Consider the following 266,610-nt stretch of genomic DNA (forward strand, 5'->3'; position numbering starts at 1 on the left):
AGAGCAGAGAGCACCTAAGGTGGAGTGATCCACATAGGTGTCAAGTTGAAAAATGCAAAGTTGCCCTAGTGTGGTGCATTGTCATAGTGGGCTGTACTGGCACTTCTTCATTGGAACAAAAGGAGGAACTGTAGAAGCCTGTGGACATTCTAGTGGGCAGGAGTGCTCATACAAGAACATCACAGTAGTAAGGAGCAAGTGGTCATGATATAGGACTTAAGCAAGAGGGTTTTGTTGACCAGTTGTTGGTTCCTTGTGATTCTACATAAAATATTTTTTTAAGTTTTCTTTAGGTAGGAATTTGGTCAAACATTTTTTAATTTACTTTTTAAAATAGTTGGTAATAGTGCTGGTGATCTCTTGATGGAGAACTAAAATTACAGCAGTCTGAAAAGACTTCAAGAAAATACTTCAAACTTGCTTCTAGGTAGATCCTGCACAGTTGGTAGATGTCCTTGCACCGCGCATGGTCTATAGAACCAGCTGGTATGCTGCGGGTGGTGGAACGTTTCACAGTAGAATAGTGGAAGGATTCCCATGGTTCTCCGTCGTCTAAGCTTCATTGCAAGATCCCACCCACACCATTTCAAGAAAACCTGGTTAAATTTTTTTTTTTTTTTTAAATTAACCTTCCGATCTAAAGTCCACTTTAAAAAAAAAAACAAAAACTGAAATTCCATATACAATTAAACTGGAACCTAAACCATGGGCTGTGTTTAAAACCTATCCAACGTAACTTTGATTTTTGATGTCCATTCTTCAATGTTTCTGTGGTCAGGTTCAGCCAGTGTCTGGAGCCTGTATTAATAGGAATCCCAATTGTTTTCTTGGCAGTCTAACAATTGTGAACTTATGTGACTGTATTGTTTGCTAATATGGAGGGTTCTTGGTCTATCTTCCCAGGCTGTAATGGGCTACTGCAATACAAAGGGATGAGGGTTTGAAAAGGTACCTACTCTTGGCCCTTGCTACCCTAAGTGGTTACTGGATTTGATCACTCCATGATTCTACATGAATTAATATATTCAGCCCCTTTTCGGTGTTCTTTCTCAGTGCCACTGAGGACTACATCGAAATGTGCTTATTAGGAGTGTGAGAACAGAAAGGCTTGGGTGTGTATGATGTTCCTAATGTGCAGACAAGCCAGAGTTATCCCCTCACAAAAGGACCCTCCCTTAAGCCCTTGTCCTCTGCATCCAGAGACCGGTGCTTTGAACTGCTTTGGATACTTGCATGGTAGAACTCAGTGTTACTTTGCCCCCAAAGAACAGTCCAAACAGCTAGGTGATCATTGTGTTCGAGGCATGTGGGCTGCTGAATTCATATCTGTGCATAGATCGCCGCCTAGTGTTGGGTCCGGATGTTTGCACGTTGTTGTCCTGGAAGAGTCTTCGAAGTATCCTGGGATAGGTGACTCCTCCCCTGGACTACAGTGCGCATGGGCATCCTCTCCATCCTCAGATTGTTTTTTTCCGCTATTGGGTTCGGATGTGCTTATCTTGACTCAAGTTAGGAAAAACTTTTTCTAGGCCAAAAGGCCTTTAGTTCGCGTCGGTACTGTTCCCGATCGGTATCGATATTATCTTGTTAGTTTACTAACTTACAAAACCAACTTTTTCGCATCTTACCCGACCATCGACCCGTCATCGACGATGGAATCGAGGACACCATTCAAGAGGTGTCCTGTATGTAATGCGAAATATCCCCACATCGACGTCCATCCGGTGTGCAACAAATGCCTTTCACCGGATCACGACGAATCTACATGTATGGCCTGTGCCCGATTTAGATCCAAGAAGACTCTCCGGAATCGACGAGCAGCGAGACTCGAGGCGCAGCAAGCGGCACCGGCCCCGGCCGACATCTTCAGCGCCGAGAACGAAGATGTCGAAGAAGTGGAGAACCTACCCTCCAGTCCCGCTTCCGAACATGACTCCGGATCGGAAGACGTCGAAGAAAGACTCTTTCGCAGAGATGAAGACGACACCGAGGTAGGAGACTACAATGAGGCCTTAGGGGCCGAAGAGAGTAGCTCCGGTGACGAGCAAGGCCTACCCGTACAGACTGAGGATATCCCAGTGCGCCAGTCTATGGCTCCGGTCGAGGGATCGCCTTCGGGCCTTACCCAAGACCTATCCCGCAGTTCTTCGGCCCCGCCCTCTGGCCCGGCCTCGGACATTCAGCGGCAGCCATTAATGCCCAAACCGGCTGGTTTCCCTTCTTCGAAACCGAAAGCTGTATTGGTTCAACTGAAACCGAAAGTGGCGCTGGTCGGATCGAGGCCCACCACACCTTCGACGCCAGCAAAACCCGTCGGCACCGAGCGCACCAAACGAGACTTCGGTGCCGAGCTTGAAGCGGTCGGAGTCGACATACGGAAAAAGACCTTCGGTGCCACCAAACCTACTCGGCTCCGACCCCAAAGGTCAAACTGCCTTCTGCGTCTCACACCGCTTCGACGGCACCACCAAAGCCACACTCATTGAAGACGTCGACTGCCATTACCGCCCCTCGACTCGATGACTCACCGGCGCCGAAGAAGTCCACGCCCGCCTCTACAGAACCGGTCGGCGCAAAGGAATCGATGGCGCTCCAGGTGCGACCCGTTGCGCAACGCACCAAAAACAAAACGGTCCTCCAGGACACGTCGGGCTCCGAGCCGATAAAAGCTCCAACAGCCTCTTCGGCACCGGCCAACATTACTTTTGGCCTGCCACCATCCACGGCCCCGAAACTGTTCCAAATCAGGACACGGGTCACCCACACCACGATCACGCCTGCCGAACGCTCTGCGGATACGTCTCCATCACATCTCATCGACGCCGACACCGGCAGGATGATGATCCACAAAAGGAGAATAACTTCTGAGCCAGCTTTGGACTCCTTCCGGATCCCGCTTAAGAGAAAGCTGCCAGTGGCTTCGGAACCAGTTCTTTACGAACCTTTCAATTCACCCTACCAGGATCCACAGTCCTTCTCTCCCACACACTCCGACACGGATGCGTTGGAGGACTACATGGGTGACCAAGTCCCCTACCCCGGAGAGATGGACCCTGAAGGCCAACAGGACCCTGATCAAGCTTGGGATGACCCTGTAGACTCAGGTGCACCTATGGATGCACAGGACCCGCAACTCTATGGAGCAAAAACATCTCCCACAGAGGACACTGCCGCGTTCAACGCTCTAATTGAACGTGCTGCGGCCAATCATGGGGTGCAACTTCACTCTGACACCGTCGAGGACGACTTTCTCATGGATACTTTCGCATCCTCAAAGGAATATAAAGACTCTGCCCATGTTAAAGGGTGTCCTCAAACCAGCAAAGGACATCTTCAAGGAACCCACCAGGGCAAGAGTGATAAACCCCAGGATCGACAAGAAATACAGATCGGCGCCTGGGGACCCTACTTACATTAGAGGCCAGTTCCCTCTGGATTCCATTGTCGTTGCGAATGCTCGCAAGAGGGCACACTCGCAAACAACAGGTGATGCTCCTCCCCCAGACAAAGAGTCCAAGGTGCTAGAGACCTCTGGCAAACGGGTTGCCGCCCAGGCAGCTAACATATGGCGCATTGCCAATACTCAAGCGCTCCTCGCTCGCTACGATCGAGCGCACTACGACACATTAGAGCAACTACTCCAACATCTCCCTGACCAATTCAAAGAAGGTGCAGAGATCCTCATCGGGGAGGGACAACTGCTCACAAATGCATCCATTAAGTGTGCACTGGATGCCGCGGATACAGCTGCCAGAGCCATAAACACTAGCGTCATGTTGCGACGACACGCCTGGTTGCAAATCTCCGGATTCAAACCGGAGGTACAAAATAACATCCTCAACCAACCTGTCAACCCCGACTACTTATTCGGGCCGGAGGTTGACACCACCCTAGAGAAAATAAAAAAGGACACAGACACTGCAAAGTCCATGGGGGCCCTACAAACGCAGTCCTTTCGGAGCGGCTCCTTTCGTCGCCCCGGAAATAGAGGAGCAGGTAGAGGACAGGGGTCACAGCAAACATACAACAAGGGCAACACACAAAACACCTACGATAAAAACACCCGGGGTGGATATCGTGGCTCCAGCACAAAGGGCAGAGGACGCGGCTACGGCAACACCAGGTCCTCCCCCCAAGGACAAGCAGTGACGCCCTCTCCCTTCCTCCCGACCACATAACACCTGTCAGGGGAAGGCTACAAAGGTTCCTGTCCACGTGGAACTCCATCACCACGGACAGGTGGGTCAAAGATATTGTCAAATACGGTTACTGCCTAGAATTAACCTCAATTCCACCCACAATACCTCCAAAAAAACCGTCCTATGTCCTCAGAGCACTTAACGCTCTTACAGCAGGAGGTGCAAAGTATGCTACTAAAAGGCGCAATAGAGGTCGTACCCGTCCACGAGCAAGGTACGGGGGTGTACTCCCTGTACTTTTTAATACCGAAAAAGGACGGGTCACTCAGACCTATACTAGACCTGAGATCCCTGAACCAGTACATTCTTTCCGAGCATTTTCACATGCTCACTTTACAGCAAGTCCTCCCGCTGCTCAAGCAGGGAGACTTCCTGGCCACACTGGACCTCAAAGATGCGTATTTCCACATACCCATTCACCCCTCACACAAGAAATACCTCAGGTTCACTGTTCAGGGGCAGCACTACCAATTCAAAGTCCTTCCCTTCGGCGTGACAACAGCACCCAGGGTGTTCACAAAGTGCCTAGCTACTGTAGCGGCACATCTACGGAGGCAGCACATACACGTCTACCCTTACCTGGACGACTGGCTCGTTCAAGCGAAGTCAGCCCAGCAATGTGCCAGCCACATGTCCCGCACCATTCACCTCCTTCACAGTCTGGGTTTCTCACTAAATTACCCAAAATCCCATCTCCAGCCCGCACACGTACAACAGTACCTAGGTGCGACTATAGACACTCTGGCGGCCACAGCTCAGCCAAATTTAGTGAGAATCAACAGCATGCAAATGCTGATTTCCAAGTTCAAACCACAACACTCCCTTACCGCGCGATTGTTCATGCAGCTGATAGGCATGATGGCCTCCTGCATTTTCATAGTCCCACACGCGAGACTACATCTGCGCCCGCTTCAGGAGTGCTTAGCACGTCAGTGGAATCAGGCTCAAGGACTGTTGAAAGACCTAGTGTTGGTGAGCGGTCGGGCATACAACTCTCTGCATTGGTGGAATCCACAAAACCTTTGCAAGGGCCGACCGTTCCAAGAGCCTGTTCCACAGATAATACTGACGGCGGACGCGTCTCTCCAGGGATGGGGAGCTCATGTACTCAATTACACAGTGCAGGGACTATGGACAACACAAAAGAAGATGCACATCAACCTTCTAGAACTGATGGCAATCTTCCTGGCTATGAAAGCATTCAAAGTACACTTGTGCAACAAAGTCGTGTTGATCCGGACGGACAACATGACCGCCATGTACTACATACAGAAGCAGGGAGGAACACACTCTCCACAGTTGTCTCATCTGGCTCAGAGCATGTGGAAGTGGGCCATTCAGAGGAACATGTTCCTCATGGCAGAACACCTCCCCGGCAAGGACAACCAGATGGCGGATCTGCTCAGCAGACACAGCCACCAGATGCACGAGTGGGAGTTACACCCATCAGTACTCCAACCGTACTTCCAGCAGTGGGGTCATCCAGAGATAGACCTATTCGCCACAAGCGAAAACGCAAAATGCCAAAGCTTTGCCGCCAGGTTCCCACATCCGCAGTCGCAGGGCAATGCGATATGGATGAACTGGTCCGGCAGATTTGCGTACGCTTTTCCCCCAGCACCACTGATACCGCTGGTGGCACGCAAACTCAGACAACACTCACTGACACTCGTCCTGGTTGCTCCAACGTGGGCACGCCAGCCGTGGTACACCACCTTTCTCGAACTTTCCGTGGTGCCGCATCAAAGGCTGCGGGTCAAACCCGAGCATTTGACGCAGAACCATGGAGAGATTCAGCACCCAGATCCGCAACAGCTGAACCTGGCAATCTGGCTCCTGAAGTCCTAGAGTTTGGCTACCTAAACCTGCCACCTGACTGTATGGACATCATTAAGGAGGCCAGGAGACCCACTACCAGAGCTTGCTATGCAGCCAAATGGAAAAGGTTCGTCATTTATTGCAATAATAATGACATTAACCCGCTAGACGCATCCATCCAAAACATTATTTGTTACCTATTACACCTATACCGATGCAATCTGGCGTACACCTCTATACTTGTCCATTTGACCGCAATATCAGCCTATCTACAAACCAGGCAGCACCTCTCTCTATTCAGAGTGCCTGCCATCAAAGCATTCTTGGAAGGACTCAAACGAGTCATTCCTCCTAGCCACCCACCAGCCCCAATGTGGAACCTCAACTTGGTCCTCACACGCCTGATGGGTCCACCCTTTGAACCTCTACACTCATGCGAGATTCAATTCCTTACCTGGAAAGTAGCTTTCCTAGTAGCGATAACTTCTTTACGAAGAGTTAGTGAACTCCAGGCACTAACCGTTCAAGAGCCATTTATACAGGTTCACGCCAACAGGGTCGCACTACGTACCAACCCCAAATTCATGCCTAAGGTAATATCGCAGTACCATATGAATCAAACTATTGAACTGCCTGTTTTCTTTCAAAACCCACAGACTGTCGCAGAAAGGGCACTCCATACACTAGATGTGAAGAGGGCCCTCATGTATTATATCGACAGGACCAAACCCTTTAGGAAAAAAAAACAAGTTTTCGTTGCCTTTGCCCCACACCACAAAGGTAACGCTATCTCCAAAGCAGGTATAGCCAGAGGGATCGTTAAATGTATTCAAATTTGCTACCAAAAGGCTAAACGCACATTAACGATTCCACCACGAGCCCACTCAACACGTAAGTTAGGGGCCTCCATGGCTTTCCTAGGAAACATTCCTTTGCATGATATCTGTAGAGCAGCCACCTGGTCTACTACACATACATTTACCAAACACTATTGTGTAGATGTGCAATCAAAACAGCAGGCAGCTGTAGGACAGGCTGTTCTCAAAACTCTTTTTCAGACCGCTGCAGCTGGCACTGGTAGCCGCCGCTAATAAGAGGGCACTGCTATATATTCTATGCACAGATATGAATTCAGCAGCCCACATGCCTCGAACTGAATATGCTACTTACCAGTATGCATCTGTTCTTGGCATGTAGGGCTGCTGACATTCATATCGCCCTCCCTCCTCCCCGGCGCCTGTAGCAGCTGCAGCTCTCAGAATTACTGTAAAGCATGGTCATCACTTTCTGTATCTACTCCATCACTGCCACAATGGCGAAAAACAATCTGAGGATGGAGAGGATGCCCATGCGCACTGTAGTCCAGGGGAGGAGTCACCTATCCCAGGATACTTCGAAGACTCTTCCAGGACAACAACGTGCAAACATCCGGACCCAACACTAGGCGGCGATCTATGCACAGATATGAATGTCAGCAGCCCTACATGCCAAGAACAGATGCATACTGGTAAGTAGCATATTCATTATTGGTCGTGGAACTTGGGAAACTTAAGCGATTAAGTGCCCACATAGAGGTAGTAAGCGCTATATAAATGCTGCCTTACTATAAAAAATAAAAAAAATGTTCGAGGCATATGAGCTGCAGATTACACACTTTTGCATAGATCGCCATCGGGTGTTGGGCCTGGATGTTTGCAGTTTTGTTTTTCCTCTTGGAAAGTCTTTGGAAGTCACGAGGTCGGTGACTCCTCCTTTGGATCGTATTGCGCATGGGCTTCGGCTCCATCCTCAGATTGGTTTTTTTCCGCCATCGGGCTCGGATGCAATCTTCGCGCTCCGGTTTCGAACATTTCTAGTTCGACGATCGAAGCGGAATCCTCACTCCTCGCGGTATTGCTCAGATCGCGATCTCCTCAATCCCCTTCTCATCGACAAATCTTCGGTTCCAGTTGTCGACGGCGGCCTTCGGGCCTACCCAAGCTCCGGTCCCGGCTGATGGAAAGAACTTCATTCAAGAAGTGCCCTGCGCCGGGGTGATGTCCTCCACATCTGAGTCGTCTGCTTCGGAAGCACTAACGAGGTCCTCTTCGGTGTGCTGCTGTCCCGGATCTTCGACGTAGTCTCCGAAGAAGATGTCGACTGGAACAGAGGTTGAGGAGTGCGCCATGTTTCGCCTGGCTCTTCGAGGATCTAAAAACTGGCCATTTGAACTCTCTTCCAAAAAGAGACATTTGGACAAACCGGCTCCGCCTCCACCCCCAAAGAGGAAGGACTGTGCTACCTCCCCTTTCAGAATACCTTCTCGACCTCCGCCTTCTCCACCCTCCCCTCATCGCTCTCCGACCCCGTCTCCAGACGATGATGATCAGGGGGACCCATATCCGGATCCCCAGACCCATGGGACAACTACAATAACCCAGATATTCCAGACGTCCCACAAGATGACATTTACCCTTCCAGACCGTCTCCACCGGAAGACTCATTAGGTTTCCACCACCTACTTCAGAGGGCGGCACATTATCACAGGGTAGAGTTGCACACTGACTCAGTGGAGGAGGATTTCCTCCTCGACACATTTGATACCGCACATAGGTCTACCTCCATAATACCTATGCTCAAGGGGGTGGTAAAACATGCGCCAGAGGTTTTTAAGGACCCAGTCAGGGTCAGGGTCATTAACCCACGCATAGAGAGTACAAAGCTGCCCCCACAGATCCTGCCTATATCAAAGGGCCAGCTCCACTAGATTCCCTAGTGGTTTCCACTGCACGAACGAGGTCAAATTCCCAGGCGTCAGGCGAAGCGCCACCACCTGACCGAGTCAAAGCTACTGGACGCGCCCGGAAAGGGCACTGCGTCACAGGCAGCCAATATATGGCGTATCGCCAACACCCAAGCGCTATTGGCCAGATACGATAGGGCGCATTATGATGAATTAGAAACCATAATGCACCACCTCCCGGAAAGATACAAAAATTGGGCCAATGAATTAATTCAAGAGGGTAAGACAATAACTAACACCTCCATACGCTGTGCCCTAGATGCAGCAGACACAGCCTCCAGGGCCATTAATACTAGCGTCCTCCTCCGTCGCCATTCTTGGCTGAAAATATCTGGTTTCAAACCAGAGGTACAGGCCTCCATCCTAAATCATCACTTTGACCAAGAACACCTATTCGGGCCAAAGGTAGATTAGGCCCTCGAAAAAATGAAGGAGCACACTGATGTGGCGAAATCTATGGGAGCCCTGCAGTCGCACCCTCCTAGGCGCTCCTTTCGCCGCTCTTCCTTTCGGAGTACATCTAGAGGCTACTCCTCAGATAGCGCGTCCACTTCCTACAAATCCCCCACTCAGTCCACCTTCACAAGGGGTTATCAAAGAGGCGGCTATAGGGGCAATAACAATAAAGGTAGAGGCAAAACAAATACCGCCTGCTCTGCCACACCGCGTACCCAATGACTTTCTCCTGCTCCCACCAGACCAGACCATACCACTCCGGTAGGGGGCAGACTACAAAATTTCCTTCAGGTCTGGGAGACCATCACCTCAGACAAATGGGTGACCCTAATTATTCCGTCAGGATACTGCCTGGAATTAACATCTACCCCCCCCCCCCCCCCCCAAACATTCCACCCAGGCAACGCCCAATGTCACAAGAACATTCCACATTACTAAAACAGGAGGTAATCTCCCTCCTACAAAAACAGGCAATAGAACAAGTTCCCGCCAATCAGCAAAATTTAGGGGTCTACTCCCTATATTTTCTAATACCAAAAAGGGATGAGACTCTACGACCTATTCTAGATCTCCGGCCCCTAAACACATACATACATTCAGACCATTTTCACATGGTAACGCCTCAGCAGGTGCTTCCTCTTCTCTCCCAGAACGACTTCCTCACCACACTGGACTTGAAAGACGCATACTTTCACATTCCGGTACACCATGCTCACAGAAAGTACCTCAGATTTGTAGTGGACGGGCAACACTACCAGTTCAAGGTGCTCCCATTCGGAGTCACAACAGCACCAAGGGTATTCACCAAGTGCCTAGCAGTAGTGGCGGCACATCTCAGAAGACAGCACATTCACGTCTTCCCATATTTGGAAGACTGGCTCATAAAAGCCACGTCCTACAACCAATGTGTACACCACACCGCCACTACAATCCAACTACTTCACCAACTAGGCTTCACGGTGAACCACAAAGTCCCAGCAAACACCATCCCACATAAAGCAATACCTCGGTGCCACCATAGACACCTCAAAAGCCATAGCCTACCCCAGGATTGCAAGCATTCAGGCTTTGCGTCAAAGATTCATACTTCAACACTCCCTTCCAGCAAGAGTGTTTATGCAATGTCAAGGTACTTATAGAGCGCACTGTCACCAGACGGCCACCTTGCGGTGTCGCCTTTGCGGTTTCCTGGCGCTGATACTCATACCGCTGTGGAACCCCTCCTGGCTTTCCCTGTGAAGTGTCCACTCCTGGGCACCCCCAGGGTGAAGCCAGGCATCCTTAGCGCTGTTGGGGCCGGTGTGGAGGCTAAGCAAGCTATTGCCCAGAGTTGCAGCGTGGGGCCCGTGATTAGAATAGGCACCGAGGCGAGAATAGACAGGTCCGAGGAAATTGAGCCCGAGCCCCGCTGAGGCGGGAATCGAACCCTGGTCCCTGACCAGAACTCTGCTTCAGGGTCTGCCGCTCTAACCATTGAGCCACACTCCTCCACAACTGATAGGGATGATGGCCTCTTGCATTTTCATAGTGCCCCACGCAAGACTCCAGATGCGTCCACTCCAAGAGTGCTTAGCGCGCCAATGGAACCAGGCCCAGGGGCAACTGACCGATCTGGTGTTAGTAGACGGTCGCACCCATCGCTCTCTGCAGTGGTGAACACCACAAACCTTTCCAGAGGTCTACCGTTCCTGGACCCGGTTCCACAAATAATACTAACAACAGACTCATCGCTCTCCGGCTGGGGAGCTCATCTATTACACCTCACAGTGCAGGGCACATGGACGCCGCAACAAAAGTTACTCCATATCAACCATCTGGAGTTACTAGCAATCTCTCTAGCCCTAAAATCCTTTCAGAGACAGATTTTAGGCAAGGCAGTCCTCATTCGCACAGACAACATGACGGCCATGTATTACATTCAAAAACAAGGCGGCACACACTCTCCACAGCTCTCAACTAGCACAGAGCATATGGAGATGGGCAATTCCACACAAAATCTTTCTCCTAGCCCAACATGTCCCAGGAGTCCAAAACACCATGGCAGATCTGCTCAGCAGACAGACGCAGCAGATCCACGAGTGGGAACTTCACCCGCAGGTTCTTCACCCGTTCTTTCAAATGTGGGGGCATCCACAGATAGATCTCTTCGCCACCCATGAAAACAAAAAATGCCCAAGCTTCGCCGCCAGATATCCACACCCATTGTCCAAAGGCAATGCGATATGGATGAACTGGTCAGACAAATTTGCGTATGCTTTTCCACCTCTCCCACTAATTCCATTAGTGGTGCGAAAGCTACAACAGCATTCCCTCACACTGATCCTAGTAGCTCCAACATGGGCCAGACAACTGTGGTACACCACGTTGCTGGAACTCTCGGTAGTACCTCACCAAAAGCTGCACCTCTCACTATGCCTCCTAACCCAGAACCATGGAGAGATCAGACACCCGGACCCAGCTCAGCTCAACCTTGCGATCTGGCTCCTGAAATCCCAGAATTCGGATACCTAAACCTTCCCCCTGACTGTATGAACGTCTTCGGAGAAGCTAGATGCCCTACCACTAGAGCCTGCTACGCTGCCAAGTGGAAAAGATTTGTTGTTTATTGCCATAACACAATCAATCCTCTAGACGTGTCTATTCAACAAATCATATGCTACTTACTCCATCTACAAAGGTGTAATCTAGCATATACCTCCATTCGGCTACACCTTGCAGCAATTGCAGCTTACCTACAAAACAGGCAGCACCTATCACTTTTCAGGGTACCTGCCATTAAAGCCTTCATGGAAGGCCTCAAAAGAGTAATTCCCCCCAGAGTACCACCCTCACCTGTGTGGAACTTAAATATCGTTCTCACAAGGCTAATGGGGCCGCCCTTCGAACCTTTGCATAAATGCGAACTGTAATTTCTCACATGGAATACAGCTTTTCTTGTAGCCATCACTTCCCTTAGAAGGGTCAGTGAGATACAAGCACTTACTATACAAGAACCTTTTCTTCAAATGCACCAGAACAAGATTGTTCTCCGTACCAACCCAAAATTCCTACCTAAAGTCATTTCCCCTTTTCAATTAAACCAATCTGTAGAATTACTGGGTTTTTTTCTCGCAACCTCAAACTGTTGCAGAAAGGGCTCTACCCACGCTAGATGTCAAACGAGCCTTACTTTACTATATCCAAAGAACACAACCTTTCAGAAAGACCAAACAACTGTTTGTCTCTTTCTCTCCACTACACAAGGGCAACCCCATCTCAAAATCAGGGATAGCCAGGTGGATTGTAAAATGCATACAGATTTGCTACCACAAAGCAAAACCAACGCTATCCCTTCCCCCTAAAGCCCATTCTACACGAAAGATAGGGGCTTCAATGGCTTTTCTAGGGAACATCCCATTAGATGATATCTGCAAAGCAGCTACATGGTCAACACCGCACACTTTCACTAAACATTACTGTGTAGATGTGCAAACCAAGCAACAAGCTAGTGTGGGCCAGGCTGTACTAAAAACACTATTTCAAACCACTGCAACAAATACCGGTGGTCGCAACTAAGGTTGGGAACTGCTATATAGTCCATGCAAAAGTGTGTAATCTGCAGCTCATATACCTCGAACGGAATATGCTACTTACCAGTATGCATCTGTTCTTGGCATGTAGAGCTGCAGATCTACACACGCCCACTCGCCTCCCCGGCTACCTGTATCTGTTCCAGTCTATCTTATTTAGAAACAACACACATGGGTTTCTTCACTGTTATTACTACGCTCCATCTTTCCCTGTTGTCAAAAAAATAATCTGAGGATGGAGCCGAAGCCCATGTGCAATACGATCCAGAGGAGGAGGAGTGAGTCACCGACCTCGTGACTTCCAAAGACTTACCAAGAGGAAAAACAAACTGCAAACATCCAGGCCCAACACCAGATGGCGATCTATGCAAAAGTGTGTAGACCTGCAGCTCTACATGCCAAGAACAGATGCATACTGGTAAGTAGCATATTCCTTACAGAACGTAGCAAGGAAAACGACACGTAGCTTCTGGCAGACACAGCACACACGAGTGTCCAACAGCAACAAGTTCTGCAAGGTCTGCCCTTTCAAGAAAGTCCTATTCATGGTGGATCCAGATCCCAAGAAAGAGAGATTCAAGGATGAGTTCTCTATTCCCACAAATTGACTTTTCTTACTCCTCCCCCCCCCCCTTGCGCCCCCAACCCCCCCTAAATTTCAAAACCGCTGTTGCTGGAAGACCAAGTGAAGCCCCCTCCCCCGTTGGAGTGGCCTCACCTCTGGCAAAATGGGTTGATATATTGAATTCAAACAGCTTTCCTCACGTGTTCTGCCATGCGAACACAAGAAAATAACAAACTGGTTCTTTTGGAGCAGATGGCAACATTCTTCCATAAGGAAGCCAGCGCATCTTGCACAAAGAATACTCCATATACTTCCTACTTCTTCAAAAAGATGGGTATCTTGGATTAGAGATAGAGCTCTCAATACTTGTAACACTGTATGCTTCAAGATGAGAATGCCTCTACAGGAAGTCATCCAGCATCTACAACAAGGTGATTAAACGATGATATAAGGCCTCAAAGATGCATATTTATCATCCTGACTATGCCAAGTATAACATTTTACCAAAGCAGCATTACTATTTGGGATCAAATCCTCACCACATGTATTCACAAAATGCCTGAGAAGAGTTTTCTTCCTGCAAGGAGCTCACACTTTGACACTAAGCTTTAGAGAACAGGCTGAAATTAGTATTAATAATAAACTGGTACAGGAAGTGGTACTGTACTATCCTTTACTATCAACTGATCTTATCTGATTGCCAAGGAGTGTTTAGAGCACCTATTTCTGGAGGGTGTGGTTAGTTGCAAAAAAAAGCCTTGATTGTCCTGTTTTTTTTCTCATAGTTGAAGTTTTCAAAGAGAGAATTCATTGCTTTTTAGTTGTGGATCGAAGGTGGGCTGCCTGATGTGAACACATATCTTAGAATTCCACATTCTTGGTTTTTGGTGGAATTAGGCTTACTTGGTCATGTTTCTGCCCAACTTCCCACAGGAAGTGGTCATACAAAGGGTGTAGACACCCTAAAGGTAAGTAGCCCATTTGCTCCTACCTGTCACACCGTCCACACCCCTAAATTGAGGATTTAGGAGGCACCCCCTGATGCCAGAAACTCCGATTTGATGGATCTAGAAGACCGCGAGAGCATGAGGACTCAAGACTGCGGTCTAGTTTTCCAAACGTTGCCTGCATCATCTCAACAATTGTGACTGGTCCTGCAGCTGAGCATCTGCCAAGAAACCCCGGTAGACTGCCAGCCCATCCCAAATTGCCAGCAATCTGCCTTGGAATAGAGGAGCTTCTTCCCTGCAGTCATAGGGCACCGAAGAAGTAGAGCCTTGTTTACCGTGTTGCCTCTCCCCAGCCACCCAGGAAGTGGTACTTGTGCTCCCAAAAGGTCAGATTGCCGCCCCCCTCCCCCTCCCAACTGAGTGAGAGGACACCAGGACTGACCAGAGCTGCACAGCACCAATACTGGAGCCCTTGCCGCAACCAAGGCCTGTTTTAAGTCCAGTCTGGACTCTATCTGCACAGAGACAGAGCAGCCATCAAGGGAGGTCGGCACCGCAGAGACCCACTTCCAGAGAGGCCCATTTGTCCTGAGTTTTTGCACCCTCAACCGGCAAGACTGACAACCGCGAGGACCGACAACCGCGAGGACCTTGGACTCACAGAACCGAACCGACCTATGTACTCTGCACCCGAGCTCCTTAACCCGGGTACCTGAAAAACCGTTGAGCCCTCTTGCTCCTAGGACCCTTGTGACCCGACAATTCCCCCCCCCCTGCCCATTGGGCGCTCCTGGACTCCTTTCCTTCTGCAGTCTATTTTTAGGTGCCCCCCTTTTTTTTCCCGCGTAGCGTACAAAGCTATCAACCTGACAGCACTTCTTGATGCCCAAGGGCAGGTAATTAGTAAATGCTGGTGGTAATTTAGACCATGGCTCTCTATGACCCTGATCCAGCGGTAATTTCTCAATGCAAAACCTCATGTTCGAGGCATATGAGCTGCAGATTATACACTGTGCATAGATCGCCATCTGGTGTTGGGCCCGGATGTTTGCAGTTTGTTTTTCCTCTTGGAAAGTCTTTGGAAGTCACAAGATCGGTGACTCTTCCTTTGGTTCGTATTGCGCATGGGCTTTGGCTCCATCCTCAGATTGTTTTTTTCCGCCATCGGGCTCGGATGTAATACTTCGCGCTCCGGTTCCGAACTCTTCCAGTTCAGCGATCAACGCAAAATCGTCGCTCATCGAGATCCTTCAGATAATAAATCATCTTAATCACCTTCTCTTCGGCACTTCTTCGATTCCGGTCGTTGATGGCGGCCTTCGGGCCTATTCCGGCTCCGGTCTCGGCTGATGGAAAGAACTCCCTTCAAGAAGTGCCCTCGATGTGGTTTCAAAATCCCCCACACCGATCTTCATGAGGTGCGCAACCTCTGCCTCTCCCCTGAACATGAGGCCCTAGACTGTCCCGCCTGCAAGTCTTTTAGATCTAAAAAGACTATTCGAGATCGAAGGGCCAGACGCAACGTGGCGCACTCCTCTACCTCCGCTCCAGTCGACATCTTCGGGGACGACGTCGAAGCTCCGGGACAGCAGAACATCGAAGAAGAGGACGACTACCTCGTCAGTGCTTCCGAGGCCGACATCTCAGATGTGGAGGACATCAACCCGGCGCAGAGGGTCGTGAGTACTATACCCCCTCCCACACACACGCCGATCCCCAAAAAGGCTTCGGTCACGCCTTCGGGCCTAGGCAAGACCAAGGATACTGCGTCACACCCCACCTTCGGGTCCGGTAAAGAAGCCTGTTAAGCCTTCCGGCAGCTCAGGCTCGAGCCAGCCTACCAGCGGTACTGAGAGACACCCTTTGGTACCGAAGAAAAAATCGGCCTCCACCTCCACACCGAGCCCAGCACCAAAGCCCTCGGTGTCGAAACCTGCCCTCTCGGTGCCGACCAAACATCATAAGGCCCTCGGCACCGACACTCCCGTGCCGAAGCCTCTTTCGGCACCGAACAAAAAATCGGAGGTCCCGAAGAAGCACGGCTTCGACAAGCCTAAAAAGCTGTCGGCCCCGAAAACCTCGGCGCCCACCGAACAACCAGCAAGAACTTTTCACACCGGATCCTCTGCAAAAGACACTTACCAAGGATCCAAAAACTGGACATTTGACACTGTCTCCAAAAAAGAGACACTTGGACAAACCAGCTCCACCTCCACCTCCAAAGACGAAGGACACTGCTACCTCCCCTTTCAGAGTGCCTTCTCCACCTCCTCCACCCTCCCCACCTCCACCTTCTCCACCCCTGCCTCATCGCTCTCCAACCTTGTTTCCAGACCAAGATGATCTAGGGGACCCTTACTATGATCCAGCAGATGTGCCACAAGACCCCACCCCTACTGGATCTCCAGACCCATGGGACGACTATAACAATCCAGACATCCCAGATGTCCCACAGGATGACCTTTACCCATCCAGGCCATCCCCACCAGAAGATTCGTTAGGCTTTCACCACCTACTACAGAGGGCGGCACATTACCACGGGGTGGAGTTACATACTGACCCAGTGGAGGAAGATTTTCTCCTAGACACCTTCGATAATGCACATGGGTCTACTGCCATTCTACCTATGTTAAAAAGGAGTAATCAAACATGCACCGGAGGTTTTTAAAGACCCAGTCAGGGCCAGGGTCCTAAACCCCCGTATAGAGAAAAAATACAAAGCCGCCCCCACAGATCCTTCATACATTAAAGGCCCTGCACCACTGGATTCCTTAGTGGTATCTACAGCTAGGAAGCGTTCAAATTCTCAGGCGGCAGGCGAAGCACCACCACCTGACAAAGAGTCCAAGCTCCTAGACGCGTCAGGGAAGCGCACTGCGTCACAAGCCGCCAATATATGGCGTATCGCCAACATGCAAGCGCTATTGGCCAGATACGACAGGGCGGATTATGATGAGTTAGAGACCATCATGCACCATCTCCCTGAAAAATACAGGAATAGGGCTAATGAATTGATCCAAGAGGGAAAAACAATAACTAATACCTCTATACGCTGTGCCCTAGATGCGGCAGATACAGCCTCCAGGGCCATAAACACCAGTGTCCTTCTCCGTCGCCACGCCTGGCTAAGAGTTTCAGGTTTTAAACCTGAGGTACAAGCCTCCATATTGAACCACCCATTCGACCAACATCATTTATTTGGCCCAAAAGTTGACGAAGCCCTCAAAGATGAAGAAAGATACTGATACGGCGAAATCCATGGGAGCCCTACAGTCACACACTCCTAGGCGCTCTTTACGCCGCTCTTCCTTTCGGGGCAGGGGCTACTCCTCGGATAGTGCATCCACGTCCTACAAATCCCCTCCTCAATCTACCTTCACAAAGGGTTATCAAAGAGGCGGATACAGAGGTAATAATAATAAAGGCAGAGTCAAGACAAATACCGCCTGCTCTGCCACACCGCCTACCCAATGACTTTCCCCCACTCCCTCCAGACCATTCCACTCCGGTCGGGGGCAGAGTACAACATTTCCTTCACGTCTGGGAGACAATCACCTCAGACAGATGGGTGACCCAAATTATTCATTCAGGGTATTGCCTAGAATTCACATCTACCCCCCCAAACATTCCACCAAGGCAACGCCCAATGTCTCAAGAACATGCCACGTTACTAAAACAGGAGGTAATCTCCCTCCTGCAAAAACAAGCCATAGAGCAGGTCCCATCAATCAACAAAATGTAGGGGTCTACTCCCTGTACTTTCTGATTCCAAAGAGAGACGAGACTCTATGACCTATCCTAGATCTCAGGCCTCTAAATACTTACATACATTCAGACCATTTTCACATGGTAACCCTTCAACAGGTTCTTCCACTCCTCTCCCAGAACGACTTTCTCACCACTCTGGACTCAAAAGACGCATACTTTCACATCCCAATACACCATGCTCACAGAAAGTACCTTAGATTTGTAGTGGACAGGCAACACTACCAGTTCAAGGTGCTCCCGTTCGGGGTAACAACAGCACCAAGGGTATTCACCAAGTGCCTAGCAGTAGTGGCGGCACATCTCAGAAGACAGCACATTCACCTCTTCCTGTATTTGGACGACTGGCTAATAAAAGCCACGTCCTACGAACAATGTGTGCAACACACCGCCGCTACAATCCAACTACTTCACCAGCTAGGTTTCACGGTGAACCAACAAAAGTCCCACCTGGTACCATCACACACAAAACAATACCTCGGTGCCACCATAGACACCTCAAAAGCCATAGCCTATCCCAATCCTGCCAGGATTGCAAATATACAGGCTCTGCGGCAATAATTCATATGTCAACGCTCTCTCCCAGCAAGGGTGTTTATGCAACTGATAGGGATGATGGCCTCTTGCATTTTCATAGTGCCCCATGCAAGACTCCAGATGCGTCCACTCCAAGAGTGTTTAGCGCGCCAGTGGAACCAGGCCCAGGGGCAACTGACAGATCTGGTGTTGGTAGACGGTCGCACCCATCGCTCTCTGCAGTGGTGGAACACCACAAACCTTTCCAGAGGTCGACCGTTCCTGGACCCGGTTCCACAAATAATCCTAACCGACGCATCGCTCTCCGGCTGGGGAGCTCATCTGTTACATCTCACAGTACAGGGCACATGGACGCCGCAACAGAAGTTACTCCACATCAATCATCTGGAGTTACTGGCAATTTTCCTAGCCCTAAAATCCTTCCAGACGCAGATTTCAGGCAAGGCAGTCCTCATGCGCACAGACAACATGACTGCCATGTACTACATTCAAAAACAGGGGGGCACACACTCTCCACAGCTCTCTCAATTAGCACAGAGCATATGGAGATGGGCAATTCCACAGAAAATCTTTCTCCTGGCCCAAAACGTCCCAGGAGTCCAAAACACCGTGGCAGATCTGCTCAGCAGAGAAACGCAACAGATTCACGAATGGGAACTTCACCCACAGGTTCATCACCCGTTCTTCCAGAAGTGGGGGCATCCACAGATAGACCTATTCGCCACCCACGAAAACAAAAAAAGGCCAAGCTTCGCCACCAGATATCCACACCCATTGTCCGAAGGCAATGCGATATGGATGAACTGGTCAAACAAATTTGCATACGCTTTTCCTCCTCTCCCACTAATTCCATTAGTGGTGCGAAAGCTACAACAGCATTCCCTAACACTGATCCTAGTAGCTCCAACATGGGCCAGACAACCGTGGTACACCACACTGCTGGAACTCTCGGTAGTACCACACCAAAAGCTGCACCTCTCACCATGCCTCCTAACTCAGAACCATGGAGAGATCAGGCACCCGGACCCAGCTCAGCTCAATCTTGCGATCTGGCTCCTGAGGTCCTAGAATTCGGATACCTTAACCTTCCCCCTGATTGCATGAATATTATCAGGGAAGCTAGACGCCCTACTACTAGGGCATGCTATGCTGCAAAGTGGAAAAGATTGTGTTGTTGTGGCAGTAAACAACAAATCAACCCTCTAAATGTGTCCATTCAGCACATTATATGTTACTTGCTCCATCTACAAAGGTGTAACCTAGCATATACATCCATTCTGTTACACCTCGCAGCAATTGCTGCTTACTTACAAAACAGGCAGCACCTATCACTTTTCAGGGTGCCTGCCATCAAGGCTTTTATGGAAGGCCTCAAAAGAGTAATTCCCCCCCAGAGTACCACACTCACCTGTCTGGAACTTAAATATAGTTCTCACAAGGCTAATGGGACCCCCTTTCGAACCATTACATAAATGTGAGCTGCAATTTCTCACATGGAAAACAGCATTTCTAGTGGCCATCACTTCCCTTAGAAGGGCTAGTGAGATACAAGCACTCACTATACAGGAACCTTTTCTCCAAATGCATCAGAACAAGGTTGTACTCCGCACCAATCCAAAATTTCTACCCATAGTCATTTCTCCCTTCCATCTAAACCAGTCGGTAGAGTGACCAGTCTTTTTCTCACAACCTCAAACCGTTGCGGAAAGGGCTTTACACACACTGGATGTTAAAAGGGCCTTACTTTACTACATCCAAAGAACACAACCTTTCAGAAAAACCAAACAGCTATTTGTCTCTTTCTCTCCACCACATACAGGCAACCCTATTTCTAAATCAGGGATAGCTAGGTGGATTGTAAAATGCATACAGATTTGCTACCACAAAGCAAAACGAACGCTATCTGTTCCCCCTAAAGCCCACTCTACAAGGAAGATAGGGGCTTCTATGGCTTTTCTAGGAAACATACCACTAGATGACATCTGCAAAGCAGCGACATGGTCAACACCGCACACTTTCACAAAACATTACTGTGTAGATGTGCAAACCAAGCAACAAGCTAATGTGGGCCAGGCTGTACTAAAAACACTGTTCCAAACAACTGCAACGGATGCCGGTGGTCGCCGCTAGGGTTGGGTACTGCTATATAGTCTATGCACAGTGTATAATCTGCAGCTCATATGCCTCGAACGGAATATGCTACTTACCAGTATGCATCTGTTCTTGGCATGTAGAGCTGCAGATCTATACACGCCCACCCGCCTCCCCGGCTACCTGTATCCGTTCCAGTCTATCTTATTTAGATACAACACACATGGGTTTCTTTACTGTTATTACTACGCTCCATCTTTCCCTGCTGGCGAAAAACTATCTGAGGATGGAGCCGAAGCCCATGCGCAATACGAACCAAAGGAGGAGTCACCGACCTCGTGACTTCCAAAGACTTTCCAAGAGGAAAAACAAACTGCAAACATCCGGGCCCAACACCAGATGGCGATCTATGCACAGTGTATAGATCTGCAGCTCTACATGCCAAGAACAGATGCATACTGGTAAGTAGCATATTCCTTACCTCTAGTTTACCGCTGTAAAGGTGTCGGACCCTTGCCACCGTGTATTACCTTCAGGAGACTTTACATAAACATGAAAAATCAAAAATGCAATTAATACTTAAGCCAATAAAGAGAGTTGAGCATTTTTTAAAGGGTTTTATTTTCTAGTTAAAAGTTAAAGTTCTCTGACCCTTTATTCATTAGTCAAATATCAGGTTACAGAATTGAAAATAGAATTAATACAGAACATATTACAGACTGAATACAAGGCATTCCATAAAGGAAGGGAATGAGGCTTCAAAGGTATGTCAGAATTATTTAAAGAGTTCAGGAAAATATAATTCAAGATTGAGTTTTGCAAGGCTAATTAATAATTGGCAAAAATCTCCCATAAAGAGAAATGCATAAGACAAATCTTTCAAAACTAGCTAGTTAGTCAAAGCATCTAAAACTTTTCTATCAGCTGCACTCTGCCCTGTTCAATCTGCCTGTTTGTGTTTCCCAGAGAGAGACAGCCCGCCCTTCACACGCCCACAGAGGAATGTGATCTGCCTTACCAAAAATATGACGTGCAAGGACTCTGGAAAAAAAAATGAGAAAGAACCACCACCTCCCTGTCTCTCCTCTGACGCATTCTCCTCCCAGGCTGCACCCGCGACGTTCACGTACCTAACCCATATGATGTCTGGTCTCATCTGCTCCCTCTCCTTCTATCTCTTCTAGTCCTAAAGCTCTAAGCTAACACGCCCCCTAAAAGCGAACACGTCGAGAGTCTTGTCTTCGTCTGTCACATTCCTTCTGACAGTGATGAGTTTTTGGATACCGAGGCAGTAGCCTCATTACTCCACATTCATTTTGCGTGTATTAGGCTCTGTTTCGATTTTCTTCTTGATGTGTGACACTGTCACAGTTGGAGTTGGTTCACAAGGTCAGCACTGATAAGCCGCGGGTAGCGGTAGAGTAGGTTTGCAGAAATCTCAGCAAGTTTTATCCCCAGAGTCTTGCCTTTCTAAAGATGCCTTCTGGCGGTGATGAGTTTTGGATGCCTGCTGAGGCGGTAGCCTTCTGGCAGAGATGAGTTGTGGATGCTGAGTTGCTGGTCCGGTTTCACAAGGTCAGCGCTGTGATTGGACGCAGGTAGCGGTCAAATGGGTTTGCAGAAATGTCAGCAAGTTTCCTGATCAATTGATTTTCTTTTGATCCAATCCTTTTGTAGAAGGTCTTGTTGAGTTTGCAGGGATGGTCGTCCAACATCTCAACACCTAGGTCTCTGTGGAGGTCTGCTGTTCTTGTGAATTTAGGAGCACCTGCTGCAATCCGTAAGGCCTTGCTCTGTAGTCTCTGTAGGGCCTTCCAATTCTGCGGGCGGCAGCCACTCCAAACTGGTGAAGCATGTTTCATTGTTGGTCGAATTATTGCGGTGATTGCCCGCACCTTGCTCTGAATAGGCATTGACTTGGTCCTCAGGAGTGGGTACAATGCGACCAGTTTGGTTGTTGCTTTCTGGCAAGTCTTGTCTGTGGTTTCTCCAGCTGAGTTTGGAGTCCAGAGTCACCCCCAGGTAGGAGCTGCTGTTTTCCCATTTGATCACTCCATTGAGGAGGATCTGGGGATGCTTCCTATTCAGCTTTCTGGTGAATAATGTTGCCGTGGTTTTGCTTGTGCTCAGGATGATCTGCCAGTCGTACCATTCGGAGAGTCTGCTGAGCAATGTCTCAAGGTTCTTGGCCACTTCTTGTTCGTGGAAGGATTGGGAGATGACTGCAACATCATCGGCGTAAAGAGCGAGATCAGTCTTCTTTAAGTCCGTGGGGATATCGTTTGTGAATATGTTAAAGAGGAATGGTCCAAGAATTGACCCTGAGGCACTCCAGCAAGAATAGGGCGTGATGTAGAACATTCTTCTCGTACCGCCACGTGAAAAGTCCGTTCTGACAAGTAGCTAGACAGCAGCTTAACCAGGTCGCTTGGAAACTTGAGCTTGATAAGCTTGTAAAGCAGTCCCTTGTGCCATACTCTGTCGAATGCTTTGGCTACATCCAGGAAGACTAGTCCAGTAGACTTGTTGATGTTGAATCCATGGCTAATGATGTCCACAACTCTGAGAAGTTGGTGATTGGTTGAGTGGTCTTTCCGGAACCCAAACTGTTCTTTGGAGAGGATGTTTTCGCTTGTCGTAAAGTCCATTAGACGGGTGAGGATAACTATTTCGAAAAGCTTTGATAGGCCAGATAGGGGCGGTAATTTGCAGGATCTCGTAGTGGTTTTCCAGCCTTAGGGAAAACGACGACTCTTGCTTCTTTCCAGGCATTGAGGGAGTACTGGTGCTGCATACACGCATTGAAGATCTCAACAAGATGATCCACTGCGGCATCTGGGAGCATCTTGATGGCTTGGTTGGCTATTCTGTCCTTTCCTGGTGCCTTGCTGTTTTTCAGTGTCTTTGCCAGAGCCAGTACTTTGCCGTTGAGCGTTCCTCAATGGTTGCAGTTTCTGTTTCTGGTAGGTGCTCCAGGTGGTGCTTAGCAACCTCTTGCTCGACTTCTGCTGCTAGTGTACTTGCCTGGTTAGGCCTGAAGGATGCCTCCAGCGTGTCAGCGATAACCTCAGCCTTGTCCCTGTTGCTGCATGCCAAGTGTGTCTTTCCTTGTATTTGTGGGTTTGGTTCCTTCTTTCCAGTCAAGCATCTGGTCATTCTCCAGAGAGAGTTGTCTGAGTCCTTCAAGTTAGCGGTAGCTGCTTCCCATTTTACACCTCTGTACTGGCTTATTTGCATCTTCAGCTATCTTGTCAGCTTGTTGTACTTCTTCAGCAGGTCAGGGGTGCGATGCCTTTGCCACTCTCTCTGGGCTCTGTTCTTGTCAGCTATCGACTTCTTGATGCTGTTCAGGCGCGCATAGATGGAGCAGCGTTGGAGTTTCTGCTGATGGACTCTGCGTTCGATAGCAGTGTGAAGTGGTGAACCGCCTGGTCAGTGTCTTCAATGCAGCGTAAGGGACCCGGGGCCAGTGTTTCCGTCAAGCTTCTCTTGTACAGGTTCCAGTCTGCCTTCTTGTAGTTGTGCTGGTGCCCTATTGCTGGTTTTCAAGCATGTCTCCAACTGTGATCAACACTGGGTTATGGTCAGACGTCAGCGCTGTTAAGGTTTCCAGTTCCAAAGACTGGAGAGATTTTTCATGATGATTATGTCCAGAACATCCGGTTTATGCAGTGCAGAGCCTGGGTAGTGTGTTGGTGGAGTCAGGCCATCCACTACAAAGTCCTCCTTCTTTGAGTGGGCAAGTAGAGCGTGTCCTTTGCTGTTGGCAGTGCGAGAGTTCCAGCACTGGTGCTTGGCATTAAGGTCGCCTCCAATTAATGTTGGGATGCTGGGGTCCAGAAAAGCATCCAGGTCCTTTGGGCATAGCTTGCCTGGGGGTGAGTAGGCGGCAATCAACCGTAGAGGGCCTGCAGTTATCTGGATCTGTATACCAGTTGCTTCAATACTCCCCACTGGTGGTAGTGCGATCTTGTGGTGCTTCACATTTGTGCTGACTATCACCGCTGTTCCTCCGCCCTTGGCTCCAGTGGCGCGATCGGTGTGGTACACGCGGTGGTTTGCTAGGTTAAGCTTCTGGTTTCCTTGGAGATGGGTCTCGGAGATAATCACTATACTCACATCCTTAGTTTCCATCAGGTGCAGGAGTTCTGCAGTTTTCTTCTGAATGATGTTAGTATTCCACATCAAGAACAGGGAGTGTCCTTTAGATTTGCATGTCATAGTGGTTGTTTTCTTCACCTGGGAAAAGTCCGGCGATGAGATTCGCCACCATTGTCACCACAGGGTGGATGTTCATATCTGCGACTACTTTCGCAACCTTCACGGGGAGTTGCTGCCAGTTGACGGCTGAGCCTATTTCACAGGATGGTCCCGGGGCAGTTGGGGGTGGGCAGTCTTGTTTGGATCCTGTAACTTCTGCGTATGTCCTTCCATCCACACGCGCTTCACTACGACTGCTGGTTGGATTATGGGTTGGGATCCGGTGTGCCAATGCAGGTTTGTGGTTGTAAGTCTTCCTTTGACCCTGGTCTGTTGCCGGTGGGTGTCGAGAAGCCTTTTGTGGTTGGGGGAGCTGCTTGCGTTGTTTATCCTTCTTAGCCTTCTACAGGTAGGGATTGCCGCGATAGCTTGCTGGGTGGTTTCCTGTGCAATTTGCCCATATCGCTGGTTCGGTTTCTCGGTTCCTGGTGGCAGAATGCAGAGATGTGCCCCAAGCGCTGACAGTTGTAGCACATGACCGGGCCCCGTTTCCCCTTGGGCGCTTCTGTGGTAACGGTGCAGCTGCAGAGCCGTGTGACTGCTGAGAGGTCTATTGGCTTCCCATCCTGGCTTGCCGATAGGGTTACAATGAACAGTGGAAATTTCTTATTCTTGTCTGCCGGTGAGGCAATCTGTGCAATATTTTTAACTGGAAGTCCAAGTTCCGCTAAGTCCTCAGTGATGTGTCCAAGGGATGTGTTTGCCGGTTGTCCCTGTATTACGAAGCGCTGAGCTTTTGCAGTGGTCAATGAGAAGGTGTGGTATTCCATTTTTTTGTTCCATAAGCATGTTGGTCACAATCCTGTAGTTGTATGGTGTGGTGAACATGATCTTGGCGTGGTCCTGCCGGGGATTGATTGTGAAGGTGGAGGTGCAGTGTTCCTCCAGTAGCTGCACAAGGTCCTGGTGAGTGGCTGTTCTTCAGGATGATGGGTGAGATCCGCAGTCGCTTTGTAGGGCCTGAAGAGTTCTCACCTTCAGCCGTCTCGTCATCTTGAGGGCTGGCGTCACAATCCAGGGTATTTTGGAGAACCTGAAAGCGGTTTGAGCTTGTAATTACGGCCCTTCTGGGAGGTGCGCGGGCAACCTTTGTGGCTTTTTCTGGTGAATTCGGGCACAAGTCGCGACTTCTCTTTGTGTGCCATTCCATGTCTTTGATGTTGCTGGCGTGAGCTTCCATTGTTGAGGATGCTTGATAGGGGTGGAGTGGAGCACCTGGGTAGATATTTTAGCTCAGATGCTTTCCAGATATTTTAGCACAGATGCTGCTGCTACTACGGTTGCTGGCCCTTTTAGCCTGTCTGGTGGTCCACAGCTGACCGTAGTGTCACTTGGAGGCCTTTCCCCTTGGGTTTCCTCCCCCCTCAGCGCAGCCTTGCCCTGGGCAAACCAGAGAACGAAGGCCCAGCCTTTGGGTTCAGTCAACCAGGATATGGACTCTCAGCCCTTATCCACCGCAGCGCGCAGCCTGGCCCCGGTCAAGCCAGGGAGACGCAAGCCCAGCACCTAGGTGGGTCTGGGGAAAGTCCTTGGAGTTTTTAAGGTGTTCAGCTTGCCCTTCCCCCTCTCTGGTGCGCAGCCTGGCCCTGGTCAAGCCAGGGAGACGCAGGCCCTGCACCCAAGAGGAGCCAGCTGTGCAATAGATCGAGCCCTTCTCCTTCCCCTTCTTGGCACGCAGCCTGGCCCCGGTCAAGCTAGGGAAACGCAGGCCCAGCACCTCAGAGGAGTGGGGAGAGCGAAACGGAGCGGAGGGAGCGTCCAGGTCGGAGCGCGAGTCCGACCCGAATCCGAAGAATCCAATGAATCCGAAGCTCTAAGCCAGGGGTACTCGTAGTACGGCCCGCGGGCCGCCAGCGGCCCGGCAAGCCTTTCTTGGCGGCCCGCGGACCTTGCAGACATCGTACCTGTGTTTAACAGTGTCAGCAAACACGTGGAGCTGCTGGGGCGCTAAGAGGTGAAATACAACAAAGCCTCGTTATCATGCAAATGGTCTCTTAAAGACCTGTGAAGTAATCGGGTGGGGCTGTGTGTGTGCCCTGGAAGGGAAGCTGCCTCAGCTGCCAGGGGCATAACGCAGCCCCTGCGGTGCAGGGGCCCCCTCACTCTAAGCGAGGGAGACTCCTGCGCCTGGAAGCAATCCTCTTCAGCCTCCCCAAGTCCCCATAAATTAAACTGTGCGCGCACACCACGGTGACGGCATCTAAGCCTCAGAGTCTTCCCTCTCATTCTGTCTCGCTCCTCAGTTAGTGAAAGCTGAGACTTCAAGAAACGGGTATTACCCTCTCTTTCCTCCTTTCGTTTATTTGCTACCCTGTGAAATGGAACCAAAAAAGAATAACATTTTTGCTGGAAACGTTGTCCCAGGTGGAGAGAAATAAAACATTCCAAATGTGAAAAACAAATAACTAATTAAAGCAAGACAGAGTGGTTGCAAGATGTCCAGATTGATTTATTTACACCTAAACACATTAGTGCCACTTTACAGTGTTTGCCAGTGAAGTGATACTTTTGTTTACTCCTCTCTCTTTGAACAACATAGTTTTCCCTGTGTGGGAAAGTGCACCTTGCCTGGAGGTACTGAAATACCTGCTTGGTGGGTGAATTGGAAAACAAAATGTGTACAGCGACTGTGTGTTTACGAATGTGGTCTTTTTATACCATACTGCCTATGTTTTGAAAGAATATAAGCAATGGGCACTGAAACAGGTCCCTTCCGGGCCCTGTAGTCATGGCCTTACCTTTTCATGCAAAAGCACTCACTAATTTCAGAATGAGTGTAAAAGGAAAAAGGTAACCATGACTGAGAGGGAGGGAGACGGGGAGAGGGAGGGAGACGGGGAGAGGGAGGGAGACGGAGACGGAGAGGGAGAGAGGGGAAGAGGGGGAGGGAGGGAGGGAGGGAGACGGAGAGAGAGAGAGGGGGAGAGAGGGAGGGAGACGGAGAGGGAGGGAGACGGAGAGGGGAGAGACGGAGAGGGGGGAGAGAGAGGGAGGGAGACAGGCAGGGAGACAGGGAGGGAGACGGAAGGAGACAGATGGGGGAGGGAGACAGGGGGGGAGGGAGACAGAGAGGGGGAGACAGAGAGGGAGAGAGAGGGAGACGGAGGAGGGAGGGAGATGGAGGGAAACAGAGGGAGAGGGAGACGGAGGGAGGGAGACGGAGGGAGAGGGAGAGAGACGGAAGGAGAGAGATGGAGGGAGACGGAGGATGGAGGGAGACGGAGGACGGAGGGAGACGGAGGAGGGAGGGAGGGAGATAGAGAGATATGTGTATGCCGGGTCCGGTGGCTCAGTGGACGAAGGCGTCCGCTGCAGGGACCTGTGTACCACCTCATGGTCACAGTTTTTTTTTGTTGCTCTAGCCCCGCCCCCTCCCCCAATGACCCCGCCCCCAAGGTGCGGCCCTCGGCCACAAACCACACTGTAAATTTGGCCCCCAAGAGAAAGTTTGTGAGTACCCCTGTGTGAGAAGTTGGCCTGATATGTAGTGCTCACTATTCTAGTGATCACTGTGTATCATTCCAAACGACCCTTATTGATGATTGGTTGTAAGTCAACCTTATAGACCAGCTATCCTAGTAGCGTGGATACGAGCAGTCTTTAGGCTAAACTCTAGAGGGCGTGTTAAGCCAGCTGTTTACCATCACATATACCCCTTGAACACCAAGTGAAAGGACACCACACAAGCTGTTATGAAAATAAAGGATATTTATTTATAACAAGACTACCCTGGCTCTTTATGAGCCAGAGAGCTAAGCACACTACAAAACTCTTATGAAAATACTTCTGGTTGCACAATTTACACAAATGCCCGAAGGGCACGAGAAACCATCTACGCTAACAGTGAAATGCGAGTGGTCAGAGTCTGGAGTTACTGATTCCGGAGTGATCCGATCAGTGGGACTAAACGAAAAAGGAACTGGACACTTGTAGAGCGAACCTGCGATGGAGCACCGGAATGCTCGAGTTACCTAGCCCAGAGGCTGCGGCTGCGTGAGGTTCGGCAAGCTGTCGGGAGTCCTCGTTGTAGTCTCAGGAGCCTGAAAGAAGAAGTTGCTGGCAGGCGACCAGTGTCGATGTTTCAGCGAGATCCAAGCCTGGATCGGTGTTGAAGGAAACCTGAAAGCAGAGGGGACTCAGTTCTCAACCGCTAGCCAGCGATCGTGCGGGTACCAGGAAGGTACCGGCTGAAGTCACCTCGACCAGGTGAGTGGATGACGTCGGACTCGGCTGTTCCTCGGACCAGGAAGCGCGGGGGCGACCAGGATGGAGGGTGAGCTGTCCCACGAAGGTGTCTGCTGTCGATGATGCTGGGCCCAGGAGTGGGGCAGCAGGTCTTGGCAGTGGCAAACGCACGCGGGGGAGTCAGGATGGCGTCTGGAGTGGACCAGGAGGGTCCGAGGTACTCCTCTGTTGAAGGGGAGCAAGGGCCAGTCTGGAGCAACCAGACCAGTGATGAAAAACAAACTATCGTGGTGCGTCGTGAAGAGGGCCACAAGCCGGTCGGCGAGTGGTCGGACAACGCGGTGAACAGCAAGGAGCAGAAGGGCCCCCACGCAGATCTCGTGGATGCTGGGGAGGCGGACTTCGGTGCTGGAGCCGCTCAGGGTTAGGGCTTCTCAAACCCTAGGTACACTCACTCGAGGGTCCCTCGGTGGGCGTGTTAGATAAGCGTCGTGCAGGTTCTGAAGATGGCCGGTCCCGCAGGTCTCGTCACACCTACGAATCTCAGCTGGGCTGACGATGTAGGTAGAGGTCAGAGATGGCAGGGAACCCGGGTCTCGTCGAGCTGGGCAGTCTTGATCCGTGGGAGAGACGTACAGCAAACCGCAAGCGCTTAGTTGGTGCCTGCTGGTGCAGGGTGGCTACTCCTTAGCCACAAGGGAGAGTCTTCAGAAAAGTCAAGAGTTCCTTTCGTGGAAAGTAGTTCAAGATTCAGAATTATCCAATTTGGGAAGGGGACCCGCTCCCACCTTTATTCTAGGAAAAAGGGGCTGGCCCGTGACTAGGTCCTACCTATGGGTGGGACCAGGAGGGGGGTGGTTACATCCCTATCCTTTGTCCGGCTTCGCCCCAGCTCAGGGGCTGGTGTGCCCCTGAAACTGGTTTGAGCTGGGCTATGCACAGTGAGCACCGGGGTGCCACTTGCAATCACCTTCCTTTCAGCCCTGCCTACCTGGGATACACAAACCCTGTCTGGGTGTAACGCCCTGAACGTCTCAGGATCGTTTAACAGACACGACAATGAGGACGCAACCACTTGTGAAGGGTTAGTTCTTTTAATGAAGGCAAATAAAATACAAAGAACAAACAAAAGTTATAGTCACTGGAATCCTCCAGGCTAAGTACGTTACCAGCCCACAGCACGGATGGTCCTAACCGTCCTCTGCATATACGCCGATCCCGGCGTATGCCAACAGAGGGCAGAAATGAAATGGCCGACAATGCCAATCGGTAGGCTGTGAGGGGCACGAAGAGTGTTGGGGAGAATCGAGGAGTCAGGGAAACACCCAGCCGGGGTCTCTACCTGAAGGGAGCAGCCGCTCAACCTCTTCCTCAGACTGCACCGGGACGCGGAGTCACCTCCTGGTGATGCGTCACCGATTCCCCAATCACAAGCAAGAAGACTGAACCGAGAGCAGCCGCTCGATCGATCCTGTGGACTTCCGAGTCTGTAACGCGGCAAACACCTCCTGGTGTGCGTTACAGCTGGCAGTCCCTGTGTCTCTGGTCGGGCTGGGAGTTACGACTCCAACCAGCAAAAGCGCCACTGCGCTTGGACTCAGCCGAGTCAAAAAGCGAAGCTCAATGGTTGACCGGTAGAGCTTCCGGGTCCTTCACAGGTGACGATGGGGCAAGACACGGCCCAGGGAGTAACGACTCGACCTACCTCCGTTCTTGCCTTACTGGAGCACCACTCCGGAACACTGCTCTTCACGAAGCAGGTACGTCGGTGTAAACACAATATCCGACAGCCTTGTACCTCCCGGTTCCTCCCTTTATAGGGCGTGTTTTCCTTGAGTTATGTAACAGCTCTCCTGTTTACATAAGGGCGTGTTTTCCTTGAGATATGTAACAGCTCTCCTGTTTACATAAGGGCGTGTTTCCCTTGAGTTATGTAACAGCTCTCCTGTTTACATAAGGGCGTGTTTCCCTTGAGTTATGTAACAGCTCTCCTGTTTACATAAGGGCGTGTTTCCCTTGAGTTATGTAACAGCTCTCCTGTTTACATAAGGGCGTGTTTCCCTTGAGTTATGTAACAGCTCTCCTGTTTACATAAGGGCGTGTTTCCCTTGAGTTATGTAACAGCTCTCCTGTTTACATAAGGGCGTGTTTCCCTTGAGTTATGTAACAGCTCTCCTGTTTACATAACCTCTCAACCGCTAAGCATCCTGGGAGATGTAGTCCGTTTTCGCTGGTTACCGTTTTCCTCCCCTCGTATGACAGGAATTCTTGACACTGGGATGGTGCTAACACCGCCCTTGACAGGAAACCCTTTGTCCAAGCTCCCCTCGCTGGAAGGTCTCCCAGCAGCAGGAGGTCAGACTTGTGTCTGGTGGCAGCATCCATTTTGTGATGCTGAGGCTTGAGTCAACTTTAACCGGGGTTCAAGGTTACTTCCATGTCGTGTCCCTCTAGAAGGGTGGAATGCTAACCCCGTCGCCAGAACTGGCGAGGGGTTCGTATTCCAATTCGTATGACACCTTACTCGACATGTTTGGGTGACGCGAAGCCAAAGTTAGCAAATAACCGCAAGGATTATAATGCATTTTAAAGGAGTTGGCCCGCGTCACCATGGAACGGCTATTAGGATTTGGTTCCGCAAGCCGTCGACGGGCTCAGCTCGCGCCAGAGCACCATCTCACATGATTCCCAGCACTCTGCCTTCAGGATTGATAAGGCCTGCCATAGGAGTGACTGACAGGAATCCATGCGTCCATTTTAGGGTTAGGTATAGGAATACTACACCTACAGCAATGGGTGATTACACCACCTTGCCCCAGCTGTCGTGCAGCCAGTTGTGTCAGATGTGGGCGGCCATCCAGGGGTGGCACAATACATGCTGCAGCCCCTGGTAGGCCCTGGGTACACCGATGCCCTGGATACCTGTGGTATGCTGATACAGGGACTGATAAGGCGGCCCGGTTCCAATTAGTGGATGCACCTAATGTACAGGTGTATTAATTTCGAGAGAGAACAGCTAGGCTGTGGGTCTGATTGGCAGGCCCGCAGCCGGGGAAAGTCGTAAACCAATGAAGCAAAAGCAAAAAATCTGGGTGATCATAGGATTGCAGACCCTACTCTCCTACATGACCCCCCCCAAACTTTGGGACAATAAGCTAACCTTGACCAGGTGAGTCTTCTTGCTCTAAGTGGAAATACCTGGAGAGCCCATCTGCATTGCCATGATCAGTGCCAGGTCTATGCTCCACTGTGAAGTCCATCCCCTGTAGGGAAATGGACCACCTAAGTAGTTTGGGGTTTTCACCCTTCATTTGATTTAGCCACAAGAGGGGCTTATGGTCGGTCTGAATCTTGAAGTGAATGCCAAACAAGTATGGCCTCAACTTCTTCAGGGCCCAAACCACAGCAAAGGCCTCCCTCTCAATAGCTGACCAATTCTTCTCTCTTGGGGTCAGCCTCCTGCTAATGAAAGCTATGGGCTGGTCATGACCATCAAAATTCAGCTGAGATAGAACAGCTCCCACACCCAACTCCGAAGCGTCTGTTTGGACAATTAATGTTTTGGAGTAGTCTGGACTCTTGAGGATAGGCGCTGTGCACATGGCCTGCTTTAGGTCATCGAATGCCTTTTGACAGCTGGCTGTCCACTGAACTTTTTTTGGCATCTTCTTACTTGTCAGATCGTTTAGCGGGGTCACAATGGATCCATAATTTCTGACAAATTTCCGGTAATAACCAGTCAGGCCCAAGAAAGCTCGAACCTGAGTCTGGGTGGTTGGAGGAGCCCAGTCCTGTATGGCCTGTATTTTGCTCTCCAATGGCTGAACCTGGCCTCCACCTACAAGGTGGCCCAGGTATACAACCTGTGTCTGCCCTATCTGGCACTTAGTGGCCTTGATAGTGAGGCCTGCCTTTTGCAGGGCCTCTAACACTTTCCTCAGGTGGACCAGGTGATCCTCCCAGGTGGAGCTAAAGACAGCGATATCGTCCAGATACGCCGCACAGAAGTCGTCCAACCCAGTGAGAACTCGATTCACCAGCCGTTGGAAGGTGGCAGGTGCATTTTTCAAACCAAAGAGCATTACCACGAACTGATAATGCCCACCCGGGGTAGAAAATGCTGTTTTGGGCTTGGCCTCCTCAGCTAACCTGATTTGCCAATACCCAGCTGTCAGGTCAAACGTACTTAAGTAGTTGGCCGAAGCCAACCGGTCTATAAGTACGTCTGCTCTCGGTATCGGGTGGGCGTCAGTCTTAGTGACTGCATTGAGGCCTCTGTAGTCCACGCAAAACCTCATCTCTTTCTTACCGCCCTGGGTGTGAGGTTTCGGCACGAGAACTACGGGACTAGCCCAGGGGCTGTCCGAGGGCTCAATGACTCCCAGCTCCAACATTTTCTGCACCTCTGTCTTGATGCAGTCTCTGACATGATCAGGCTGTCGATAGATTTTACTCTTTACGGGCAGACTGTCCCCAGTGTCGACCTCATGGGTACACCAATTGGTCTGACTGGGTGTCAGAGAGAACATATGTCGAAAGGATTGAAGAACCTGTTTACAATCCTTTTGTTGATGTCCAGAGAGGCTGCCGCAAAAGACAACACCATCTACCGACCCATCGTCAGGGTTCTGAGAGAGCAGGTCCGGGAGAGGGTCACTCTCCTCCTCCTGTCCCTCATCTGTGGCCATGAGCAAGCCCATGCCCTCCCTGTCGACATATGCCTTGAGCCTGTTTACATGGAGCACCCTGTGGGGGCTCCGGGGAGTTCCCAGGTCTACCAAGTAGGTGACCTCTCCCTTTTGCTCAATGATCGTGTGGGGCCCAGACCATTTGTCTTTGAGTGCTGCTGGGGCCACTGGCTCCAGCACCCACACCTTCTGCCCAGGCTGATACACAGTCAGGACAGCCTTTTGGTCGTGCCAAGCTTTTTGTAATTCTTGGCTCGCCTCAAGGTTTTTAGATGCCTTTTCCATGTACTCAGCCATCCGCGAGCGGAGACCGAGCACATAGTCCACAATGTTTGATGCCGGCTTTTTGAGAGGTCTCTCCCATCCTTCCTTTACCAAACAAAGGGGTCCCCTTACAGGATGTCCGAACAGAAGTTCAAAAGGGCTGTAGCCAACCCCCTTCTGCGGGACCTCTCTGTAGGCGAACAAGAGGCAGGGTATCAGGACATCCCATCCCCGCCGAAGCTTTTCAGGTAGTCCATCAATCATCCCTTTTAGGGTCCTGTTGAATCTCTCAACAAGCCCATTGCATTGTGGGTGATAGGGTGTGGTGAATTTGTAGTTGACACCACACTCCTTCCACATAGCAGTCAGATATCCCGACATGAAGTTTGCACCTCTGTCAGAGACAACCTCCTTAGGGAAGCCCACTCTGGAGAACACTCCAACTAGGGCTCGTGCCACAACAGGTGCTGTAGTGGTCCTAAGGGGAATAGCTTCAGGATACCTGGTGGCGTGGTCCACCACCACCAGTATAAACTTGTGCCCGGATGCTGTCTGGGGTTCCATTGGTCCGACAATGTCGATCCCCACTCGTTCAAAGGGTACCCCCACCACCGGTAGTGGTATAAGGGGGGCCTTTGTCGTGCCACCTGACTTACCACTGGCTTGGCAAGTGACACAGGAGCGGCAAAACTCCTTCGTATCTTCGGACATGTGGGGCCAGTGAAAGTGTGGAACAATTCTGTCCCAAGTCTTATTCTGGCCTAAGTGACCTGCAAGGGGAATCTCGTGGGCCGAGGTAAGAAGGAAACCTCTCAGAGACAAGGGGATGACCAGCCTCCTGGTCGCGCCAGGCTTGGGGTCTCTTGCCTCGGAGTACAGGAGTCCATCGTCCCAGTACACTTTGTGGGTACCTGTGGCGTTCCCTGCAGCCTCAGCAGCAGCCTGCTGCCTGAGGGGTTCAAGTGAGGGGCAGTCTAACTGTGCCTTCCCCAGGTCTTCCCTGGAGGGTCCCCCTGAGCCCAGAAACTCAACCTGACCAGGTTCAAGCTCTTTCGGCTCAGTTTCCCTCAGTTCTTTAAGGTCAGCCTCCTCAGAGACTTGATCCACGACCTGGGGCAAGGGGGAAGGCGAAGCCTTACCCTTACTGCTCCTTTTCTTGGAAGGTGTCTGGTCCGTTCTTCCAGGATCCAGCACCTGTTCAGTGGGGCATCTTTTGGCCTGTGACCTGGTCACAGCAAGGACATGTGCTGGCAAGCCTAACATTTCCATGTGAGTCCTCTGCTCCACTTCTGACCATTGTGACGTTTCCAAATCATTGCCCAACAGACATTCTACGGGGAGGTCTGAACTAACCACAACCTTTTTCGGGCCACTTACCCCTCCCCAGGAGAAATCAACAACTGCCATACTGTGATTGGTAGTGACGTTGCTGGCATTGGTCACTAGGTAATCGGTACCTAGCATGATCTGTCCAGGGTCCACAAAGTTAGGCGTCACCATGGTGACACTGGCACAAGTGTCCCTGTAGGCCTGAGCCACTTTTCCATTGATCAAAGGTGCCTGTCTGTATTTGCCCAAAGTATTGGGACTGGCATCAGGGGACATATCCATATCCCCTGTACAGACAAGGACGGCCTGAGTGAGCGTGCTGACTAAGTCGTCACTCCCCTCGGTTCCCAAGGTTAACCCAACTAATGCCTTGGGAGGCGCACTACCACTGCTGACTGTACTAGGGGGTGCAGGTGCCTTAGGGGCTGCAGTGGCAGGAGTTTGCCCTCCTTTCTTGGTGCACTCACTAAACCAGTGAGTCTTACTTTTACAGTATTGGCACCACCTTTTTGACTGGCCTTCTTGAGTCTTCTTCTTCTGTGAAGCCTGACCCCCACCCTCTTTAGTTTGTTGGGGACCTGTCGAAGACTTCTGGTCATTTTGTTCGTTCTGGTTACTACCCTTTTGGTCTGCTTTCTTCTGACCACCCTGGTTCTGAGTCTGGTTCTGTTTGACCCTTGTTCTGACCCATCTGTCTGCCTTCTTTCCCAATTCTTGGGGAGAGGTCAGATCCGAGTCGACAAGGTGCTGATGCAACAATTGGTTCTGACAGTTGTTTAAAATCTGTTCTCTCATGATAAGATTGTACAATCCTGTGTAATCAGTAACCTTGCTACCCAGCAACCAGCCTTCCAAAGCCTTAGTGGCACAATCGACAAAGTCAGTCCAATCCTGAGACTGAATTTTCTGGGTGTCCCTGAACAGCACCCGGTACTGCTCGGTGGTTAAGCCGAACCCATCAATCAGTGTATTCTTCAGGACTTGGTAGTTGTTCGCATCCTCAGCTCTAGTAGTGAGGAGCTTGTCTCGACCTTTACCTTCAAAGGAGAGCCACAGTATAGCTGCCCACTGACTTTGGGGGACGCACTGGACAGTGCAGGCCCTCTCCAAAGCAGTTATCCACTTGTGGATGTCGTCCCCTTGCTTAAAGGGGGGCACTATTTTACTCAGGTGTCTAGTGTCTATACCCCTGTCTTTTTCTCTAAGGAGAATGCTGCCACCAGTGGGATCTAACCCACTTAATTTCTGCTCTCGGGCTAAGGCAAGTCTTTCTTTGGCGAGGGCAAGTTCTTCCCCCTCGATCCTCAGATTGACTTCCCTCATCTTCGCTTCATGCTCCCTTCTCTGAGGGGACGTCATTCCTCTCTGAGAAGATGCCTGAGAGACATGTGTCCGAACAGATCTGTTAGAGCCTCTGGAGAGAGACCTAGCTCGTCCGTTCCCAATGTTAGGCCTGCTTGAGCGGGGGCCCGGGGCTCCCCCAGTTCCACTCTCATGCCTGCTTAAGTTGGTCCTCGTAAGCCTACCGACTACCACTGGACCTTTGTTTGCCTCGTCTCCTGATAACTCCTCCTCGTCTTCCTCCTCTGTATGGAGGTCGAGGTCTGGGTCACCAAGGGTTCCCTCTAAGGGAGGCATGTTCCCATCAGCATTGGGGGGACCTGTGTTAGAGGACCTCCTGGCATCGTACGTCTCTAAGAGACCTATCAGAAATGCGATGGTAGGGTTAGAACCCTGGTTTAGCTTCCTGGAGGCACACAGTTGTCTCATCTCCTTGAAGCTAAGAGCTGCATATCGTGACATGACCTGTGGAGGGTCACTGACCACTAAGGGAGTCTCCGCAGACTCTCCGTGGACCGACATGCTTCTAGTGAGGTGTAAGTGATGCACCTACCTACACTATTTGTTTACCTACTGATCCCTTGCTAAGAGTTGTAGTCAGGGTGTGCTAAGCCCTGTTACGCTACAACAGCTGGTTCAGTAGAACTCAGAGTATTCTAAGTTAAGTTATATGTACCTGGGTACTTATGTGATCTTTCACTTTGATATTCTTAGGATACGTGTGTGGTAACACAACAGCAAGCTCAAATCCCAACCGCTGCTCACCAATAAGGGTCGTTTGGAATGATACACAGTGATCACTAGAATAGTGAGCACTACATATCAGGCCAACTTCTCACACCCTGCACTAAGCTAACACACCTCTAAAAGCTAACACGCCTCCAAAGAGGTCATGATTTATATTCTAATTCTTGGCTGACTACACTAATAATGTTGCAGTTTCAGTAGAAACTCGCACTGTGATTGGTTAGCATAGGTGACATGAGGGTCTCACCATCCTGTTCTCATTGCGAAAACGGTTTTATCAAAGGAAGCGTTAATGCTTAATACAATCATATATTTCACCATCAATAATTATACAAACATGCAACATTAAGGCAGAAAATTGTTTCCGTTCATTTCTTCCTTTCACATCCCACAACCACTGGTACATTGGCGTGATAACAAGAATGTACAGTTCACTGTGGAATTGACCCCTGTGTCTTCACTTGAGGCACTTGGCAGTTCTGTGCATGCGTCTCTCATTCTACACAATTCTTAGCCATGCTGGATACCCAGCAGCCATTTTATGGTCGGCCAAAAACAAACACAAAAAAGTATTAATTTATGAAATAAAATCCATTAGGTTTACCTTCCCCATACGATTTGCTATATTAGTTATTACCTAGCAAAAGCTATTAGTTTAAAGCAGCTTTTCTATTATTTGTGCACATCATGCAAAAATGTGCAATGTACAACACAGCATAAACATGCACCAGTGCAAATTTTCAAAGTGCAAACAATTAATACATCAACATGCTCTAATGTTTTAGATAGCTTTTCATGCAAAATGCTTTTGCCCCACGTGTAGTGTTGGTGCATTAATTAATACACATTATAAAGATGTGTTATGAACTGAATATGCATTGTCTAAATATGCAACAAAGCCAGAGCCTCTTGAGACGGGAACAGGGAGTGTAGATTATAAGGGAAAGGAGCTGGGAGGTGAGAACATATTCCATTTTATCTTCAAAGCTAAAAAGGAAAACTGCAATCACGAGTTTCTCTCCACTTCAAAAACACATGTTAATTCAGCACAAGCATTTCAGACTGAAAGCATTTTGACCAGGCCTCATTTTATGTCTTTCACTTTGCATGCACTAAAAGTGCCCCTTTTAAAAAGCATTTGACTAGGCCTCATTTCATATTTCATGTGCCATGTGTTTTCACTTGCACCAAAATCTGCGTGCCAATTTAAATGCAGTCTGTCTGAAACACAAAACAGAGCAATGCTTAATCTTGAAAAATCTAGCTCTATCAACCCTAAGGAGACCCCAAGAAACTGTCCGTAAATAACTGTATACAACAAAGGCCTTTTTTCCCCCCCATGGGAAAGCATTGCTGCATAAATACACCTTTAAGTGAACATTTTACTTGCCTATAAAAATCTAGATTTGAAAAAGAACTTACTTGATAACTAAGTTCTTGGCATCAAAATTTATTTTTGAAAAAATAGAATTTATTTTTCTAAATTGGTCTCTGATTTATTCCTGTATGTCTCCTTTATTGCCTCTGTAAGTACCACAAATGCTTAGCACTACCCTCTGATAAGCCTAAACTGCTAGCCCACACTACCACTAAAGAGAGCATTTAGTGTTATCCTTTTTGCCTCTGTAAATCAATAAGGGTTGCCTGGAATCTACACAGTGTATCTCGTTTTGGTCCGCTATATAAAGAGCCAGCTTTCTATAGGTTGGCCTCGGAACTTTTACTCCATTGGTTATTGCATGCCCAGGAGTCATTCCCTCCAGTCATGTCGGGCATAAATGAGACATTTCCAGGCACCCACTTCAGAAAACATCTGGACCTGAGCAAGAACTGAGGAGGACTGCACCTGAGAGGATCCCTGAAGTACTGGAACTGCTCCTTCTTGTACCCAGGACAAAAGGGTAAACTCCTAAATTGCGGCTACTGGAATTATGCAGCAAGTAAAGGCAAATTATGAGGCATAATGCAGCATATTTTATCATAGTATATCATTATTTACACCATTTTACTCATGGTAGCACTGTCTGGGCTAGGGCTTCACCTAATTCGTACCTGTTTAACAATCTGATATTGCAATAAGCAACCGATGATAACTAGTCAACTTTTGCGAAGGGCCTTCCAATGTGCGGGAATGTCGCCACGTTTTTAGTAACTTTTGATCTGTTAGAGCTAGAAAGATTCAACATCTGCAGAATGTGCAGCAGATAATGGAGTGTGTGGCAAGTGCAGCAAATCCATAAATGAGAAAATGCCACACACTCTGAATCGCGTAATTCCAGTAGCCCTGCTCCAAGGGTGATAAGGCTGGCCTCCTGTTAAAGGTACAAGGGCACAAGCTACAAGAAGCCTTTTCCCATAACTGAACCGTGGCAGCTGGACTGGACCCTGCCTGGCCTATGCCTATACCCGACCCTCTTTGAGCCTCTGAGGGCCTCCCATGATGTCCTGGAAGGCCATTTGAGTTGTACTCCTGTGGTGGATTGGGACTTGAGACTAAAGTAAGAAGGTAAAATCTTTGACGAGGATGAATCGATTCGGTGTATCTGACCCATGCATTGGGGTCCGGGACAAATTGCGCCTAGGTGGTGTTCTACTGCTGACTATCTTTGCCACTTTACTTTTCCTACTTATATCTTTAAAAGAAATTGCATCCCAGGTTGATTATATTGGATTTTTACCTTTATGTTGTCATTTGGTTTATTTAATTTCCTCTATTGTTTTAATTCAGTTTTGTTGTTTTTATTGTTTTTCATTTCAACTTCATTACTGTTTGGATACTGCATTAATACTGTACATTGCCATAGACTAATCCTGTCTGCTTTGTGCCAAATCTACCAGGGGTTGAGCTCAGATTTATTTATTGACTTGGAGAGTTCACCCTGAAAAGGGTTGTGGTTATTCCATGAGGTGGGTGATCTGCAACCCAAAATAATAATCCAATTTATTACAATACAAAAGCCGTACATCCCAAAGGTGGATGGCATTTGGAGTGGGCTCTGGCCAGAAAGTCTTGCTGGAACAAATGTCCTTCCTGCTGGACTTGGTTGTCAAAGCAGTAGTGCTTTTTGAATGTATGCGCCAAAACCCAGGTTGCAGCCTAGGAGATGTTAAAGACAGGCACTCCATGGATCTACAACATGGTAGCAGGCTTACCTCCGATGGAGAGGGCTCTCAGTCCTACCGGAGGCTTTTTTTAGGTCTCGCGCCTAGCGTTGCAGTGCGCAGCGCGAGACCTTTAGTAGGTGAAAAGTGGGGTTTGGAAGCTGACCTAGGAATCGCACACGCTCGTGTGTGTGCTTTTCCTTTTGTGGCCCGCTATTGGCCTTTGCGTGCGTCTTTTTATAAAATACAGCACGCAATTGGCCAAAGGCGGGCGCATTGCTCTGCCCACAGCCTATTGGTGTCTGTTACGAGCACAGGCCGTCATGTGCTTTAAATTATTGTGCCCAGACACGGACGTGATCATTGAAAGCACATGTCTTGCTGTGGCGCGCGAGCGTGTTTGTTTTACAATAGCGATAGCTTCCGCTGCTGCTTGTTTTGAGTGCGACTGCTCGTCCCCTTAAAGCTGACTCCTGACCCTGTTAGGACCAGAGTCTGGCCTTGTATGGTGGCTGCTGCCTGTGTGCTTGACTTCTGTAGCCTGTTTCCCCGATGTCTCCGTATATGGGGAGATTCCTGCCTTGCTTGTGAAGCGGTGCCCTATTCTAAAAGTCACCGGGCACTGCTCTGTGGATGGTTTCTTTCTGTTTCTACTGGTGGAGCTGTGCCCTCCTCAGATCTCCCAGGCACCGATATCTGCTTTTATGCATGGTAAAATTGTGTCAATTCCAATTATTGCAGATTGTGCCCTTTCTCGAGATACTGCTCCAAATGTTCCACCTTACTGTCGTAATATCACTGGTTTCAGCCCCTCACCATGCAACCCCTCCACTGACCCAATATGGCCGCCACTCTTTCCCTCTCTCTGACGGCGGTTGCACTTCTTGCACGCACGTACGTGCTTGATCACGTGTTTTAACACCGCCTCCTTAACCTTAGCACTCGTGGGCTTCCCACACCAGCGATCGAGCTCGTCACCTACAGGAAGGTAAGAACATGTCCCGCTCCGTTGGGAAGCTCCCCTTGTAGCATAATTACTTCTATCGTGACCTTCCCTCTTCCACCGTAGGCCTCCCTTGTGATCGGCAAGCAGCCTCAATTCTACGCGGAAGCCCGGATCCGTATGCACCGGCGTCCTAATGCCTAATTCAAGCTAACGGATATTATTGTAGTTGGGTTCTTCCCCTTGGCTCTAATTGGTGAGTTAATTACCTTGCGGTTCGGGTTCTTATCCTTATGCCCCCTTCCCCACCGTAACCCGTTTCCTTCCTTCCCTAGAAGCCCCATAGCCCGGATATCCCTCCATCGTTCTCCCGCGGCCACCCTTCCAGGAGAACTATCTTCAACGCATGGACAGACTCAGCTGCGCACTCGTCCATGGTATATTTTGCGTCGCTCTATACTGCACTCACCCCGGCAATCTCTTCCCTGGCACGAACACTTCCTCTATCTCGCCCTATGTTGGCTTTCCCACTATTCCTCACTCTGGCTCACTTAATTCCAGCTGAGATTGCACCTTGTCACCTCTACAGTTTTGTAATTTTTAACCTCTTAATCCATCCTGCTTTAGATGGGTCATGTTGTTTGAACATAGGAGTCACTGCTTGACGCCCAATTTTCTGCATAGATCTGAATTGAAAGTTCCTTCTGATATAACTTGTATATACTGACCTTGGTCTTCTAAATACTCATTGTGTCACATTGTTCCCACATCTCTGCTGAGATTGTAATGTTCTCCTTCCCTCTTTCCCCTCCCGTTCCTTCCATTTCCTTACAGGCATTACGTTCTCAGGCTTGTCATTAATTAGGCCTGATAATGATCTATATATTGTGTAATAGATCGAAACGTCGTCGACTTGTTGAACAGCATGCATGTTAAACACATAAGTTAAAAGTTGTGCATGACTGTCTACCTTCTAAATAGCTTGCCCCTTTATTTTCTATCGGCGTTAAGCTTGGTTGTTTAGCCTGAAAAGTCTTCTAAAAATGTGATTGTCTTTTGAATGTTAAAAAGCAGCGATCAAGCTCGTCACCTACAGAAGCCTCAATTCTACGCGGAAGCCCGGCTCCGTATGCACCGGCGTCCTAATGCCTAATTCAAGCTAACGGATATTATTGTCGTTGGGTTCTTCCCCTTGGCTCTAATTGAAGCCCCATACTCTGGATATCCCTCCATCGTTCTCCCGCAGCCACCCTTCCAGGAGAACTATCTTCAACGCATGGACAGACTCAGCTGCGCACTCATCCAAGGCATTACGTTCTCAGGCTTGTCATTAATTAGTCCTGATGATGATCTATATATTGTGTAATAGATCGAAACGTCGTCGACTTGTTGAACAGCATGCATGTTAAACACATAAGTTAAAAGTTGTGCATGACTGTCTACCTTCTAAATAGCTTGCCCCTTTATTTTCTATCGGCGTTAAGCTGGGTTGTTTAGCCTGAAAAGTCTTCTAAAAATGTGATTGTCTTTTGAATCTTTTAAATGTTTTGTCTGTTGAAGGACACCGGACTGTGTCCCACTCTATTCTGTTTGTTCTATAGCCAATTCATTACGTTGAATATTAAATTTACATGTCCGGCTGGACATTTCTAATCAATATAGTACTGATTCTGGGCTATATTTATTGTTCTTATACTAAAGTGATTTTGAAGGACCAATTGTTTTTTGAAATAGTAAGCGCCCTAGGTCCTTCTTACCTGACTGGTTCCCCTTGTTTATAATTAATCTGACTGGCCCCTAGGCCATGCTGTGTGGAGCCTGTGTTCTTCGTTCTTCTTAATGCTGGCTTCCAGCCCTGGTGGGACTGAGCCGTTCACCATGTGTGGTGGCTGCCAACCAGAGCCTGTGTCCTGTTTGTCTCTGTGTGCAGCGCCCTCCTCAGATCTTACGGGCGCAGCTATCTGCTTCCGTTGGTGTGCTGACCTGGGGGTCCCTGTAATAAATGGTCTTGGCCCTTGCTGGCAAGGTCTGTGCTCGTGCCTTCCTTAGACTGCCACAGCAGTCCACCGAGGGCTCTACCAACCTGTAGGCTGATGGCTGCCTCCTGTGGTCATGGCAGCTTATATCCTTTCCTGCATCACAGGTAGTGTGTCCCCTTTCAAGCTACCCTTTGGACAGGCATGCTGGGCTGCATTGTTGTGTGGCTGGTGATGCTCCACTCACCATAGCTCCAAGTCTGCTCCTTCTTTGTGATAAACGTTCACTGTGCGTGCCCAGGTAGAGCCGTAATGCACGTTGAGTACTGACCGCCCTCTGACGCCCTTTTGGTCATTTGGAATACAGCCCGTGGTAGTTGGCCAGAGGTGTTTGGCCCTAACCGCTCTCCTGCCCCCAGGGGGTCCACTTTTTGCAATACTGCCCATCCCCTTTCTTTGTTGGTCATGGTTGGGGGAGGGAGAGGGAAGACGCAAACATATTGTCCCTGGCCATATGACTAAGTCCACCATTAGCCCTACCGGTCTCCCACGGGAGCCCTTTGGTTAGGACACGATTGAGTCACATAAGGCTATTTAAGGCAGCTCTGTAGTCCTATATTAAAGTCCTCATGTAAAATGCTCCAGTAGCTTCTGGTTGAGTTTGCGCTATATCAAACTGAAACAAGCATTGGCATAGCCAATAGGTCCCGCCTTTGGGACCTTATAAGTGTTTAGCCATGCAACAGTTGCATAACTAAATACTTATAAGGTCCCAAAAGCGAGACCTATTGGCTAAGCCAATGCTTGTTTTAACTGCTGCAATCTATTGAAGCCTCACCGAGAACATCAAAGCAGCCGTGGGGCTGCGAAAGTGATCGCACATGCACTGTGGCTCTAGGCTGGCCTGGTAGCACTTTTTGGAGCCCTCAAAAAATGTCTCGCCAGACCAGCGCATGCGCTGGGTCAGGCGAGACCTAAAAAGTGAATAATTGCAGCTTTGGCTGGTGGCCCTTGCGGCAACCCATTGGCTTTTCATACTGATTTTCACTTGGCAATTGTGAAATGTTACAATACGTTGTTTTCAAATAACTTTCAGTTTTCTTCAAATATTTTGTTAGTTGTTTCCCTGGAAACAGTATTGCAATTTAATGAAATAGTGAGTTCAGATGGTCCGGCCTCACCTAGTTTTAAAAACATTTTTTTTTTACGTAGACCATTTGGAGATTTGCCCTTGCCCTGTAAATAAACGCCGCCACGTAGCCTGTTCCTAGGCTGTCAATTTATTAGCTGGAAATGGAATAAATGCATACTGATGGAAATTTTTGGGGTTGCTCCAGGTCAGGGCATTTGCTTGTTACATTTGGTAATACTTTCTGGGCCAAAATATTTCACTTCATTTGTACCAGTTTAACAACTAAGTACAGAAAAAGCAGCCGAAAGATGACCAGTTAAACTTTGTTTAGGGCCTTCCACTGCACGCTGTCTCACGTTGCAACATTTTTAGTACATTTTGATCCGTTTGAGCTAAAAGCTATGTTCGAGGCATATGAGCTGCAGATTATACACTTTTGCATAGATCGCCATCTGGTGTTGGGCCCGGATGTTTGCAGTTTGTTTTTCTTCTTGGACAGTCTTTGGAAGTCACAAGTTCGGTGACTCCTCCTTCGGTCCGTACTGCGCATGGGCTTCGGCTCCATCCTCAGATTGTTTTTTTCCGCCATCGGGCTCGGATGTAATACTTCATGCTCCGGCTTCGAACCTCTCCAGTTCGACCTTCGACGAAAAATCCTCGTCCATCGAGATTCTTTAGACGGAATCGACTTCTTCATCTCTCTCTTCGGCACTTCCTCGACTCCGGTCTCGGCCGATGGAAAGGACTCCCTTCAAGAAGTGCCCAAAATGTGGGTCTAAATTTCCCCACACCGACCTCCATCAGGTGTGCAACCTCTGCCTCTCTCCCGAACACGAGGCCCGAGACTGCCCCGACTGCAAGTCTTTTCGATCGAAAAAGACTATTCTGGATCGACGAGCTCGACGCACCATGGCGCACTCATCGACCTCGGCTCCACCTGACATCTTCGGAGAAGACACCGGAGCTTCGGGACAGCTGCACACCGAGCGGGAGGAAGATGTCGTCGGCGCTTCCGAGGCCGACGACTCCGACGTGGAGGAGAACACACCGGCGCAGAGGGTCGTGAGTACTCTACCCCCTCCCCTCCCGCGCCCATACCGAAAGAGACTCCGGTTACCCCTTCGCCTCCGGGCCTAGGGAAAGCCAAGCATACTGCTTCCATCACCCCACCTTCGGGCCTGGTGAAAAAGCATCACAAGTCTCCTGGCGGCTCGGGCTCGAGCCAGCCTCCTAGTGGCGCCGACAAACATTCTTCGGCGCCGAAGAAAACAAGTTCCGTTCCGAAGCCATCGGTGTTGAAACCTGGCCTCTCGGTGCCGACCAAACACAAATCCCTCGGCACCGACGCTTCCGTGTCGAAGCCTGCCTCGGCGCCGACTAAAAGATCGGACACCCCGAGAAAGCACGGCGCGGATAAACCGACGAAGCCTTCGGTTCCGAAAACATCGGCACCGACGGAGGAATCGGTGCCGGAGGAGCTTTTCACACCGGATCCTCTTCAAAAGACTTTAACTAAGGATCCCAGGACTGGACATTTAACTTTGTCTTCCAAGAAAAGACTGTTGGACAAGCCAACTCCTCCTCCACCACCAAAACGGAAGGACTCTGCCACATCCCCGTTCAGAGTACCCTCCCCACCACCTCCAACTCCTCCTCTTCCTCCTCCACCTGCTCCCCCTCCTCCACCCCCTCCATCTCCGCCCCCACCTTCTCCACCCTTGCCTCATCGGTCTCCAACCCCGTCTCCGGAGCCTGATGACCACGGAGATCCATTCTATAATCCCACAGATGCCCCGCAGGACCCCACTCCTCCGGGAACACCTGACCCATGGGAGGATTATCACAATCCCGATGTCCCAGATGTGCCTCAGGATGATCTCTATCCATCCAGGCCGTCTCCACCAGAGGACTCCCTGGGGTTCCACCACCTCTTACAACGGGCGGCACATTACCATGGGGTGGAATTACACAGTGATCCAGTTGAGGAAGACTTCCTACTTGCCACATTTGACATAGCAGATAAATCCACCGCTATATTACCCATGCTTAAAGGGGTGACCAAGCATGCCACAGAGGTTTTCAAAGACCCCGTTAGAGCTAGGGTCTTAAACCCCAGAATAGAAAAGAAGTACAAGGCAGCCCCCACGGATCCTGTCTATATTAAAGGACCTGAGCCCCTAGACTCACTAGTGGTTTCCACAGCTAGGAAGCGCTCCAACTCTGTCATCTGGTGAGGCTCCACCACCTGATAAGGAGTCCAAGCTTTTAGATGCGTCAGGCAAACGCACTACCTCGCAAGCTGCCAATATGTGGCGCATCGCCAACACGCAGGCACTGCTAGCAAGGTACGATAGAGCGCACTATGATCAGCTGGAGGCTCTCATGCAGCATCTCCCGGAGAAATATAAGAATAAAGCTCATGAGTTAATACAAGAGGGAAAGATTATTACCAACACCTCTATTAAATGTGCACTTGACGCAGCAGACACGGCGTCCGGGGCTATAAACACCAGTGTCCTGCTTCGCCGTCACGCCTGGCTCAGAATTTCAGGCTTTAAACCAGAGGTCCAAGCATCTATCTTAAACCACCCTTTTGACCAACAACACTTATTTGGCCCAAAAGTAGACGAAGCCCTGGAAAAAATGTAGAAGGGTACAGACACGGCGAAGTCAATGAGAGCCCTGCAAACACAAACCCCTAGACGCTCCTTTTGCCGTTCCTCCTTTCGAGGCTCTGGCAGAGGTTACTCTTCCGATAACGCCTCCACTTCCTACAAGTCCCCTCCTCAAAATACCTTCTCAAAGGGCTACCAAAGAGGTGGATATCGTGGAAACAATATTAAAGGCAGGGGCAAAACCAACACCGCCCGTTCTGCCACACTGCCCGCACAATGACTTTCCCCCGCTCCCCCCAGACCATTCCACTCCGGTCGGGGGCAGACTACAACACTTCCTTCAAACCTGGGAGGCCATAACATCAGACAAATGGGTAACCCAAATTATTCGGTCAGGGTACTGTCTCGAACTAACTTCTACCCCCCCAAATATTCCACCCAGACACCGTGCGATGTCACAAGAACATACCACACTTCTGAAACAAGAGGTACTCTCCCTCCTGCAAAAACATGCAATAGAACAGGTACCCGTCGATCAGCAAAATCTAGGGGTCTACTCTCTGTACTTTCTCATACCGAAGAAAGATGAGACCCTACGGCCCATTCTAGACCTCCGGCCTCTAAATGCATACATCCATTCAGACCATTTTCATATGGTAACTCTTCAGCAAGTTCTCCCACTCCTCCGTCAGGGCGACTTTCTCACTACACTGGACCTGAAAGACGCATACTTTCATATCCCAATACACCCTGCTCACAGAAAGTACCTCCGATTTGTGGTAGACGGCCAACATTATCAGTTCAAGGATCTCCCCTTCGGGGTCACAACCGCACCACGGGTGTTTACCAAATGCCTGGCAGTAGTGGCAGCACACCTCCGAAGACAAAACATTTACGTCTTCCCCTACCTGGACGACTGGCCGCGTCCTACCACCAGTGTGTACAAAATACAAACACTACCATACAACTACTCCACCAGCTAGGCTTTACGGTGAATCACCAAAAGTCTCACTTGGTACCGTCTCACACAAAGCAATACCTCGGTGCCACTATAGACACCTCAAAAGCTATAGCCTATCCCAACTCAGCCAGGATCGCAAGCATGCAAGCCCTGCGCCAAAAGTTCCTTCTTCAGCACTCTCTCCCAGCAAGAGTGTTCATGAAACTAATAGGGATGATGGCGTCTTGCATTTTCATAGTGCCTCATGCAAGACTTCACATGCGTCCACTCCAAGAGTGCCTAGCACGCCAGTGGAACCAGGCCCAGCTGACGGATCTGGTGTTGGTGGACGGCCGCACTCATCGATCTCTGCAGTGGTGGAACACCACAAACCTTTCCAAAGGGCGACCGTTCCTGGACCCAGTTCCTCAGGTGATTCTAACAACGGACGCATCGCTCTCCGGCTGGGGAGCGCATCTATTACACCTCACAGTGCAAGGTCTATGGACGCCACAACAGAGGTTACTCCACATCAACCATCTGGAGCTATTGGCGATCTTTCTAGCCCTGAAATCGTTTCAGAAACAAATTTCAGCCAAAGCAGTCCTAATTCGCACAGACAATATGACTGCAATGTATTATATTCAAAAACAGGGGGGGACACACTCTCCCCAGCTCTCCCGCTTAGCACAGAGCATATGGAGATGGGCAATTCCACAAAAAATCTTTCTCCTGGCACAACACGTCCCAGGCATACAAAACACCATGGCAGATCTGCTCAGCAGACAAACGCAGCAAATGCACGAATGGGAACTGCATCCACAAGTTCTTCACCCATTCTTCCACAAGTGGGGGCATCCTCAGATAGACCTCTTCACCACCCACGAAAACAAAAAATGCCCAAGCTTCGCCGCCAGATACCCACACCCATTGTCCAAAGGTAATGCGATATGGATGAACTGGTCAGGCAAATTTGCATACGCCTTTCCACCTCTCCCGCTAATTCCATTAGTGGTAAGGAAGCTACAACAGCACTCCCTCAGACTCATTCTGGTAGCTCCAACATGGGCCAGGCAGCCGTGGTACACCACACTACTACAGCTATCGGTGGTACCACATCAAAAACTGCACCTGTCCCCATGCCTCCTAACCCAGAACCATGGAGAAATCAGGCACCCGGGCCCAGCTCAGCTCAACCTTGCGATCTGGCTCCTGAAATCTTAGAATTTGGATACCTTAATCTTCCCCCTGATTGCATGAACATTATCAAGGAAGCCAGACGTCCTACCACTCGAGCATGCTATGCCGCAAAGTGGAAGAGATTTGTTGTTTACTGCCGTAACAATACAATCAACCCTTTAGATGCATCCATACAGCACATCATATGCTATCTGCTCCATCTTCAAAGGTGTAACCTGGCATATTCATCCATACGTCTACACCTAGCAGCAATTGCTGCTTACCTACAAAACAGACAGCATTTATCACTGTTCAGAGTGCCTGCTATTAAAGCCTTTATGGAAGGCCTTAAACGAGTAATTCCACCCAGGGCACCACCTTCCCCTGTATGGAATCTAAACGTAGTTCTTACAAGGCTAATGGGTCCGCCTTTCGAACCAATGCATAAATGTGAGCTACAGTTCCTCACTTGGAAAACAGCTTTCCTCGTAGCTATCACTTCCCTTAGAAGGGTTAGTGCGATACAAGCGTTCACTATACAAGAACCCTTTTTACAGATACATCACAGCAAGGTGATACTTCGCACAAATCCAAGATTTCTGCCCAAGGTCATTTCCCCCTTCCATCTTAATCAATCGGTGGAATTACCGTTTTTTTTCTCGCAACCTCAATCTGTTGTGGAAAGGGCTCTACATACACTTGATGTTAAAAGGGCTTTACTGTACTACATACAAAGAACGCAAACTTTCAGAAAGACTAAACAATTGTTTGTCTCCTTCTCTCCACCGCATAAAGGCAACCCCATCTCTAAATCAGGGATAGCTAGGTGGATTGTAAAGTGCATACAAATTTGCTATCACAAAGCAAAAAGAACATTATCTGTTCCACCTAAAGCCCACTCTACAAGAAAGATAGGGGCTTCTATGGCTTTTCTAGGGAACATACCCTTAGATGACATCTGCAAAGCAGCCACATGGTCAACACCGCACACCTTCACAAAACATTACTGTGTAGACGTGCACTCCAAACAACAAGCTAGTGTGGGCCAGGCTGTACTAAAGACACTATTTCAAACCACTGCAACGGATACCGGTGGTCGCCGCTAGGGCTGGGTACTGCTATATAATCTATGCAAAAGTGTATAATCTGCAGCTCATATGCCTCGAACGGAATATGCTACTTACCAGTATGCATCTGTTCTTGGCATGTAGAGCTGCAGATCTATACACGCCCACCCGCCTCCCCGGCTACCTGTATCCGTTCCAGTCTATCTTATTTAGATACAACACACATGGGTTTCTTACTATTATCACTACGCTCCATCTTTTCCCTGCTGGCGAAAAACAATCTGAGGATGGAGCCGAAGCCCATGCGCAGTAAGGACCGAAGGAGGAGTCACCGAACTCGTGACTTCCAAAGACTGTCCAAGAAGAAAAACAAACTGCAAACATCCGGGCCCAACACCAGATGGCGATCTATGCAAAAGTGTATAGATCTGCAGCTCTACATGCCAAGAACAGATGCATACTGGTAACTAGCATATTCCTTTTTTGGGTAAAAATGCAGATTTTGCAGCAGATAATAGATTATGTGGCGAATGCAGCAAATCCATCATTATGCGAGAAAAGCATCAGAATTGCATAATTCCAGTGGCTCTGGCTGTGCTTTTGGATTCCTGCCTCTCGTGACATAACTCCTCAATGATAACCTCACAAATGTCTCAAATTTATGGATGAAGTAGTGCAATGCAGCCTTGGGTGGTGCTAGTAAGGCGGGTGTAGCAAGCAGCCCTGTGAAGTTTTTCAAAGTCGACGCGTGACTCCGTGCTGGTCCAGGTATTTTCTTAGTTTTCTAGGACTTGTAGTCTTGTTTAGCCATTGAAAAACAATGACTGCAAATCCCAGAATGCAAAGGAAAACCTTTTGTTCCTGTAGCTGGTCACATATTGACCTGTGATACGTAGCAGCTTTGACCAATTGGAACACAGGGATGCAGCTACCATTGGTGCAGCGGGTGCAGTGGCACCAGGGCGCAGAGCCCATTTGAACCCTGATAATTGTTGTAATTGCTACCCCAAAGGCAGTCAACAGTGCATTTTTCCTTGCTTTCACCAGAGTCTATAGCATCTTTGCTGTGCTACTTGTGGAACACTATTCAACGCAAGGGCTGCACAATGTAGGAAGTGGACAATCTATTCTCTGTATTCGTGAGTTTTAGTTGAGCATTTATTCTGTGCTGTTATCAGTCTTTCTGTTTCCAAAAGTTACCCACTTATTTTCCCTTCTCTGCAAAGGTCAGCAGGCCGAATATGTAATGTAATAAATATATATATGTATAAATAAATAAAAATAGGGTTATTGGAAAAATCAGAAAGTGGGCAGAGTGGTCTCCGTGGCAGGTAAGATGCAAAGCAGAGGAGTGGACTGTCAGGCGCTTTGGGTGATCACTGGAGGAGTACCAGCAGGTACTGGTGGAGAGGGGCTTGCGCTCACCGCACAGAAGGGGATCTTGGTATGGGATTGCCCTACAACAGGTGCAAAGGGTTTAACACAATTAGAGATGGGCCACTGCGGTTTCTACATTCAGTAACACTCCATTGATGAGTAGCCAAACTGGGGAATCCCCTGAACCATCACCAGTTACTTAAATATTTCAAATTGATTTGACTAAAGAAAGCACGTGGAGAGCTTAGGAAATGGTGGGCGGATTGTGAGAGCTATAATTTGCAGGGAAGATGTGGGAAGCCGTTTCGTGATGTGCGTCTTACAGCTGTATAAACCATCAATGGTAACATTGCTGGCAGGTAGGTGCTTGGCTTGACACCTTCAAGTAGTCCTGTTTTTTCTAGTTAACAAGGTTGCATTCTGGGACTTGCAGTGTAAGTGGGGATGTTGTACAAATGGGCTTAAACATTCCAGCAGCCAAAAATATTTTATCTAAGAAGCCAGGACAGGCTGGAAGTGTCAGCCGGTACATGAGGACCCGGTGGCAGCTCTACTTGTAGCGTGTCCTGTTAAAGATAGTTTATTCAAAACACTCAAAGATTTCATACCACGGTACTATAAGAAGAGCACCAGTTATTTTATGAAGATATAGGACGAAAGAGTTCAAATCTGAGTTGGCCCTGCTGGGATCAGTTGTGAGGTCAAAGAGAGATCTGTGCAGCACGGATAATAACCCACACAGCTATCTCCTTGGAATTACGGTGCTGTTTAGCTAAGTGTTCAGCGTTTGTGGGCCAGCAACGATATCCTTATTTTATGCGCTCACTTAGCATCGGTGGAACAGAAAAGATACTGAATGTGCCAGGAAGGAGTTTAACCGGTTGCCTACTTGGATATCGAAGACGTTTGCTTGCTAGTACAGTCCTTATCATGACTGAAGTACAAATTCCGGTGAGTTCTGACGATGATCCTCTGAATCAAGATACAACTGGAGATTTAGTGTTCAGGATCTCTATAAAACAAACTGCTCTGCTGCTGTCAGCGGTACTTCCTCGTGCACAGGCTTTTATAAAAACTTCATTCAAGGAACTTGAGTCTCCAACTCTAAAGCATAAGGCGCCAGGGAGCCTTGAATCCAGTGTTAACCCAACCCTCCCTTACGGTTCTGGTAATGGCATACAGAGATCTCTCTCCCCGCCCCCCCCTGTTTCTCCCCCTGCCTTCCTTTCTCTCCCTGTCTCTCTCTTCCTCTCTCTCCCCCCTCTCTCTCCCCCCTCTTTGTCCCTCTCTCTCCCCCCTCTTTGTCCCTCGCTTTCTTGCTCTCTCCGTCTCCCCTCTTCTGCTCTCACTCCTCCCCCCCTCCCAACTTCTTTGTCCCCCTCCTTCTTTCTCTCTCCCCTCTTCCTCTCCCTCTCTCTTGCCCTCTATCCCTCTTCCTTCCTCTCTCCCCTCCCTCTCATGCTTTCTCTCTCCCCCTCCCCCTCATGCTTTCTCTCTCCCCTCCCTCTCATGCTTTCTCTCCCCCCTCCCTCTCATGCTTTCTCTCTCCCCTCCCTCTCATGCTTTCTCTCCCCCCTCCCTCTCATGCTTTCTCTCTCCCCTCCCTCTCATGCTTTCTCTCTCTCCCTCTCATGCTTTCTCTCTCCCCCTCCCTCTCATGCTTTCTCTCCCCCCTCCCTCTCATGCTTTCTCTCTCCCCTCCCTCTCATGCTTTCTCTCCCCCCTCCCTCTCATGCTTTCTCTCTCTCCCTCTCCCCCCCCTCCCTCTCATGCTTCCTCTCTCTCTCTCTCTCTCTCTCTCTCTCTCTCTCCCCCTCCCTCCCCTGCTTCCTCTCTCTCTCTCTCTCTCTCTCTCTCCCCCTCCCTCCCCTGCTTCCTCTCTCTCCCCTCCCTCTCATGCTTCCTCTCTCTCTCTCTCTCTCTCTCTCCCCCTCCCTCCCCTGCTTCCTCTCTCCCCTCCCTCTCATGCTTCCTCTCTCTCTCTCTCTCTCTCTCCCCCTCCCTCCCCTGCTTCCTCTCTCTCCCCTCCCTCTCATGCTTCCTCTCTCTCTCTCTCTCTCTCTCCCCCTCCCTCCCCTGCTTCCTCTCTCTCCCCTCCCTCTCATGCTTCCTCTCTCTCCCTCTCCCTCTCTCCCCTCCCTCCCCTGCTTCCTCTCTCTCTCTCTCTCTCCCCCTCCCTCCCCTGCTTCCTCTCTCTCCCCTCCCTCTCATGCTTCCTCTCTCTCTCTCTCCCCCTCCCTCCCCTGCTTCCTCTCTCTCCCCTCCCTCTCATGCTTCCTCTCTCTCCCTCTCCCTCTCTGCAACACAAGGCAACAGTCTCAAAAGCATTTGCAATGCAATAGGTCTCGCTTTACTGAAACTTTCAGCTGTTGGCATTGGTAATAATAATGCAACGGCAATAGCTCAAACTTCCAGTAACGCGAGACCAATTGCATTGCAAATGTTTGGTTTTTTTTGGGCCACAGCGTACCTGAGCTTAATGCAGAGGATTATCTAGCTTGACAGTCTTACGCACAGCCTTCCCGAGATCCCCACAAACAGCTGGCTGTCCATACAGTGCTCCTTGGTACGATAGATGTAAAAGCTTAAAGCCTTTCGGGGATCCAACCAATGGAGTGTCTCCCCCTCTTTCGAGGGGTGGGGAGGAGCAAAGAATATTGGAAGAGTGATGGATTGCTCAACATGGAAAGACATCCCAACAATTGGCAAGAAGGCCACGTGAGTTCTCCACACCCGTTTGCCTGGGGGGGAAATAGGTGGTGTAGGGTGATTGCACAGATTGTGCCAGTGATCGCAACGAGGAAGACCAGCTTTAGAGTAAGAAGATTCAAAAAAAGCATCTGGGCATGGACTCCAAGGATGCATCCATAAGAAAAGTCGAGACCAAATTAAGGTCTCCAGGGACATCTTAAGGATTTGGGGGGCCCTGGGCCAAACATATTTTGGGGGCCCCTCTACAGGATACCTTTGAATTTATGATCTAATTTGAGTCCCTGTTTCCCACGCAGTTTCCGCTTCCTCAGCTACGCTAGCGATCCAGTTTGCATCATAGGCATTTGCCTAAATATTCCCAATGTAAATGGACATGTGCAGCTTACAGGTGTAGGATTCAGGGTTTCCTGCCCTGCTACTACGTTTTTAATACTTTTTAAATTGTATATGTGTGGCTGAATTACTCTGTGCTTTTTAACAATTTCTCCTACCTATGCGCCCTTGCACTTTACTTGATTCTGCTTGCCAACACCTCCTTAGCTGCTCCGATTCGCATTTCGGTTTTCCTCCAGTCCTGGTCCGCTGCTGCTGATACGCCGATTGTGTGGAGCTGGGGCTACTATCGGGCTACTCACTTCCGCCCACGCAGTTTCCACTTCCTCAGCTGTGCTAGCGATCCAGTTTGTATCATAGGCATCAGCCTATATATTCCCGATGCAAACGGATGCGCGCAGCTGATAGCTGTAGGATTTAGTGTTTTCTGCCCTGCTACTAGGTTTTTATTACTTTTTAAATTGTATATGTCTGGCTGAATTACTCTGTGATTTTTAATAATTTCTCCTACCTATGCGCACTTGCACTTTACTTGATTCTGCTTGCCTACACCTCCTTAGCTGCTTCGATTCGCATCTCGCTTTTCCTCCAGTCCTGGTCCGCCGCGGCTGATACGCCGATTGTGCGGAGGGCTGGGGCTACTATCGGGCTCCTCACTTATGCCTATGCAGTTTCCACTTCCTCAGCTGCGTTGGCGATCCAGTTTGCATCATAGGCATTAGCCTATATATTCCCGATGCAAACGGACGCGCTAAGGGGACGTGCACAGCGGGCGCGCCGCTGGCGCCGAAGGTAAGCCTGTCTGCGCCCGGAGGCGTTCGGCACCGGCCATGCTGCCCAGTTCCCCTCCGGTGAGTTTCTTCCACTATATTGCAATAGGGAAAAACTGCTTAGCCTTAGGCGGCTACCATTATGTCACTGTACAGCCGCTGATCCGAGGTTGGAGGTAGACTTTCGATGCAATAAGTGCAACTGGACTCTCCTCCAGCCCAGGAAACTCGCACCCAATATCCTCCCACACAACAATAAGTGTAAAAACAATAAGAAAACAGAGGACTTAAAGGCCACCCTTTTAAATTGTCGCTCTATACAAAAGCGTGAACCATACATTTATGGCCTACTTTTAGACTAACAGTCTGATCTTTTATTTCTCACTAACACCTGGCTGTCTGAAGCCTCCAACCCTACTATCACCTCGGCCATCCCTACGGGTTATAACATTCTTACGAGGGACCAATTGAATGGGAAGGAGGGAGGTGTTGCCATAATTTACAATAAAAAACTAGACTGCTTAGGCTTCTGCTGTACCTTATCCCCCCATCATAGCATAGCTGGATTTCTGATTTACAGACCTCCCAGTGCTATTGGAAATGTTATTACTACGCATAATATAGCCACCACCTCCCTGGCCTTAAAATACAACAACTGCCTCATTCTGGGATATTTCAATATACATATGGACAATGGAAAAGACCCTCAAACAATTTCCTTGTTGGAGGCGCTGCAGGCCTGCAACATGTTTCCATCTGTTTCTTTGGCCACCCATGAGAAGGGCCATACCCTAGACCAAATCGTTCACAACTTTGACATATCAGTAAGCCTACCTCTTCCCATTACCTGGTCTGACCACTTCCTATTAAAATTAGTCATTCCCAACTCTGCCACAGCCCCTTGAGCTAACACAGGGCAGAGGGTCTCTAATTACAGGACGTTCCATAAAATATCCATCCCCATGTTAGCAGACCCCCTCGGTCGTTCCTCCCCAGAGCTGTCTGGCTGCCCCGACTCGGACACCCTCTCAATAGATTCATGGCTCCGAACCAACATTGATGCAGTGGTACTGGTTGTTTGCTGCTCCTCAAAGAGGTCAGCCCCACCAGCTCCATGGTTTAACGATTCCCTTAGATCTCGCATCAGAAATTGTGGAACAATTGAACGGAAATGGCGTACATCCTATCTACCTGAGGACAGGAAGGTGTATAAAGATACCTTAAAAGCTCATTACATTCTCATGAAGGCAGCCAAGAAAAACCTCTTTCAAACCAAGATAGAAAATGCCCAAAATAAGAGTAAGGAAATCTTTAGCATAGTTAAATCCTTTACTGCCCTGAGAGCCGTCACAAAGGAAGGGCCATGCACTGAAGAATGGTCTAAGTAAATAGTTGAATTCTTCCACAAAAAGATCTCCATGATCTAACAAGCCTTCACTAACATCTCAGAGGAAGAACTGACCTTCTACCTTAGTTCTAATAGCAAATTTCACCTCTTGGATCCTACATCTTTACTAGCTTTCCCTGAGTTTCAGCTTGAAGATTCACTGACCCCTCTTCAAAGCATTGAGTCTGGCTCTCCTACTGACCCATGTCCAGGGAATATCTTGAACCTATTAGCTCCCACCATAAACCCCACAGTAAACCAGCTCTTTAATGCTTCTCTCTCCTCAGGCAACATGCAGAAATTATGGAAGAATGCTAAGATTCTTCAACTGATAAAAAAGGCTAACGCCAAACAGATGGACCCTGCCAACTACAGGCCAATCTCCATTCTCCCGACCCTCTCCAGAGTACTAGAGAAGCATGTAAACAAGGCCTTCCAAAAACACATTGAAGATGGGAAGCTCCTTCATGAGTCCCAATCCGGTTTTAGGGCTAACTACAGTATGGAGTCCGCTCTGCTGGAAGTGACTGAATTTCTCAAGGGTAAGCTGGACCAGGGAGGCAAGACTGTTCTGATACTGCTCGATACGTCGGCGGCCTTCGATATGGTCCCACATGAGAGGCTCCCGGAGAGACTTGCTAACATCGGTCTGGGGGGGGACCGCCTTTACAATGGATGTCATCCTTCTTGGCAAATAGATCTCAGGACATCTGGCTCCCCCCTTTCTCATCCCCAGTTACGGCCATGAATGTAGGTGTCCCTCAGGGCTCCATTCTCAGTCCTACCCTTTTTAATATATATCTATCCCCCTTGCATTTCTGGTAGAGGAAGAGGGCGCCAAAATTGTTTCCTATGCTGATGACACTCAGCTGATTTTTACGTGTGACAAAGGAACCGACTTTGACGGGGCAATGATTAGGTCTTGCCTCACAAAGGTTTTTAACTGGCTTAAGATCAATCAGCTGCAGTGCAATCCTGACAAAACTGAAGTTGTTTTCTTTGGTAATCCATAAACGCCTGACTGGTGCGCTTGGTGGCCAAAAGATCTGCCGCCCCCGCCCGCTGAAAAGGAGAAAGTCAAAAACGTAGGATTTGTCATAGACAAGACACTCTCCATGTGCTTTCAAATTCAAAATCTAAATAGCACTTGCTTTGGCATACTCTGGATGCTAAAAAAAACTCCTGCCACTGTTACCGCTTGAGAGCAGAAAGATCGTGGTGCAGACTCTGGTGACATCAAAGCTTGACTATGTCAACAGCGTGTACCTCTGTCTCCCAAATCCCTTATCCAGCGCCTACAAGTGGTACAATAAGCGGCGGCCAGAGCCATCCTGAGACCTAAACCCAGATCTAGTATGACCCCTATTCTTAAGTCTCTCCGCATAAAAGAACGGATCGGCTTCAAAGCGATGACCATCTTCTTTAAAGCTTTCCATGGCTTAGGAGCCGGCTACATAAATAAGCGCGTTAATCTCTACACAACAGCTAGACCCCTAAATTCTTCCAATGCCAACCTGGCCATCATGCCTAAAATATAGAGTGCCCGCATTGGAGGCAGATCCCTCGGCTTTCTAGGCCCAAAATTGTGGTTAGCCTCCCTGAGTCTCTGAGACTAACCACAGACCTACACTCTTTCATGAAAGAACTTAAAAACCTGGCTTTTTGATAACTGATGGGTCTTTTACGCATGTTTTCCTCCCACTGTCATGCGCCAGGACTCTCTAGTCTCAGTAGCTGCGCGCTTTATAAAATACACAATTTCATTTCATTAGGTCCCTGACAGTGCAAAGGAACACTCGTCCAAATGCTAAGCGCCTTATTTATGAGGCTTTGCTTCACTTTTATGCCGCTGGTGCATCACTTTATGTGACGCACCGGCAGCATAAAATATGTGCAATGATACGCCCTATTTACAAAGTGACGCATCTAGGCAGATGCTTCACTTTGTAAACCCCTGCACCGCATTATACCTGCGCCAGGCATAATGTACGCAGGGTGGGTGTTGCCCCGCAAAATGCCTTGTAGAAGTGGCGCATTGAAATCTATGAGAACTCAGTGCGCCACTTCTAGGACGCCATTGCGTCAATATCTTACACCTGCCACACAGCAGGCATAAGACTGATGCAGGCCCTTTCACATGGGGCTTGCCCCATGTGAAAGGACACATTGCTGGAGTTGCGTCTATTTTCAGACACACCCCAGCAATGCATCACTTTTGCACATACAGATTCGTCAGAAATACTGACATATCTGTAACTCCTTGCGACATGATGCTTCATACAGTAAATATGACACATCCATCATGTCGCAACGAGGGCGCACTAAGAAGTGACGCATCCCTGTTTTCACACAGCGATGCATCACTTCTCATAAATAAGGCCCTGAATGTGTTAACATCTAATATTCAGGGATAGTTATGTGTGTTTTCAATATTGTAACACAGCAGCAGCTCACCAATATTACTGCAAATAATCTCTGTGACGCCCTCCCATTTCTTATATGTTAGGTATTGTTTTGCTCTAAAATAAACATTTTTTTATGTATATCGCATGAAACATAAACACAAAATTTCTCTGCAAAATGGCTGTACTAGACTCTCACACATCAGGTACATAAGAAATAAATGAAAGGAAAACAGAATTTCAAACAAACTGTTTAGGAAATATTCAAGGTCATTAGGGCAAAACTCTGGAGAATGGAGCTGACTGTCAGGGGGCCCCCTGAAAGGCTGGGGCCCTGGGCCAGAGCCCACTTTGCCCATGCATTAAAACGTCTCTGAAGATCTCGCAGTGGCATCCCAAAGAAACTGCATCACAACAAGTGATTTAAACAAGGATGGATGGTCCGGCAAACGCACAAAGGACATAAGTTTAACAAACCTTAAATAATGCTCATTGCACGCCTCGCTGGGACAAAAACCAAACCAACAATAAAACATCAGAAAATTTAGCTTTTAAAGGGTCTGTATTGCCAACTCCACACCAGGCCACACATTTGTGAGAGTGGCAGGCCTAGACTTTGTGGAAGGAGGGCTGGCAGCAAGGATGTCATCCACAACTTCGGGTGGCAGATCAAACAAAGTCCGCTTCCGCCACTCACTCTCCGCGTATTAAGGTATAAATAGTGCAGATTCAGGTAACGTACCCTGCTGTGACAGAAGATCCTTCTGAAGTGGCAGCTTGATGAGAGGGCAGGTGATAAGGCGGAGAAGTGCCCGGTTCCACACACTCCTGGCATCTCCTAGTGAGTGTCTTCTCGGAAACTCCAACGTTCAAAACCTTAGACACTGCATTCTCAGCAGTGGGGGAAAGATCCAGGCTGCATTCTTCTCACTGCTGGAAGATGCCCTGCTCCACTTCAGTGTCGGCACCATTCATGATTTGCTAGACACCGCAGGCTGAGCTTGTCTGCCCTGGTATTCCAGGATACCACCAAGTAGTTCATAATCAGGTTAAAATAGAGAACATGTTGTCTAGCTCTCCCTAAGTTCTTCTTAGGGTTACATCCTTACAACAGTAAACCTTCACAAATACCATAAACATTAACATCTAACGTGACCTGTCAATTTTTCTTAATTATTAATCCAGTGCAATATGTCAATTGTGATATTTGGGTATTTGTGTCTTTCTTTCTAATCTTCCAAACAGAGCCTTGAAAAAGTGACGGAGAGTCGTGAAACACATATTGGCTGTACACTGCTTATAACATCAGTATACTTCAATTTGTTATGTTATGAAAATTTGCAAAGCGCACTATCACCTCGCTGTCATCCTAGACAAACTTAAGGACTAGTGGCACTACTCGAAAAGCCAGGTCTTAAGCTTCTTGCACAATTCAAGAAGTGAGGAGGAGGATTGTATGCGCAGTGGCAGGTCGTTCAACGCTTTAGGAGCAATGTAGGATCACCGGATCTGGTTTTCTGTTCATGGGATGTGTGCGGGTAAGAGTCCAGACGAGTAGAGGTGTCGGGAACGTTTGCGAAGGCAGATGTGATTGATGAGGTATGCTGGGTTCTGTAGTGTTCTGTAGTGCCTTGAAAGTGTGGGTGAGGAGTTTGAATTGTGCTAGTTTGTGTATGGGGTGCAGAGGTAGAGGTCTTCAATCTGTGTGGAGTCACTGGATGGTGGGGCGTGCTATTCATTTTGCAAAAAGACAACCGTCTGGGACAGTTCAATCAATCAATCAATCAATCAATAAGCTTTATTTCGATTTAAAATTAAATCATAAAAGCAATACATTTAAAAGAAAAACCTCACAACCAGTCAATACAATACACAATCTTCAAGTTCATTACAATGGATTAATAAACAACTCCTCTGGTTTTACGTAATCTCATAACTGCCTTCAAAAAGTTTAAAACACAAAATAATGTAAAGTGATCAGTAGACATTTTTGCCACCATTACATGTTTAAACTTAAGTTTCTTGAGCAGATCTTTCAGATACTGTCTCCTTGGCCCAGCATAAAAAGAGCATAAAAATATAAAGTGAAGGGTGTCCTGTGGAGATCTGTGATCGCAGCCGCAGGGCCCTTTATCACTAAGTTTATCAATAAAACCCTCTGGCACTGCTAATAAAAAGTGGATAAAACCAAATCTAAAACGAGTCATTAAAAATCTTTCATGTGAGTTAAGTACAAAAGACAGATAGGGTTTTATACCAGTAGTTGTTTTGACCATGGCGTGTTCTCTCACAGTCCGCTTTAAGAGTTCCGCCTTTTCACGAGTGGTAACCAGAAAATTAGAATGCAAGATCTTTATACTTCCCTTGTCGCTGGGCCTAATTATCTCGGGTGCACTGTACAGTTCCTCACGTCCCAACTTCATGAAGGTGGTTTTGACGTATCGCAGCCACGGGATTCTGCTGCTATGATCCAGGTTCAAGCAGTACAATAAAACAGATTTTGTTAGGCCACAATCTTCATTGAGCCAAATTTTAAGCCAGCAAAGAAGAGGTCTAACGGCCACCAAGTCAGAGAGATAGCTAACCCCCAACTCCTCGTGTATGCTAAAAGTGGGTGAGCTAGGCGGAACTCTCAACAAGCTTTTCAAATATTTATTTTCCACAGTTTGAAGTTTAGATGTTTCTATGAAGCCCCAAACTTCGCTACCATATAGAACCGCTGAACAACAGATGGAATTATACAATTTTAAAATTAGACCGGGTGTCCAGTACCCCAGCCGAGTGGCATATCCCTTGATGGACCCTGTAATCCTGGACATATTAAGACATTTTTCGTCTATTAGATTTTTAAAATTCAGCTTTACATCAAAGGTTATGCCTAAATAAGTGAACATGGGTACGTTTCCTAGTACATGTGTGCCAATTGTAAAGTTCTGTTGTCTTCGTGATTTCTCCCCTACCGTCATCACATATGATTTAGTGAGATTAGTAGACATGTCCAGATTTGTCATAAAAGTTGTAAAACCATCTATTAAAATTTGCAGTGCAGAGGGAGTGCGGGCCAGGAGAACAGCATCATCTGCGTATAATAGGACTGGAACTTTACGTGAGCCTATCCTAGGGACATCTGTCGCAATACTGCTGAGAGTGGAGTCCAACCCATTTATATATAACACAAATAAAAAAGGTGCAAGAATACAAACCTGGCGCACCCCACTTGAGCATTCAAAACTTTTGGTTAGATGCCCCGCGGGCGAGTACCTAACTACGGCTGATGTGTCGGAGTGAAGAGTATGCAGTATGCCTATAAGTGGTGGGTCAATCCCCATATCGCCAAGCAGTGCCCACAATTTGCTGCGATTCACATGATCAAACGCAGCTGAGAGGTCCATAAAGGCCAGGAATAATGATACCTTTTTGGCTATGGTGTATTTGGCACTAATTAAATATAAGTCAAGACATTGATCCACTGTGGAATTTCCCTTCCGAAACCCATAATGGGTGTCTGTAATCACCCCCTTGAGTTCTGCCCAGTCCTCCAGTCTGTTTAAAATCACCCTACCCAAAACCTTCATGGTGGCGTCTATTAACGAAATAGGACGATAACAGTGGGGACTGTCCCTATCCCCCTTCTTATAAATCGGGACAATTATTGCAGAGGACCATGAGGCTGGCATTTTACTTGTAATAGCAGCGTTTAAAACTCTAGTCAGAAGCGGGATCCACACTTCAAGGTTGCTATGATAAAGATCTGGCGGAATACCGTCGGGACCCGGGGCCTTGTTACGGCTTAGGGCAGCAATACCTACACTAACTTCCTCCATAGAGAAGAATAGTGACTGTGTGGAATCCGTAGAGACTACTGGGGCCAAAAAGGCCACTTGATCTGTGGGGTGGTTATAAAGCCCTTTAAAGTACACCTGACAATCATCCGGTTAAATTACTGTTGAGATGTCTGGCTTATTTGGATCTGCAAAGCAGGGACTATTTATCACCTGCCAGAAGCGTGCAGTATCGTGTAATTCTGCAGCCTCTGTTAAGTCTTCCCAGGCCGCACGCTGAATTTGACTCTTGCGCTCCTTTAACACCCTATTATACTGTTTCCGACATTCAGCCACTTTTGCCTTTACACGCGGAAATTCTTTCATAACCATTTTAAGGTTCCTTAGAGAAAGCGAGCATGAGGCATCAAACCATCTATTTTGCAGCGGGTTAGATTTCCTCACAGGGACAGTAAGAAGAGTGCTAATCAAATTTGCAAGAGCCTCAAAGGAAGTAATTGTTTCTGGCCCACCTACAGTGGGATCTAAGCAATTCATAATGTGCTCCTGTCCATCTTTAAAAAGAGAGGAAGTAAATGATTCCATATCTACTTGTGCCCATCTTACTCGCCGCCCTTGACCCGTGGTTGAAAGGGAGGAGGCCTTGAGGTGACTAGTCAATGATGTGGCACCGATGATATTAGGGAGCAAAAAGACAAGAGGGTTGTGGTCACTGAATGGGCTAGAAATAATGTGAAAGTTTAGGATTCTTCTTGCCAACAAAGGGGTGGCAAAAACAAAATCAATAAAAGAATTACAACCCCTCACTTTAAAAGTTGGGGGAATTAGACTATCTCCAGTGACGGAGAGCGTTTCCATTATGTTTACTAAGCCCAAAGAACTTATAACAGTAGTAAGTTCTAGACCTGCCTGTGAGTGTTCCATATGTAGGCCCTTACGCACCGGGCATGTCGACCAGTCTCCCCTGGTGATCATCAAATTTGGGCACAGATGACAATTAAAGTCTCCCAACAAGATTTGTTCGGTTCGGCCTGCATTCGTGTCCAGTATTGAGCTCAGCCTCGTGTTAAGGTCAGAGAGCGAATTGCCTCCTTCACAATTAGATTGGGACAGTTAATTCTGCTAGTTAAAATGCTTTGGCTGGAGTGTTATTCAGGGTCTCTCCTGTGCCGTAAAATCGAAGCCAGGCAGACCGCTAAACACGCCTTTCTGCCAGTGTGCTGCTGGCCTGAAAGAAATGCAAATGTGCACGAGTTAATCTGCAAAAATAAAGGATGCTTGGTACTGTCTATAATTGATTGAATCACTTGAAGCTTTTTGACTGGTAGTGCAAAGATTTAACAGCTAAGCTGTGAAGTGCTTGCTTTTAATTGTCATTGTATTTACATAGTGCTTACTACTAGGTTTGAACGGACAGATATGTAAAAAAAAAAGGCATAACATAGGGTCTGGGTATTGCTAAAATCTATGGGCCTCACTTACAATGAACTGGTGTAGGGCAGCGCTGCAAGTATTTTTGCTGCGCTGCCCTGAGCCGTTTTAAAAGGGCAGAAATGCACTTTATTTACAAGATACATGCATTCCTATCCTTTCTGCCGGTGCACAATTTGGTGCCTAGCGCGAACGCAGACACCCTTGCGTCTGCATTGTTGGTAGGATTGTTTTTGTGCAGGAAGTCACACCTTCCTGCAGAAAAACAGTCCATGGAGGCTTTTTCCTCTTTATATGTGTTCTGCAGAATGCGTCACACATAGAAAGATGAAAAAAATTGAGGAGAACTAAAGATGTTTCTCCTCGTTACGCCTCCAATGGGGGAGGCGAAGAGTTTTGACGCATCCCCAGGTTTACAGATCCTTGTAAATCTGGGAATGAGTCAAAACCCATGGGTGATGTGTGGGAAAATCTACTACAACACACATGGAACGCCCACCTGACACAGTCAGTGTAGGCAACGCAGCTGCTTGCGTTGCCTTACACCATATCTAGGAGGTCATGAAAAGCCATGCAAACTGGCTTTGCATGGCCTCGTAGATATGGGTCTGCAGAGAATCATAAAAAGTGACGCACCGGCAGCACAAGGAGCTTGTAAATAAGCCCCTATATTTTGGAAGCACCATTTTACTGTAAAACATTTTGCGCATTTAGTAGCGGTCTATCTTATACTGTGTATAATGCAAGTATAAAATGTTCGAGGCATATGAGCTGTAGATCATTTACTTGTGCATAGATCGCGATCTGGTGTTGGACTCGGATGTTTGCACTTTGTTTTTGTCTTGGAAGAAGTCTTTGTAGTCACGAGGTAGGTGACTCCTCCTTAGGGCGATAGTGCGCATGGGCATGGACTCCATCTCCAGATTGGTTTTTTTCCGCCATCGGGTTTGGATGTGATTTGCTGAGCTCTGGGTTGGTGTCGTTCTCGAAGCCCCTTTGGCGTGCAATCTCTCACCACTCAACGGTATTATCTCGATCGCGTTCCGGAAAATATAAAATCATCGACCTAGATCTTCAACACGGGCCAAGGGCCTATCCGCGCCGACCACACCAGCAGTCAATGGAAAGTACTCCTTTAAAAGAAAGCCCCGGGTGTGGTGCTAAGTTTCCACACACTGACTTACACCAGGTTTGTAACCTCTGCCTCTCCCCGGAGCACGAGGACAAGAACTGCGAGGCCTGTGCATCTTTCAGGTTGAAGAAAACCATCTGTGACCTTCGGGCTCGACGTCACGAAAAGTCCTGCGAAAGCAGCTCGGTTCCGGATATCTTCCAAGCAGATCCCGAAGTCTGGCCAGAAAAACAAGCTAATGAAAGAGAGATCTCCGTCTCCGAAGCCGACGATTCCGACATCGAAGACGAGGCAGTCACGCCAACTCAGCGGTCCGTGAGTACCGACCCCAAACAAAAGGCTCAGGTAACATCTTCGCCCCTTCGGCTCAGGTGGACACCGGCAACACTTTTTAGACGCCCTGCCCTTGGGCTCGGCTATGAAACCTAAAGAAAAGCCTTTTGGCTCGGTCTTGAGCCAACCCTGTCTCTGTGCTGCCAAGTCACCTTTGGCACCGAAGCCAAAACCAAAGATGTGCCACACCCTTCTTCGTCGGCACCGAAAACAGCCTCAACGCCGAAGCCCTCGGCATCGAAACAAACGAAGGACAAACATTCGGAGCTGAAAAAAGTGTTAGAGCCACAAACTCTTATACCAAAAGCTAAACAGTCCAAGACCCCGCAGAAAGCTTCAGTAACAAAGGCAAAAGAACATTTTGACCCCAAACCTTCGGCACTCAAAAAGGACATTGTATCCAAACAACAGTCTGTGACAGATTTTTCAGATCCGAGACAAAAAACTTTACACAATGACCCCCAAACCGGTCAAGTTGTTGCCAAGCCAACTAAAAAGAGGAAACTGGACACTCCAGAAGACTCTGGAATACCCATTAAACAGAAGGAAATGAGCACTAATACTTCACCTCTCTCTCCAGCTGATCCTAATTTATTAATTTCTCCAGCACACTCCCCACAACGTACATTTTCAACTCAACCACAGGATGATGAAGATGATTATAATGATTATAATGATGGGAACGGAGATCCAGATGGGAAGGATGACGCATATACCATCCCACACGATGTAGATTCTTGGAACAATTACAATACAGATCCCTTTCCACACAATGACCCGGACCTCTACCCCTCTAGACTATCACCGCCAGATGATAATGTTGGGTTTGTGCAACTAAAAATAGGGCTGCTCAATACCACGGAGTACAATTACACTCCGACTCTTCAGAGGAAGATATTTGATTGGAAACATTTGCACCCTCACAAAAGTCTACACACACCGTGCCAATGCTAAAAGGCATGCTAAACATGCACCAGAAGTGTTTAAAGACCCTGCCACAGCCAGGATACTCCACTCCAGGGTGGACAAAAAAAGAAAAGTCAGCTCCTAATGACCTAGTATACATCAAAGGTCAGGTCCCTTTAGATTCTCTTGTGGTGTCTAATGCACGTAAGAGGGATAATTCACAGAGCACAGGTGACCCCCCTCCTCCCTATAAGGAATCAAAACTCATAGACTCGCCTGGCAAACAAATTGCGTCACAGGCTGCAAATCATTGGCAGATTGCCAACGCCCAAGCTTTGTTAGCCAGATATGACAGAGCTCACTATGATGAGCTTGAAAAGCTTATGCAACATCTTCCTGACCAATATAAAAACAATGCCAATGACCTTATACAGGAGGGTAAACTAATAACCAACACATCTATAAAATATGCCCTTGATGTGGCTGATACAGCATCTCGTGCTATTAATACCAGCGTTTTACTACGCAGACACGCTTGGCTCCGGATATCCGGTTTCAAGCAAGAGGTGCAATCCACTATTCTTAATCAGCCTTTCGACCAAGAGCATCTTTTGGGCCCACAGTCGACTCATCTTTAGAAAAGATTAAAAAAAGATACTGAGACTGCCAAGTCCATGGGGGCCCTGCAATCGTCTTCCCCTAGAGGCTCTTTTCGTCGCTCCTTATACAGGGCTGGCTCCAAAACCACTGGCTCAGAACATCCCTCTTCATCGTATAAAAGTCCCAATCAAACTACCTCCCCCATAGGATATTTTCGAGGAGGATACAGGGGTAACAACAATAAGGGAAGAGGCCGCTGTAACAACACCCGCGGCTCCCCTACCACTAAGCAGTGACTTCCCTCCCGATCATTCCACTCCTGTCGGGGGACGTCTCTCACAGTTCCTACCTGTCTGGAACTCCATCACAACAGACAAGTGGGTAAGACAAATTATCCAGTATGGTTATTGCCTGGAACTCACCTCCACTTCCCCAAACATTCCTCCCAGACAATGTCCAATGTCCTCAGAACATCTGACTCTTCTAAAACAAGAGATTCTCTCGCTATTACAAAAAAATGCAATAGAACCAGTCCCCTTGCCTCAACAAAGCACAGGGGTTTACTCCCTATATTTTCTAATTCCAAAAAAGGACGGCTCTCTCAGGCCAATATTGGACCTCAGACCGCTAAACCGTTACATTCAGTCAGACCACTTCCACATGGTCACTCTACAACAGGTGTTACCACCAATGTTCCCTCTAATTTTTTCCCTTTGTGTGCGGCACTGTAAGGTCTCTGTGCGCTGCAGCCAAGGCTGTGTGCGCCAGTAACCCGACCGCACGTGTGGTTGCAGCAACACATATCAGTGCAGATTGTGTCAGTATTCATGTTAATCGCAGTGTCAGTCATGTGCTGCAATTACCATGAATACTTTCTCAGAGGCACACAATATGCCCCGCACAGGGCCGGCCTTAGCGCTGGTGGCGCCCTGTGTGACAACGTTTGTTGGCGCACCCCAATGGCCACCCCACCAGTGAGTCCCTCACCATTATCCTTTAACAGTGCCCTTCGAGGTCTCCATTACCACTCTCTCTAAGATGTATTTAATTTGTTTTATAAAGTCTCTCATACCAGTGTAGGGTGTACTTTCCATTGCACACATATTAAACAGAGACCGAGACAATCAATCATTTTTTTTTTGCAAACAGATTTTATTGAGTTTTCTAACAATCTCTATCACATTTATTAATACAACTTTAGATTCATTTGTCTCGTTCCTATTATGATATTGCAAAGAAACGGCCCACAGTGGTAAAACATTTATCAATGACATCTAATAGCTTGGCTCCATCCGTTTACTACCAGGGCATCCACGGCTGACTTAACAACTCTATAATTACTCATTTGCTTAGCTGTAACTTCACAGTTCCTGTGTATCTATTCAAACTATCCCCAACTGTTCCCCCCCACCGTCCCTCCCACCCAGGCGTGTTACATTAGGGCCTTCATTATGCAGCCAGTACAAAGGCAGAACACCACTTTTGTCCATGATCTCAGGTATAGTCTCAATGATCAACCTTACCAACAGAGGGGACATGTTGCACTGTTGCAGCGAACACTTCCCAGCTGCTCAGCCATCCACTGCTGCACTCTTCAGTTATCAGGACATGAGGGGGGGAAGCACGCTCCCAACCCTCATTCATGCTGCGGCTGGGCTGTCCCGCGTGCCAGCTCCCCCGCAAGGCCTCCCAATGGCAAATCTCTGCCTCCACAAACAGTTCGCTCCTTACCGGGCTGCAGGGAGATGAAACAACAGTTGCTGTCTAATGTATCTGCACTATGGTGCACACCCAGGAGTTTCCGGTCTCAACTGGGTGCCGCCTCCAACATAGGCCTCTCCGCTACTCGGCCGCGAGTGCAGTCACCGTCTTTGCCTCGCTGTGACGGGTGTGAGGGGTCTACCAGGTCTTCTGCCAACACCTTTCAAAGTGCGGCGTCTCCGCTTCCGGCCCACTCCACTGAGTATCATGGGAGATGCTCTTGGCCCTCGGTTGCTCAGGGTCCAGTCAGAACGTCAAGGGCTAGCTGCTCCTCCCCTCGTCAGCCGCCATCTTATATCGCTCCGGGCCGCTCACTATCAGTTCATAGCCAGATGGTTTTTCTCTGCCACGCAGCCCGCTTAGCTGCAATAATGAGAGCATCGCACTCCCAGGACAGTCTGCCGTTCAGTAGGCACAAAATATATGTGCCAGGGGCTCAGGATAATCATTTACTGGGGGTATGCCGGCCGGAGCACCGAAGCCTCTCACATTGGCTCCAGGCCACACCCCCCCAACAGAGACAATCAATCATTGGTATGTAAATCCGTGTAGAAGAAATGTTACATATGACAGAGGACTGCAAGGTATAGGAGTGACATGTCATTCAGACTGATAGGCAGTGTAGTTTAAGAGTGCTTTGTCTAGAGAAGCACAAATTCAGAATTTAAAATGTAACATCATGGTTAGGAATTCTCTTTAATAAGATGCACTTTGCGCCCAAATGAACCCTATTTGCAACATTAGGATAATGAATGTCTGGGGAAAAAAATCATAACGCTCTAATCTATACCTTGCAGTATGCATGAAGTTCTTTGATGACAGTTAATAGTTTACTGTTCTATATTAGGATTTTAACTTATAAACGGCAAGTAATAAAATTACCCTTCTGACATAAGTAGTAACCCACTAACTAATCTTCATTCTATGCCCTTTGTGATCTGTATGGTACACATTATTTGCAGCAGGCATATTAACCCTCTGTTCTACCTTAAAACTTCTTAGTTTCAGCGAGGGGTTTCAGCGAAAACAAGACAGTGGCGCTCAAGCAGGATACCAAGATAAGTGTATAAAGTACATGAAGAACTAATGCTTCACGGTGCCACCAGTGCAGAGGTGGACCCCAAACCTCTGAAAACGTTAAGAGCCAGAGGCCCTAAACACTGTAAATGTAGAGCAAAACCGGGCACACGTAACCTTAAAACTTCCACTAGAGAAAATTCCCATCCCTCTAATACAAGAAGTAACATTACACCTACAACAAGCCAGAACTGTTGGCTTTGTCAATGGTTCTTATTTGCATATGATAAATAAACACCAACTACGCCTTTGTGGTATATAACATTGCAAATGCTTCAGTTCTAACATGATGACATTGAAAGAACTATAACGAGTCTCTTTGTAGTTACATAAAAGGCAGTGAAGGGTGGTTCTGCTGCAGAGTTAGTGAAGGAGGCAATGGGGGAGGGGGCCACTGTATATGTTTGCGTCCATCCACACCGAGAGGTGACTACACGTACCAGTATACAAAGGAAACAAAAGAAATTAACACATTTGTGGCTCGGCGCTACAAAGCTTCCTGTGATAACTGCCTCAAACCCAACCTCGGTAGCTCTCAAGACATGCGTCTGACGTAGGTCCCGAAAACTGCCCCTGTTGACACATCAGGCGTAGGAGCCCTTGCCAAACCATGAAGGCTCCTACCACACGAGCCTGTGAGTCTCTTTTCCTCGCCAGAGGACATTTCACCTGAAAACACAGGGCAGTGTTTGTGGGCAGTTAAAATCTGTTTTTGGGTAGCCTGCCAGCAAGTTTTTTTTTTCACTGGTCTTAAAACGTTTTCTTTTCAGAATATTTTACAGAAAGCCAAATGCAGCACAAGTCAGGATTGTAGACTTCTTTGCATTTCTTTCGTTGAAAGGGCGCGGCTGCAGGCAGATTGTATGCCTTTGTTAAAGTAATCATGTTAATTGCAGAACATGATGGGCTCTGTGATTAACATGAATACTTTCACAAAGGCATACAATATGTCCTGCAGCCGCGCCCTTTCAGCTAAAGAAATGCAGCAAGTGTGATGAATACAGGCCCCAGCTAGGCCCGCAGGACACAAGGGTTCGCTCTCCTGTAAAGGAATCTATAAGGAAGTTGGCACGGAAACTGCAAAGTACAAAGACAGAGTTTATTAACCCTTAAGGGTGGTCCTACAATCCATACAATACCCTTCAGTATTGCATAGAGTAGCACAAAGAACTTTCGTACACGGTCCCCTTTTATACACAACAGAGGGGCTCATAAGTGGGAGGATACAACATGAGGCCAAGAATGTTACCTTTTATGGACATTTTCAATACAAGATCAATATGTGGGCGGAGCTGACATACTCCTTAAGCCCGCGAAAACATGGTCAAGCAAGGACTAACTGATAACAGATGTGGTCAAGTCTGGGCATGCGCCAGGCGGACAAAGGAACTATTTATAGACTGTTACTAGGCAGATTACAAGAGCAACTAACACGAAGATAGGACTCTCCTCGTGTTGCGCACGTGGAGACATGACAATACAAAATGGAGTCCAAACTTCAGTCAACATAATCGAAAGAGACATGTGTAAGGCAGGAGAATTCATGTCTTTAGTAAATGCTTAATCACATCGTAGTTACAATGTACAACAGACGACCCTTTCAGCATTTACTGAAGACATCCGGTTTGTTAGGATAATCATCGTATATATCAATTATCATCATCTCTGCTACCTCCTTAGCTAAACGTTTCTGATAAGTGACATTGGCAATAGCTTTCTTATCGGGGATACAGAATGATACACATAAGGAACAGAGCAAGGGACCACATTGGACGCAGATACAACAAGAAAACAGAACTGCTATAATTATACAGAGACCAGTTAAAACCTTCCAACCCCAAGCAGTGATCAATGCCCAGAACCATCCAGAAAAGGACCAAGTGCCGTTTTCTGTATGGATTTCAGCTGCGATTTTATGTAACCTGTTAATTGCATTATAGACTCAAGGTGTGTGGTCAGGAATAAACACACAGCAACTACTTCCGATAATTTTACAAGCTCCACCTCGATCAGCTAACATAACATCTAACACCATACGATTCTGTAATGCAACAATTCTGGTAATCTGTAATTCTTCCGTAAGATTCCCAAGAGCAGCAGCGGTTTGGTTTGTCACAGCCTCTACCACTCTTGTTAATCTTCGAACTTTCCTACTATTTAGGGCAGCTCCAACGAAGAAAAACAATCCTAAATTGAAATCAATATACTGCTGCAAACTGGTGTCAGTCTGGTCCACGTCATCAATTGATAGAGTACGTTTATACCTATTTACAGTCACATTATTTAACAACTTTAAATCCTTATGATATGATGCAGGTGCCAGAAATACAGGAGGCAACAAAAATGCTACATAACATACCCCGGACCAACCGGCTGGCAAACGGTAATAACCTTTATTTCCGCATACAAAGTATGTATTATGGGATGCTAAGAAGGTACTGTTATTCAACCCATCGATATTTAATATGGTAATACAATCGCTAACACCAACAGGAATATAACCCACACTTTGGACACACAGGTCTGCTTGAGCTTGTGCCACTTGAATCACAAATTTGTCTTTTCCCACAGTGTCTCTGGTGTTCGTGAAAACATATGGAATCGATTCATTGTCTGGTCGATACTCTTCCCATTCCCAAATTGTCCCATTCGCTTGCGGATATCCATCTTTATCCTGATGACATTCTTTATTGAGTCTGAAGAGTAATCGTCCCACTGTGGGTTTCCGAGTGGCAAAAAGTAAAGTGTACCATGCTCTACAAGAGCCATTATGAGAGAAAGGAAGAGGTATGAATGGCGTTCCTCCTTTCTTCTGATGAGCTGGCATCATACCACATATCCAACAGTTCGTAGCATTGGTGGCAACGTGGGTATGATGTAACATCTGGATGAAAGTGTTATTCAAATAAGACTGACGATGCTTCAATTCTTGATACGGAAGGGTATAGAAGTAGTGCTCCGCAGGCACTGGAGTGGTCAACACAAGTAACTCTCGAGCAGGAGTCACATCCTCCACAAACCATGTGGCTATCCCAACAATAGCTACTGTGAGCATAAAACCTGTTGCACAAAGGATCTTCTTTTTCTCCATGTCAGAATAGAGAATCAATATCTTCCTGAAACTAAAAGGTTTGTCAGAACTCTTCCCCTTGGGCAGCGGTCGATTTCTTCACCAACGGGCCAAGACGGGTGTCGCTACACTAATGCAGGGCTGATCCCCCCCCCTTGCTTCATTGGCTCTCCGTTTCACTAACCCAAGGGCCGTTCTGACAACATCTCCCGATACTGAAGGATTCACTTTCTTGGCCTCAGATGATATCGCCTTCCTCCAGGAGCCGCGTGGTCCGGAAAGAGCTCCTCAGCGTCGTTCGATTCCACAGCACGGCCTTTCTCTGTGGTCAGAATCTCTCGTTGATCGGTCAATACAGCAGGCTCCACCAATCCGGGCGGTACTTTGCGGCAGTGCAGGGAATGGATCCAATTCTTTCTGTTGGAAACTCGCACAGCCGTCCTCGTTGCCAGTAAGACTTGCTCAGGGCCAACCCATCTCGGCTCCAGGCTGTTCGTCCTGTCAAAGATTTTCAGCATGACATAGTCTCCAGGCCGGAGACTATGTCCTTCGCCGGTGGACCGATCAGGGAGCGCCTCCCGGACCTGTTGATGAATGGAAACCAAGTTATCCGTTAACTGTGCCAGATAATCATTCATCATTACACAAGGTACATCATACACAGTCTTAGGTTTTGGTGGACCCCAAATATTCATTGGACGTCCAAAGACAATCTCGTACGGTGTAAGACCGATTCGAGAGTGCGGTACCGACCTAATTGACAACAACGCCAGCGGTAAAGCATCTGGCCAAGTCAAAGACGTCGAAGCTTGAATTTTAGCGATCTTGAGCTTCAGTGTACCATTATATTTCTCGACTAGTCCTGCAGATTGAGGGTGGAATACTGCGTGGAACTTCTGGGTGATGCCTAGACCCTTTAAAACATACTTTATAACATCCGCTATAAAGTGGGGTCCGTTATCACTCCACAGAAGTCTCCAAACGCCATATCGAGGGAAGAACTCCTTCAACAGCATCTTAGCGGTAGTCATTGCAGTATTGTCCTTCGTAGGGTATGCCTCAACCCATTTGCTAAAGGCACACACCACTACTAGAACATACTTCAAATTGTTACAACGCTCAAGCTGGATGTAATCCATCTGCAAAACCTCAAAGGGTGCAGTAGGTGTTACAAACCCTCCTGCTGGGGTTCGAGTACCCTTTCCTGGGTTGTACCTCAGGCAAATCATACAGGTCTGCACCACCCTCTTTGCCGTGCTAGCAATCTCTGGATGCTCCCAGACTTGGGTAAGCAATTTTACAATTGCGGAAGCTCCAACATGTGCTAGCCCATGTGCCATCTGAACCATAGGTTGTACAAAAGCCGTGGGTAATTTCCATCTATCCATCTGCTTATTTCTCCAGCAGCCCTCATCATCCAATTCTCCCTCACTGGACCATTGCTCCCGTTCTTTGTCAGAAGCGGTCCTCTGTATTTCTCGCACTTCTTCCTTCGCATCATGCCATCTTTCTACTTGCGACTTCACTACATACATGGCAGTAGCACCGGGCTGCATCGCAGTCTCCCGCGCCACCCGGTCTGCTAACGCATTCCCTTCTCCAACTTTATCGACTACTTTCCTATGGGCGCTACATTTAACGATGGCAATTTTCTTCGGATATGTCAATGCAGTTAAAAGATTATGAACTAACTCCCCATGCATTATTTGTACTCCATGTGACGTTAAGAACCCTCTTTCCTTCCAGAGCAGGCCGAAATCGTGCGCTACTCCGAAGGCATAGCGGCTATCTGTATAAACATTCACACACAATCCTGTACTGAGCTCACATGCTCGTGTTAATGCTATCAGTTCCGCTGCTTGAGCTGATTTCTGTGGTATGCGTGCTGTCTCCACTATTGTTTGCAATGTGGTAATCGCATACGCTGCTGAAGTCGTACCATCTGGTAGCTTCAGGCATGACCCGTCCACCCACAGTTCTCCATCTACATCTGAAAAGGGCGTATCCTGGAGATCAATACGACCCTTTGTTTGTTCCTCGGTCACAAGGATACAATCATGTGCTTTTCGTGCCTCAGACCGAGTCTCGGGGTATGGCAACAATGTGGCAGGATTTAACGTCACGCACCTCTTTAACGTAATATGAGGAGCCGAAAGCGTCAGCTCATATCCCGTTAAACGGGCACTGGTCAAATGCTGCGTCTTTGTCTGATTAAGCAGGGCATCAACAGCATGGGGGACTAATACCAACAGCTTATGAGATAACACAATTCCCTCGCTTTGGCGTATTGACACAGCTGTTGCCGCAACCGAGCGAAAACAACCAGGCAATGCTCGGGCAACAGGATCAAGTACAGCCGAAAAATATGCACAAGGGCGCTGCTTGTCGCCGTGCATCTGCACTAAAACCGATAATGCACATCCATCTTTCTCATGCACATACAGCGAAAAAGGTTTGGTATAATCAGGAGTCCCTAACACTGGTGCTGAACAGAGGGCCTGTCGCAATTTCTGAAAGGCAGTGTCACACTCATTCGTCCAAGGAAGCGGGATAGGTGTGTCCTTTGTCAAAAGGGCTAACAATGGCTTAGCTATGTGTGAAAACCCTAGTATCCATTGCCTACAAAACGACACGAGACCCAAAAATGCACGCACGTCCTTCTGCGTGGACGGCGTCGGCGTGTCCAGAATCACTTGGACACGATCTGGTGTGAGTGCACGCCCCTCCTTAGACAAAAGGTGACCCAGATAAGTCACCTTTGGTCTACAGAACTGCAACTTTTTCCGAGAGACTTTGTGATTGTGGGATGCCAAAAAGGAAAGCAAAGACAACGTACTCGTTTCACACAACTCCGGAGTGTCGGCCGCCAGCAAGATGTCATCGACATATTGAATGAGGGCGACACCCTCGGGCAGAACAAAGGAGTCCAATTGTCTTTTCAAAGCTTGACTGTAAATGCTAGGGCTTTCTGTGTAGCCCTGAGGGATTCTACAAAATCGGTAAGACCTATTATTTAGAGTGAAACCAAAAAGGTATCGACTATCGGGATGAATGGGAATTGAAAAGAAGGCATTTTTCAAATCAATAACTGAAAACGTGGTCGCCGTAGGCGGGACCAAAGTAAGCAACGTCGTGATATCAGAAACCACTGGGTACTGAGGTATCACGATCTTGTTTACTTCTCTCAAATCAATGATAAACCGATAGACTTTGGCATCCGTATCCTTTTTCAGAATGGGTAGAATCGGGCTATTACAAACGTTATAGGGAACCTCTTCCACTACTCCCACCTTAATCAAATCCTGCACAATCTGTATAAGAGCCTCTTCCCCCTCCTGCGAAATACGATACTGTGGAAGGCGTGGTAACACCGCCCCTTCCTGGACACTAATGTGAACAGGCGGAATCACCATCTGTCCCACATCAGTATCCGAGGTGGCCCATAGAGCACGAGGGAGGGTAGCTAACACAGCATCTTCTGTAACCACACACATCCGTTCAGACAGGGGGTAATTGTCATTCAATATCACCCGCACTCCAGCAGGGGAACAGCGGATCGTAGCTCTGAAGTGCTTCAGCATATCAAGGCCCATAATATTGTCCGGCGTGTTCGGGGCAAGCAAAAACGGACAGGGTGCAGAAAAGGAATCAACCTGAAATGTGAGGGGCTGCGAAAGAGGGCTTCGGGAGAGTGTACCATCAAACCCTACCGATGTAACCATTAAGCCAGATGGGGGAGCCCTCGGAACCAATTGTTTAGACAGCGCACTACGAGTCGCTCCTGTATCCACTAGGAACTGATCAGTAGAACCCAAAACCTCAGCTGATACGTAAGGACCTTTCTGATCAACTGGCACCTCAACTGATTCTAACCCCCATCCAACGCATTCCTATGCATGCTGAGAATCATGGTACCCAGAACGGTCAATCCCCGACACTTGATACTGGTTTTGTCGATCGAAAACATTAGACCTATCTCGTTGCTGCCCGGCAGGGTCAAAACGAGCGTGATCATTAGAATTCCCTCTAAAATTCGAGAAACCCCCTCTACCTCTCGGGCCACCCTGATTGTGTCCCTGACGCGAAGCATGCAACGCTGGGCAATCTCTGGCCCAGTGTCCCGATTGCTTACAATACGCACATTGATTCCTATTCAAATCAGATCGGCCCGAGGGAGGACCATAAAATCCTCCCCTACCTCTATTTACACCCCGTCGGGGCGGACCATATACTTGTGCTAACATCACCTTTGTTTTTAAATCCTTCGATTTCTTCTCCTCCTGCCCCCTCGCTTCTTGCTCCTGGCGCTCATAGTACTGAGCTATAGTCAGGAGGGCTGTCGGGGTCGCAGTGGACCAAGAACTTTCACTCGCTTTTAGGCGGGCTGCAATCGCCGGTAATAAATTCGCCACATATTTATCAGCAAAAAGGTGCCGACCCGTATCATCCGTAAGGGACTGACCACTAAAATCATGAAACGTCTCCTCAAAGCGCGTAAAGAAATCTGCAACTGATTCATCGACTTTCTGCTTGCACGAGGCTAGCATATTCCAGTCAATCTTTTTAGGGGGAATGATTGTCTTCAACTTAGTCAGAATAGCAGCAGGGAGATCTAAGATAATCTGAGGTGGTTTCTGCGCGGGCTTTCTCTCCCTATCCTCATCCTCAAGCTCAGACCATCGAGCCTTAAAAGTGGCAGCATCATCCACCTTCCGCACAGATCGCCACATATCTGGTGGTAGAATAAGCCCAAAGAACAAATCTATATCTGCTAGGGTCATAATACCAGAATTCAAGGCCCCCTCGACTTCTTCGTAAAAGGCCGCTGGATTCTTGCGGGGATCAGGCAACGCATTCTTTAATGCCATGACGTCAGCCCTGTGCCAGGGAGTATAAACCCAATTATACACAAAATATCCCTTAGCATCGGCGGAGGTAATATCCGAGCTAGTCCCCGTTCCTTTAGGAGGAACATACAAAGGCGCCGCCTCGCGCATTGGTTTAGCATGCACTAGATCGCTCTTATCTGATTGAGAGGTGGATGAATGGCCGCCTCCGGTACGCGAATCCGACCGCTTTTCCTGCTCAAGTTGTTGGCGCGCTTTCTCTTTAAGATCTTTCGCCGCATCCCGCAACGCAAACAGTCGCCGAACCGCCTCAGGCGCCTTAGAGGGAGAGAAAACACCATTACGCAATGCTTTAGCATCTAATACCACATCGTCAGGTTCAAAGACACTGGAATATTTCCGAAAGGCAGCAATCACTTCATCAGAAAAGTGTCCCAAGAAATACAACCTTTCTCTATCCTGCCACGACTCCCAAGAATCCAACAACTCAGCAAGGGATAACTTGCCCTTACATGCACGATAAGAAAACTGCCGAAGCTCACCCATTCGCTCAGCCGATAACATGGACCGCGTGTCTACCTTACTCGAACCCGATCCAGAATCTTGTGGCTTCGGGGCAGACGCGCCGACATAAGGAGGCGGAGAACGATCTAATAAATAAAAATCATCGTCATGATTATTAAGGACAGGATAGAGTGGCTGACGAACAGCATATTGACCCGAGACTTGTAACCTGCGTTCTTTCTCTTGCTTCTCCGTCTGTTCTCTTTCCTCCCGACGCTTTGCTTCCTGCGCTCTCACATGATCATTCTTTCGTTGCTCTTTATCAAACAGCGCTTTCTCACGTTTCTCTCGCTCACGCACTTCCTTCACCCATAATCGCACACATTCAAACATGTCTTGACGAGCACGCCGTTTACACATACACTGTTCCACATACTCAATCTTTTTTTGATAAACAAGTTTTTATTGTTTTACACGGTACAACAACAGAAACAGTCTGGTATTCCGAAGCAGTTCCACACAGCAATACATTAGGAAACACCCCCCGCTCCACCCCGCCCCCGGAAGCCCCCCCCCCCCCACCCCCCGAACCATCCTACTAAAGTATATTGCCTAGCCATTTCCCCCAAACTTTCCGGTATTTCTTGGGGCATCCGCGTGCCCGATATAGAGTCCGCTCCTGCGCCGCGCACCAGTCCACCCCCGCTCCCCATTTAGCCACGCTTGGCGGCAGCGGCTGCTTCCATGCCGCTGCAATGTCGCGCTTGGCCACCATCAAGGCCGTCATGAGAAACAGTTGCTCTGAACGTGTGCCATCCAAGCCATCCGTGATGCCCAGCAGCGAGTGTCGGGGGTCATGTGGCACCTCCCACCCCAGGACCTCCGTAAGCTCGGCTTCAATGCCTCTCCAGAACCCCTCCAGGGCCGGGCAGGACCACACCATGTGCAGGAAGTCTGCCGGCTCGGAACCACAGCGGGGGCAGGCCGCGTCCCCGGAGAGGCCCGCACGGTGAAGACGAGCCGGTGTGAGGTATGCCGCATGGAGATAATAAATTTGGATGAGTCGTAGTTTAGCGGAGGCCGTCACCAAGCGGGGGGCCATAAGGGCGTCCCGCCAGTCGGCCTCATCCAGGGGACCCACCCACCCCTCCCAGCGCTCCCTAAGACCCGCGAGGGATGTAGGGGTGCAATTGACAAGGGAACGGTAAATCCTGGAAATGCCCCCCCTCCCCAGGTTGCCCAGCAGGACCTGAGCCTCCGGGGGGCTGTGGTCTGGCAGCCTGACGTCCAGTGGGGTGTAGGTGCGTATGGCGTGGCGCAGCTGGAGGTACCTATAAAACTGAGAGGAGTGAAGGGAAAAACGCGCCTGCAGCTCCGAAAAGGAACACATCCGCCCTCCCCGCCAGACGTCCCCCAGTTGGGAAATGCCGATGAGGTCCCATGATTTGAAGCCTTCCAGCTTCGTGACGTCCCGCAACCACGTCCCGTGCCACAGGGGGGTGACCCGGGTCAACCGTCCCGTCCATCGGGTGAGGCGGAGCGCCGCACGCCAGGACAGGAATACAGCCCTGGTGATGTCCGGGCAAGAAGCAGGGATGGGGGCGCCGTACAGGCGATCTTGGATATCGGCAAAACCCAAGCCGTTAAGTTCAACCCTGTAGGCCGGGTCGGACCAACCCCCTCCAAACCAGTCGTGAATGACCAGGAGGCGGGTGGCCATGTAGTAGAGGTAAAGATCGGACATGCCCAGGCCCCCGTCAAAGGTGGGTATGCGGCACGTCGACAGAGCCAGCCGCCGCCTCCCCTCGCCCCAGAGAAATCTCGTCGCCATCCCGTCCAGTTCACGAAACCACGGTCGCGGAAAGGAGTGGGGGGTGTTTTGCAATACGTACAGAAACCGGGGAAGGATCATCATTTTGTAGAGTGCGACCCTCCCTAGCGGGTTAAGGGGCAGCTGTTTCCATCGCTCCAGGTCGGCCCTGGCCCTCTTGGCCAAGGGGGTGACATTGAGCGCCCAGCTCAGCTCCGGGAGGAGGGAGACCCAGATGCCCAGGTACTGAAATGATAGGCGGCGCAGAGGGATGGTCTCCTGCCAGTCAAAGCATTCCCTGGAGGGGTGCAGCGGAACCAGGATCGACTTTCGCGGGTTGAGGGAGAGACCCGATGCCCGGCCGAAACGGCTCAGAATGGACAATGCGCGCGGTCCGGAGCGCGCTGGGTCCCCAAGGTACAATAGGACATCATCCGCATAGAGGGCGATTTTGTCGGGTTCCAGGCCAGGCCATTCCCACCCCCGAAGGAGGGGGTCAGATCTAATCAGGGCGGCCAGAGGTTCCATCGCCAGAGCGAAGAGAAGGGGCGACAGTGGGCAACCCTGCCTAGTTCCCCGGCCGATCCGAAAGGGCCGCGACAACGCCCCATTAACCAGTACTCTGGCACGGGGCCGGGCATAGAGGACTCGCACCATCCCCACGAACCGAGGGCCGAAGCCCATGCGGGACAGGACGTCGAAGAGGTAGGCCCACCCCACCGAATCGAAAGCCTTTTCGAAGTCGACGAGGAGGAGAGCGAGGTACGGGGTCAGACGATGGCGGTGGGCCAAAGCCACGTGGAGACGGCGCAGACAGTGGCGCGTACCCCGGGCGGGCATGAAGCCACATTGATCCGGGTGGACCAAGGTAGACAACAGGGGCCTAAGCCGCTGGGCCAAGACCGCCGCGTAGAGCTTCACATCAGTGTTGATGAGCGAAATTGGGCGATATGCAGCTCTATCGGTGGACGGCGGCGTGGATTTGGGCAAAACCACAATCGTGGCCAGGTCAGACTCCGGTGGGAAGGAACCCCTCTCAAGCGCCTCTGCATAGTGAGCTTTCAGCCGCGGGACCAGCGTGTCCCTATAGGCCGCAAAGAATTCCTGCGGAAAACCGTCTGGGCCTGGAGTCTTCCCCGCTGACATACGCCCGATTGCTTCCCCGATTTCTTCGACGGAGATGGGGGCCTCCAGGCTCTCCATTTCGTCCGGCCGAAGCCGGGCCAGGCAGGCGGTCCCGGGCGCAAGCAGGGTGTCCAGAGAAAGGTCCGGCGCACGCTCTCGGTAGAGCTGAGAGTAGAATTGGGCAAATGCCGTTGCCATCCCCACGGAGGAAGACTGGAGCACCCCCGACGAGTCGGTGATCGCCGGAATGATGCGCGACGCCCTGGGGTATGTGGCCAGGCGGTGCAACAGTGCACCGTTCTTGTCCCCCCAGCCGTACACCCTCGCTACCGAGGACTGCCAAAGAAGCTTGGCCGCCTCGAGGGACCGCTGACAAATCTCCTGACGAAGGAGCCGCAACTGACGGTCCACCGCCGGGTCGTCTTGCTCGGAGAGCGACTGCTCCAGCCGCAGCGCCCGGGCTTCGCAAGCCGTGAGCTGCCGCAGCTGTGTCTGGCGATGCCGCACAACATGTGCCTTGGCCGCCCCCCTGATGGTTGCCTTGCAAGCCTCCCAAAGGGTGCCCGCCGATGAAACGGAGCCCTCATTGACACCGTAATAATGGGTAAGTTCAGTGCCAACCGCCTCGCGCAGCGTCTTATCCTGGAGGAACCAGGCGCTGAACCGCCACACCGGCCTGGCCGCGTGGGGCGGGGGGCCCAGACTCAGGAGGACTGGCGAGTGATCTGAAATGCCTCTGGGAAGGATGCGGGCATCCTGGACGCTTCCGCACTCGGCAGGAGGGACAAAAATCACGTCAATACGGGCATGAGAGTGGTGAGCGGCTGAAGTGTGGGTGTATTGACGATCGTAAGGGTGCCAGAGCCTCCAGGCGTCGCACAGGCCCTGGGCCTCCGCCCATCCCGCCAGCTGTCTCGCCCGCGCGGCGCGGGAATCCGAAATCGGTCCCGACGAGTCCAGCCGTGGGGCCAGGACCGCGTTAAAGTCGCCCCCAAGGACGGTGGTGCCCACGGGGAGAGAGTCCAGCAACGAGGCAGCGTGGGATAAAGCCTGCGACAATCCCGAGGGGGGCACATAGAGCGAAAGGAAGCTGACTGGGCGCCCCTCCAGTGTACCACAAATAGCAATCCCGATGCCCTGGGGCGCACGGGCCACCCTCTGAAGGACGAAGGGGAAGGAACGACGCAGCAGGACCGCCACCCCACGGGAACCACGGGAAAACCCCGAGTGCCACACCCGGTCGTACCCGTAACGCGCCAAGAAAGGGCATTTTTCCCCAAGGAGATGGGTCTCCTGAAGGAGGAGGACGTCGGCCCCCACGCGCTGAGCATACTTGAGGACCGCCGTGCGCTTAAGCCTATCCAGCAGGCCGTTCACGTTCCAGGACAGGATACGCAGCTGCGCCTTGGGGGCTACGTCAGCCATAGATACAACGGGTGCAGTGGGACGCCGCCGGGTCGGAGCCACCCCAGGGGAGCCCGGAGGACATCTTGCCGCATTGGCGCGCAGGGACCAGGACCCATGGGGAAAGCAGGGGACAGGCAATGGGGGGCCAGGGGTGCCAGGCCGGGAGCGGGCGGCAGCAGACCGTGTGTGTAAGCCAGCGCGGAGCGCAGCGATGACGCCCGCGGGAGGAAGCCTAGGGGCGCCAAGACGGGAGTGGGCAGCAGCGGGCCGTGTGTGTGAGCAAGCGCGGAGTCGTGCAGTAACGTGCGCAGGAAGCAGCGATGTGGCGCACCCAGGAAAAACCAGACACAAACAAAGAGGACCACCCTCCCTAGGAGGAACATCCAACAGAACATCGAACAAAACCCACCCCCCAACCCCCAACCCCCCACCCTACACTTCGAGAACTGAAGCATCTGTCGCCCTAACTCCAACAACAATTACAAAAGCCCCAAGCGAACCGCTCGGGTGTCAAGAGCGTGGTGGACCCCTCCAGAAGTACGGATGCAAGAGTTCCGGCCTGAACTACCGTCCATGAGCGGAGATCCGCTAAGTCCAGGACATTGGCGGAGGCCTCAGCCGCGGGGCCGGGCCGCCAGAGCCGCCGCCAAGACAGAAGACCACTCAGAGTCAAATGGTCGGGCTGCGGGAGAGATCAGACAGGTCCACAGGCGCGATGAGGGGGGCCAGGGATGGGTCCGGCGGACGTGGTGACCGGCTCCGGGGGCCCCCAGCCGCCCGAGAGGATGTCCCGGATGAGGCCGACGAGTCCCTCAGCCCCCTGCCCGACATGCTCGTGGAGCGGGGCCCAGCTGCCAACCCCCCCCGGGGCCGCCGGGACTGTGTGCGCCTTCTGCGGCGTGGGCGAGGGGGTCTGGTTGTATCTAGGTCCGAGGGCTTCCGAGCCGGGGACACCCGCCCGGATTGGCGCAGGGGTCGTTCCTCAGTGAGCCAAGTCCAGGCCGCCCGGGGAGAGTCGAAAAACAGGGTCTTATCCTGATAGACCACGCGGAGGCGGGCCGGGAATTGAAGTTGGTATCGAAGACCCAAGGAGCGCATCTTACGTTTCACCTCCAGGTATGAGCGGCGTTGCTCTTGAACCTCCCGAGTGTAGTCAGGGAAAACCATGATGGTGTGGTTGTTGAAGGACAGGGGAGACTGCCCTCGCGCCTCCTTCAGAATAGCGTCTCTGTCTCTGAAATTGAGGATCCGCAGGATGAAGGGGCGCGGTGGGGCCCCCACCGGAGGCCTGGCGGCCAACGACCGGTGCGCTCTCTCCACCACAAACCAGGAGGACAAGCTGGCCGCCGGCATCCAGGATTTAAACCACTTCTCTAGAAAGTCGTCGGTGCGGCCAGATTCGACCCCCTCCGGAAAGCCCACCAGACGGAGGTTGTTGCGGCGGGCCCGGTTTTCGGCATCCTCCGCCCGCCGGTGCAGTTCCTTGGAATGGGTCGTGAGCTCCCGGACCTGATCCTGGAGCTGCCGGATGTCGTCCTCCGCGGTCGAAATGCGGGACTCCGTCTCGGTGATGCGGGCCGTGGCATTACGGAGATCCTGCCGAAGGAGCGCCACGTCCACCTTCACCTCCCCGACCATCCCCTCCAAGGACGTGCGGGAGGCGGTAATGGCCTGCAGAATAGCGGCAAGGTCCGTGCCGGGAGTCGGCGCTGCCTCCCCCCCAACACCCGGGGGGTCGGAGGTCGTGAAGCGATCAATCTTGGTCTGGTGGGGCGCGGCCGCCGACTTGGCACCCCTCTCCTTACCCATGACTGCCCTCGGGGCCCGTGCGTTGGCGCCCAGGCGCTGTGCGGTTCGCCGTCCCAGTGTTCCAACAGCCTGCTGGTGCGGATTCGAGGGGCAGGAGCGGTGCCCTCCTCCCGCTGCGACGGGCCAAGAGACCACCGGGGCGCCGCAGCCCCGCGTAAAGGTGACCCGGCGTGGTCTAGGCCCACCGGTATCTCAGGCACAGGGCCCGTGTCCAATTAAGACCCCACTGCGGCCTCCCGGGCACCCACCGGCGGCGCTCCCCGCCGCGATCTGCAACTGAGCCCCCCCCAGGGAGGGGGGAGGGAGTAAGGATCCCTTTTATCGCTGCCCAGGCGCCGGCGTCAGTACCTGCTGTTCCACGTTGTCTGGGGCTGCCCTCGGCCCCCACAGGGAAGGAATCCAGGCCCGGATCAGCGTTGTCTCGGGGTCTCTCGGGGTCTCTGCCGGGCTCGGGACACAGAACGCAGCCGCCAAGAGCCGCCCCAAACCCCCGTCAGGGCTCACCCACTCCACAGGCACCGGATCCGCGGCCCCGGAATCTTCCTCCGGTCTCCCTGCCAAGGTGGGAGTGCGACCTCTCTCCCTCGCGCCCACGCCGCCCGGTACGGCGGCCGGGTCCGCTGCAGCACCGCCGGGAGAGCCTCCGGTCGCGATCCAGAACCAGGCTGCCGAGGCTGCTCCGTCACAGGGCCAGTCCCACCATCCACGACCACAAAGCACCAGGCGGCGAGGGGAAAAGCCCGTCAGGCCAGCCGCTACCTCCCCGCAAAACACGTGGCCAAGGTGTGCCCCTCACCGCAGCAGCACAGTCAGGAGCTCCCAGCGCCGTGAAGGCCCGCCATTGTGCGAGCGAGCGATCCGCTCCTCAGGCACCGGATCCGCAACCCCAGAGTCCTCCGCTGACCTGCCAGAATCGGAGCGTGGCTTCACGCTCGCCCCTGCGCCACCCGGTATGGCAGCCGATATTGCCTCAGCGCAGCCGGGAGGGCCCCCAGCCGCAAGCCAGAGCCAGGCCGCCGAGGCTCCTCCCCCGCAGGTCCGTCTCCGCCAGCAGCGACCAGGAAACACCGGGCGGCGATGGAGAGGGTCCGCCGGGCCGGCAGCCGCTTCACCGCTGGAGACGCGGTCAGGGTGCACTCCCCCCCACAGCTGCACTCGGATCCAGGGAGGGCACCTCAGGGGCATCCAGCGCCGCAGTCACCGCAGGGATGCCGCCATTTTGCGAGCGCGGCGCGATGCCCCGAACGTCGGCAGCGGGACGGCTCAGGGAAGGCTCGGAAGTCCCCGGGATGCAGGCAGGGCTGGTCCGCAGCATGGGCAGCAACCTACATCGCTGGATGGCTCGATTCAGGTACGGGTATCGGGCGGATGGTGGAGGGGTCCCGGAGCACTCTTAAAGTGCGTCCACCATCTTGGCCTCGCAAGCCACGCCCTCCCACATACTCAATCTTACGTATATCAAACGACCCATACAACGGCCACCGTAACTCAGGATCCTTTTTGGTATATTTCCTCCATACTGTGCTGTACATTATGGAGGAAAGACCATGCTTCACATACATATCCCTATTAGGAGTCCCCTCTGGGGGAGCTGGAGCAGATTCCTCGAGGTTTAACCGGTTTCCAAAACAGCAGCACCACTTACTGCTAAAAGCAGGCATGCTCAAAAATAATGCAAAATATGCAGTATTATCAAAAAAATGGCACTTAAACGTTGTGCTGTTCAAAGTTACACAGTTCCGGAGAAATATCTCCACATTACCTGCCTATATGTGTTGCAACGCATATATTCTCACAATAATCAATACAAGATATGACCGGTCATCCCAAATCAAACTCAAATAGCCAACCCAGGCTTCAAAAAACTCGGAGCAAGTACCGTACAACGGTTCTTACCAATCAAGAGTCCAGATTCCAACTGCCAAGCTCCAAAATTCGCCCAAACGGCTGTCACGGCAGGACCGACAGAAGAGGTCTCAGTCGAGGACCGGCGCCACCCAGATGGTCAGGTCGGAAGGGAAGGAAGAAAAACCTCGGGATGCCAGGACTAAAATGCCTCTGGCAGTGATCACATCCCCGGCCAAATTCCTCACCTTCGTCGCGACCAATCCTTCGAGCATCCGAGTCGCCGATGAGCCCCACGTGACGGGCGCCAATTGATGAATACAGGCCCCAGCTAGGCCCGCAGGACACAAGGGTTCGCTCTCCTGTAAAGGAATCTATGAGGAAGTTGGCACGGAAACTGCAAAGTACAAAGACAGAGTTTATTAACCCTTAAGGGTGGTCCTACAATCCATACAATACCCTTCAGTATTGCATAGAGTAGCACAAAGAACTTTCGTACACGGTCCCCTTTTATACACAACAGAGGGGCTCATAAGTGGGAGGATACAACATGAGGCGAAGAATGTTACCTTTTATGGACATTTTCAATACAAGATCAATATGTGGGCGGAGCTGACATACTCCTTAAGCCCGCGAAAACATGGTCAAGCAAGGACTAACTGATAACAGATGTGGTCAAGTCTGGGCATGCGCCAGGCGGACAAAGGAACTATTTATAGACTGTTACTAGGCAGATTACAAGAGCAACTAACACGAAGATAGGACTCTCCTCGTGTTGCGCACGTGGAGACATGACAATACAAAATGGAGTCCAAACTTCAGTCAACATAATCGAAAGAGACATGTGTAAGGCAGGAGAATTCATGTCTTTAGTAAATGCTTAATCACATCGTAGTTACAATGTACAACAAGTGCAGGAGGCACTTGCTGTTGGACTAACCTGCTGTTGTGCGCGCTTCAAATGCCACACTGCGCGCTCGAAGAGAGACTTGTGCGCGCGTGCCCACGCGCGCAGCTTATTGGGAACAATGGTTACCACTGCTTCAACAAGGCGACTTTCTCTCCACTCTGGATTTAAAGCATGCCTACTTTCATATTCCCATTCACCCCGCTCACAGGAAATATCTCAGGTTCATGGTAGACGGACAACACTATCAGTTCAAAGTCCTCCCATTCGGGGTGACCACAGCACCCAGAGTCTTCACAAAGTGCCTCGCAGTAGTGTCAGCTCACTTACGAAGACAACATACTCATGTGTTCCCTTATCTGGGAGACTGGCTCATAAAAGCCAAGTCACACAACCGCTGTGTGCAACACACACACAAAACAATCCAGTTGGTTCACCAATTGTGATTCCCGGTGAACCTTACCAAGTCTCACCTCCAACCCTCCAGCACACAACAATATCTAGGAGCTACAATAGACACTTCAAAAGCTCTAGCATACCCCAACCCAGTCAGGATATGCAACATTCAAGCTCTAATATCACAATTTCAGCCTCAACACTCGTTAGCTCGAGTGTTCATGCAGTTAATCAGGATGATGGCCTCTTGCATTCTCATCGTCCCTCATGCAAGACTCCAAATGTGTCCCTTAGAGGCGTGTTTGGCACGTCAGTGGAACCAGGCTCATGGTCAGTTAACAGATCTGGTGTTGGTGGACAGCCGCACACATTGCTCTCTGCAGTGGTGGAACACACAAAACCTTTCCAAAGGGCGGCCGTTCTTCGACCCGGTTCCACAGATAGTGCTAACAGCAGACACATCGCTCACCGGCTGGGGAGCTCATCTTCCAAACCATACCATTCAGGGCATACGGACCACTCAACAAAAACATCGCCACATAAATTACCTGAAATTACTGGCAATTGTTCTGGCATTGAAATCCTTTCAAATCCATCTAGTAGGCAAAGCTGTCCTGGTCCATACAGACAACATGACAGCAATGTACCACATACAGAAACAGGGGGGACACACACTCTACAGCTTTCACACCTAGCTCAAAGCATATGGAGATGGGCAATTGCGCAAAACATATATCTCCTTGCAGAACACCTTTCAGGAGTCCACAAGCAGATTGCAGATCTGCTCAGCCGTCAAACACAGCAGATCCACGAATGGGAACTTCATCCTCAAGTTCTTCCATTCTTTCACATGTGGGGCTACCCAGAAATAGATCTGTTTACCACACACCAGAACGCAAAATGCCCAACTTCGCCTCCAGGTATCCACACCCATTATCCAAAGGCAATGCACTATGGATGAACTAGTCAGGCAAATTTGCTTACGCTTTTCCACCTCTCCCGGTAATTCCGTTAGTGGTTCGGAAGCTCAAAGAGCACTCCCTCACAATGATCCTGGTTGCTCCAACATGGGCCCGACAACCATGGTTCACAACGCTCTTGGAACTATCAGTAGTTCTTCATCAAAAGCTACGCCTCTCACCCAAGCTTCTCACTCAGAACCATCTGGAGAGAAGACATCCAGATCCCAGTCAACTCAACCTTGTGATCTGGCACCTGAAGTCGTAGAGTTTGGCTACCTCAATCTCCTGCTAGACTGCATGAACATCATCAAAGAGGCTAGACTACATCTCGCTGCAATAGCAGCTTATCTCCAAAACAAACAACATTTGTCTTTGTTTAGAGTACCCGCGATCAAAGCATTTATGGAAGGACTTAAAAGAATATTATTAAGAACACTTTTTCAGACCACTGCAACAGATACAGGTAGCCACCGCTAAGGAGGTAACTGCTATATAGTCTATGCACAAGTATATGATCTACAGCTCATATGCCTCGAAAGGAAAATGCTACTTACCAGTATGCATCTGTTCTTGGCATGTGGAGCTGTAGATTCATATACGCCTCCCCGGATACCTACATCTGTTCCAGTACTATCTTACTTAGATACATTACACATGGACATCTCTTTCTATTTCTTACTAACTCAATCATAATCCCTCATGACGAAACAATCTGGAGATGGAGTCTATGCGCACTATAGCCATAAGGAGGAGTCACCTACCTCATGACTACAAAGACTTCTTCCAAGACAAAAACAAAGATGCAAACATCCAAGCCCAACACCAGATGGCGATCTATGCACAAGTATATGAATCTACAGCTCTACATGCCAAGCACAGATGCATTCTGGTAAATAGCATTTTCGTATAAAACAAGATGAGAGGCCATATGATCACAAATGAAGAGTCCTAATTTCAATGGTTTCAATCCACAGTTCCCAGTATGAACATGAGATTCTTTATTTCAAATTTGTATATATCATATGGGGCAAGCCAGCCAACGCGTTTCTTCGGGCTGCAAATACATGGAAGAACATACATCTATATAGAAAATGAAGACACAGGTAAGTTAGTAAGACATGTATATACATAGACAATTATACACAGTTCAAACAACATAAAGCAGTGTAAAAAACAAAATTCAACAACACAAAATAATAACATACCCAACAGTGGTCAACACAAATAACAAAAGAAACAGTTCTTCAAATCCTCTTGTTCGACAACTTTGAATATAGGTTTCTATCTCATGTATGTGCCATTGTCAGCTCTTGAAGGACTATATGAATTTGAAATAAAGAATCTCCTATTCACATTGGAAACTGTGGATTGAAACCATTGAAATTTGGACTCTTCGTTTGTGATCCATTGCCTCTCATCTTGTTGTTATAGTTGTATTCGATTCATGGCCATGTGGCTGCTGGTCATTTGAGGTGGGCAGTATAATTCTTGTTACTAAAGAGTGACTATACTGGGTGGTGCAGTAAGTTGTGCTTTGCTGCCATTCTTTGTTCAAAGTATAAAATAAGTACTTACAAATAAACAGTGCTTTTGTGTCACAGGCTGACCTTATAGCACTAAAAATGCACAAGTCACTATTCTCCACTGTACCAACCACAATTTAATTCTGTGGCTGTCTGGTTTCACACAGACCTTTGCAGTGCATTAACTATTAGAGGTTTCATAATGTACAATAGTGCATTTCCCACTTGTTCACATTTATTTATTACTCACTGAAGCTGCCTGTTATTTTATATGCAGCTACCCAACAGTGAAAGACCTGAAAAACGTACAGAATATTATTTTTTTTGCCACATTTTTCACCCTGACCCCATGACCCCATGTTCAGACTCTCAAGGCTCTCCAGTCCCTCCAAACATGACGGAAGTCAACAACCGCAGCAAACTAATATATGCAGCAGTCAGTTTGTGCTAAAATAGAAGCATCTGTTGTCATAATGATACAAATTAAAACCTTTTTAGAAAAATAGTAGGAATTAAGATTAAGGGACCACTTCTGCCCCTGGAGTTAAAGAAAGCACACTACTTGGACCTTACAGTTCATCATTAATGATTGTAAATGTTATGTTTTAATTATGATGAATGATATTCAGCTGTCTCCAGTTCCATGCAGCTGTAAAAGCCAGCCGTCTACATCTCATGAAATATAGTATGGTTCTCCTCAGACGCCGTGCAATAAAGCTGTAACCCATGCATTACAGCCATTATACCCAGGACCACTGGAATTATGTGATTTTGTGGCCGCGGCGATTTTAGCATAATTATAGATTCACCTCATTTGCCATATAATCCATCATCTGTCGCATAGCCTGCTGATGTTAACAAATAAATTGTTTTATTACTCAAGTTACTAAAAAGCGCCAACAGGTGTTGCCGCTCAATAGAAGGCCGTTTACAAAGCTGGACTGGTCACCTTTCTCTTGCTTATTGCTATATTTGGTTTTTAAACTGGTACTAGTGAGGTGCAACCACAAATTGACTTTTTCTCTGGAGAACAACAGGCACATCCATCACATTAGTTCAGAAAGGTGTTCTCATCCAAATAAGTTTTGTCAAACTATGTTTTGTTTGTGAAAAATAAAGTACCATTGTGCATTTTTGGGTAATTCTTTATGGAGACTTTTTGATTAAACTGTGTGGTAGGCCTCTGACACCAAACCACAGTCACCCACAAACCTTTGCTTCGCAAAACACTGTCTAATATTACTTTCCTACCGTAAAAATTATTTGCTGTGGAATTGCGGACGTTTATGGTTGTCCAGGTGCTGGCTGGGAGCCATTTGAAAATCTTCCTCAGCATCTTCATGTATGTTAGCATGAGGCGTTGACTATGTTGACTTGGGCAGTCATATCGAGTGGTGGGAGTGGGTGTCTGTCCTAGGTCTGTTGGCCGCCAGTTGGAGTCCCACGGTGAAGTGCTGTTCCTGAAGATCATGATTTTGGTATTAGTGGAGTTTAGCTTTAGACAGTTGGTCTTCTTCTGGGCAATTTGTCATGTGGGTATTGAACTTGATTGAGCTACTGGCATTTGGTCCTTGAGGGAGAAAATGAGTTGTGTATCGGCGTAGGAGAGGACGTTTATGTGGGAGCAAAGGATGCTGGCTAAGGGGATCATGTACGCATTGAAGATGGTCAGGCTTATAGAGTATCCTTGCGTATCTCTGCAGATCAGGTTGCAGGCATCTAAGGTGTCTGGTGCCAGGCTGACTGACTGGGTCCTGCCGGTCAGGAAAGAGCAGATCCATTGGAGTGCATGTCCTTGGATTCTGAATTTGTGTAGGCATTGGAAGGGGATGGGGTGGGAGACCATGTCAAATGCTGCAGAGTGGTCTCCATGTCTCCTCTGGCAAGAGTCATGCGGATGTCATTGTGGAGCAGATAAGGGCAATTTCTGTGCTGTGCTTGGGTCTTAAGCCACACTGAGTGAGAAGTTAGTGGTCATTGAAGTATTCGGTGAGCCATCTGTTGATGATTTTCTCTAAGACCTTATCCAGGAAATCGGCTGTACTTGGTAAGCATTGAGGGGTCGGCTGAGGGTTTCTTGAGCAATGGGAGGACAGTTGCATGTTTCCAAGCATCTGAGAAAGTTATGGAATAGGTGGAGACATTCACGATGGGTGTGAGCATGGCGCTGATGGGTTGCAGTCCTTTGGAGTAGGCGTGGTGGGGACAGGGGTCCATTGGGGCCCCTAAGTGGATGGACTTCATTGTGGTGGTGGTTCCTTCTGGGGTGATGATGGGCCACATGGTTAGCATTGGTTCTTAGGATGAGATCAGGCGGCATGTGGTGAGGTATGTCGGGTCTGGTTGCAAGTTGAAGTTGATTTAAATGGCGGTGAATTTGTTGTTGGAGAATTGAGAGAGATTTTTGCAGAGGTCCTGCCAGGGAGTGATCGAGCTGGAGATAGCCAGTGGGGAAGAGAAATCCTTCACAATGTGAAGATGTCTTTGCTTCTGTTGGGGCTAGCAATGAAGCGTTCAGCCAGAGCACTGTGTATCGTGGTTTGGATCATTTGGTGGTAGTGTGTCATCTGTATTGTCCTGGCTCATTCTTGCACCAGTTGTTTTCAGTTGCGTTTCATCAGTCTGAGTTTCTCTGTGAATCAACTGGCCTGGGGTCTAGATCTTGTATTGCTGTGTTTGAGGGCTCAGGAAATTGGTGAAGGGGATGATCTAATTGCTGAAATTCTTAATGGTTTTGGGGAGACAGTTGCTGTGTTCAGGTCAGTGGGTATTGAGAGTGGTGTTCCAGTCTTTGTTAATGACGCTGTTCCGGTTTAAGCGGGTTGGTCTGGTGGTGGTGCATTTGCATTGGAGTGGGACAGGAATGCTGAACTTGATGAAGGTGTGGTCTGTCAAGAAGACTGGTGTGGGTTTGTTGACGGTGTTATTGAAGGTGGTGAAAATAGGGTCCTGTAGAATTGGGTAGGTCCCTTTTACTCGTTGGGGGAGGCCCTGGCTTCTAAGGTCTTTAATGAGTGCTTTTGAGGTGGTGAGGTCTTCCAGATTGAAATTCAGGTCTCCGAGTAGGATGTAATTGAGTGAGGTCTCTTCCTGTGTAGATAGAGGATGGTGAAATACCCCTTATTATGCATGGCCCTAGACTTATGTTTGCAAATTTAAAAAACATTTATTGCGGAAGCCTCAAAAATTACTTTAAGAATTTAAATATATTGTTCACGTGAAAATACATTATGAAGGGTAAACCTCAAGTGTTCTTAACATAGAAGAATGGCTTTCCTGGTACACTTTCACTGTGGACACCTGTAGAATAGTACATACCTTTATAACTTGCTGCTGTGTTGATCATCAAACAAGGAAAGGAGCACAAGTGAGACAGTAGATGCGAAGAACTTTCTTCAGTACAACTTGTGCTACTTTCCATCGTCCCCATCATTAGGGTGGGGCCTACTGCTGCACAGTCTATGCACAGCATGTGATCACAACAATACATGCTACAAATGGAAAATATTACTTGGCTGTAACTGTGGGTTTGTAGCTTTTAGTGTTGCAAATTCACATTCTGCCATCTCACCGCCCCTGTGCCTTGCAGTTAGTAGTGCTCATATTCATAAAAATCCAATAGTAAGGGCTTGATTTACGATGCCGGTCCAACCGATGTCTCCACAAGCCCTTTCTGACTGCTGAGGCCGGGAAGTGCCCTCTGCTGTATTACGATGCAACCACTGCTAGCATGGTGGTCTAATGTACGGCAGTGCAAATATCCCCAATTATGTTGCTGCAAGTGCGTACGAAATCACAGAAAACATGTTCATTGTACACACATGCATGACATGTGGGGATATGCCTTGTGCTCCATGTACCCCATTGCTGGAGTGTGGCAGAATGTGCACAGTCCAGTCAATGGGGATACATACTACAGAAGGACTGAACTGGATTCCAGTTCCCACAGGGTCGTAGTCGTCTGGGTTCAGCTGCTTGGGTGTAGAGGGGGCCTGGAGAAAGGGATGCACAGCAGAGACTGCTGGCAAAAAGCGAATTTGGGTGAGTATGCACCCCAAAACCTTCATTTCTGACGACTCGAGGCAGTTGTTCGGACAGTCACGGTCGGGTCGTCGGAAATACACATTGTAATCCAGACGGCAGTCAGAGATCCCTGTACTGCCCTATGGCTGGTGTTTTCTCTGACTTCCATCTCGGCGGTTGGAGAAAGGCTGTCTGAGTCTGCAGTCTGTCAGCGGTCGGTTGGAATACATGATAAGTGCATCGTAATCCGGCGGTCAGACTAACCAATTTCAACAACACTGCGGCAGTCCGACCGTCATCGCAATCAGTCCCTAAGTCTCTAATAAAGAGGTACACAGACACCCAAGTTCAGATGAGCAAACAGAACCATCCCTCATTATATGGTTTGTGTCCTGGTGCATTGTGGGTTTCGGGCCTCGTGATAATGAGTCACTGCATACACACTCAAAAGAGAGATTTTGAAGAAAACGAGCTGTAGAACCCTAAACCCTCAACGTATGGCAAGATAGTACACAGGCTGTCAATCTGCAAAACTACAAGATGAACATGGAGTGTTACAGGTAACAAACATTGTTCTTTCTTAGAAACAGAAGCTGCTTCTGTGCTGTGGTTGTGGACAAGCTGGCGTTCACTGGGTGGCGGATTTAGACCCACAGTGTGCATTTACACTGTGCCAGCAAAACTCTGGTACCTTTGCAGTATCTTGCAGGTGAGGTGTCCGCTCTTTGGGCAAACTCAGAGTTCTGCTAGGACAGTTGTTTGTCTCACAGGTATCTGGACACAGCTTTGTATCAGAACATGTGTGTTGCTTGTACTTTAAAGGTACTTGGTCACAATGTCCTAGATCAGCAGCATGTCCTTCAAACATACGTGATCAAGTTCTCTGCTGCCAGTGCACCCGATCAAGTTCTTTGTGGGTTGGCCAGGAGCTGGTTCAGCGGGTGCAGAAGTAGGTGGGACTTTGAACATTTGTGCCCACCAGCCTTCTGTAAGATTTGCCACAGTCGGATGCAGCACACTTTGTATGAAGAACTGTGGTGGTGGTGGTGCAGGCAGGAAAGGTTATGATCAGGCCGTGGTGTTCGGCCAGAGTACTTACATGACACTTGACATGGCATAGGTTACAATAAAGTTCCACATCTGGGTGGGCAGGCTTCTGGAAAAGAAAAGCACCCTGACCTGCAGCACTTCAAAGGGGTTTGGCTTAATGGTATCTTTGGTTCTCAGCTAGTTCAGGTTCCAGGTTCTGGTGTCAACATGGGCTTCTATTAGAATTCTCAAGGGCATGTTATCAAGCCCATTATCGCCACTTTAGTGGCAGTTTTCTGCCGCTAAAGCGGCGATAATTTTAACGCTGTGCTTGATAATATGCCCGAGTGTCTTTTCCTTGTAGAGTGACCATCTAACATTTCTGCTCCAATAAAACCTGCTTAGTAGCTTTAGGTTGGCAAGCAGAGCCAATCTAGGGTTTCTGTATGTTATTTGCTGGGGCATTGGAATTATATGATTATGCTGCGTTTTTCGCACAATTATGGAGTTGCCACATAATCCATCATCTGCTGCATAACCTGCAGATTATAACAAAAAACAATGTTCTAGTCCAAAAGCATAGCAACACATGCCCCCACATAGTTGAAAGCTCTTCACGAAAATGTACTGGTCATCTTTAAACTGCTTATTGCTGTATGTCGGTGTTAAATTGGTAGCAACAAGGTTAAACATTTGCTGAGATAGCATTACCATGAGTAAAAATTGTGAAATATTGAAAAAATGCTATCACAAAGTGTACCACATTATGCCACATAATGTGCATTTTCTTAGCGCGTAATTTAGTCAACCCTGCCACATAATGGTGTCCTCTCCTGACGCATAATTCCAGTGGCCCTGGTTATGTGTATTTGTAATACACACTGCCCGCAAAGGTATCCTGACGCTCTGCAGGTGTGTGATTGTCTACCCTAGCCTATGGAAGGTTGGTTAAATGCACGCCTCATGTATTCCATAAAGTCTGAAAAGCATAAAAGTCAGAACAGTATCTGTTTAGTCCTTTTCCGTGTCACAACACTCGACTCGCAAGGGAAATAGTATCCAAAAAACGTCTAGTTCCGGGCCGGGGTTAGGGTGCCTCAGCGGAAGACAGGCATCGTTCCAAGCTAATATTAGGAGGGGGTGGCGTGTTAGAAATTTCCATCATGCTAATTCCGACAACCAATGCTGGAACAGTATAGTAAGAACAGAAACCTTTTCAAATTAATTTTAGCAGCAAGCATTCGAGAAGTATATTAAAGAAATAGTTAAGTATCAAATTCAATAGAAACACATTCCAACTTTTCAAAATGTTATAAATATTTATTATTTTTACATTAGCTTCTGCGTTAAACTGTGCATGGATTAAACATGATGCAATATTTAAATATTAATATAAAGTCGACTGATAGAAACACATTCCAACTTTTCAAAATGTTATAAATATTTATTATTTTATTATTTTTACATTAGCTTCTGCGTTAAACTGTGCATGGATTAAACATGATGCAATATTTAAATATTAATATAAAGTCGACTGAACTAGTGCGCTACTGATGGTACATTCGAAGATGGCGGCTAGTTAGCAGCCTCCGAACGTGTCCCTTTCAAACCCGTTTTCTATGTCGGTGACTAGGTGCCGGCGCACGAGTGTGATGTCAGGAGAGACACACGTGTTGCTGCTGGAGAGCTGAACCAGAGGGTGGACTCAAGAACTAACCTAACAACTCCGAGTGAGTCCGGGACATCGGATATACATAGGTGAGGGTGTAAGATGTGCACCTCTGTTGCGTGCTAAAGGCGGAGCCTTGGGCCAACAGTGTTCATGAAAGAGTTAAGCCAGTGGGCTAGAGAGTGCCCCTTGCATCGCATCTCCTGTGTGGGCATTCATGGATATCCTCCCCAACACGGACAGCAGTAACTATAGCGCTATAAGAGGAGAATAAATGTTTCTGCCGACTGCTCCTTTTCCCCACCCCCGAATGGGATGTACTATTTTATTATCTATGCTGTTTATATAGCGCTTTAGTTGCAGGAAAGCGCCGGAGCACTTTACATAGAAAAGTATCATACAAGTGTGGTATGTTGCGCATTGGATGGCTGTTTATAACCAAGTACGAAGTTGCACACGTTTACAGAAAAAATAGAAGGATAAGCAAAATAAACATGGCTCTCTATCCTGTCGTCATTAAAGAACTTGTAGCATCTCCAAGAAGATTAGTTCAGGGGTGTTTGTCCAGGAAGATGGAGGGTATGTACGCCTACCTGGATGTGTATGTACATTGTCAACTCAACATACAACCCCCTGGGGTTTCCCATGGGAGCGAACTAGAGGCTACGGGGTATTCAGGGTGAGTTGGCCTCCAAACTATAATGTTCATACAAAGAAGCTTACTTTTAATACCAAGGAAATGCCCAGCGAATAAACTTATTTCGGCCTTTACATTGTTTTCTTAAACACTATTTGCACGGGCCCCCACTTAGACTTTAGAAGTGCCTCCCTGTCTCCAGGTGTAGGCCCGCTCTCTACCAAACGCAGTTTCTAGAGAGCGAGGACTACCGATAATGAAGCATGATACCTGGTGGTGTGTGACGACAGTCCTTCACTTTTTTTGAGATTCCCAGTACTCCACCTAGTACCTTGTAACTCCCGGTCACTTCCCTTCAGGGTAGCTTCTTTGTGTGTACATTGTCAGCCAGAAAAAAACAGTGAAGAGACTTAAATGGAACCAAGAGAGAAGTAACTTTGGAAGAGGGTAGGGCTTTAAGTGGGATGAAAAAACTGGGGGGTGGGCGGGTGTCTCTCAAAGGGACATGACCAATGTAAATATGTGCATGGCTTAAACACGTAAGCGGAAAATCTGTTCTTAGTGTAGTGTGCCGGCTGACATGGTATTTTGTTATTTCTGTCTTTGCATCCAGATATATGATACAACAGGTAACATAAGTACAACAAGCCAGTACTATTGGCTTTGTCAATGGTTGAAAGCTGCATTGAAAAAAATAAATAACACCTTCGGCTTGTTGCATGTAATATTGAAAATGCTCCAGTTCTGAAATGAGACTGAAAGTACTATAAAAAGTGTCTTTGGCGTTACATCAAAGGCTTTGAGCAGTGGTACTGCTGCAGGGTTAAGATTATTTTTTTTCCCCCTGAGGGTGAGGGCATAAATGGAGAGCCCCATAGGGACCCGTCTCAGCATCTGCTTTTGAGATGTGCCAGTGTTGAACACCTGCATTACCCGGTCCACTTAAATCTCTGTAAGAGTGTTTTTTTTTTATACTGCAGACATGACTGTCTGAAGGAACTAAAGTAGTGTTTCATAGATCCAAAATTAAATAATTCTGAGCTCAGACTCTACACGAAAAGGATTGTACCATAGTACATTCTGTTTTAGAAGTTGGGGGCTCAAGAAACAGGGTGTAAGCACTATGTCAAGACCTGATCCCGCTCGATTTCTCTGACTTAGCTACAGGGTGCCGTTGAGTGGAGGGCTGTAGAATCTTTTGAGTGATGGAGGCCTTTTTAGGTCTCGCTTAGCTATTGCGTTTACGCAATCGCTATGCGAGACTCTAGTAAGAGGGGCATTTCAAAGTGCTCCCAAAAGTGGATTGCATGGCGAGCACGCGCACAATCGCGTGCATCGTGCTGCCATGCAATCCGTTTGGGGAAGCGCTTCAGCCCACTGGCGCGTGCACGTGTAGCCTCAGCATCATACTTCAAAGGGTCCGCTCCCCCACCTGGAATGCGCTCCCCCGCCCCCGCCAAGCGCGCGCGCGCCACGCTCCGCTTCGTCTCGCCATAATTGTAAACAGATGAAAAATTTGCTTTCACTTTCGCGCGGCGGGCGCTCGCGTCCGGACCACTTTAGAAGCCGGGTTTGTTTTGTATGCTTGTTGAGAAAGGAATTGTCTCGAGGTAGGACACCACGTCTCGATTGTCTTCTATCAGTGCATCTACTTTCATCTTTCTTTGAGTGCACCCAAGTTAGACCCCAGATGAGAGTCTGCGTGGCCATGCCGTTATGTGTGTGCAAGTTTACCTAACTTTTGGCGACCTCCTCCTGTGTGATGTAGTCTGATAACTTTCCTATTAAAGCCAGAAACGAGCAATCGCACTGCGGGCCCATGTTTGTTTATTCACTCCAAGTACGGCGGCAGAGCGCCTGCAGTGAGTGCCCCTCGCCCATTCTCCCACACGTATTGAATAACGCTCATTACTGCAGCCTGCCGTTCCTTCCGGTTCCTTCCTCCCCGCGACCATCTGCAGGACAGTCAATTAGCGCCTCCCATTACTCCAAGACTCCCCTTGTGTTGCTATCTTTTGATCTGCAACCCGATCCTTTCTGCCCCTTCCTTGTTTGGCTTCTCACCTTCCCACTTCTCTTTTATCATTCGCGCTCCTCATCTGCCACATGTTGCTGCAGTCCTCTCGCAGGACCTTACTTTAGTTTGTACCGCCGCCATTCGCACCTCGTCCACGTCACAGATATGATGTTAAATCCACCACAACACTTCAGAGGGCGTGCCTTTTGTTCAGTGCTCATTTCACTACTGTTTTTCATCACTCTGTGCTGCTTGCACCTCGTTTCACCAGCTGCGGGGGTGAGTTCACTATGTGTGGCCTGAGACTCGCGAAATATTTCGCGCCGCTTTAAGTTTTTGAAAACGCAGCCAGTGCAAGGAATGTGTACACCACAGGTATAACTTTTAATGTAGAATTATGTTTAGTTAGCACGGAAAAAGTATTGTTGAGCGAACTTATGTACGGCTGTGGCAGACAAAAATAACACAATTAACTGCACGTAGCGCTGTCTACCATTTGTTTGGTATCTAGGCACTGATATGTACATTACTACCCAACTTCGTGCTACTCATTTTTTTTCGACCTCTGAAGGATGAAAGACTGTATTTGTAGCCTGGTATTATTATTATTTTGAGATTTGTATAGCACTAACTAGACCCGAAGGTATTCGAGCGCTTTACACATTATGTGATCACGTTTTTACTCTACAGTGGAATCATTAGTTCACATAGCTCTTTCACCAGCTTCCAAGCTGAGAAATAAATCGACTAGCTCCTCAAACGTGCCTCAAAGAAGGATGCTAGTGTCTCAGGCACTTCTGAATGAATGGGCTTTGTGTTCTGTAGCATACTAGGATGGCCCCAGCTCCTTTAAAAAAAAACGCCTCATCTGCTACTTTGGTCAAAATACTCAGAATCCCACATCTCGTTTCGAAACAGTACCGAACCTGCGCTGGGGCGAAGCAACCCGAAGTGCAACAGGTGCAGTGGCACCAGGAGCCGACTGCATCCCTTCCACGGCTCATTTGTATTTATTTTTAACTACCGCACCATCCACCATGGGATGGGGGCTGCCTCTTTTTTTTAACTTGCATGAGGGCCCAGGGCACCCTTGTTAGTCCGCGGAATCACTGGTGACCCTAGCTTCACATGTTCTAGTTTTAAGGCTGAGCTTTGATCATTCTCTTGGTGACTGGCTTTTTACATAGTAGTTAAATGAAGGGGTGTTGGACTCACTGCTGCCTTGTAGGTGTGGTTTTTCCTGGGCTCTTTTGTGATTACAAACCGCTCGACCCATGTGCACTGACAGCACCTGCAGGATACAGAAGACACCCTTGGCCGAGTAGCTATGGAGTTGGAAAACTACCATCAGGTAGGAGAGATTTTCCATGCCTCATGAAAGAACTCCCTTCTAAAATAAAGAAATGGCACTTGAGAATGGAAGTCTTGTTTTTTGTTGTTATTTTTTCCAAATAAATCCCGCACAGTTCTGAGTTTAGAGATGCACACAAAAAACCCTTGGCAAGCACCTTAGAACCTGTGTATTACGTGGCAGAGTGATGCTGTCCCACCTGATTTATAGTAAAATTTCAATAGTGTTAGCTGTGTGGAGAGCTGTTAGTTGATGGCATTGAGAAAGAAGCTGTTTTAAAGAAATTACATTATGTGTAACGCCCTTCAGGTTGTGTGTTTTTGGTCCTCTGAGGCTCCTGCGACTCCTTGGTTGCCCTTCTCCCACCCTCATCCCTGCGTCCTTCACTGGGGTGTTTACCAGGTGACTAGTTCCTTGACTTCTTTCATAGACCTATTCTTGGACGACTCTTGCTAGAGCACACTTGGAAAATAGCCTTTAATAGCAGATAGTGGCAGTATGATACTTTTATTGGATGCGCCCATCACTGAGCTATGCTTTCTGTTTTCGAAGATGCCTTCTTCACCAATGACTTGGAGGATTGTTGGGAGTCAGTTGATGGGAGTGCAGTGCACGTTATGTTTTAGAGATATCTTCATGCCTTGGTCTTGAGGATTCAGTCACAGGCTAGAGTCAGATTTCTAATGGAGTAAGATATCAGTAGTGTGGGTGTTGTCAACATGTGAGATTTAATGTGTGTATTTGGTATTGTGCTACTGTTAGTAGTGTCTGGTGTATGTTGTCTCACGTCTTTACTAATTTGAATACATTTAGGAAAGTTGGAATGTGCATTATCCAGCTTGAAATGTGTATCTCCCGGCAATTGGGAGTTTGGTTTCTTGCCCATAGTAACTCTTTAACAAGGCTTTTGGATTAATGTTGTGTTATGGAGTGGCACGTTGCTTGTGAAGCTCATGGGTGTTGTGAGCTTGGTAACGCCCAATTCTATGGCGCCTCTGACAAGTTGAATGTGGTTATGTATGGGCTGCTTTTGTGCTGACGGAAGATGTGTGCAAAGTGAACACCAGCTCTTTCTCCCCTCCGCCGTGCTTGTGTGCAACCCCATTCAACCTGCTTTGTTTATTACCAAAAATTCTGTTGTGAGCTCATTAATAATCCAAGAGCATGTGGAATATCTTTGCTGTCTTGGGAGGCAGTTCAGAGTGTTGGTTAAGTGTTGTGTTGAATATTTGGGGAGTGGTTGCTTAAAGGGGATGTTTTGTTGGTGCTCTATGTTAGATGCATTAGAACTATTCTGGCTAATGTTTCTTGTTAGATGGAGTAGCTAGAGGTGTGTTGAGTTTCGCTGGAAGTCGAATTGTCCTGTGTGCAAGTTTCTAGACCAAAAATGGGGGTCAATCAACTAATTTAGTTGGGAGCATGCACAAGGCCGGGATTCTAAAAAATATACTTATATCAGATGACAAAAAACAGGGACTGTGCGACCCATTAAAGGAGAGGATAGTGTCTACTGCTGAGCTAGTCCCACCCCCCAATACCAAGATAACAATTAAAAGACCAATCAAAGTTGGTATCCTGAGCAGAGCCATTGCAACCTTCTAAAAGCCCAGATCTCAATATACTCCTAGATTACATGAAGTGGCATACTCCTGCCCTTTTAACTGTTCCTTCCATACTTTCCACCTTCATTTTGGATAGAATGCCACCTCAGTGTTAAAAAGGAACACAGTCAAAGGGCAAGCAGCGATGTTGCAAACAGATTCTTGCCCTGCTTTTATTGGTTTAGATAGGACATCAGCATTGTAGAGATTTGGTAGGTGGCTTGTTTTTTACTCATAATTAAGCTCAGCTCGGAAAGATGTGTACCTCAAGAAAAATCGTCCCGCAGACCAACCCAGACGCATGTTCTTTTTTCGCAGTCTCCAATTCCCAGACTTCATTAGGGCTCTTCACAATTTTTGTAAGCCACGGAGCCCAGTGTAAAATGCTTTGACACCAACTGCTTGACTGCAGCTATAAAGTACACACTAGCCTGGTGAAAGGCTCTTGGCACTATATGACACCCTTTTTGATCGCTCTTAGGAGACAGAAGGGTACATTATCTGGCTATTGCAGCATCGTAGAAGGGTCATCATCACGCAGTGGCAGCTGGCATCTTTGCTTTGCTATAGAATACCATCAGCAAAGCAAATGGCTTTAACTTAACCCCTTCAGCGCTGGGCGAATTCCGCCGCGGTGCTGAAGGGTTCGAGCGCGGGCGGGCTCATGACGGAACGGTTCCGTCATGAGCACAGCTCAACCGTGGCTCATGACGGAACCGTTCCGTCATGAGCATGGAAGGGGTTAATCAAAGGCGAGACCTATTGCATTTTCAATGCTTGTTGTATAAAGCTCTTGATTGTGCAGCCAGTGAAGGAGACCAACCCCTGAACTTCCGTATCCGCTGTGAGCGGTGGTGCAGGACGGTGCTGGTCGGCGTTCACACTTGCAGTGGTTTGCCGCCATTCATCGACTGCTGCACCTACTGCTGCTGACGGTGTTGCAGGCCCTCAACCCCCTCCCCCTCCCAGAAGCGGCCGGGTGGTCCCGAGACCGGATGCGGCTTGCGGTTGCGGTGCAGTGGGCCACCTGTGCGCTGCCTGGGCACTGTTGGGCGATATTCAGAGCTTAAGCGGCAGGAGGGCTGTCTCTGGCCATGGCACAGGGCACAAGACAGCGGGCCTAATGGACACTACGGACCGCGGGTTGTGGATTAGAGGGCTGGTCCTTGTTATTCCCGACATCCCCTGAGCTTCACAGCTGAGTGAGGTAGGAGGTTTGGAGTCTAGTTGTCTTTTTTTTTTCTTCTTTTCGGAAGAGCACTCCCGGCTAGCCCGGGTTAGCCCAGCAGGGTTCCTCTGTATTACACCCAGAGTCCGCTTGTCAAGAGGAAGCAGATGCCCTCCAGGAGCTTGCGCTCAGGGCAACCTACTGCTTCCTCTGGATCTCCTGTAGGATCTTTAGGGTCTCAACAAGGGCCAGCCAGTCGCCCCTCTGGTTACAGTAGTCCCCTAAAGTTACTTAAGACCATTAGACAAAGGAAGACTCGTAGTCATCTCTCATACCTGAAATCTTACCCTTCTGTGATGTCAATGTTCACAAAGTGGTGTGAGGAGTTCACTAAGGAGGACAGCAGCAAATGACAAGACGTTGGGAGACCCTCCGTCTCTTTGTATAGTTAGTGAAGACAAGGCGGGTGCTGCATTGCCCCCCGAAGTTTTCTCATCAGAACACTGGTGCAACTATAATTTCCCTGTTAACCCAGGTCGGCAATGGAAGTGCTCTCCCGGTAGTGGTGGAAGATATTGTGATGAAGATGGTCATGCTTGTGGACATGCCAGTGGAAAACGGTGAGGTTCAACTCCCTGGGAGTGGGTTGTCCTTGCCGGCAGAGTTGGTGCCCTCAGATGGTAAACTTAACCTTTTGAGTAACACCGAGTGTTGTCTTGGTCATCTTTCCCCCCCAAATGAAAATGACTCAGCAAATGCCACAGACTGTAGACTGCAGCTTTGAATTTGTGGACTTGGAGGACTATACCTTGCCGGATATTGCCATCGTGTTAAAAAAAACCAAAGTTTTGGCAACTAATTTGAAAACACCAGATTCCAGGGCGCAGGAGCTGAGACTCCCATCAGTCATCCATACTCGTTGTCCCCGTATGCCAATCCTGTACAGTAGCACCCCATCTAGTGTGTCTTGTGTGCATTCTCTAGATTCGTCTAATCTGGAGGCACCAGATGCGCCGCAAGATAGAGGAGTTCATGAAGCTATACAAGATTTAAATGTAGCGGATAACGGACTGGTGGGGAGGGGGTATCTTGAGATATGTTATGGGCTAGAGAGGATTTTTTTGTTGATATTATCTTTGATGGAGGAAACCACTATGAATTCTGATCATATACTGGATATCCTCTCACCAAACCTAATAGGGGTCCAGAAGCTTAATTCTGTTGATTTTAGCTTAAGTAAGCTTGGAAAGGGTATGGAAGCAAAATCTCAGGCATGCCAGACGCACTTGGAGGTATCTAGCGTGGGAACTCAGACCGAGGTTCAGGGAGATTGGGGGGTTCCTAATGATCCTCTGATTAGAGGTAGTCCCCCGCTATGCAAGGTTCCAGAAAAACAAAGCATAGGAGACCCGTTGTTTACTAGTCTTAGAGATAACACAAATATAACTGTGCCTCTGAATCAATTACATGTGTACCCCTTTTTCATAAAAGGGAAAACAAACATACCACGTACTCCTGAACCATTGTCCAATAAGTCCCCTCATTCATCTGCCCACTGATAGTTCAGTTGCTGTTCTCCCCCCCCCCCCCCCCCCCCTGGGGAGGTCGTCCGTCTTAAAGAAGGTAACGGACCAAAAGGTCGGAGGGGTAAGAAGAATAGGATTTGGCGTATTACAAAACGGAAGCTAAAAAGACTGTGATTTCCCACGGCACTTGAGGAGCCAAGTATCTCAAACATGCCTCAAAGTGTCAAGGCTACCACGTTTCCAGCTTTTAATGGTGGCAAAAACCTGGGGTGTATAGATATAAATGCTCCCACCCCATGCCCCATAGTAGTTTACCCCCACTCTAAGGAATTTGGGGTACAAGAAGGGCAGGAAGAAAGAGGGACTCTTAAATCTAAAGTGGGGGAAGTAGAAAATGTATGGGAGAATTTAAAAATTCATACTGATTCGGAACGGCGTACCAAGGTACTGGGATAGATTATAACTTAAGTAATTTAATAGTAAAAACTCATGCTGCTGTGCCAGACATAGAACAGCCCAAAGATTATGTCCCCACCTTCCCTCCAGGCCTGGGTACTCTCCCGGTACGGTTTGATCCTGAGCAAGGGATACTTTCGGGGGGTGTTTCCAACCTTGCTCCTTGTATTGGGCTGGTTTCTGCAGCAAGTGCTAAGACAGATGTCAGACATAGGTTTGAGCAAGTAACCAAAATTTTAACCTTTTCCTCCCTGTTTGATACTGACTTAGCACCAGTCAACAGAAGCTCTTTGCTGCAGCTGTTAGCAGAAATAGATGTCTTAAAATTAGTTATAAGTAAATACATTGAGTTGGTCTATTTAGGTCTTAGCAGCAATATGCCAAATACTAGAGTCACATTCAGTTCAGGGATAATTACAATGCTAGTATTGGCTAATGCTGACCACTTGAGGACTAGAGGATAGATGTGTTTCCTTTTGTAGACCCTCTGGTGTCCCAACTTGAATCTAATAGGACTAAACATCAGGAACAAGGTAGTAGGTTTCACAACACAAAGGGTGCCATAAATCCGAAAGACATCAAGGTATTGGTGAATAGTACCTTAGGAAAAAAGGAGATTAATATTAAAGGACCAGAGGTTATAAGTTCCATTAAACCCATGGGGGACGATGATACGGTGCAGTGGAGTTGGGTTGCTGGCTCTCTGAATGGATCAAAGGAAAAGGCAAATTTGCCCATGCTGCGTAGGTAACCCACCCAGTAAAATCCTGTCCTGGAACGTAGCGAGTGTAGGAAATTCTAATCTTAATCTAAAATTTCTATTAGCACATGACCCTAAAATAATTTGTCTCCAGGAGACATGGAGCTGTGTGGACTTTCACTTTGAAAACTTCTTTGTATTTTGTAGCGCAGCAAAGCCGTCAGTTAAAGGTCACGCTAGTGGTGGCTTAGCCATCTTACTACATTGCACTGTAAACTGGAACCCTATGGTTTTCTTCCATCCCTCTAAGCTCTATATGGTTGTAAAACTCAGGTTAGGTAAAGGTATAAGAGGTCAGACCGTATCATTACTCTTGGCTAACGTATACATTCCTCATGGGAGAGCTTCAGACTCACTGGTTGAATCAATCTTCTCCTTGTGCACAAGTCTAGTATTTCTGAAGAATGCACCTTTATACTGATGGTGGTGATTTTAATGCTAAAATCTCGAACTTTTCCGCTATGGCTTTTTCCAACTCTGAGCTGGAGGATGTATGTTCTATCCCGGAATCCTTATTACCTAACCATATTAGGTCAGGTAGGCGGGGTCTGTGTCTACTGCATAATCTGAGAATGTGTGATCTTGCGCTGTTGAATGGTGGATTTCCAGATGATTCCCCTGCTTCTTTTACCTTTCGAGGTGCACGTGGACACTAATTGATCGATTATATGGCGGCCTCCTACCAATTTTTTGGGGCATGCACGCAATTTAATGTATTGCCTACAAATCTGAGTGATCATGGAGTTCTATTAGTAGATGTTAACATGGAACTTGTGCTACTGGAACCCTGGAATCAAAGGGGCGATAGCATACTATATAATCGATCTAATGGGCGCACCTTTTGGTCTAATAAAAACCTCCCATGTTTTAGGAGAATTTTTGAAAGTGCACATTCGGGCTTTGGTCAGGAAGAACCCATTTCCAAATTCGAGAGGTTATTGGGTCTAATTAGATTGTGCGGAAGTAAAAAGCAACCCTGCAGCATTAAACCTCTAGCACAGATACCCTGGGAGATAAAAAACGGAACCGTGAGATTAATGCCCTGATAAGGGAACAATTTAAGCAGTCGTTAATGGCTAGACGAAGGGAAATCACTAGACTAAAACAGGTAAGAAAAAGAAAACTGATATCTGAGCGTAGAGGGGTTGAAGATGCTAACAGGATAAAACTAAGAGAGGTTGCACAGATAGGAGATACACGCAAGTATTGGGCATTAGTAGCCAAGTTCAGTGATGGCAGAACTAAGACAAACCCAATCTCGATATCAGATGAAGAATGGACTATATATATCTCCCAGTTATATGCTGAAAAAAAACCTCGGTTGGGTGGAGTTTAGACTTGGTCATTGACTCCTCGGTGGGGAGCGAATGTGGCGCCCCCTCATGCGAATGACTTGAGGGTTACATTAAAGGGGCAAGGTATTCAGGCACGATGGGTCCTGAGGATGTACCAATAGCCATAATTAAACAGGACAGTGCTGCATGGGCACAACTTTTGTGCCAGTTTTTAGGGCTTGCCCCATGTGATGCACTGCACAGCAGTGCACGCGCAGGCGAGCTGTTTTGTAGGGGGTTTAGAAACGGACCCTGGAATCGCACACGCTTGTGCGTGTGCTTTTCCTTTTGGATCCCGCTATTGGGCTTTGCGCGCGTGTTTTTTTTTTTAACAGACCACGCAATAGGCCAAAGGCGGGCGCATTGCTCCGCCCATGGCCTATGGGTGTCTGTTACACGCACGAAAGCCCATATGTCTTCAATTATCGTGCCCAGACACGGGCGCGATAATTGAAGACATATGGCTCGCAGTGGCGCACGCGCACCACTCGCGGCCGTGTTCTTCTTTTTTTTTTCTAACAAATGTAATCACTGACTCCTCCCACACAGGATGTCTCAGTTCAACAATATATCATTTATTCATAAGCAGTCTTTGGACTCCTGCTTATCATCAGTAGCTGTGTTTGTGTGTTTCACAAGCATGCAGGAACAAACCTTTGTGATGGAGACTGGGAGCTTACCTATAAGTAAGGAGAAGTTTGGAGTCGACCTTTGCAGACTTAATACTGGTTTACCTTCCCTTGGAGCGGAACCTGCCAGCTGAAGTCTAAAATATCAAGCTCACATCTCAAACAAAGACAGTAAACCGTACCAAGATTTTTTTTTTGTAAGACTCTGGTTGTTAGCAGTGTCTTAGCAACAGGCATTCCTGTTGACGATGGATCAGCATTGGTGTTTTTCGCTCTGTTGCTTAGGCTCTACCAAGGTCTATGGACTTCTGTCAGTGGTGCTTTGTGCCCTCGTGTCTGAGCAACATATATGAAAAGAGTTAGCTATCAGATGATGTGTGGTAGTTTATCAGACTCCGGAAAAATGTGTGATGGGCAATGGTGGTAAGGAAACGTATATCTGCAAAGGCAGGTCTAACTGAAGGCGTATTGGTTCAGGTTGGAAGACTGGAATATTTGATTAAATATTTGTTTTTATTCTACCATGCACCCTTAAGAAGCGTTTGACTTTAGTACAGGTAAACAATCCAAAATTAACCCCTTGATGTTTTTAGGTCATCTCGTTGGTAATATGTTATAATATTGTATAAAAGCTCAGATTCAAATCCATGTTGACAAAGCAAACATACCAGATTAAAAACATACCTTTTCTGAAAGATACACTCTTAAAATATAGACTATAAAATTCTTGACCGCACGTAAATATCTGTGTACAAAAATTGTACTTGTACCTTATAGTTTTATCAAGGACTTGCCACTAAATAGGCTACGATTGGTGGAGGAATAATAAACTGCCCTAATCCTAAAAATTTGAAAGTGAGTTTAGCTGTATTTAAGAATTTGATAGGGGTCACGTTTTTTCATGTGATGTGTTTTTGTAAGCCTTGAGTTATAGACAGCCTCTAACTAGGAGTCTTATAGGTTTTTGCACATTAAGTCTTTATAAGTGCACTTTCTCGTTGAACTCTGTGCTGCAACATATGGTGTCTTGTAATTATTTACTGGGGGCCAAGGCCCTTCAAAATTCACCTGATGTTCTTCACCATATGATCGCTTAACCATTCATATTGACAAACAAACGGTTGGTCTCAGTTTTTCTTCAACTCCATTGTCTGGTAAGACCAGTTGCTCTGTTTCTTTTTGTTAAAGGTCCGGTCAGTGTGATATTCTTTGATCATAAGCTTCACTGCTCGTCCCCTCATCGCTCCTTTGCTATTGGCCACCTTCTGTTGCCATGCCATCATGTTCTCATTCTAACACATTGGTCTTGAAAGCCGCATGAACTGTGGCTTAAGATTCTAGGTAAGAGTCGGAATTCATAAGGTCAAATGGCAGTGCATTTACAATGCAATAGGGCTCGCATTTACGAGAGTTTGAGCTATTGGCATTATAGATTACAATGCCTTTATTAATGTGTTATTAATGCCAATAGTTTAAACTCTAGTAAATGCGAGACCTATTGCATTGTAAATGCTTTTTTTCTTATTGTTATACTTATGGGACCATTCCGTTGTCTTGGAAGGGTAGCATAGTGGTCCCATTATTTATCAAGCATTGGCATAGCCAATAGGTCTCGCCTTTGGAACCTTATAAGTATTTAGTTATGCAGTACAATATCCTTGGTGCAATAACATCAACTGTTGCATGTCTAAACACTTATAAGGTCCCAAAGGCGAGACCTATTGGCTATGCCAATGCTTGTTCATTTTCTTCTGAAGTCGATAAGGGAGCTGGCTGCTCGGATGGGAGGGAGAGCGTGTTCCAGGTTTTGAGGGGGTGATGTGCCAGAAAGCGCGACCCCTCCCTGCCTTAACGTGCTGGATGAGGGTTGTGTGGGCGGTGAGCAGGCCAGCGATCTGAGGTTTCTGGGCCTAGGTTGTGTAGTGGCTTGTATGTGAGGGTGAGGAGTTTAAAAGTAGCTTATTTCAGGATAGGGAGCCTGTCGAGGCCCTTCAGGTGCTTGGCGATGCGCGCTTGCGGAGAAATGTACATATTTGCATTGTTGTGATGTAATAAAACGTTGCAGATTGTTTTAAATGTCACGACTTACCTGCATAATCACACTTATTAGATAGTGTGGAACGTTACGTTTTGTAAATACTTTCTTGGAGTGTCAATTGAGCCCATGAGTTACTGAGAAATAAAAAACAAAAGGCATGTTTACTTCAGAGGTTGCAATCTTACTGTCTAGCCAGTGACGTGTTTATGCATCCGTGTATTTGTGCGTGTGTTCAATCACAGGTAATGTATGAAGACAATAGATTCTGAATCGTGGGCTTGATGCTCCTGGGTTTTTTTACACTCCTCCTGCATCCCTCCATGTCCTGCCTGTTTATCACCAGACCCTTCCCTCCAGATTGTGTTCATGCGGGCGCTGACACCAGGGCGCGTGCTGCGTCACGGTGCTGAGAGGCATAGTGTAACTTTGTAATGCATGGCGCTCGCTCCCTTCTTGCTACCTGGGCGTGATCACACTAAGTGTCTAACATCAGTGCAGCGCTGCCGCGGCCCGTGTGTCCAGCCCAGTAACTGATGTAACACCCCCCGCGGCGTGTGACCTGGACATAATGCGGGAAGGTAGCCTCCCCACCCCCTCCTATAATCCTTGAACAGCCTGCCTGCCGTGCCCGGCGCTTCCCGGTCATCAGTTTGTTCAGTGTTAATACGTCTGGTGCCCAAGGGGTTTCTCGGAGCAGACCTGTTACCCCCCCCCCCCCCCCCCCCCCCCCCCCCCAAAAAGCATTGGCATAGCCAATAGGTCTCGCCTTTGGGACCTTATAATTTTTAGGTCGAGGACTACCGGTCTGCCGAAGGCAGAACCGGAAGTCGGAAGATTTAATGTTTCCTAGAGTGGCTATTTAGCCCGCCTCTCTTTTTGCTTCTCCTCCATTGGCTGGCTTCCTAAACGGAGGCCCGCCATTGGAGGAGAGAGCCGTCCCTCCAAATAGGCTCCGTCTTTTTCAGATTCGGGGGCGTGTTCCTTGCTGTTCTTTCCACTTTTTAGCCACGCCCTTTTAGAACAGCAGGAACACGCCCCCGAATCCGAAAAAGTTTCGAAGCTTCCATCCGCCATTTTTTCGCTATCCTCTGGCCGTGAGGATCTTCTTGCTGTTGTGCGTATAGGTAAGGCATTTTGCCTGTTTGTTCGTCTCGTCTGCCCCTGATGATCGTCTTGCTCTTGTCTTTCCATTCGGCTTTAGCAAAGTCAGCAGTGTGTTTACTTTCGCATCGCGCTTTCACTTTTGCGCGATGCGAAAATAATCATGGGGCTGCCTTTGCAGTACCGCGCTTGTTCAGTACAGATTTCGTCATGGACGTAGTAGCCCGTAACGTACATTCTTAAGCGTCTCTTTAAATCACCGCGGTGGCCCAATAGCATTTCTCCTAAAGCTATATTTTGAAAATCGTAGTACTGCACCCTGGCGCTGCGTGAAACCACGAGGATTAAAGTTTAATGTGGGGGTCACTTCAACCTTAAAAGAAATACACAAGGCACCTACGTTACTTCTGTCATTCGAAGGAATGGCGCTAGCCTTTGCATCAATCTCACGGACACGTTAACATGTTCTAATCATAACGAAAGGTGCATAATGGCTGACGTGTTTTGCCTTCATCTTTCGTTCGCCTTCATCTTTCGTTCGAGAGGATCTGCAATCGTTTACAAGCACCCCGGGCTTCAGAGGGAAACACGCCGCTGTGTTATCAGACTGTAATCTACACCTTTCGATGTTTGCGCAGGCACGCAGACATACTCAGCACTTCTGTGTTTACATGTCTCTCTGTCTCGCCGTCACTCTCTGTAGACACCTACAGACACATGCATGCACACACACACACATACACACACGTACACAAGACACAGACACATACAGACATGCACAGACACGTACACACACACACATACACACGTACACAAGACACAGACGCACATGCATACAGACATGCACAGACTCGTACACACACATGCATGCACACACACACATACACAAGACAGACGCACACAGACCTGCACAGACACGTACACACCCACATGCATGCACACACATGTACTAACACTGTTACCTACAGACACACGCACACACATACAGATGCAGACACACAGGTACAGGCACACGTCTGCACAGAGTGTAATGTTATTTGTTATCGTATCAAATATGGGGAGGGCTCATGACTCAAGAGATGCCCCCCTATCCTCCCTCAACAATGGTAGTGGAGAGGCCGCAAAACAGGGTCTTTCTGGTGTCACTTTTGCTGTACTGCGGTGATGAGCCCAAATTCGTCGTTTGTACCTCAGTAATTAATGAATGTATGTATGTGTGTATAAATATATATACCCAAACATATTTCATCCGTCATGGATGCCTCCTCCGCGCTTTATGAACACATGTTAATATGTTATATATACGTTTATTGCACACTGAACTGGAAGTCGATCATATGCGGGCTGGGATATTTGGAATCTTGATAGTGACTTGTAATGTGACTCGTACTCTGGCCGTGTACGTGTAGAACGGTGACCGGAAGCTAAGCTCAGTCTAACTCTTATCTGTATTACACAGAAACGCCAGTCCTGCTCCACTGGCCGCTGAGACGATGGAGAACCTGGGGCTGCCTGAGCCTCTTGAACTGTGTTGGGCCCCTGGTGGTGACCGCGGATCCTTGGGCCCCGTGACATGGCTTTATGTAGATATCAGTCCTTCTGGAGAGCGCCCTCAGATAGCTCTGATCAACTGAGGACTGCAATGACTCTGGGTCCCTTAATAACAATCACCCCGACCTACCACCGATGATTGTTTCAAGAATCAATGGTGCCCTCTAAATCAGGCTCTGCGATTCCGGAAAATAAAACAGCAACATGTCGACAGCAGCGTCTGTCTGCAGCACAGAGGGCCATGCTGTTAGTACACGCACTGAGTATCCTCTGAGAATAAACCTCGCTTCCTGTAATGGACAATGTTAGTATGCACTGAGAGATGGCTTATTAGGAGAGAAAGAGGGTTTGCTTTTACTTTACATGCACCTGTGTGTGTAAAGCCTGCCTAGGCATTAATAAACCATCACCGTGGCCCATCTATACCCAGGACCACTGAAATTATGACATTTCGACGCCGTGGACGTTCCCGCATAACTATGGGCTTGACTTATTTACCACATAATCGATCATTTGCTACCTAATCTGAAGATTGCTGAAAAAAAAGTGTTTCTGGTTCAAAAGTTACAAAAAAACATTGCAACACATACTGCTTGATTGTGGAAGGCCCTTTGCAAAGCTTAACATGCCACGTTTCTGTTGCTTATTGCTATATTTGGCTTCTAAACTGGTATCAAGGAGGTGCAACCAATGCCCAGACAGTGTTAAGTGTAAACATGACAAAATATTTAAATAACACTCACAAAATGTGCTGCATTATTACGCCGCATAATTTGCCCTTTCTTGGAGAAAAAAAAAATACTCACCCTGCTGCATAATTAAGCCCTCCCCTGCCGCATAATTCTAGCGGCCCTGGGTATGGCACATTACAAAAAGGTGCAGTGCAAAAACATCTTTACAAACAAGCTGACATACCTATGTCACATGCAGGAGTGGGAAATATTTCAAGCAAATAAAGAATCAGTGACATAAAAAACAAGCATTTGCAATGCAATAGGTCTCGCATTTACGCAAGTTTAAGCTATTGGCAATGTAAATGACAATGCCATTTATTTATATTTTAAAAACAAAAATAAAAGGGATTGTTATTTGCCATGTCAATAGCTCAAACTCCTGTAAATGCGAGGCCTATTGCATTGCAAATGCTTGTAATATTTTACCTCCCTGCATTGCTTTAGGCAGTTTGGGCTGACAAGCAGAGGCTTTCTTGGGTATTGGTTTTCGTTATGATCTTTTATTTGACGGGCACCAGCCCTCGAATTTCGATCCTCTAGAAATAATGGATCCTTCCTGAGCATAGTCAGTTCTGCTCTCAGGTCCCATGGGGCAGTCACCTGCACTCTTTTACAGATGCATTACAGCCAATGATGCGTAGGCTATGATTACCAGAGGGGGCTGCAGCGGTGGCTCAACTGAAGCCCTCCTTTTCACAGCCACCTTATGCACACCCACTGGTATGCCTATCAGGTCACTAATCCTCACTGCACTAGTGTTCCTCCCCAGACTAATGGTATGACTGACTGGTTCAAATATACATTCAAGGTCATGTTTGCTGAACACGTGGCCGAGAGCTCGCCCCCACCTACTTTCTGCCCAGCATGAGCTACCCTGTTCAAAAAGGGCCAAGAGAAGCAGTGGCCTGGCTGCCAAATCCCCACACTTCTCCAAGTCTGGGCTTTGAGATGCTTGAACTGCATGAGGTAGTTACAGTAGCTCAAAGCCTCCTTCCCCTCCTGGGACGTTTAGTTATCTATAATTTCTACAGATCCAGATTTTTTTCTTATTTCTTGCAGTTTTCTATAGCAAAAACTCGACCCGAAGGCATAGGGAGCGCTTAACATGAGCACCAGTTACACTACACAAGGAGACACTCATTTTTGATAAGCAAGGAGAGATTAGTGATTTGCCCACAATCACAGGGTGTGTATGTGCTTTCCAGTATGGAGCAGCTTTGCTCATTCATTTGCTGGTCGCTGAAGTAAAACGCCTGAAGGCGTATTCTCTCGCTCGTGACTTCTTCAGAGAGCTGCCGTGACAGAGTGTTATCTATTTCTGTCTCACTCTGGTGCATGTACCTCTATCTCACTACATCACAACATCACTCTATGCTTATATATCACTACCTCACAACATCCCTCTCCCTCACTACCTCACTCTCTATCTACCTCACTCTCTCTCACTACCTCACTCTCTATTTCAATACCTCACGCTCTCTCTCTATCTCACTATCTCACTCTCTCTCTGCTAATGCAATAGGTATCACATATGCAAAAAAAATGCTAATGCCAATAGAAATGAGAATGCCATTTATTTAGGGATAGAAAAATAATAAAAAAATAATGAGCAATACCAATAGCTCTACCTATAATATTGCCGAGACCATTGCATTGTAAATGCTTGTTTAGTTATGCTTTACACAGAGAAGTGTTGGTTGGGTTTTAAAAGAAGCAACACCGGCAATAAACTAAAAATGCAGATTACTCACTGTACGCCACATGTGCCCCTACTGTCCACCTCCTGTCCCAAACGACTGGCATGGACTGGTTGGGGTAGGGACTGAAAAAGCAAGATGAAAGGGTGGGGTAGCGATATAAAGCAGCGACGGGGTGTGCGTGGGATTGAGGTAAAGCCAAGTGCCATGCTGAGTGAGGGAAACAATTGCTTCAATGAATAAATGCAGATTACTCGCTGCGTGTGGCGCCAAGACTAAAGGTGTTCACGTGTTGCAGGAAGCAAAGGAAAGATAAAATACAGTGCTTATGGGGACGGGGCAGAAACACGGAGAAGTGCTGTTTGAGGTTTAATAGAAGCAACACAGGCAATACATTAAAAAAAATGCAGAGAACTCGTTGAACACTACATGTGCACCTACTGTCCACCTCCTGTCCCGAACGACTAACATGGACTGGTTGGGGGAGGGACTGGAAAAGCAAGATGAAAGGGTAAAGCCAAGTGCCATGCTGAGCGAGGGAAACAATTATTTCAATGAATAAATGCGGATTTCTCACTGCATGTGGCGCCCAGACTAAAGGTGTCTGTGTTTCAGGAAGGTCACAGAAGAAAACAAGTAATAACATGAGCATGAATTAGGCAATATCTACTGAACAAACAAGGTCCAAAACAAAGAGCGATAAGGGTGAAAAACGAGTGGGGTGGGGTACGGGGGAAGGGTAGGAAAACAAAAGAAAAGATTGATTGGAAAAGAAAGGAAAACCAAATCAAATTTATTAGTTACGAGGGGTGCAAAAATAAGATAGCAATAGAGCACGCAACAAAAAAAATGAAAGAGTATTCTGTAATGGAGGTGTCACTGTGAATGTGGGCACATAGTGCGTGTACTAGCCTCAGGTGTTGATATCTTTGAGTTTGGTGCAAGTTATATTCCTGCCAGAGTTTCTCAAAAGTAAGGGGGGATTTTCCCTTCCACACGTCACCCAGGTATTCAACCCCTATCAGCTTTCACCCTTGAAACTCCAATAGGGCCGCTACCTTTCTCAGGGGATCACCCACCCACAACGGGGTTTTACCAGTCAGCTTCCCCGCCCAACCTAGTAGTTTATTGGCCTCTCTCCAACACTGTATCACCACTTTGGTGTGCTCCGGCCACTCTGCTTCTGTCTTTCGGGAGTATAGAAGAGGCTCACTGTTTCGTCCCGGCATGATGGCTCTATCTGATCTATAATCTGGTTTGTCCATGTCTGCGTATATCCAATCATTGATGACCTGGACCTGCGAGGCCCAATAGTATAGCCGAATGTCGGGAACTGCCCTTCGACCATCATACGCCCCCTTCTGTAGCTTGTGCAGCGCTATTCTGGGTGCGCCACCTTGCCACAGCAACGTTCTAACTTCCTGGGCTACCCGTTTAAAAACTGTTGGAGGGACCGGATATGGGGTGTTCTGAAGTACATATAGGAGGCGAGGTAGTGTCCTCATTTTAAATAAAGCCGCACTACCCACGAGTGAAAGCGTAAGAGTGAGCTAATGACTGACATCTGTGCCAAGGCTGCTTATTTGGGGCCCGAGGTTCCTGTCAAGGAACTCCTTCTGATCCCGCGTGACATAGATACCCAAGTACTTAAAACCATCTGACACCACCGGGGCCGAACATTGAGCTGGAACCCTAGGGTGGGGGGGCCCCGACAGTGGAAAAATCACTTACTTAGACCAGTTAATGCTATATCCAGAGTAACTGCCAAAGAGATAAAATATGTAGCGATCGAGTAGTACGGCCTTGCTAGGTATGTGGCGATATCATCGGCATAGAGCGAAATTCGCTCTTCCCACCCCCCTGGTGACCCCATACCCCAAATCTCTGGGTCTCTCCGGATCCAGTGCGCTAGCGTCTCCAACGCAAGGGCAAACAACAGCGGAGACAAGGGGCACCCCTGCCGAGTCCTCCTTCTCAGCTGGAAAGATCTCGATACCGCCCCGTTAACTCGTACCCTGGCTGTGGGCGTCTCATATAGTAGTCGCACACAGCCACAGAAGTTAGGACCGAACCCCAGCCTTTGGAGCACCGTGAACAAGTAGGGCCACCCGATGCTAAAGACGGCTATTGAGGCGTCCAGCGCCATCAATGGCGTCTGTTGGGCCTCGGGCTGCTAGTCATGTGAAGTACTCCATAGAGCCATCGAAGATTGTGTCGGGTGCTTCTGGAGGGCATGAAACCCGATTGGTCTACATGGACCAATACCGTAATGACGGATACCAGCCTATCCGTCAAGGCTTTGGCCAAAACCTTTGCCTCAACGTTGATAAGGGATATAGGGCGGTAGGAGCTACACTTCTCTGGCTGCTTCCCGTCTTTGTATATCACCACTATCGTGGCCGCGCGCTGGTCTTACGGGAGTTGCACCCGCTCGCATGCCTCCATCAACATGCTTCGTAGTGGGGGTATTATAATCGAGGCCTGCCCCTTATAAGTCTCCACTGGGAGCCCATTCGGGCCCGGTGCTTTCCGTGATCTCAAGGAACCCAGGGCCCCATACTTAATGGATTTTTAATGAATATTCTTGGGTAGCATTATTGGCAGGCTGTAACCGCAACATTTTTATTTTACTGTTTATGCTTGTTTCTATCTACGCTATGGTCACATTCTAACAAGGTCTTTTGATGCTGTAGCTCTGTATTTGAACATTCGTCCCCTCACATGCTGCTACAATTGCCGTTTTTCACAACTGATTATTTATTATCCTAAGATGTTACTTGAGCAGTTGCATTCTATTCGTTTTCTGTGTTAAGCAGGGTCTGCTGCTAGTTATTTTATATATATTTGATTTTTCGAATTTTATAATAACCATGTATTTGTACTTTTGCCTCCCCACATGCTGCTACGAATGCTGTTTGCACAACCGATCGTTTACTATCCTAAGATTTTGATACTGGAGCATTTGCACTTTACTCCTTTTCTTTGTTGCTGCTAGTTATTGCATATATACTACGTTTTTTTTAGAATTTTATAGCAATCTCTTTATAAACGTATTTTAGCAAATGCACAGTTGAAGTCGGTTAAAAACCTAAGAGCTTAATCTGCTTTGTCTAGCCCTGAAATCTTTGTATTTTTGAACGGATCTTGAAATGAATTTTTTGTTCACACTGTTCCACTTTGTGTAATTATCATGTACTGTCGAACTGTCCTTTATATGAAATTAGAATTTTCCCCTTTTAAGTGACGGTTAAATTGATAAATTGGATATATGTTTTTATGTGGAACACTTCGGAGTTCCAAATCCATAATAAATTGAATTGAATTGTATAAAGCTCTTCAAAAGGAAGCCGGCGTAGTGTTGGAGGTATTCGTGAAATGTATTCCGGGTTTTTAATGCCAGAAACCAACATTGTTGCAACACGAAGCACAGCTTTCAGAGGCACAACATGTGACTTGCGAAGACTGGTGAAGAAAGAGTTTCATTAGTCAATCCTGGACAGCACCAGGGAAAGGACAGGTGTCAAGTTCTTCTGCAGGGATAAAATGAAGAATCACCATGAACAGTTGCAATTGAAATTGCACACTTCTGGCCATGGTGATGATTAGTATGTGGAGGTAAAGTTTTTTTGTCAAGCATGCCACATACAGGTTTGGTGCAGTCTGACTGCACCCCAGAACGCTAATTGAGTCAGTCTATGATTGAACTGGAAGTGGTGACTTCAAAGAGGAAATGGAGAAATTGCATTTAGGATTGAGTGAGTTTTAAACGAGAGGTCATCCAATCTGACAGCGTGGGCTAGGTGGAAAACATTTTTGGGAGAGATCTGTCTATTATTAGAATATAGATGATAAAGGATTCCAGAGTTCACTAAAATGATTCAGGATGGTTCTATGTATAAACTAAAGAGGTTAGGGGCCATGATCACTCCATTATGGACCCTCAGAGGCAGGGTAAGTGATCTTTGAGAGACCAGAGTTGATTTTTTGCCCTTGCTATCTGTTTATCAAGAGCTATGTGAACCAATTGAGGGCCACTCCTTTAATGACATCTGTTCCTGGAGTGTTGCGATGACAGGGATTCAAATGCAACAAATGAATGTAGAAAGCAAGAGCTGCTTAAATCCATGGTGCAGAGTGAATTGTCTACAACCTGGAGTACTGCATTTTCTCTGCTGCGACCTTTACTGGAGTCTGACTCGTACTCCTCTAGGAGGTTGTTCTCACAAATGTGTTTAGTAAGTTTATTGCGAACAGGCTCTCTGACTTGAGCAAGAAAGGGAAGGCCATATTCAGGGCATAAGTTGTTAGATCACACATGTCTGCTGATGTTTTCTCGAGAAGTGGGTGACTTGGCATACCTTTAGGCAGCCGATGAAAACATCAGTAGCAAAGAAAATTGTAGAGTAGGTGTAGAGCAAGTTGCAGGTTATAGAACCCACATTAGTCTAACCCTGAAAGAGAGGGGATTCCGAACAGAGAAAAATAAGCAATTGCTCAAAAGTATAGGTTTGTGCATGATTACATAGAAAATATACAGTGAGATAATAACAGTCAAGTCTTACATCGCATGTCTGCAAGGAGCTAGGGAAAGGTACTGTGAGATATTAACGGTTCTAAGTTATACAACAAACGTCTGAGAGCAACAGTTTCCATGGTCACACAGACTGAGCGGTTCTATATGTAAAAGCATCAGTATCTGCCAGTTGGTTTAATGCAGTTCTTCAAATAGATTTTCCAGCAGATTCTGCAGAGCATTGTGACGTTTGCACAGGCTTAAAAACTATTACTTGTTTAGACAAATTAGATGGTCAGCAACTGATTCAGATTCCACAACTGTGCTAATAAGGGGAAAACCTGATAAGATGCAATTGTGAGCCAACTAACCCTGACCACAAGACAATCCCCACTAATCAGTCAAGTGTTTTTGAAAAAACAAAAACCCATTGGCTATATATCATGACATTGTATTAATTAGTTCATGCAAATAGCTTAACTCCTGAGAGAGAATCAATGTATATGAACCATAAATCATAGTGAGCAAAATATGTCAAGTTCAAACCTATACGTTTGTATAATTGCCCTTTTTATGATGAGAAAGTTCATGATTTTGTGACAGACGGCAAATTATACTGTTATTCACGGATACTTGGTCAGCTAGTATCAGTATCAGATCTTCTTTTGTCCTTTCCATCCAGTTGGTGTGAGTCCCCAGCTGCAGTTTGCTCCCGGTTGCGTTGAGGCGAGGCATTTGTCATTCTTGAGAGAACTCATCACAGCTGTTCGATCCACAGAGAAAAAATGCTTGCTTCTGTGCTTTATCTTAAGTTTTGCTGGATAGTGCATTTCATTTTCCAGTCCCATTTGATTGAAGCTTTTTCTTCACAGGTTGGAAGAGGCTCCTCACCTCCTGTAAAGCAACAGTGAAGTCCGGGTATATCGATAGAGAGCTTCCCTCGTGGTGCAATGCCTTTATTTTCCTCAGGCCAGTAGTAGAGCTAAATCCCTGTCTCCATAATTTAGCAACCTTGTAAATATAGGCCCAGGTGGCGCATAAGGAGGGGGGTCTAGCTGCCAAAAATCGATGTGCCCACTCCACTGGAAGAGAATTGTTTCTCCAAACAGCTCGTGGTTTCTCCCCCACCCCGCTTTAAAAATAAAATACTTCTCCACTTTTTTAAAAATTCATTTACTGATCGATCCAACTCTGGTAGCTAAACAGGAAAAAAAGCTCACATGCTATTATGTGGGTGTGCTTACCTAATAAATGACACAGGTTGCTGCACATCAAAGCTTATTTTTTTTCTTATTCTTAAGAAACGCTGTACAGCATCGGGGATACTGTGTAACATGGCTAAAATCCAGTGGCAAAGCCAACAGGTCCCAAAGGCAAGAACTATTTGCTTTGCCAATGCTTGTGTTTTTAAAATGTTTGGAGTCGACACCATAGAAGAAGGGCATTGAGGTGGAGTTCACAGTTAAAGGCTCACTTTTACCAATGATTGTATGATAGTACTTACCAGCCTTTTTCTTGGTAAGATGACTGTTAAAAAAGCAGACCCTACTAGGCTGAACCATGTTCCGAGAGAGACGATCTGGAAATAAAATATTTTCCTACTGTCACTCAGTTCAAGGCCAGTTTATGGGTCAAGTACATTACAGTTATGTCGAGTAGATTATTCAAGTCACTAGACCTGAAGGTCTGGTAAAAGTTTTATGATTTTTCAAGGCTTGTTCTAGGGAAGTATTCATATTGGTCGATTTTGAATTGATTAATGCAACACTGGGAATAAAAGTAGTGAGGACCCCTGAACAGTTTATCTTGGGCATTACCAGCACCTATCCTTAAGATTCCCACAGGGCCAGTGCCAGTCTGACAACACAACTCTTCCTGGTGGCAGAGCTGCTTTGGAAGGATCCGGGATCTCTTGATGTTAGGGAAAAAATGACTTTACTTGCGCAATGGAAGCTATGACACTTCCTGTAGTTCTGGTGTCTTTGGTGAGCTGTGGCTGACATTTTTTGCGTAATTACATGCCCAAAGTTTTTAAGAGTCTTACGCTTCACGAAAAGCCATATCGAAGTATAAATGCCAGGAGATGCCTGTCTGGGCTCTAATTGCTGCATAACCTTTACTGCAGTAGGGGAGCAGGACTATTTGCAAACCTTTTAGTGATTGTCTATAATGAAAGTGGGAGTTGGAAAGAGCAGTAGGACTTGCAGGCTTCTTCTGACGTCTGGAATTAATTTAATTTAGGATGCATGTTTCCGGTCCAGGGAGGACCTGGCTTGGCTGCACGCACATCTGCCAGGTTTTCAGTTTGCCCATGTGTGACATTTTCTTGTTGTCAAAGTGCTTATGCGTGACATTTCATACACTGTGTGACACTTTGAGTGCCACTTTACCAGAGCACAGTGGAAGAACAGAATGCCCGGAAAAGACAGCACAAGAACAGAGAAAGAAGAGATAAGACAGTTTGAAGTGGGCAAAGATCTATGGTCAGAGCCCATTAAGGCAAAAAAAGATATTGAACAAGAGCAGGGTTTGCATTAAGGAAAGGGTTAGAAAGCATAGGGTGGAGACAGGACAGTGCCAGAGAGCAAGGGTAGTATATATGATGAGAGCATACAGCTCTTAGGCAGATGAGGTGGGCAGAGTCTGCCAGGGGCTGAAATGATGGAGGGTTAGATGTCTTGTGCGATTATTGTGCTTCTTCCCTGTCACTCAATCAATCAGGGGTTGATAAAGCACAACTACTCACCCGTGAGAGTCTCAAGGTGCTGGGGGGAGGGGCTCCAGTGAGTGCTAGGGTCATCCAAAGAGCTAAGCCCTGAGGTCCTTCCTGAACTGGGGCAGTGTGAAGGCTGGTCGAAAGTGAAGGGGGAGGTCATTCCAGGCCTTGGCTGCGATATAGGAGAAGGAGTTTTCTACCGTTTTGGTCTTGTTGATGCGTGGGACAGTGGCCAGAGAGAGGTTGGCTGATCAGAGGTGACTTTTGGGTGTTTGGAAGGAGAGTTGGTTGTTCAGGTATGGTGGTCCGGTGTGTTGAAGGGCCTTGTATGCGTGGAGTTTGAAGGTTTTTCTACTTTCGACTGGGAGCCAGTGGAGATCGCAGAGGTGTTTGGTGATGTGGCTGCAGAGGGGGATGTCGAGAATCAGTCTGGCTGTGGCATTCTGGACAGTCTGGAGTTTCTTGTTGATTCCGGCATAGAGAGCATTGCAGTAGTTGAGTCTACTACTGATGAGGGCGTGCATTTCTGGATTTGGATGGGCTCCATCTGAACTTATTTCGAAGCATGCGGAGGGTGTTGAAGCAGGTCGATGATACGGCGTTGATCTGGCGGTTCATTGTGAGCAATAATTCTAGTATGATTCCAAGGTTTCGTGCGTGGTCCGTCGGAGTTAAGTTTCAGGCAGCTGTTCTTCATCCAGGTGGCCATGGCTTTCATCTCATCTTGGAAGTTGTTTGGTGATGTTGGGTTGGTTGGTTGGTTGGTTGGTGAGGGAGAGGATGAGCTGGGTGTCATCAGCATAGGAGACGATGTTGAGCCCGTGGTTTCTACGATGGTTGCGAGGCAGGCCATGTATATGTTAAAGAGGGTGGGGCTGAGGGAGGAGCCCTGGGGCACTCGACAGTTGGTCTCCGTCAGTTCTGAGAGGTAGGTCTGACTCGCTGAGTTCTGCCGGTGAGAAATGAGCATTTCCAGTCGAGGGTCTTGCCGCAAGTGCTGGCGTCGTGGAGTCTGGTGGCTAGGGTGTAGTGGGAGACGGTGTCGAAGGCAGACAAGTGTGGTCCAGGAGGATGAGGGCTGCCTTTTCGCCCTGGGAAGGAGGGAGTGGATGCCGTCGGGGGCGATTAGGGCAGCCTCGGTGCTGTGGTTGCTGCAAAATCTGGATTGGGAAATGTCCAGGACATTATTGGTGCGAGAAGCTTGCTTGGTATATGATGCACTCTTATGTAAGTGGGCACCCTGCACCGATCCAGACAACCCTTATGGTGATTTTAGTGGTCTTAGACAACCTTAGAAATCTCTCCAAGTGGTAGTTTAGATGGAGAGTGTAAAGCAGCTTGTTTTACCAGAACATAATCTTATAGGCATAGATTAAGTGAAAAAGAACCAAACAGTCTATTTATTAAAATATGTATTTATTATAAGACACTCACTATACTACAGATATCTTCTAGCTGGAGATCTACTCAATGCACACAGTACTTTTCAATAGAAACAGGTAAGTAGCACGAAATACACAGTGGTCACCAGGGGGAGACCAAACAATATACTAAAATAGTGCTATGCGAACCACGACTTGAGTCAAGACTATACCCAGAAGACATAGAAGTGCCGGGTACCCACGGAACCACCTGAGGTAGGTAACCATGAGCCCCACGGAGGCCATGTGCAGAATAGGAACACGACCGCGGGTTCAATGCAAGTCAATGGGTAAGTCGCGATTACAATTTTAAAGAGGGACCCTTCCCAGTGGACCCTGAAGACACCCAGTGAAAGACAGAAGGTTGGAGAGCAACCCCACCCGTGGATACCCTAGGAGTCAGGATACCTAAACCTGGAAAGCTGGGTGCATAGGTGTGAAGTGCCGTTGTAAACCACTGTCGAACCCAATGGAGAAGGTGAAAGCCAAAGGTACCTGCAAGTGTAGGGGACAGAATCTATGCCACTCAGTAGGGACCCGGAGGCACGGAAGACGAATGCTCACTGATGTCGAGTGTTGCAGGGAAGCTTACAGTGACCTTGAAACTGCAGCTGTGCAGACGAGGCAACACTGTGCACGACCAGGAGCCGGATACGAGCTGTCCCAAGTCTGATGTCGAGGGTTGAGGGGTCAGTGTCCGTCGGGAGCACCAACAAGCCTTGGCAACTGCAACCACTGTTTAAGTCGAAGAAGGTACAATGTCGGGATCAGCAGGTCCAGGAGACTCGCCACAAGCAGGGGAGTCAGGGCAGGCCCTAGCAATCAGGGGAGCCCAAAGAATTTAAAGATGACCCTCAAGCGGACCCACCGGCCGGAGGAAATGTAGTCGCGAGAGGATCTCGAGCAACTCTCCCAAAAAAACAGGCCCACAGGGCAAGTGATGCGGTGAGGACGAAGATCTTGGTCACTGGAGATACTTGGCGCCTGAGATCTTGGTGGAAGGAAGCCAACAAGCCTTTGGAACTGCAAAGTAGCCGCTGTGCACAGGGGTTCGGTTCCTGTGGCTCTGACGAGGGATACTGGCCTCAAACTTGGTGAGAGGACAGGGCAGGACTCGAGGGATGTGAAGAACCCCCACCTGTGTTGCTGAGCCTTTCTGAGTCTGTGGGAGCCCAGGATCAGCAGACCTGTCAGCTTAGTTGCGGTGCCTGCAGATGCAGGGAAGTGACTCCTTCACTTCAAGGGAGATTCCTTCAAATGTCTTGGATGCCCACAGGCCTTGGCAGATTTCTGTATGGTGCACAGGCACGGACGTTGCAGCAGACGAGCAGGGCAACAAAATCTGGAGCAGCCTTGATGCCCAGAGCGAAGGCCAGCAAAGTCTAGACTGCCCAGACGGTTGAAGTGGTGTCGGAAATTAATCTTGTCCCACGACAAATCTAGGGACCCACCCTCAGGTAAGCGCTTAAGTACCCTAAGGAAAGGGTTGGGACAATTCAGAGGCCCCTCCCTAAGGAGGGGCTGGACAAAGGGGAGGATACTCCCCTGTCCTTTGTCTATTTTCACGCCAGAGTGGGAGCCAACGGCTTCCTGAGCTGGTTTGAACTGGACTGTGCACCAAGTGTGCCCTGCTCGCAGATTATATGGCGCTGGCAAGTGCCCCCACCCTGCCCCAATACACTGAACCCAGTCTGGGAGGTGATCTCACTTCCCTGTGACAGGATACCTATTGTTCTGCATTCCCCCTGCCCAAGCTTGACTCAGCAGCAGGATGTAGGAAGGTGGAATCTGACTGCATGGTAACCCCCACTTTTTTCCTGGTGTTTTGCTGGTTTTCGACTAGTCTGACTGGGATCCTGCTAATCAGGACCCCAGTTTATCTGCTTTCTCCCTAAATTGATTGCATATACTTTAGGAACACTCCAGAATGGATACTGGGGTACCCTTATCAGTCCCTAGTATATGGTATACTTTGTACCCAGGGCATAGGTACCCCAGAGGCCTCCCAGGGGCTGCAGCATGTATTCTGCCACCCCTGAGAGACTATTCAAACTGACACCACAGGTCTGCTACTGCTTCCTGTGTAAGGCAGTGCAAGCACCCCTTACTTAGATATAGGTTCACTATATCTATTCTAAATCACTGCACATATAAACCTCAGTCACCCCTATGGCAGACCTTATCAACCCTGAAGGCAGGGTGCTGGGTTTTATGTGAGAGGGTGCCCCTGCATGAGCAGAGCCCCTCTGCAGCCTTCGGAACCTATTCTCCGGAGTTGTTTGTGATGCAGCCAACCATATATATTTAAGTGCATTATAACCTTGCGGTAAATGCTATCTTTAAAACGGCTGCTTAGAAACATGTTGTGTTTGGTGTCAAACCCCTTGGACTCATACCTTCCTGCCAGTATCTGGCGGGGGAGGTATGATTCCATCCTTCTAGAGGGACTTATGTAAAACACCGGTACACCCGGTACCAGCTTTCTCGACCTGGACATCACAAAATGGATGTTGCCAGCCACAGACACAAGTCTGCCCTCCAACTGCTGAGCCAAGCTCGAGCAGGGGAAGGCTTGACAATAGGTTTCCTGCCACAGGCAGGTGTGACCACCTCCCAGACAGGATTTAGTGTATTGGGGCTGGGTGGGTGCACTCTGAGAGTGTTTGAAAGTCTGCACTGGGGGCACATTTGGTGTCCCTGTGCATAGTCTAGTTCAAACAGATTGCAGGAGCCATTTGCTCCTGCTCTGGCACGAAACTGGACAAAGGACATGGGTGTAGCCACACCTCTGTCCTGACCCTCCCATAGGTGGGTCCCCAGAGTTTGTCCAACCCCTTCCTGGGGTATAAAGTAGGAACCCTGACTACAGGACTTTAGATTTTACCTGGAGTAAACTCTGCAAGCAGAAACCAAGTACTTCGACGATCTACACTTCGCTGGACGACTGAAGAATCTCCCTTGGAGTAAAGGAGTTACTCCCCTGCAGCAGCAGGCATCTTAACACATCTGACCGGTTTGGATCTCCCGAGCTCCTGAGGACTCGGAAGATTTCTGCAACACGGAGGTGGGTTCCCGAGCGTCCCTGAGGTTGATCTGACCTCTCAGCAATTCTGAGACCAGTATTCTTCGTGGGGACCGTGCAACCCGAACCCCTGTGCACCGTGTACTTTTGCAGCAGCATATGCTTTTTGGTTGATCCGTGAGGCTGTGCTTTGGGCTATGTGTAGTCCTGACCTCGAGCAGTATTTCCATCGAAGATTTCCGGCCTACACTCCACGAGTGTTCCGTGGGCTGGTATTTCGTGATTCAGCTCGAGGTCCCATCGCCATCCCTGGTCCTTTGGCCTGTGGGTCCCTATGAAGGTAACGTTGACTTCCCTTGGGCTTCCCTGGTTGCTCCAGACGTGCCCTGACTCTCCAATGCTTGTAGAGTCCCCAGGACCTTGCTGGTCCTCACCGTAGCTTGTTTCACCTGCCCGCGTGGGTTGCAGTTGCCAAGGCATGTTGGTGTTCGATCCGGACACTGACCCTTCACCCCCCCCCCCCCCAAGCACTCGACATCCTTCGTGGGACAGCTTGCCTCCGGACTTTGTTAGTCATCGACGTCTCCTGGTCCCCGTCTATCTTCTCACCTGAAGCCCCCGACATCAGTGGGCATTCGTCTACTGAGCCCCTGGTCACCATGAAGTGACCCTGACTCTTTCCCCTCTGCTTTCAGGTTCTTCTCACCTTGGATCCAGGCTTGGATTCCACCGGACACTTCATCTTCCCGGCAGCAGCACTTCCTCGCATCACGCCATTGAAAACGACGAGGGTTTCCGACACCACTTGACCCCTATGCACCCGGCTCCTCTGGGATAGGTAACACGGGTACCTCTGTACTTCCAAGGGTGCTGGCCTTAGAACCTTCTATGTTCCTAAGGTTTTTCTTGAAGCCCTCTCCGAAGTGTCCTTAAACTGTAATTTTACAACCGCGACTTTCCCATAGAGTTGTATGAAGCTCGCGCCTGTGTTCTAACACTACACGCATTCCCTGTGGGTCCCCTGTGTCACTACTTTGGGTGGTTCCTTGGGGTCCCAGTGATTCTACGTGCTCTAGGCACAGTGTCTAGTGAAGTCGTGGTTGTTATACCACTTTCCTAGTATATGGTTCGGTCTCCCCCTGGAGCCCGCTGGGTATTGTGCTATTTACTATTGTTCTATTGATTTAATATTGTGTGCTCTGTGCTCTAATCTCATAAAGATGTTAGTAGAGAGTGTTTAGTCATAAATACATATATTTTATATATCTCTTGTGTGGTTCTCCTTTCATTTGGTCATTCAGGAGGTTCTGATCTGGCAAAACAAGCTGCTTTACATTCCTTCGAGACTTAGCCTGAATGCTGCTCTCCACAGCTACCACTAGGATGGTTTTTTAACAAGGTTGTCTTTAACCTAATCATCAATAAGGGTTGTTTGGACTGGTACAAGGTGCCCACTTTAATTAGTGTTCAGCATATACCAGGCCAACTTCTCACACAGGAGGGCAGAAACGTGTCTCTGGCTGACAGCAGTCCAAGCTTGCTGTCCGGGTCTGGAAGACTGGTACTGGGACTTCTAAAGGAGCTTAACGATGCATGGAATCATACCACCCACACCGGGGTATGATTCCAACATGTTTGATACCAAACATGATAGATTCGTTACAGCCAGTTTCATCGCGTGATGATGCGGTGCCCCTCTATATGTTATTTGGCTGTCTCACTTACAACCCGGGAGAATGGACTCGGTAGGCTGTACGGGTGTCCTGCTCATGCAGGGGCAGCCTACACTTACAATCCTGAAGGCAGGGTGCTCGGTTCTAAGGCCTGCCTTATTGGTGACTTATAGGTTTTAAGTGCAGTGACCTTGGTGTTAGCACCAACGTACACAGGCTGCATTGGCAGGCCTGTAGTTACAGCTTGAGTGGTCTCCCATGGGAGGCATAATACATGCTTCAGCCCATGGGGGGACCCCCGGTGTACCTATTCACTGGGTACCTTTGTACCATATACTAGGGACTGATAAGGTTACACCAGTGTCCGATCTGGGATGCGCCTAAGTACTTACCAAACCAATTTAGGGGAGAAAGCACAGAGACTGCAGTCCTGATTACCAGGATCCCAGTCATTCTAGTCAGAAACAGCATTACATCAAGCAAAAAGTGGGGGTAACCATAAAAGGAGATCCTACTTACCTACAATTGGCTTCGATGAAGTTTGCTAAATGAGTGTTGACGGCCTTTTCAAGGACTCTGCCTGCGAAAGTAAGCAGGGAGATGGGCCTGAATATTTTGAGGTCCATCAGGTCTGCGGAGGATTTCTTTAGGAGGGGGTTGACTTTGGTATGTTTCCAGTCATCTGCGAATATGGCGGTCTCGAAGGAGCAGTTGATCGTTTGACGTAGTTCAGGTGCGATGGCTGTGGAAGATGTGGGGTGGGCAGGTGTCCAAGGGTGCTCAACTGTCACTACTAACTGTCGAACTGCCGCTCACAGAGGTGTGACTGTTGCCATGTTGAGAGACTTTTCGGGTTGGGTTAGGAGCCTGTTGATAATTGCAAGCAACAATCTAAGGCAGCTGGATGTCTGATAGTGGCTGGCCTTGAAGTAGGGTTGCCACCTGGCCAGTGTTCTACCTATATGACCGATATTTTACTGTACGACCTGGTAGAAAATTGGGGGGAAAAATCACAAAAAGAGAGAGTATATTCCTGCTCATTAGTGCATACTACAAACAGCAGGTATAATTATGAAAGCGCTTTAAATGTGCTTTAGCGTAGCACATAATGAACCCTGACTGATACGCAAAATAATCATAACCAGAAAAGTTATGTAAAAGTGAGTCCAGATGGCTTTATGTGGACATGAACAAACATTAATAGCCTGTATACTTTTTAAATGCTTGCAATCCGACCCGAAAGGTGCCAGCGGCTCCATTCTGGTGCCGGAACCGAAGATAGAAAAACACTGTACATACAGTATTAGAGTGAGTGGTGATCATCATGCTGGCGCTCATGATTCTTCGCCTCTGGCGGCATTCAGAATAATGCCCTGAGCCACTAAAAGGAAAGGTTACTGTCAGCGACACTGGGGGCAGCACCAGTTGCCGGAATAACAGCAACAGGGAAGGTGCCACCCCCGGATAAATCACGTAGTCTACTGACTAGTATGGAAGTACTACTGCAGGCCATGTGACAGACAGGCAGCTGTGGCGAGGTCTCAGCTGCTAATGAATACAGTCAGCTGAGCTCAGCCCCTGCGGCATGAGCCCAAGGACGTGAGCAGTTCTGGGTTGAAGGCTGCTAAAATGATATTATTCATGTTCTTTAATCAACGTGTGTCAGTCCAAATTTATTAGCACACTAATCTGAGCGGCCAATTCAAGCCGTGCGGCACCGCCTGCACAGTACTCAATGCTGTGCTGCTCTAAATGCGGCTCCAACAGTCGCGGTCACTCCCTGCTTTCCCTTAGAGCGTGCAGTTGGTCAAGGCTCCTAATGCATTTTAATGTGGTAATGCGGACCTCCACATTAAAAGGGTCATATTGGTGAGGGCCCAGCAGATTTACAAAAAACATGACAAAAAATAATTGTTAAACAAAAGGCCGGCAGCCTATGCCAGACCTGTGTGTGAATGTCTTCTGGGTACTGTGGTATTCTTATCAAGGACTTGATGGAAAATCCCTGCAATTAATCAGTTATGTTCGCCGCCTGGAAAAAGTTATTGCTCATTGTACGAAACATGTGTCTGTTGTGCTCTATCAGATTTACAGAACAATGTGATACCATCAGACAAAACCAATATAGTCAACACCCGTGCAGGAGAAGACTGTCTGCAACCATTTATTCATTAGGTGTCAGCAGCTCTTGTGCTGTCTCTTCCAGACATGTTGTACATACTTTGTGGGCTTCAGCTCACCCATAGGCTTCCCATTTGCTGGCTCCATCGTCTTATTCTTTCTCCCCATTTCTCCATGGCATGCATTTATCATGCCTCTTTAGGTTAAGCCTAGGTAGCGCATGTGCTGTCTCTTCGAGACATACTGTAGTCACTCTGTGTGCTTACAGTCCGCATCTCTTTTGATTGGTAACTTTGAGTGTCCTTTGTAAAGCCTTGCTTCAAAGTGGTTATTTGTTAATAAATGTCCCTCCTTTTCGTATATTGCTACCGCCCACAGAGCATGTCTGTATTACTTATAGGCTTTCTCCTTTCTGCATTTGTGTGCACTACTTTTTTAAATTTAGTTTCAGGCATTTGAGCACGGAAGGGGCTGGGACTTGCAGCTGCGTGGTGCCGTACGCCGCAGGCACTAGGGCACTCCGGTGACGTGCAGTATTCTAGGCTCACACTGCTGCTTTGCGTGTGCCTCAAATGCTTTTCTCCTCTGTAGGGGCAACGTTTTCCATCTGTATTTGCTCCATATGATCCCGAAATATTGGGAGGTTTGCGCTCTGCTTGTCGTGTCTTCTGTCCTTTGTGAGCGAGACTTTATTTACACTTTCCTCTAGTTTAGATCTGTAAGAGCAGCATCATACACAGCGAGCAGACTGAGCTCCAGCACCATGTTAATCGGATTTCTTTATGCCTGGCTGCCCTTGTGAGAGGGGCTGAGTCACTTATAACTCACTTCTGTGATGTGAGCATCAATTCCACACATCTGTTCAACTTGACAACAGATCAGTGTAATAGGCAACCAAATCTTAGGAACTGTTGCATGAGCATAGCCGCATCCTGAGACATGGAGGATTGTTAGAGTAGTGGCGTTGGAGGAATCAGTGTTTTTTTAAGGGGCTTCGTCGTGCCAATGCCAGTCTCTCTTCCATTTTGCGTGTAGTAAAGAGGGAATGGTCAGGCATGTCTTAGGACTCAGAATACATTCACATAGTGTTAATCGTGGTTAATATCAATGTGCCTCATCAGTGGTGTGTGCATGTGCCTTGAAGAGTAGACCAAAAGATCCCTAACATGGTTTCTTGCACAGTATTCCCTTCCTCATTCTCCTCGCGTATTTCTTAAGCTCACCATCCTTCCAATGCACATCAGGGGAAAACTGGAACAAGATGTATATTGTTGGTTGTATTGCAATCCTTACTTTTTGATCTGCTTTCCTGGCCCCTGTACAAAGTTGCATAGATGCTCTGTGTAGTATTTGCTATGTCAAGTGCACAACAGCCCAGCTATAGCTGCTCCCTACTAAAGGAAACTCCCAAATATACACAAGTGACTTAAAGTGCTAGACAGTCCCAGTCCCAGTTGTTTACTTACAGCAAGCAGGAGAAGAAGCATAATGAAAGCCTTGCTATTTAATGTACTACTTAAAAGTATTGTTTATGAAATTCTATAACCCTGTAGATATTCTTGATCCTTCATTTTCCTTGGGTGGTAATTTTAAGTGTATATGCAGACATAAATCATTGTAGTATGATAAATGTATACTGTGTGCAGAAAATAGGCTTCTCCCAAATGATTTTTTGCTAGGTTTATTTTCCCACAACAAATATACAATTTATTTCCCGTAGAGAACAAACTTAAACATCTGTTTTCTACTTCCTTCAGCCAATCGTCTAATATTACTAACATTTTACCTGTTAGAAAATTGTATTTCATGCGAAGGATACTGTAAGACTCCTGACAAGAAACGTGGATAGTTTCCATTTGTCAAACTCCCATGGCAAATGAAAAGAATATCTCACCATGTGAGTGCTGCACGTGCTTCTCCACCATCGCCCCATGCTTTCTGGGTGTGTGGGGGGGGGGGGTGCAAGGAATCCCAGTGGCGGCCCCATCTGGTATTACTATAATAATTGTTTTGTCACATTTCAAAGCTATTAATTGTGTATATATGGACATAGCTACGTGTCTTGCATGCAGTGCATTAGGGGAGTATCATATGTGGCCAAAAGTTTCATGCTCACTAGGGACCTCTACTGCACCTACCTATCTATGTTAGACCTTCCATGACTTTCCCTTCATCAGCTCCACATAGAGTACAACTTTATCAGAATTATTATCATAATTGTTTTGTCACATTTCATAGCTATTTATTGTATACATGGACATGCCTATTTGAATGTACTTGTGGTACTGTCTTACATGCAATGCATTACCTTCATCAGCTCCACATAGAGTACAGCCTAATCCGGAATTAATATAATTCTTTTGTCACATTTCAAAGCTACTAATTATATATATTGAATGTACTGTGGTACTGTCTTCCATGCAATGCATTATAGGGAGGGTGGATTTACCATATCTTCAAAGTTTATAGTGCTCACTAGGGACATCTATGCGCAGCTTGCGGTACTGCACCTACACATCTCACATTTATATTAGACCTTCTATAAATTTCCCTTTATCAGCTCCACATAGAGCACAACCTAATCCGGAATTAATGTAATAATTGTTTTGTCACATTTCAAAGCTATTAATTGTACATATGGACATAGCTATTTGAATGTACTCGTGGTACTGTCTTGCATGCAATGCATTATGGGAGTATCATATGTGACCAAAAGTTTGTGATGGTCACTAAGGACCTCTAGGAGCAGCTTGCGGTGCTGGCAGTGCTGGTGCCTTGCTTACTGGGGACCTCTAGGAGCAGCTTGCGTTACTGGCAGAGCTGGTGCCTTGCTCACTAGGGACATCTATGCGCAGCTTGCGGTACTGCACCTACACATCTCACATTTATATTAGACCTTCTATAAATTTCCCTTTATCAGCTCCACATAGAGCACAACCTAATCCGGAATTAATGTAATAATTGTTTTGTTACATTTCAAAGCTATTAATTGTATATATGGACATAGCTATCTGAATGTACTCACGGTACTGTCTTGCATGCAATGCATTATGGGAGTATCATATGTGACCAAAAGGTTGTGATGCTCACTAAGGACCTCTAGGAGCAGCTTGCGTTACTGGCAGAGCTGGTGCCTTGCTCACTAGGGACCTCTAGGAGCAGCTTGCGGGTCTGCACCTACCACATCTCACATTTATATTAGACCTTCTATAAATTTCCCTTCATCAGCTCCACATACAACCTAACCCGGAATTAATATAATTTTTGTCGCATTTCAAAGCTACTAATTGTATGTATGGACATATCTATTTTAATGTACTCGTGGTACTGTCTTGCATGCATTGCATTATGGGGAGGGTGGATTTACCATATCTTCAAAGTTTATGATGCTCACTAGGGATCTCTAGGAGCAGCTTTCGGTGCTGCACCTAGACACGCAGTGCTGGTGCCTTGCTCACTAGGGAGCTCTAGGAGCAGCTTGTGGTACTGCACTGAGACCTACAATGCTGGTTCCTTGCTCACTATGCAATCCTTTGCAATGCACTAGGTCTCGCATTACTGAAAGTATAAACTATTATTATTTGCAACACCAATACCTCATGCTATCCTCACACTATCTGTAATGCGAGACCTATTGCATTGCAAATGATTTTTTTTTTTTTTTGTTCCTCATCTTCACCATGGCTGAAACTTGCGTAAGCCAGAACAGAAAAGAAAGGCATATAGGGCATTGACAAGCTGTCTCAGCGGATAGCTGGGAGAGGTCTTACCGTAAATAGAAGCTGACCATGACCCCACAGCTATGTCATACGTCCTACCAATCTTAACATCTTGTAGTGAACTCAGCACACATCAACCACAAGCCACTTCCACCATAGCTGAAATCTGAAAGAGAGTTGGCATCTATGCCATGCGGCTTAGCAGGGAGAATAAACCATGGCTTCTTAATCATAGGACCTGGGGGGAAAAAAAACAAACCCAGTCTGTTATTGAGACCAATCAAGTAAGTGCCAGAAAGCTCTTTTACTCAAATTGCCGGACCTGAGGAGATCTATTTTCGAGATTTGTAACGTCGACGACTGCCAGTCATATAGAGAAGGTGGAGATGCCTCTTTCCAGCGCTTACATATTTCTCTTCGAGCCGTCAGGATGGAATAGAACAGAAGATTTTTTGCTGGACTTCGCTTCTGGTCCACGATCCCAAATATTACTAACCGCAGGTCCACAACAACTGTGAAACCCACAGCAGATGAAAGTTTAGTGCTGATAGAATCCCAAAAAGATGACAAATGGGGGCACTCAAAAAACATGTGGGCATCAGAAGCCTCGACTAAACCACAGCGGGGACATGCCACCAGAACACCCGGAGTAAATTTAGAAAGCCTCTGAGGAGAATAATAGGCCCTATGGATAGTGAAGAGATGGTTTGTGCGGAGCCAGGCAGGCTTGACCAAGTCCCACATGGTGTTACATGACACTTGCCAAAGTTCATTCAGATTTTCATTTGGCAATAAGGTGCCCCACAGATGATCAGGGAGAAGAAATTCCCCATCTATCTCATCCAAGATTAAATTGTACCAAAGGGAAACTTCTTGAGGTTGACGTGCTCTGTCCAGCAATGTTGACACCAGTTGGCTATTTCCTCCTAGGGGCATGTTGTAATTCCGAGGGGCACTGGGTGGATGTGACTGGGCCCAACTTGAGATTTGTATGTACTTTAATCTAGAAAGGTTTGGGCCGACCTTGTTTACCAGATATTCCCAAGGAAACATTGACCCTTCCAGGAACAGATCGCCCCATGATTGAATACCGGCATCCTTTAGTGGAGTTACTAAGGCGTCATTAGCCCAGCCAGGGGGAGTTGGAAGGTCCCATATTGGAGATCTATTTGAAAAGTACCCTAGTTTGATAGCAGCCCTTAGATTAGACCAGGTTTTAGCTAAGCCATGGAGCACCTTCAGTTTGATTTTTTTTTTTTTTTATCTTGGGGTCCCCAAACTTAAATAGAAAACCTGACTGCCCAGCTCCTTCACCCTGTAATAAGGCCGAAAACATATTCCCTATTCCATGGGATGACGGAATTTTTAGCAACATTCGAGCATGTGTCATCTGAAAGGCCCAAGCATAGATCTGGAGGTCCGGACCAGCCAGTCCACCTTTCTCCCTGCGCGTCTGATTTTTTTCCATGCTATCCTCACGTTTTTATTTTTCCAGATAAATGAGGAAATATCGCTCTGCATCTTGTTAATATGCGATGCCTCGAAATATAGTGGAATAGTGTTAAAGATATAGGTCAGCTTAGGCAAAATGGACATCTTCACTAAGTTTGCACGGCCCAAAACTGTTAGGGGGAGATGGACCCAAGATCCCATTAACTTCCGGCATTCTTTAGCAACAATAGAGAAGTTCATAGAGGCGATCTTGTTTATATCTTTAATAATTCTCAGACCCAGATACCTCAAGTTGTTGCTCATTTGCTCATTAAATCCTGAAAGGTCGCTATTCCATGCCATGATTTCGGTTTTGGCAGAATTGACCTCATATCCTGAGATACTTCCAAATTCGAGAGCTAAGTTAATAATTGCAGGGAATGCCGTACTGATCTCCGATGTCATGATCAAAATATCGTCGGCATATAAGGATACCCTTTTTTCCCAATCTCTATATTTAAAAGATTTTATATTATTATCCTCTCTGGTTTTTTGCGCAAAAGGCTCGATAAATATATCGAAAAGCAGCGGAGAGAGTGGGCAAACCTGTTGCGTTCCTCTTGTAATAGTAAAAGGATCGGACAGGCCTCCATTAACCAAAACAGATGCAAGGGGGTTATGGTATAGGAGTTCTACTGCTCTGCGGAAAGCACCACCAACGCCAAACCTCTCCAAGGCTCCCGACAGGTACAACCAGTTGACCCTGTCGAAGGCCTTGGTGGCATCCAGCGTCAGGATAGCCAGAGTTGTAGATGAACTTGTGGCCATATCAATAGCTCCTATAAGGTCATACGTCAGCTCATAGAGCTGGCGACCCTTAACAAAGCCTTTCTGGTTAAGATGCAGAACTGAGGGGGCCACCTGACCCAATCTCTTGGCAAGCAATGACGCAAAGATTTTGTAGTCTGCATTAAGTATTGAGATTGGGCGATATGAGCCACAGTCAGTTACAACTTTACCTGGCTTAAGGATAAGAGTGATGGAGGCATTATTCCAAGATGAGGGTGGTAGAACACCCTCTTGCAGGATTTGATTGAATAAAACCGCAAGGAAGGGCGCAACCTCTACCACAAGATGTTTATATATCTCGGCTGGCATGCCATCAGGCCCCGCCGCTTTACCCCCCTTGCAGTTTTGTATCGCCCCTACTACTTCATCTTCAGTGATCGCGCTTTCTAGAAAAGAGCTCTGCTCTAAAGATAGAGATGGTAACGCAATGCCATTTAGCCATCTTTTATTTTCTCGGGGGAGATGTTTTTATCCTCCTGATAGATGTTTTGGAAGACATTTTTGAAGGCAGATCTTATCTCTAGGTCTGAGGATACCTTCCCAGCACTGGTTATGATAGAGTTGATGTTATTACGTGACCTGTCCTTTCTAGATTTCCAGGCCAACAGTTTACCCGCCCCTTCTCCAAATTCAAAATGCGCAAGTTTACTTGCTTCCCACCTCTGGAGAATGCGCTGATTGAGCACCGAAGCCAATTCACCCCTAAGTGCAGCAAGCTTCTCACGATTTGCCAGTATATTGGAATTGGGACCATTACTGCAGGAATCTAACTCATTCTGTAATGATGTCAAGTTGGCCTCTATACTTGAGACTTCCTGAGTATATTGCCTCCTACGGTATAAAGTCTTGCTCTTTATAACCCCTCTCAGGAAACACTTAAGAGCGTCCCATACCATAGAGGAACAGGCTGAGCCGATGTTAGCTTGCAGAAATTCCTGTGTTTCTAGTCTCAAAGATGTAATATCATCGGGTGATGAAAGAAAGGAACGATCAAAGGACCAAGACCTGGTCGTAGATTGAATCAGGTCCACAAGCTCTAGCAGGGCAGCAGAATGGTCTGACAGATGTGAGGGAAGATAGCTGACATTTTTTACTGAATCACGGAGGGCTCTATTAATCAGAAAGAAATCAATCCTGGAACTATGACGATATTTAAGATTTCGGAATGAATATCCAGGTTTCAGACCAGCTTTTGCTCTCCAGATATCAATATATCCATATTGGTCCATGCATTTAAGCAGGAACACTCTAGACCTAGACAACACTTGCTGACGGCTGGAGGGGGTTTTATCCAATAAGGGATCAAGCACGATGTTAAAGTCCCCTGCTAGAATAACAGGCTCAGGGAGGTGCAGAAGTTCAGAAAATAATGCTTCCAGAGCAGAGGGGTCGTCCCTATTGGGCCCATAAAAACCGGCTATAGTAAGAGATGTACCTCCTATAATCACTGAGACAATTGCCCACCTACCTGCGGGGTCTGTTTTCTGCAAGATTAATCTTGCATTGCTCGCCTTTTTAAAGAGAATAGAAACTCCCCTAGTGTTAGAAGATTGGGCCGTGCAAACTGACTGATCTATCCATCTGTTTTTATTTACGATCGCGAGCATCTCCGTTGCAACTAAGTGTGTCTCCTGGAGTATAATGATCTGCGCATCCATGTCACGTAGGCATTGGAGAATCCTATTTGCTCTGGGTTTAGTGCGCAGGCCATTAACATTCCAGGAAAAAAAACTTAAGTTAGCCATACCTTCTCAATAGATACTGATGGATAGGAAAGTAAGATGACCTGTGACCCCTATAACCACATATATGGCTTGTCCTAACTTTAAAGAGTAAAAAGAAAAAGATTATCAGCCTGGCAGAAGATGAGGAGAGTTTTATAGTGAATTTTTGCCCACCCCCCCTAACCCCAAAGAGCACCACCCCCCACCCCTGAGGAACCCCTGTGTAGTCTAGCCGGGACAAGTCCGGATAGTGGTACCCCTGCCCCTGTCCGAGCCTCCACAGAGCGCCACTGCTAGTTGGTGGAGTCCAATTTGAAATGTTCACGGACTGCTCAGAGCTGGAACCCCCACAGTGGGAGAAGTGGGAACAGTGAGGGGGAAAAAAAAATATACAGAAACTAGCCAAAGACCCAGACACCTGAGAGAGTAAAGTAGGTACTCTTAAAAAAAAAAAAAAAAAAAAAAAAAAAAAAGTTACCAAACATGGATTTTTATTTTTTTAATTTTTTTATTTTCCTCCCATTTTACCTCCCCTTTTTTTTTCCTTCCCTTTCCTTTCATTTATCTATTGATCTCCCCTTTCCTTTCCCTTTTTCTCTCTTCACCCCCTTTATTTTTTATCCCTTTTTCTCTTCCTTTTATTACTCTCTTTATTATTTTTTTCACTTTTATTTATTTATAAGAGAATAGTTTTTTTCTTCTCTTTTTCTCCCCTCCCTCCTTCCTTCACCTTACCTTCCTTCCTCCTTTCCTTCTCTTCTTTTTCTTCGCTTTATTGACTTTTCAAATGTTATGGCTGTACCCTTCCCACCTCTCCTGATTTCCTTTTTTCCCCTTTTCCTTCTTTTTTTCTTTCTTCCCCCTATTTTAAATATCTTTTTTTTTTTAGTCTAACTACTCAAGCTACCTTACTACCTTATAATGCTTTTGTTTTTAATCTCACTTTAAGTAGACTATCTCTTATTATACATATCCAGGCTACCTTTTAGACGGGGAGAAGGGAATCAAGAGAGATGAAATAGGTCTTATAAGAAAAAAATGCTTGTTTAATTCACTTTTCGAGACCTGGGTACTGCTGGGCGCTACTAAGCTGCTTGCTTTCTAATGTTTGCACTTCCGCACACATTTGTTTCGGAACGCCCACAGACAAACATAGCAGCAGCATTTGTATTTAGTTATTTGATGCTCCAGCTGAGCGATGTTAATTAGCCTGCTATTTACTATGTGTGCTAGTGACAGTGCTTTATTTAATCTGTTGCTTTATATTCTTGTATCCCTTAAAGCCAACATCGTTCCAATTTTCAATATTTAAAATGTCCAAAGGCATGTGTAAAAATTGTTCATTTAGTTGGGGCAGTGTGGGCTCCTAAACTGTAATTCATAAAGACTACTTTTGCAAGCTGACCCTTGGAAAACCGCTCTAATAGGACAGGTATTTGAGTATACGTCAATGCACAATTACAGTGGCGATCTGCAGGGGCCGTCTGAATCGGAGGTAGCGGCATTTCCTGCCCCAGAGATGCATGTTTGAGGGGGGGACAGCTGCTCCGATCCCCAGCCAAAGGCTCGGCTTCTTTCTCTCCCATTAAGAGGTCTGCTACAAACCCTTCTCTGCCCTGCACTCATGTTGCTTCCTCTCCCCACCCGCTGGAAGAGTTTGTGGAGGAGAGAGACCTGTGCCATGCGCCTAAAACCAAAGCACTTAGTGATGTTTTTTTATGATATACACATTATAAGGGTGTAGTAGAGTGGGTGCTCTTTCTGTCTGTTGTCTAAATCCTCTGCTAAGAGTAGCACACATCATGCCTTTCTTTATATATCATCCCTGATTTCTTCTAATAATTTTTATGTTCCTCATTTATTTTGTTGCTGCTTTTATTACTTGTTTTTCCTCACCATGTTCTCTGACCTCTCTCGACCAGCTTGAATATTAATGCTGATTCCTCATTCTTTTTATCCTCCGTCTTATGCGTCTTTATCCTGTGGACTTTGCAGATTCCAATAAAGATAGCTTCCTCTTAACGTCGTGGATAATTTACTACGATAATTTCATACCGTTTTTCTTTAATCCTATTGAAACACAAAGTCCCGTCTTATGCAGAGACCCTTTTAACACATTAAACTCCTGCTCGCTAGTGCTCTACACTCCGCAGAGCCCGCATAGTCCCCATGACTGATTAGCCTATTTTTGAAAATTACAAATTTGAAACTCTAAATGCATCCTCATTAATTCATGCTTTTAAGTATGATTCTGTTGTCCATGATACATTTTCTTCTACAAAAGTGTCCGTATTTCTTTTTCAGACACCTAGTACCATCAAGATGGGGCGCAAACTAGACCCCACCAAGAAGGAGAAACGTGGTCCAGGGCGGAAATCCCGCAAGCAGAAGGGAGCCGAGACTGAACTGGCTAATTTCCTACCTCCGTGTAAGTGTTTCACACCTTCTACAATCCAAAATCCTCCATGCCCCAAAGCATAATCCAAGATTGTGACATCTATTCGTTTTAGATTTGGATGTTCCATGTAACTCACATCTGATTAGGATGACACTCCCTTTAAGAAGCCCATTATTGGGATATTCACTCAAGTTTATCTCAAATTAGAAATCAAAGAATCCCCCCGTTGGCATGACAATGTTTTAACTTATTGTATTTTCTTTCTCTCCAGCTGACTCCGATCCAAAGAGACTCTCAAGTCGTGGTAGGAAACGGTGAGTCTGTCGTTCCCCATATTCTGCTGTTTGTACGCAAACATTTTCCAAGAGTTGTGTATGCAAAATATTTGTTTTAATGTTGTCTCAGTAAGTTCTTTAAGCACCACTAACCCACTTAGTGTTTTCTACAGGAAATTTAGGATTAACGGTGCTGTTGAATGAACTCACTATAAAAGTAAACTGTATTTTAATATATATCACAAAGACATGATAGAAGTGAAAACCAGGAAGCATATGAGTAAATCAAGACCCAGAGGTAGGATAGTTAAAAGCAGCAGTACTTTCAAAATCCTTTGAAACATCCAAGAGAAGACAGATCTTATCCATTTGATTTGTTGCATTTTTATGAAGAAAGGACCATCTTATTATCTAGAGAATCTTGACCCTCTTTCATTCCAATATAACAGAGAGATTGGCTGTATGCTGCCTTTTTGTGCCTGCCTGACAGAGGCTAGACACACCTTACATGCCAGAAGGAAGCCTTTACAGAATGATAACCATACACTGGAGCATGGTGAAATGAAAATATTTTTAAAATGCCAAACTCCAAGGAAGTAGACCAGTATTTAAAAAATAATTGTCAAATTATTTGTGATCAAAAGAGGCAGAGGAAGTGCAATTTCATGCTAGAGCTTTTAAGGCCATTTTGCTTCTTTGTTTTGGGTATATTTGGAGCTCTGTCCCCATTCTTCCTCCATCCACCTGTTAAATGTTTTGTTATTTTACCCTTCCTAAAGTATGTTCCCTTTGGAGTAATTTCAGTTTGGTTTAGTTTGGCTAATGCCTGTGTGAAAGGCATGCCAGATGTTCTGCAATCAAGTCTGCATAGATCCAATTTTCCTTGAAACATTTAGGAAAGGCTAGAACCCTCCACTGCAGTTTGATCATTCATCGTCCAAATCAGGGAACTGAGGTCTGAAGACTAAAATACATTATTGCTTTGGTTAAAAAAAAAAAAAAATTCCACCGAATTGCAGGCATTTACTATCTTTTTAACGACTACAAATTCATTTTCCTTTACTATGTCCTTGGACCTCTGTAATTATTCTTAACGTACATCATGATTATGTTTTCCTTGACCCATTTTGGAGTCTTTTACTACATTCCATTAGGCCAGCAGTTTTTTTTTCTTCAATCACTGTAAGTCTATGTCCACATGGCAGAAATCGAGTCTGCTCAGTTGGAGTGATGTTGCTGCCTTTTTCCTTCAACAGCGCACAGAAGCGGCAGCAGGACAAGACTGCGAAGCCCTCTGCTGACAAGAAAGTGACTGCTCCAGGACGGACTCCGACTAGCAAAGGTGAGTGAAAGGCTCTCTGCTTCTGAGTTCTTATATGCAGGTGCGGTTTTGTTGGGTATGCTGCTTTCCTTGATGGGAAAGTCAAACGACCTGTGCTTACACGGTGTGCAGCTTGATGACTGACCCTTGTTTGAAAGAAGATATGGGGTGGTGGCAGTGTAGCGAAGCAGTTTGGCTTTTCAAGTTCATTAATTTAGTCACATTTGATGGAGCCTTCAAAAATCTGAGTAATGTTGGAATGCTTTGCATAACCCTTCTGCATTCAAAGCCCACATGGTGCCAGAGCTTCATTGATGTTTACATGGGGTAGGTGAAATTACGATATCTGCAAAAGGGCCCCGTCCTAGGTTGTCTTGTAGTTTTACGACTATTATTTGAAGCCTTCCTAAGTGGACGGAGCACCCTTGTGTAACATCCATCAATGCCACTTAACTAACAATGCAAGCCACTTCACTTATCTGTTGGGTGATTAAGATGACCAGTGGTCTTCACTTAACCCCGCAGTGTGCAACATAAATGTTTTGCATCCAAGCTGAGCCACCACTACTTTCCTTCCCCATGGAAGATAAACTATATGTTTGGAGTTTGCCTTGAGAAAGCTTAACTCTTTTAAACGGTGTTTTTCACCTGGTTGTTGTGCACTTTGTATGAGAATAAACTAGGTAAATGCAGATGTTCAGCTGTAAAAAACTGGCTAAGAATAAATTTTGGGGGTTGCCAGTAATCATTACATAGGAACAATGTCTCTTTCTGTAGGGAGACCATGGTTTCTGAAAGACCACAGGCAATCTATGTGGTGTCGTTTATTCTGACTCTTTGCACATTCTCCTTATTCCTTATATAGAAGATGAAGAGAAGAAACCACTGATTCCAAAAGGAGGTGGCTACACAGACGATAATGCTCAGTGGCTCCAGCCAGCTAAGAGGAAGAGGCTACAGGAGGAGGGAGAGGAAGAAGAGGAAGAAAGCTCTGAAGAGGAGGAGGGATCCGAGGGTGGGCAAGATTTATTTGAAGGGAGTGATGACGATATGGTGGATGATTATGGAGCGTCCTCCGAAGACGACGAGGAAGATGATGGGGAAGAGGTGAGCATGTGATTTTTATTGTGTCACGCTATGTAGCACTTGGTATTGTATTTGATATAACTAGTGCCTCCACATCTTTGGTTTTTAGGTCAAGCCTACCGTCTGGTTGCACAAGATATACTATGGGCTTACCAAGAATGTTTAGGGGCTTACAACTCTCCCATTGCTAATCATTGGTTGGCTTAATTGTCAATCTCATTTGCTTGCTTTTTATTAGTTGGCTTTCCGTATTCCAGCTGGTTGATCCTTCTCCCTTCCCTAGAGAATAGCACTTCTTACCATCTCTGATTGGCTGGCTTCATTCCTTCCACTGCTCACTTATAGGGGCCCACTTTTTCTTTTTGCTTAAGCAGTCTATAAGAGTGCGTGTGTTTCCAGCTCTCTCACTCGTGCGCTGACCCATGATCCATGTTTCTCTCTCGTGTGTTGCTTACTGTTAGAAATGGGGTTTTCTAGTTGTCAGGGGTAGGTACCTTTCTCCAAGTAGGGACCCTTGCTTCTATTCAGGGTAAGGGGGGGGGGGGGTACACACTCTAGATAACCTCTGCTCACCCCCTTGGTAGCTTGGCACGAGCAGATCGGCTTATCCCAAAGGCAAAGTGTAGAGTATTTGTACTCAAAACACAGTGATAACGCCACAAATGGACACCACACCAGTTAAAAAAATATAAAGTATCTTTATCTAAAACTCAACAAGACCAAAACGACAAAAATCCAACTTGCAGGTAATAAGATATAACTTTAGAACAGTTACTTCCAAAATAAAGCTTGCAGAAAACAAATCGCTCCACCTGGGGCTATTGCGTCGTCGTCACAACTATAAATCCAAATTACGGCGCCGACCGTGAGGTACTCTACGTCGGGCATGGAGTCACACGGACCCCCAAACGAACAGTACCTTTGGATAAATCAGTGTATGCCGATGCACAATGTCGTGGAGGTGATTTGTCGGTGACCAGATCGAGGCCGGCTCTCTGGCTGCCTCGGGGGGAGGCAAAGCGATGTGTCCCCGAGGAGGCGACGTGTCGAATTCAGGACAGAGGAAGTCTGTTGCGTCGGCGGTGAGGCATCGGATCCGATGAGGCGATGCGAAGTCGGTAAGTACGTGGAGTCACCCTCTGTGGTTATAGGTGCCACGATAACAGGATGCTGGCGATGACTGGGTCGGTGCGAGCGCTGCCGTCAGGAAATGCTGATAACGGCAGGCGCCAAAGGGCATTGGTGCTGCAGTGCAGGCAGGGCGGTGCGTCGTGCATTCAACAAGTGGTGCCGCTGGCCTCTGTTCAGGTCGCAGCGTCACAGTGGCATGGCTAATGGCATCGGAGACCTGTTTCCTTGCTTCTTTCAAGTTGCTTCCAGCTCCCAACAGCAGGAACAACCTCCAGAGGCCCAAAGCTGGAATAGGCACCTCCTGGCAGGTCAGAACTCTCCGCAATAGAGTTCAGGGGAGCTGGGGGGTCAAGTCTTTGTGTCCCTGAGACTTCAGAACAGCAGGCCAGCACACAGGCCCTTGGAAATTCTTCTTCAAGCAGGTTCACAGCAAAGTTACAGTCTTTGTCCTTTCCTTGGCAGAAGCTGCAACTGCAGCCCAACCCAACAAAGCAAAAGGAGCAGCACCCCTCCTGACAGCTCTCCAGCTCTTCTCCCTGGCAAAGGTTCTTCTTGAGTCCAGAAGTGATCTAAAGTTGTGGGGTTTACGGTTCACTACTTATGCCCCATTTGGTCTATGTTCTTCTTTGAGCAAGGGTCCTGAGCCCAGTCCAAATCAGTTCGGTCCTCACTGGTGCAGGATGACCTCAGGGGTAGCGACAGCATTGTGCAAGGGAGACAGGCCCTATTCTGGTGCAAGGAAAACCCCTCCCACTATTCTAAATGCATCCAAGGTCTATTCCGCTCAGCTCTGAGTCATCCAGGAAGGGCCAGACACACCTCAGCCCCCTAGTGGCTGTCTACCGTGAGTGCACTTCCCCAGCCCCTGTCGCACCAAAATCAGTCAATCCACAAATGGGCAGAGGCACACAGAATGGTTATACAAGAAAATGCCTACTTTCTTAAAAGTGGCATTTTCAAACACACCATTTAAAAAACCTATTTACTAAAAGATGTTATTGAATTCTGAGTTCAGAGAGCCTAAACTTTATTCCTCCATCTTGACCCAATGGAAAGTTATACTTGTAAGATGTTACAAAGTATCTCCCATGCTATCTGTTCGGTTCAGCAAGCTTTATTCGGTTTGTATTACAACCAGAAAAGATATATATATTCTCTGTTCCACACTTGTCCAAAAGACGAAGCACACTGGCTCATTAGCATACAATCAGCTGGCAAACAAAGTTCTGGCAAGATCCGTAAATGTGAAGCCCAGCGCGTTTCAAACTCAAATAGTTCTTGTTCACGGGCAAGCGGCAGCAAAATAATCAAAAGCGTGTTGCTGGTTACTGCTTTTATTGGCTCAATAACACTCAGGTGAGTTGCAAAATACATTAAGTTACACCATGGGACAAGTAGTCCAAAATTATAACATACTTTGCATTGCCACTCAAATATTAAATAATGTCGCCTCAAATAGGCACTCAGTTCATTGTCATGCTTTGCTTGCAAATAACCTGAGCCAGTGTCTCCCCACACCGCCTCAACGTCATAAGACCGAGGATCCGCCATTAAATCCAAGGAAGAGGTGCGCTTCTACAGCCTGACCGCCGTTATGTATTCCGTTCCACACTTGTGGACTACTTGTCCCATGGTGCAACTTGATGTATTTTACAACTCACCTGAGCTAACAAAACAGGGTCAAAAACAGGAGACCAAAAAACAAAAAGGTTTGGGGGTGAACCCGCTGAAAAAGCCAAGTCAAACACTTACTTGTTGTGCCTGTGTCCCCTTCATCTCTGTGTTGCTTTCACTATTGTTCTTTTATTATTGTTCTTCTCTTCCTTTGATGTCTGCCTCCCACATATTTTCCCCTGCCCTCCCACCCCCCAACCACTTCGACCCAGACCCCCCCTCTATAAGCCTTTTTCCGGTCTCACCTACCAGATAGCCCATTTGCGAAAATACCTGTTGTTGGCTTAAAGTGGGCTTAGAGTGCACTCCTTACCATTGGTTGGCTTCATTGCCACTCTCTTATTTGCTTACTTTTTATTTGTGGGCTTTCCTTCCTCTTCTTAACTTTGTCCCTCCCCAGCACATGGCCTCATTGCTTGTGTCCATCACTGCTTACTTTTCAGGTACTTCTTTTGAGATGTTCTTACAGAGATCTTGAGTAGTACTGTTCGCTTTATTCCAGTCTCCACTGACCCGCCTACTGCTGCTTATGCTGGGCGTTTGTGTCTTAGTCTCGCCTGCTGTGCTGCAATTAAGGCTGTGCTTTTACAGATGCACAGGGTAATTCAATGTAGCTTTCTAGACTTGGGTCCTTCGCCATTGTGATGCAAATTCCTTGTACCCTTCTCAGTGGCTGTGGTGCGGAGTATTATTCTTGTTCCTTTGTCATCCTCTGTGTCACTATTTCGACCTCTTATTGTTTGTTTGGGAGTCGTCGGCATGCAGCGAGGTTGTGATTGGAGTGTTTGGTTGCTTTAAAAGCTCCTCCTGTTTTGCCAATATATAATCAACTCAAATGAATCCATAGGAGTTCTTCTGTAATGATTTTCATGTTAGTTTGTTCAACTTTTAAATGCATATTTATTTGAATGGCTCAGAGTTTGGTAAAGCTGGGTGCCTCTATCGTTTATATCTCATATTTGGACGCTAGATAGGATGCCTCCAGACCTGTGTGTTTTAATTAAAAGAAACAGTAAAGGGCTGCAAGGTTACACTAACAGCAAGTCTTCATCACCTTGCCTCTCACCTGCAGTTCATGCCAGCAATACTGAAATGGTTTCTGCCCATTTAATCCATCCAGGTTTTTTGCTTTTTGATCACCTGGTTTTTTGGACTGTTACTGCGAGCGAGTCTCACTCCTTGGGTCACACCCACAGTAATGATGTGGTATTTGGACTGCGTATGTTTACTGCCAGTGTCCGCCTTTTAAGATAAGGCTGCTGCACTATAGAAAGAAGCACTGTGCTGGTTAAACATGAACATGTGTGATTGTGTGTGGGCTGCGCAGGTAAGATTACCACTATGGCAAGGTAGGCTGCCGCAGAAGGGACTCTGCAGGGATAGATGTTGATCTGGGGTAGGCCTTATAATTTTATGGGCTCTCTTAGGTAGGCAAGTAGGATTTACTGGATTATCTGTTGTATCACAGTATTATACATATAGGGAAAATGTGCCTTAAATTGCAGTTTCTCTCCACTAGGCCTACTCAGTTCAGTGAGGTGTCAAACTGTGGTGGAACATGCACACCAAGTTTGAATGTACCCCAAAACATATATGTACACTGTAGGAAGCTGGCTCTTTATGTGATCTATCATTAAGTTGATATACCATGTAAATAGTCCAGGGGTTCCCTTATGAGTGGACAGGGGATTACTATGCAATCCCAAAGTGCTCTATTAGTGGTAGTGTGGTCGAGCAGCCTTAGGCTTAACACAGAGGAGTGCAATACAGTTGCAAAATTCACGCAATGATTAATAAATGCCAACACGACTCAAGAAAAAGATTCACACCAATTTATAAAAATAACAAGTACCTTTATATAAGATTTGGCATCCGAATAATCTTTCAGGTAAGTACATTTTTAAGTATGCATTCTTTTCACATTAAAAAGGGGATACAGTGTAATTTCTGAGTTCTGTAATGTTATCCTATGGAAGAAAGAACAAGTTCTGCAAACAAGTACAGTACATCTACTTATAGGACCAATCTCGAGGAGTTAAGGTGAGTGGTGGGTAAGGTCCAAGGCAGCACCAACAGTACACCAACAGGAGCCCGAGGGCGGCTGGGTGCAGGGTGCAAATCCGCGTTGGGAGCCCAATGCTTTTAAATAGGGATCGATCACTGTAAAAAGAGGCTGCAGGCTCTGGCTGCAAAGCCAGTCTGGCTGAACCAGCAAGTAGGCTCAGGCCTTGTGAAGCTTGGATATGGGGGTGGGGTCACCTTTTGGTCTTCTTCTCCAAGGCCCAGGGGCGACTGGTGCAGTGTCCTTAGGTGTCTGGTTTTTCACCAGCAGTCGTGGTTGAGGGGGGGCCAGAAGGGGCGAAACCTCGATGGACATGAGCTCTGGAGGGCTGGGGAACCTTGTTGGCACCGGGGGCCCACTTCAACTTGGGCCTGAGGTGACGGATGCAGTGATGGCTTCGGGTGTCGGGTTTTGGCGGTTCCAGAGGCCTCAGTCTTCTCTTTTGGAGAGTCTTTTGAACATGTCCACTGTTCACTGGAGGGCTTGAGTCTTCTTCGAAGGTAGGCAGTCCTAATAAGGTTCTGGAGTCACAACTGCAGAACTAGTTGACTTTGGCGCTGTTTTCGACAAGGGATGCAGACAGACAAGCAGTGTTGGTACCAGGTCAGCTGCTCTTCCTTGGCTTTTGCGGCTTTTCGATGTACTCTCTCTTCTTAGGTCGGCAGGATCTGCTTCTCTGGTGCCAGGGACTCCTAAATGCTGAATTTACGGGCATCAGGGGAGTGTAGGGTAGTAGTCAATGGGCTACTGACCCTTGAGGTCACTATGCCCCCTATATAACCACTTCCTGTGTGAAGTGGGCATATCCCTGTCCCAGAATTCCTAAGTATGCCATCCCAAAGATGTCTACTTCTGAAAAATAGTGTCCACCTCAGAGTAGCCCACCTTAGGGGTGGTACTAGCCTGGAGGGGGCACGCTTACCTGACTAGCTAACTTTCCCACCTGTCCAAGTGCCAAGGGGGCTCTAGACGGGGGGTGCCAGATTCCCATTTAAAAAAAGGCAGCTTTTTTGAAGCTCGCCTGCCTAAGGAGAATAATCAGCAGGTCATTCTGTGGGAGAGGGTGTTACACCCTCTTCCCAGACAGGCGTTTGTTCTGGGTCTCCTGAGAGCAAAGTACTCTAGGAGGTCAGAAAGGCGTTTCGGGTAGCAGGTTGGCATAAACCAGTCAGCAAGGACACCAGAGGCTTCTATGTGTTCAGGGGGCACATCTAAGGTGCCCTCTGGATGCATGTATTGGTACATCAGTGTGGGTTTACCAATACGAGATGTTTAATACCAAACATCCCCATTTTCAGTGAAGCCATCATATAGCTGGGGAACTCGTTTTCACCAGTGTCCAGCACATGTTTTAAAATGGCTTCCCTGTCTACTTGCAGTGGCAGTAATAGGACTGACCAGCACAAGGGCATATCTGCCCATGCAGGTATGCCCTCACATGTAATATTCAGCACCCTGCTTTAGGGCTGTTAGGCTTGCTGTAGGGGTGACTTACAAATATGGCATGCAGTGCTAAGGGACATGGCACACAGGGATGTGTGACATGTCACATTTTCAGTTTTGGCTGCACCAAGACACCCAACCTGCAATGGCAGTCTTGCATGTGCTTGGTGAGGGGTCCCTCAGGATATAATGATTTGTGCTGCAGCCCCTAGTGGCCCTCTTTAGTACCTCAGGCACTAGGTACAGGGTATCATTTACTAGGGACTTACTAGGGTACTAAAGGTTTTGACAATTTAGAGAACAATTGTACAGTTTCGAGGAAGAGTTGTGGCAGTGGGGACCTGGTTAGCAGGATCCCAGTACACATTCAGTCAAAACAAAGGAGGAAGCCCGGGCATTTTGAGCCAACACAGAAGGGGCTCCTCTTTGAAGTTTTGGTGGGCAAGTCCCTGGCAGTGTTGTCAGCTAGGATGTAGGCGAGGATCTGTGCCCATAGACCACTTAACCGTCATATTGGATTGTCCTAGAATGCTGTGGAGGAGGGTTGGGACAGCGTCGAAGGGAGTGATGGAGCATCCTAAGATTGGCCAGAGGTGCCTGGCTTCAGAACTCTCCACCCACCCTTATAAACTCTTGCACAAGGGAGAGACAGATCAAGACCCTCGACTTGGACGGTGACAACACAATGGACAGCTGGAAGAACAAGCCCCCCTAATGGATGTAGGACTCTGTCTCCAAAGACCCCAAAGTGGCGGTGTGCGCTTCCCCATTCCTGGAGTGGGGCGACTGCTGTAATCCACACACCCTGCCCGCACAGGGTGAATTAGACTACTGGCTCCAGTGTTAGCCAGGTGGAGAGCCGGATGGACAGTGCTGAAGTGGACTGCCTGCACTGCCCCCACAAAAGAAAAGTTAATCAGTGTGGCCTGGGTGGGGACGAGGCATCACCCAAAAATAAAAATCATAACGCCCCAGCTGCATCAGAAAAGGAAGTGACCAGAGCCGCTGATAAAAAAAAGTATCTTCTTAATTGGTGGGGGGCAGATCTCATCTTCAGGAGCACAGGTACCTCTTCCTATGGTTGTGGGGTGAAGGCTGCTGAGTCAGACTGACTGGGGAGCTGCAACACGATAAACCGGACTTTGCTTCTTCAGTGCCTGTGAACTGCAGGGGAGTAGCTCCTCTACTTCAAGGGTGATTGCTGGCAATTTGTGAAGGGCTGGCAGTCTACCGGGGTTCTTGGTAGTTGTTCAGCTGCAGGACGAGTCATTCAGTTACGATTATCGAGACTGGTGCAGGCAGGGTTTGGCACCAAAAGTCTACAGCAGTCTTCATTTCTCGTTTGCGTATGGCTTTTCTTTGTCCACTTCTTCTGGATCCATCTAATCTAAGTTACTGGACTGAAGGTGAGTATGTGGCAAGGTCCAAGGCCACACCAACTAGTCTTCTCTAGAGACTCTGGGATGTCTGGTGCAGAGCTGTGCTACAGCGTCTGGTGTCCCATTCACTTCGGTGGGGAATGGTCCGGTCAGAAAGAGGCTGCAAGTTGGGCCTGGGGGGCCAGTCCAGGGCAATTCACACAGGGGGATCGACTCGTAAGCAGCTCTGGCACCTAAGAACATCGTTGGTCCACTTCTCTGGCTGTAGAGCTTGGGTGCAGTGGTGTCTTTCGGCGTTGGATTTGGTGCTGGAATCACTAGCGGTTGGAGGGGGCCTGCAGAAGAGGCTGTAGGCGGCGACTGGAAGTCCAGTCTGGCTAGACCCAATGATGGGCTCGGCTCTTCTCAGTCTCAGGACCCTGTGGGCACTGTCACCTCCTTTGGGTTCTGGCTGTGGGGCACCGGTGCAGAGGTGCTTTCATTGGTCGGGGACTCACTCTTTGTATTTGGCTTCTGCAGAAGGGGGCAAACTGGACAGCTGGGCTACTCTAGTTGTGGGTCTTACTGTCCTTGAAGACCCTCGACGTGCAGTTGGTCTTCCTCTGCTTTGGTGTCTGGTCACACCAAGCCTTGGCTGCTGCAAGGGGTCCGGTACCCCAGAATTGATACTGCACATCTCCGGTTAGTCCTGGCGTCTCCAGACTTGGGAGGGTGGATCTCACCTGTAAGAGCAAGGTGACCTCTTCCTGGGCGGCTGCAGCGGCTGTAGTCCCGGTAGACAGCAGGACAGTAAACGGAGCCTCGCTTCTTTAGTGCCTGTGGCTGCAGGGGAGTAGCTCCTCTACTCCAAGGGAGTTTCCCTGGCGATTGGCGAAGCACTGGCAGCTGTCCAGGGTTCTTGGAGTCTGCACAGTGGCAGGACAAGTAAGGTTCTCCACAAGTGTTGGGGGCAGCAGACAGGACGGCAGGGTTGGCGTCAGGTCAGTAGTTGCTATTCAGTTCTCAGGTGCTCTTCTTCTTTGTCCACTTCTTCTTTTTGTCTGTTAAAATCTGAAGTCCTGGTATCACGGTCTTTCCTAAATACTCAATGTGAGAAGTTGGCCTGGTATATGATGCTCACTAGTTAAAGTGATCACCTTGTACCATGCCAAGCAACCCTTATGGTGTGGTTGTAAGTCAACCTTTTCGGACTAGCTGCCCTAGTGGTAGCGTAGGCTAAGCAGTCTTTGAGGCTAAACTCGTGAAGCGTGTTAAGCCAGCTGTTTTACCAAATGTAACCCCCTTTTATACCAATGAAAGGACACCACACAGATATATATTCAAAATATATATGTATTTATTTCTCAAAGTAACCCCTAGTCTCTTTATGAGCACAGGAGCACAAATCGTCAAACAAGATTACAGTAGAATACACAGAAGTTGCACTTTATATGGATAGGCCCTGGTGGCCGCTCGAACCATATACTAAAATAGTGGTATAAGTACCACGAACAGAAAAGGGAAAAGGCCTAGGGCCTCTAGAATCGCTGGGCCTACAAGGAGCTAACTTCAGTTAGTGACCAGGAGGTCCACGGGTGGCGTGTGCAGAGCAAATAGTCACACGCGTGCTCCCATAGGTTTCAATGGGTGCGTAAAAAGTACAAAGTTACTGCAAAGAGGATCTTCCGGATGGACTAGGAACTCAAGATTTGGAACACAGGCACTAGAGATGTAATACTACACTTGGGCACAGGAGTGCCAGCTTTACCTCACCCACAGGAAGCGGGTGCATAGGCCTCGAAGTGCGTCGGGTTTCTTCTATCTGTTCCGTGGAGCCTGAAGACAAAGATGCTGCAGGCGGTCGGTCCGGGAGAGATGCGGTGGATCCAAGAGTGGATCGGAGATGTTGAAGACCTGTAAGCAGAGGGGACAGTGTTCACAGTCACTAGCCAGTGACCAGCGTGGCACCAGGTGGGTACCAGGCAATGTCGGGTGCAAACAGGAAGAAAGGTGTAGCTTGTCTCTGCAGCCACGTGGTCCCTGGAGGTCGACGACGTCCAGGAGTCGGTTCACGAGCTGTCCCACGCAGGCTCTCGCTGTCGGCGGTGTCGGCGACTTGATCGAAGCAAACAAGCCTTGGCAAAAGCAATTGTTGTAGGAGATGAAATAAGCTGATGGCTCTGACCAGCAAGGTCAGAGGGACTGCTCCTTTGGAGGGGAGCAAGGGCCAGTCTGGAGCAACCAGACCAGCGGTGTATTTCGTAAAGTTCGTCGCCAAGATGGCTACTAGCCAGCGGGCCAGCAACCGGTTAGGCGCGTCGAGTGGCAAAATGCAGAAGGGCCCCACGCAGATCGTGGAGATGCTGGAGGGCTCACCTTTGGTGCAGATGCTGCTCGGGTGTTGGGCTTCTCAGATCCCAAAGCACAACTTGGAGGGAGCCTCGGTTGTTGCACTTGTCAGCTTGTCGTGGTCGTTTCAAGATGGCTGGCTCCACGTGTCTCGGTGCCTCCACGGGTCTCCTCTTTTCAGGGACTGTGGATCGGGCGGTGAGAGGTCTGGAGGTCCAGGTCTTGTCAGTCTCTGGGCTCGGGCTCCGGCGGGAGGCGGCGGCAAAGCAGACATTGATCCGCTGGATGGTGCTTGCGTTAGCAAGGTGGTCACTCCCTGACCACAGGGGAGATTTCCTTCAGTCTTCTGTGCAGCAGAATGTCGAAGTTCCCGTCTTCTTCTTAGTTTCAAGTTGATTCCAGGATGTCTGAAGTCTTAGGACACAGCTCCTACCTTTAAGCGGATTCTAGGGGTCGGACTACCTGCTAGGTCCCTCCCTATGGGTGGGACCAGGAAGGGGGGTGGTTACACCCCCAATCCTTTGTCCAGCTCGCCCCAGGCCCGGGACTGGTGTGCCCCAGGACCGGTTTGAACTGGCATATGCACCGAGGCTCCTTGTGAGCCACAGGCATGTCTGGTTTCTTTCAAGCCCTACCTGACCAATACACAAAATCCTGTCTGGGGTGGTGCACGCACCTCCCCTGGCAGGAAACCCTTTGTCCACACCTCCCAAGCTGGAAGGACTCCCAGCAGCAGGAGGGCAGACTTGTGTCTGTGGTGGCAGCATCCATTTTGTGGAGCTGAGGCTATGTCTGATTTTACCCGGGTTTCAGGTACTGTACATGTCGTGTCCCTCTAGAAGGGTGGAATGCTAACCCCGTCGCCAGAATTGGCGAGGGGTTAGTATTCCAATTCGTATGACACCTTACTCGACATGTTTTGATAAGGCCAAACCAAAGATAGCATTTAACCGCGAGGTTCATAATGCACTTAAGAGTAATGGTATGACGATATCTGGAAGCAGTAGTAGGAAGTTGTTCCGACCACTGCAGACAGGCTCAGCTCATGCCAGAGCACCATCTCACATGGAACCAAGCACTCTGCCTTCAGGATTGTTAAGGCCTGCCATAGGAGTGACTTATAGGTTACCAGGTGTCCCATTTAAGGTTAGGTATAGGTATACTACACCTAAGGAAGAGGTGATTACACCAACTTACCCCAGCTGAGTGATCAGCCAGTTGTGTCAAATCGTTAGGCCAAGCCTGGGGTGGCATAATACATGCTTCAGCCCCTGGCAGGCCTTGGGTACACCAATGCCCTGGGTACCTAGTGTACACTGGTACAGGGGCTGACAGGGTGATCCACTTCCAATTGGTTATGCACCTAGGGTGCATAGTTTTAATTTAGTAGCGAGAACAGCAGGCTGGGGGTCTGATTGGCAGGCCCACAGCCTCAATATGTCAAAAACCAGTGAAGCAAAAAGCAAAAATTTGGGGTGACCATAGGATAGCAGACCCTACTCTCCTACACTCAATTTAGGTGCATTTAGAGGAGGAAGGAGTAGGAGCCAATGGGGTCACTACACCCCCTAGATGACCTAGACGTCCCAGAATTCCTAATTCCACCACACACAAGATGGTGGAATTCCTATCTCCGTGTTCACTTCAGGCTGCCCACCATAGTTAATTTTCACACCTGTCCTGGTGCCAAATGGGCCCAGGGCAGGGGGTGGCATTTCCCCTGTCTAAGGAAGCCTAGGGTTGCATTTGAAAGGCGGCAGAGGTCTTTGAAGCCTCCCGGCTTGATATGCTGATTTACTAGCCATCCTGCTTGGAGGAGGTGTAACTCCTCCTGCCAGGGCAGGATATTGTTTGCGACCTCAGAGTGCGGGCTCTCGCCTTCAGGGGGTCAGAGATGTGTCTGTGGTGCCAGGCTGGACAGGACCAGTCAGCAAATACACTGTAGGTTTTCAGGGGGTTACCTCTAAGGTACCCTCTGGGTGCATATATTACTGAATTCATCACTGGAATCAGTGTGGGTTTATTAATACGAGGTGTTTGATACCAAACACCATAGGGTTCAGTGAAGCCATTATCTAGATGGGAATCTTGTTTTGAACAGTGTCCAGTGGAAGTATGAGCTGAGCTTACTTGGTATAAAGAGGCATAAGGGATTGCTGTAAGTCAATCAACCTTTTCTATCACATCTGGTAGCTGGGTCCTCCAGCCCGTTCAGCATGGTTATGCCCTACCATTTCTTTCTGCCCCACTGCGTCTCTTCCTCACACCAGAATGGCTCTGAGGAGAACCTGTTCATTCTAATGACAGAGGTGCATGCTTTACTCTCCAAAGGAGCTACCAAAACAGTTAAAAAATCTGTTCCTCATTATTTCCTTGTGCCAAAAACAGGATGGAGGCCCCTCGGCAGAACTTGAAATGCGTCAACAGGCAGAAGGAACAGGTTGAGTGGAATGTATATTTTGTTTAATGACTTGGTACACAAGAAAGTGAGGTCAGAAGGAACTTATCCTCAGTCTATGTTGTATAATGATGTTTTTAAACCAATAAACAAATTTAAACAAAAAAAAAAACAGGATGGAGGACTTTAGCCTATCTTACATATTTGTTCTCTGAATGCCTTCCTCCGGAAGGACAAATTAAAAATGCTGCTACAGGTTTTGTCTACGCTGCATCTAGTCAGCTGGATGGTGGCCTTGGGTCTACAGGATGAGTCTTTTCATGTACCTGTCCTGTAGTTCCCTTGATGTTATCTGCGGTTCAAGGTAGGTCAGGAGCGTTCTCCGTATGTCATGCTCCCCTTCGACCTCACCAGTTTACCTTGCGTGTTCTCAAACGTGATGGTGGTAGTCGCGGCTCATCTTTGGAGGTCGGGGATAACCGTTCTCCCTTGCCTTGACATCTGGCTGTTGAATGTAGGCTCGCCACGGTCCGAGGTAGACCACCTCCAGATGACGACGAACCTCTTGACATCCTTGAGGTTCATTATCTTTTTTTTTTTTTTTTTTTTTTTTTTTGAAAAACCTTTATTAACGTTTCAATCATTTACACGTATGGGCCTACAACCCCCCGGGGCCGGCCGCTAAGTAATCAGAACAATAAAAGCAAATGTAAACACAGGCGGCACCTCGGAGAGCAAAATCTTCAATCCAATATAGTCCGGCCAATGAGCCGCGCAGGTAGGACACCAGGAGAAAAAGGGTTTTTCATTTTATGATAAGACAAAACAGTAGGATCAGGTGCCAAACAATTTCCCAACAGCGATAAGGGGCAGGATAAGAGACGTAAGCAATAAGCAGCAATATATTGAATCAATGGCGCAGACACGGGAAAGTCCGGATGGGGAAGAATATCAAAAACAGTTGCGCCTGCAGACCCCAATATCTAACGCCCAGCGAACACCCCGGAAACTGTGGAACACATGAAGAGGCAACGATTCACAATAAGGGAAATGTACCGCGCTGATCCCAGAAAAAGGAAAACAAGAAGAAACAGAGAAGAAAAAGGAGGCCATGGAAAAAGAGATAAAGACTAAAGAGTCCCCTCCCCCAACCCCCCACCCTGCACCTCTGCGAATGAGTATGGCCCCACCCCCCAGCAGTGTGCCTGTCGCCCTGGAACTAGACCCGAAATATAGAAGAAACAGGGAAAAAGGAGTAAGAAAGAACCCCACCAGACGGGGTAGCGGAGAGAGTATAATAAACTGGAGGAGGGCCATCTAAACATACCCCCGGCTTCTCCCTCCCGCACGGTGAAGTCTCCCCACAGCAAACAATCAGCAGCACCAAGTCGATCATATCAGAAAAAGGGGGGGGAATGGGGAACATTATGCACCAACTATGCGAATAACTATGAGAGCACGCAACCATGAGTCCGCTCGTCTACTAGGTGACCACCCCCGAAGGATCAGCCTCAGCCTTGACCACTCTTTACGATTCTGCCCATGCCTGCCCCTCGACCCAGCACCATGTTCGATGTTCCAAGGTACAGGAGTGTCCAAAAACAACCGAAAAGCGACGCGCACAGGTGGGGTGGAAGTCTCTGAGTACCAGCACAGACCGCATCATGGAGGGGCGTCTTTTCCAGTGCCGCCCCAGGATCTGCACTGCACACAAGGTCCAGACAGGCTGAATCAGCCAAAGGAGACACACGTTGCTGGAATTGTCCCTGGGTCGCCGGAGACCGTGCACGGGACAAGACCACCATCTTCCACTCAGGTACAATACCTCCGGAACAGATCAAGCCCACAGTTAGCCGACCACACGGTAGCATACTGACCGGAGTGTCCTGCTGTGCACTAATCGCAGGGGGGGCCGCAACATCTTCCTCCTGTGTGCAGTGTGGGAAGCCACTGCGTACCTGTGGACCAGCATGCCGCCACTGTCCCAACGCCGATGCCACCCCATCTAGCTTCCTCCCCAGGACCCCGGCGCCATGAGCCAAGGAGAAATGAAGGGCACCAAGGGCCTCCAGGAGGTCACCGTACCCCAGAGCAGCTCTCTCCGATCGCTCTGCCACACTCCCAAAAGTCACACACCCCCAATCCTGCTGCGATCCAGTGGACAGGATGGTAGGCTGCATAGCAACAAAATGGCCGCTGGGAAGGCCCGACTCGTATTGGGGCCAGGACCCCGGGACAAGCGCCTCGAGGTCCACGTCGCTGAAGACAGGGATCCCGGGGCAGGCACAAATTCAGCCGTTGCGCGGTCACGGGCAACAGTCGTCTCCGCCACGGACCAGCTCCCGCGAAAAGCCGGGAGCAGCCCGCAAGGATCAGGGCGAGCTAGGGACGGCGTCCGGGCAGCTCACCGTCAAAGGCAGGGGCAAACACCACAGAATCCGAGAATTGCACCCCCGGGCGTGTCCTCGGTCCGCAACGCTCAGCAGGGGGAGCGACTACAGCAAAATGCAGGCCGAGGGCAGCACCACTCCGGCGGACCGACTCCACCCAATCACCACAGGCCGCTGTTGTTAAACTGCCACCCGGCCAAGGCGTCCACTCGAGGTCCCGGCTCCGGGGCCGCACGGGCCGCAAAGTTCAACCGCTGATTTCTCCGGCGGTACGGCAGCCAGAAACCTCGGAGTCACACGATCGGTTGCCACTTTCGTCTACAAACACGATCTCATAGCGCAGAATAAGGATCTCATGCAGGATATCCGTGCGGGATGCGGAGGTTCACGGAGCCGGGAATCTACGCTGCCGTCCCGGTCGCCATCTTGGCTCCTCTCTTGAGGTTCATTATCAATGGGCCGAAGTCAGAGCTGGCTCCTTCATAGAGGCTTCCTTTCATTAGAGTTGCCCTGGCTATGGTGCATTGTAGGGCCTTCTCTCAGTTGCAACGAGGCTAGGCCATTCGGACTATGATCTGGATGTTTCATCTTCACGTCACGTTCAAAACTTTATTTCAGCTCGAGGCCATACAAGCACACAAATAGGCAATAATAAAACCATAATAATCATGATACAATAGATACATATTAGAAAAACGAGTGCACCTAAAAGCAACCTTAAAACTGTCGTATTAGCAGAGAAATAGAAACTAATTTTCTCCTAGATCCTACCCAGACAGGCTTCAGAGCTAACAACAGCACTGAGGCTACGTTGCTGGCAGTTTCGGACAGTATTAGGTCCTCCATAGATCAAGGAGGATCAGTGGCACTAATACTGCTCGACCTGTCAGCAGCATTTGATACGGTCTCCCATCAATGTCTGTTGAAAATACTTCGCCACAAGGGAGTGCAGTCCAATGCCCTGAACTGGTTGCACTCCTTCTTGAGTAACCGCACCTAGACTGTACACATGGGCCAATCTCATCCCAGCTCTACCTCCATTGACTGCGGGGTCCCCCAGGGCGCATCGCTGAGCCCCACCCTCTTCAATGTTTATATGTCATCTTTGGCTGAACTTGGAAAGAAGTGGGGCATCAGCATGTGCTCATATGCGGACGACACGCAGTTAGTGGTGGCTTTAAATGAAAAATCTGAAATTATTAAAACTAAATTACAAGGCTGCCTTGCGGAAATGGCTCAATGGATGCACTCTCACTGCTTGAAGCTAAATGTTGGAAAATCGGAGATCCTCTTATTTAGGGGAGCCAAGCGAATCTGGGATGCCACGTGGTGGCCTCCCACGTTGGGCCTGGCCCCCACCCCCAAACAACACGCCAGGAATCTGGGAATTATCATGGATGATGAGTTATCCATGAAAGATCATGTACGATCCCTCTGTGGCAAGGGCTTCGCCGTCTTGAAACTCCTAGCGAGGCTATTCCCATGGATACCGCTGAACTGCAGACGTTCAGTTACCCAGGCCTTACTGGTCAGTCGTCTTGACTATGGGAATGCACTATTTGTAGGGATGAATGAACATCTTTTTTTCTCGCCTACAGGTACTGCAAAATGCAGCCGCCAAACTGATTTGCGATAAAGGCAAGTTAGACTCTGCATCAGAATGCCTGGAAGCCCTCCACTGGCTTCCTGTGCGCCAGAGGGCCGCATTCAAGCTTCTCTGTCATGCCCATAGAGCCCTGCACAGGACAGGTCCCATCATGCTCCAGGACAAAATGGAATTCTATGTCCCTACCAGGAACCTACGCTCCACTCAATCAGCATTAGCAAGGACGAAACGTATATATAAAGCCAGAACTAGCGGCCGCTCTTTTTCTTACCTAGCGGCCAAAAGATGGAACGAGCTTCCAGATGATCTCAGACACACCACCAATTACCTTCTGTTCCGTAAAAAGCTGAAAACGCACCTTTTCCCCTCTTCTCACTAACATCCTTCTGATATAGCTATTAGCTGTGTTCATCTGGTTTAAGCGCCGTGATATCCCTCGGGATGAGTGATGCGCTCTACAAATACCATAAATAAATAAAAATAAATCAATAAATAAATGATAAGAGTACAACGTTGAGTGCAAGTTTTGTTGCATTTACGCACATTAACACAAGAGCACCAGATATTTAGCTGTTTGGGACACTAAATTTGGCCCTGGTTTTCCACATAGCCAGCAGGTAACGGAAGAGTGTAAAAACCAATGGTTTGCTAAGGCGGTTTTTAAAATCCTTAGGGCAGACATGTGCTCTCTAATCCCCAAATTCTGACAAATTGGTAAAATCCAACAGTCTACTATCTAAGTAGGCTGAGCAGAAAAACAATACATGTTCTGAAGTCTCCTTAAGGGCCCCACACGCTGGGCACAGCTGTTCATCCGCCATAGGTGATTTAGCCCATTTGGCGGGAAACAAATGGAGGGAAAAGGTCCCAATTTCGGAATAACCGGAACAAGCGTCTTGCTTGAGGGTTCTCAATCTCATGCATGAAATCTTCTCTAGTGAATGAGCCTTTAAGCAAGAGACAGGTATCGGTCAGAGAGCCATGCCTGGCATTGCAGTGAATTAAGCACTCTGTGCTGCCAATATGCTCATTTAATGTTACTCTTGGAAACTGACCTCTCCTCACTTGGGGCATTCCACAATGATGGCAACCCAATCTCTCCCAAGGTGGCTTAAATGCACTTATTCCAAGATGTGTTACTCGCGCCCACCATCCTGAGTATTTCTTCTATCCCATCAAGGCCAGCTTTGTCTGAAAGGGGTCTCAGCCCAAGATAGATGTTTCAGCTTCGGCCCTGGATCTCTGGGATAGCAGCTTTGAGGCTTCTTGGTCTTTTATCCTCCTAGTCTTCTATGCCAAGAGGCATGGTGCAGGTTCTGCAATGCAATCTCAAGTTCCAATGGGCCCAGCACCAGGGAAACCTATCAGATGCCATTCTGCACATGATCTGCAGTGTTGGCTGATTGACCACAATTTGACCAGCGGCAGACTCCTCTCCCTTCCCCAACAACAGCTGGCAGTCGTGACGGATGCCTCACTGCTGGATTGGAGTTGCCACCTTGGGGAGGTGGAGATTGGTGGACTATATCTACCAGAAATCCGGCTCCATATCAATCTGTTGGCATTGCGGCCCATGTTTTGGTATTGAAACATCTCCTGCTATCCATCAATGGGAGGCTGCTGCAAGTCCTCGTGGACAACACCGCCGCCTTGTGGTAGTGCAAAAAGCAGGATGGAGTTGAGTCCTGTGTCAGACTCTGTGCTCCTGGAGTTGACAGGCGTGTCAGGGCGTTTGCCTGGTTATGAGCCATCTGGTGGGCTCTCTGAATGCCAGGAGAGATCAACTTGGGACGTGAGGTTGGAGGATCACGAATGGCGTCTGCATCTGAGGTGGAGTAGGGCATTTTCCGCAAGTGCGGAGAATCCGGGTTGGAACATTTCGCCACAGTTGAGAATGCACATTGGAGTTCATGTGAAAAGACTTGCTCAGAGGTGGATTCCAGAGAGAACTCCATACGGACCTCTCGTGCATGTCTACCCCTACCTTTCCTGCCCTGACTTCTGAAAAAGATGAGGAACGGCAGAGCTCAAGTCCTCCTAGTGGCTTCAGACTGGGCCAGAACAGTGTTGTACCTGGAATGTGTTGTATCTGGAGCTTCTGGGCATAAGCTTCTGCAATCCGCTCAGGCTGCCACATCGGGAGAATCTTCTGTCTCAGCGGCAGGGTCTTTCAAGCGAGCCTGCGCAATATACACCTCCCTGCGTGGAGTTAGAGCGGCTGCAGTTAACTGTGTTTGAACTGCCACCCAACGTGCTGGGCATCTTCCTTGCCACCAAGCATCCTTCCACAAAGTCCTTTTACACTGGGACACATTTGTGGCCTGGTGTGGAGTTTGAAAGACGAACCCTTCATGTGCCAAGCTGTCAGACTTTATATTCTTTGTTTTGTCCTTGATCCAGTGGTTATTAGTCTGCCCATTTGGCCTTTTTTCATTTACCCGACCAGCCGTCCTTGTTTAAGTCTCCTGGTGTGATGCAATTTATTAAACTTTCCTCCCAATCCCTTTGTGATGTTACAGTGGGGCCTTAACTTGCTCTTGACGGGCCTTTGAGCCGATGCACAGCTGCTCGTTGCGTCTTTTGACTTTCAAATAGGCCTTCCTCATTGTGATCAGGTCAGCTCATCGCATGAGTGAATGTGAGGTGTCAGTGTAGCCGCCCCACACCACCTTTTTTTTCTGGACAAACTGGTGCTGAGGACGTGGGTGACCATCTTGCCGAAAGTTGTGACTCCTTTTCGCGTTTGGCAATCCATCACTTTCCCAGCTTTCTTTGTCCCCCCTCATCTGCCTAAGAGGAAGAGAGACCCCAAAAGAGCTTGAAGCATTTATATCGCCCGTACCAGGGACTGGACAATCCAATTTCTGTGGGATTCTCTTGGACAAAGTAGGATCAGGCAATGCAGAAAAGGACTCTTTCAAGGCGAATAGTCCTTTGCATTAAGATCTGCTATACGCAGGTTAAGCAGCAGCTCCGGAGGGTCTGGGGACCCAGTCTTACAGGGCTGCGGCTGCTGCTTCCACTGCATTGGCACGCGGAGTGCCAGGCCCCGACGTGGGTGATGGTGCACACGTTCACGAGGCCCTACTCCCCTGACAGCCGTCTCTGAAGGTAAAGACGGTATCACTTGAGTGATCCTGCAAATCTTTTTGCTCGGACCCCACTCCACACACCCTCCATCTTTGGGAGATACTGCTTTGGTAGCTGTTCCAAAGGTGAGGAATCTGCGGTTAGAGGTATCCACCAGGCGTACTGTTACTTACTGGCCTTCGGTAACGCTCCATCGGGAGGATACTCTCTAGCAGCAGATTCCTCACTGCCCTTCCTCCTCGCCAATCGGAGTGTCTGCTTTCGATCATCTAAAAAGGCCGCAACTTGCAAACCTGCGCACTGCTCCGGATATTTTTTAATGCTCTATGTCTGAGTGTGTAGAAAGAGTCGGGTAAGAAACTAATGTTGGCGCACAGAGGTGGCACTTATATGCGACTGTACTCTATCGCTTTCGTGTAGTATGGTGTCAATATGGGTCCGACAGTGCCACCTAGTGGTGCCTGAGAGTGCTACTAAGACAATTTCCACTTCCAGCTTGGCTTCTGAGGAACATTCTAAATTTGAGGAATCGGCGGGTATATGTTGTCCACCAGAAAGAGTGTTTACGAAGGGAAGTAACTTGTTTATCCCTCTCCGTCTGCCTCGATTGTGTGCTTTTGCACACGTGAACTGCCTGTGTTTGCCTACCATGACATTGATTTTACCTGTGTGTTTGCCCGATTATCTGTATGTTAAAGTGTGCTTCTGGCTATCTGACTGCTTGCAGATCTGCCTTCTGGGGCATGGCCCCATGAGTGTATAAGGGCTTGAATATCTGCATACCTGTAGTTCTGTTTTGCTGCCCGTGAGTGCTTACCGTTATCTGCTTTCCATTTTTGGTGTGTGATTATCTCTGTCTGTGACTGTGTTCTCCATTGTTATCTGATTATTCTGGTATATGTTTCATCTGATCAAGTTATGTGCTATAGTTTAATCCTGCCTTCAACTACGGTACTTGCTGGTTACAAATATGGAGTCCTTAGCATAACTTGATGTAATAACCTCACCCTCCTTCCTTATTTTCTGTTTCTCCTCTATTTTTCCAGTGTCTTCCCCTTTCTGCTCTCACCTTCGCTCTATCTTAGGGTGAGGTTTTGGGATGTTCAGATTTCAGAGTAGATAGTTTGGGTGACCCCCTATAATCCAATTTCCTTTTCTCCCCGATTTCCAGTTGCTTCCTATTGAGAAGGCTTCTCGCAAACTGAAGCGCTTGCAGGAGAAGGCACGTCTTGAGAGGTGAGTGACACATCACCCATGAGTGAGTAGACTGAATTAGATGTTCAGTGCCCCAGGCACTTTCTGAAATTGTGCTGTATTCAAGAGGTACGTACCCTGCGTTTAGCATGTTTTGTGTCGCTGCGCCCCAGACACTGTGAAGACCCATCAACATTTTTGAGGCTCTCATTTCACAAGACTCAGAGGAGATTCTTCTATGGCACAGGATTATTTGAGACCTAGAACATGGGCTTAAGTAAAACTTTTGAATGAGACGAGATCAGAATACAGTGGAGGCAAAGGAAGGATAGCACAGGAGTATAGGATGGGAAAGTAGTAAGAAAAAGTTGGTTGTTGGGAGTTAGAATGGAGTGTTGTAGCACTGGTATCTGGGTAATATCGGTGTCTGGTGCTAAGACAGGAAGGCAGCAGAGTTCTCCCTAAATATATATTTAATTTTGATCTTTTAGCGTCAGTCATCTTTTGGACACATCGGAGTGCCTCAAGGCTGCAGTGGGAGCATCATGTAAGAGTAAGATGGAGTTTGCTGGTCAAAACCAAGCCAGTGAGTGTTGGAAATGGGGTTGAGGTTCCATTGGGAGCAAGGGGGGAACACAATGAGTAAGGCAACACTAGACCGCAGAAGAGGGGGAATGATGGAGCAGTGTTGTGACCTTCCAGAACTTGGCCATACATTAGCTTGCTAGGTTGCTGCTACAGTGAATCTTAGTTGTCTAGGACCGACCATTGCTGTGGTTGAGTAGGGAACCTGTGGAGAAAATGCATTGTGACCAGAGATGAATACAGGAGGAAGCTGAGCAATAAGAATGAAAGAGTGTCTGGTCTTCTGTGCACAAACGAGAAACTGAGAGCTACTACTATGTATGATCTTGTAAGTTTTGTCTCGATCCCTAACATAGGTCACCTGCTTATTGAGATGTCTTTGGCATTATTCCTCTTGGATTTTTTCAGATTGTGCCTTCTTTGTACTCCCTCCTCCCCCCCCCCCCCCCCATTCCCTCCCAGCTCTGGAGGTGATCTGCACCCCCCCATACATTTTAGAAAGCTGTTTCTGTTACACTCTGCCTGTTTATTCAGAACTGACTTGCTGCGCGCTCACTTACTACCACCCTGACAATGCCCCTCTATTTTCTTGTTGCTGCCAGGGGTTCTTCCAGCTCTGATGAGGAAGAGGAGGTGAAGGAGGGCGATTCCGCAGATCTGCAACTGAACGTGGACCCAGAAGATCGCTTTGTTTTGCCGAACGAACAGGAACTTGAGAAAGAAAATATCCTTTCTAGCAGAAGGGGCCAGTATCATCTCTGGGTAGTGTAGAACACGGACTACTCAATAGTTTGCAGAAATTATTTGGACCTGTGGTGTGAGCCATTCCGAATTGTGTTTGCGTAGTTCTGAGTTTGGAATATGTACTCTTAAAGAGATGCGTGGGCACATTTTGCTTTAGGTTCAGGAGCCCAGCACACACTGTGCTGTCCGCCAGATCACCTACAATAAGGGTGAGGATATGCACAGAAATCCATATCCAATTGGGGGTGCCATTTAGGCACCCCCAATTGGCAAGCGCCCTCCTGCACATTCCCGCTTTTGGACTTTCAGAGGTGACACAGCCACCACAGACTGTCTTTGGGGAGGTACTTCTTTGATACCTGACCTGCAGTGTATTTGCGGGGTAACTCTGTGGTCTGGCAGTCAGCGTGTGATCCCATATTCGGTCTGAGCGTCCTGGTTCAATAGGTGTGTATCTCAGTTGTGCCCAGAGGGATTTAGAATAGCCCCAGGGACTATCAGTTGCCCACCCTTTGAGATCAAGACTTTGGGGTTATAAGTGCTGCCTGGCAGGTTTGCGTGGTTCATTTGGGTAGTGTAACAAGTAGCACAGACTTTGCAGTCATTCGGTGTGGAGAGGTACACCTAGTCTTCGTCTGCAGTGTACTGGATTCATAGAAGTATTATGAGGTTGGTTCTGAATTCTGTCGCTAGAGTCTCCTTCGTGCAGCATCCTTGACCCCGAGAAATCTTTGCAGTTGTTTGCAAGATGTTGCCTGTTACAATTGTTTGATGGCCAGAAGGATTGAAACATTTTATTTTATAGCATCAACAGTACAATCACATTGGATCGGTTGCACAGTAACGCTTTTTACATTAAACTTACTAAGGCAAGGCCATTGTCAAGCATTAGAAAAACTAATGTTAGTGTAAGTAAAAGTGAAACGCTATGAAGAAACTCTGCAGTAGGCACTAGAAAAGAAGTCAGTTGTACTTTGCATCTCCAGCAGAGAAGATATCTCCATGTATACTGTTTAGGTAAAGTTAAGTCTTCCACCCCCAGGGTACTTTTGAAGTAGATCTTGAATTGAGTTGCATGTCAGCCTGTGTTTGTCATTGAAAGAGACCTGATGTGATCTTCCCATCTTTGAGCAGATATATGCTTCATAAAGGGGTTTCTTGAGGTCTGCATCCCATTGCCAAGATGTGTGATTTCTGTATTGCTTCTAGGGACGAAGCAGTCATTTCCAATCATGAGCCAGAAGAGGCTATGCTGGCATGTTAGCACTTATTCCATCTAGTACCAGAGAACCACGATTTGCGGACTCTTTAATTGAAAGTTAAAACCTACAAAGGAGGAAAATTACTCTGAATTTCCTTTGACTCTGCCATCTACCTGAAGATGTTCGTTTTGAGCGTCATGTGCAATTTAAACTCACTCGTTCTAGAGGTCCACATATAAGTAGCTCTTGCAGTCTAGATGTTTCCCTTATATTTTTAGTCCTGAAGTTATAATGAAATAAAACAGGACTAAAAGTACCACAATTCAAAGAAAGAGCCTTGTTCTGTTAAGCTATTCTCCTATGTAGCCCTGGGAACACGTGTACTCTGGCAGTGGAACACCAGGATGAACTCCTGTAAATTGTGTGCTGATTTTGTTTTGGCTGCTGATACTGTCGGGCAGATTCGCCTCCCCCAGAACACGTGAACAACTGCTACTTATAATTTAAAAACAACACTCCTCTTCAGTATCAATATTTGTTTTGGGCCTGGATGTAAGGGAAGCTTGTAAGCATTACTATCAAGGAAATCTAAAACAATTGGATAGCAGGGACTGAAAATAGATGGATGTTTAATTTTCCAAGAAATCATACCTCAAGCTCTCCAGGATACAGTATGGGAGACACTTTCCCATAGCGCGTAAGCTTTCTTGGGTATGGTATGAAGGATTCTGGGTAGTCCATGGGAGAGTGGTTTCTGGGGTGGGAAATTGAGTAGGATCCATGCTCCACAGGTTGCTGTTGTCCTTGACTTGCTCCCCCACGCTCTAAGCCTATGGACTTGCAGGACGTGCACCAGCGCATCAAGGATAACGTGGAGGTGCTGCAGGACTTTGGGACAAAACGGGATGCTGAGCGGACACGGGCGGAGTACCTGACTCTACTTCGCCATGATCTTGCAACTTACTACAGCTATGGAGAATTTCTGATTGAGAAGCTTATGGATCTCTTTCCTGTGTCTGAGGTAAGGGCACACTGTCAGCACTATTGTGCCACTTCATTTTCTTTCCTTTTTAACTGCACTTTTCCTGTCCTCCTTTCTCAACTCCTCTTGCCTTCCTTGAACACTTGTCTTCCCATCCATCATTTACTTCTGCTGCCCTATATCTGTACTAAACATTTTTTGGTTTTACAATTTCTGTTTGAAACTTTTTCTCTTTTATTCCATCTCCATGTGTTTTTTTTTCCACATTTCTTCTTTCTCACATTGTATTTCTAAGTTCTTCTCTCCTCGGTTTCTGTTTTCATGTCTTTAAATGGTCGCTCCTCTTTGCATCTTCACTTTCGACTGTTGTTTTACATTTTTCTGCCTAAATTATTTCCTTTATGTTAGTTTTCTTTCCATAGTACACATGTCGATTAGTGAGTCAAGATATTAATAGATCAGATGAAATCCTACTCGGATTACTGAGATTCCTCTGTTATAAAAAAACAGCCCTCACCCACAATTTGTGGCATGCTTCATCGTTAGGATTATCCCACAATAAAAACACTATATTGTGTTTTAATGGGCTCTACCACGTTGCAGGGTCATGGGATATTTTAGATAGCGACCGAAAAGATTGAAAATGCATGTAATTAAAACTGCCTAGGGTTCAAGCCCCCACCTTCAGTTTATTATGGGCTAGCCTGATAGTGTTAACTGAAGAAGTAAATTGGTGTGATGGTAATGAAGTATTATTGTCCTACCCTCTTTAGTGTCAATTTTGTTGACATGTTTTCCCGATTCCTTGAACCCAACTGGGTTAGTGGCTTCATCAGGGCACAAAAGTCCTTACATATCTGTCACTTCTCTATAGCCAGTCAGTCAGGAATTTGGACAGAACACAGTAACAAAAAAAATTATTTCTTAATGTTTTGCCAAAGGAATTTTCTGTATGTAAAAAATTGTTTTTTGCAACATAGACACATAGTAGTTCGTTTGGAGAACTCAAGTCATGGATGAAACATGGCAAAGAGGTGTGGCACGGTACACAGATGTGATAAAAAGATGGAGAGTCTGTGTGGGGGAAGACTAGTCGCCCCTTCTTATAAGCCTACCCTGTGCAATAAAGGTACTCGCTTGACCTGGGAATTGAGGTGGGGGGGCATCTCCCTGTAGTCGCTCCTGCGGAATAAGAACTTGCTCATTAAAAATAATCCCATAATAGGTTATATTACTTTACGAGTATACTCTCCTAGTAAAGACCATGCTGGCACCAGACCATAAGAATAGGTCTTTTTACATCGTCAGCCTGGTATGGGGTACTCTGTTACTAGCAAATTCAGATAATGTTGGGCTTATGTTTCTTAGCCACAGGATAAAGTATTGGTAAATATCATGAATATAGAACAGAATTGCCCTCTGTTGTCCATATTCGGGTGTGGTGGTAGCAATAGTTATATCCTCCATGCTGATCCCTGTTATTCAAGAATATGGCAGGATAGCCTCTCAAAAATAATGCAGAACCTTAGACAAGGATATGGATGCGTAGCAAGTAACTATTGCGATCCAGCAAAAGTGCCCTCTGATATATTCTTGCCCCAGAGAAGAAGACCTTTTGTTTTAGAATTATTTACTTCATTCGGGGATGAATGCTACCAGCAGTGCCTGTAGCCCCTCCCTGGTTGTGTGAGAGACCAACGGCCCATCTAAAGGAGCACGCAGACCATACCGCACAGTTCCGGGGTCTTACATCTGCGCATGGGGGTGATGTGTCTGCAGGAGGCAAACCTATGGAAGCCATTTCCCAATTTGGCTAAAAAGAAACTAGAATAGGAACTTAAATGTCTGCATAAACCAATAACAGTATAATGTTTCAATGTAAGAAGTTGGCCTGGCTTATGCTTGTCACTTGGGTATAGTGGCCACCTTGCACCACTCTAATTCGACTCTTAAAGTGATAGGTTAAAGACAACCTTTAAAGAAAGCTATCCTAGTGGTAGCTGTGGAGAGCAGCCTTCAGGCTAAGTCTTGAAGGAGTGTTAAGCTTATTGTTTTACCATAGATAACCTCTTGAATGACCAAATTAGAGTATTCCACACAGGTATATATATAAAATATATGTAATTATTCTAAACAGAATCCCACCAGTCTCTTTATGAGGATAGAGGTAAAGTTACAATTCAAACAAGCATTTATAGATACAATAAATAGCACTGGAATCACAGGGCCCCAGGGGGGGACCAAACCATATATTAAAAAAGTGGTATAAGAACCACGACAATTCTACAGACAATGCCTAGGGCATTTAGGATCGCTGGCCCCTTAGGAATCCACCCCAAGTGATGAGGAAGGGGACCCACGGGAGGCGCGTGCGGTGGTAATAGCTGCTATCGGGATCTCTATTAAAGCATATGGAGAATGTTGCGGTTTGATTTTAAAAGATTAAAGACACTTCTAGCAGGAGTTCAAAGTTAAAAACTTAGAGTTAAGCTTTTGAGGAGCCCACTACCACGAGAGTACCGAGGTACCACTGTTACCTGCTCCAGGGAAGCCGGGTGCATAGGTCGTTTTAGATGTCAGGTCGCGGGCTGATTTTCTATGGGAAAGTGTACAAAACTGCTGCTAGCCAAAAGCATTGATGATGTCGTGAAGAATGAAGTTGTAGATCTTGTAGAGGAGAACCTGAAAGCAGAGGGGACAGAGTCTGGGTCACGGCACAGTGACCAGGGAGCTCAAGGAAAAGAGCCCTTCAATGTCGGGTGCTTCAAGTGGAAAAGGTGTAGCTTGGATCTGCAGCCACGGGCTCCGGGCGGCTTCAAGGAAGGCCAGCTTCTGGAGGGCGACTGTCCCACGAAGGATGAGGGTCGCTGCGGTGTTAGTGTCCGGATGGGATCCACTAAGCCTTGGCAACCGCAACCCACGCAAGATGAACAAATCCGCTACTGGTGCAGACCCACGAGGTCTGAGCGAGGTCTCCTTCGAGGAGACTGTAGAGTAGGCCTGGAGCAACCAGGGGAACTCTTAAAAGTAAAGATTGACCTCCGCTAGGGCCCACATGTCGAGAGACAAGGGACCGCGGGAGGCAGCAATTTGGAGTGCGTAAAAGGGTGCCCACGGGCCACCGGAGTGAGCTAGGGTGCTGATCTTTGGCACAGTTGCTGCTGAGAGGTTGGCTTAATATTGGGCCAAAGCACAACTTCCCCACTGGTCAGGGTCGTGTGCTACGCAAGAGGTGGCTGGTGTCCTGGGGTATTGGGGATCTCGGCACCCACACGTTCTACGGTGCTCAGACTTGCTGGGCACACTCACTGGCCTCTGGGATGCTAGGAAACCCGCCTCAGGGTTGAGAGGAGTCGTCGATGTCCGAAGGAGCAGCGAAGTTCCAACCGGGTCACTTGCAGTGTTTCAGGTGCCTGCCAAGCAGGGGGGTAACTCCTTTACCCCAAGGGAGATTTCTTCAGTCAGCTGGGAAGCAGCTCGTCGAAGATCAGGTCTGTGAAGTCCAAGATTAATCTGAGGCTCTGGGGACACAGTATTCACCTTTATCCAAGAGATTAGGGGAGGGTCCAGATCAGAGCCCACCAATGAGAGTTGAGGCAGGAAAGGGTGGCTACACCCTCTCCCCTTTGTGTGTTTCCCGCCTGGGCGAGGGGCAGGATGCCCCTGAACCGGTTCCAGACGGTGTATGCAGAATGTAGGCGCTGTAGCAGCCTACGTGCAACTCTGAAAGGCATCCTATGGTGCACCCACCCAGTTCCAATCCACATAGCCTGTCTGGGAAGGTGCTGGCACCTCTCTGCAACAGGATCCCTATTGTCCAGCTGCCGAGGCTGGGGTTTTGCCCAGCAACAGGCAGCCATTTTTTGATACGTGTGCACTTTTAAATTGGTGTCTAAATTCTGCCGCTTTTCCCATATCGCCCCTCTAGCAGGGGGGAATCATGCCCTCATGCCCTCATGCCCATGGCTGGACTGGGGGTATGATTCCTACATGTTTGACACCAGACACTATATGGTTCTGTGTAGCCATTCTCAAGTTATCACGCTATCACGATATGCTTCTAATGCGGTTAAGAGTATATGGTATGGCTACACTACAAACAACCCAGCAATGATTTTTACGAGGGTTGCAGAAGGGCCCTACTCAGTTAGGGGTCCCCCCTCACATATATCTCAGCACCCTGCCTTGTAGGATTAGCAAGGCCTGCTTGAGGGGTGACCAATGAGAATACATGTGTTGTACATAGGTGGGATACAGGGTACCTGTATCCCTTTAAGGGGGTGCAAGCACCACCTTACCCAGACTACAATAGTGGTCTCGTGGTGTCATTTGGTATGGCTGTCCCAGGGTGGCACAATAAGTGCTGCAGCCCTGGTAGGCCTCTGAGGGACCCATGTCCTGGGTACCTAGGGTACCATCTACAAGGGCTGACAGGGTATCCTCAGTATCCAATTGGGTTGTACCTAGGGTACTCACATCAGTTTAGAGAAGAAGCAGATAGGCTGGGGTCCTGGATAGCAGGGCCACAGCCTGGCTAGAGTCATAAAACAGTCAAAACATCAGAAAAAAGTTGGGGGCAACTATGCAGTCGATGCCACTCTCCTACATAACCCCCCCCCCCCCCCCCCCAACGCTGGGACATTAAACTAACCTTGACCAGTTGAGTCTTCATGTTCTAAGTGGAAATATCTGGAGAGGCCATCTGCATTGGCATGGTTGCTCCCAGGTCTATGTTCCACTGTAAAGTCCATCCCCTGTAGGGAAATGGACCACCTGACTGAGTAGTTTGGGGTTTTCACCCTTCATCTGTTTTAGCCATAGGAGGGGCTTATGGTCGGTTTGAACAATGAAGTGAGTGCCAAACAAGTATGGCCTCAGCTTCTTCAAGGCCCAGACCACAGCAAAGGCCTCCCTCCCTATAGCTGACCAACGTTTCTCTCTGGGGGTCAACCCTCTGCTAATAAAAGCTACTGGTTGATCCTGGCCCTCTTCATTCAGTTGTGATAATACAGCACCTACCCCACCTCAGAATCATCAGTTTGGACTATGAATTCGTTGGAGTAGTTGGGGCTTTGGAGCACTGTAGCAGAGCACATAGCCTGTTTTAGGTCATCAAAAGCTTTCTGACAGCTGACAGTCCACTCAACCTTTTTGGGCATCCTCTAAGAGGTTAGGTCATTCAAGGGGGTCACAATGGATCCATATCCCTTTACAAACCTTCTATAATAACCAGTCAGGCCCAAGAAAGCTCGGACCTAAGTCTGGGTGGTTGGAGCAACCCAGTCCATGATGGTCTGGATTTTGCTCTGAAGTGGTTGAACCTGGCCTCCACCTACAAGGTGACCCAGGTACACAACCTGACTCTGCCCTATCTGGCACTTAGTAGCCTTGATAGTGAGTCCTGCCTTTTGCAGGGCTTCCAAAACTTTCCTCAGGTGGATCAGGTGATCCTCCCAGGTGGAGCTGAAGACAGCAATATCATCTAGATATGCTGCACTAAAGTCTTCCAGGCCTGAGAGGACTCTGTTCACCAACCTTTGAAAAGCGGCAGGTTCATTTTTCAAACCAAAGGGCATTACAATAAATTGATAGTGCCCACCAGGGGTAGAAAATGCAGTTTTGGCTTTTGCAGACTCAGCTAACCTTATCTGCCAGTAGCCAGCTGTCAGATCAAATGTGCTCAGATACTTGGCTGAGGCCAATCTATCTATGAGCTCATCTGCTCTGGGAATTGGGTGAGCATCAGTCTTAGTGACTGCATTGAGTCCCCTGTAGTCAACACAGAACCTCATCTCTCTCTTACCATCCTGTGTGTGAGGTTTTGGTACAAGGACTACTGGGCTAGCCCAAGGGCTCTCTGAGGGCTCAATCACTCCTAATTCCAACATCTTTTGGACTTCTGTCCTTATGCAGTCCCTGACATGGTCAGGTTGCCTGTAGATTTTATTCTTGACAAGCAGACTGTCCCCAGTATCCACTTCATGAGTGCACCAGGGGGTCTGACTTGGAGTCAGAGAAAACATATGTCTGTAAGACTGAAGAACTTGTCTACAGTCTGCTTGCTGCTGGTCAGTGAGGCTGCCTGCCAAGGCTACTCCATCAACTGACCCATCGTCAGGGTTGTGAGAGAGCAGGTCTGGGAGAGGGTCACTCTCTTCCTCCTGTCCCTCATCTGTTGCCATGAGCAAGCCCATGTCAGCCCTGTCCACATATGCTTTCAGTCTATTAACATGAAGTACCCTGTGGGGACTTCTGCGAGCGCCAAGGTCCACCAAATAGGTGACCTCTCCCTTCTTTTCCAAAATGGTATGGGGTCCACTCCATTTATCTTGGAGAGCTGCTGGGGCCACTGGCTCCAGCATCCATACCTTCTGTCCTGGCTGGTACACCACCAGTACAGCCTTTTGGTCATGCCAGGTTTTCTGTAATTCCTGACTTGCCTCCAGGTTTTTAGTTGCCTTCTTCATGTACTCAGCCATCCGGGAGCGGAGACCAAGTACATAGTCCACAATATCCTGTTTAGGGGGTTTGGGAGGTTGTTCCCATCCCTCCTTCACTAGACAGAGTGGCCCTCTAACAGGATGGCCAAACAAAAGTTCAAAGGGGCTATAACCAACCCCCTTCTGTGGCACCTCCCTGTATGCAAAGAGAAGGCAGGGCAGAAGAACATCCCATTTTCGCCTAAGCTTTTCTGGGATCCCTTTAATCATACCCTTTAAGGTCTTGTTGAATCTCTCAACAAGACCATTGCATTGAGGAACGGTAAGGGGTGGTGAACCTATAGTTGACACCACACTCCTTCCACATTGCCTTGAGGTAGCTACTCATAAAGTTTGTACCTCTGTCAGACAATACCTCCTTAGGAAATCCCACCCTGGAAAAGATTCCCAGGAGGGCCCTTGCCACCACAGGTGCTGTGATGGTCCTAAGGGGAATAGCTTCTGGGTATCTGGTGGCATGATCCACTACCACCAGAATGAACCTGTGCCCAGATGCTGTTGGTGGGTCCAGGGGACCAACTATATCAATCCCCACCGGTTCAAAGGGCACCCCCACCACAGGCAATGGTATCAGGGGGGCCTTTGTGGACTTGCATTACCTGTCAAGCCAGTGGCAAGGCAGGCAAGAGCTGCAAAAGCTCTTACAGTCCTCACTCATCTGTGGCCAATGAAAGTGAGGGACAATTCTGTCCCAAGTCTTGTTTTGGCCTAGGTGTCCTGCTAAGGGAATATCATGGGCCAGTGTGAGTAGGAAACCCCTAAACTTCTGAGGCATGACCAACCTCCTGGCTGCACCAGGCTTGGGGTCTCGACCCTCAGAGTATAGGAGCCCATCATCCCAATATATCTTATGGGTCCCACTGGCATTCCCTGCAGCCTCAGCAGCAGCTTGCTGTCTGAGGGGTTCAAGAGTAGGGCAGCTCTGCTGCTCCAGGCTCAAGTCTGCCCTAGAAGGTCCCCCTGCCCCCAAGAACTCAACCTGATCAGGTTCCAGTTCATCTGGGGCAGTTCCTTCTTCAGGAGATGGATCCTCTTCTGCTAAAAGAGTTTCTACAGACTGTTCCTGGGGGGAAGGCTCTGCCTTACCCCTGCTACTCCTCCTCTTGGAAGGGCCTTGGTCCATTCTTCCAGGATCCAAGGCCTGTTCAGTTCCTGTCAAGGCAAATACTTCTGCTGGTATACCCAACATTGCTGCATGGGTAGTTAGCTCCACCTCAGCCCATGCTGAGGCCTCCAAATCATTCCCTAGCAAACATTCAACAGGTAGGTCTGCACTCACCACAACCTTCTTTAGGCCAGTTACCCCTCCCCATGAGAAGTTCACAACTGCTAGAGCATGGTTAGTACTAACGCTGCTTGCATTGGTCACTTGGTAAGTTTCCCCAAGTATGATCTGGCTAGGGTCCACAAGGTCCTTAGTAACCATGGTGACACTGGCTCCTGTGTCCCTGTAAGCTAATGACTCCCTTCCATTTATTTTAAGCTGTTGCTTGTATTTGCCCAGACCACTGGGACTCACAAATAGGGACAGGTCCCCATCACAAACTAAGACAGCCTGAGTAGGAGTTCTGACTAGGCCAGAATCCTCTTCAGATCCCAGGGTCAACTCTACTATGCCCTTGTTCTGTGTACCGCCACCTATAGCTGGACTAGGGGGAACAGGTGCCTTAGGGACAGGTGTGGTACTTGTGGAGTCTTTGGCCTTATTACAATCTGAAGTCCAATGGGTTTTCTGTTTACAGACTTTACACCATGGCTTCCTTGACTGCTTAGCCTTGTTGGACTGGGTATTATCAGATGCTGCTTTTTGGGGGCCTGTTGAAGACTGCTGGTCTTTTCCCTTTTCCCCACCCTTCTCGGAGTTCTTGGCATCTTCCTTTTTAGTTGCACCCCCCAAGGGCTGGACCTTCTGCTTAATCCTGGTTCTGACCCATTTGTCTGCCATCTTCCCCAATTATTGGGGAGAGGTCAGATCTGAGTCCACCAGGTGCTGATGTAAGAGCTGATTCTGACAATTATTAAGGTTCTGCTCTATCATTATGAGATTATACAATCCTTGGTAATTATTTACTTTACTGCCAGTTAACCAACCTTCCAGTGCCTTGGTAGTACAATCCACAAAGTCTACCCAATCTTGATTCTGCGCTTTCTGGGTGTCTCTGAACTTTAGTATATATTGATCAGTGGTTAAGCCAAACCCATCTATCAAAGCATCTCTCAAGATATACTAATCATCTGCATCCTCTTCTCTAACAGAGAGGAGCTTGTCTCTACCTTTGTCTGCAAAGGAGAGCCATAAGATTGCTGCCCAGTGCTCTACTGGGACCCTCTGAACTTTACAGGCCCTCTCAAGTGCAGTGATCCATTTGTGGATATCATCCCCTGACTGATAGGGGGGCACAATCTTATGTAGGTTCCTATTGTCAGGAGCTTTCTCTCTAACTCTAGGGGTTTTACTGCCACCAGGAGTCTCTAGACCCCATTTTCTTGAAGCTTTCTGAAGCTCCAGGGATTCCCTGTCCAATGCTAACTGTTCTCTCCTGAGCTGTAGTTTAGCCTGCTCAAACTGGATCAGTCTGCATTTCCTCTCTTTGGAGGATTCTCTTCTCTGAGAAGAGGCAGAGGTCACTTTGGATCTCTCAGAATGGTTGGAACCCACTGAGTCTGTTTGGATTCACCATTCTCCCTTTAGGGATGGAGAGAGTGCCTCTTGGGCCATCATCTCCATGTTGTGAATGGTTTTGTTCATCCAGGTCAAGTTCATCTTCCTCTTCCTGGTCCTTACCAACCCTGGGGTGGCCTTTTCGGGGGGATGCAGAAGCACGTTCTGATCAGAAGCGTGTCACTCGAGTTGCACTCCGGTGGAGAAATTAATCAAGCGAGAGTAAATTCTGTGATTCGTTAATTTATTCAATTACATGAATTCAGTAGCTCCTTTGAAAAGTATAATTTTCACTGAAATTCAAACATCACAAACTATACTTTTCAAAGGAGCTACTGAATTCGTTAATAAATTAACGAATCACAGAATTTACTCTCGCTTGATTAATTTCTCCACCGGAGTGCAACTCGAGTGACACGCTTCTGATCAGAACGTGCTTCTGCATGATTTCCATCCCTACTCAGGGGGGATCTACTCGTCTGCACCCATACCCCGCTCTACTTGAATTACCTTGTTTGAACAGGAGTGCGCTTCCTCTTTCTTCAACAATCTTTTCTGGGGGATGCCCACCCAACCTGTCTACCCCATCAGACACTAAAGTCTGCTTAAGTCTGCTGTGAGCAGGATTTCCCTGAGACGTTGAGTATTGGCACCTTTGTTTGTCTTAAGTTGCCTAGTGGTGCACATCTCCCTAAGCTCAGCAAAGGAGAGATTATCATATTTGTCGACTGGGACCCTCTGGGGTCCTTCCAGAGCCTTATGGGCACCTGAACTTAAAGACATTTCTAGTGTGGTGGTACTGGTGTATCTACCTACGCTAGGTGTGGCCTACTGAACCCTTTCTTGAGTTGTAGTCAAGGTGTGCTAAACCCTCTACACACAACTCCTAAGTTCAGTAGAACTTATTATATTCTAAGCTTGAATTTATATGTACCTTTGGTACCAAGTGGCTTTCACTTTAGAAATTCAATTTGTTATCTGGTAAAACAATGGCAAGCTTGAATCCAACCACTGCACACCAATGTGAGAAGTTGGCCTGGCATATGCTGGTCACTAGTTATAGTGGCCACCTTGCACCAGTCCAATTCGACTCTTAAGGTGATAGGTTAAAGACAACCTTTAAATAAAGCTATCCTAGTGGTAGCTGTGGAGAGCAGCCTTCAGGCTAAGTCTTGAAGGAGTGTTAAGCTTATTGTTTTACCATAGATAACCTCTTGAATGACCAAATGAAAGAGTAGTCCACACAGGTATATATATAAAATATATGTATTTATTCTAAACAGAATCCCACCAGTCTCTTTATGAGGCAGAGGTAAAGTTACAATTCAAACAAGCATTTATAGATACAATAAATGGCACTGGAATCACAGGGCCCCAGGGGGGGACCAAACCATATATTAAAAAAGTGGTATAAGAACCACGACAATTCTACAGACAATGCCTAGGGCATTTAGGATCGCTGGCCCCTTAGGAATCCACCCCAAGTGATGAGGAAGGGGACCCACGGGAGGCGCGTGCAGTGGTAATAGCTGCTATCGGGATCTCTATTAAAGCCTATGGAGAATGTTGCGGTTTGATTTTAAAATACACTTCTAGCAGGAGTTCAAAGTTAAAAACTTAGAGTTAAGCTTTTGAGGAGCCCACTACCACGAGAGTACCGAGGTACCACTGTTACCTGCCCCAGGGAAGCCGGGTGCATAGGTCGTTTTCGATGTCGGGTCGCGGGCTGATTTTCAATGGGAAAATGTACAAACTGCTGCTAGCCAAAAGCGTCTGATGTCGTGAAGAATGAAGTTGTAGATCTTGTAGAGGAGAACCTGAAAGCAGAGGGGACAGAGTCTGGGTCACGGCACAGTGACCAGGGAGCTCAAGGAAAAGAGCCCTTCAATGTCGGGTGCTTCAAGTGGAAAAGGTGTAGCTTGGATCTGCAGCCACGGGCTCCAGGAGGCTTCAAGGAAGGCCATCTTCTGGAGGGCGACTGTCCCACGAAGGATGAGGGTCGCTGCGGTGTTAGTGTCGGGATTGGATCCACTAAGCCTTGGCAACCGCAACCCACGCAAGATGAACAAATCCGCTACTGGTGCAGACCCACGAGGTCTCCTTCGAGGAGACTGTAGAGCAGGCCTGGAGCAACCAGGGGAACTCTTAAAAGTAAAGATTGACCTCCGCTAGGGCCCACAAGTCGAGAGACAAGGGACCGCGGGAGGCAGCAATTTGGAGTGTGTAAAAGGGTGCCCACGGGCCACCGGAGTAAGCTAGGGCGCTGATCTTTGGCACAGTTGCTACTGAGAGGTTGGCTCAATATTGGGCCAAAGCACAACTTCCCCACTGGTTAGGGTCGTGTGCTACGCAAGAGGTGGCCGGTGTCCTGGGGTATTGGGGATCTCGGCACCCACGCGGTCCACGGTGCTCAGACTTGCTGGGCACACTCACTGGCCTCTGGGATGCTAGGAAACCCGCCTCAGGGTCGAGAGGAGTCGTCGATGTCCGAAGGAGCAGCGAAGTTCCAACCGGGTCACTTGCAGTGTTTCAGGAGCCTGCCAAGCAGGGGGGTAACTCCTTTACCCCAAGGGAGATTTCTTCAGTCAGCTGGGCAGCAGCTCATCGAAGATCAGGTCTGTGAAGTCCAAGATTAATCTGAGGCTCTGGGGACACAGTATTCACCTTTATCCAAGAGATTAGGGGAGGGTCCAGATCGGAGCCCACCAATGAGAGTTGAGGCGGGAAAGGGTGGCTACACCTCTCCCCTTTGTGTGTTTCCCGCCTGGGCGAGGGGCAGGATGCCCCTGAACCGGTTCCAGGCGGTGTATGCAGAATGTAGGCGCTGTAGCAGCCTACGTGCAACTCTGAAAGGCATCCTATGGTGCACCCACCCAGTTCCAATCCACATAGCCTGTCTGGGAAGGTGCTGGCACCTCCCTGCAACAGGATCCCTATTGTCCAGCTGCCGAGCCTGGGGTTTTGCCCAGCAACAGGCAGCCAGATTCGTGTGGGTGGCGAGTAGCATCCATTTTGTGATACGTGTGCACTTTTAAATTGGTGTCTAAATTCTGCCGCTTTTCCCATATCGTCCCTCTAGCAGGGGGGAATCATGCCCTCATGCCCATGTCTGGACTGGGGGTATGATTCCTACATGTTTGACACCAGAAACTATATGGTTCTGTGTAGCCATTCTCAAGGTTCGAGGCATGTGGGCTGCTGAATTCATATCTGTGCATAGATCGCCGCCTAGTGTTGGGTCCGGATGTTTGCACGTTGTTGTCCTGGAAGAGTCTTCGAAGTATCCTTGGATAGGTGACTCCTCCCCTGGACTACAGTGCGCATGGGCATCCTCTCCATCCTCAGATTGTTTTTTTCCGCCATTGGGTTCGGATGTGCTATCTTAGCTCAAGTTAGGAAAATATTTGGTCGAGGCCAAAAGGCCTTTAGTTCGCATCGGTACTGTTTATCGATCGGGTTTCGATAGCATTTTGTTAGTTTACTAACTTTCAGCACCGACTTCTTTCGCATTTACCTGTCCATCGACTACTTCGACGATGGAATCCAGGACGCCATTCAAAAGGTGTCCGGTATGCAATGCGAAGTACCCACACATCGACGTCCATCCGGTGTGCAACAAATGCCTTTCGCCGGACCACGACGAATCGACATGCATGGCCTGTGCCCGGTTCCGTTCCAAGAAGACTCTAAGGAACCGAAGAGCGGCGAGACTCGAGGCGCGGCACGCGGCACCGGCCCCAACAGACATCTTCGACGAGGCCGACGTCGAAGAATTAGAAGTCATACCCTCCAGTCCCGTTTCCGAACACGACCCCGGATCGGACGAGGGCGACGAGTCACTCTTCCACAGAGGTGAAGACGACACCGAGGTAGGAGACGACGAGGAGGCCTTAGGGGCCGAAGAGAGTAGCTCCAATGATGAACAAGGCCTACCTGTTCAAACCGAAGAAACACCAGCGCCACAGCCTTTGGCTCCGGTCGAGGGATCGCCTTCGGGCCTTACCCGAGACCCATCCCGTAGTTCTTCGGCCCCGCCCTCGGGCCCGGCCTCGGACGTTCAGCAGCAGCCATTGCTGCATAAGCCAGCTGGTTTCCCTACCACAAAACCGAAACCGAAAGCTGCTCCGGTTCATACGAAACCGAAACTGAAAGTAGCGCTAGTGGGATCGAGGCCTTCCACGCCTTCGACGCCAGCGCAACGCGTCGGCACCGACCGCACCAAGAGGGACTTCGGTGCCGAACTGGAATCGGGCGACATCGGAGTCGACAAGCGGAAAAAGGCCATCGGCACCGAGAAACCTACTCGGCTACCGACGCCAACAACACCGAGGGCAATACCGCCCGCTTCGCCTCGCGTCGCTCACTCGACGACGCCGATGCCTCACCTATCGAGGACGTCGACGGTGATCTCCACACCTCGACTCGAGGACCCGCCGGCACCGAAAAAATCCACGCCCGGCTCTACGAACCTGCCCGGTGCCAAAGCCTCAAAGACGCCCCAAGTGCGGCCTGCTGCGACGCAAAGCAACAAAACCAAGGCGGCCCTCAAAGACCCGTCGGGTTCCGGCCCGATCGGAGCTCCAGCAACCTCTACGGGGCCAGCCAACATTACCTTCGGCTTGCCTCCGTCAACAATCCCGAAGATGTTCCAACTCAGGACACGGGTTACCCAGACTCCGGTTCCACCGGACGAGACGTCTCCGTCACGGGTCATCGACGCCGACACTGGCAGGATGATTCTCCACGACCGAAGAATAACTTCGGAACCGCCATTGGACCCTTTCAGGATCCCACTAAAAAGGAAGCTGCCGGTGGAATCAGAACCTCTCCTTTATGAACCGTTCCATTCCTCCTACCAGGATCCACACCGGTTCTCCCCCACGCGCTCCGACACGGATGCATTGGAGGACTACATGGATGACCAAGCACCCTACCATGTAGACACAGACCCTGATGACCAGCAGGACCCTGATCAAACTTGGGGCGACCCTGCAGACCCCAGTGCACCTCTCGATACACAGGACCCACAACTCTATGGGGCAAAAACATCTCCCACGGAGGATACTGCGGCTTTCAACGCTCTTATTGAACGTGCTGCCAATAACCATGGGGTACAGCTTCACTCAGATACCATCGAGGATGACTTTCTAATGGACACTTTTGCATCCTCAGAAAGGCATGTAAAAACTCTGCCAATGCTGAAGGGGGTCCTCAAACCAGCTAAGGACATTTTCAAGGAACCCACCAGGGCACGAGTGATAAACCCCAGGATTGATAAAAAATACAGATCAGCACCTGGGGATCCTACTTACATCAAAGGACAATTACCACTCGACTCCATCGTCGTAGCGAATGCTCGCAAGAGGGCACACTCGCAAACGACAGGTGACGCTCCTCCCCCGGACAAAGAGTCCAAGGTGCTAGAGACCTCCGGCAAGCGAGTTGCCGCCCAGGCTGCCAACATATGGCGCATAGCCAACACTCAAGCGCTCCTCGCTCGCTACGATAGAGCGCACTATGATACATTGGAGCAACTTCTCCAACATCTCCCTGACCAGTTCAAAGAAGGTGCAGAAATTCTTATCAGAGAGGGGCAGCTACTCACGAATGCTTCCATCAAATGTGCACTAGATGCTGCAGACACGGCTGCCAGGGCCATAAACACAAGCGTCATGCTGCGACGACATGCCTGGCTACGAATCTCAGGATTCAAGCCTGAGGTACAAAATAACATACTGAACCAGCCCGTCAACCCCGACTATTTATTCGGCCCAGAGGTTGACACCACCCTCGAAAAGATAAAAAAGGACACGGACACTGCAAAGTCCATGGGCGCCCTCCAAACTCAGTCCTTTCGGAGCGGCTCCTTTCGTCGCCCCGGAAACAAGGGGGCAGGTAGAGGACAGGGGTCACAACAAACGTATAACAAAGGCAATACACAGACCACCTACGATAAAAACACCCGAGGTGGATATCGTGGCTCCAGTACAAAGGGCAGAGGACGTGGCTACGGCAACACCAGGTCCTCCCCCAAGAACAAGCAGTGACGCCCTCTCCCTTCCTCCCGACCACATAACACCTGTCGGGGGAAGACTACAAAGGTTCCTGTCCACGTGGAACTCCATCACCACGGACAGGTGGGTCAAAGATATTATAAAATACGGTTACTGTCTGGAGTTAACCTCCACTCCACCCACAATACCACCAAGAAACCGTCCTATGTCCTCAGAGCACTTAACGCTCTTACAGCAAGAGGTGCAAAGTATGCTTCTAAAAGGCGCTATAGAGGTCGTCCCCATCCACGAGCAGGGTACAGGGGTGTACTCCCTCTACTTTTTAATTCCAAAGAAGGACGGGTCGCTCAGGCCTATATTAGACCTGAGACCCCTGAACCAGTACATTCTTTCGGAGCACTTTCACATGCTCACCCTACAGCAAGTCCTTCCGCTTCTCAAGCAGGGAGACTTCCTAGCCTCACTGGACCTCAAGGATGCGTACTTTCACATACCCATCCACCCCTCACACAAAAAATACCTCAGGTTCACTGTTCAGGGGCAGCACTATCAGTTCAAAGTCCTTCCCTTCGGCGTGACAACAGCGCCCAGGGTTTTCACGAAGTGCCTAGCTACGGTGGCAGCACATTTACGGAGGCAGCATATACACGTCTACCCCTACCTAGACGACTGGCTCGTTCAAGCGAAGTCAGCCCAGCAATGTGCAGGCCACATGTCCCGCACCATTCACCTTCTTCACAGTCTGGGATTCTCACTAAATTACCCAAAGTCCCATCTCCAGCCCGCACACGTACAACAGTACCTAGGTGCGACTATAGACACTCTGGCGGCCACAGCTCAGCCAAATTTAGTGAGGATCAACAGCATACAACTGCTGATCTCCAAGTTCAAACCCAATCACTCGCTTCCAGCGCGAGTGTTTATGCAGTTGATAGGCATGATGGCCTCCTGCATCTTCATAGTCCCGCACGCGAGGTTACATATGCGCCCACTTCAGGAGTGCCTAGCACGTCAGTGGAATCAGGCTCAAGGACAGTTGAAAGACCTAGTGTTGGTGAGCGGTCGGGCATACAACTCTCTGCATTGGTGGAATCCACAAAACCTTTGCAAGGGCCGACCGTTCCAAGAGCCTGTTCCGCAAATAGTACTGACAGCGGACGCGTCTCTCCAGGGATGGGGAGCTCATGTACTCCACTACACAGTGCAGGGACTATGGACGACACAACAGAAGAAGATGCACATCAACCTTCTGGAACTGATGGCAATCTTCCTGGCCATGAAGGCATTCAAAGTACATCTGTGCAACAAAGTCGTGTTGATCCGGACGGACAACATGACTGCCATGTACTACATACAGAAGCAGGGAGGAACACACTCTCCACAGTTGTCTCATCTGGCTCAGAGCATGTGGAAGTGGGCCATTCAGAGGAACATGTTCCTCATGGCGGAACACCTCCCTGGCAAGGACAACCAGATAGCGGATCTGCTCAGCAGACACAGCCACCAGATGCACGAGTGGGAGTTACACCCATCAGTACTCCAACCGTACTTCCAGCAGTGGGGTCATCCAGAGATAGACCTATTCGCGACAAGCGAAAACGCAAAATGCCAAAGCTTCGCCGCCAGATTCCCACATCCGCAGTCGCAGGGCAATGCGATATGGATGAACTGGTCCGGCAGATTTGCGTACGCTTTTCCCCCAGCGCCGCTGATACCGCTGGTGGCTCGCAAACTACGACAACACTCCCTGGCACTCGTCCTAGTTGCTCCCACGTGGGCACGCCAGCCGTGGTACACCACCTTCCTCGAACTTTCCGTGGTGCCGCATCAAAGGCTGCGGATCAAACCCGCGCATTTGACGCAGAACCATGGAGAGGTTCAGCACCCAGATCCGCAACAGCTGAACCTGGCGATCTGGCTCCTGAAGTCCTAGAGTTTGGCTATCTCAACCTGCCACCTGACTGTATGGACATCATCAAGGAGGCCAGGAGACCCACTACCAGGGCTTGCTATGCAGACAAATGGAAAAGGTTCGTCATTTATTGCGGTAATAATGACATCAACCCGCTGGACGCATCCATCCACAACATCATCTGTTACCTCTTACACCTATACCGATGCAATCTGGCGTACACCTCTATACGTGTCCATTTGACCGCAATATCAGCCTACCTGCAAACCAGGCAGCACCTCTCTCTATTCAGAGTGCCTGCCATCAAAGCATTCTTGGAAGGGCTCAAACGAGTCATTCCACCTAGTCACCCACCGGCTCCAATGTGGAACCTCAACTTGGTCCTCACACGCCTGATGGGTCCACCCTTTGAACCTCTACACTCATGCGAGATTCAATTCCTTACCTGGAAAGTGGCCTTCCTAGTAGCGATCACTTCCCTAAGAAGAGTTAGTGAACTCCAGGCACTAACCGTTCAAGAGCCATTTATTCAGGTTCACGCCAACAGGGTCGTACTACGTACCAACCCCAAATTCATGCCCAAGGTAATATCGCAGTTCCACATGAATCAGACTATTGAACTGCCCGTTTTCTTCCAAAACCCACAAACTGTTGCAGAAAGGGCACTACATACACTAGATGTACGGAGGGCCCTCATGTACTACATCGACAGGACTAAACCATTCAGGAAGACAAAACAACTGTTCGTTGCCTTTGCCCCACACCACAAAGGTAACGCCATCTCCAAAGCAGGGATAGCCAGATGGATAGTTAAGTGTATTCAAATCTGTTATCAAAAGGCAAAACGCACATTAACTATTCCACCACGAGCCCACTCAACACGTAAGTTGGGGGCTTCCATGGCCTTCCTAGGAAATATTCCCCTGCATGATATATGCAGAGCAGCCACATGGTCCACTACACACACATTTACAAAACACTATTGTGTAGATGTGCAGTCAAAACAGCAGGCAGCTGTAGGACAGGCTGTTCTCAAGACACTTTTTCAGACCGCTGCAGCTGGCACGGGTAGCCGCCGCTAATAGAGGGCACTGCTATGTATTCTATGCACAGATATGAATTCAGCAGCCCACATGCCTCGAACTGAATATGCTACTTACCAGTATGCATCTGTTCTTGGCATGTAGGGCTGCTGACATTCATATCGCCCTCCCTCCTCCCCGGCGCCTGTCGCAGCTGCAGCTCTCAGAATTACTGCAAGCATGGTCATCACTTTCTGTATCTACTCCATCACTGCCACAATGGCGAAAAACAATCTGAGGATGGAGAGGATGCCCATGCGCACTGTAGTCCAGGGGAGGAGTCACCTATCCAAGGATACTTCGAAGACTCTTCCAGGACAACAACGTGCAAACATCCGGACCCAACACTAGGCGGCGATCTATGCACAGATATGAATGTCAGCAGCCCTACATGCCAAGAACAGATGCATACTGGTAAGTAGCATATTCATTATCACGCTATCGCGATATACTTATAATGCGGTTAAGATTATATGGTATGGCTACACTACAAACAACCCAGCAATTATTTTTACGAGGGTTGCAGAGGGGCCCTACTCAGGTAGGGGTACCCTCTCACACATATCCCAGCACCCTGCCTTGTAGGATTAGCAAGGCCTGCTTGAGGGGTGACCAATGAAAATACATGTGTTGTACATAGGTGGGATACAGGGTACCTGTATCCCTGTAAGGGGGTGCAAGCACCACCTTACCCAGACTACAGTAGTGGTCTGGTGGTGTCATTTGGTATGGCTGTCCCAGGGTGGCACAATAAGTGCTTCAGCCCTGGTAGGCCTCTGAGGGACCCATGCCCTGGGTACCTAGGGTACCATCTACAAGGGCTGACAGGGTATCCTCAGTATCCAATTGGGTTGTACCTAGGGTACTCACATCAGTTTAGAGAAGAAGCAGATAGGCTGGGGTACTGGAGAGTAGGGCCACAGCCTGGCTAGAGTCATAAAACAGTCAAAACATCAGAAAAATCTTGGGGGCAACTATGCAGTCGATGCCACTCTCCTACATTCAACCATAAGAGAAGCACCAGTATGTAATTCCACCTGTTTTACCAATAATGATTGTCATATCGGTTATATCGCTACAAAAAAAAATGTCCTGTCAGTAGAGAAAAAGTTTAGTTCAATGAGAAATATAGAGTCTACCAGGGAACTTTAGAACAAGAAAACTGTCATGGTAAATCAATCATGCGTGGGTATCCTAGCATATGCAAAGAGGAAAAAACAAAAAACACAACTCCCAAATTGTCATTAGCAAACCTGACTGCTGTGCTGTCTGGTAGGCATGGACCTAAAAATGACAGTTCCTTTCTTTTTGGGGACTTAGAAACTTATTCAAGCAAAAACCACAGAAGCTCCAGAGCCTCAGTGGTCCCAACCTGCGACAGCTATCTGACTGACAGTTCCATGGTGGTGGCTACAATTTCATATTTGTCCTTGCTTCAAAAAAAAGAAATATGCCAAAGTTCTTTTTTTAGGTCGCAGACTACCAGGCAGCGCAGCTGTCTAGTTCATTAAAGACATCTTGGGGACATTCAGAAAGTTGAACTAGGAAAGAATTCTGCCTGTTGCTTGCCATTGGCTTTGTGGTTTGTAACTCAATTTTTCTTGCTTTCCGTTTGCTGGCATTATTTGTTTTAGGCTGTCCAGCATGAGTTCCTTCCTTCCTTTACCCAAACCTTATTTACAGTAGCCTTCCGAGTGCTCCTGTTCTATAAAAAGGCCTGTAAATCTTGTTCTTATCTTGTCACATTGCTATGCATTCAAAGACCGAGGTCAAATGTCAGGCGCTGTCTTCCAAGGGTGCTTGCTTACTTTTCTTTCTCCAACGTCAAAGTGAGAGGATTTATGTGACAATCTTGCTTGATACGGGGGGTAGGAAAGAGATTTTTTTCTAGTACAAGACAAAATTGAATAAATTGTATAAGTATTTTAGAATATATCCGAATTAGGAACACAACTGAAGCACATTTTTTGTTATTTCTGAAGTGTGTTGGACTCAAATACTTTAATAGAATCAAAACAAATCATTACACTAAGTGATGTAATTTCCACACATTTTCGTCTGTGCCCTCTATAGTTTTATTAGTAAAACTGTAGTGGTCATTTAGCTTGAAAAGGTGATGCTTATAATGGTAGTGTCCTTCCACACCATGAGTACTCCACTCTATGCCACTCCACTCCACTCTACTCTGCTCCACCGCACTCTATTCTGCACCACTCCACTTTACACCACACTGCACCACTGCACTCTATGCTACTGCACTCTGCTTCTCTACTCTAACCTGTAGCACTCTACGCCACTGCACTCTACGCCACTGTACTCTACACCACTCTGCAACACTCAATTCTATGCCCCTGCACTCAAAACCAATCCACTATACGCCTCTCTAATCTACTCTGCATCACTGCACTCTACACCACTTTACTCTATGCCATTACACTCCATGCAGCTGCAGTCTACCTTGCACCACTCCACTTTATGCCAATTCATTCTACTCTGAAACAGTCTACGCCATTGCACTCAGTGCTACTCTACTCCACCAGCACTCTGTGCCACTGTACTCCATGCCACTCTGCTCTTAACTACTGCACTTAACTCCACTGCACTCTACTCTGCTTCACTGCTCTCTATCCCACTCTATACCACTGCACTCTGACACTCTACTCTGCAACACTGCACTCTCCTCCACTGAACTTTACACCACTCTACTCTGTATTACTCCACTCTACACCACTGCGCTTTGCCACTGCACTCTGCAGCACTCTTTGCTACTCTACTCTGCACCACTCTATGCCATTGCACTCCTCTGCCTCTTGACTCTACTCTACACGCCACTGCACTTTGCCACTCAACTCTGTGCCACTGCCTTCTGCATCACTCCGCGCCAATGCACTTTACTATGCACCATTATAATCAACACCACTTTGTTCTACGACACTGCATTGTATGCCACTAATTTCAGTGCCACTGCACTCTGCCACTATACCCTGCAACACTCTACGCCAATGCACTCTACACCAGTCCACTCTACGCCACTCCAGTGTATGCCACACTGGGCCACTCCAATACACCACACTCTTTGACACTCCACAACACTCTGCTCCACTCCATGCCACTCTCTTCTATGGCACAAACGTCTACCCATGCTGAACAGCAGCCGCGCAGGTGTATAGCATGGCTAAAACACAGTGGCAAAGCCAATAGTGCTCGCGTACGTGAGACTTATTGGCTTTGCCAATGCTTGTTGGATTAAGACTTTCAATCTTACTTAGAACTCTTTGTCTTCCAGACTTTCACTGGGAACAATCCATCTGACCGGCTCTATTGTGGTTGGCCTCAAATCATGCTTAGGTTCTGGTCTACCCCTTCCATTGGTCATTGGATCTTTGTGGCGCTATTTTCACTTAAATCTTGAAAAATTCACATCTCTAGTTCCCCTTATTGGATATTTGTCATTTTAATCTTATTTGACTCCTAAAATGTGTCTCTCTATTTTAACCTTGGCTTTGGAATTTTATTGTCTTTAGTTAAACCTTTTCAACTGTGCATGCACTGCTAAAATACTTCACACATTGCCTTTGATTTAAACTTGACTGCTTTCTGTCATGTAACCAGGGGTTGAGCACAGGTTTATTTTATTTAATTTGTGTGACATCTAGCAGCAGGTGTTGGTCTTGTCCTAAGGTGGACACGTCTCCATCCCAAATACTAATCCACTTTCCTACAATCCCACTACGTGCTCAAGCTCATCTAAACATCATGTTGTGTTTTAGATTTGGGTTAAGTCCAGTGATGATGCATGCCATAAGTTGTGAGCTGAGGGTGTTTTTTCCTACTATAAGGATTTCCGTGATCCGAGGATCACATCTTAACTATGGTTAGCTTGTGCTCACCAATCAACGTCTGTACTATACATTGTGTAAGGCAGGAAGGAATGAGTTCTGTTAGCTCTCTCCCCTCTTTGTTGATGCTGATAGTTTTCTTTCTCTCATTTTATTTTAATTCCCCTTTATTGTCATTGTTTATGCTTCTTGCTCTTCCTGACCCTGTTTTTAGGTCTCGCCTGAGCCAGCGCATGCGTTGCAAGACATTTAGTGGGTGGTATTTCAAAGTGCTGCCAAAGGCTTTTGGTGGCCTAAAGCTTGCATGCACGTGAGCGTGCACGCATGCAGCCGCAATTTGTTTTTCCTCCGTTGATCGCAATCACTGTCACTTTCGCGGGCTGCGCGGCCGTGTCACTTTCACGGCCGCGCGGCCAATGCTTGTTTAGTTGCCTGCTTGGTAGCTTATTTCTGTTTGGATAGACTGTCCATAAACGTGCGGCCCTCCGTTATTTGTTTACCATTCTGTTTATAATTTTGCGGTATCATCCTAACTTCGAAAGCCTGTACCTAAAGTAGGCCCCTTTCTTCTCGCTGCATGTTCTGCATTTGTAATCTTTGATGGTATTTTTCTGCTTTTATAGGCTGCTTCAGTGATGGGATGCACTTCTTCTGTTTTCGTTTCGATTGTTTTCACTTACTTTTAAACTGGTGTACAGATGTGTCAGCATAAAGCTGGCCTGCGTGTTGAGGGACCCTGGCGCTTGCAAGACTGAACAGGAATTCCAGCATCTCAGCCTCCGGTGTTCAAAGAAATGCTATTTGTTTCTTCTCCCAGCACGATTTTTTTCTGCCAGGTTCTGTTTTTTTTATTAACAGCAAAATGAATTAACACATTAAATTTTTAAATGGTTGCATGCGGCAAACTGAACAGAAAAGAACAGAAACAATAGAATCTTGGCACAAACATATTTTAGTTGTGGTTAATTACAGAAGTAAAGCGCGGGGAGTGACGACAAACGTTGATTTCATGTTGTGCTCTGTAAAAGGGTGCGTTTGCTAGTTCGTGCTGTGGTAAACCGAGTGGACAGTGCATGTGATTAAAGAAGCAATCGAACTATACATCTCACTCTTTGAGGGGTTCAGATGATAAGTATACGTCCTCAATTAGTGCTCAGAGATTTTGGTCGTATTCAGTGTCATCTTTGGAGTTTATAGGGCCTAGGCAAGAAATGTTTTGGGGCCCCCTGTTTAGAGCAAGTTAACATTGTATTACCTATTTCCTGATAAATCAAGTCTGCATGATGCTATACAATATTATTCTTAACATTTCATACAGCTGAAATATGTCTCCGTCGACACCAAACAAAATCCGCAAAAGGACTCTGGGTGCGGAAAGTTTGACACTGGGTGCGGGAATAGGCAGGGAGAAAGAATGGGCGTGTTCTGATAAAAATATCAATGAAAATGAGAGAGGGGGAGAAACGGAGGAAAATGCCTATTTACAAAGGGCCCCTTTGAAAGGTTCTCGCCCCCTATGCCCATGCCTTTTCGTGAATCTGTTACTTAGCGTCTGGCAGGGGGCGCGGGAGTAGCTGCAGGGTCCGGTGGGTTCACTCCGAGGACACGGGCTCACCCTGAGCAATGGCCTGAGTGTGGTAGCCAGAGGGTGACCCCGGGAGCTGCGTGACCTGTGCAGGGCTTTCTGTAACTCCTCCAGCCTCAGAAATGGGCAGCGGAATCCCTGCCCCGGCGGACACCGAAGGCCTGCTCGGGGAGATACGAGAGGCAGCCGCTGGTTACACCTGCTGCTCTTGCCCCCTGGATATCTTTTATCTCCATGTCCGACCCCAGGGCTTCTTGTTCACTGCCCCGGTGGGGGGAGCAGGGGACTTGCCAATACACTATTAGTTCGACTCCAAAATTATTTACCAGAAGTATAAAAGTCTACGAACGCGGCTTTATGTGCACAACTTTGTTAACCACGAGGTGAAACTCGAAAGTTTATTTTTTTAAATCTGTGCAACTCTTAGATTAAAGTCCTGCCTTAATGGGTTAGGTGATTTAGCTTAGGCGAAGAAGGAGTCGGGCCTGAGTTTATTGGGCCTGTGGCCTCCATTTTGTTTCAGATGTGTAACCTGCCGGCGCCCCACTGCTCGTGGGCATGCCTCTGGCGCGGGGAGAGAGGCAAGGTCTGGTTTTCCTACACTCCAGTTCAGAACAGCAGCACACCCCCACGTAATACGCGGTGAACTTGGCCAGCACCGAAGAGGAGTTCAGGTGAGGGTGCAGGATCTGGAAAACTGCCCAGAGCTTCTAGCCCCCCTTTCTAACCCGCAACCACACCGACCTCCTCACAATTATAAATTCTCCATTTATGTAAGCTTTGCAGCATTTTCGAGGCAGGCGGAAGTAGTTCCTAAAAGTATTTACCTTTCATGACTTTTTATCATGTGCATAAATGCACACACGCCCAAGTGCACCTGTAATCGGCCTGCTACACCCAGCTGGATCAGGTGCGAAACGTCTCACAGCACCTCATATGCTTCTTTGAGATTTACGAGTCTCCACAGAATTTAGTGGCATCTACAGTGGGTTCACTTTTATTACTTTTTACTTTCTTAACTTCAATGCGATTTTTTAGGAAAACAAGTGAAGTAAACATAGAGCATACGTCCTCCTTGCCTGTTTTCTGTGCAAAAACAACAGTTAATGGACAGAATGCAGAACAATGTCATACATTCTCCCCAGTACAGAGATCTTAGCCTAAATCCATTGTTTTTGTACACACCATGCCATTCCAGTTTGAACCCAGCCATATGCAAATCAGTCTTGATCCTGCGCCTCATGGGAACAGTCCAGCCCGAACTGCCAAGCCAGGTCCTCCCTGGACTGGAAACAAGCATCCTAGGACTGGTTTCGGGGTTTTACCCCTCTTCAGCCAGGATAGCTTGATTCCAGTGGCATGGAGAGCACAGAACCCATGTCTGGGCATACCCGTCCCACTCGGGGTGACACAAATGCAAAAACAACAGTTGATGGACAGAATGCAGAACAATGTCATACATTCAACGCAGTACAAAGATCTGGGCCTAAATCCATCGTTTTTTTGCTCACCATGCCATTCCAGTTTGAACCCAGCCATATGCAAATCAGTCTTGACCCTGTGCCTCATGGGAACAGTCCAGCCCGAACAGCCAAGCCAGGTCCTCCCTGGACTGTAAACAATTATCCTAGGACTGGTTTCGGGGTGTCACCCCTCTTCAGCCAGGATAGCTTGATTCCGGTGGCATGGAGAGCACGGGACCCACATCTGGGCATACCCGTCCCACTCTGGGTGATAAATGCAACGAGCATTGGCATAGCCAATAGGTCTCGCCTTTGGGATTTTAGAAGTGTTTAGCCATGCAACAGTTGATGTTGTTGCACCAAGGATATTGTACTGCATAAGTAAATACTTGTAAGGTCCCAAAAGTGAGACCTATTGGCTATGCCAATGCTTGTTAGTACTTTATTTTCTACATCTTTTCTTTTTATTCTCATTTCTATATAACCTTTTGTTTTTGCTTTAGGTATCTTTTGATCTTTTACTATTGTTTCTTCTTTTAAGCTTTCCATCCTATGTGATTTCCCTTTTATTTCTCATTTGTTTGCTTTGGCCTACTGTGTTTTTTTTCTTTTTCTTTTGTATTTTCTTTCCTTTTTGCCTTTTTCTTTTTTTTCCCCTCCCTCTCTCTCCTGCTTATTTGACAGTTTAATTTCTTTACAGCTAGTGGATTTTCTAGAAGCAAATGAGGTGCATCGTCCAGTCACCATCCGAACAAACACATTGAAGACTCGGCGCCGAGATCTGGCTCAGGTGAGGTGGCTATAGTGTCAACTTGTCATGCTTCCCGCTGTTGCAGCAGATTTCAAATGCCTCTTTGCACTTTCTAACCCCTTGCACTTTTTCTTTGCTTAGGCCTTGATTAACCGCGGGGTTAACCTCGACCCACTGGGGAAGTGGTCCAAGACAGGCCTAGTTATTTTTGATTCCTCTGTGCCGATTGGTGAGTAAGAAGTATGATGTGGGAGGATAGGATTTATCGTTTGGTGCCTGTGTTTCCCTTTTTTTTTTGATGGTGTTGGTATGGCCGTACCCAGTGATTGCAATATTGCATCTATTTTTACTGACCCACAGGTGCCACCCCAGAGTATCTAGCAGGACACTACATGCTTCAGGGAGCCTCCAGCATGCTTCCTATCATGGCCCTAGCACCGCAGGAGAATGAGCGCATCCTGGATATGTGTTGTGCACCTGGAGGCAAAACCAGCTACATCGGTATGATTTGGATTTCTTCAGCCTGTCTACCAACCTTTATTTGTAATTTTCATTTTGCTTCTACCTTGTAAAATCTCTTATGGCCAGTCTCTTCTTCATACTGTGTTTCATACAAGGACTCTGCCACTTCTGTAATTTTGTAGGCCTTTTTTACACCATATATTTTTCTCCCTTGCCTGAGCTAGTCCTTATCTCACAGATTTCCCTCTGCGTTGCCTTCTTCCTCTGACCGTGCCTTTTTTCCCAAACCCCCTCTTTTCCTACTCTCATTCCTAGAAAACATCTCCCGGCTTGTTTGTGTGAGATTTCCCTAATCCTCCTCCTGTCTGCCCTGCTCTAGCTCAGCTAATGAAGAACACTGGAGTAGTTCTGGCAAATGACGTCAATGCTGATCGCCTCAAGAGTGTGGTGGGAAATCTGCACCGTCTAGGAGTCACCAACGCTGTCATCAGCAACTGTGATGGGCGAGAGTTCCCCAAGGTGAGATGTTTGCTTGAACTGCAGTTGAAATTCCCTCCACTTAAGTATTGCCTCTGTAACAAGGCCAGTGTGAGGTTGGTTGTGTCCAGTAGCTGTTGGACTGGAGCATGTTATGAAGGAAATGACACGGCCTGGCAATGGTGTTAGAGCGAGTTCTGTTTTGTGAATATCACACTGAAACGTATTTGTAATATTCACCATTGCATGGTGTCTCAGAGCAGATACTTCCAACCCTGACAGTGAGACATGTGAGCGTAAATGTGATGTAAGGAATGCTGCATGTTGAGGACTGTTGATGGTGCCTGCATTGTGTTGAGATCTGTCTATTCTGAAAAGCTGTGCATAATAGTGAATCTAAAAGACAGAACATCTTCATCAAAGGTTCCCCAAACCCCTTCTATTCCAGGTGATTGGAGGCTTTGATCGCGTACTGTTGGATGCCCCCTGCAGCGGAACAGGAGTTATTTCCAAAGACCCAGGAGTCAAAACTAACAAGGTATAGTTTGGAGAATTGCATCTGGTCAAGATATGGGGAGGGGCTGTCCCATCTGTTTATCATACTATCTTGGTACTGTCACACTTGAGCTGACTTGTCACTCTAGACCTGACTTGTTACTAGTTTCCATTTGGTGTTAATCCACAAACAGAAAGCACAATGAACTTGGAGACAAACTCGCTTCCTCTTTTGGTTGCTGGAGTCTGATAACTCTGACTTCAAAAAGGTTGAAATCATGTTTAAAATATTATTCTCCGGCATCTCACCATAGGCAGTGGCTTTTAACGTACATTCTTTCTGTGCAGATTTATTTGTGTTCTAAAACAATTTGGTATACCTCTCGAAAGAGCTTCACAAACTCATGGTCTCTGATCTTTTACTCAACCATACCTTAGACACCATTTCTTTGAGTCTTAGTGCTCCAACATTTAAATCTGTTTACTAGCTGTCCTTCGAATTGAACAGGCCCAATTAAATTCTTTGTTAATCTTAATGTGTTTGAGCTGACATGGTTGCTTGAAAATGTATGTCGATTTACAAGCAACATCCTCTAAGTGCACTTATGGTTCTGTGTGGTGTATTGCTACCATTTGTGTGGTTTTGTGGGGCGTAAGGAGTCTGAGTGGGCTTTCATGCAAATCAGATACCTGCCTCAGGCTGGGACATCATTTTGTTCTTTTGCTAAGATAGGTTGAAGGTAGGCTGAGCTATGAACACTCCTGGTGGGCCTGATAATCCATATTTGGTTAAAATTGTCATGTTACTTTATTAGGAATCTTTAACTGTAGTTTCCATACAAAACTAAGATTCCTTGGCAAGGTCCCCTTTGCCTGAAAAAAACACAGTGCACCAAAGGGATGGCTATGCTGCCTCCCAGCACCCAGTATGCTTTTCTTCATTGTCATTAGTATCCATAACGAGCTGGTCATTTTTCTCGCATGTTGCTGGCCTAGAAGAGGTCATGTCTATGGTACCAGTATGTGGTGGTAGCCTGTCTGGTTCTCTAACTCTTGTTTGTACTGCTGCTATGAGCAGAAGCCTCTACCATTCTACAGCACATGCAAGTTGCTTCTCTGAGATTTTGGAAGAGCTTCACGGATCCTTTTAGGATTAAGCTGCAGGAAGAACTAGGTTCATGGTAGTTTGACAGTAAGCAAGTTGTGCCATGTAAGCAGCAACCGCATTTGCGTACATGGACTGCGGATGCTGGGAGATTAATTACGTTAATCTGGAAACATTAACCCGATAATTGTGGAAGTGTCTCATCCTACAAGCTCTTCTTCGCAATCTTAGATTAAAATAGTGGGAGAGTCAAAGAGAAATAACTGGTACGTAATGCCACACCAGGTAATCTGGGATTGCCCGTCTTTTTGGCAAAAGAGTGGCAGAAAGGATTTAGCATTAGAGTTCTTTTCACCCGATTTTCATCCAGAATTTTCCTGCAAACATTATTTATTAAGGGTAGGCACCAAGACAACCCTACCCGAACAACTGGCCACGCTGCCTACCGATGTTACCTTTATGTTGTTCGATAGGCATCCTTTTGTGGGTGTTCTATCAGGGCTTTCCTCAGCACAGTTGTGTTTGCTCGTTGAGGTCATTATGCTTAAACATTCTTTCGGCTTTCCAGTGCACTCTAAAATGTCTATCATCTCATAACCTCTACCCCCTCAAATTAAGATCCCCAACACACTCAAGTCATATTAGGCCATAACTTAGTAGGGAAGCCCCCATTGTAACCCACATCTCTGAAAGGGACAGCCACAACTTGGCATCATACCATATATAAAGGTTGTAAGTTCTAACCCTCTTTTCGCTCCCACCAACCCAGAGGCACATGGTTGCTAGTAGGTGGCTGGGTGTGCGTTCCATTTCAGTGGCAATTTGTAAAAGTAAGCTTGGGTCAGAGTCTTTACCCACTGAATAAAGAAGGCGTCTAAATGGTCACGCAGTGCCGTAACTGCATTAAAAATAATGGTTAATGCAGAATACCAGTGATATATTTATATGCTAGGAATCCTCCACTGCCCCACAGATTTCACCTGCAGAGTTGCTCTTGTTATTATAGGCACTGCATTGAATGGACACAAAGTTGTGATTTCCCTCCTCTGGGATATTTAATTTTAATGGTCGACTAAATATGGAAAGTGTGATGGGCTTTTTTTTAAAAGGATGTACACTTGTCTGCAGGCTGGGTTTACACAGATTGTTGTATACCAACGGCTACACAGCAGTACTTTTTCCTAGGGGTGTTTCTGTAGCTCTGGTAGCTTTATCTTGAAGAATGGACATCGTCCCCTTATCCTCCAGGTTTTCGTCTCTGATGTGGCTTTAGGAACAGCCAGCAGCTCTCTTTTCTAGACAAACCTTTTTCTGGTGGTAGATAATTGCTTGTGGCTGTCCAAATATTCTAACATCTCTCTGGTGTGACAGCTGGTATCGGGTACTAGCAGCATGAGAACTAATCTTGCTTTTCCTACCTTTAGCTTGTAGCTAGCTACCCTCGAATCATTTGGCAAGAATTATTCCAGCCTCACCCTTCTGTGATTCCGTCTAATGCGAATCCCTGCCTATCAGGAATTTAGAGACTCCAGATTTAGTGCCTTCCATTTGAATCGGTTCGAATAGTAATTTCTGGTACCTGTCGACGTCAAGGGCTTCAGCATCCAATTATTATGGTCTCTTAGTTCTTGTGGTCTCCAATGAGTTCTCTAAAGCCTGCTAACATGATGGGAGGGCAGGTTTAACTGAGCTGAGCTCTGTTTCCAAAGTTGATTTATGGTGCTGAAATGTGGGGCAGCACATGTGCATAGTGTGTCAGATTTGGGGAATTAGGGTTGTAGAAGAGGAGGGAGAAAGGTGGGAACTCAATTGGTATTGGTGAGCGTTTGGTATGAGTGTATGCCAAGGCTTCTGGAACTGGCTAAGACACTCACATGTTTTCTACTACACCTCTATACTGTTTCTCCCGCCCTGTTCAGGATGAGAAAGACATACAGCGCTGTGCCCATCTTCAGAAGGAGCTGATCCTCCATGCCATCGACTCTGTAGATGCTGACTCTGAGACTGGCGGGTACCTGGTCTACTGCACCTGCTCGATCACAGTGAGTATTGCTAAGCCTCTGGCTTAAGGGTGGGTGGTGGCGTGGCAATTTAAAGGGTTTTTGAGGTCCAACTTCCTCCTTCCCAGTCTCATTGGAGCCAGAAGGAAGCATCAATTTGGGTGGTATTCTTTTGCAGTGTGAACCTGTGAAAGATGTACAGGCAATAAATAACATCTTTGTATAGTGATCACTTAGAATAAGATATTTTCTTTCTCTAAAACCTAAAATGATTGGTTTTAGCCAGAATCATCTTGTAATTAACTCACAGTGGCCTAGCCGCAAATATCACAATGCCCTAATCACAGATGCGGTTTACAAAAAACACATGAATGGAACACTATTATACAGAGATGCAGGACTGAGTTAGTTACATTTAGTCTAATACCTCGAAGTCAAGAATGCTGAGTACAGTGAAGGTTTGGGACTAAGCAACAAAAAGGCCCTTTGTTTACATAAAACTGAGTGGTCATCCAGTGCTGTATGTTTTAGAAAGAATAGAGGCTAGATGTATTTTTGACCAAGTCATGTTTCTTTACTGTTTGCATAGCATCTGTAATGTGGCTGGCTAGTTTTTAACATTACAGATATCTGAATCCAGCATGTCTCAGCACTTCCTCTTGAATTTTCCTCAGCCATAATTCCCTTCAGAAATCCTTGCAAATATCCGCAAATGCAAGGACAGGAGAAATCAATTTCTGCTCATGTAAAGCGCTCTGATACCTTCGGGTCTATTTCGCGCTATGTAAAACTCTTCCTCCCCCCCCCCCCCCCCCCCCCCCCCCACCCCCCAAAAAATGGACAGAGAGCACCCGTAGCCTCTTTTGTCAGCCAAATTGCTGACTCACAGTTCGAATTATTATGCACCTCTTCGGCATGATGCCTCCTGCATTGCCACAGTGCTCCAAGGGTGGCTACTCATGAGCTCTTTGAAACAGTGCCTCTCTGCACAGTGGTCACAAGCAGAGGGTCCATTGAACGTTCTAGTGTTGGTAAAGGCCAGCATACATCGCTCTCTGCAGTGGTGGAACAGCAACAACCTGCTGCAGGGCAGCCCTTTTCTAGAACCCAACCCGCAAGTCACCATTACCACAGATGCCTTTCAAGCTGGCTGGAGAGCACAGCTCTGTCTCACTACGGTAAAAGGAGTGTAGGCCTCACATCAACAGGGGCACCCTTCCACTGCTTCGAGCTGCTAGAAATCCATTTTGCCCTCAGTCTCTCATTCACTCATTTGGGGCAAAGTGGTACTAATCAGGAAGGACAATATGACCACCGTGAACTAGCTACAAAAGCAGAATGGCACTCATTCTCTGCCCCTCTCATTGCTAGGTCAGATCATTTGGCATTGGGCACTCAAATTCACTTGATGGCTGAGTAACTTCCGGAGGTGGACAACGACCTAGCAGACTTGCTCAGCAGAATGCACCGACAAGCCCACGAGTCTGAACTTTGTCCACAAGTCCTCCGCACCTACTTCCTACTCTGGGGCACCTCACAAACAGATCTCTTTGCCAGCCCCACAAACACAAAATGCCCAAACTTTTCATCCAGGTACATTCACTCACCCTTGTTCTGGGCAACGTACTATGAATGAACTGTTCAAGGATATTTGCTTATGCTGTTCCACCTTTCCAGCTCTTTCCATTCGTGGTGTGGAAGGTGTGGCAGTCATCTCAGACTCTCATCCTCATAATTCTTGGACATTGGTGAGCATTGTTCTCAAGTCACTCTACATCATCAATATAAGATCACTCCTGATCCTTTGTCCAGTTTGTTGGTGTCTAAGCTAGTCTAGATTTAGTGCAGGAGCACGGCATTGCAGCACCCACGCCTCAGGGCTCCCCCTATGAATTTCTGTGGGATATTGCTTGGTGGTGGGGGAAATGGTTACCCTCATCACATTCTGCAGACTGGCCCAATCATTTTGTACTTCACAACTGATTTATTGGCTGTACATGTGGTTCTAGTCACAAAAATAATGATGAATGCAAAAAAGTAGATTATGTCACTATCTAGGCCAAGATGCACTCAAACATCTATAGACGTTATTAGCTATATTTACAAATAACTTTGAGGCATAAGGGCAGTGTTAACTAATAGGGCAGTTTTCAGGTGTTATCGAATAGCTTTGGGACTTGGTGGGTTTGCTACAGTGTATGTAAATAAGTACGAGTAGTGTCTCACAGATAAAGTCCCCAGTTAAATATGCTCTGTGTGCCTCTGCTCTAGTGGCTATAGTGCTAGGTGACAAGCTGAACAGTAAAGTGGTTTTGAGAACCTTTTTCGATTTTGTACTCAAACAGTCAAAATCCCCAAAGCCCATCACCAAACAAGAACACAGATTTGATTCTCATCATAGATGGGTGCCACGGTCCACTCCAGCAAAGTCTTAGTCTTGTTAATTGAAGCTACTGGTGATCTGTTAGTCTGTCTCCAAAAGGAAACAGGTCAGGATGAGCCCATGTAAGTACCCAAGAGGTCCCACAGTCTTTAGAGAATTGTCAACAGGGACAAAGACAGTTGCATTCCATTTGCATAGCACTGTCATACGTTTTGCGAGGCCCAAAGTACCTTCTGAGTGGCTGAGTAAGTACTTGCACTGTTGGTAATATTTATGCAGGGCATCCTACGCCTGACGAAGTCACAAAGCACTTCGATTAGTAATTGGTACCCAGGCACCCCTTTAGAAAGCATGGTTGGAAAATGTGTTGGTTGGAATAGAGCTATGTGGCTTATACTGGGTGAGGTGTGGACACACTGTATAAAAACGATGTGTTGTGTCACTGTGCTTAGGCATGATGTTGTATAGAAGAGTGAGCGATTAGACCCTGTCATGCAAGTGGATACCTAGCAACATTGTGGTCTGAATCATAGGTTATGAGCCCCTAAAGATGTGAATTAGGGTTGTCGGTCTCAGCCTATCATATTCATCTACCCAAGTGAAATGACCGCGGTCCTCGTGGTGTGGTTAGGCAACCAACGAATAATGTGTAGAGTTCACCTGGCTGTGACATAAGCCAAAGTCCTGGGGTTAAGCAACCAGAGAGTGTTAGAGTCCAGCCAAAAAGAGTAGAGAAAAGTAGCCATATGGAACCAGCAACACTTTGCTCTGGCAAGTCTATTCAGGTGAGGGAGGCAGCAACATATAGGAAAGGAGTTTATACATTCATAGGTGATACCCGAGGTGTGGGTAGCCTAAACCCTCAAAGTGGGTGGCATTATGGAGGCCCATGGGAACAGTGAAATAGTGGTTCTGTGGAAGGAACGATGGATGAAAGGAGGTGCAACAAGGCAGGAGATTAGGCCCATTCCGTTGCCCATGTGTAGGAAGCTGGGAACTTGTTGCAGTACCTCCTCGCGTTTAGCCAGGCATTTGATGCACCTTGAACTGAAGTGTAATAGGTTCCTGCTAACCAGGTTTCCATTACCAGTGTTGTTTCCCCAAAAATGTACAATTGTTTACCCGATTGGCAAAACCTTTAGCACTCTCTTTAAGTCCCTAGTAAATGGTACCCCTGGTTCCTAGGGCCAGAGGTGCTAAAGAGGGTCCCTAAGGGCAGCTGAACGAATTGTGCCACCATAAGGGACCCCTCACCAAGCACATTCAAGACTGCCATTGCAGGCTGTGTATCTGGGTGCAGACAAAAGGGAACATCCCGGTGTGCCATGTCCCCTAACACTCCAGGGAATATTTGTAAGTCATCCCTAAAGCAGGTCTAACATCCCTAAGGCAGAGTACTGAATATTACATGTGAGGGATACCTGCATGAGCAGATGTGCCCCTGTGCTGGTCAGTCCTATTACTGCCAGTACAAGTGACCAGGGAAGCCATTTTAAAACTTATGCTAGGCACTGATGAAATCGAGTTCCCCAGCTACACGATGGCTTCGCTGAAAATAGGGTTGTTTGGTAACAAACATCTTGTATTGGTAAACCCACACTGATGCTACTGTTGGATTTACCAATGCATGCACCCAGAAGGCATCTCTGAGGTGCCCCCTTAACACCTCTGGTGTGCTTGATGACTGGTTTCTGCCAGCCTGCCACCCGAGATGCGGTTCCGAGCTCCTAGGGTGAGAGCCTTTGCTCTCAGGAGACCTAGAACAAAAGTCTGTTTGGAAAGCGGTGCAATACCCACTCCCACAGGATGAACTGCCGATTAGCCTCCTTGGGCTGACAAGCTTCAAAGAAGCTGTCGCCTTTGGAATACAAATCTGGCTCACCTCACAGGAAAGGAAGCCACCATTGTCCAGAGACCCCTTTGCACCTAGACAGGCAGGAAAATCAGCAAATCAGGTAGGCGTGCCACCTCCAGGCTAGTACCACCCCTAAGGTTGGCTACTGTGAGGTGGACATGATTTTTCAGAAGTAGCTATCTTTGTGATGGCATACGTAGGAATTCTGGGACTGGGTTACGGCTTCCCACAGGAAGTGTAATGCAAAGATAAAGGACCCCCGAAAATTCTAGAAGTTCCTTGGACAGGGAAACAATTCTTAGTAAAGTGACATTCCTAAGCAACTTGGGACCACTTCCTAGTCCTATACATGGAGAGTCCTATACATGGAGAGATAATATCTACATAGGCTCATTGTACTACAAAAATATTTCATTTTATTCATATAAAGTTAAAAAAACTTTTTTTGACATGAACAGCCATGGTAAAACATGAATAACATAACATACAATACAACAATATATACACATTTGACGAAATATTGAAATGATCAATTGAGACGGAACCATAACATAAATAGCTCAAAAGTTATAAAAGACAAAATAAATGTTCTAGTGGTGAGAACCACATGTGGCTGAAATTTGTAGATGTGTGGTGTTGTGTTTTCTCTACGCGCGTTTCGGCGTACAGGACGCCTTCTTCAGGAAGAGCCACATACATATCTGTACCATAAAAAGACATAAATCACATATAAGACAAAAAAGTGCACTGAGGCTATGTAAGGGATAAGGGCTGTACAATTACATACAAACAGGTAGACTCCATACATTTAGAGATGATAATGAAAAGGGGAAACAATATGAAGATAAAGAGTGCTAACAGTGAAAGAAATGAAAAAATTAGTGAAAAAGAACCAAGGAATTAAATACCCGATATAGTGATGAAGAGTGCATAAGCAAAGATGATTGTGTAAAGAAGAATTCATGCAGTAGTAATAACACATTCCGGAAACGACCTATAGACCCAGAGCTGCTAGTGAGTGAAACTTTCCAAAATGGAAGAAGAACAAAGGCTAAACGCTGGATATGGGCTATGAAGGATAGATGATTCTGCAATAAAGACCGTCTCATAAGAATGATGGACATAGAAAAAACAGAACATTTGCAAACCGGTATATACGGATAATAACCTGCGGGAGATGTTAGATCCACAGGAAGTGATCGCAATGGGGGGGTAGTGACCCCAAGAGTCAGTAGCCCTTTGGCTACTACCCTACATTCCCCGATCGCCCCTAAATTCTGTATTTAGGGGAGTCCCTGGCACCAGAGAAGCAGATCCTGATGAACTAAAAGTAGAGAGGACATTGAAGAGCCACAAAATCCGAGAAGAGAGAAGAAGCATCTGACCTGGTACCAAACCGTCCAGTCTGTCTCCATCCCTTGTCGGAAACCCCGCCAAAGTCGACTCGTCCTGCAGCTGTGACTCCAGAAACTTGGGAGGACTTACCTGCCTTCGAAAAAGACTCAAGACATCCTGTGAACAGCGACCTGCTCTAAAGAATCTGCAAGAGAAAAGACTCTGAGACCTCCGGAACCGCCAACACCCAACGCCACCACTGCACCCGTCACCTCTGGCCTGAGTGAAGTGGGCCACGCGTGCCAACAGGGTTCCCCAGCCCACCAGAGCTCAAATCCGACTTGTTTTCACCCCTCCTGGACTCCCCGACGTTGCTTGCAGCCTCTGCACGCAGTCTCCCTCACTCAAGACTGCTCTGGTAAGGAAAAACCAGACGCCTAAGGACACCCCTGCACCCATGGCCCGTGGGCCTTGGAGAAGAGGATCAAAGGTGTCCCTCCCCCTCCCCCCCCATCCCCGATCATCGCACGGCCTGAGCCCACTTGCTGGTTCAGCCCGGCTGGCTTCCTAGCCAAAACCTGTAGCCTCTTTTTATAGTGACCGATCCCCTTTGAAACTCATTGGGCTCCCAATGCTGATTGCACCCTGCCACTGTTGGTGCTGCCTTGGACCTTGCCCACCACTCACCTTAACTATTGGATATTGGTCCTGTAATTCGATGTACTGTACCTGTTTGCAGAACTTGTTCTTCCTTCCATAGGATAACATTGAAGAACTCGAAATTGCAGTGTCCACTCTTTTTAAAGTGAAATAATTAATATTTAAAAATGTACTTACCTGAACAATTTTTCTCTGATGCCAAATCATATATAAAGGTACTTGGTATTTTTATAAATTGATGTGGATCTCCTCCTTGAATCATGTTGTAATTTATTAACCATTGTGTGTATTTTGCAAATGTCTTGCGCTCCCATGTGTTAAGCTTAAGGCTGCTCAACCTCACTAGCCCCTAATAGAGCGCTTTGGGATTGCATAGCAAGCCCCTGTCCACTAGTAAGGGAATCCCTGGACTCTTTCCACATTATATAAGTGTTTTGATATACCACATAAAGAGCCAGCTTCCTACACCATGCCAAGCCTAAACGGTAAAGACATCATGTAAGGTCAACTTTTCCCTTGAACATTCCTGGGGTGGTGAGAAGGAGCAGCTGAGACGTCTTCCTGAGAAAAAAAGAATAAATCTATTTTAATTCACTCCCAAATTGACTTGGCATTACTTTTGTCATCAAAATAAAGTGTGCTATCAACCCTCCTTCAATTATATATGAAGATTACATTTTTTTATTGAAGTAAGCTGATGTTTTCTTCAGTAACTTATTCATGGTGCGGCCACCCAAAACCTATAAAAAAGATTCCCAGTAATTCATTGCACATTGGATATTCCTTGCAGATATTCCATTCGTGTGCCATTACGTATTAGCCAGCTTCATTGGATTTTTAGAGACGTCCTTGCTATAGCAAACATAAGATTTTTCCAATTCTTGGAAAGGCCATGTTTGGCTAGGCCAGTTCTAAGCGTAGATACTGGCAGCCGCCTAGATTTCTTAATGCTTCATTTTTCATCCAGTGAAAGGAAGGCAATGAGGAGTGGAAGTTGAACTAGAATAAGGATTTTGTTCTCAACCCTTCGGCTCCATATTTTTTGTATATTCCACCTCCTAGAATTAGCGAAAAGGACCTGTGGAGATAGGGCTCTTGGCACAAAGAGGTTCATGGTACAAAGAGGTTCATGGTCTCTGGGGATCTGAGGCTTTAGCACAGTCTCCTGTGCATCTCTTTTTGTGTTCTACATCCTCTGGTTTTTTCAACCAATAGAATTTGAGTGAGTCGGAAAGAAGGCCAAAGAACTAACAGTGCAGTTTTTCTTACAGTAATTCACTTATGCTGTCCCTTGGTTAACCTGACCATATTGGTGGACCTTAGAGGTCCTAAACTGGAATCTGTGCACAAAATATTCGGAGTTTGCACCCACCCCAATGGACAGGACTATAACCGCCTCTTGCTATCCAGTCCGCTCGCTTCAGTGTTTTCACACATTCATCAAGCTTCGTAACCCCTGGCGAAAGATGATCTCTTTCCTCTCCCTCGCTTGAGTCTTGTTGGGTCCCTCAGAGACAACACTAAGAACTAGGGAAAGGATTGTGGGTGAGATTCTCTTTTTTTCCACACTCTCACTGTGCCTTTTTTGACAGGTGGAGGAAAATGAGTGGGTGGTGGACTATGCCCTGAAGAAGCGGAATGTGAAGCTGGTGCAGAGTGGACTTGACTTTGGAAAAGAGGGTTTCACAAGGTTTGTATATCCTTCATTGCATATGTTAGTTGGAGGGAGTTTATTCCAGCATCTTGGACTCTTCAAAAGGCCCCGTGGCCGGATGGTTGGTGTCTGGGCATTTGAGCAAGTATCATCTCACTTTAGTACACTTTTTACCTAATTGCTAATTTACTTTGATCCTAAAGACTTTGAAAACCCGTTGTTCTGGTTTTTTTTCCTCTTTGCACTATCATAATTTTCTTCAATCCATCCCTGCAGCAGAATTTTAGGACTCTGCTGCTATGATGCATACTTATAAATCTTATTATATTTCTCTTTTTGCAAGTTCCAGCTGTAAATCTTTTTCACCTCTTATCTTCTGGCTCACCATTGCTATGCGTATTTTTTGCTTAATGGCAAAACCTACTTTTGGACTTTTTATTGAAGTTCTTCTGGATCAAAGCTCACAATGCTCAGCTGCTCCAGATAAGATTCTATCCAGCGTAGGATTTTTGGGATATCAGTTGATAATACCTCCATTCCCCGGCCACGGTTCTATGTAGGCTAATATTTAAATTTAATGTAAAACTTAAGTTACAGCGATGTTTAGGTCTCAAGGTTAACAAACAGTATGTCCAGTTTGGATAAACAGCCTTCGCTCCCACCCTCTTGTGTTGTAGTAATGACTTCACAAATGTCCTCACAAATTTCAGATGGCCTCTGATGCCTCTAGTGATATTAGATGGTCACCACTTGCTTCTTGTCGTAATAGCTCAACATGTAAATGTAAATGTTGTAGACTTGTAAAGCGCACAGCTACCCCAGCAACGGGGTGTCCCGGCGCTATAGACCGCTGGGGAACCCGTCCTGGCTATCCCTGTGAGATGTTCCCTTTCTGGGTATCTCCAAGGTGAAACCAGGCATCCCCGGCGTCTGTGGGGGGCCGTTGTAGAGATGAGGCAAGCTTAATGCCCAGAGTTGCCGAGTGTGTTCCTGGTTAGAGTAGGTACCGAGGCGAGAATTATCGAGTCCGTTTTGACCCTGGTCCACAACCCTGCCGCGTCGGGAATTGAACCCTGGTCCCTGGCCGATTCTCAGCTTACGGGTCTGCCGCCTCTAACTAGTGAGCCACACCTCTCCACAGTGTATGTTAGTGTTGTAAATGCATCAATGTCTGCATGACTGGACTGTTTTCTGGCTACGATGGCGCTCATAACTGCTGGTTATTAGCTGGATGATACTTAGGCTTCAGAAGGTGGTTTGCTCCACGATACTCCCTTTACACAGAAACATTTTAATTCATTCACATCATCTTTGACATGAACAAAAAAAGGGACCTCGCTAGTTTCAAGCTTTAAACATCCATTGGTAAAACCACCAGGTCTGGCATTTGCTGCCCCACTTTTAGCTTGGTCATTACTTTTCTTTAGTTGTGATATTTTGTCAGACTTTGGGGGAAACTCCTGGGCTCTCGACAATATAAGAAAATATTGACTAATAGCAAAAATATTTTTTGACATCTAAAAGCACACGTTGCTTTAGTAGGCTCTGAAGGAAAGTACTGTGGGTATGCTCCCTGTGAAAGAGCATAATGCAGTCACTCACAGAGAAGTTCGCCAATGGCGGAAGTTGGCTGACCCCATGCTGTATGCCATAGTGGGTGAAATGAAAATGTAATTGACACCGCGGCACACTAGTGGATGAAGACTGGCTGAAAGCCCCTATAAGTATGTATATTATATATACAATTTTAGTAAATTGAAAAGGTCTTGGCTAACTCAAGACCAATAATGTTAAGGCTATGATTATAGTAACATATATAAAATACAATAAATTGATGAAGAAGAGAAATATTTATTTTGTATCAAACTTTGATATTCTTTAATATAATATAAATATTCACAGGAATAACTGTGAAGACCTATATTACTATGAAATCAAGGCAGATTTATATAGTCCACTGCAACTGATAAAACAACAATCTACATGCAAGCAGGGCTCTCTCGCCACAAATACACACACATTTAAAACTATGGGCTCCGAACAACAGTATGATCCTAAACAGCGAAGGGTCTTTTTGTTGTGTGATTATGTTACACTGTGGTTAGAAGGCCAGTAGCCACACAGTGAGCATAGTGTGTCACTCACTACTAGTTTGAGGAGAGGGGATGGGAGAGGGCTGAAGTTTTGTTTTAGAATTGTTACGGTTAGTACTAGCCCCAGGAGCTGACACTGGCATACATTTAGTAAGCCACTACTTCATACATTTATTGTATGTTGTCCATGTTACTTTAATCACAACCTTAATGTTGTGACGTAATCGTTTTTTTAAAACTTGTGGCTAGGGAGGTTCAGTTTTGCCCTTGTAATTTGCACCTTTCCTCGCAGTCCTAATAAGGGAATTACTTACTCTTGCAGGTCATCTTTGATACCAATGAGGTCTGTCTTTTTTCCATCCATTTAAAGGATTCCAATACTGCTGGTCAGGTTGCACCTTTTCTGCATCTGAAGGGAACAGCCTACAGGACCTACAGGCATCGGTGTAGTGACTTTGTCACCTCAGGGTGAGACTGTGCTGCAGAAGTGCCTAGATAACAGGCATACTCTGAAATAAGAACAGCCGATGGGATATTGGCCAAAGCAAACACCTCACTAAAATGGTAGACGCCTGTGGCACATAACCCAGTCATCAGTTCTTCAGGTTGTTGGTTTGGAGGTGAGAAGCGAGGCCTTACTTCTATGTTCTGGTGCTCACATGTGGTGGCTCACTGTGCTGTCAACTATATTGGATTCTAAGCAATGTGACTCGCTTGATAACCATAAATTCTTCACCCATAAAATCGCCTATATTAATCTGGACAGACAACACAATCGCCATGTTCTACATCTGGAAGAAAGAAGTAATGACATTTCTGAATGTCCAATGAGGCACAGTTTCTGAAAGGCGTGGCTCTTGAAGTCTTGTAATATGTTAATTTCATACCTTCTGCTTCTAACTAGGACTTTTTAGAAAGACGAGGCTTTCCACCAAGACTTGATATTCCCCCCCCCCCTTCCCAAGTGTAAGAGATTCTTTATTTAGTTCATGACTATGGAAACAAGGGTCAAAGATAAGTGCTTTCTGCATCACTTTTCATTAGAGATTGCTTGTTGGCCTTAATGGCTTACTGGAAAGGATTTAACAAATGATCTCCAGGAGGGATAAACAATATATTTGCCTTCAGTGATTTTTCTGCTCCACTGTTGCGGTGTTTGCATAACTGAAATAGGCTCCATATAAACGTGGGTTTATAGTAGACATATTCGTGTTGCAGTGGAATGGTGTTTTGACACACATGAAGATGCCTAGTGAATGGAAACAACTGCAACTGTCTTGACAGCCACCTTATAAGAAAGTTGGCTGCTCACAGCATAACCTGGCTGTGCATTGCGTAGATACTTTTGGGTTAATGGAGCTTCCCCAGACACCACTGCAGAAGCCTACCTCAAAGTTGATGAGGCATCTTAGATATTATTGCCACAAGTTGGCATTCCTAGAGCGTGAGAAGTTTTGTTATGACCAAATATCAAAACCATCCTTTGTTTGGTAAGACTTCACCTTTCTAGATGCCCGCGTCTCGGAAAAGAAGATTGGCCTTAAAAGTAGTTTCTTGTATTGAACCAAAAATCGAAAGTTGTTGCATTCACTTGGTCTACTTGCCTTCATCAAGAATTCCAGGAAAGTGCCCTCTTTGGACTTCATGATGCCTAAAACCTTTCAACAAAGATCTAACATCAAAAAAGATCTCTATTTAAGCACAAACTTCATGTGCACAAGTGCTGGTTATTTAACTTGTATAGTTGTTCTGTAGCAAGAATAGCTGTGACCATTGCAGAGGTTTCGTGAAATTGTCTGTCACAGCTTCAAACATAACCAATGCAAAAATACCTGGGACACATTTGCTCTCGATTTCAACAAATGGTGCAACGTAGTGTTACTCAAAGGTAGGGGCCTTCATATGAAGTCTACTGTATCTAAAAACATATGGCATATTGGCGTAAGATATAATGGTAATGTGAAGCAGAGGTGTGTGCCTCGAATCCCATTTACTATGTTTTCTTCACTCATACGCAACGTTCCACAATTTACAGTAGAAAGATGCGTTCTAATAGGACCCAGGTAAAGGTGTCCCAGTTAAAATGACTGTTGACTTTCCTTTTATTTTAATGTCATGTTCCATTGTTGGCCATTCTACATACTACTTCAAATACTCCTTATTTGAACATTGTGTGGATCCATTGCAAGAAGGGCACTTGGTGTATTTCAAGGCCCTGGTAGACTGCTCCGATAAAGCGTTTTAGGTTATTGGGCTTGTATACCTTCTTAGCGTTGATTTTCTCTAACGTTGACCTGATGCGAGAGTTTCCTTTTCCTTGATTTCACTACTCATGGTGCCTAATTTATCTGAGGTACCCCACTGGTTACCAGAAGGCATCACTAAGGACGTATAGAACAAGGTACTGAATGATTTGCACTGTATCCACGTTGGAGTTTTTTCAAGTTAGTTAATCATAAAAATTCAACTTCTGGTAGAGGGAGAGAAAAACGAGAACTATTGGTGACCCGCCCCAAAATGAAACATTAAAAGGATATTACTCAACATTCTGGGTAACCATGTACTTTTGAGAAAAGCAGAAGTGGATTTCACAAATATTTCTCATACATCCGAATAAGGCACAGATCATGCTGTGGCGGTTTGCCATACCAGCTTGTGTTTGGAAGAGATGCCTGGAAGACAAGTTTTTAACTTGGAAATAACCGCAGACTTGTGCTTTTTCACCAGTAAACTAGACAAGACAGTGCACAGCCTCTGTTGATCCTGGGGCTAGTTCTCCTCATAATAATTCCAAAACAAAAGTTCAGACCCCCGACTCTACTCCAACACCCCCCCCCCCCCCCCACAGAGCGTCTTCCCCCAAACTAGTAGCGAGTGGCACACTATGCTGATTAACTTCTTAGTTTCTTTTATTCATAGTGCCGTAGAAAACTGTAAAAATCTTTTCTCATGGTGCACAAAACGTTTTCTCCAGCATGTTTCGCCGCACAGAAGTTCATCATGTAGTCCTTAGTCCTACTTTTCTTTCCCTTCTTAATCAATAACGTGCCTACCACTTGTGTTGGAATATACTACCCCATTGGCTGTAGAGCATGTAGTCTGTGACATAGAACACAATGTTTAATTTTTCTTAAACTTTTAAATCGGCCCAGTTTAATCACTTTTACTGCTATTTCCACGATTCCCTCTGTGGGCAAATAAACGTAAGCTACAAATGCACATGCACTCCAGCATCCACATGTCAGTTGGGCTGTAAGGTGTCCATTTGCAATGTTAGATGTGATTCTCTCAGTCTCAGTTTAAGTAATCTAATCACCATCTCAACTTTTTCTAGCCCCACAAACTTCAGTCACATTCTCGTTCATGTACATCATTATAATGTTTTGATTTGGGTAAGAAAATTATTTTTTCTTAATAGCCTGTATATGTTCATTATTTTTTCAATTGGTATTTCATGCTACCAATTTACAATAAATCACAGACATTGCAACACGCAAACCACACATGCTCTCCAATGTAATACACAAAAAAAATGGTATTGTCTTTTCCAGTATCTTAGTTCCTTACTTTCGATTATCTTTATGCATAGGATTTAGTGCAACTCCAGAAACCATCATGTTTGATCCAAGGCAGTTATCTTTATCATTTGTGTTCACAAAATGGCTTGATGGCACTCTATCACTCCTTGGTTTGGCTTGTTTACATGTGATTAATGGTCCGTTGCTTAATATCTTCTTCCTAGCCTCAATCTTTCTGCAAAACCGCCAGTCTGTCTCCACAGATCTTTTAGTTTCATTAACATCATATGCATATTGTATTACCTATCTCCCACTTCTAGTTTTGCCTTAAACTCTTACTAATGAATGTTGTACCTTTTGTATTTTGCTTACCCTCTGCACCGTTGTATTGAATTTGCCCTAAATGAAGTCCTTCAGTAGCAAATGTTCACATTATAGCGCAGCAAATACAGTCCACAATGATTGCGCCAATTAGGATGAACCAGCTCAGTTGAATGGTTATTCCACATGGTAAGGCAATGTGCGCTCACCCTCTTATAGACTTCAGACAGGAAATGTGGGAATTAATTGATACTGATACTGCTTGCATGCTCAGATTCAGTTTGTGCATCATGTTATGTTTAATCCGGCATTTGAACTCTTATCTGTGGAATACTAATTAGATACTACATTACTTAATTTTTTTTAATAGATTTTAAAGCCTAGTTGCTTTTTCTACCATTGTGTTGCCTGCCCCAGCATCACCCCGCCATGACCTGCTTATATTAGTTGTTTACATAGCATTGTACTCTACTGCAAGTAACCTCAGCCAGGTTGCCAACGAAGAGCAGAGGGACTATCTTGATGAACCATAATCTAATCTACATGATTAAGGGTAAGGCGTCAATAGCCTAAAAGCTGTAGAAGCGTGCAAAATCTTGCATCAGGCCTGTCCCTCCCAGCAATGACCAGGAAACCACAAGTACTCTTTTGACTGTAGCTTTGTACCTACAAGTTGTACACTCATGACTATATACTGTTTTGGTAGTTCTATTATCTGGGACTATTCTTTCCATGGAATACCTGGGTAACCCTGATCTTCGTGAACAAGTGAGGTCATATTGCAAATCGTGTGCCATTAAGCATATTTCTTACTACTGTTAGCAATTGGGAGTTTGGATGTATGCACCCCATGTACTGTGAATTTGATAACTAATTGTAATTGCATTTATATAGCCCTTGGTACCCCTGTTGAGGCGTAAAAGCGATTTTCGGAAAATAGGATGCTACTCCGGAACTCAAACAGTATTAGTGGTGAATCAGTATAGGGAAATATGAAATTAATTTGAGCGGTGGACATGTGAATCTGCTAGAAGAGGGAAGGGTCTAGAAAGTGTTTATTTGGAGATCGTAGTAGCAAGAAGAGGTTTGAAGTGAGTAGAGGGGAGGGAGGGAGAGAAGAGTCAGAGGGAAGGGTTTAGAAATATTGTTTGGGAGATCTGAATAGTAAAAAAGTTTAGATGATGAAAGGAAGGAAGAGTCTAGTAAGGGTTATTTTGGGGATCATAGTAGTAGAATGGAGTTTGGGATTAGTCAGAGAGGATATATTGAGAGAGGTATAGGGTGAGATATCGTGCATTTGCGATTTTTAAATTAGGAATACATTAATAAATATAAAGATATACAAGTACATGGAAGGTATATATGTATGAGTACTGCTATATATGTAGATTTAAGTTGTATTTAATAAACTCAGACTTTCAGGTGTTACTTTCAGCTACTTCCAAGCAGTAAGCTAATTCTAGTGCAGCATACCTGTTAGAAAAATAAGGCTTGTGTTCAATATAATAGCAAGCCCTGCTGTTCTTTTTGTGCGAGACCAGCTGTACAGATAAGGGCATTAAGTGAAGGTGGGCATCGAAAATTCCTCAGGTCATCTCTAAGAGCATTTCTGGCATCCAGGCACTGCTTCCAAAGATACCAGCAATCCCTAGGATGGTAAATGATTTATTCTCCCCCGACACAGTTGTGGGTTCTACCGACATTTAGGGAATTAACCAAACATTATAAGAAAATGTGGACAGAGGCAGAGATAGACCTAGTGTGAGACCTTTGGAGGTTACTTACAGCTCTTGTGACTCAATTAGAGAGGATTATGGAACACTTTCTAGCGCGTGTAGTACTGGTAAAAGAGGTCCGATCCACGTGATCAGAGGAACCCGAGATGAATACTTCTTTAGCGTATGTTCTCAGTTTTGGGAACTGCAGACTTGCAGTCTTTATAGTGTACACCTCAATGTCGCTAACATTCCACCGTGCACATTTGGAGCCAAGCAAGCTTGGGAGAATAAAACTGGCACACAGGTTAGAGATAAAACCTGGCCTACTGTCTTGAAATAAGCAAAGAAGGATAAACGAAAAATAATTTTTAAATTCATTCAAATTAATTATATATATGAAGTGTAGCTCTCACCTTGCAGGATCGCAAAAATGTATCCCGGGGCTATAGACATTTGCCTCAGGTGTTCGAGGACAGGTGCTAGCTTTTAACATATGGTATGGGACTGCACTCATTTAAGGATGTTTGAGGCAAGTTTACCATTGTTAAAGAAGTCTGTAAGCAACAAGTACCGCTCATCCCAATAAAATGTTTCCTACAACAAATAAAGGTGATCCAAATCCCACGACAAGACATGTATGTTCCGTAATCTGGCGTAGATCATAGCCAAAAGGAATAGAACTATGGCGTGGAACTTTAGAAAGGCACGAACACCGATAAGTGGTTAAGGGATGTGATTAAATGGATGAGAAGTGATAACACTTATAGTCGTGCGAAGGAGAAACCTTAAGGGCCCTTCCAGTAATGAATGGGAGATAATCCTATTGACATTGGAATACAGTACTGATATTAGACCAACCTAAACATATTAACATTCAAAATTGTATTAATACTAAACTAGATCTGGTCAGATGGCCAGTACTAATACACAATGGGAACCAGTACCTGCATTTATATGTAAATTTGTTAGTTGAAGGGGATGGGAATTTTTATTGTTTGAATTTCTTTATCTAAGGGGGCTGGTGGTGGTTATGCTAGTCGATGATTTATCTGGTAATGATAGACCTTTGTGCCCTGGAGGTCGGTGTGTGAATTGACGTTTCATGTTTATGGGAAGAAGGAGATAAGAGAGTGTTATGTTTTCTTTAATTTTACATGAGGTTGAGACTCAGTATGGAATGTGAACAGGAATGAATATCAAAAAGTTCACAAGTGAAGGCTAAGTGCCTCCCTTCCCTGTAGCCTTCAGTTAGTCGGTGATATGATTCTGCATGACCTGTCCTGTTGTCGTTAGTGTGAATATTCCCATCTAACCCTTCACTCAGCTTTTATAGCATTAGTTCACAATTGTGGAAAACTTGCAGAATTTACAATTAGCAGAGTAGCCTGTTGCCCTTTTACTACTTCTCATTCTGCAAGACTGTTCTTCTAAGACACAACAACAAAAGAGACACAGTTGTCAACCTTCTAGAAATTCTTCAGAAATCCATAACAAAAAGGAACAGAATAACACAAACTGAATGAGCATTCTAATAATTTACACACATTCATTTTTGATTAGCACATAGAACTTAAAAAGAGGAATACCAACAGGAGAAAAGACATAATATTCATGTCACCCTTTGCGCATGTAGCACTAAGTGATGAAAACGCTCTACGCCAAAGGATAGCTTAGAACAAGCAAAGCCTTTCAATCCAAGGTCTTTGATTAAAACCTGGGCCATAGAGCAGTCCTCCAGGCTCATCCTTAGTAGTGATGGCTGCTTCCTTGACATGCACAACTTCCCACAAGAGCAGCGATCCAAAGACCCTTGATAAACATTAAAAAAACATCTCTCAGTTAGCGGACACTTATTATTGTTGTGTTTGCTGTTTCTAGAGGCTGTAAATAACAGGTGTTCATATTACCCTTTCCATCCCTCCAGGCGTGCTGAATTTCATGTACACCTGACCGTCGGTTAGTCACTGATGTCAGCAATGAGTTCTTAACTAATCAAACTTTTTTGCTAGCGCCAATTTAGGACATTTGGCCCTGCATCAAACCAATGCCTTAGTGGTCAGTTGTGGTCTTCACCTGTGTCAAGAGTTTGTGGTTTATAATTCTCCCTAAAACGTTCCATGAGGACTGTACATTTAGGATTGATTAACCTGAGAAGAAGCTGTATTAAAGCTTTGGATGTTAGGAGATCTGAGCGAAACTGCTTCTCGGAACATGAAAGTACATTGCTAGACTATCAAATATGGTAACTGAGGGAGGATGCAAAGCAGCACAGGGCAATATGGGGTATTACTGCTTGATTGATGAGAGGCAGTGCTAAGCTTTGGTTTACAACAGGTTTCATAAACAGTAAATGGTGCGCTAATAGGTTATTGGCTAACCTTAATAGTTCAGGAAATAGCGAATCCACAGATAACCTAATCCCATGAAGGAAACTTTTCTCTTCCATTGTAATTGCCTTCTGTGGATTAAGAAGGGATCTTCCTGCCTTGCCCGGCTGTGGAGTTTCCACACCTTCATAGTAAAACAAACGGTGTTGGATCCCATGTAGAGGATTGTAAAAGTCTTTCATTTTCCTCGTGGTCTAAGGAAGTTGCTCACTTTCAATATTGTCTAAAGCCTATGGAGATCATTGTGAGCCTCCCTGTGTTAACAGGCGCTGCCCTGCTGTCTCAATTGGTCTTCCCATCTCCGCTTTGGATAATTCACTTTCTCTGCCATGTATTTCCATTCTCCGTGTATGTGTTTCCCTGTCACAGTATACTTGTCTGCACATCTCCCTCTCCTACTGTGTATATGTTCCCGTCCCCATGGGATTGTCCCACTGGCTCTATGATCATGTCTTCCTGTCTGTGATATCTGTCGTACTTTAGCCTTGTATTAGTAATATTCCAATGATCTTGGCTCCCAGTTCCAGTGTAAGTATATATCTGTCCCAGGCATGTTATACTGCCCGGCTGGATGGAAGAGAGAACAGTATTTATATAGTGCAGTGATTGTCGTGTTCCTTCTCCCCTTGTCAGTGGGTTTACTGACAATAGATTTTCCCAGCACTCATTTATTCCATGTCCTAGAGTAAGCATATTCCCTACCTGGTCTTTGCCACCTTGCTCCATTGTTAATGTGTTCTCTGTGCCAACGTAATCCATGCCATGTTCTCTGCACCAACGTATTCCATGCCATGTTCTTTGCATAGTCATTCGCCACATGTATAGCACTTGACACCTTGAACTTGCCTCTTTTCTAGTGTTCATATCTTCACTGTTCGAGTGCCTTTGTTTCCTGACTTGGTGTCCACGCTGTCTGTACCACTGTTTGCATTTCCTGTCCCACTGTGCTTCTCTTTTACCCAGTGTGCCTCTCCTTGGCCTAGGGTGTCCAGTTGCCTTCCTCTCCGTGCTAGTGCTATGCTGTCTATCTTTGTTGGCATACCTTTGGGTTACTGTTGTCAATAGTACATGCTTCCCTTACTGTGTGCATGTTTCCTTATAGTGAAGTCCGTCTACTATGTCGCATTGTAAATGCATATGGTGCTGTCTTACAACATTTACACTGTTAAGGTTCTCCGGTTTACTGTGAGTTTCTGACTAGACCCTTAGGGATCAGCTGCTGTGAGCACCAGAAAAGTCGCCCTTAACAGCTGTCAAAGTGGATTCGCTACACACTTTTGAGATTTCCATAACAATTTTATTGAGTTCAGTTTAAGAACACTTCACATCAGGTGATATTGACTCCCAAAAAAGAAAATTTCATTATCACAAATGTGCCATTCAACGTGTAATTGGAGCGTGTGGCCCTCAACGACCTACATATTCAGACCAGGCACCATAACAAAGATTACAATGCAGGTATGCATTATGATAGAAAGTCAAAAACAGGTTAATTCCCTATCAGTAAAACTTTATAAAGTTTACCATCATTGAAGGGTCCCAAACTAATCTTAATGATTTTTAAGTCCTTAGAAATGCTGGATCAGGTGTCATCACCTTAAAAGTGCACTCCAGTCTTTTCCAAATTACCTCCAATTTCTTGTATCTATCCCCTAACAGAGTAAATAATTATTTCCAAAGCAATTCTATTCCTAAGCCTTGATGCCCACTCGGGTAACGTGGATGATTTTGGGTCCTTCCCGTGACCCACTCTTTTATACCTTTTTAATCGAAGGACAACGTTAATTCCTTTCTTCAAATAGGTCTTAGTTCCCTTTCCTTAAAACAATCACAAGCCTTTGTCTGGTTTTTCGTGAAATTTTCACTTGTACCTCGGTTGCTGTAAACCAGCTACATAATTTTACGATGCCAATAGCATTTCCTAAATTTACACATGCAGGTACTGTCCACAGAATATTGCTCCTTTTTTCAGCAGCCACGCCTCCCGCTGGCAAAGGGTGTCCCCTGTTTTTTCCTGGGGCTTTGAAACTGAAATTGACAGTTCACTGAAGGGACTTCCTTAGCACCATCTGCTCTCGTTGAAGCCACTTTGTGATTATACAAAGTGTCTTTTTCAATACACTGATTCCTGCTGCCCAATTTTTTTCAGCTTTTCCGTGTCTGCGGTCACCCAGCCCTTCAAATACAGCGTATAATTATTAAATAAAATACTAATTGGTTTTAATGCTGAGTCGTGACTGCCGCTATGTTACCTTTGCTCCTATAAACTCCATTGGATGCATGTTACTCCACTATCCCATTCACCACTAAAACACTCTTGGCACTTACACTGCTCCAACTCTGCACTCCTGTCGTTATTGGCTCATACTTATTCTCAGACCTTTTGTATGCAGAGCTTTTGATCTCTCTTCGTCCTTAGCTCTCTTTCCTCCCTGTTTCCTCAATTTGTGTCTGCTGTTGCTTTTTCTTCCTTTCCTTACCCTACTTTTGTTTTGCTAATTTTTCTTTCTCATTCCAGGTTTAGAGAGCGGCGGTTCCACCCGTCCTTGAAGCTGACACGGAGGTTTTATCCTCACACTCACAACATGGATGGCTTCTTCGTTGCAAAATTCAAGAAGTTCTCCAACACCATCCCGAAACCAGCAAAGGGTACAATTTGTTTGATGTTTCTTGGTAGTTCTCTCCTACAACAGTAAAAGCACATATACCATCCCTCACTGCAGGGATGTGGAATTCCTATAGCCCGACGCCCAGGACATATTGTTTGGGGTCAAAGGCAACAGGTTTAAATGTGCATTTTGTCCTTGGGACAAGCAGGCCCAACCCCCTGCAGCACAAACCCTTTGGCTGCCAGTTTGCCGTACCCCATTAAGGATCAGGGAAGGGCACTGCCTGCAGTTAAGTTAATATTTGTGTGCATATGTTAATGCTGTTCAAACTTGTATTTATGGTTCATTAATTGAAAGCCTTTATTATTAGTGTGAGCGCTCTCAGTAAATGTAAGTTCTGACTGCACTACTGACCGTGGTTCCAGTATAAAAATGTGTACAAACGGTTTCAAAGTTTAGCAATATGAGGCTATGCATAATGCTCCCAGAATGCTCTCTGATTAGATGCAAATATTTGCAGAAGCTTGAAAGCAAGATTATTGACTCTTTGCTTTCAATATAAAATGTTACTAAAAAATGAAAGTTGGAAACTTTTTTTTTTGCTAAACTGCTGTAAAATTTCAGGTACCATTTCTATGCAGCATCATTTAGTAAAATGTGTTGATGCATGCTAGTATTTCCCCAAAATATTCATATTAGAAAATCAGTGTAACCAGTTTCAATAAGATTTTGGGAAACCTAAAAATAAACAAGCATTGGCAAAGCCAATAGGTCTGAAATGGTGGTCAGATTTTTAGTTTTGGCAGTGCGCGACTTGTATTGGCATGGTTTTTGTAAAACCTTATTGATGTGAGAGCTGCTGGACCCTCACCATTATAACAAACATTGGCAAAAGCAAAAATTGTTTCTGTTCTCAAAAAAGCACACACTGCCACATTAGTTACTGGCACTGAACAAAACTAATTTGTGTGCCGATATGTTCCTTGTGAAAGAGCAGAATGCTGTCACTCACTGTAAAGCCAGCTGATACAGAGAGAGAGCGAGAGAGAGAGAATTTTAATAAATACAAAAAGTCATGGTTAACGCCAGACCAAACTAGGGGCCCAATTATTAAACAAAGTCTCAAAGGTGCACCCTTGGTATATGTTCTTGCATTAAGTGCAGCAATATGGCTTTCGTGAATTCAAAAGAACTTACAGCAGTAGGGCAAGAGATAGTACTCCTAGAAAATATTTGTGAACTGCATTTTAGCATGAGCAAAGAAGCATGTGTAGATTTGCTCATGTGAAAACCTGTTTGCAAGTTTATTTTCCCTCTAACCACTTTTTTCCCATTTCTGGAAGAAGGTTTACTTCTGCCATTGTCAGGAGTAAATTTCCAACATTTCTCAGTATTGGAAAAGATTAGAGAAGAGTTGTTGAAAACCCTTAAAATAGTTAGTAGGCTCGCACAGACTCAAAAGGATATTCCAACCCTTAAACTATTGTTTACCACTACCTTCGGTCCCAGTATGTAGATCTGCGGAAATGTAGCAACATAAAGGGATTGCTAGTATTCAAACACTACTATGGTATGAGCCCTGGCATAATCAGAGAGGCTATATAAGAGCTCTTATATAATGAGATTGCTGCCATAATTTGTCGCCGCACAACATGGCACCAATGGGACAAATGGATTTTGTTACAGGACAAGTAGATTTATGAAGCAACCTGCCCCATGGACAAGTAGATATTTTAATAAATTCCACACCCCTGCTCACTGACATTGCCATCCCTCAGGCTGTGCCTCTATACATCCTGCTAGCTACCATCCTTCAGACACACCCCTTCCTCCCTATTCAACTGTTCAAACCTCCACTGCCGGTTATTCTGCATTACTTCAATTCACTACACTCTGTGCCTCAACTTCTTTCTCGACAACCAGCGCTGCTACTCATTCCTCCATAGCTAGTGCCTCTACTACCTAGCCCAATGTGATCGCTCCTACTCCATCTCCCACGATAGATGCTCCAACACAACCCTTTTCAGTCATCTTGCCTATTCAATACCCCACAGTTGGTGTTTGCACTCCATTGCCCACATCCTTCACTCCCGACCCACTCTCCAGGGTCCAGTCTGGTGCACAAGCGTCCATGTCCACAGCATCTTCACCAATCTATAACTGGGAAATCCATTTGGTTCTTGTTTATTTTTTTCATTTCCTACACAAACCCTCTCTACTTTTCCTTTCAGATGGTGAAAACACAGAGGAAGACATTACAGAATCTACAGCTGTGCCCACGACGGAAGCCCCAGCAACGCAACAGACCACACCAAAGGCCAAAGGTCAAGCCAACAAAACGACCAAAGAGGTGCTTCCAGCACTGCCACTGGGAAAGGAGACAAGACTAACCCAGAAGAGCTTAAAGAAGAAACAAAAACCTTTTCAAAAGCATCAGGGTGGCCCTAATAGGGCTGGCAAACTGGGAAACAAGAGCCATGGTTTTGCTGGCAAACAACGAAATAAGAGCCCTGCAGGCAAGTCAGGCAAACGAAAATTCAAAAAGTTTAAGAGTAAGTAGAGGACTCTTTACTTGAAGGTCTACCTCCATTGTGTGCGGATATCGGTCTGTGGACTGTTGGGGTTTCGCACGCTCTTGGTGAACCGCCCCAAAGGACTTTTTCCATTATTTTTAGCTGTTCACATCACCCGAATTTACCTGAGACTGGACATCATGGATATTTTTTTATATCCACTGATTGTACTTATGTTTTTATTACTACAAGGTGTATTATCTTCACCTTCTGTGAATTTGAAATAGCCCAGATGAGAACCTGGTGAATCAACAGACAAGATAATGACTTCCAATGTCCTTATATTCTTCCGGGGCAGGATCCAAGCTCAACTGCAGGTTGCTGTATCTGAGAAGAGCAAATTAATTGGAACACTTTGGTAATTGACTCTACAGATGGAGCAGTCTTACCGTATCCGCCTGATTATACGCTGACAAGTGTTCTTCTTCCAGATGGACAATGCTGCATTCTAGTGGGGGACTGACGCATCTTGTGTACAGCTCCCTCTCAGCCCCCTCCAATGAATAAAGCTTTTTCCACCTTCCCATTACATGTCCTGTTTGTTGTATGGAGAAGCTTTTGCTACACTGAGACTGCTTGCTTGTGATCTCTGTACATAGACCTTCTTGTCGCCTGGGGCATATATGTACCTGATACAAAGGCAGATATGCTCCAGGAAACACTGAACCTGTAAAAGGCATGGCGTTTTGGGAGCTAGACAAGGAGCCAAAGTCTGATGTCCATCATGAGACCACAGGATATGAGGAGGTTTCTGGGAGCTGTAGAAACAATCTCCAAGTTTTTAAAGGATGTATTTCTGATATGTTCAACCTGCTCTCAGAGATTGTCTGGAACTAGATCAGCATTTGTTGAATAGCCCCTGAATGCGATTTTCTTTGTGGAATTATAGGCAAGGGGTGAGAGACTTGTAGATTCATCAGGGTAAAAGGGCTTTTGTCACTTGAATCTGTTCTAGATTCACATTCTGTGCAGAACACCCCGCATCCAGTGGCTAGGCTCCGAATTGTATCTGCTTTTATTTGGAAAAGTTAGTCCATTTCAACAGTAGGCCTATCTCGCATGCCTCACTGGGTCATTGAAATGCGACCCATGATGCCTACTCATTTGATGCCAGCATCTAATTGCTTTTGTCAACCATTGGGCTCGGTAGCGTGGGTTATGGCGGAGCAAAAAATGCTTAAAGGAAACAGTGTTTGGTGATAAGAGCCAGGACTGAAATACTTGAAGACGACAATACACAACTGCATTTGAGGCTTTTTCCATTTCTTGGTCTAGCACGAATAGAATGCTCTTTGTCGTTATGTAGAAACAAGAACCAGTGCTGACACCTCAGGCAAAAAACATAAATTGGTAATCTCTGTTTAGCTGGACAACAACGTTCTCAGTGTCGTGATTCAGTTCTCAACTAAACGACTTTGAGAGAGAGAGAGAAATGCTGTATGTTACAGAGAGTGGAGGCAGATGGCGAGATTCAGCCAGGTTTCCAAAATACTGCAACTCTCAACATGCTCAACCTGACTTGTGGAAAAACGACGTTCATTGAGACTTCTATTCTTGCATTCATCTAACAGCACAGTCATGCCATATCTTTGAACACCACCTTGCTCACAAAATCACTTACCAGCACATAACACCACAAACTACAATCCATGACAACACATTAGATAGAACTCTTAATGTGCATCCAGCACAGCGCACAATAAATACTTGGCTATATTATGGTAGCATTTGCCACTAAAATGCTGATCACAAAATCTTTATCTGCCAGGCAGGGGATACGGATACCAACCTTAACGATCTGCAAGCGAACTGGCTTAAGCTCTCCCATCTCAGAAGATAAAGAACCTACCCACACATAAATAAGACACAGCCACCCTATCCAGTGCAATGGAAAGGTTGTTGGAAAGGAAGCTGGACTGCTCAACGAGGCAATACCAATGAGAACAATACAAATGCTAGTAATACAAAAGTGGTAAAAGTTCCTTAAAGGGAAGAAGGGGTCAATAATAGCTCAGCAATCAAATTCTGGTTGCAAGTTATTAGTTATCGTTTCCAACAGGACGGTGTGTGTGTGCTTGAGGTGGGGGTATACCTCCTGTTTATCTTTTGTGCCCTCACACACTCTTGCGAGTGTAAAGCATCAACATTGGGCTGTGCTCCTCGTTTGGGTGGCGCTGCAGTCCCTCACGGGCCCTACGAGAGAGCTCTTTGTTGGAGATCTTTTGAAGGAGGTGCCGTATTTGTGCATGTGGGTGTGTGGGCCAAAGTGGTGACAGTGAGTGAAAATAAAATTACCTCTTGGTACCTCAATGAGTTTAATAAAAGGTCAACATGGCCACCAGGTATTTCCGGGCCCCTCTGCACACGTCACCGCGCGTTACATTCAATACGGTTGTCGGCATCACCGCCTGTCATTTAACACAATTGTGTTTTTTTCACGTCATGCGCCTCATTTTTATCATCAATCAGGCACATTATCATACATATTATATGGTTACACTAGCCCTCTCTACCCCTTCCAATATGGCCGCCAGTTATCTTCAATCCTCCGCGCTAACACCACCGCGCGTTGCATCTACATGCCACCGCCCACACACTAACGCGGAAGTTTCAAATCCAGTTTAAATACACCGCCTCAGATATCACTCTTCACCAGCGTTACCTGATCGGGCGACAGGTTCACGGACACCACAACGAGGGAGCCATGGTGAGTTGGTGGTCTCACCAGATTATGGTAAGACTTGCCCGATTACTGTATTCATTTTTAGATTGATGAGATCTTCAGCGCTGCACTATCCTCCCATCTAGTTACCTCCCCAAGCTGCCCGACGTTACGCTGATGCGGCCCCAACAGTTGCTTAAGAGGGTACGTGCCTTGTACATTTTTTGTCTGAACCCTTGTTGCGCAACATAGACCCATGCAACATGCTGTAACTTTCTATCCCTTGTCTCCTTCACCTGTACCTTTCATTCTGTCCCCATCGGCACTGCAGGTTCAGCTCCCCATATATATTAGCGATCTCGTTCTGACGGCGATGCCTGGCGTACTTTGACTAATCCTGTGACGCAGGCTCGGCCACATTACATTGTAGATCAGTGCTTACCTAGTCTGCCTCTGCCACTGGGCCCTTACGTTCCTCCCTTCTGCGGACTTAGCCTACACATCCCGACCATACGTTCCGCGCACATTACAATTACTTATATCGCCTAGGCCACGTGAGTGCCAGCCCCTACATTATCATTACCATCCCTTTACCTACCTGTTGGCCCAAATTACTGTTGTTTGTCCTACGTCTTCCACCTAATGGACTTCCACAATTTCCAAACACCCGGTGCATTCCGTGGCACTTCAACTACCTCACTACCTCCCCTTCCTTTTTGTAACAACGCATATATGCCCGCTAGATTGTTCTTCTTATTAGTGGCCATGTGCCCTCTAGGACCCTCCTCATTGCCTCCCTTGTACTCCCAGGCTGCCTCCAGGGGTTGTCTTAGGACCCGCTCCTTTCCTTATAGACAGGCTTCCGACTCACACTAAGCCCAGCAGTCTAATTAATTGAACAAGCCTCCCCTTGTTTTCCGCCCTAAAATTTATCGACGGAGCCTTGCCCCTACGGTACTGTCACCGTCTTTTTACTACCACCCCCCCTCCTTTTTTCACTATCTTCTTCTCCACCTTTTTTTTGATTCCACGCTCATCCATGGTGGATTCCTGTCCCCGCTCTGTCTCCCACAGGTTCGATTTCAGTGAGAATATGGAGAACACGTTTCTAGGACGCTGAGACGTCTTATTATTCCAGACTTTTGCTGACATGGTAGTATAGGGTGTCGTTTTCCCTGACGTCCATCTTTTACTCACCTATTTTATACACACGGTCCTGAAGAAGCGCACTAGGATCCGTTAGGGACCACCGATTGCGCGAAACATGTCGACATCACATACCCCTAACACATCACATATCCCACTCACGGTTTTAGAGCAGGTGGGGCCATACTAATACCTCCCTGTCACCTAGGCGCTATCCCCTCCGGGTCTCTGATAAGAACGCCACTAGACGAATTGATAGTGTTGAGATTTTATTGGAAACACAGTGTCCGGATGTGCTCTTTTCTTTCTCCCTCTCAAGATGGTGGAAGGCGGAGGTTGCAGTCCCACAAGTAGGTGTCCCGGTCAGGATGGTGTCTTGTCCGTCTCGGTTATCTTCACCTCGGCGGGGTCCCGTTTCTGGTGGGGTTTTGCCTCAGCGGAATGTGAAAAGGGAAGGTAAGATCAGGGGTTAGGTGATTATCCTGATACGTCAGGGATTTGAGGGGGAAAGGGAAGTGAAGGTTCACCGGGGGTCCGTCACCGTACTGTACACACGTGATCAAGGGGGGGGAAGCTCTGTGAGTGTTTCGGGTACTGGGAACACACAGAGAAAAGGAAAAAAAATACCCCAAACCTCCCCCTCAAGACACCCCGTGACCTCCCCACACAAAAGCAAAAATCCTCCCTCTTTAACTCCCTCCCCTTGTGGACAGTAGCCCCAGGATCCGGCCCCGTACCTTTCCCAGCCACACTCCTCCGGGCGTGTGGCGGGGCGAGATGCCGTGAAGTTGGCCTCCTGGCTCTGCACCTCTTCCGTCCCGGCTGGTATGGACCTCCGAGTCACCTCTTCCGGACTGCTCCACCTCCTCCGTCGTACCCGTACTTCGCTCCGCTCCGCTACCGACCACCGCCTCTCGCTCTCCGCTCTTCTCCTCGCTCGCCTTCTCCGCTACTCCTGACTCTCCTCCATGGGCTTTCGCGCTGGCTTCCTCGCGGGCTTCCGTCTTACGGGGGATGGACGCGGCTGATTGGTTCCCTGCCGCTGACGTCACAGGGGGTGTTACTTCGTCCGCGATGAGCCAGCCGGCGTTAAAGGGGCCGCCAGCACCCTGCAGGAGAGGTGGAAAGCTGTCATCAATGAGGGTTGCCTCGTACCCCTCCTCTTCTCCCGAGGCCTGGCGACACATCCCCAACCCCGGATTTTCCCGATCGGGGGAAATGGGGTATCGGGAGAGAAAGTCCGCATTCCCCTGATCCAGCCCTTTCCGATGTCGTACCTCAAAGCGATAAGGCTGTAATGCCAAGAACCAGCGGAGGATGCGCTCGTTGTGGCCTTTGTTACGCTGAAGCCAGGTCAAAGGGGCATGGTCCGTAAAGAGGATAAAGGATCTGCCTTCCAAATAATAGCGCAATTTCTCCACCCCCCAACGTACGGCCAAACACTCCTTCTCCACTGTGGAGTAAGCCTGCTCTCGGGGGAAAAGCTTCCTACTAATGTATAAAATAGGACGCTCGCAGCCCTCCGAATCCTCTTGGGAGAGCACTGCCCCTATCCCAACCCCAGATGCATCCGTCTGCAGGATAAAGGGTTTCTGAAAGTCAGGGGTCACTAACACTGGGGAGGAGGTGAGAGCATCTTTGAGAGCCTGGAAAGCAGTAGACTCCAGGGCCGTAGGCGCCCGTAGGCGGGGAGAAGTCTGGGTCTTGCGGAGGAGATCAGTGAGGGGACCAGCCAGATTGGCGAATTGGGGGATAAATCTCCTGTAGTAACCTACCAACCCCAAAAATGCCCTAAGATCCCTTTTGGTTCTGGGGTACAGCAAAGCCTGAACCGCCGCAACCTTGTCTGCCTGAGGTTTAATGTTACCGTCCCCAAGCAGAAAACCCAGATATTTCACTTGTTGAAATGCCACCCGGGATTTCTTTGCGTTGATGTGGAAGCCTGCTTCTTTTATACTTTCCAGTATACTGCCCAGATGTCGGAGGTGCTCTGGCCACGTTTTACTAAAGACAACTATGTCGTCCAGGTAGGCAGAAGCATAAGGAAGATGTTGTTTTAGTAGGGTATCCATGGCCCGTTGAAAGGTGGCCGGAGCCCCATGTAGGCCAAAAGGGAGGACAGTAAACTGGAAGTGTCCTGAGGGAGTCGAGAAGGCTGTTTTCTCTTGGTCGGCAGGAGCTAGGGGAATCTGCCAATACCCCTTGGTGAGGTCGATAGTGGTTATGTATTTGGCCTCACCAAGGCGCTCAACTAGTTCGTCGACCCTAGGAAGTGGGTAAGCATCTTGCTTGGAGACCCTATTGACGGCACGGAAGTCTATGCAAAACCGGATACTTCCGTCCGGTTTCGGCACCAAGACTACGGGGGAACACCAGTTGCTATGAGAGGGAATGATCACTCCGGTTTTTAGCATCTGTTGTACTTCTGTCCGGAAGGCCGCCCGCCGTGCCTCAGGTATCCGATAGGGTTTTTGTTTGACGGTAACCCCTACGGGGGTGGGGATAGTGTGTTCAGCTAAGTGGGTTCTCCCCGGTAGATCGGAAAATACACTTGAAAACCGAAGGAGGAGAGAGTCTATAGCCTCCCTTTGATGAGGGGGCAAATCGGGATTGACAGGAAGGTCCCTGACGGTATGCGCCAGAGGTGCGGTAAAGGAGACAGATAGGGGTGTACTCGGAGGCTTTCCTAACCATTTTTTTAGTATGTTTATGTGATACAATTGGGTCTTTGTGCGCGATATCTGTAGAACGTAAGAGGTCCTACCCACCTTCTTAATGACCTGGAAGGGACCTTGCCACTCCTTCTTCATTTTCTGAGCAGAAATGGGTAACAACACCAGGACCCAGTCCCCTACATCGAGCGTCCTCCATTTTTTTCCCTTATCATAAAAGTGCTTTTGTTTAGTTTGGGCGACGGCTAGGTGTTCATGGGAAAGGGTCCTCAGTTTATGGAGTCGGGACTGCAACTGGCGGGTGTAATCAAGCAGAGCCTCTGCTTCTTGTTTCCCTTCTTGCTCCCAGCTGTCTTTTGTTATCTCCAGTAGAGTTCGGGGTTTCCGACCAAAGAGGAGCTCGAATGGGGAAGCCCCCAAGCTGGACTGGGTCTGGCTCCTTAACACAAACAAGGCCAAAGGTAACAGTTGGTCCCAGTTTCTTCCGTCTCCAGACAGAAGTTTTTTCAGGGTTAGTTTAAGGCTTCCATTATAGCGCTCAACTAACCCATCTGTCTGGGGATGGTACACCGATGTTTTTATGTGTCGGATGTTGAGCTGGAGACAGACCTGCTTCATAAGTTTGGAGACAAACGGGGTGCCCTGATCAGTGACTACCTCCCTTGGGAAACCCATCCTCGAAAATACTTCCACCAGGCGCTGAGCTATAGCCGTGGACGTAGCTGCTCTAAGGGGGAAGGCCTCGGGATAGCGAGTCGCATAGTCCACCAAGACTAGGGCGTATTGATGTCCTCTACTGGATTTGGGCAAGGGACCTATCAAGTCCATTCCTAGTCTGTCGAACGGTTTCCCTATGATGGGGAGAGGCTGCAAGGGGACGGCAGGCGGTACATATGGATTGCGCCGTTGGCAGATGTGACATTCCTGACAATACCTTTGTATCTGAGCATATATCCCAGGCCAGAAGAAGTGTTGCAGAATGGCTTGTCCTGTTTTTTCTGCCCCAACATGCCCCGCCAAAAGGTGGGCATGGGCGAAAAAAAGTATTTGATCCCTAAAGTCTGAGGGAACTATTAACTGAAGAGGGGCGTCTTCCTTAGCTAACCGATAGAGGAGGCCATTACGTTCAACAAAAGTGGGGTAGACTCTAGCCATTTGGTCCTGATCTGCCCGGGCTTTGTTCCAGGCATTGACAAGACTGGCGTCGTTCAATTGGGCAGTACGGAAGTGAGTATCCTTAGCCCACGGTTCTGGGGTCAACACCGAGACCTGACGACAGGCCGGGGAACTGAGCACCTCCTGCATCATAGCGGAAAAACAGGGGTTATCGGTCCCTATGATGACAGGTTCAGGAAGGTGTGGAAGGACCCCTACTATTGCATCCATGCGGGCCCCTGTGGGTGTTTGGAGCTGGATGGTAGCCAGAGGGTAGTCTCTAACCTCCCCGTGGACACACCTGATACCCACCCTTTTACCCGGTAGGACCCAGGAGTGGTGAATGAGCTCTTGCCTGGCTACTGAGTGCTTACAGCCTGAATCCAATAGGGCTCGTACCCCTTTTCCCTTTATCTTTACACTCACATAAAAGACGGGACCCGTTTCTTGAGCAAACAGGAGGGAGTGGGGTGCATAGCTCACATCCATGGGTTCCTCCTCTTTCTCCCTCTTCTTTCTGCAAAAGCGGGCTATGTGTCCCCATTCCCCACAGTCATAACATTGGGGCCCCGAGAAAGGGATAGGGTCTGGCCGGGCTCCTCGGGACCGTACGGGCTCTGGGACGGGTTTAGCCGGCTTCCGGTCACCCCTTCCTTGGGACACATGCTTTAGGGGCCGTTCTGGTTCTTTGGGGTTGGGTCGACCTTGAGCTCTAGCATATGATGTGGCCATCTCTACGGCCTGTTCCAAGGATAACCCAGCGTGTTGTTTTAACCAGCGCTGACTCGAGTAGGGGAGGGCTTCAAGGAACTGTTCAAGATAAATCTTATTCATCACGTCCTCCATGTTGGCCTCTTGGGGTTTTAGCCACAGATCAGCCGCCTCCTTCAACTTAAAAAAAAGAGTCTTGGGGATGTCCCCAGGAGCCCCGCGTTCCTGCCTGAACCGTAAGCGGTGAGTCTCTTCGTCTACTCCAAGCCGGTCCAGGATATATTGTTTCACAAGTGCATAGGTAGCGGTCCCATCTTTATTTACGGCCTGATAGGCCGCTTGTGCTTCTCCAACTAACAAAGGGGCAAGGTAAAAGGGCCACCTCTCTCCTGCCCAAGCACTAGCACGGGCGGCCCTTTCGAAATTGAGAAAGAAGGCCAACGGATCTTCCCCTGGGATGAGCTTCTGGAGGGGGACCACTGTTCCCGGAGGCGCGGCCGCTCTGACCTGACCCAGGGAGGCCACGAGAAGATTTTGTCCTTCGGCCAGTTTTACCAGGTTATCGGCTTGTGTTTGGATGGCCGAAGTGAACACAGCCCGATCTGCTTCAGCCTGGGAGGAACTCCGCTCTATTGCCCACTCCATCTTCGTCTGGCTTTCCTTCATTTGGTGTATGAAGGCATCCATCCTGTATCGGGTGGTGGTTCACGATCCAACAGCTCCTATCTGGCTCGCCACTTGTCACCTAGGCGCTATCCCCTCCGGGTCTCTGATAAGAACGCCACTAGACGAATTGATAGTGTTGAGATTTTATTGGAAACACAGTGTCCGGATGTGCTCTTTTCTTTCTCCCTCTCAAGATGGTGGAAGGCGGAGGTTGCAGTCCCACAAGTAGGTGTCCCGGTCAGGATGGTGTCTTGTCCGTCTCGGTTATCTTCACCTCGGCGGTGTCCCGTTTCTGGTGGGGTTTCGCCTCAGCGGAATGTGAAAAGGGAAGGTAAGATCAGGGGTTAGGTGATTATCCTGATACGTCAGGGATTTGAGGGGGAAAGGGAAGTGAAGGTTCACCGGGGGTCCGTCACCGTACTGTACACACGTGATCAAGGGGGGGGAAGCTCTGTGAGTGTTTCGGGTACTGGGAACACACAGAGAAAAGGAAAAAAAATACCCCAAACCTCCCCCTCAAGACACCCCGTGACCTCCCCACACAAAAGCAAAAATCCTCCCTCTTTAACTCCCTCCCCTTGTGGACAGTAGCCCCAGGATCCGGCCCCGTACCTTTCCCAGCCACACTCCTCCGGGCGTGTGGCGGGGCGAGATGCCGTGAAGTTGGCCTCCTGGCTCTGCACCTCTTCCGTCCCGGCTGGTATGGACCTCCGAGTCACCTCTTCCGGACTGCTCCACCTCCTCCGTCGTACCCGTACTTCGCTCCGCTCCGCTACCGACCACCGCCTCTCGCTCTCCGCTCTTCTCCTCGCTCGCCTTCTCCGCTACTCCTGACTCTCCTCCATGGGCTTTCGCGCTGGCTTCCTCGCGGGCTTCCGTCTTACGGGGGATGGACGCGGCTGATTGGTTCCCTGCCGCTGACGTCACAGGGGGTGTTACTTCGTCCGCGATGAGCCAGCCGGCGTTAAAGGGGCCGCCAGCACCCTGCAGGAGAGGTGGAAAGCTGTCATCAATGAGGGTTGCCTCGTACCCCTCCTCTTCTCCCGAGGCCTGGCGACACTCCCCTCTATTTTTTCCAAGAGAGAGTCTCCAGACAGATTATAAATTTTAATTTACCTTGAGGACATTTTATTAAACTCATTGAGGTACCAAGAGGTAATTTTATTTTCACTCACTGTCACCACTTTGGCCCACACATCCACATGCACAAATACGGCACCTCCTTCAAAAGATCTCCAACAAAGAGCCCTCTCGTAGGGCCCGTGAGGGACTGCAGCGCCACCCTCACGAGGAGCACAGCCCATGATGCTTTACACTCGCAAGAGTGTGTGAGGGCACAAAAGATAAACAGGAGGTATACCCCCACCTCGAGCACACACAGACCGTCCTGTTGGAAACGATAACTAATAACTTGCAACCAGAATTTGATTGCTGAGCTATTATTGGCCCCTTCTTCCCTTTAAGGAACTGTTACCACTTTTGTATTACTGATTGTCTTAGGAGCATTGGTACAGGACCTTCCCCCATTTTCTCTAACTAGCTCCTCATCCCCTCTCTTATGTTAGTGTATAAGCAATACAAATGCCCCTAACATAACATCCCCAGTTAATTTTGGATGATGCAGGTGAGGGTTTTCAGCAACATTCACTTGATTTTGTTTGGTTATTCTGACCATGTTAAAAACATACAAAGCTCACAATTCGTGTTAAAACTTAGTCAGGGCAAAAATGCTCTTTCAAAGCAGCAAAAAGCAAGTGATGATTTACTCACTGACACATCAACGCCTTCGGCTTTCTAGCACAAGCGCGTTTCTGCACCATCCAGTGCGAAAGAAACTTATGATGCAAGTCAAACAGTTTCAAAGCCGGCTTCCAATGCCAACCATGTAACGCACACTTTCTGTAACTCTTATTCTCAATGCCGAAGTAGTCTTTTGACATTTAAGAACCAGTAGCTACAGAATTGCCTAAAAAGAGCAAACTAAGTTTTGAGGGAGACCTAGAAAGTAATCAAGCTTACAGAGGGTTCCATTCCAGTTCCACTGAAACATGCCAGGGTCACTCTGGGAAGTAGAACCACCCCACCACTTCAATCCTAGGCTTCTAGAGGATTTACTGGCTCAACAGTTTCCCAGTCATCATTTTGGAGGCGAGTGCGAGTACGAGTACATTCCAGATACCATAAAAAAGACTCCTTTGTCGATGATATTGGCATTCTTAGGTCTGTGAACCAATACTTTCTCGCACATGTCAGTATGACAAGAGTGATGGTATAGATGTCTGAGTTAATGTCGGTGAACAGTTAGGAATCCGAATGAATGGAAATGAGTAGGCAAATTAGCCCCCCTTTGAGTCCACGGCTGACTTTTGAGTTCTAGGTTACACATGAAGTGGTTAGTCTCTGAAAGACCAAATCTGGTTCTTGCTGTTCAAGTCCTGCTTGTGGCTGGTTGTTCTGATCCTTCTGAGGATGACTGTTTGAACCTTGGTTAGCCATGACAGATGATCAAAGAAGATGATGGACTTGTTTTCCACTGTAAGGTGCAATATGATTTGCACTTCTTTTGAAAATCTGCGCTCATGTATCTCTTTTCTGACATACACCAGTAATGTTTTAGAGGTTGACAAATTTCTGTTAATCTGTGATTTCAATTTTTATGGCTAGGACGCAGAAGACAAGTAAGTTAAAAAAAAAAAACAACAAAAAAAAACATTGACTTTATAGCAGGTTAAACACAATTGGTGTATGGACTGAATCGTTTCGCAAGTCATACGCTGTATATGATTTTTAGTAATGTAAGCAAGTTTAAGCCTAATCAACCCAGACCATTTACCTGGACGGACCATTACCTATTAGTTTTGGTATTTCCTCTCCTTGCAACTGAAGTTCTCGGAGGGAGGGGATATCCCGTCCCTCACGTCGTTAGAAAAAGATCAATCAGATTACCATGAGGAACTGCCTAAAATGTCCTGACTTGAAGAATGTCTCTGACTTTGACAGCAGTCACAAGCTACCTCAAATCGTTTAATAAGGCTCTGCACACTGTTACCCAGCTAAGACTATTTAATAAGAGACAGAATTCAAATCCAAGCAGCTTTGTGTAATGAGGACGCAGGACCAGAAAAGTAATGTTGTAAAAAACTTTAAATAAATATGGCCTAGGTCTAAAAATCCAGAGGATTGAAAGGTTTATACATTGGCTGTCACACCTTGCCATAAGCATCTGAGGGTTCAGCGTGCAGGAGTTTTCTGCCTACTAGGATCCAGAAGTCGGGCAGCTCGGCTGAAGAGATTTTTAAAACCTTGATTGAGTTTATAAAACTTGAAGCTTTTGTGATGTCAGTTCCTGCTTCCCAGAATGAGTGATTCACTAGCCAATTAATTTTATGAGAAATGTTGCAAAATAGAAGAGGATTTTGACCTCCAAATAGAGACCACGGTTAGTTCTGTATGGTACCAATCTCCCTCACCAGTCGCTCCAGGTAAAATGGGAAATTTCAATCGGATTACTCAAGAGGATGTCCAGAAGATCATACTTGCAGTGAAATCAGGATCCCTGGAAGATCCATGCCGGCACTCATATTTGCTTCCTTGTCACCGCTACTGGCCCCACATTTGACAGGTATGTGTAATCTATCTGTTTAAAGTGCCTAAAGCTTGGAAGTTGAAATATATTACTACTAGTTTAAAGAAATCCACTGCAGACCTGGAAACTCTCTTCCTATTGCCCAATCTTGCTACTTCCTTTTCCCATAAAGATCATAGAGCAACTGATTAACATACAACTCTTGGACTGTCTAGAAGATAATCCTATTTTGGATCTTTCACAGTCTGAGTTCAGAGCAGATCACAGCACAGAGCACGACCTTGCTAGACGCTATAGATACCCTCAGGACCAGCTTGTATGAAGGCAGATCAACTATACTGATCTTGCTTGACCTTTCTGCTGCCTTTGAGAGTGTCACATGCAGTCATTGTTCAGAATCTCTATGACATCGGGGTGCATGCACAGGCTTTAAGCTGGCTGAGACACTTTCTTAAAGACCGAGCCCAAATGCTCTTTGTTTCTCCGTTGAATTCTAGGAAGATTAATCTTACATGTGGAGTACCTCAAGGATCCTCGTTGAGTCCCATGCTTTTTAATATTGACGTGGCCCCCTTAGCTAAGATAGTGGATTCCTCTGGATCTGAGATCCTGTCTAATGCTGATGATACCCAACTAGTAATATCTGTGGGCAGCACCTTGAAGTAATGAAAGCTAGCTTCCAGGATGGTATGAAGAAAGTTGCCTCCTGGATGAAACAAAGATGCTTTCAACTTAATGGAGGTAAGACTGAGATTATGCCATTAGGCAAACCCAAGAAGATCTGGTTGGATGATTGGAGGCCCTCTGAGATGGAAACAGACCCTATCCAGACAAGGTAGTTAAAAATCTGGGCATTCTTCTGGATGATGAGCTCTCTATGGCCAACCGAGTCAAATCAATTTGTGGCTCATGTTTTGGAACTTTCTGTTTGCTTAAAGTCCTTCTGTGGCTCCCTATCAAATGCATAAAGTCCATTACACAAGCACTTGTAACCAGCCGGCTAGAAATGGCAATGCACTCCTGGTAGCTATCAATGAGTCCCTTTTGTCAAGACTGCAGATGATTAATAACGTGGCTGCCAGTCTGGTTCTAGTATTACTTCTGGTCCAATTTTAAGATCTCTACATTGGCTCCCCATAAGAAAGGGCTGCACTTTTAAGCTCCTTTGTCATGCCCACAGAGCCTTGTATAGGCAAGGTCCAGCCTATCTTCAGTGTAGAATAAGGTTTTACCATCCAACCAGGAGCCGTAGATCCTCTAATCCTGCATTGGCATTTCCCCGCCGTATCCAAACGACTCTTAGTGGAGGTTCGCTCCTTTTCTGCCTCCACACCATTGGAAAATGTTACCACTCCAAATTCGCACCTGCCAAAATTGTATGACTTTTATTAAAATGTTAAAAACCTGGATATTTTTAGGTCCTAGCTGAAAACATCCCTTTGGTTGAAGCATTAGTGCCGGGATGCTCCTGTTGGAGTGGGTTGTTGCGCTTTATAAATGCATTTAACATAACTTAACAATGTTATGTATGCTCTGGTGCATACTAGTGTTTGATGCAAGTTTCTAACGTGTGACTTGACAACTGCACTGCTTTGGGAATCAATTTGTTTGTATATACTTTGGATTATTGTGGGTCCTAGTGCACTTATGTGGAAAAACTGTTGAGGGTGAGCCCTAATCTTTGAGTGATTTTGTCATAAAAATGATAATCTTGACTCTCAAAGGAAAAGACCTCCACTGTTGTCTTGAAGCTACCATTGTAGAGGTTTTTTCAGCAATATAGTGGCTTTAACCACGCTTCCCCAACTTCCCTGGATCTGTATTGACTATTGAGCTTTTCCTGCAGTGGGTTCATGCAAAGGAGACATTGAGCATCCATGAAAACCTGGATTTCTAAGATAGATTTGTCTAATGGTTCACGGTGCTAGTTTCTTTAATTTTTCCTTTGTTTGCTCTGAACGGAGGATGCTCGTTTTGACAGCATTGATCCTGGCGTGAAGAAAACACATGTACATTGAGGGCTGGAGGATTCTGTATTCATGGATAAATGTAAGAATGGGGATGATTCAATCACAGTTGAAGTGGACACCGATGATGCTATTAGCAGCCAGTTGGCGAAGTATGGGTGATAATGTAGGTGAGAAGGTACCTGAACCATGCATTTGTTAATGGTCCACCAGGCTGATTTGAAGTGAGTTGTCCACTCTAGTTCAAAGTGCTTTAAACCAAGAGCTTTGTCCATTTACTTTTAATAGAAAGAACCATTCATGGTTTGGCTCGATGGGAATATGAACACGTGTCTTCTAGATTTATTTGAGGTTAAGTATTCATCTCTATTCATAAGGGTGGCCACCTCCTTTCAGTTTACCATTTCTAAAAGATGCTTAGGTCGTTTGTGGAAGAGATGCTAAGGTCGTTTGTGGGTTCAGCACAGCCTATTTTTCTTTACAAGAAAATACCTTGAATAGAGACCCTCGCTTCTCTGGTGTTTGCTGTTCTGTAGCACTCTTGAAGGACATTAAAATGCATGTGGTTCTCACCCACTAGGGTTGTAGGTGGGGGCATTTGACCAGCTGACTGGTTAGCTAAGGATGAAATGAATGCCACGCTGCCCCCTAATGGCGAAGTACAAATAGGGGCAAGAAATGGTTGGGAGTCCTGGCCTACTTTGGTCATTGCTGTATAATGACAGGTTCCATGTATTTTTCTAACAGATATTGTGGTTAGTGATTTTTAATTGGCAACATTGCTAGTATTATTCTGGGCGGTATGTGGGTTGATGAAAATAGTGAAATGTGTGAAGCCCCTCCATATGTACACAGTCTAGCATGCGATAACACCAATGCATCACTCTTTTCTTGTCCATCATTGCCTGAAGTCCATCATCGATATATTGTCTGAATAGTGAATGGCCATTCAAAGGCATTTAAATTATCTTCACTTGCACCTCAGTTCATAACGAGGTGTGACACGATAAGGCTACCAGGCACCTATGATGGCTGCTTTTTTTTAATTCACTGTTTGACATTTGTGTTTGCTATATCCATAACCACATCCATTCTAGAGGAGCAGGTGTGTCTTCTTTTTAAATCTCTTTTGTCGTTCCTCTGCAGTAATGTTGCTAAACGGTGCAATGCCATGCCATGCCATAGCAGGGGATATGACTTGCCAGTATGACTGTCACTTTAGACTTTTTGACTGATGTGGCTGCAAAAATATTCATCCTCTTTGCTACGGTGTCCAGGTGCCTGTCTCCAATGGCCAGAGGGAGTGTAGCTGGATTAGGCTGCCGCTAAAATGACGGAGTCCAGGCTGACCTGATTGAGTAAACTTGCCAATGTTGTCTCCTGCTCTTTACTTTTACTCTCCATGTGTACTATATTGCAGGAGGAAGTGGTTGAATATTTTTTTTTTTTTTTATTGTGGTAGAAAACATCCTCTACCAGTAATCCAAATAGGTATTGTTTTGACAGCCTGTGAGAAAGTGCCATCTTTCTTGCACGGTATGCCCCCACTTTTTGCTGAATTGCTGAAGGTACTTTGACTGAGTGTGCCCTGGACTCCTGCCAATCAGGTGCCCAGGGCCCATGTTCCTTCCCTAAACAAAAACCTCAAAACCAAATTGGCAAATCCTGGCCACATGTCAGCCCCTTGTAAGTGGTACCCTAGGTACCCAGGGCCTTGTGACCAGGGAAGGCCTCTAAGGGCTGCAGCACTCATTGTGCCACCCTTAGAGGCCCTGTACCCTAACACACACACACTGCCCTGGCAGGCTGAGTGTCTGGGTACAAGACAAAACAGAGAGACGACATGGCACACATCCCTGTGTGCCATGCCCACAACCTACACTACCCTGGCATACATCAGCCACCCCTCTAGCTGGGTGCCCTATGCCAGTGGTGTGGGCACAGAGGCAGGAGCCCTGTGCCCCTACAGTACCCAGGTCCATTCCTGGGCCCTGTAAGTGCAGTGCTGCCATTTAAGAGTACATGGTGCTGGGAGCTTGTCAAACACGAACTCCACAGCACCATAATGGCAGCACTGAAGACTGAGAAGTTTGGTATCAAACTGCTCAGCACATTAAATCCACACTGATGCCAGTGTGGGATTTAACGTACCAAACACCACCGAGGGCATCTTAGAGAGGCCCCCAGAAACCTAACCTACAATCCACGTCTGTTCTGAGGCTGCCTAGGCTGCCACACAGCAGACATGTTGCGGGACCCCTGGCATGCCACCTCTGTGAGCTTCCCCAGGCCACTGCAACCCCCCACTCTGGCGGGAAGCTTGGCCGGAAACCCCAAATAAGGACGGGATGTGCCAGCCTGCCCACCCCACCCCTCAGGTGTGGGAGGCGAGGTGAAGCACATACCCGGGCTCTCGCCATCTTGAAGATGGGGAGCCCTGCCCAATCAGGATGAGGCTACTGCCCCCCTCCCACAGGAGAGAGGCAGGATAGGGGGTGTACCCACCCCAGGACAGGGACCCATTGGTGTCTGCCCTTCACCTAGCTGTAACGCCCCTAAATCTAGTATTTAGGGGCACCCTGAACCTTCCTTCTCCAGATTCCGAAATCCGAAGAAAAGCTAGAAGAAAGAAGACCTGCCCTGCAGCTGCTAAAAAGAGGAAGACATCAACTGCTTTGGCCCCAGCCCTACCGGCCTGTCGACCCTCGAACCTTCTCCTGCTCCAACCGGGCATCTCTTGTGGCCAGCAACCTCACAAACCCCGGAGGACCTGGCTACCTTTTGACTCTAAGCCCCCTGGGACTCCCATGAGTAGAGGCTCTACTCAAAATCTACTTCTAATCCCTGGCAGCAGCCCGGAACCGCGAACCCAGCACACTCTGCACCAGCCAAGCCTGGCCTGTGCCGGAGTGAACCAAGACCACGAGGACGACCCCACGGCGACTGTGACCCCGAGTCCGGCACCCAAGGACCTCCCTCGACCCCCCTGAAGAAGCCTGCAGCCTCAGAACCAGGTGCCCCCCCCCCAACCGCGATCAACAGAGGGTAAGATTTCCCGACACCAAAAGGCACCCCGCGGCCCCTCGTGCCCAATCCCGGGGTACCTACCTATCCTCCAACTACCCAACTTACCTCTCGAAGTGGTGGTGGCACCTGAAGAATCTTCGTTCCGGAGCTTGCTGTCTTTTTCTAAACCGGAGATTTCTCATTGAAATCAATTGAGCGCACGAAGGCTCAAAAGCACCCTGCACCCAGCCGCCCGAGTGGCCCTGGCAGTGCAATCTCTACACCTACCTACTTCCCCACTTGCCCTGAGTAAGTGACCAGGAGCCCAGCTCCCACAGCCGCGTGGCCTGCTAGTCAGCAGCCACCAACCAAGGCCCCCCTACCTCTCATAGGATAACATTGGGCCTAACTCTCTCTGCATCTGGCCGCCCTTGTGCCGCTGAGGGTGAACCAACTGTACCTACCTGACCCTGGTAGACCCCTGAGTCTATGCCCAGAACCTTAACTCTGCCAGTCGAGTACTTACCTTTAAACCGTTAACTCAATTTTCTTTATAGGGTAACATTGACTGTTCTTCATAGGGTAACATTGACTGGCTTTTTCCTGAAATTTCTTCCAAGTGTGGACTTTTCAAATCTTAAGATATTCACCAAAAATCAGCCGAGTAACGAAAACGAAAATACTCACCTGCTATTAGGTGAGCTCCCAGTGCTGGATCTTGGTGCCCAGCACTGACTCTGAAAAATACTTACAACTGTACTTACCAGTAACCCAATTTTCTCCCATAGGAAACCATTGACTGTTTTTCTGTGAAATTTCTTCTAAGTGTCAATTTCTGCAAACTTTAAATATTCTTTAAAAATCGTATAACTTCTGAAAACGCAATTGCTTACCTGTTTTGGATAAAGGTCCCAGTACTGAGTCTAGGTACCCAGTACTGGATTACAAAAGTAACGAGAACATACTATACCTGCAACTTGAATTTTCTTCTATAGGGAATCATTGACTGTTTTCTATGAAATATTTTCTAAGTGTCAACTTTTAAAATAGCAAAATATTGTCTAAAAATCATCACAGTAATTAAGTCGACTTTTATCACTTGATTCTAAGCACTGACCCAGGACTGAATCTAGGATCCAGTCCTGGAATTCCAAAAGTAATCCTAAAAGTAATCTGTTACAAATAACTTGAAACTTCCATTGAACTCAATGCATTATGACAGAACAATTTAGTAGCTCCTCGGGGGCAAGATGGCGGCGGTGTCTTAGACCGCTGTGAGATCCTCTCTGACCGGCACTGGCTCTGACTATAATGGACTAAACGGGTGCCTTTCATTATCGGAAGAAAAATGAAATATACAAACTTATTATTTTCTAAACTATGCTGAAGCTTCGAGATTAATTTCAAAGGATTCAAGGGATTTAAGCGCTTTGCGAGCCTAATGGAGCCGGGGGAAGGCTCGGCGATTTCATTCTCTAAGCACTCTCACCTGCGGGTCCTGGCTTCTCTGATCGGCTTCGTAGTGCTGCGGGCAGTCGGACGTTCACGGCTGATTGGAACCTGCATTGAAGCCCCCGCTGCCGCTGCTACTGACCGGGGAGACGACACAACGACTGCTCAAAAGTTAAAAAGTACGCAAAATACTTTTAGCGTTCTGGTCACGGCAGGCTTGGACCAAGGCACCTCAATGGCTCCAAAGAACGCCGCAGCAGCCTCGGCAGCCTCCAAAACCCGAGCAGCGAAGCAGGCGCTCAGAGATCGCGAGCTGGCAACGAGACGCGGGGAGATTCTTGATTCGGACAAAACTAGCTGCCCGGACGTAGCCTCTGTGAGACCGAGTAAGACATCAAAGCAACTGCCGCTTACTCCGGGACCTGGCCCTTCGGTAATGGAGCTTCTTCAAAAAATGCCCGGGATTCCCTCCCCCGCTCCCCTGTCCACCCCTGTCGAGTTGGTCTCGCTGATCCAGAATGACCCGCCTGGAGCTGGTACTCTCGAACAAGAGAAAACTATGGCGAGTTTACCTGGTACTGGATCAGTAAGCAGTATATCGGGAAATCCAGAGGGAGAAGAAGGAGAGGGGGGAGAAGGGAGCATTCAACCACCAACCTCTGAAGTCCATGTGCAAATGGTCGAAGACTTCGAAGGTAGGGTTGCCAAAGTTATTTGTCCCCCTTCACTAGCTGCAGTGGTTTCTAATGTCCCTCTTGTGTCTGTCGATTCCTCTGCAACTGCCAAAAAAAAATTCGTACATCGCGCCCTGGTTCCCAGTGGGAAGGCGTATGCCTCTGACTCTTTTGATACCGATAAAGATCCCTCGGATTTTTATTCTATATCTGAAGGTTTGGAAGAGCTTAGATGGTCTCAAGAGTCAGATTCGGACTCAGACTCCAAAATTAATACTGGTCTTGATACCGCGCCAACTGAAAGCGATTATGATTCAAATCATGGAGAGTCTAGGGAGAGCAGGCGGTCTGTGCTGCGGAAGAGAAGGAGCCTTCATATAGCATCGGGGTCAGCACGGGATTATTCCCTAGCGGTGCTACCAAACTCACAGGACCATGCCTCTGTGTCTCATTCTGAGTTGCCTGCCATTGAGCCGCAAAGCGCTACATTATCAGCTGTTATGGATACAGTACTCCAGGCTATCGCTTCCCACCGGGAACAGACTTCCAGGGATGGCCGCAGGGCGCAAGTAGCCCTTAATAAAGTTCAAGGTGTGGTCTGGAAGCTTTCTAAAACAGTTACAACCTTCAACACAAGACTGACGGAGATTGAAGATCGTATAGTTACCAACGAAACTGAAACCGCTACAATTCAGAAAAAAGTGGAGGCTCATGAAGACGATTTGAAAGATGTCAGGTGGAAAATGGAGGAAATGGAAAATCGCCTTCGACGCAACAACCTTCGTGTACTTGGAATACCAGAGAAAATTGAGGGGGATGATGTACGTTCATTTATAATTCAACTGTTTAAAGACACACTCCCCGAGCTGGCATCTTGGAACTGGGACTTAGAAATCCAACGTGCTCATAGAGTCCCAATTGCTTTAAAGTCCTCACCACAAGGGGGGTACCCCCGTGCAATTTTGGTTTTTTTCGGTAATTTTTTACTCCGACAGGCTATCGCGGAGAAAGCAAGACCTGAAGCTCGGCGTAGCAGAGGCACTATCTCCTATTTTGTGAGGCCTGATTTTTGTCACACTACTGTTGAAAGGAGATGGCGTCTCCGCCAATTGATCAAACCCTTTCAGGAAAAAAAAATACAGGTGTATCTTAACAACCCTGCAAAGTTAAAAGTTATTCACAATGGTCAGGCTAAATTTTTTTCCTCAGAAATTAAAGCTAAGGAGTTTTTGGATAGCCTGCCCTGAACCTAAACCTTTAAAAACTTTAAACTATCTTGTTTATACCATGCATATTACACATTACATATACTAGTAGCACTTGTAGCACTGAGTGCGGAAATGGGTTGGGCTGCTTAGCTTTTCTACCCTTTTTCTTCATTTTTCTCTCTTTATCTTTTTGCTCTTTTTACCACGATTGCACCCTTTTGGTCTTATTGACTTTTCACTCTTGATGGTTATTCTTTATATGCTGGTTAGGGTATATCTCTCCATCGCCTCAGACTCCTTTGGAGTCTCATGCCCTGTTGGCCGTCGTTTGGGGAGGGGGGGGGGGGGGGTTGGGAGAGGGGGAGGGGGAGGGGGGGGAGAGGGGAAAAAAACACAAAAATGAGCAAATTCATGCAAATAAGGTAATCTTCAGTTTTTTGTACATGGAATATATCCAAGTAATTAGAGGGGACCAGATTAAGATTTATGTTTTGTTTTTTATACAACCTATGTTCTTTTTTGTATTTAGATCTGGAAATTTTTCTTGTTTCTATAGATGGGGAGATTAAAACTCTGTAGTTGGAATATTGCGGGCTTAAATGACAGAAATAAAAGGGCACAATTATTCCAACTCTTGCGGCAGGATCCTGTCGATATTTTATGTTTACAAGAGACGCACATTTCAGAATCCGATAAAGAACTGCTTAATATTCCAGGATATAATGTTATTATAGCAACATCACAAACAACTAAAACACGCGGGGTTGCTATTCTTGTAAAGCCCTTAATCGGTGATCCTATTCGAACACTGGCCGATAGTCATGGCAGGTGGGCCATAGCTCAATTAAAATCTGGTCTCGTAATTTGTGCAATCTATGGCTCAAACCTGGACGATCCCCTACTCTTTAGAGATCTAGAGTTGGAATTAGCCTCTTGGTCTGGACCCCTTATTTTATGTGGGGATTTAAACATAGCTACAGGGAGTCATTTTTATAATCAAAATTCTACAAATTACAAGGGACGTAAACCTAGGGTATATAGGGCCTTGCGTCAATTGATGGATAGCCATAATTTACAGGATATATGGGGGCTAAAGAAGAAAAATGGTGACGGATTTACTTATTTTTCATATCCACACAACAAGTATGTCCGAATTGATTATATTATGTCATCATTAGAGCTCCAGCTTTTGGTAGATATAATTAAATCCCCGAAAACGATCTCAGATCATAACGCACTTACCCTTATATTTGATTCCCCAAACAATACGAAGCCGAAAACGCAATGGTCCTTTGATAGAAAGTTACTTGTTAATTATCAATACATAGCCCATATTACATCTTGGGCCCAGGAATTTTTCGACTGTAATCAGTTTAGTGCCTCGAGACTGATCGTATGGGACTGTTTTAAAGCTGCATTAAGGGGGGAGACTATTGCGTTCGTTGCTAAACGCAAAAAGATAGAAGACAATATTAATCTGAGCTTAATGCGAGAATTGTCAAACCTCGAGACACAGCACGCTACCCAGATACAACAGGGAGCTCCAACTCTCGATACTCTTCAAAAAATACTGGTATTAAAAGCTGAAATTAACAGTACCTTAACTAGGAAAGCGGTAGAAACATATGAAGCTAATAAAAACAGATTATATGAATCCGGAGAGAATGTAGGCAGATATCTAGCCCTTCGAACACGTCAAACTATCTCAAAACAAGATCCAGAAGATTGAGTATGAGGGTCAGGAATATGAATCTTCAAGCGAGATTGTAGAGGCATTTAGAAAATATTACCAAAAACTGTATCACAATGATAATTCACACTCTGATAATGCCTTAAAAACTTTTTTTTAAAATTGGCTATCGGATCAGGACCTCAATCCGGTGGTTGACGATTTAGTTAAAGAAGATCTCGAAAGAGAAATTTCAATGTCGGAGCTGGAGACTGCACTTTATGATTTAGCAAATGGGAAGGCCGCCGGACCGGACAAAATTCCACTTGATCTGTATAAGGTGCTAGGCAAACAAATTCTACCTTATTTACTGGACTTGTTTCTGGGGGTTCAGTATCACTCACTTCCACCTGAGTCATGGAAACATACCAACATAGCCATTTTCTTGAAAAAAGGCAAACCCCCACATAATCCATCCTCCTATAGACCTATATCTTTGATAAACTCTGACTCAAAACTATATGCTAAAATTCTAGCTAATCGGTTGAGTGGGATCATCGAACATCTTGTCTCCCCATGGCAACATGGCTTTATCCCAGGTAGGGGTACCACGGACCATACGCGGAGAGCCATCACCCTTTTTAATATCATGGGCAGCACGGGGGGCGAGATGTCGATGATCCTTCTCGACGCCGAGAAGGCATTTGATCGCGTATCATGGAGCTTTCTTTGGAACATCCTGGATTTTAACAACTTTGGGAATAAGTTCATCAGAGCTATAAAATCTCTGTATATCGATCCTAAAGCAAAAGTCTCCATTTGCGGTGCTGAGTCGGAGTTTGTTGATATACAGAGAGGCACGAGGCAAGGATGTCCCTGCTCTCCTATATTATTTTCTCTTTATATTAACCCATTAATTGTTAAATTGCTTTCCTCACCCGTTATCCGGCCTATTGATATTGGTGTGTCATCGACGAAAGTACTGACCTATGCCGACGATGTGGCCATTTTAACGACAAATCCTGTTGAGGCCATTCAGGAAATCGAATCAATCACTCAGTCCTTTGGCCTCTTTTCAGGTTATTCCCTCAACAAGGATAAAACAATGGTTCTGTGCACAAATAATACGGTCTTTGATAGTCCCCTAAGAGTGAAACAAGCCACCTATTTAGGTATATGTCTCTCTTCTGATGTAAGGGAAATTGATCATCTTAACTATACTCCCTTGATTAATAAAATTAAGGTTGACCTTAGGAGAATAGATAATTTACATCTATCTATAATTGGCAGGGCCAATTATTTAAAAATGAATATTTTCCCAAGAATACTCTACCTGTTTCGAGCAATCCCGCTTTTACCCGGAGATAGTTTTATTAAGACTATTGATTCCTCCATGTCTAAGTTTATTTGGAGCTTTGGAAAGATCAGAAGAGCCCTATCGTTTTTAACTTTGCCCCAGAGGAGAGGAGGGCTCGGTATTCCCAGTTTAAAATTATACTTATGGGCAACATTTCTTCAACAAATGGCTCCATTATTTAGGTATAAAACTACCATCTCGCCTAGTATGGAACATTATATCCCTTCTATTTATGAGCTGAGTCTTGGAAATAAATGTCAAGGTTTATTTTTAAGGCAGGTTGAGCAACTATACTATAAAAAAAATCAAACTAAGGGTAGTCACGGATGCTTGGAAGGTTTGGAAATCTGTATCTAAATACTTATCGATTCCAAAATACTCGAAATACACCCCCTTATGGCGCAGTGCTATTATACCTATTAGTCTTAATGATTCTACCACCCGTAGGTGGGAACTTTTAGGTATTAATACAGTGGATGATTTCTTTGGCAAGGATATTACTCTGTCATTTGGACGGTTACAACAGAAATTTAATATTCCATCTACTGACTTTCTGAAATACCTTCAGGTGTTTATAAGCATTCGTGACCGGATTCCCAGTATTAAATTGGACGACATTAAGCTGTTTTCTATCATTGGGAAACATTCTACTAAGATCGGCACTTTTTATCAATTGCTGAACCAAAGTACTCCAGATGATTTAGAACGGGTTGAACAGGCCTGGGCCATAAGGTTAGCTAATCCAAATGTTGATGTTGATCTTAGCCTGGTCCTTTCATCTGAGCTTTTTATTCCCTCGAATCTTAAAGCCCAATATTACAGAGTTCTTTATAACCTTTATTTTACCCCCGCAAAGCTATTTTCTTGGGGTCTTCGGGCTGATGATAGTTGTCCGAGATGTAATCAACCCCAAGCGAATTTAGTAGATATGTTTGCAAGCTGTCCCAAATTAGATTTATTAAAAGCTTCGTTCATGGGCTTTTGGAACAGACTATTTGGTCATCATATTCAAGATTCAATAACTCTTTATTTATTGGGACATGATGAATCGCTCGGTCATAACACGGAAGAACAAAGGATACTTTTTTTGGGTACTGCTATTTTTCGTATTATTTTAGCTGCACGGTGGAAAGATACAGATTCACCTACTTTTCAGATGTGGCTTAGCCGATTTTTAGCAACATATAAACAGGAGCTTTTAATTTATAGTTCTAGAGGTAAAAAAGCCCGGCTTCTTGGGGCTCAGATCTGGGCTCCTATTTCTAAATGGTATTTAAAACATAGATCCAATGATCCACCTCTTTTGAACTAAACAAGCTGTCTGCTGGGCTTTATATTTGTTTAAATTTTGATTTGAATCCTTATTTCAGATTTGTTATTGTATTTCTATGTACTGTTTGACGTATTATGCTGTATGAATTTTGCTCGAACAAAATAAATAAAAAAAAAAAAAAATGAACTCAATGCATTATTGTGTTTAAAATTGTGTTGCCTATTGCAACCACTTGTAACTTTCTACAGAAGTCAATTGCATATTGCAAAAGTATTTATATAAAGCATCTCATTCTGAGAAAGTATATTTTAATACCTATTGTTGGTTCTAAAATAAAACAAGCATATATTTTCTATATATAAACCATTGGCCTAGAGTTCAGTTATTGAGTGTGTGAGACCATTTGCTGGCTGAGTGTGTGCAACAAATGCTTTACATTGTCCTTTGATACTGCCTTACTGCTCGACCAAGCTACCACTTTAGAGAGTAAGGTTATATCTAACTTTAGCCTCTGCCAAACCTCTGGGGACTGTGGACTCTGTACACACTGTACCTATTTGGGAACAGTATATACAGAGCCACTTTCTCACACAGCCATTCTATATTTCGTCCTGATCCTAGCCAAAATTAGATCTTGGTGTATACAATTTGATTATTTGCAGCAGGAGGAACTGGTCTGTGTCTCCCATTAATCCTCCTCCAGACGGAAAAATGCCTATTTGTCAGTTGCACCTATGTTTCTGTCTTCCCTATGGTTTTGGAGCGGCTCAGCTGCTTCCTCTTCCTTGAGAGTTGGACCTGCCAAGAGTCTTGGCAGGTCATTTCCTGCCAGAGATGGGCCAATAGTGCAATTGTTGGGACATCCAAGAGTGTCCCTTGTTGAGTGAGAATCTGGTAGAAATACTCCATTGTTAATTTGAGTCAAGAAAGACATCCGCCACGTGAACCAAGCCTGCTGTGGTCTACAGCAAGGATGATGATGCAGCCTTTGAAGAGCGCGATTGCCTGTAAGATACCTCCTCGTATCAAAAATGAACATTCTCTGTAATTTGGCGTAAAATATACACCAAACTGTGCCAGGTTTGTTACACCTTCACGTGCAATGTCTTCTTCCTTGTTTATTTCCAAAGCGGATTCTTAGACCCCTTCTTTAGATTCTGGGTCCGTCCGCGATTGCTGATCAGCACGTGGACACTGTAGTTTATCACTCGCGTCTGAGGGCGACCAATTTTAATGTGTACACAAATCTTCTTAACCGAATTGCTCTCTTGACTGTGCCAGGGCAGTGAGGTTGAGCAAATTGTGCTTGCTTTAGAGTCTGGATTTCATAAACCATAAAATATTACTCAACCACTGTTCCATGTCGTGCATGCAAGAAAGTTGACCAATAAATGGTTCAACTCCTTTTTTACAATGGAAAAGCAACGAAATGATGGGTGTAATTCGCCAATGTATCTCAGTCACTGGTAATTACTCGAGCTGTATTAGAATCCATGTTTTTTTGCCAAATTAGACAGAGACCTGCCATATGCAAACGAGTTTTTGTCCTAAAGGAACAGTCCTGCGTGGACTGCTGGGCCAGACCCAATCTAGACAGGCACGCAGGCCACTCCAGACTGATTTTGGCCTTTTGGTGTTAGTGAGATGAAGTTCAAGTCTACTGGCACAGTGATCATGGGTTCTACATCTGGGCACACGTCACGTTTATAGCGCCTCACTTAGAAAAATAAACAGCCACTAGGTCTAGCATTGACTCTCAGCCTATTGGCTTTGCCAAAGCATGTGTTTTTAACGTTTTGTAAAAAGCTGTTTAAAAAACATAAAAACAAGCACCAGTGTGTACACATGTGGGGGTTTATTGTTCATTTTTTGGCAATTAAGTTGTACAAAAATACTGATAGATGGTCCCCATTAAATGTGAAAGTGTGGGTGCTCACAGATGGACGTATCTGACTGCTTTTGTAAAAACGTTTTACAAAAACATTTAAAGTTGGCTGTATTTGAAGAGGTTGAATGGGTTCCACATCCATTATTAAGTGGACGCTGCTAATGCCACTTGTAGTGCGTAATGCGGCGCCCTCAAGGTGCCAGAGAGAGACCAGTAGCAGATTGTGGGGCCTCACAGATTTATTGAAAAAAACAAAAGTGTTTATAAAGTATTCTCTATCAAGTCCCAGCTAGTGATGGGGATACTTGTTTGGCAGCTGTGCACTTTGTACCCAAGCAGAAGCAGCTAAAGTGGGCTGACCCATTCCCCACATGCTGTATGCTGTGGTGAGTAGAAACGAATATGAACGACAGTTCAGCAGACCAATGGAAAAAGAGGGCTGGTCGAAAGCCAGGGCAAATTATATTACACACATATATTTTATTAAAACCAAAAGGTCATGGCCAACACTGCACCTTAAAGTGTTGGGTGGAAAACATTTTTAACTCCGCTCCTGGTTATTACTCTGCCTGCATTCCAGTCCATTGTTTTTGTTTTTCTAAGTCAAATCCTGTTTAAGTTATCACTTGCAGAGGACTAAACTCGACTCCTCCATGCCAATCCCAGCTTGTCCCGGCTTCAGAGTGCCACAGAGTTCATGATTACCACCTGTGCTGTTAAACAAACGCGCGGTACCCAGCTGGACTATATTGACTTATAAAGACTCTGAAAGCGGAGCGGGAGGCGATTAATTCCAATTCAAGAGTGTCAACAATGGGGTATCCTGCTTGGAGCCAGGGGCCATGCCCATCTTAACTCTCAGCACTCCTAATTAAAGTAGATCATTTGGGCTTCATAATTGATGAGGATTTGAGGCTTAATACTGAGGGGGGGGGGGCGTAATTGTTTTCCATCAACTGAATAAACGTAGACCCTTTCCTGCCCCAAGTTCAAGCAAACAATAAGGTAGTGCATGGGGCTTCAGCTGATGCCAGATTAGGTTACTGTAATGGACCGTAGAAAGACTGTGTCTGCTCACCAAAACACCCACCTACACATCCCCAAAATGCAGCAGTTGGACTTCAAGCTGGCCTGAAATAACACTTCTCACAGGGCATAAAGCTGGGCACTGGGACCAAGTTAGGGAGCATATAGGATTCAGACAGGGAGGGAGGGGGGGTCTGAATGGACAAACGGTGCCCTCATCTAGCTCCAGTGTACCAAACTACTCTCATTATGATGTACTCACCTGTAGTTTCAAGATTAACGTTTTATGTACGCCCCTCTGGTTAACCTGCAATCTAGGGTAGGTGCAGTACTTTTAGGGTGGCGGGTTCACCTCTTTGGTTTTTCCTGCGTTTAAGACAATTATCCTTCTTCCCTGGTTCAGATCAGGACTGAAACTGCACCTATTTTAAGATCATACTCCAGACCGGTGCCCCGAAATCTGCTTGTGGGTAATGCATACCTTAGAAATGTTCTGATTGGACGGTGCGAGCTATAAACACTCCCAACATGATGCATTAAGATCACCTACTACAGTAAATGCTGTCGGCACTAGACTTTCAATGCAGAGTGTGATGCTTTAACAGCTAAAATAGAGCAAGGAAAACTACAATACTGGCAAAAAAAGAAAATGCGACCCTACCACCCTTGTGTGCCAAAGAAGGACTGCAACTTATTTGTAACATTTACCCTGTTAATTTTACAATAACGCTATTGGGCCCTGAATAGCTGGTCTGCGGACTATTGGACAACGAGGAACAGGTAACCACAGCGTGTGCATTTCCATCAGCCAGCTCAGTGCTCTGACATTTCAGACTCCAAATGTGCACGTGGGAAAAAGAGAGGTTTGCTCTCGCATTTGGGGCAAACCCTGCCATGTGAGTTTAATAGGCATGGAGCAGTCCAAGTTAAGCATGGATGTTGGAAGTAAATTCAAACCCGGTTTCACATTTCAATTGCTATCTTTGAAACAATGTGTAAGTCGGCTGTAAAGGTGCCAACGATAAGCCCAGCCAGCTGCCTTGGGCTCAAAGCCATTTGTGAGCTTTGCACCCATGTAAACATTTTGCTAAACCTTTTTTCTCTCTTACTCCTGAAACGAAATGAGTAGAAAAGTCATTCTCACAACATAGAGCTATTTAAGAAAACTAAAAATGAGTCGGTGTATGAGAGCTATGTCAGTGAGCACCCGTGAGTTAAAGAAGGGGCTTTCCCCTCACTGGTGGGAACCTCTCTCCCCAGGTATGCTGAAGAGATGTGTCCAGGAGGGCGGGGCTTTTACTTTGGTACGGAGGGGGCTGGAGAAGGTTTGCTTTGGGAGGAGTTAGGAGAGGGCAACCTAAGCCTTTCTCAGTTCTACTTTTTCGAAAGACTAGAGAACAAAGGGGCATATTTACAAGCCCCTATCGCCACCACAACGTCACTTTTCTCGACGTTGTGGTGGCGATAGGGGCTTTGCTTTATTCACAAGGCAACATTAAGCCACTTGACATGGCTTAACGCCGCCTTGTGAATAAGGCACCTTTTCACACTATACTTGCCGTGAAAGGGGCGGGCAATGGGTGTTGCTGTAAGCGTTCCACCGCAACACCCATTGATTTTGACGCTGCCCCATATTTACAAGGGTGGCGTAAATATGGGGCAGCGCCAAAACATAGAAAAAGCAAACACCATGGTTTGTTTATATGTAGGAAAGTATCCCTTACTGCACATAAGCAATCATTTAAAAAAAAAATACGTTTTGCATCTTCTATTTCAAAATGCCATTTCAGATTGTTCATGTGCAGGAAGGGACACCTTCCTGCACATAAACAACAATTTCCTTCAACGCAGGCACCCTTGCAAGGGTGTCTGCGTTTGCGCTAGGCTGCTCAATTGGCGCCAGCGCAGGGGGGAAAGCAAGGCTGCACCTTAGTCTTGTAAATACAGTTCATCCCTGCGTTTCAGAAGTGGCGGAGCACCGCGTTAAGCCAAGGTGGCTAACGCCACGCTGTGCCACTTCCTTGTAAATATGCCTCAAAGTGTTCTGGGCTTTCTTTACAAATAAGTCATCTTTGGGAAAGAGGAACTGGATCATGCTGCTGTGGGAGATGTGGGGGATGTGCACTGTAGCTGGATTTGCTTGCATAATGTTATGAATGACAGCTGTGTACATGTAGAAAACCTGCAACCAATCCAGGAGAGGGTTATTGGAGTAGGCGGAGATTGAGATATGCTGAATGAACATCCTTGTGATGGACCTCGGAGAGTTGTCGCCTGCTTTGCCTTGGACTCCTAGAACTGGAGAGCTGCTCTGAGGGCTCGAAAAGCTGCCTTCCTACTGATTCACAAGGAGAAGAGGATGAGTTACTGTCCCTGGAAAACTGTGAAAGATCCGAGAGATGGAAAGAGCGTTGTCTGCCTGGAGAAAAGTAGTAAGACCAATGGACATTGGCCGTGGGCCTGGGAGAAGTGGGCGAGTAGCTTTCCCTGCGTTAATCCGTGCTTGGCGTTCAGGAGCCTCCAATGAAACCCCTGAGAACATGGGAAGACGCTAAAGAACTAGTCTTCATGAGCTGAACATTTTCTTGTACCAACTTCTTCTACAGCATTGACATCTCCTGCAAGAGAGTGCAACTACAATTTTAAAGGACAGCAGTTTCCCAAAAACTTTTAAAACGATACCACCGGGGCGTTACTTTTTTCCAGAGTCTGAAATATATATATTATTTTTAGGTTTTAATCAGAAATTAGGAATACATTTGCATTCAGTGTGAAATAACATAAATGATCTGTACAGGAAAAAATGTCTCCTATTATACACCTCACGCCACCTTCCCTTCCCTGTATTCACAAAATGATCTGCTCTATGTAGCAAGGATAAGCATCAGAGTCCAAGCCGCCAAGGCTCATGGATAAAGACTCTGGGAGAGAGTGAACCAGGGTACCAGCAATACACACCTGTCCTCTAAAATGATGGGATCTCAAAACCTTGTTAAAGGTATATAGTACTAAGCAAAATATTTAAGCAACCCTCCTGGCCTAGCAAATAGGTATGAGGCTCGGCCAAGTCTAGCCGGGTCAATCTTCCTCTTCAGGAAATTTTGTCTTAAGTTCAGTCTTCATTATTTTGACACGTCACATTTGGAACCATGCTCACTCCTCAAACGATTGTTGTTTATTAACCTGGTTACGTGAAAACACAAGCCTTCCTGCTCCCACCGTCTCTAACTCTGTCTATCAGGAGAGAGGACTGAGGCCTCTAGCCCCAAGAAAAGCATCTTTTTATTTTTTTTATTTTTATTACCTGCAGATCCTGATGTCGTATCAGTGTGACATGGCTCACTCCTGGAAAAACATGAACTTATGTTTCTTTCATGACCAACTTTTTTTCTTCTTCAAGGCCACTGCTTTCACGTTGACGTTTCTGACGTTGACCATCGGATCTGAGGTCAACCAAGATGAGCCAATGTTCGGCTTATGTCCCTTCAGGATCTCTAGTTGAGAAGTGAAACTATCTCAGCAGAGTAATATTCAAACAATTTGCATCATCAGGCACCTGCACATTAAAGTGTCTGACCTCACCTTTCAAAGCACTAGTCTCAGAGGACTTATGTAGGCCAAGAATTTGCAGCCTGGACAACCTAAACCGCGTGCCCAGGCGCAGCTCAGTTGTGTTGACTCTATTTTCGCCACTGGTGCTTCCAGTGAGAGCTCCGTATTCCCTATTCGTCCAGAAGGGCTCTGCAGTTGTCTGAGGTGAGCCATGATCAAAGATTGTCCCTGGATAAGGACAATTCTAAACTCTGGGTGCTCCCGACATCAGAAAAAGGAACCACCCTGGACCTTAACTTTCTTCTTCTGCTCTTCAGGTGGCATCGTGGCTCAGCTGTACTGAGAGCTCGTCCCGATCTCCTTCACTCGCTATCTCCTTGTCATCTAGCACCTGGCTTTCTTCCGCTGGTCTATCACTGGACAGAACACCGCCCACTCTGCAGCAAGGTCGTTCTATCGAAGAGCTCTATCATTGTGAAGACTACGGTGTTCCATTTCACCGAAGGATCATGCAGCAGTTCCATACTGGTCCAAAGCATCCGCCGTGGTACTGCAGCTCAGGCCAAACTTCCTCCTCCGAACTTTAGACCCTACCTGTCTCCTTGGTGGCAAAGGGCAGCTCAAAGACCAGAGCCCTGTAGGAGCGCCATCATCTTTGACCTCCTTGGAGTCTGCAAGGCTTCACTCCTCACATACACCGCTTGGAGAATGACAGCCAGCCCATTGGTGTGTTTAATTCCAAAGCACCTCCCATATCGTTTTTTAATTAATTCATGACCCCCTACATCAGATTAATTTCATTTTAAGTTATTTTAAGCATTAAAGTTGTTCTTTTGTCGATAAGTTGGTTTAGAAATTTTAGATTGCCTAGTTCTCAACTGTAAGGTTGTTTTAGTATTGCTGTTTATATACCACAAAGGATGCTCTTTCAGAACAAGGGCTTGCTGCTAATGCCAAGCTACCTACCACAAGGTTGGGATTCCTCACAGGGACACGTTAAGTTATTAGTAGCTCCATTGTCTTTTGTGAGAGCTCAACCACAGCTCCCATCAAGACTGTGTCATTCTCCCCTCTAGTTTAGCAGGCCGATTTTTAAAGTTATTGTTGAGAGGGAGCTTTTCTGCATAACTTGATAACGCTGTGTTGCCAACTGCTTGCCCGTTTCTGTTTGACCCTTTGGGGATTTCCACTTTTTAGCTTGACAGTGATGCAAGCCCATCAGAGGTATTCCTCAGTTCTGACATCGCAGCTGGGCTCTGAAGCCGAGGGGGGTACCCAAAGTACCTCCCTCCTTGAAAGCCACCTTCCTCCTTGAAAGCCTAGCTACCCCTCCCTCTCAATAGTGCGGCAGTAAAATCTGCCGAAGGTATCCCAAAAAAAGCATTCCCTTATCAAAGCACACCTTGAGTTTTTTTCGATTTTTTGTTGTTTATGAGATATCTAATTGTACTGACCCTCAGCACACATTACTGGTTAGAAATGTGCACTGATGTATAGAACCTGTACTCCACCTGGCACAGCTGTCACTGCCACTCTGCCATAAATCGTATTTGACAAAAAAAGTTCATATGTATAGTGTTTCAAATCAATTTTCATCCTTTGTTTTGTAGGTCACTCATTACATAATGTTTTCATTAAAATCTTCAGTTTCCCAAATACATCTTAAGCTTTCAAAACCCATCGTATGGAATATCATACATATTACACCGGTGCATTTTGAGCTGGAAGCTCTTCTACAGGGGACTTGAATCGAAAAGTCTTCTCTGGAAGAAAACATACAGCGTGAACGTATTGATCTTTATCACAAACATTATATGGTCATACCTCTAGTAACCTACCTCACTTCTCATTGTGTAACATAAGTGGTTCAACGTAACCAAGTACACAACTGTAGGACTGACAGTAAGGAACCTTTTCTTCTGATGGATACTTGTAACTGCGGACTCCTCACTTTTAGAATTGATACCAAAGTAGTATCTCGCAAAGGTGGTGGGTCTGGGAACTGGACTCAGATTAGGAAGTCTTACAGGACCAAGTGGGCAAAATGCCCCTTTTGTCAGACCTGGCTGTCCAGGCAGTAGGGTTTTGTGAATGTGTGCACCCAACTCTTCTCATCTTGGCAGATATCCTGGACCGCCACACACTTAGCACTGGTTGAATGAGCCTGCAGGCCTTATGGTGGGTTACTTCTTAAGCACCACGTACCTGATTTTTAATGCAAAGGACTATCCATCTGGACAGTCCTCTCTTGCACCGACTTGACTTTCTTAGGCCTAGCCAACTCCACAAGGAGTTGATCATCGAAACAATAGTCTATCGTATTGTCAATGTTGAAGCTCAAAGCAATCTTAAAGCCAGGGATGTGGTTCAGCGACACGTCAGCCAGGAGATCTGCTGACTGACATGGAATGGTGATAGCACCTTTGGCAGGAAGGCACCTCTGGTCCGCAGCACCAATATATCCTTGTAGAAGGTTGTGCAGGAAGGTTGCAAGGATAGTGTCTATAGTTCACTCACTCAGTATGCAGAAGTGATGGGGATAACAAAGACTAAATGTGGGTATCAATGAGGCATGATGATTGACTTTGGAGGTAACAAATGCATCGGCTCTTCAGAAAACACATCCCAACCAATGAATTAAAGTGAGAGGGTTAGACGGGCAAACAATAATGAAGGCAGGGGATTAAGATTAAAAAAATGGTTACTTCTTAAGAAAGGCTTTGTAACTAAAATCTCTTAACAGCAAGATTGAAAAATGTAGTGATAAACAATCTTCTAAAATAGTTCTCAGCGGGAAATACCAAGGCATTACTGCTGGAAGATCCATGTAACTTCTGATCAAGCAGTCGGTGGACGTGTGATCTTAAAACCTCTCCAGTGGATTTGACAAGACATTTCGAATTAATTTTTGATCCATCTCTCACTGTAGTCTTTCAGATTAATACAACTTCCTCAGTGTGTTTTTCTTTTTGAAAATGCTAAGGTATTTTCTACCGCTCTTTCTTTGCTCTTGGATCTCACCTCAGCTACCGAAACTCGTTGTGCCTGGGACTTTCTATTTCTCTTGATGTCATCTGCAGATAGTTCAGAGCTTTGCTGCTCCTTTGCTGTCTGGTCCGCCTCGCAAGATCCCTTTGCTACCCATCTAGCTGAAATCCACCGGCTAATTCTGGCAAACACTTTTTCACTAAAGACCTCTATCTTTGCCACGTAGCAGTTAACAAAGTTGGTCTACTGGATGTCTCCATAAACTCAGAATTCTTCGTAGGTTCCTCTCTTTTCTACCAGAAGAGTGTCGCAAAATGGTAGTCCATGCGACAGTTACTTCCAGATTAGACTACGCAAATGGCCTTTATCTTGGCCTGCCTAAATATCTGGTGCAACGCCTTCAGATCGTACAGAATGCGGCTGCGAGACTGATAAAGCACATTCCTTTCAGACAGCATGTCTCTCCGCATCTGCGCGCGTTGCATTAGCTCCCAGTGGCAAGTAGAATTAAATTCAAAGTTCTTACCTTAGCGTTTAGAGCACTAAAAAGGACCTGCCCCAATTACTTGAAAATTAGACTCCCCTGTTACCATCAGGAGAGGCACTTGCGCTCTAACTCCCTGCTTCAGCTACTCGTCCCGCGAGCAAAAAAAGCCAGACTTGGGGGCAGGTCTTTCTCTGCCGGCACGGCGAAACTTTGGAATGCCCTGCCTTCTACCATTCAATCTGCTACGACAGAATCTATCTTTAAGAAGCTTTTAAAGACCTGGCTCTTCATGCAGAGAACCTAAGCAATCCCCGTGCCTCCTGCCTCTCTGATTTTTGCTCTCATAGCGCCGGGACACCTCCTCGTGAGGTAGCTGTTTCGCGCTCTACAAATATCAGTATTATTATTATTATTATTATTATTATTATTGTCTAGAATCTTTGCAGCAAGCTCTTTCTGCCTACAGGCCTGTAAGGACACCCTGCTCTTCACTTGCCAAACTGGTCGCAAAGCATAGCAGAGAATCTGCTCTTTTATTTTTCAAGCAGCCACTTCCTTGCTTTGCAATTTGCGCACATGGGCTTCTCGACTGTTTTCTATTAACAACTTAAGACCTGCTATCTCAAGATAATGGAGGCCTACCTTGGCTGTCGAGTTCATATTTTCTTTCCTTTGCCAGGATGCCATTATGTATATTACGATGCTGTACAAATTCTAAAATAAATCATAAAAGGCAGTGTGACAAGGAGCCATAAATGGGGTCTTCCAATGTCAAGATACACAGTTAAACTCAGAAAGCCCAACACCTTGTGGAGGGTTAAAGTTACCTTTATGGTCACTATGTCACGCCTAGTTTGAAAATGCTTCCCCATTATCAACTTGTGGCTATGCCTTCCCCGAGGGGTGGCTGTGTACTGCTTATAGCTGTTTACTTTCAGAGCTGTCGTGGAATGATACGCTGAACGCATGCTTGCAATATTCATGACACACCTATATCCCTAGGTGTAGGCATAGCCTTACAAGTTCCTTTTAACGTAAAAAAAGGAGTCGATTCTGCGGCTTGCTGAGAGATGGCAGTGGTGTCGTAGGCGGGCAATGATATAGTATATGGACTAACAGTAACTTAAGTTGCAGAAAGGTAACTTTATACTTATCCTAATTCTTCCCCATTCTTAACTTGTGGCTAGATTCCATGGCACCTAAGAGAATAGTCAAAAGGAAGCCTTGCTGGGTAACATAGGACCAAGTCGAAGAAACTTTGCAGAAGTTCAAGACCAAATTTAGCATCGCTCCTGGCGGAAGTCTCCAGAGAGTAATGTTGGCGGACGGTTTGCGGGGTAGCCCACATAACTGCTGAGCATATATCTCTGACGGGCACATGCCTAGAGAATGCCATCAGTGCCGCCTTGGCTGCGTTGGAGAGCGCCCCGACAGCAGCTGCAGCGGGAGCTCCATGCAGGCTGAAGCAATGGGTGACGCATGAACTTGGGCATCTGCTGATGGTGGCCTGGGCAGCTGCTCTGCCAGCCGCAGAGTCCCACAAAGCTCATCCGAGAGCTGAAATTCCCTTGTCCACTCCAGATAAAAGTGCTGTGTGGAAGGAGCAGTAACGTTGTGGAACCACTCATGCCCTGTGAAAAAACTGGAATGGCTGAAGTGCAATGGGCTTAAAACTTACTTATCTGTCTGGCCAAAGTAATGGCCACTAGTAACGCCATTTTGAGTGAAATTAGCTTCCAATCACAAGTGTGCATGGGCTTGACAGGCTTGTGTCTCAGGAGACAGCTGGGGAAAGATCCCCAGTGGATGCTGTGTCTCAGGAGACAGCTGGGAAATGGTCACCAACGGATTCCCAGGTCCTCTTCAGTAGTTTCTGAGGTACATTTTGCAGTTGTCTACCTGCGTGCCCGCCTCACTCACCTTGCATGACAAGGGCATTACGACATCCACTGACCAGGTTTGGGAGTTGATGTTTCTCGCTGGAGCCCAGTAGCACAATGTGAGCCCTTTGCTCATGTAGTGGGTGCTGCTGTAGGATTTCCTCGCAGCTGCAATGACCTCCACGTAGAGACCAACATACTGAAGACCAACACTTCAGGACCCAAGTGCTCAAGCAGAAGAGGAAGGTGTCAAACTCCCTCTTTCCTTTAATGGAAGAATTCTTCTCTGCCGCAGTGGGCTGAGGTGGACATGGTCTCTGAGTGACAGCTGGAGTAGATCCGAATACCATTGCTCGTGAAGCCAGACTGGAGCCTTTAGGTTTACTGCAACACTCCAGGCTCTTCCTGGAGAATTCTTGCGATCAAAGGTGTCGCGAGGAAGCATATAAAGATATTCCCCATCAAACCATTATAAGGCCATCCGCCAGAGAACCAGGATCCCACTCACATAAGAGGTTAACTGCCCGTGCCTGCTGTTCAAGTGAATTGCGAAGGTATCTATGTGAGGCCAACTCTAACCCTCAAAGACAGTGTGGAGGACTTTTTGGAGGATGTCTCACTTGTGCAATGAGGAGAGGTCAGCTAAGGAAGTCTGTACTGATGGTGTCGATTCCCAGCCCACAGGAGACCAACATGAGCATGCCCTGTTGCAGAGGTCATGTCCACAGGGCTATAGCCAGCCAGTAGACCTATAGCGAATGGGTGCCCTCTTGTTTTCGGATGCATAAAAATGTTGTGGCATTTAGGGGTAGGTGAAAATTCTACACCGCCGGCGGAGTTTTGCCCATTCCGTGTTCCGCTTGGAACATGGAGTTCAAGAAAAACTCCACCAACTGCAGCATGGCGGAGTTTTTCTTTGCACGCTGCTTGCCAATGTAAGTTGGTGAATGAGAAATTATGTCTCCTCGCTTGATTTTCGGGCGCTAGAACACCTCCCCGGCAAGATTTCTCAACGCAGGCAGTCACAGCAGGCCGCGACTGTTCGCGTTGATAGCTGCCGCTGACGAGTAGAACATCTACTTGAGCGGCAGAAAGAAGCAGTGCCCTCTGAATGCCTCATGGTGCCGTTCACGCTGATTTTACAGCATGAAACAAGCCCCTGGTGCTAAAAATCGCCCGAGCAACGCGACATGCTGAATTCTGCCCACATGCAGAACTCTGCTGAATCTAGCGGTGTTTTTATGCTCCGTGAGTCCCCCCCCCCACCACTTTTGGCACTGTCTGTGTAGAGCACCCCACGCTGGGTCTGAGCAGTGGACGCAAGGCCACAACGCCAATAACACTGCTATTTGTTTTCTCAGTAATGTATTGGACGCCCAAATTGTTCAATTTGCTTCTTTTTGCTTTCTTATGCCCATTGTAATACAAGTGCCCACACTTGGTTTTTGTGTCCTTGGTGAATGGTTTATTTTATTCTACTGATAATCCATTCATTCAAACAAATTGTTTTTCATTCTATTAATGCCCCAAAACTTCATTGTTTATGTAACATGATAAAATAGTGCTCTGTTCATATATATCTCCATATCTTCATTTTTAATTTTCAGCTTTCTCAATTCATATTTTTATTGAGATATATGTTCCCAGTATTGTTAGTTTCCTTCATAGTGGAACAATATTTTTTTATAGAGTCTTCACTGTTGGAACCCTTGCAGGTGTGCTCACACTCGTGGGACTACAACCGTCTAGGGCAGATTTACTGATTTACACGCAGCGCAGCAACCACATTTGCTGTGATATGTTCCGCTAGAGGAAGCCAGCGCAGAGCCATAGCTACTAGGACTGGCCTGCTGCTGCTGTCATCCCCTGCTCTGGTGCTCTAATTAGGCTGAGTTGCACCATGGTGCATAGGTGAGTGTGCATGGGTGAGTGTGCACGGTGCATGAGTGAGTGTGCACGGTCTACCGTAGGATCTGTACTGTAAGCATACCCTTTCAGCAAACATTACTATTTCCAGACTCACTGGATGTTTGCTGTGCGCTTCACCACACAGGCAATGGGTGATTTGTTTAAGAAATGAAACCCTGTCCCCTCGTCAATACTTGCTCTAAGGCAGTGTTAGTTTTTAACACAAAGCCCAGTCTGGCTTCCTTAACAGATTAGGCCTTGCATCAAACCTATGGGTGTTTGCGCTGATTCGGCCAAGTAATGTCCCAGTAATGCTTTCCTGACACAAAGAAGTGCTAAACACTTATTACACAGAGAAAAGGGCTCCTTTCCAGTGCAAAATTCCTTTTTTCGCAATAAGTACCAATGTGTCGCTTTGCGTTACTTCCCTTTACCGCTCAATGGCGCAAAGCCTAAGTATATCTGGGACTCTGTGCTCACAGTTTCATTACCATCACGGAAATAATAGGTCATCAGTTGTGCTGTTTATTATCAAAGTTTAATAAAAAACACAACGGAAGTGAAGAGGGGGAAAGGGTAGAATCGTCCTCCTCTAAATACTCTAATTCAACAAAAAGATTCTACCACTTACAATACATCCTTCCTAATCTAGTAAATTATAATGATGGTGGTGGGAAAGGTGGGAAACCCAAGAATCGTCTTGGGAAACACTATATGTTTTTTAAATACCCCTCACACACTAAAAGTTAATTTGGTGTCATGCTTCATCATAGGGGTCTTCCCATCCCTACGGGGTGGGGCGTTCTGCGGAGACGCGGGAGCACTTAATTAAGTGAAAAACTATGTGTTGTGTAGAGGTGGGTGTGGTAGGGTCACACTAATTTTTAGTATGTGAGGGGTATTTAAAAATCATATAGTGTTTCCCAGGACAATTCTTGGGTTTAACACCTTTCCCACCACCATCATTATAATTTTCTAGATTAGGAAGGATATATTGTAAGTATTATCAAAGTTAATCAAGTGATCCATCTATGAAGGCACTGTGGATCCCTTGAACAATGTATACATTGTACTTTTATTTAATTAATTGTTTCATATGAAAGAATCATATCCTAAAAAAAAAACATTATCTCACCCCCCTTATGAGCTAATAATTTTCTATGAACCAATGAAGAGGGCCCGCATTTTGAAGGCAGAGAGCCCTGTGATCTGGTGATTTCAGTTCAAGGATACAGTTTGCCCAAAGAACATCTTGAAACAATAGGAAATAAAGACAAACCCATTTACTTGTGATTGGCTTTAATCAAGAGTGTTGCAGCATTCAGTTACTTGAAAAGAAAAATAGAGAAGGTACAGGGAAAAAAAACAATGAGAAAGGCAAAGAGGCGAGAAGAGAAAACAAGCATTGGCAAAGTCCAAAGGTTCAGCCTTTATAATGCTAGTCCTGACCTGTTTGTCTGTTAAGCATGGTTTAAAAAAAGTAAAAGAAATGGGCGTGTCTTGAAGCGGCAAGATGGTGGGCGCTTCTTAACACCTTTTATGAGTCCTTGAAATCCTCATCTTTCCGGATTGCACCAGGATAGTCAAGCACAATGGAAATCCTTTGTTCAAGTAAAACAGAAACGTCAGGACATGCTCCTATTCCTGTCCAAATTGAAGGTTCTCTTCCGGGGGCGATCAATATTCTTTGATCACCCAGGCCTCTCCTGGGAATGGCTGGAGGAGCACCCCCAGGTAGGGGCAAGGGCTCCGCGAACTCAGATAGGAACGCCCCCCTCGGAACAGCATCTACCAACCACGAATCCCCGCAGACTCTGGCGATCAAGAGGTTCATACTGGAGAGGTCGGTCCCGGTCCAGAAGTGGTCCCCATGCAGCTCCAGTGATATGCCATTCCATGGATTCCGACGAGAGCTGGGCACCCTCGCCGGGGCCAAGGTGCTGCGATGGCGGAATCCAGGACACAAACTATTGACCTTTAGGTGCTACCCCACACCTACGAGCACTGTTCTAAAGAGCGTTTGTTATGTTTGAAGGGCGACAAATGCTTCCAGGGGGCAAGTGTAGGGAGGGGAGCTGTTGGGGGGCTCAGGGTTTACACGTTTGGTTCGTACTATGTTGTTTATTTTTTTTAATTCAATGCAGCCATGACCCTTCTTACATAAGCCACACTGGCCCCTCCCCCGTACAATATTCAAGCCACCGTGTGGGCCCACAGCTCAAGATCCTAACATGGAACATAAATGGCTTACTGGATAAAATCAAGAGAGGCGCGGCCCTCGATATGTCAATTGAATTGCCCCTGCAGTTCTCCTTCTACAAGAGACCCATTTAATGGGCACCAACTGCCCCATGCTTGCCCGCCATGGTTACACCAGGGTGCTTCACGCAGGGTACGCAAGAGATGCGAGAGGAGTTTCGATCTTGCTCCTTCATACATGCCCGTTACTCATCTAGACCCACTTGGCAGATATATTATCCTAAAAGGCACGTTGGAGGGATGACCATGGACGTTGGGAAAATTATGAGTTCTTCTGGCGCTAATTACCACTACCATCAAGGATCTGAGTAATAGAATGCTGCAAACCCAGCCAGTGACGTCAACGCCATTATGGACAGATCCAAAGACACTACCTCATTAGCCCCCTTGACCTGTGCACTAGCACTCGATAAATGGGGGCACTCTTTGGGTTTAATTGATGTCTGGTGCAAGTAGCACTCCTTAGACTCTAGATTCACACACTGCTTGTCTTCTCACAAAACCCACTCCAAGCTCCACTACTTTTTTATGCCAATGGAGTCACTTTCATTAGTACAGAAAGTTCACATCCTCCAACAAGGACTCTCAGTTCATGCCCCAGTGGAATTACTCCTGGGAACGATGCTCCGCACAGTGGGCAGTGTCTGGAGACGTAACGCTTGGTGGCTCACCGATGAAATGTTAGTAGATCTCCTTCGGGAGGTCATCACAGACTATTTTGACTTAAACCAAGGCTCTGTGACTTCTCTGGCATTTCTTTGGGAAGCATTTAAGACTGTAGTCAAAGGCGGAGCTGCACAGTGGTGCTTGGGCACGTACGCCTAAATGATCAGAAGCTTACCCTGCTGAAATCCCGAAATCTCGCTTTCGAACAATCAGCTGATATTTCCCCCGCTCCCAAGCAATATCAATGACTAAGGGACCTTCGTGAGAATTAAAACCGGACTCTCCTTGACTGTGCTCACACGGCAGCATCTCTAGCTCAATACCGCCTATATGAGCGTGGCAACAAAGCTGGTAAATTACTCTACTGGCTTTCCCAGAGTCAGATAGTCCTCTCATTGTCCCGGGTATACTCACCCCCAGATGACAGTCTCACACACAATTCTAGCAAGATAGCGGAGGCCTTTGGGGTGTACTACCACAATTTAGAAGGATACAAAGCCCCCCATTGCTATTACAAATCCATCCAATAGAGGCAGACCTCCCAGTATGTACTCTCTCAGTCTCAAAGCAATGCACTTGAGGAACCCTTCAACCTGGAGGAATTGCAGGCGGCCATCACGGAGGCCCCTCTAAGAAAACCCTTGGCCTAAACAGCCTCCCACTCGAATTTTTCAAAAACGTCTCCTCCCTTATGGCACCCCATTTGATACTCCTCTTTGAAGAGGAAAGTCGTACTGGATCACTACCACTCGATCTTGGAAACACCACTATTACCACAATCCTCAAACCTGGTAAACCGTCAACTCTGTGTTCCTCATATAGGCCTATCTCCATCTTAAATACAGAAGCAAAATTACTGGCCAAACTGATGGCATCCAGACTTGTCACCATCATTAAAACACTGGTACTCGGGGACCAGAAGGGCTGCATGCCCAGTAGGAGTCCCCGACACTGCTTATGCAGGCTTCAAACAGCTCTATCACAACTGGAGTAATTACAAGGCCTGACGGCTCTATTATAAGTCAAGTATGAAAAGTCTTTGGACACAGTACATTAGCTCTTTTTTTCTCAGATACTCACACGAATTAATTTCAGCCCCACGTTTTTAGGTCTCGACCTGGCGAAAAGCAGCGCATGCGCTGCACTGCCATGCAGAGGACTTTTGGAATCGACACGATTCCAGCGTGCACGCGGGGAGACAAACCAGACAAAAGATGTGCACGCGGGTATTGGTCCCTTTACTGGCGGCGTGATACTCTGTGGACTTTTTGTCTTGCTGCCAGTAAAGCCAGTCCCTGCTGCACATCTTCTGTCCCACCGAATCCGTACGCAGAACTGAAGATTGAAAGCCTTTTGGGGTCAGGCTTTGACACGGGGAGCTCTGGCGTCTCAACAGATAACCATCGTACTCCAAAGATCACACTGAGACCTGCCGACGGCCTATGAGCCCGATTCACAAGCAGTGCACCATTTACGGCTGACAGCCATCCACAAAAAAAACATGTGCGGCATCAATGTATTTACTATTGCATAATTACTCGCCACAATTGCATATACTTAGTAGTAAACACCATGGAAGGGGTGGATAGTTAGAGCATCACTATGTGGTTTACCATGAGAGTTTGTGAACACCCACAAGCTTGGTCATTTGTTGGTGTTTGCTAGCGCCTCTCTCGATCCCTTTTCTTACACTGCAAGTGGTCAGGGATTTACTCCAGTAAAGGGCTGGAGTAGCTTCCTTTCTAGGTGGGGAAGGGTAATGGTGCACACCAAATTTCGTGTTAGTTCAGGGGAAGAGATTTCTCTGTGTCGGCTTTACACATACACATAACATAACCTGGGAAAGCTTTCGCTGCGGATAAAAGAAGACAAAATGTGTACTTGTACAACAGGTTGCATTTCCCCAGAAGAATAGCCCCCACCCCCCAAAACCACCCGCTGGTGAAAGAGCAGATGACCCCGTCCTAAGCATCCCTTGGCGTGTTTGTGACACTCAGAGCTCACACGCGTCTGTCTCCGCTAATGAAATCAGTGGCAAGAGAGCATTGTTCGACTGGCTGCTTCCCCTGCAAAGAATGTCTGTGGTCCTGCGCACAGACCAGTCCAGCTTGCAACTCAGGGTAAGAAGAAACCCGTTGTACAATTTTCAATCTTTCCAAACTCTAATGGATATTCCAAAATCTATGTTTATTTTTATCAGGACATCTGTCTGTCCGCGGGTAAATGTGCGCTGATATTGTCGCCGGTCCCATCGTGATAATGTAGACTCTCGAAGATTAACAACCGTTAGGGCCTTTGAAAGAAGACCATGCTTTCGAATCAGTCATTGATACGAATGTCAGAATGAGAAATGGGAAGGAAGGTATTCTCTTGAATTATCCCATTGCAGAAATTTAAAGAACTATGAAGCAATTGAGCCCTGGTGGTGTGAATGAATGTAGTCAAAAGATTATAAAGGAAAACTATGTAAACACGGTAATGTCATTTTCTAACTACTTTCCATGTGACGCAGTGCATGTTTTACTAATTTCAGACTCACTTGGGAACAACGCATGTTATAGAATATACACAATAGGTTCTGACTTAAATGTAAGGCAGATGCTGCAGCCCGCTCAGACACTTTCTGTGACTTTCTCTGGAGACTGGAGTTAGCAACAAGACAATAGTGGCTGATTTCAGCTGTGTGCATGTGAAACCCAATACACATCCATAGCTTATTTCTGTGCTCTGGCAGGGGTCACAGCAGGTGCCTGGCTCTGTAGGGTCTCGGCCTTTGATGTGGACCCAATCCGC

At 47.1% G+C, this 266,610-nt stretch overlaps 1 protein-coding gene across 1 annotated transcript; it reads left to right on the forward strand.

The window, feature by feature from the left end:
- The first annotated feature begins 97,381 nt into the window (after positions 1 to 97,381).
- NOP2 (NOP2 nucleolar protein) lies at positions 97,382 to 222,483 on the forward strand. Its single transcript, XM_085619813.1, has 17 exons — positions 97,382 to 97,518; positions 141,523 to 141,646; positions 141,888 to 141,930; positions 143,148 to 143,233; positions 144,078 to 144,319; positions 164,971 to 165,035; positions 166,181 to 166,302; positions 168,346 to 168,545; positions 194,264 to 194,353; positions 194,456 to 194,543; positions 194,675 to 194,815; positions 195,156 to 195,295; positions 195,702 to 195,791; positions 198,773 to 198,895; positions 206,679 to 206,776; positions 219,296 to 219,426; positions 221,618 to 222,483. Exons 2-17 carry the CDS (start codon positions 141,541 to 141,543, stop codon positions 221,944 to 221,946), a joined length of 2,094 nt encoding a protein of 697 aa, XP_085475939.1. The 5' UTR covers positions 97,382 to 97,518; positions 141,523 to 141,540; the 3' UTR covers positions 221,947 to 222,483.
- The last annotated feature ends 44,127 nt before the right edge of the window (positions 222,484 to 266,610 follow it).

The sequence above is a fragment of the Triturus cristatus genome, chromosome 7 (assembly GCF_964204655.1).
Source record: "Triturus cristatus chromosome 7, aTriCri1.1, whole genome shotgun sequence".
NCBI lineage: Eukaryota > Metazoa > Chordata > Amphibia > Caudata > Salamandridae > Triturus > Triturus cristatus.

Coding starts and splice junctions, on each gene's coding strand:
- NOP2 (XM_085619813.1), top strand. CDS start 141,541: ATGGGGCGCAAACTAGACCCCACCAAGAAGGAGAAACGTGGTCCAGGG. Junction 194,816..195,155: donor AGGCAAAACCAGCTACATCG/GTATGATTTGGA, acceptor GCCCTGCTCTAG/CTCAGCTAATGAAGAACACT. Junction 195,792..198,772: donor CAGGAGTCAAAACTAACAAG/GTATAGTTTGGA, acceptor CGCCCTGTTCAG/GATGAGAAAGACATACAGCG.